The sequence below is a fragment of the Vidua macroura genome, chromosome 12 (assembly GCF_024509145.1).
Source record: "Vidua macroura isolate BioBank_ID:100142 chromosome 12, ASM2450914v1, whole genome shotgun sequence".
Taxonomy (NCBI): Eukaryota; Metazoa; Chordata; class Aves; order Passeriformes; family Viduidae; genus Vidua; species Vidua macroura.
In genome coordinates, this window is record NC_071582.1 from 5,832,358 (window position 1) to 6,120,715 (window position 288,358).

The 288,358-nt window shown below is 39.2% G+C and overlaps 2 protein-coding genes and 2 long non-coding RNA genes across 10 annotated transcripts; 2 read left to right on the forward strand and 2 right to left on the reverse strand.

The window, feature by feature from the left end:
* Positions 1-17,061: 17,061 nt before the first annotated feature.
* LOC128813501 (uncharacterized) lies at positions 17,062-26,979 on the reverse strand. The gene is made up of 6 exons (XM_053988691.1): positions 26,975-26,979; positions 26,467-26,765; positions 25,261-25,347; positions 21,292-21,373; positions 20,666-20,711; positions 17,062-19,234 (listed from the first exon to the last, which is right to left on the reverse strand). Exons 1-6 carry the CDS (start codon positions 26,977-26,979, stop codon positions 19,025-19,027), a joined length of 729 nt encoding a protein of 242 aa, XP_053844666.1. The 3' UTR covers positions 17,062-19,024.
* Positions 26,931-101,895, forward strand: VPS13C (vacuolar protein sorting 13 homolog C). Its single transcript, XM_053988589.1, has 85 exons — positions 26,931-27,077; positions 28,408-28,451; positions 29,442-29,484; positions 30,260-30,355; positions 31,075-31,176; positions 33,605-33,667; positions 35,290-35,355; positions 37,078-37,187; positions 38,058-38,117; positions 38,841-38,900; positions 39,651-39,731; positions 40,362-40,419; positions 40,715-40,842; positions 41,715-41,821; positions 42,458-42,629; positions 43,094-43,156; positions 43,762-43,897; positions 44,440-44,534; positions 45,146-45,288; positions 46,466-46,658; positions 46,816-46,930; positions 47,264-47,400; positions 48,123-48,249; positions 48,859-48,976; positions 49,320-49,449; positions 49,745-49,823; positions 50,533-50,672; positions 51,221-51,395; positions 51,786-51,853; positions 52,019-52,078; positions 53,377-53,530; positions 53,687-53,803; positions 54,764-54,867; positions 55,167-55,334; positions 56,099-56,400; positions 56,643-56,790; positions 57,459-57,567; positions 58,017-58,150; positions 58,448-58,604; positions 59,239-59,318; positions 60,143-60,202; positions 61,277-61,442; positions 62,422-62,538; positions 63,067-63,170; positions 63,587-63,754; positions 64,190-64,494; positions 64,873-65,017; positions 66,137-66,310; positions 67,190-67,276; positions 68,247-68,416; positions 68,970-69,211; positions 69,427-69,656; positions 70,422-70,514; positions 71,030-71,395; positions 72,548-72,637; positions 73,052-73,207; positions 74,247-74,511; positions 75,421-75,578; positions 76,008-76,129; positions 76,377-76,671; positions 78,052-78,441; positions 79,156-79,260; positions 79,792-79,956; positions 80,308-80,436; positions 81,003-81,136; positions 81,386-81,512; positions 82,428-82,663; positions 82,984-83,134; positions 84,184-84,324; positions 85,351-85,432; positions 85,523-85,592; positions 86,002-86,113; positions 86,420-86,533; positions 86,978-87,114; positions 87,381-87,462; positions 87,675-87,788; positions 88,040-88,115; positions 88,675-88,838; positions 89,664-89,709; positions 90,738-90,861; positions 91,501-91,615; positions 97,327-97,418; positions 98,398-98,521; positions 98,782-98,868; positions 100,256-101,895. The coding sequence occupies exons 1-85, from the start codon at positions 26,978-26,980 to the stop codon at positions 100,343-100,345; spliced, it is 11,262 nt and encodes a 3,753-aa protein (XP_053844564.1). The 5' UTR covers positions 26,931-26,977; the 3' UTR covers positions 100,346-101,895.
* Positions 101,896-123,151: 21,256 nt separating this feature from the next.
* On the reverse strand, positions 123,152-132,238 carry LOC128813530 (uncharacterized). 3 transcript variants are annotated; one of them, XR_008439076.1, is made up of 5 exons: positions 132,154-132,238; positions 129,220-129,285; positions 126,543-126,598; positions 124,943-125,042; positions 123,152-123,290 (listed from the first exon to the last, which is right to left on the reverse strand). It is a non-coding gene; the product is annotated as an uncharacterized LOC128813530 (long non-coding RNA). The 3 variants fall into 3 exon arrangements; XR_008439077.1 differs by lacking the exon at positions 123,152-123,290 and adding an exon at positions 123,535-123,621; XR_008439078.1 differs by lacking the exon at positions 124,943-125,042.
* A 49-nt stretch (positions 132,239-132,287) lies between these two features.
* On the forward strand, positions 132,288-198,793 carry LOC128813403 (uncharacterized). 5 transcript variants are annotated; one of them, XR_008439031.1, is made up of 8 exons: positions 134,559-135,849; positions 137,202-137,238; positions 137,351-137,399; positions 137,536-137,787; positions 138,345-138,478; positions 148,109-148,202; positions 185,991-186,046; positions 198,541-198,793. It is a non-coding gene; the product is annotated as an uncharacterized LOC128813403 (long non-coding RNA). The 5 variants fall into 5 exon arrangements; XR_008439028.1 differs by lacking the exon at positions 198,541-198,793 and adding an exon at positions 189,257-189,474; XR_008439029.1 differs by lacking the exons at positions 137,536-137,787; positions 198,541-198,793 and adding an exon at positions 189,257-189,474.
* The last annotated feature ends 89,565 nt before the right edge of the window (positions 198,794-288,358 follow it).

Sequence of the window (288,358 nt, forward strand, 5' to 3'; positions counted from 1 at the left end):
TTTTACAACAGGTGCATTTGGATTCCCAAAGCCGGTGTAAGTTTGTGTTGAGGAAAACAACATCAGCTGCTGAGCAGCAGCTAAAAGCCACTGGAGGAAGGGCTCTCTTTACACAGACCTACCGTATCAACACTTGAACAACCTGGGTGAGGTTGCAGCATGGTCAGCAGCACCTTTTACCTTCCCGTTCCATGGTCGGTTTCACAGCCTACAGAATCAAGTTGCCAGGTAATTGTGTTTTGATCAGGAATGCTCCTGAGAGCTACAGCCCTCAGCAATACAGCTATTGAATCCTTTCTGAAGCTGAAGCAGATAAGGTATCAGTGCAGCAAGGGCAAAGGACAGTTTGGGATCTCAGCATTGAATTCCTGCTTCTACTAATGACTTGATGCCTACCTTGCTCAAGTCATTGTCATACAATTAGTGTAATCAATCTGTCCTGTCACCAAGTGGTGAGTGGCTGAGGCACTTGCTTCAGTGCCAGGGGAAACAGGAAACACAAAGGTGCAGAACTCCTGCATGCTTGAGATCATCTTCCCTTCTTTTTTTTTTTTTTTTTAATTGAGGTTTACTTGGAGCTGGGTAAAATGGATAAATTAGTGGGAGGAGGCAAAAAGTGTCTTGAAAGTCCAGGCCTGTTGCTGCCTCTCTTGATTAAGCTGCAGGCTTCATTACATGAAGATAGATAAGCCTTAATGGAGGATCAATCCATGCAGGCAAGGGGCAGAGAAAACAAAGGTTTACTTTTGTGTTCCCTTTGAGGCTGTAGAAATAGGACCTTCCTAGTGCCCAAATACACATCTTAAATGCTATTTCACACAGATTTTAGCAGGATCTCCCTTTGGCCTATTCTCACAAGAATCTAGCTGTCTGCAAATCATGGGACTGCTCACAGGGAGACTGTGGTATTCCTTGGCCAATGAATAATTTGATTCTGTTTCAGACAGAAATGCCCCAGGAAGGATAGCAGAAAATTCCTTCTGATAGCAGAAAAAGCCCAAAGAATAACTGTGACCACAAGTGCTCAGAAATGCCTTCTGCTAATCCTTGCTCCAGCTCACGTGAGATGCTTCTAAAACTAGAATCCTTGTACAAAGAACAACTCACACAGGTGAATGGCTGGGTGTATTCCCAGAAGCCAACTGAAATAAAATGGAATAATAATCCCTTTGTGCTAAGGGAAGGAATTAAATGTACTGACATACTGCTCAGATGGAGATGATGCACTGTTATTTTTATCCTTCAATCTGGGCAAATTGACCATAAGGGAAAACTTAAAGGAAGTGGAGAGAAGTGCAATTAAAAAATGTGACTTCAAGAAAGAATCAATAATGTTGCAAAAAAAAAGCCAATTTAATTAGTTATTGCATGGGGTCTCCTGAAGGAGGGCAGAGGCTCCCTCTCAGGCTTGTCACTCATCCACCATCACATTTTTAGTTCTTGGGGTTTAGAGTCTCTTCACAGGTATATTCACATGGAGAGATTGTCTGAGATAATACAGAACAGTTAAAGGCCTCAGAGGATCATGTACAGTCACACTGTGGTGGATATCTATCTGCCCTATGACCTGTGCCATGCCAGTGCTGACTGCAGGGACACAGAATGATGGGAAGGTTTGAGGTGGGGAAGGGGCCTTTGGGGATTGTATCACCTGATTCCTGCTGGAAGCACAGGCAGCCCCAGCAGGTTGCCCAGGACCATGTCCTGTATTGGGCTTAAAGTGTCTCCAAGAATGGAGACTCCAAAATCTGCTTGGGAAAAATACTCCAGTGTTTTACCACCTTACCAGAAGAAAAGGGTTTTGTTTTTTTTTTTTTTTCCTTAAGTGAAATTTCCTGTATTTCAATTTGTCCTCATGGCCTCTTGTCCTGTCACTGGATACTGCTGAGTAAAGCCTGGCTCCATCCTCTCCACTCCTTCCCAGCAGATACTCATACATATCAATGAGATCCTCCCTGAGCCTTTTCTTCTGCAGCCCAGTGGGCACACTGCAGTTACTGCCACAAAAGAAATGTGCTTCTGAAGTCTTATCTTTTATCAGGCAGAGAAGGAGTTAAGTCCTTAAAAAAGTTCTCCCTTCCCGTCACAGGAAGATAGGTTTCCAGCTAGGCTCATCAAGTATTCTAACAGGTGAAGGTCACCTCTTTGGTTGGTTGAGAGGAAACTCAGCTGTTTTTTAAGACTCTTTAAAAAATTATATATTTCTGAGAAAGCCTCCTCATGAAAGCTTGATGATAGGCCTGCAAGTTAGAGGGGGACAAAACAAAGCAGTAGAAGACTTGCAGACCCAATTCAAAGGCAGAGCTTAAGCCTGGGAAGGATAGAGGGACTTTGCCTACATTTCTCTGGTAAATAATTTAGATTCAGGTTTTTCTTGATAATTTTCTTCTTTAATATAAGAACTTTGAATTAAGTACCTATTCAGATACATTAGACTAGACTAGACATGACTGTAACACTAGATGGAAAACAGTTTTGGTGGGCTCCTCCCCCCATTTTATTGTGTCTCTTTATATTTTAGAGTATTTGATTCATTTTGAATTTTGGGGTGTTGCTTATCAGGTGTTATTAACAATGCAAAGCCGTAATATAATTTGAACACTTCAATTAGCCTGACTAGAAAACATAGGACTTGTTTTCCTGTGCTCTTAGAGGCCAGTTAAGCTGTAAGTGGTGAACACCTACAATGCTGCCTATGCTGCAGCTGCTTTCCCATAAGCGTCAGCCTTATTGGGGCAATTACGTAAAACACCTGCATGAGCAAACAAAAAGGCAACTGGATACTTCAGCCTGGAAAAACTCATGATGCCTCAATGCTTGTGTTAGAGTCAGCAGCAAGAAGAAAATCAACCTCCTGGCATTAGCAAACTCAGAGTTAATAAATATTATCTTCAGGAGTTTTTGGAACTTCTAAAACACCATGAAAATATGGGAGCATAAGTGACTCTTCCAAGCAAAACTCCTGTTTTGGGTAGTCTGGTCAGCTGTGTTCAGTGGTACTCATTGGTTGGAAGATCACATTTCAATTTAAATTTAAAAAAAAAAAAAAAAAAACAGACAATTGTTTGAGGAAAAGAAGGTCCTTGTGCTAAGATCCTGGACTCATGTTCTACTAAGCAAATATTATTTGTTTCACCAGCACTGGAAGTAATAGTTTTGCTGGCCTTTTCAAATGCAGTTATTTTGAGCATGCCTCTTCAGTTCTGGAGAAATGTTACTGCTAAGCAAGGTTTATGTTTTTCTTTCCAGAAATCCACTTAGGTTATCTCAAATACAATTTCAGTTGAAATATACTGAGGTATGGTACAGTAAAATGCAATTCCTGTAACTGAGCTCCTTTTCAGGTAAAATTCAGAAATAACACCAAAGGAAGCAAATACACGTGACCTAAAAAGCCTAACAGGACAGATCTGTAGGCTGGGGATTAGGCAACACAGTGTTTTGCAGTATCAAATTCTGCTTATTGCATCACTTTTTCTAAACTGCTCCCATTTCTCAGACTGCCTTTGGAGAGGCACTGCTGAATACAGCACCTATGCTGCTTCTAAGTGCTTCATCTTCTGCTCCGGCGCCTTGGCTTTTCAGTCAGCCACAGTGACTGTGGTGAAAGACTGAGCATATGATGGGGCCTAATGGGCAAAAATTCTTCTGTTGTTTTAGTCTAGGTAGTAATTGCTGTGGGTAAACTCTTAGTTTCCTTAGAGAACCAATGAAAGAACAATATATCTGTGAAAAGCCTGTCTGTGGGTTGCCAAGCTGGGGAAGTTGTCCTGGAGAAATCTGTGTCAATGGGATTGCTCAGTGTGAGGACCTCTCTTGCAGGACCACTACAGAGGTCATGCCACAAGCTGTGTGCACGGGGCCATCCCATGCTCACCATGCCTTTCCCAGCTGTTGGCTGCTGGGTAGCTGTCCTGCATCTAGGCTGGAGCTTCAGCTTACATGGGTGCCTGAACTGTGGGCCAGGATATTTGGCCAGGGTAGGAAAGGGAACAAGTCATATCTATTGATAGCTTTTTGCAGCAGGATTAAAACAAACAGCCTTACACTCACAGAATTAATAGCATAGTTAGAGGCTATTTGTTTTTGAGTTCTGTGTGCCCTGAACAAAAAAATGTGTGCAAGACTTATCTGCATATTTAAATGAATGGCACTTCAGTACAGACTTAATGCTAGTGACTGTCACTGAGATGTACTCTAATATTGTTAATAGTGCCTTAGAAGCAAAGGCTGATGCTGAACAATCTGCCCTTGTAACAGAGGTAAAATGAAGTTTAATATTGTGGAGGGTCTGTGAACTAACCTACTTTACATTGAGGTGATGGATGTAAAACATAGGAGTGATGCCCCAAAGCCCATCTTAGTCTGGGCTGTGCACAGTGCTGCCTGCAGAGTGGGGAAAGGCTCTACATTTTTTGACTATTTTGTGCCTCCATTAGGATTGACAAGCAAGTCATGTTTTGTGCTGCTGCATCTTTGCATTTAGGGTAGCCTTTTGAGAGGAAAAGAGCTCCCAGTAGTTATTTGTTCCTGTCAGAACAGAAATAGCTACAGCCCAGGTTCCTGGTAATAGATAGCAATTGAGGAAAGCTATTGGGAACTGAGCACAGTCAATTGGATGAGAGGAAGGGTCCAACAAATAGGAATGAATAGAGTTCACAGCCCTTTTTGCTTAGATAACCACCATAGGTGGCCAGACATGTCTGGTCTTCTGGTTTTGTTACGCCTACTCCAGCTACTTTTCTCTTTCTGGCTATAAATATTCTAATGCTGCAAAATTAGCTATCCTGTGTGGTACAGTGAGAACCTGACCTTGTCAAGCATTGCATGTTCTGGACAAGAAAGAACTGAATGAGATTTTCCACTTTGCCTCTGTTCTGTTAAATCTAAATTATTTTTCTACTTACCTTTCTTAGCCTCTTCAGTGCAGTCAGGAAACATCTGAAGGAGCACAAGGTGAAAGAAGGTAATCTGATGAAGAAGCACTTACCGGGAAACAAGTCACAGCCTGTCTGTTTAAATTGTTGCTGTGAATTACAGGAGGTCACACAAGTTGTTTCCTGATGCTTGCATCCCTGTGTGCTGTGGACTTCATATGTCTGTGTCACCATGTTCCTCAGCTGCCTGTAAGGAAGAGCTCTTCCCTCTCTTAAGAGGTGAGAAAGACACTGAGAAATGTCACTCAGGTAAGAGGCTTATACTAGAGGTGCTCATTTGTTTATGCACAGAGGCAAAGGATGAGATGAAGTAGCTTAGAATGGCATTGTATGAATATTCAAGATCATTTCTATAAGCTCCTTATGAATGTGCACAGTTCTAGAAGGTGAAACCCTTTAGCTCAAATATTTGTTCTGGTTTTGATGGGGTGGGGTTTTTTTTGGTCAAATTTTCCTGTGCTAACTACTGGTGGTTTCCCGTGAGCAATAAACCTGAATTTATCATACCAGTAAATATAAAAGCAGGAACAGATATTGTCTTGAAATCCCTGAGCCAACTTCAGCTTGCCTCTGAGGTTTCTGTGATTTCACTAGATTATTTTATTTATGTAATTTTGATTCTAGAAGATACCCTAGTTGTAAGCATGTGTTGCTTGATCCTTTCTGACAGCCCAGTGCCCATAGCAGAGAATTGCTTCCTGTTGAAATCCCAACTCTTACATTTTGCAGAAGGCATTGGGCACAGCTGGCTTTTGCAGTGCTGCATGCCAGAACCTCAGCTGAGCTGGGAGCCCCAGCACTGCTCCTGTACACACTTGACCAACATGACAAAGCTTTGGTGTTAGATGGCTCAGCATGACCTGCTGCCCAGCCTGCAGGGACTACTGTGCTGAAGCTGACAATAAAGATGGAGTTGAAGTGGAGGAGAAGAAGGATCACCCAGTAGAGCTTGTTAAAGGCAAATAGCTCATGCTGAGTGTTGGCAAAAGCAATGTCACAAATGGTGAAAAAGTGACTGTAGTGGTAAATGCTGACTTTCACACCCCTAATTAGCTGCTGTCAAAGCTGATTCAAGACAGTAATTCAGCTGTGCAGTGTTGAATGGGCTGGTCTGTGGGGGAAGGAGAATCAAACCTCCACAGATGATTTCTAATGGATAAGACAATTTGTGTAGTGCCCTAAGTGTTGTTTGTCTGCTACATGTACTGCATCAGTGATGGAGGATGGCTGGGTTGGGAGCAAAGGCATTGTCAAGTGGGATTCTGTAAAGGAAAATATCCACCCTTCTCAGATGGGTGATTAACCCTGTGCCCCGACAGAGGTTGCAGTGCAACTGAAAAATAATTTTGCATTTTTAAGGTAAAACTTCTGATCTCTAGAAAGTTTGGAAAAGTTACAAAACCTATCCCACAGCTCTGTTGCTTATTAACCCAGCTGGTTTTTTTTCAGCAGAATATTTTGCAGGGCTATTTACTCGGGTATAATCCAGAGGAATCTGAAACAAGACCATTAGTATGAAAACGCTGATGAAATTGAGAACTATTCTTAACCCACTGGGAACATTGAAGATTTTCCAAGCCTGCCTAAATCCTAAGCACAAATCTAATTCAATAGTGTGTTTCCTAAGACTTGTCTTAACTAGATCTATTGGAAAGGAACAGACACATCTAGTAAATGTGGACAAAGAGGTATGGGAACCAGATGGAATATTTCTGTATTGTTTTAAAAAAGCATGTGACTTTTTTCACCATCTGTTTTGAGGATATCTTGCTAGGAATTAATGAGTTAAGGTTGCTTCAGGAATGGGACTGGGTGGAAGTTATGGGACAACAGACATGTCCAGCTGATAACCCTTGGAAGTTACTACATGGGCACAGGAGATGAGCAGAACATTTGAGAATTGCACAAATATGAACAAAAACAAAGGGAGATTTAATCTGCAGGACTTTTTAAAAGGTCAAAATGCAGCATGATCTCGGGGAAGTTACTGGAAAAAAACCTGATAAAGTCAAAGCCAAAATGCAGGGCAAGTCTGCCAGTCTGGAACTAATCTGCCCCATTTATTTATATTTCCACTCAGTGCTTGTGTTGTAAAGAAATATTATTTGAGGACTGAATACCACTCACATGTTACTTTTGCTTGATAAGAACTTTTTTCCCCTAAAGAAAAATAGTCCTTGTTGTTGGCCCATGACTTTTTGTCAGCTTCAGAATCCTGGCATAGCTGATGCTGGCAGGGAGCCAGAGATCCCTGAGTCCAGCCCCCTGCTGACAGTAAGATCAGCTAGAGCAGTCTGCCCAGGACCATGTTCAGTTGGATTTTGAATATCTTCAAATGATGGAGATATCCTACATCCTCTCTGGGCAACTTGTCCTAGTGTTTCCCCACCCCAGAGTAAAAAAGTGGTATTTTTCTCCTCTTCCTTCTGTGTCATCTTTTGTGTAAATGGAATTTCCCATGTTTCATCTGCACCCATTTCCTTTTGTTCATTCTGGTTGCACTGAGAAGAATTTGGCTCCATCTTTTCTTCCTCAAATCACACTACCATTGTTCCTTTTACTCAGGTTCACCTTCCAAACACAGGAGATGATTTTTCTATGCATTGCTTATATGTTTTGCTAATGCCTGAAATGTAATAGTATAAGATGACTCATCTATCTTGTTTTTTTTTTAAAGTATTACAAATATCTGTGGTCTGACCCTGCTTACATTACATGCAAAGGGAATCTCAGTGCCAAGTTAAAAACTTTTACATTACATGCAAAGGGAATCTTAGAATGTCACAAGTGCCAAGTTAAAAATTTTAATACCTATGTGAGATGCCCTGTCATCAGTATAAAATGCAAGTGTTTCAAAACTAAGCAAGATTTAAAACCTGAAAAGTATATTGACAAAAACAATTTAGCAGGGCTGAAGTCTTGCTTCTTCAATAGATTACCAGTGCACAACACTGGGATTCAGTGATGATCCATTTCTCTGCTCATTGCACCTAAATTAACAAGATTTTTGACTGCACAGGCTGCAGAACCAAAGCATGTCAAGTGAAAGGGTGAAATGATTTGCAGTATGTAATTCCACATGCATCAACCAGACTGACAACAGCTTAAACGTGAAGACAGGAGTTGTTCAATGTTTTTCTGAAGAGTGACCCTGAACCCTCATTGCAAAATAATATGCTGGATAAACATGTATTATCATACATGAGATACAGCAATGTCTGAAGAGAAGCTTTTGCCCAGAATACATCAGAAGAGTAAATTCTTTTTACCATGGTCTTGAATATACCAGGCCTATAGCTACCACCTATGCAACATAAAATAAAAGAAGGCAGGACTGAGTCAGTGGTAGCAGCCATGGAAGTAAGAACTATATTTCTGTGTATGATGGGAGGGGAACTTTACTCCTTTCTGCTTTCCATTGGTCCCTCTGACACTGTGCAGTCTTCTCCATCTGCCTCACTGTGCCCTCCTGTTTATCCTTATTTTGTTGTGTGACAATTATGTGAGTGGGTGGACACCTCAGATGTGTCTATCTGGAGAAAACCAGAGTAGTCTCAAACTGACATCTGTGCATCTAGACTTTGGAGGATAAATCCAGCTAAGTAACCTGAAAATTATGCTATTGTCACCTGTTATGTTGTACAGATTATAAGGAATAAGAAAAAGTGAAAGTAGCACTTATGTGCCATAGATCTCCCTAACAACAGCAACAACAGAAATGTGGGTGTATTGAAGGGAGGCCTGAACCCTGGAACAAAATATGAAATATCCCCATGCAAAACAGTGCTGACAATTTTATAAATCAGCAAATCAGAAAAAGATAATTTTCTAGTGGATACATCATAAGAAAAGCTGGGGATCACTGCCACTTTAATTCATATTTAATGACATGAGTATTTTGGATTCTGCAAAGCTACTGAATTGTCACCTACATGTCCCACACAGCCCTGGTGACTGATTTTGAAAATGTGGGTAACAGTTCTCTGATTTGGAATGAGCTGGCAGCACAGCCCAGCTTGGCTTGCTCATGGTGCTCTCACACATTGAGTAGTGGTAGGTGAGAGGAGACTTGTTTGCCATACACACGTGGTTAAACTAACACAGGTTGTGCTGCCAGATTTTCTGGAAACTACAAAAGGAGACATAATTGGATGTAAGGGGAAAGGAGCAAGCCAGTACACCACACAGAACTCTAGTTCTACAGGTTTCTTCTACACCATGTCCACTTAAATGTCACTGAAATATAAACATTAACAAAATCCATTGACAGAGCAGGACTTGTTTAGTTATATGAAGCAGAAAACATTTAATGAGGAAACTGGTGATATTAAAGTACATCATAAAACACAATTATTAACCTTCTAATTTAGTGAAGCATTGCACCTCATTGTAACAAGCAATTTGTGCAATAGAATAATTCAGGAAATAAGAGACCTATTTATAGCTCCCAGTAGTTTAAAATTATTCTAGAAGTGAAAACAAAACAAAAAAGCAAGGCCATGGTGATGTCAAGCTAACTGTCCAGGTGAGGAAAGATTCCGGATTTGCTAATTTATAATGTGCCTTGACCATATGGGGTTTTTCCTCCCTCCTATTTCCCCACCCCTTCCAGTTTCTGAGTTTCTGTATACAGGCACCCATAAGTGTGCCAATAATGTAACAGGATTCTACTCTGTACACGTGAGAGGGAAGCATACAGCCAGACTCTATGTCCCTGTTCAGTGTGTATGAAAGCAGATTCATAATTTATGCTGCTGCTGAATAAGTCCAGGTACCAGTGCATTGCAATGATTAATTTAACAAAGCTTACTTAGAAATGACACCACAAGTAATAGTTAATGGCAGGTTGTTTCACTCTTGTAAGTGCACATTAGCTGTTACTTTTAAGAAAGAACAAAGGTCTGAAAGTCTGTTCTTCCTAGTCAGTCTGACAGATAAAATGGGAGGTTGCATATTTCTGATTGCTCAGGTGATCCCACATAATTGCTCAGGTGTTTCAGCTGCTTGAAGCAGCTTTGGCGTGCAAAGGAGAGGGTAAGTTTCCCTCCATGCATGATCAGGGCTCAGTATAATGTATAATCAAGGTGAATGCTTATCCCTTTCATGAGCCCATGGTAGCTACAGAGAGTACTCAGCCAGTCTGCCAGTGCCACCAGGCTTACTTGGTTTGTTTTGGAATTAACAGTTGCTTCACACCTGGGACACAGTACCCAGCCTCCCAGTGCACCTGGACAAATGTTTTGAAGAACACTTTGCAACTGTAACTATGTGCCTGTCAGCCACTTAGTGCCATGAGCTGCTGATGTTCCTTGGTGCAACTTTGACTTACCAAACAGGTTCGTGAGAGAAGGTTGGCCAAACAGTTTGGTTCATCAGCTCAGCAGTGAACATACCTCCCAGACTGCCTCAAAACAGTCAGATCACTGGACCTGCCATGAAAACAAATTAACTTGATATAAAAATACTTTTAACCTGTAATTGAATGTTTTTGTTAGGGAAATTGCCAAATCCTCATTTCATGTGAACAGATATGTGAGTCATTACAACTGAGCATGTTTATTGTACATGGCAGTTCTTTTCAAAACACACGTTTAAACAGATGGCTTATGTTGACTATTAATGCAGTTCCTGCAATTAAGTTCAATCCGAACGAAGTCGGCACAGACTGACATTCTATTGACATCAAAACTGCTGTATTGCATCTTCTCCCCGCGGATGTTCAAATTTGGATCTGCTACTACAGCCTCACTGAAATGTCAACTGTGATAAGTCACGATGCAACTGAAGAGCAGAGATAAAGTACCTGGCATCTTCCTAAATTACTTTTTGACGGGGATTTATTATTTACATATTCATGCTGTTATATTTCAATGGTGAAAGTCCATGTTTGAGCAAATTGCTAGAAATAAACACAGCAGTAGGAGAAACTTGTCTCTCTCTCTACAGATGTGGTGAGCTCAAACCACAGGCAAGTGAACTCCCCAAACAAGGAGCTCAAGTCCACAGTGGTGCCATGCTCTGCCCACTGTACTGCCCACAAATGCTGCTGTCAGGTTTATGGTCCTGCAGGCAAATGACAGAAAATAGGAACAGCCACATACCTGGTGAAACCCAGAGCTCTTGAAGTGCAGCATTGTGTTGAGGCAGGATATTGCAATAGTGACTGGCAGAGGAGTGTGAGAGCAGCTCTGGTGACACAGCCCAGACTATAAAGCTGAGGTTGCTTTGGGGCTTTCTGATACGCAGTCCATTTTGATGTGATTAAAAATGCCAGACAGGTTTCTCCTCTAAGAATTTTTTGCAGAGTCTTTGGAATTTATGTAAACATTCATTCCTGCAGCAAAATGCTTCATACTTTAGCTGTGCACTATGTGAAAAAATGTCTCCCCTTCTTTTGAGTTAGCTATTATCTTCATTTGACAATCTGCAGATCTTTCATTGGAAGAAACACCGAACAATTGTTCCCTACTCGCTGTCTTTTGTCACCGATGATTTTACAAGTCTATTCTATCATCTGGTGTGTTTTGCAGCCTGAGGGACGCTATGCTATTTTTATCACTTTTTCCTCTATTAACTCATCAGTAATTTACTTACCTATCTCAGTCATTTCCAAACACCTGTCTGCAGCAGGTAATGTGTTGGCCCTGGAACTGGGTTTGTATGGCTACAACTCAGCAAAGAGGGTATCCAGCCCCTAGTGATCCATTTAGGAACTGTTGACTGTGAGTTCTAAAGTGACACAAAAGAATGGGTGTAGCTAGGTTTAGTGAATTAGAGTAACAGGAATAGTTTAACAAGCATGTCATGTTTATTAGATACTGCTTACCTTTTCCTCCTTCCTTGGTACTCTCCTAAAGCAAATTCCATCTTTACTACTTCCTCTACTATATTGTTCACTTTCATTTAGTACTGGGAAAACATACATTTCATACATGTCTTTAGAAAGAGATGTTTTCAAATGTCCTTTCATTATTACAAAGTAGCAACTTGGTAAACGTGCATGGGAGCAGCTTTCATACAGCACAGAGCTGTACAGTAGTTATGCTATTTTTCCTATCTGCTCTAGCAGAGCCTGTGACACACATTCTTGAAAGACCTCCAAGTGTCACTGCATGATGCTGGACAAGGGAGGTTGAAGCAGAACAAGGTCCCTTCTATTTCCAAGTCTGGCACATGTTCAGTGTAGCAGGGCTGGCACTGCCCGGCAGTGAAACAGCCTCCATGCTGGAACTCCATCACCTGTTGGAGCAGAGAGCTCATTTGCAATCACACACATGCAAATACCCAGGCAGCCATAGTCAACAATCTAATTGAGTCTGAACATTGATACATGCAACCTAAACCACAAATAATTACCATTCTTTGAGTGGAATTCACTGCTGGAATTAAAAAAAAAAAAAAAAAGAAAACCAAACCACTGTATTTCTGGGAAAGACTTTCTGAGGAACATCATGAAAGCTCTCTGAGGAACAACATGCAATGCTTAAATCTCTTCTGATTTGTTTTTTACTAGCTTTAACAAAATTTACACCTCATGAAGAAGAGGAACAGCTATGTATCTCATTACATAAGTTCTGACCTTTCATTTCAGTAAATATAATAGTAATGAAATGTACAGAGTTATTATTTCAGCACTCTCAGTTAATAAAAAAATCTAACTTTACCAAACAACACTTCACTTTAAACTCCTGAAAACCCATATAAACTCTCTCACAAAGCCAGTGAAATCCTGGCAATAGTAGATTTTCTCTCTAGAAAGCTATAGTTAGCATTTTAGCTGACCACAGATCTAGGAAGGAAGTCTCAAACCCAAAGGGAGAACAGCCTGGATGCTTCTCCAGTAAGATGTAACTACAGCAACCATGAGGCACAGCTATTTGCCTTTATAGAAAGGAGGAAAGTTGTGCTGGAGCTTGAGTAAATATTTGTGAAGCTGACTTAACATCCTTTCACCAAGTGAATATATCATGCTCTAAACAGCTGTGTAAAAATAACCTACGAAACCAGATTATTTTTATAATTTTTTTTGAAAAATGGCTCCAGAGAAGTACAGGTAATGAAGAGGTATCAGAAACATTAGGAAGCTGATTACAATTATAGCTCATAAAGCTGGTTATTTAGGTTGCTTGATATTTCTTGTCATTGGAACTGGATTTCAGTCTTTGCTAACTTTGTCAAATCATAAGCTTCTGGTTTCATGTTTTCTAGCCTGGATGTTAACTTCAGGCTGTATTTTAGTGAGAAAATTATTAGTTTTTCTTGTTTCTGATCAAGCTGTGTGTACATGAACTCTGAAGAGTAATTAAGGCTGTTTGGCCCATGCATGCAAACAGAGTCAGACTTTGCCCATCAAAGCTGCTCTGGGCCCAGCACAGAGCTTGTATTTTTTGTGCTTACATCGATTCTGTGCTAGAGCCTAATGGATGTATGATAAGAAGGAGGAGTGAAGACCAAGAGGAGGGAGGGGTCACCTCAGGGAGCTTCCAGGACATGGCAGCCCTCTGCAGGAGTGGGTAATGACTCTGGGAAGAGAGTGGTGGCTGGGGGGACCAGCCCAGCTGGCGAAGGACTCAGCAGGAAAACAGCTCAAAGAACTGGGGCTCTGAGAAGACAAAAGAGGGAAGAGAGTCAAACTAGCAGAAGAGGTAAAGCAATGGAGATTTGGGAAGGAGTGTAGCTGCACTGGTCAAGGTAAGAAAATCAACAATAGCAGCAGTTTCTCAAGCAGCAGAACCAGTTTTTTGGGTTTGTGGACAAAATATCCCAGGTTAGTAGAATTTATTCTTTAATGTGTGTTTTCTGAAAGCTGTTTTAAAACAATTTATTTCAAAAATATAAGATTAACACGATTGCTACCATCACAGGAAAAAGCCAGATCTTTGCTGGAGCAGAAGCTTCCCAAGTTATTTCTGAAGGATATTGGGAGTGAGAAATTGTTGGTCAAAGGGTGGGGGATGATGGGGGAAGGCAGCCCGGGTAGTCACTTTGAGGGAGAGGAAATCTCATGAATGCTGTTGGTTAGCAATGAATGCCTGCAAGTTACATGCATTCATTGAAGAATTTCTCAAATCCAAATTATAGAACAAATGGAAGGAAAAATTGCCACCTTATGGCCACCACATTTCTTGAATTTTCCTCCCTACTGTGTTAAACAAATGATATCTTTTTGCTGGTGCCTTATTTTCAGCTTCCTATTTTTAAGTTTATTGGTATTTCCTTCAGTCCCAGAAAAACTAATTTACTGAGAGATTATAGAGTAGTTAGTTTGTGTTTGTTTAGGCAGACATTCAGATTCTGTCTGACATTGAAGACTAATATCTACTTCCCTTTGGCTTGTGGATAAATGCAACAAACTTTCCACAGTCACATAGGTAAATAAGGATCTTTACAGATAAAGCACGAAAATTAGTGTGGTCCTCTTTGAAAAGTTGTATCATACTTGAAAACAGCAGCTCTCATTGTAACCTTGTGTCTGCTGAGCATCAGTAGGATTCCTGGTCTGTGCTTCCATGTTCTGTGCTGCCACCTATGAGGAATGAAGGTCTTTTTGGCAGTGGTCCTGATAAATTGGTAGGCCATAAAGCTTGATACTCAGATTAAAGTAGGTGTGACTGATGATCAGATGTTTATTTTGTGGTTTGTATTAATCTTGTGGTTTGGTCCCTGTCCCCCGTCCCCCCCCCCCCCCCCCCCCCCCCAGCATTTGCTGCAAGTGAACAGATTTTGCTTTTTCCATCTAGTGGCAGTCTGTCTGCATGTAACAAAGCACCAACAGATTTTTTCCTTGCTTGTATGCAGAGTATGAGCCATCATTCAGGTGACATCTTGTGAGGCATCCTGGCCATGTTGGCAGCTGTGGCATAGTGGACATGTCCTTGTTCTTCTCTGTCATTTGCCTTTGGCAACTGAGTGTGTAGAAAGAGGTGGTGCAAGCAGGATACACACACCTTTAAGCTACAAAGCAATTATTTGTTGCCTTATGCACATAGTTGAGCCTGACAAGTTCCCAGGCTAAACAGTGTTCTCTTGTTCCCTGGTACCAGCTCAGCTCACCCTCAGAGTGGTTGAGTTGCCATCCTTCAATCCCTGTTTTTGATTTAGGTCTTTATGCCTTTCCAGGAAGTGACATTCTTCATCTCAAAAATCTTGCCTGTGTCTGTAAAGTTCTCTTTCTCATTTTGTCCAGCCCCAGCTGTCACACAGCTCTTGCTCACAATTTGGTGGTTTTCTCGGAAGTCTGAGTGGGGATTATGCTGCTGTACTTCAAAACAGAGCCTCAGGTTATAGAGGGCTGAGACAAAAGGAGGAGGGTAACAGGGGAGGTGCTGCCATGAACTCTACTATCTGTGGCTGTGTGCTGAGCAGGGTGGTTGATCTGGGAAATCTGGCACACACCCCTCCCCTCCACTCTGTGCTGGCATGGAGCTAAGAGCCCATTGCTTGGATTAGGTAAAACTGCATGGAAACCATTTTGGAGCATCATAAGTGAAGAAAAGAATTAATTCTCTCAATTGTCTAATACTGACACAACCCTATTTATCAGGATCTAAAAGAATCACCTGGCACCAGACAGTTCCTGCTTGCCTTAGAAAAAGAGTTATTCATAAGTATCTTCCAGGAAAGTGCTCATCCAGCATTCCTGATGGAGGAGAGAACAGAAAATTTTATGGCTAAGCACTGCAGTTTAGGGACAAATTTGAGCTCACAGTGAATAAAAGGGAACCAGAGGATGTTACAAGCCTGTTAAGGATTGATGAGCATGCGAGAAGTCTATGCCATATATTTCAAACTCTACTCTTATGTTATAAAAATTGATAACTCTTGTGGATTTTTTTCTTTTTTTCCCCCTTTTTTTCTGTTTGTAATTTACTTTTTAAATTTTATTTTCTTTGCTAAGTGTATGACAGCACTGCAATTTTATGAACTGAAATGCTGTGCTTGAAGTGAGAGCAGTTGAAGTAAAATTATCTGTCATAAAACCCAAATAGTGACCATGAAATTATAACACATGTGAGACTGAGAAACTCAAGCTGCCTGGACATATTGAGTAAATGCTGTGCTGGGACACAAGGCAGGGTAATTGCTTGGTTCATCAAGTAGCCAGATACCCACAGCATGAGAAATCAATCCTGATATACTCCTAAATCAGTATACACAATAGTGGATGAATAGTTGTGATTTGCATTAGAGACCATAATGTACTCAAATACCAACCTTGGAGGAGAAAAAACATGATTTACTACAGAAATACATAAAAAAAAGACAAATGAAGAGGCTTCTGGAAGGAGATTTAATACAAGCTGTGCAGAGAGGATTTAAAGGACTCTTATCAAAGACTTAGATGTATGCACCCCTATCCAATGTGTTTTCAAAAAGACTAAACCACAAAGAAAGTGGTATGGCTAAACAGGAATGGGAGCCTTGTTAAAGTAAAGAAACATTAAAAAAAAAAATCAGATCCAAATAATAAAAATTGAGAAAAGCATAAGCTCTGGTTTTAGAATTAACTTCCCCCCAAAAAGGAAGCCATAAGAACTGAGCTGTATCCCTATAATTCTTCAGTTTGCTAGTGAAGCTCTTGTATTATTCTCCTGTACAATATGTTCACCTGTCCTCTGACCATGTTAGTTGATACATTTGAATTCATCTTTCTTCTCAAGGGGTGACCAACTCTAATGAAGGCCTTTGTTTTTAGAAGTCCTAATTTGTGTTTCATGAGAAACCTGCAAAGGACTGTTAAATATGAAGACATAATCTAGTTCTGTGTGCTTTTTTGCATTTTATTATTTTAAATTATAAGGGTAAATATTAGCATCACAGAAGCACATCACATAGGCTCAACTACTATAAACTAAAATGAGCAATATTATAATCCAACAAAATGACAGTTCAGATTAGATTGTGTGTTCACAACTTTATGAAGTCATAAATCTAGTACAGTATGTAATCAAAGCACGTGCCTACCAAAGAGCAGAATGGCTATTTGTTGATTTTGCATCAGGTGATTGACAGAGGAGTTGTTTCCCTTTAGCAAAGGCCTGTCTGTAACAGAGGACTTGAGCACCCTGGGATTGCCAGGGCCAGGGTTTGCTGAATGAAGGGTTTTGACTGCAAGAGAGGATAAAGCCTCTTTAGCAAGGGTTAAGGAACTACAGAGATCTAAGCAGGCCCTTTGCCATTTTCTGTTTCAACACTTTCTCCTGAAAATCCCATTGCAGCTGCAGAGCTATTTTTTACCCTTTCATTATTTGATGCCTTTACCTACATGAGCACAAAGCTTGCCAATGGTTTTGCATAAAGGTTAATCTCTGGACCAGCCTCAGGACTAACAATGGTAGATCAATATGGCCAACTTTCAGATCACTCTGTTTTGATCTCAATTTAATCAATAGCATTATGAGCTGAGGTTTGCTTTTCAGCTAATTATGTCTCTACAAACTGTCTCTACAAACCAGTACTGTCTGATTTTCTGCACTGGCTGACAGTCAAATTAATTGTGCACTTTGGACAAAATCTGTGGAACCCAGTCCTCTCCAAGTGGGAAATCTTTAAACTTATGTCCTCTTCAGAGCTGGAGTTCATCCCTCTATGCTACAAATGAAAATCTCAGAAAGAATCCATCTATTTTAGGTTAGGTAACTGGAAAAATTCTTTTTTATTTTTAGTTCATCTGAGAACATATAATAATTTATGTGCCAATTATATTTGTCAAGATTATTCTTCTGTGTCCAGTGAAATTTTGGAGTTTTTGTGTAATCTGAACACATTTTCTTTCATAAAAAAAAATACAAATCTAAACTGCTGTAAATGTACCTAAGTTTCCATGTCTTGTCTTTACAGTACGTAAGTGGGCTGTATTTTGGAATTTGAACTATTCAAATCCCAGTCTAAATTCTATGGTTACATATTCTTAGTGCTTCTCACATATTTAGTAAAACCTAGTGTTATAGAAAATATTTTTAAGTGAAAAAATGTATTTCTATATTGCTTATTAGCAATAACTACGGAAAAATTGGAAAAACCCTTTTTTTCCAATCACAGCCTGAAAAACTCCTATATGATTGAACTTACTGATGCCTTAATTAATTAAGAGATGCTTTTATCCTTTCCTGTCTACACTGATTCCCAGAAACAGTGGTGCTTCTGCACACAGTGTAACTCCCTTGTAAACACCCTCATCTGCTCTGTGTTTTCCTTCCTGCATAACTTTTACCTCAGTGGTAAAAGCAGCTGACTGAGGGCATTAGGCAAGAAATACATCTGTTCCTGCAGATCGCCTTGTTAAAATGAAATGGGAAATCAGGCAATGGTGATTCTCTCAGATGATCCCTATGTTGACAAATGCCAGCTGAGTTCAAGGGTATGGGTGACAGGACACTTCAGTGACTATATCCTAAATGCTTATGTGTCAAAGAACATTTTTATTTACTTCTTGGGAGCTCTTATAATTTAAAGATGCTTTTCTCAAAATTGTGCATCCTCAAAGTCAATAAAATTCGATGTGATTATTGGCCAAACTGTTGTATCATGGAAATCAATAATATTCCACTGACGTAAAATATTTTTCTTGGTCTCAAGAGAAGTAGTGTCATCTTCACATTTGACTGTTTTAATGGCAGAAGTACACACAGAGTGTTCCTATGGAGTTTAGAGCAGTGGAAGGGTCGTTCCAAACTCTGACAGAGACTGGGGGTAGGCCCCTTTCATGATAGTGACAAGTTTCAGAAGTAGGATGCCAGCAAAATTCAGCTCACCAAAGGCACTTATACTGACCGGCTCTGTACTTCGTACACAAAAATCTCATGCTCCCAGTTTTATTCCCTGGAATTTTCCAAGAGTAGCTATCAGTTTCACAGGTCCCCGAGCCTCTACAGGGAAGAAATGTCACAGCAGACCAGACAATTTCAAAAACACAGTCATAGTTCACATGTTATTCTTGTGCTGCTATACTAAAATGCTGAATACAGAATCTGGTCTGCTGGTTGCTGTAATGGCAAGTGTTTGTTGTACACGCTGTTCTCATGAAATGAACACAGACGAACTACATGGATTGTGTGTTTTGTGGGCAATTGTATCTTTAGGTGTGCTCAACTGCATTGATCCTCATAGGAGAACACTGTATCACCAGAGAGTTTGCCAGCTTTCAAGCTGAATTTTGCTTGGAGGCTGTGCATCTCCATGCTGACTTCAACTTCTTCCAGAGGATCAGGAGATATCTTCCATGTTTGGCAGTCCTTGGTCTTTAAAGTGAGGACTGACTTATTCTTACTAATTTTAACTCTTGTGTAGATCTTATCCTGTGCATTTTAGAGGAGAGAAAAGAAAAATTGAAATGACACAGACTGTCTGCAGGAGAAATGCTTCATGTTGGGACAAAATACCTGGGTACCTACCCAGGACAGAATCTGGTATTATATAGGTGAATAAGTTGAATAAGTGCAGCATGGACAGGCAGGCTATAAGGTATGCTGGAGACTACTATTTAGAGGTGTCAGCTGGATCAAAAATATTTAGTTTGGTATTTAAAGGATTTTTAAACTGAGATTAAAATAAAGAAAGGTATGAACATGAGTGGTTTCTGATCTAGCAGTGGAATTCAGATAGATCCCTGTGTCCATTCAGTTAACCCCTTATATGACTAGGCTCTGGTATAATGTGTAAGGTAACAGGCAACTTTATGTGTCTGTAGTTCAGGATTACTACTTTGCATTCTTTAATGCATAAACCAAGAGATTTGTCATTCCAATAATCTGACTTGCACAGACTACTGCAGCACAGCATATGAGTGCCTAATTCAGGTACACGTTTATTTAACAGAGTACTTCTTTGTTATAGTAACACCAGGAAAAACATACATGTGTTTCCTGCTGTCAAAAATAGAGATGTAGAAACATAGTAAGCAGAGGCTCCTAATTTCTTTCTCATCTGCCAAGCACAACCTTCCACCTAAAAACCCAATTGCCTCTAAAAGGTAGTTGTAAAGCTATTATTTTATTAGATATTATTACATAGCTTCTTCCTGATAAGTAACAGCTTACAATATGTACAATAACTTAAAACACCATTCGTATCCATAGGCTTCAGCCTTTCCAAGTCACGTATGCTGAATGTGCAGAGGGTTAATGTTTCATGAGAAAGGCAAGCTTCAGAAATCAGGTTAATTATAAATAGCTTCATTATTGAATGTTGGCATTTAGGGCTGTATAATATTTTGAAAATTAAGGGTTTGTGTTTTCCAGTGTTTTCTACAAATAGTTAACATATAGTCTGGGCTTGGTTGCCTTTATTGCTTCCTAAGCTGCATACAAGAGGCTGTGGGAACAATTCACTTTGTACCTACGAGGCCACAAAGACTGGGATACAGCTAGAACTGCCAAAAATCAACGTGAGTAGTATGTTGCCAAAGAACTCGATTCTTTGGCATTTCTTCCTCTCTGTTTTTATGGAAAGCCTTTTGTTCATAAATTATCAAGTGAAGGGCAAGCAAAAGGAAGTGGCACTAATTTGTAGGAGAGCTGTACCAAACAAAGAGCTTTTCTGCTGAGGTGACCATGACACTCCACTGTCACTTTCTGATTTGGCACAGTTGTATTACAGCCCTGAAAAACATGGGTTCAGCACAATCTGATTGTCAAACTTGACATCTATAACCATCTTATGAACTATCACTATTAAAGTTTCCAATGGAAGTGAAGTCAGGATTTCACTAGAGCAGTATCAATACTTACATGAATCTCCTGTTTGGGTGGTGGCAGTGTTGCACTGTCACATTGCCTGTGGGGAAAAAATTTGCAACTCTTGGCTACAGCTTTAAGTATCTAAAAGTTAGAAAAAACCAAAGTATACTAAAGTTCCAGAGAAGATTGGAAGGCCAAATATGAGGCAGACTTTTGGACTTAAAATCAGGCTTGAGCTGCTTAGTATCTCTTACCTGTTGAGAAGAACTAAAGGGCAGATACTATGTGTTTGAGTTCAAGTACAGTATTCAAATATGTTGTATGTTGTGACCTTCAAGTGCCTCACTTCTGGAATAACTGGTAACTTGCTACTGACATTTGTCTACGTACCTACTTCTTATGTGAGAATCCTGATCTAATAAATACCCAGATTATGCATATAAAACAATAAAGTTGGAATGGTAAGTGTACTTCAATTGAAATACAAGAAACTCTGAATTTAGATAAGCTTTCAAAATGCCATTTAAAAGTTAGTTCCTCATATGAAAGTTAGTTTCAACAATTAAGTGGCAATATAAAGACCACGTTTTTCTGTAATGAGAGATTACAGTAACCCTCAGTCTTTGCAATCTTGCAGATTTGTGTGGAAAGATGTATCCCCAAACCCAGCAACTTACTCTCTCTTGAGTGTGGCCTTGCAGGGTCTGGAGAGGGTAGTGGCCTCCACAAGTTCAGCTTTGAATAGCAGATTTTGCATGCCTTGAAGCACCCAGCCAGTGTACAAGAGGGTAAAGAAGAAAAAGAACATATTTGCATTAAAAAGCTGCTAAGAAGACTATAATTCTCTCATTATGATTTAGTGGGTTTTGCTGGAGGACTCTTCCAATGTCCAAGTGCATGTGCAAAAAATGGAAATTTCTAGGAAGGGCAGTAGCTTGGATTAATAGATACTTATGTGTGCTTTCACAATGAATAAATTCAAGTTCTTATCCATGAATGAATTTACACTTATCATTTAAAATAAATATGTTTTGTCCAGAGTAAAGTACTATTGCTTTGTTCCTCACTTAAAGGCACCATATTCATTAAAATAAGCACATTTTTATTTCAACCAATTTTCTACCTAACTAGTGGCATTTTCATCTTCACAGCATATCACTGAAACAAAAAGCTATGACTCTCAAAAATTCTGTCAAGACAAACCCTCATGAAAAATTAAGTTAATTCTTCTTATGATAGAACTTAGCTGTTTTTTGAGGATTCCCTGGCTCAGGATAAAATACAGCAATGCAATTTAGATTCCAAACTTCAGCTGATATGACATGCATGTGGTCAATACTGATAAGATAAACTAAGACTCTTGGCCTAGAAATTTCATGCAGAAATGCAGATTCTATGATAAACCTTTCAGATGCTGATAAGGTGCAGTAGATAAAGGAAATGATTCTTCAAACTCTATTGAAAATCACCTGTCACAGTCAGATTGGCCATGGAGCTGTCATCATCTGTGGATACAGCATTATTTCATACCATGTGGTATTTACACTTTGCTGTCCTTGTTTTTTCTAGTCACATGAAAGCTGTAAAGATCTTTGGGTCTAGTCTTTTAAGGTCTAAGGTCAGTGGGAATTCCAAATTTTTAAATCTAGATTTCTCTGGAAACATATTTATAGAAGCCAGTGAGGATAATTTTATGCAGGGTTTGTCTTGGAGGATAATGAGTGCATATTTATTTATTTATTTATTTAGAAACAGACGTGGCATTTTTATAGGAGGAAAAATATAATCATTGTGTTAGGATTGCGACAACATGTCTGATTTAAAAATATTCTGAGAAACAGAACTGGGGTTTCTGCAGATGATTGAAGTTATTTTTATGAATAAGACAGGCTTCTATTTGCATATAATTTAGTTCTTACATATTTGTGCATGGCAAGTCTTTTATATTTTATTGCTGGATCACAGAGAGAAAGGACACACAGTGAAATAGTATCACAGCTTTTTACAGATGTCAGTTCTCCTCTGAGAACTGAGACTCTCCAGCTGTTACAAAGGAAAATGGAAAGCAGATTGCTATGTGTTGGCATCTTCTTAGTGCATCAGACATCTTAAGATATCTTAATCTGTTTGGTTTACTTACAGCTAATAAGTGTTGCAAAAATTTCTAAGAAATGTCTTAATTATTAGCAGTGTTCTAAGTAGTATCAGTTGTTTTAACTATTTTGCTACTCCAGTCCATGCAATTTGGGTGCTTATTCTAGTATTTGACATAACTGTTTAAGCACCTTTTGTTTTCACTTACTGTCTACAAGTGCATTCAGCACTAGTGAAATCTCTTGTGTATTACTTAGAAAAAAAATTAAAATCAGTGCAAAATGAAGTTATTATAAAAATTTTATATCATAATATAAATAAGACTAACCCCAGTATCAAATACTACTACTTGTACAGCATACTAAACTTTAGAAAAGACAAATTGACAAGAAGATGAATATTGATCTTTTCTATTTGTTAAGTCCAAAAATATGTGCTTTAAGTATATAGTTACTTCTGAGACTATAACAATCCAAAATTGTGACAAGGGAAATCCTCAGTAGCTGGAAGGAATGAAACATCCCTCATAATCAGAGTCCGCAAGGAACTGGCTGCTCAGAGAAGCTGTGGCATAATTGGGTTTTGGAGATTTTCTAAAGTTGTCTGAGCACTTCTGGCTTTTGGCAACCTGATCTAACTCACCACAAAGTCCTCTTATCTCTGTAGACTTTGTGATGAGAGTTGATGCAACGTTACTTGGCTGATTTCCCAACTGCTAATAGGCATACATTCTGTTTAGTGAGGTACAGTGGATAAAATTTGCCATCTGTTCACTTGCCAACAGTCAGAGGGTAGGAGCTGTGACTTTATAATATTAATGTAGTAAAACAGGAGAAGAAAGCTTGGCTATTGAGCTTTCAATCCATGTACCCACCTCAGATTAGAACTGCTGTGGCTATTACTTGTTTATGTATGCAAGATTGCATAATAGGCAACTCTAAGCAAATACTTGTTGCAGTTATTCATAAAACTGAAGCTCTAACTGGTACTTTCAATGCAGATTTCTTGTCTTTTTTTAGGCTTCATATTTTTGGTAAAGGTTTCCCTAATAAGTTTGATCAAATCTTGCCACATAAAATAGCATACCTACAAAGTGAAGTGTCACAATCTTGTATTTATATTTTTTTTTGGTGAATTAGTGCAGTGATGGAATCATCAGATATTTAACAGAGTGATACAATAATATAAAAGAAGCCTTTATACAGCAACTAAAACATGTTTTTGATGACTTTCACCTGAGTAAAACTAATTATTGAATTCATATTTATCAAACCAATCATTAGGAAAAGGTGAGTAGAGTGCCTGAGGGTTTCCCCAGGGAGAATTAACATTATTTGTGTATTCAGTGAATGGTGGGCAAATACTTCTGTTTGTCCTGGATTTGTTCTTCTACATACAGAATTCTTACGTCATATAATTTGTGGATGAGGGGGTTTTGGGGTTGTTTCCCCTCCCCTGCATACTGTTTTGGACTGTTTACTTTTCTCATTGAGAACACACAAGGAATGGCACCTACCTACAGACAGAACAGCATTAATGTCATTTTTGAGTGGTGTCCTATCTGCAAGGGAGGCTCAGGCAGATCAACAAAGGATTGTTTGTAATAGAGGTGCAATAATATGTGTCCTTATTTTCAAGTAATATTGCAGTATTTAAACCACACACATGGTTGATAAAATATCTAATAAAACTGCTCACAGGTTTCCCATTCTTAATTCCATTTCATTTTCCTTTTATTTTTAAAAATCTATGTAGGATTTACTGAAATGGGATATCTGACACAAATGTCCTGGCTGGTGATCTTTTCCAGGTTAAATCACACTTCTTCAGGAGCAATTTTTGATCCACTACATCTTATGCCTACTTTTTCTGGGAAAGCATAGAATTATTTAGGTTGGAAAGGACCTTTAAGATCCTTAAAGGTGCAGAACTTTTGCTCAGGCCACCACTAAAGCACGTCCTTAAGAGCCACATCCACAGGTCTTCTGAATACCCCCTGGGATGGATACTCCATCCCTTCCCTGAGCAGCCTATCCCAATGCTTGGTAACCTTTAATTGAAGAAATTCTTTTCTAATGTCCAACCTAAGCCTCTCCTGGGGCTACTTGAGGCCATTTCCTCAAAACAGATGATTTTATAAATTTATGGAGCTCTTTAAGTTCTTTAGAACAATGCTTTGATCAGTCAGGATATTATTTAACCACATAAAACCTACTTTTTGTGGTTTTCAACACCCTTTATAGTTGTGATGTTGTGATTAAATTTTCTTTGTTTTTTTTTTTTTTTTTTTTTTTTTTTTTCTGTGCAGAAATGATGACCATGATGAAAAATGAAGTAGAAGATGGACATATAATCCTGGCTATATTGTATAATTGTTACAGAGAAAACTTACTACCATTGATTTGCACAACTGCTCTTAAATTTACATACAACTGCCCTCGATTAGCCAGTACTTTTGCTTAAGCTATAGTCATTCAGCTGTGGTTTGTATACACAGAAACTAAAATATTTCAAAACTTCATTTTTAAAAATCAGAAATGAAAATTCATTACCTAATAGAATGGCAGCAGGAGGTTTATTCACAATTTCCTGACACGTTTTCTTCCATTGTCTCTTCTCTATGGTGGTAAAAGCCAAGACTGTACAAAACAATTAAACAAATAAATTGAACATAAAGGTAGGCATATATATATACACACACATAGGTATGTGTATGCCCTTTGCCTCTTAACACTGTGTGAAAAGGTGATAAAATCTTTTGTGCTGCTTGCATGCTCTGGTCTGCACTCTGTGGTTTACTGCGCTTTGATAAACTGAAAATGCATTTGATACATGTATTTTGATGATGGTGAGTGCCCACAATTCAAATAAAGTCAAAAGTGTTCCTAGCAAAGCTCTGTGGATTTACCTTTACTGCAGCAAGAGGGAGCTTGCAAGCCTGAAACACAGGCTGTAACACAACCAGAGTGGTAACAATTGCTGATGGACCTTTCCTTTGTCAAACTTAAATATTTTCCTTCAGCTTTGTGGTTTTGTAAAATCTGCTTGGACTAAGCTCCACAATATATTTGAATGCTGTTTAAAGCAATATTTGTCTCACCGTGATCATATTTATGTGGTGTTGATGTATTTTCACATACTTTTGAGGGTGAATCCTACTGCTAATATTGTTTCCTGCGCTCTGGAATACATTTTTAGACTGAATGTTCCATTTTGAGCTATCAAGTGCTGTACTTCAATGAATAATTGAGCTCCTATGAGTTCAGAATGACTTTACAGAACCAGTTTGAGGATTAGCACTACAGAGATTTAAAAATTTGTTCCAGGGTTGACATTGCTACCTGTAGGTTCACCGCATGGAACAGCATATTCTTAACTACTTTCTCTGCAGTGCTATTACCTCTAAAACATATGGGCTTTGAGATTTTTTTCCTCATTTTTACTTCCTCTGTGATCTTCCTGAACTGCTAGATTAACCTGTTTAGCTGTTTGAACAGTTTAATTAACAGTTTTAAAATCAGAAATAGTTTTCTAAGGCACTGTAAGCACACGCAGGTTTCGTCAATCCCAGGTGAAGTGACGTGAACAATTCGCCCTGGGACGACATCAGCCCCGGTAGGGCCCCAAACGCGGCGCCGCGGCTCCACACAGGCGAGCGGGCGATACCCGAGCGGCTTTCGGCGGGACCCGCCTGAGGAGGAACCGAAGGCCGATGGGCCGGCCGCCTTCCCCGCGCCCCCGCCAGCCTCCAGTCTAACCCGCACGGCTCCCCGGGGCTGCTGAGGAGCCGAGGCGCGCTGCCGGCGACGGGACGATGCCTGCGGGGGAGAAGCCGGGGCGCGCTGCCAGTGTCAGGGCGGTGCCCGCAGCCGCTCCTCCCTCACGCGGTCTCTTCGCCCCGCGAGTGCCGGGGGAGCCGCGGCTGCAGCCACGGATCCCCGCCGCACGGGGGCGCCATGTGCCGCCGCGTCGACCCCGCCCCGCTCCGCGCGCTCGTTCGGCCCCGCGTTTCCGAGCAGCGGCGGCGGGCTCGGGATCTCGTACTGTCGCCCGGGGTCTGTCCGTGCCGGCACTGCCACCGTTCCGCCGCTCCAAGTCCCCCCCCCACGCCCCGCACCTCCGCACCCCGGCAGGCGCTGGGCTGCGCCCCGCCCCGTCAGCTGACTGCCGGGGGCGCGCCCGCGCTGGGTCACGCCGCGCTCGCCGCCCCCTACCCTGCGCTTCGCTCCCCTCCCAGCCGGCGGCCGCGGCTGAGGGGCCGCCTACGCCATGGTGCTGGAATCAGTGGTGGCGGATCTGCTGAACCGCTTCCTGGGCGACTATGTGGAGAACCTGAACAAGTCTCAGCTCAAGCTGGGCATATGGGGGGGTAAGGAGCCCCTTCCCTCTGCTGCTCCGTGTCCGCCGGGCCGCCGGAGTTACCAGGGACAGGGGGAGCTGGTCTCGCTGGCTGCGGTTACCCTGTGAGGGGTTCGCGGGCCCTGGGACCGCCAGCCCCTCTGAGGGGCGAGCGGTGGGTTTGCGGGCCCCTGTGAGCAGAAGGCGAGTTCCGGGGCCGCGGCCCTCCGAGACGGACGGTCGGTGTGTGGCCGCACACGTCCCCGCTCGCTTGGAGGCCCGTCGTCCCTTGTGTGCCCGTCGTCCCTGGCGCCCCCTCCCTCGCGTCGGTCTGTGGGGCGGGGGCACGGGCGCATGGCGATTGCCTCGGAGCGCTTCGAGGGGGGAAACCGCCGGCACCGATAAACCCACTGTTATTTCTCCTATTTCTTCTCTCCGGTGCTGGGTGGAAGCACGATGGTGCTGTTGGACCTGTGGGCGGGCTCATGGCGCAGTGCCCCGGGTGCCGGGAGCGCTGGGTGCCGGTGCAGCTGACGGGGTGCTTGGGGAGCCGTGTATTTCAGTTATCGGTTTAAATAATACGTATAAAACAGCCGGGAGAGTGCAGGTGCGTGGAGTAGCTGTTCTCGGTGAATGTATCAAAACATTTCCGTTCGCTATGCTGTAGTCATGCAGAAAATCAGCTGAAGTACTGTCTAGGGAAGTTAGCTGGTTTAGGCGCCTTCCGTAGGTAAGTCATCACCTTATTTTTACTCGTCATGGTTGTACGTATTTTAGCATTTAGCAATATTAATATCTATACTTGAAATAGAATATAGCTCTAAGGAATCTGACATTAAAGCACTAAGAAGTATATGGGCTTTCCTCAGGTATAATTCTGTGACAGTGTTTCATTTAGAAATCCTATTATGTTGTCTGTGTCAGGAAAAGTTAATGTTTTTGTGAACACAGGCATGTGTTTTTGTGGCTCTGTGATTCATGATTTTTCTTTTATGTGGAATCATGAAAAACAAGATGCCATTTTCCAAGTCTACCCAACGTTGATAGAAACTGCAGTTGTCATTCACACTAAGTGAGTAATAAGAAAGACTTCCTATTCTTGTGGGTGTATCTAATAGAGTAGAAACATGTTGACATCTAAGTTGGTGATGTTTTTATCATCTCTTCCAACTGAAATTTTTTCTGTAACCCATGTTTAGTGGTTCTTACAAATTACAAGTTTATTGTGTTATTCTGTACCTGGAACAAGGTTTTCAGGTTTTATTCATAAGTACTTGGTAGGATTGTGGTTGTGTTCCTTTTTCTAACATGAGTAATAATTGAAGTAATTTTTTCTGTACTTCTCCCTTTCTTCTAAACAGGTAATGTGGCACTTGACAATTTACAGATAAAGGAGAATGCATTAGTAAGTATCCTAATAACTTCAAATTGGTTTTGTGAGTTTAAAGACTGAGACTTAGGATAAAATGTTGCTCACTGTAGTCTCACAAAAGGATACACTGAGTTCTTTATTACTGGTTATAGGAAGTAAGTTCTTGGTTAACTGCTTCTAATTTTGCTCATTTTACTGGAACAGAGAAAGAAAAGCCGTGGTTGAAAAACAGAAGTAACTTGCATTAAGTTCCCATACTCTTGTCTGGAAAAACAAGTTACTTGGCTAATTTTCATGTTCCTTAATTTGGATAATGAACATCTGTACTACTGAGAGAATCTTGCTCCAAAATTTAGTGGGTTTCAACTTCACTAAAAAGAACTGTTACTCTTCTGTGCACTGTAAACACATTGGATCTTTATAGACCTAATCACTGGCTTCTCTTTGTTATTCTAAAGTTTCATATTTTGCTTGTCTATTTCATCCATTCCTGATGGCTTTGTTGTACTTCAAATCAATTGCTGCAAATATCTTCATGTCTAGTAGATAAGAAAGGAAAGAAGTGTTACTTTGTACATGCCTTTCCTTCTTATGGGGGTTGATTCAGATTCCAGCAGTTCTGATGTAGAAAAATGCAAAGTCATGTATGTGACTGACCAGAGCCAAGACCAAATCAAGAATATAAAGTAAGGGATGGTTCTGACAGCCTTACAATTGTAATATGTTAGATATCCATGCAAAAGTAGTTAAAGGGAGGTCAATATTGAACACCACTTTCAGAGAAGTAGCCTACACTTTCTTGAAAAAGAAGGGATCAAAAGAATATTATGTGCTCCAGTTCTTCTTTTTTCCTCTAGTTTGCCTGTCTGCTGCTGTCTTGTTTTCCTTCTAAGATTTTCCAGTAGAAAATAACTAGCTTTTAATTTCTGTATGTAAATACAGTACTTTGCAAATGTAATTTAAATTTATTTATTTGATTTTTACTACTACTTCTGTTCAATACTTTATTTTTGTCGTTTACAGAGTGAACTGGATGTACCTTTTAGAATAAAAGTTGGTCAGATAGGTAAGTTTTAGTTCCAACACAACTATTGCAATGGAAATTTTAATACAAGCTGTAAGATCAGTCTTGCCCCTGAATTTCTTTTATTAAGCTTTCTGAAGTGTAATTATACTCACTGTTGAAACTGGCATAGAAATTCAATGTGACTGCCATTGATGTTATTGATGTTAGCAAACCCTGTTTGTGTAATTTTACAGATATGAAAAACACATCTGAGAGGTTCTTCCCAGAGACATGAATGATCAAGGGAGCTGTTTAGTGTAGACAGAGTATGTGTTGTTCTTTAAAGGACTGATTTAGACTATGAAGAACTTAAGTTAAATTCCTGAAACTGACGAACATGCCAAAGGTTTAGGAACTCTTAGATTTTTTTTTTTTTTTTGTAAATTCCTTTCTCTGGTAGTCAGCATTGCTTTTTCACATGAAACATTTGTAGGAGATTTATGTGTAGTATTTTTTCTTCTACTTCCTGGGAAAATCATATTCACCTCAGTGAATTGAACTTCAGTCATGATCTCAGGTCTTGATTTGAAGTATTCTGACTCAGACTGTGACTTTTTGCTTAAAATTATGGCTTATGTTTCCTCTGCATATATTATATCACTTCAAGGGTTTTATAAAATGTTTATGCCCGTGTGGTTTCTCCTAACCTTCTAAGGTGTTTAGGACATCAAGATACAGGATTAATGCTTTAATGCTGAAGGTGTTCTTTGGACCAGTGCAGTGCGAAGAACAGTGGAGATGTTTGTTTTGATGTAACTGTATCTGCTTTGTTTAGATAAACTTACTCTGAAGATTCCTTGGAAGAATCTCTATGGGGAGGCAGTTGTTGCAACTCTAGAAGGCTTGTATCTTCTGATAGTTCCTGGAGCAAGTATGTAAACTTCTCAGCAACACTTAAATAAGGGAAGAGAAAAATATCTAAGGGTACCATGTAAATGAGTCTATAATAGTAAGTAGTTCATGTGAGCCACCCTTTTTACATTCTGCTCCCTCAGAGAAGTTTCTACACATATGCTGGCAAGTTAGTAGAAGGGTGGGAGAAAACAGCACCTGTTGCTTTTATGGAGATCCTTGGTTGTATTCATTCCAAGTTCAATTCAACAGCCAAATTTCTTCTAAAACTTGCTTATCCTGAATCCAGCTTTTTGGCATGGTTTAGATCTTTATCTGTTTATCTGCTTCTAAATGATAACAGTCAAAGGTAATAATTCCATTTGTACTGTTTGTAGGGAGAAGGAAGGGGGTCAAACAATTTTTAGTTTTCTCTGAAATCAGAACCTCTGGTATGATGAGAAAACTTGCAAGTTCCTGGAGCATGAAATATATGTATAGAAGAACTTAAAAATCTGTCTTATATTGCACAGACCACTCTTAGGGGTCTGAATTTCCTCAGAAGAATTCTCCTGTGAGATAATGTGTAATGGTGTAAAAACAGCAGTTTTGGAGGCTAGCTGCAGTGTTCAGCAATGAAAAAAGAATAACTTTTCCCTCAGACAAGGTGTTTTGCAACATGATATATGGTGCATTGCTTGATAATGCATTTATATATCTTGAGATTTAGGATTAATGCTTTCCCAACTTGGCTTACAGGTGTTAAATATGATGCAGAGAAGGAAGAAAAATACCTGCAGGATAATAAACAAAAGGAACTGGCAAGAATCGAGGAAGCCTTGCAGAAAGCAGCAGAAAAAGGTACTGGCTTAATAATGCAAATCTCCATTGGAATTTGAGGACTTAGGCTGTGCTGAGAAAGAAAAGTCCTGGTTTCCAATAGACTTAATAAATTTTGTTTTTTCAAGTGTCTAGCTAATTTTACTACAGTGTTTTGAAAGGGCTTTTTACTCTAAAGCTTGAAAGAAATGTTATTTGTTTGTTTACCATTCATTTATCCGGTCAGCTTCCATGGGAAATGGGAATTTATTCATCTGGTATGTCTTTTCTTTTTCTTTTTCCTTGGTGCTTTAGGGGAACAGGACCATATAGAACAATAGAAAGTACATAGCGTGAGGGTAATGCTATCTTGTTTTAGCACCAGAATAATAGATGTTTAACTGTGTGTTTTAGAGGTGTGTGTGGTAGGTTGTTCTTTGCTGAAAGGAACCTTTAAGGGGAGAGGTAAAGCTTGTAAACTTTTACTGCAATGATAATGCTTTTGTTTCAGTTTCTGCTGTGCTTTTATGATCTACTGAGTTTGGACTGGTTTGGGAAATGAAACTCTTGTCAGCAGGAAATAATTCATGACACAACAAAACAACTGAGCACGAACATAGGAACCTTAAACTTTTGCTCTAGGTCATAAAACGTGTTAAGCTCTCAATTAAGTCCTGTTAACTTGTTTCGTGGTGGTGATTTTTTTTTTTTTTTTTTCCTATTTGCTTATATTGTCATAACCCATACCTTTAATAGAATTATGGTATCAGTTTGGCTTGTTTGGACAGAAACCAAGCTCAGAACCAGTGACAGGTAACTACATGTGTTGGAGGAAAAAGTTATCACTGAAGTTTTTGTCTGAATTGAGACCTATTTGTTGGCTTGTGTAATGCTTCTTAAGATGCATTTCTATGATACTTGTAATGCTGCAACTCATGGAAAAGTTACTGGGAAAGAGATGGTGCTTTCAACACTTGGAGAAAAGAGTTTGGTTGTAATCCCTTTGCTCATTTAATTCTCCAGTCTGTGGAGGAGTCAAAAGACTCCAAAAGGGCCAGAGTCAAAAAGGCCAGAATCTGTGGCCTTTTTCCTGCTCTGCTAGTTTGAGAGGTACATGTGCAGTTTCCTTCAAATGGCAATCTGATAATCTGGCTGCAATGAAGAAAGGAGCTTTGCTTTATTTCTTGTCTTTAATATGCCAGAAAATATATGAGGGCTAAGACAACTTCAGTGAATGAATTTTGCAGCCATTACCTGATACTGGGGTGAAGGAATGTTGGTAGAAGTTTAACCTCAGTTGAGTAGCACGTGGGTCCTGTACAGCAGCAGTGTTTCAGCCAATGCTGAAACACTGCACCAGTAGCAATAGGATGAAAGGATAGTGTAATAAGATGAACTTAACCTAATGGGTACTGCTTGAGGAATTCCCATTCTGGAGCTTCATGTATTTAAGAATTAATCTGTGCACCACCAGCAGTTTTCTTTTTCAATAAAAATGTACTAGATCCAGTGTTTGTAATTACTTGTACTGTTTGTAATGCTTTTGAAAAAAAATCGTCATAGAAAAATGGTAGCTTAGTAGCTCAACTGGTTATATAAAGAAAGAGAATTAGATTTAGTTTTAGTCATGTTCTCCAGTTTTAAACTTTAAGCCTTGAGAAGGAAAAGCAAGAGGAACATTTAAATTGGATTGTTTTCTACTTTAACTCGAGAAGTTCTGTTATCCTATGATCATATTTCAGTGGTAGCCATTTGTGTTTGTGGTGCTGTACTAGAATATTGTACTCAAGAGGACTTGTGTAAGTCCTGCATGAGCAGATCCTTTGCTTTTGCTTGGTATAGAAATCTTGGAACCAATGTTGCCCTACTGAACCATAAAATTCTAAGAAATTCAGCTCTCTCTCTAGGCTTTTAAGAGCATACAATAGCTGCTGAAAAGCTAGGAAATATCTTGAATAGAAATTTGTCAGGGTTCATGATTTCTCAGTTGTATTTTATTTTCTGATTAATACTTGATTTATATTAACATGTTTAGAATCTTGATTCAATCCTTGGATTTAAGAGTATAAATAGGCCTAGAGATAATTTCTTTTGATGTGCTCTTCAAATACTCAGCAAAATGGTCATGGCACTGTTGGTAAGGTAGTGTGAGAGGGAAACTGCTGACACAAGCTGATGAAACGATTTTCTTTTTTCTAAGCTGTTACAGTCTGTCTCTATCAGACCTCATATATGGAGACCAGAGGTTGCAGGTCTTTTGCTGGTTACAAGAAAAATGTAAATGACACGATTTTCCTATGTAGGTAATCACTGAAACTACATATTCTGAAATTAATTGGGCTGTCAGATACTGTAATGGAAATACTACATTGTCATACAGGTTTGGTGAACTTAATATTAAATCACAAGTTGATTTCCTTTTTTTAAACCAAATGCATTTTTTTGGTTATTTGCTGCCATGTGGACCAAGGCACGCATTCACAAGATTCCTTGTATGGGTTGGAGAGTCTGGTTTACAAGGACACCAAGCCTGGTGGGTATGCATGGTTAGTTGCATTTTATACATGCATGATGAGCAGGCAGTTTAGATGTTTAAAAGTCCCCCTCTGCAAAGCAGCCAAATGTAGAAGTGAGAAAACAATACTTGTTTGGTAAACATCCACATATTGGTGGTTCTCGAAAGAAGATTTTAATGAATGTGGATTCAAGTGGAATCTTGCAATTACTTAGTCCCTTTTTAATTGAGTGGCTGTTTGAGAAGATTAGGAGACTATTTAGATTTCCATCAGTCATGTTGAGCTCAAGAATGTTATAAAATGCTGACAATATTCTACTATAATTTTACAACACCATCTTTAGCTGTTTGGAGAGTGATTACCCTTCCTTAATGTGTCTGGGCTTAAGATAATGGAAGTCCAGGCTGTCTTGAAGCCAGGGACAGACAAAATGAACTATTGAAGGCATTCGCATGCTTTCCTCTCTTTCTCTTTATTTGCATTGCTCTCAAGTTAGGCAAGGAAACAGCTTCCCTTGAAGTTCAGGGGAACTATTGTTTTTTGGTCATGCTTTATTTTTAACTTCTGAAACCTGATTTTCAGAAATTTACACTTGGCCAAAGTTTCTTCCTTGAGTTGTTATCTGAGCACAGGTGTAAAATGAACTTAAAAACATACATTTAGTTTCTCCGTAGTAGTGGATGTGGGTGAAGAGGAATATCCTGTTTCCTTAGTTTTGTCATACATGGGAGTGAAAGCCAGAGACCTGCTAATTCAATAGTAAGTGAAGGAAGCTGTCCTTTTAAAGTAACCTTGATAAAGGATTACTTGTACTGTTAAAAGGAACTATCCAAAATAAAATGTTTCTATTTGTTTAGGTTTTCCTTTTTATTATTTATATAGTGACCACCCTATCACCTTACCTGCAAGACAGTTGAAATCTTGGCAGACAATTTCCCTCCTTTGTTTGAACAAGCCTCCAAATGACATCAAGGTGTTCCCCATGGTTAGGTTAGGTACACTGTTATATTTGCTTCCTTGTTGCTTTGTGGGATACACCCTTCTCATGCTCCAACCCCATAAAGATAGACACAGGCAGCACTATTGCTGAGTTACTTTTGCTGGGATGGCCAGAGGGGGGGAAGAAACAATGCAACTCACCAAACTAGTTTTCTGCAGAATTGTGGAAAATTCTTCAGCATCATTTAAATAATGAAATGTGATTTTGTGGGTTGTAAAATGTGTGTAAATTATGGAATTTAATTTCATGTACAGCTTTTAGAATCATCATTTTTGTATGTCTCTTTTGTGGTTACTGGATTTGTTCTTTCAGAGTGCTTTCATACCATACTGTTGATTATCATGAGAATCCTATTGGAAAGCGTTCTTTGGGTTTCCACATACATCTGTATCTTAGCTTGAAAATTATGTCCTTGTATGGTAGAAACCTCTTCTAGATTTTTATATTATGCTATGAGAAGTAGCTGATTGTTTGCTTAACACAGCTGGAATTCTTGAAAAGCTTTTAATGAGACCTTCTAAGCCATTATGCTTTAAGACAGGCTAAACCTTCTTCCACATTTTCTTATGCTTTCTTACATTTCTGCTTTACTAACTTGAATTTTATCCTTTTTCCAAAAAATTGCTTGCATTACAAAAGGACGTAAGCGTAAAAAGTACAAAAAGCATTTTAAGAGACCCTTTAGAGGTCGTGATCACTCAAAAGGTGGGTAACAGTTATGGCTTTTAACTTTAAGGCTTGTTTTGGCTTTATGCTTGGATTAGTTTTTAATAGCCTTGGCTGTCCATCCAATGAGACCCTTTTCCTCCTGTTTGAAAGAGAGGATATAAATTGGAGAGAGCTCTTTTTGCTGTGTATCTGTTCTCTGGATCCAGTGAGTCTAAAGAGAGTCCTTGTTTCTCTTTACTTGGATAGTTGTGTTTGTTCCTTCATCTTGAACTATCTGTAGTATTTGCAGCAGAACTGTAAACTAGTGGCACTTCACAGTGACTATTGGAATACTGCACGTGTGAGTTACGTCAGTTTGTCTGATTTTTGTAAGATTCCAGTTAATAGGTAAAGAAAACCTGAAACTGGTGCTATAGCAGTAAACAGTCTTTTTCATCACCTTTTAGCTCTCTGTTCTAAATAACTGATTTAGTGCTATGACGTATTTAAACAGGAATGAAACTGATGTTGTTCCCCAAGAGGATAATCACTGTCTATAAACACTAAACTGTGCAGAATTGACATGTCCCGTGTCGTTGTATCATTATGTATTTGGTCTTGGAGGAAGCTGCAGCTGTACACAGACTTGCAGTTTTGTGGGGACCCAAGATAAGCTTTGCAAGGTGTTACACAAATTGCTGCTGGTAGCTGCATATGGCTGCAAAAATGTTAATGGGTTCCTTGTGCTTAGAGATCATGAAACTTTGATAAGGACTTCTCCTTTTTTTTTTTTTTTTTATTCAGTTAATAGGAAATGTGTGTTGCATGTAAAAGTGATACAATGATTCTGGTTTTTTTTCTGAGTTCGGGCAAGTTTTTTCAATTGAAGTCAAATGCTTTCTTGACTAAAACTGCATTATATCATGTTCAATAGTGAAGTTTCCATTTTTATGCAGATTTCCTGACCCTCTGAAAACTTTTAAAAAAAAATCTCATTCTTTTAGCAGGATGTACAAAGTTAGATATGTGCTTTGTTCACCGTGCATTGCATATGTAAAAAGTTAGAAACAGTTCAAGTAAGCCGAGTCAAAACCTGTAGTCCTTATTTTTCTCTATAGCCATGACTATTTCTTCAACTTGAGCCATCTGTAGCATTTCCAACAAAAATGTATAAGCTTGGTAGGCTGATCAATGGCATTTGCTGGAATAGCCATATTGTAGGGAGGGTACTGAACACAACAGTGTAGCCTGTAAAGGTAGCTAGAAGACAAGCAGCTCAGTCATCCAGCCATTCTTCAGGTAAAATGCTGCAACACAGCCTGAGATGGTAGAGCCATATCACTATAATGAAAAAATGAAGGATTGTAAATATTACTCCTTGCCTTTGCATGCATTATTCAAGGGTATTTTGTGCTAAATTGCTCTTACTCATTTGCTTCTTGAAACCCCTCATTGAGGGACTTTTAGGAGAGAACCTTTTACCTTGGAAAGAATAGAAGGAGTATATTAATCCAGAACTTACTGTGTGCCAAACTGTTTTGACTGAAATTTAGACAAGTGTTTTCTTGTGGTTAAGTTGTGCATGGGCAGCTACTATCATATCCTCAGAATATGGATGTGCAGAAAAGGAAAAAAACATAAATATGTAATATAAATAAGTGAAAGCTAATGTTAATTTAGAGGAAATATTAAATTTACATTGCTGTAGTTTTTGATGTAATGTAATTAAAGATGCAATTATTACACTAAATACTGACTTTTAAAAAATTCTTGTTCTAGACAAACCAAAGGAGGAGAAGAAGGATACTTTCTTAGAAAAACTTGCAACTCAAGTTATAAAAAATGTGCAAGTCAAAATCACAGGCATTCATGTTAAATACGAAGATGATGTAAGTAACTGGGGCATATTGTCTTAATTTTAAATTGGCCTTCAATGCAGTTCTGATTCTGTAGTCCATTGAGAAACTGTGTTTGTGCCCTTGAAAAAATTGCTGTGGTTTCTTCTGCATCTCTTCAAATAACTTGCCCCAGATATGACTGAATGCCAGAAATATGGATATGTGAAGCAGATGTTCTCTTTCTCCTTGTCCAGTGCTGCCTTGCTCACTAAATGTGGGCAGTGTCTGTTGTCACATATTGCTGCCTGCAGTGAATGCACAGAGGTTTTCAGTGTCCTGGGGAGAGTCCAGAATGGCAGAAGCTGAAGGGTTTACAGATGGGTCTGAAGGCAAACTGTTGAAAACACTTAATTGATGAACAAGAATGTTTGTTTATATGAACCAAACTGGTATTTCTAGTTTTACCTTCCTTTAGTAAAATGATTAAGCAGTTTGTTAGAGACTGAGACAATTGAGTTTAAAAGACAAGCACTGGATAATAGTGTATTTCTCAAACCTTTCTTTGGGACTGTTTTCAGAGACACTAAAGTTAAAGAGGTTATAGAAGTACATATCATGAGGTGATATAGCTGACTGAGATGTGGTACTCTAATTATAATTTTTTTCCCTTTATAATGATATTAGAATCCAAAAGAAATTTTCAGTTTGAATTGAAGTTCACAATAGTACACAATACTTCACAATTGAAGTTTACAATACAGCCATATTAGTTTTGGCCTATCTTAGGGGGTTTCAGTAATGTTTCAGTTAGATTTACTAAGCAAAGAAAGTTGCTCAGAACAGTTCAGGATTTCAGTCAACTTTAAGGCTACGTTTATCTGCATCAAGAGAAATAAATAACTGGTTTTTCTGTTTTTGTAGATCACAAACCCACAGTGTCCGATTTCCTTGGGAATGACGTTGGGCGAGCTTAGTTTACTGGTAATGTGTGTGTGAATGCATGTTCTTGTGTGTTCAGTTTGCTTGTCTTTGGAGTAGCAGAAAGGAAGAGGAACATAGTAAGAAGATACAGTGACAGTATGCATACAGCTGGAAGTGAAGACAATCTTTTATTCATGCAAATAGTACTGGCAGTTTGAGCAAGCAGAAGGGAAGAGGATCAAGGAACATAACACTTTCTGAGACTTGGTGATTTGTTCTAATGATCTGAGTTACCTTTGAAGCTGGGCAGGTTATGTCCAGGCATAGTAAATGAGGGCAAACATTGCATCGTGGTGATCAAGAATTTGGTGTTTTGCCAGGCCTTTTGAGAAATGGGGAGTGAAAATTTCAGCTAACCTCTCTTTGCCTTAGCTGTTAAGCATTTTATGGGTAGGATGAGGAGTTGAATATCAAAGTATGAAAGTAAACTGACAGATTTTTCTTTTTTTTTTTTTTTTTTTTTTATTCAGTTAATAGGAGGAAGTGTGTGTTGCATGTAAAAGTGATACAATGATTCTGGTTTTTTTTTCTGAGTTCTGGGCAAGTTTTTTCAATTGAAGTCAAATGCTTTCTTGACTAAAACTGTGTTAAGATAACAGTATGTTATCTTGATGTGTGTGTATGCAGAAAAGCTGGGTGCGTTTGTTGCTTGGAAGCATAGGATAAACCACAAATATGTTAGCTAAGATGCACAAAATTGCTTTTGTCACTTTTAACTTTTAGACAACAAATGAGAACTGGACACCTTCCATTCTGAATGAAGCTGCAAAAATAATATACAAGGTAATTTGTTGTGGGTTTTTTTCCTAAACAAGTGAAAAAAGCAACTGATCCTGGAGACTAGTAAACCTGGGGCTCTAAATAAAGTTGAAAAAATAGTTTGCTTTTTGAATTTGTTTTCCTTTATTTTGGATGTATGTTTAAGCACAAGTAGAGCACAACTAAATGTTTTTATGTAAGGCATAAACTTAAACAAACTCCATAGTTTAAATAATTTATCTTAAATGTGAATGCTGATCCCCTTGTTCAATACACTGTGCAGCAAGCCTGCGTGGAAACTATGATTTCAAACAGGTTGTCAAATTGCCATTTTCTAATCTAATTTGCATTCCTAATGTAACTGGGATTCTGGGAGCTAAGCAGTCTCTCTGTTCTCCCTGCCCACCTCCTGAACCACCCCCAAACCTGTGTGGAAAGGAGTACACAGAAATGTAAGGAATTATAGGAACAATCTAAGAAGGTTTTAATAGTCTTGGCTTCTTCGTTAGGCCAAGTACCAGTTTTGTGCACTGTCGCCCCTGTAATCCAGGGTCATGTTTAACAGATGTGCATGTACATGTGCTTTAAAAGCTTGCAATTCAATTATCATTCCAAAATAGTGTTGTCAGATTAAATACATCTCAATATTAATGGTTCATTTGCTGTCTTATCTGCTTTCATATGTTTTTTTATTTTCACAAATGGAAAGCTAAATTCGTAGAATGGGTTGAATACAGAGTATGCAGTTTCTTGCATGTTTTCTTTCCTGTGCAGCTTTTGTGCCTGGACAGCCTCAGTGCTTATTGGAACATACACAGCAAAATGTATTATCATGGCTCCCGTGAACAAATACTGGTAATGTAGAAGAAAGTGCATTAATTACTATATTCTCTGGCTCTTGTAGTATTCCAAGCTAGACCACACTGATTTATCCTCACACTTACAGTCACTGTGTTTAGGATCATATGTTAATCCATTGCACTATTGCTAATAATATTTTCTGAACCTCATTTGTTATCAACCCCTATAGGGTTTAGACATGATATATTTTTCACCTATTATGTTTATAAAGGTGTTCTGTGTGTCCTTGAAGAATACTACTACTTTCCCTTTTTCTTTTGTGCTCATCTTTTATGGATACCTTTATTTTTGTTTTATTTTGCTCTTAACAAGTAATGTACTTAACCTAGTGAGCTTGGTTCTAACATCAAAGATCAAATCAAAACTCTGAAGTGCTTAAAACCATCCAGCTGTCTAAGAACAGCCAAGTTCATGTGGCATTGCCTGCCTGTGGATGTTTTCCTTTTTTTTTTCTCTGAATCTCAGTCTGAAGTGAAAAGACAAATTGATACACAGCTTGAATGGAGAGCTGCAGAAGTCTGCAAAATACACATTTTGAACTTGAGTTGTCTACTCAAAGTTTTGAGAACTCTAAACAAGTAATGCTCTTCAGCAATTGTTAGGCAGTATTGTATCCCTTTACAGGATCAGCTGAAAAGAGGAATTCCCTGTCATGGTCACCAGCCTGAAGACTACCAGTACAGTAAGTGAGCTAGGAATGAATGAATGTAAACTGTTCTGAGCATGCTAGTGTACAACAGCCTGATCTGATCCTGCAGGCATGGCCATACTATCTTCATTTTAGAAAAACCATAACGTAATAGAACATATTAGGGCTTGTATGCTTTCTGACTATTGCAGGGCTATCTTAATTGTTGTTGGTAAGAATTGCATCCTCATTCTGTGGGGCTTGAGCATGCATGTTATCTATTGATGTGTTTGATCTATTCCTTGTTATATTTAAGTAAAAATCCATCTCAATTTTTTTTATCTTCAAGTTTTTAGACCAGTGTCAGCCTCTGCAAGACTCTATATCAACCCATATGCAGAAGTAGAACTGAAAACTCCTAAGATTGATTGTAATGTAGAAGTACACAGAATTGTCATTGAATTCACTAAGCCACAGGCAAGTTGGTTTGGTATTTATCACCCATTTCAGTTTGTGATGAACTATAGTGTTTTTTCACTGGAAAATATTCTTAGGGATTTGTGTGCTTATATGCCTGTAGAATTTCTAAACTGTTTAGCAGTACCTGTGGGAAAAGTGTAGGATCTGCTCCCCTCTGTGTAACAGTCACTTCCTGGTGATTCTTGTACTCTGACACTCTTATCTGTGAACCCTCTGGGACCCACCTGATCTGTATTCAGCCCTTCCAGTAGCATTCTTTTCATCTAGAGAATGCAATCATGAGTAGCCTTTATCTTACTAAACTATAATCCAGTGTTATAACTGAAGAGATGCCAAAGTACAAGCAAGGGTGAGAATGAATGGAGTGTGCTGTCTTTGGTAACAAAGCCTGCTGAAATATCAAAAAACGAATTTAGATGGTTCCTCAGCAATTTTGTGTTCTTATTTATTCAGAGATAACTTGCAGTTAGTTGGCTAAAGAGCTTTTTAGATCTTACCAGTGTCTAAGTGTATATATATATTGAGTTCAGAACTGTACCAGTAAGGTTCACTAATGTAAAGGCAGCTCTAAAATGAGGGAAACTGCATTGACAAATGAATAAGGTTGGTTTGAGAAAGCCTGAGAGTTTGTGCTGAGCAGGATGGTAAAACTACAAATTGTTGTTCTTGGAGGGAAGCAGGCGTTCAAAGTGGTGTCCTTTGAGAAGAATGGGTGCAGTTGGTCCACTTTCAGGTACTAATGAAAATGCATGGACTTAAATTTCTGTGTAGTGTGAGGAATACTGAAGGCCATGGTATACATGCAGTTCAAGCACTGCCTGCAAGCAAAACCTGAACCTCTGCTAAGAAACCTGTTTTCCTGTGTTTAGTACCTCAGCATGATAGACCTGCTGGAGTCCATAGATTACATGGTTCGCAATGCACCGTACAGAAGATTTAGACCAAATGTATCTCTTCATAAAAATGCCAGGGAATGGTAAGCTGTGTACATTCATGCATTCTTTGGGAGATGCTGGAGTCTTCTCCAGTCTCTTCATTCTCCTTCACGGTTAAAAGTAGTTTTAAAACTAGGTCACATGCTGATATAACTTCCATAGAGCTTTGCTTAGCCCTTAGATTCATGTGATAAAAGATCCAGTTGATGAAAATCTCACTTGTTAAGCTGAAGTCCCCTGAACAAATGCCAATGCTCTCACTAGAGGTTAAAATGTAATTTTAGAAAGGCTAAAGAAAAAACTTTGCAAATGTTATACAAGGGAAACATGTATGTCAGCTGTAGATTTGAATTGATACGATTTTTGTTGGCTTTTTTCAAAGTACTAACTGATAATGATTATCAAAGTGCTTAAGTGCACTTAGTGCTGTAACAGCCCAAATTTGCAAACGGGCAGAAGTCAATAAGGATGGTTTGTAGCTCTTCACGCATTAAATGTAAGCCCTCTGTCCATTTTTCAAAAGTGATGATGAAAACATAAAAATTTTTATAAGCCAAGTTACTCAAATTGCAAGTGGTGGACAAAGTGTTTGCATTCTAATAAACTACCTCTGCAACCTGTAAGTTGTCATGCACAAATGAAATGGGAAGTTGTTCACAAATATGGAATTATTGTAGGTGGAAATATGCAGGTAACAGTGTTCTTGAAGTTCACATCAGAAGACGTACTCGAATGTGGTCATGGAGTAATATAAAACATCACAGGCAGCTTCTGAAGAGCTACAAAAATGTGTACAAGAACAAGCTAACACAGAGTAAACTGTCAGAAGAAACACAGAGGCAAATCCAGGTATGAGTCTTTTCTCTTTGGAGGAATTATCTTTTGGTCCCTCTATGAAATAATTCTTTAGCTATAATTGAGAGTAATCCAGGTTGATGGTTTTACAAGAACACAAGAGGTCTGTGAAAATACCTTCTTAATCCAAAGTTCTGTATAACCTATTGTGGAAAACAAAATAAAATACTAGCAAAGTGCCATTAAAAACAATCTATCTTTGGTTGAGGATTAATGAGCATGGATACTTTTAATGAAGTGCAAGAGTTATATAGTTAAGAAAAAAACTAGACTGCCTAACATGAATTTTATGTTCTAGTGAGCTTTGCAGCTGGGGCTGGGATATACCTGTGATAGAAATGAGCAGAGCTAGAAATCAATTGGAGTGTAAATATGAAGGAGCTTGTTGAAAATTTATAGTGGAGAGCCTTTCCTAAATATGTTTTAGCAGCAAATAATTTGAGCATACATTTTTGTAGGACCTGGAAAGAAAACTTGACGTCTTCAATACAATCTTAGCAAGACAACAAGCACAAGTTGAGGTAAGGACTCATTTCTGTTCAGTAACTTTGTAGCACTTCAAATAGGATGGTTTTGTCATGATAGTATTTTTTAAAAAATTGTGCTGATGTGTATGATAGGATAGATAGGTTGGAAGACAAGTTTCCTATCCTTCCAGGACAAGAGTAGAATAATTTCCAAACTGAAAACCAGTTCAAAAACAAGTTCAAATTTTTTAAATGGTACAGGATTTGTCCTCAGATTTGTTACTACCAGGTTAAGAAATCTACTAGATTTAAGGAATGTAAATGCTTTTTGTACTCTCTTAAATACTGTCATTTTGTATGGTTCCTACATTTTTGAAGTCTAAAAGCTGGTGAAATGTGTAGAAAAAACTGTCCAAAGTAAAAATAAGGCGTGTTTGTGTCTGTTCATGCACAGATACACAGAGAGATGTCCCTTACCCTGGTCCTCTTTTTGCTTCCGCCTAGTGAGTCAAAGAGCTCTGAATTCCTTATGGTGTGGTGTTGCTGTCCCTCAGTTAAATGCATGTTCAACATGCACACATATATGAATTATTTACAAAAAACTAATAATAGTATACTTTACGTGTTTTGTCCAATTTGTTTTAATTTTTGGTTTGTAGACAATAAGATCAGGACAAAAATTACTGAAGAAGAAAAGCACTGAAGCAGAAAAGAAAAGTGGAGGATGGTTTAGTGGTTTCTGGGGTAAAAGAGAATCTAGGATTAAAGAAGATGAAGAATCACCTGTACCTGAAAGTAAGTGTAGATTGTAATGCACTAGCGAGATTGTACATACTTTTATACATTAAAAAGAATACATTATTTTTGCTTCCTACTATGCAGGAGAGGGTATGGCATAAGCAGTGCATTTTATGGCACCTCTTACTCAATATTGAGCTGGCAAATAAGGCATTCTTCTAAATTGGCCATAAGCTTTTCAGAGCCTTGGTGAGGAGAAAAATATGGCACTTACAGCTATAGTGATAATTGCAATACTCTGTTTCTGGTGATTTGCTGTCTGGATCAGAGGTTTGATCTACTAAAATTCCTGAAATCTATTGTCATCATGAGGGGCTATGGATACTTCTGTAATAAAAATTAAATTGATTTCTGTGCTACATCTGTACCACCATATATGTGAAGACCCTTTTGTGAATTATTTCACAATCTGGAATTTAGTGCAATATGAAGAATCAATGGAATGTATCACCACAGCTGAAGTAGTAGGAGGCAAATATGAGGACAGGTGGTAATTGTTATTTACTAAGGTGCAAGTTGTGTGGATTTTTGTTTCTTAGCTATTGATGAACTAATGACACCAGAGGAGAAAGCTAAACTTTATACTGCTATTGGATATAGTGACAGCTCCCATCACCTTTCATTACCAAAGCAGGTAAGCAACCTATGGGATGGTTTAAAAAACCAAACCACTCAACAAATTAAAGATGCCTTCAGCTCTCTCATTACCCTGAAGAAAGATGAAGGCTTCAAATTCAGGTAGGAAATATTATTTGAGCCTTCTGAAGTTGCTGATTTATGCAGTCATAAAATGGTACATATATTGGGAAGTCAGAACCCTCTCTTGGCAAGGCCAAGATTTGACATTTAGCAGTAAGAACAATAAAGGCATACAAGCTGTATCTTCTGAAATGTAGTTATTTAATGAGATTATAATGATCTTGGTTGATTTAGTGAGTCCTCTACTGAATGTAGTTTAACTATGCTTGCTTCAGGGTTTTAAAAAAAATTCCTTAATGCTGGAAAGAGTGAGACTGTATTTGCTCTGCATTTGTTGAACTACACTATTGTACGTTAAAGAAATGATTGGTAAACATTGAATAAAGTAAAGAATCTGTACTTTGCTTTCTGCATAGAGATGAGTTTCTAATCTTAGTTGACTGGAAAAACTTAGAAAGACACATTTTAGTTTGTTAAAATGAGGAGTTCTGAAACATTTTTCATATTGAGATGACTAATTTCACTTTTCTCTGTTCTTCTCACTAGTATGTTGCTCATGTTGTGACACTGAAGCTGTTAAGCACTTCTCTTACAATTAAAGAAGACAAGAATGTGGCAGAAACTCTAAAAGTACAGATAATTGATCTGAGTACAAAAATATCACAGCGCCCAGGAGCACAAGCCATTAAGTAATTGGATTGGTATTTTCTTTTTGTAGAAACATCTCTGCCCCTTCCCACCCCACTCCCTAGCTTCTTAACTTTTCTTGGGTAGCACTTGTTGTATATTGCCTTGTAAATTTGTTGGCATTCTTTAATTGTACTCTGTTGTAAATAATATAATTTGGTGAATAACATAGAATGGAAGGAAGAAGGGAATGCTGTCTGCTACTTTTCATGAACAATGGAAACCTTTTTCCTGAATATAAGTGTTGAAGTGCTGAATATGACTTTTGGGAAGTGATAGCTAAGCCATGTTAAGTGGTGTGGCCAGCACACTCCAGCCAAGCTAGTGAATGTGTTACTCACTGCCTACAGAAATGAGAAATTATGTGTTTGTGCTGTAGGTGGAAAATCAGCTGGAGCATAAGATACTGAGACCTTTCTGTGTTTTAAGAGAGGGCACACCAGAAATATTGAACAAAAATTACTGGATTACACAGTCAGTGCCTAAGATTGCCATAAAATTGTCTGGGAAATTAATCCGTGCACTTTTTGCTTTCATTTGCAGTTCCTTCAGCTCAGGCTTCATACATAAAACCACAAGCTCAGCCACTGAGTCTTGAAATATTTTTGCTGAAAACCGTTCTGGGGAATTTTCAAGGTGCAGCTTGAATGCTGCACAGAAACAAAGAGCTTTGACATTATTTTACATAAATGCATGCCATAAAATTTAATTTGCAAGACTGAAGCAGTAGAACAGATAGTCTTATAAGTGTTATGTTTCTAAAAAAATGTAGTTCAGTTATCTCAACAGAGCCAGGCATATGACACCGATTATGGCCAAGTATGTTGCCTCCCAAAGTCAGGGATTTTAATGGTGGAGGCACAGGACCTGAAAAGCAGTTTATTATGTAATAGGTACTTCTAAGGATGAGTGAAGTTGGTGTGGTTTGGTGGTGTTCAATGGCTTCCTTCAATAGTGTTTTCCTACAGACTCCACTTAACACTGTGGTCAGAGCAGTTCTCAGTACAAAATTCCCATTTGCACCAAAAGAAGTCTGTAACTGCTTTTTACATCCATACACAGTAGTAAACATTCCTATGCTTTTTATTTATGTAACATAAATATTCTGCCTTTCTTTTCTCTTGCAACTGATTCTAATGCTTGCCCAATTAAGTATTTTTAACTATTTGTCTTCTTTAGGGTTGAAGCAAAGCTTGAAAACTGGTATGTTACAGGCCTGAGACAGGAAAACATTGTACCATCTCTTGTGGCTTCCATAGGGGATAGCAAATCTTCTCTGCTTAAGATTGAGTTTGATGTTAACCCAGAGGACAGTACAGCTGACCAGAGCCTTACTATTGAATCGCAGCCTGTGGAAGTAAAATATGATGCTGTGAGTAGTAAGAAAAACTCTCAGGTGTTTCTGAGACCTCTTTCCCTGCTCTTAGTCTCTTGGCTCTGTCCAGATCTGATTTTGAGTTTTTGTTGAGTGACTTATATGTATAATGCTATATAATGCTAGTTATTGTCTTTTTTTTTTTTTTTTTAAGAGAACAATAAATGCGATGGTAGAATTCTTTCAGACAAGTAAAGGAATGGATCTTGAAAGATTAACAACAGCCACATTAATGAAACTGGAAGAAATCAAGGAAAGAACTGCTACAGGTAAGATAGTAACGCATCTCAGTGATGGTGAGCCCTTAAAATGTTTCCTTTTGATTACCCAAATACTTGGCTTATGTTGATGGGGCTTTTTTCTTGAGTTGGTGCTCTCATTTCAGCTGGGATAGAGGTAATTTCTTCCCACTTGGTTGCTTGGAGATTTAGTGAATATTTTGTGGGAAGGAGCATTGAGTTTAGTAAGAAATCAGTAGAATGCTATGAAAGTCTTGATTCAAGAGGCTTTATCTTTCAGATAACATCTTTTTATATTCTGTCACAATTGTTTTGACTTGTGAATAGAATTTACATTTCCATGGCCTTTCCTTTTTGTTTAAGGATTAGCTCATATTATCGAAATGCGGAAAGTCCTTGACTTGAAGATTAATCTGAAACCTTCCTACCTTGTGGTTCCACAGACTGGTTTCTACCATGAAAATTCAGATTTGCTGATTTTGGACTTTGGTACATTTCAGGTATATAAATGACATCTCTTATAAGCTCAAGGAAAGCAAATACTGTCTTTTAACGTAGCTGTCATCTGGAAGCATCTTGCTTTCAGAAGGCAGGGTGAACATCTGTGTCAACGTATTTTTAACTTATCATATTTCTAGCCCAACAAATTTGGGTCAGTAGTTTGATCAGAGTTGTTGAGATATCTTTGACTAGTTAATCCTCCCCAGGAAACATGTTCATGTTATAATGTAACATTTAATTATAACATGTTCATGTTATAATGTAATACCTTATCATTGAGTGTCTTTCATTTCTTCAGCAGAACACATGAACTTTTGTTTCCTTTCTTGTAAAATTGTAGCCTTTTATTAATAAAAGAGAATATAATTTTTTCTCTTGAAGTTTGAAAATTAATTCCCTTGTTTCTATAAAATGGAAAGATTGCAATAATTTAGCTTGATTTAATGACTGATTAAATATTTATTTTAGTTGTATTCCATAAGTTAAATTATAGATTAGTGAAAAAAAATTAATAGCTTGAATTAAGTGGATTGATAGAAGTAACAGCAAAAAAAATCTACTTAGCAAGAATAAGTGAAATGTGAAGGGATTTAATATATTTCTCTATAAGAGTCCAAATGTCAATTATTAACCCCTATGAATCATCTTTTCATCTTAACTAGAATGAATAGCACATATCTGTTTTAAAGATTTAACTTAATTTTGTTTGTTATGTGTTTAGCTGAACAGCATAAATCAAGGCAGTAGTGAAGCTTCTAACTTTTCATCTTTAGAAGAAATTATGGACAAAGCTTATGACAAATTTGATGTGAAAATTAAAAATGTGCAACTTCTTTTTGGAAGAACAGGTAACAAAACAACACAGCTGCTCTTTATGCAAAAGATTGTCAAAGGCTACCTACCTGTAATAAATAAATATGTTTTTTAAAGAAAAAAAGACACACTAAAATCAGTAGGTAATGAAAAGATAGTTTATAGTACACATTGGGTGCCAAACTTCGAAAAAATAGGTTAGTTTCTGCTCATTTTTTGTTTGGATCTGTGCATTGTTTCAATGGTAGCAATGAATGTAAATAAAAAGAACTGTTATGTTTTCCATCACATACAGGAAAAGCTAAAATTTGCCTTAGTTCTTCACTTAATTTCATGTAATCGGTAGAATGCTGGGTTGCCGTTCTATCTTTTCTCTGTCTATCCATTTGTTTTTCTAGGGGTCAATGTAGATACATCTTTTAGTGTAGAAATTAGTTTAATGCTGCTAAGGCATTAAATTTAATGCTGCTAAGTAGTGTTCACAAATGGGATTAAAAGCTCTTAAAATACTTGACCTAAGTTGTTTTAGGTTGCTTTAGTTGGTGAGTGGGTTTTTACCGTCCTAGCAATTCCATTTGATGCCTTAACGAAAGCAATTAGCAAATGATGGTTTTTTTTCATCTAAATTTACTGGACATTTTCAGGTGAAGACTGGAAGAAGGCTCGTTTTCAACATCCATCAAGTTTGCACATTTTGCAGCCTATGGATATTCATGTACAGCTGGCAAAATCAATGGTGGAAAGAGATTCCAGGATGGCAAAGTAATATATTAATGTTGAAAATACTCATTTAGAAATTACTTGGCATTTAGAGAAAAGAAAACTGTGTTGTCCCTAAAGGTTCATTTGCACTTTGTAATTTGAAGGTATTAACTAAGAAACTGAAATAGGTTACTACTCTTGGCAAAATGTTTTTTTGGGTGCTGGTTCCCTGAAGCCTTTGCTGGTTACTAACTACTGCTTAAGTCCAAGCACTTTAATGCAGAATCCCTGGCTTTACTGTGATGTGATCTTTATATAGGAGTATCCATATTGTTAAGATTTAAATGAGGAATTGGTACCTTTTTGTATAGGAGTTTAATCAGTTGTTTTTTTTTTAATAAAGGTTTAAAGTATCAGGAGGACTTCCTTTGGTGCATGTCAGGCTCTCTGACCAGAAAATCAAGGCAATCTCTGATCTGATTGATAGCATTCCACTGCCTCAGAGGTCATCTATGTCAGTTCCAAGCACAAAGGTAAGCTGACTACAACTAAGAAAACTTTAAAAAAAACCCCAAACAAACAAAAAAAACCCCATCACTAGTGTCTTAATTGACTTACCATCAGAACATTCTGGGCTTCCTCAAGCAATGGTGGAGCCTTGGTCGTTGTCCTGCAGGTTTCAATATAAGTGTTGGCAGAGCTGACCTTGCCAAACAGTGTGGGGAAGGCATTGTGGAACACTGATCATCAGTAAAAAATATGAACATACCAAGTTATATAAACTTTAAAATACTGTGTTGGTTATTTTTCGCTTTTCTTTCCCTCCAGGTGCCAGCCATTCCCACAATTCCAGTTGTTGGTAAAGGGTTGCTTAGTACACCCCAGTTGTTAGCAGAAATAGTGTCAGGTAAGAAGCTACAGTTGTGTCCTTGTAAAGGTAGCAGGCCATAACTTAGGGAATAGCTAATATTTTCATGCTGTTATTGATGTTGAAACATGTAAGGAAAACAGGGATGAGCATGGTGGGTCATATCTACCCTCAAGTGCATAAGGAGATTTGATTAAGATGCTGATGTTACCTCAGATGAATAAACTTGCTTTTTCTAAAAAGCAAACCTGCTTTTTAAAAAAAATTAATATTATGCATAAGCAACCTCTTAAAATGAGTGAACTGTAAATACTGTATTAGGTTGTCCTGACTGTTTTGCATTAGCAAAGTTCTCAATTTTCTGAAAAGGAAGAATTAGAATAACACATTACTGAGAAATTACTGTTTTGACTCTGGATTTGAGCATTTATTTTCATGGCTGTTGTAGAGAAAAATTTCCTATAGTGGAACCTGGACACTTGTTCCTGGAGCTTCTCTTGTTGTTACTTTGTGTTCTTGAAAGTCTAATGATGCCTTTAGACTCTAGTACTGTCTTTAATAGGGCTTTAATTTTGTTCACTTCTCATCCAGTGGGTAAGAGAGCAGTATAGATCTAAAATATATTTTGTCAAGTTAGATTTAAAGTGATCATGCTGTTAAAATTGCAATTGGAATGAGAAAGAGAGGGTGGGATATTTAGCCCTGTTTCTGGAAAAAGTTTACTGACAAAGTCATTTCGCTTCTGTAGACTCTGAAGAAGAATATTTTGATTTTGAGGAAGGCTCTGAACCAACTGACAGTTCAGTAATTAAAGGAGAAGAAATAAGAAAAGAGGAGCCTGCTCAGGAGGAACTGACAGATCTTCACCTCAAGTTTGAAATTAAAGAAGTATGTCCCTAATTCTGGTTTCTCCTGCCTAAAGAATACTTTAAAAAATATCCAATATTCTTTTACCAGTATTCTCCAGATTAGTGGATGCAGAAACATAATCACCAAACAAAAAAACCCTCATGTATACGCATACCTCATATGTATAGAAATATGTATTTCTTGTCTGTATGGGATGCATATAAATAAAACATGATGCATACACACAGATGTATTAAAAAGAAAAAAGTCCATTATTGGAGTATTTTTACTAGAAAAAATTAGTACCAACTCATAATTAGAGGGTAGGGAGTGGGAATTTTGCACTGGAGAAACAAAGTCAGTCTCAGGCAGGTCTCTTGCAAAGAGAAAATCCCCAAATATTTTTTGTATTTATATCTTTCACCATCAACCACTTCTCCATTCTATTATATACGCTAAAATCTGTAATAAAAACAGTGCTTTCAACAAAGCTGGGAGGGCATTAGTCTTGCACTTCTGTTGTTGGTTCAAACAGTGAGAATACTGCATTTGAAAAGGTGGCATAACTGCATTTCTTGTTTATCCAGGTTTTAGTAGAACTCACCAGACAAAAGAAAATTGAGGAAACAGTACTTGTATTTGATGTAATGCATCTTGGGACAGAAGCTACTGTCAAAACCTATAATTTAGCAGCTGTATCTTATTTGAAGAAAATAAGCTTGGATTACTATGGAATTGGAGGTAATAAGCAGTGGCAGAGAAGTGGACTTCTGAGTGTGTAGCAGTTAGCTGGAGCTCTCCTGTGCCTTGTGCTCTCTGAAATACAAATGTCATTCCAGTTTCTCAGTTAATGTGCAGCTGTCCATTGCAGTGCTTGTGCCACTGATACAGTTGATAAGCTCTAAACTCTTACCATAATGCTTATGGGATAAATAAATGGCTTAAAGCTCAGTCTTTGGATGGAGAAGGGATTTGCCATTTTGGACTTAGCAAAGAGAAACTAGTGATTCATATTTGGTGGTCCAATGTATTTTAGCAAATGGTACTAAAAGTTAATCCCTACCTTCAAGGCACAAATTGTTTGGTTCTCTGAAAGAACAGAAATTATCCTAATTCTTGTTTATCTCATGTGGTGTTTTACAGGTAAAAAAGCACCCATTCATCTAATTAGTTCTTCAGACAAGCCTGGCTTAGACCTTCTGAAGGTGGAATATATCAAGGTATACATAAAGCTTTTTTAAATTATTTTTAAAGCATTTCTATGCATTCTTAATATATAGTCCTAAACCTACTATTCAGAGCCAATTGGATTATTTTGTATCTTTTGAAGAGGACAGTGTCTGGTTGGAATTAATATTAACCTTCATGCAAATCATTATTTTCAGGCTGACAGAAATGGGCCACAGTTTCAGACAGTTTTTAAAAACACTGAACAGATGATTCAAGTGAGTGTTTACAGATTTTTTTTGCTTATTTTCTATTGGTTTGTTTGCTCAGAACAGAGGAATTATTAAGAAGTGTTTTGCTTTCCTGCAAAAGCAGGAGATGTCAGGAGTTAAAACATCCTTGAAAATTTTTATACCACTTAAGAGCAGAATTTTTGTCTGTTGAACTGCTGAAAAAGTGTCTGTCTAGCTCATGCAGATGAAATTCAAACTACTGTAAGAATGCACCTTCTCATGCATCAGGGATCCTGACATTCAGGGCCCCAGTATGAGAAACTATTGTGGAGTCACAAAGTCTTTCTCTTTTCTGTCAAATAATCTGTGAGTGCCACGTATGTTCAGCACTCTGTTGGCTGTCTTTTATAAGGTGTCTAAATCCATGTCTGAGTGTGTGTTTTTTTTTTTTTAAACTAATGGTGTCTTTGAGTCATATTTTAGTCTAAGGAAAAAGAGTGACTGGAGGCATTCTTGAAATAAAGTACAAAGGATGGTGTTTTTTGTGATAGGTCATTTCTTTTCTTTATACCTTTATGACATTCTTTTCCCTGCCTTACTTTAGTATGAAGACTGAAATATTTCACTTGTTATGTAATAGTTTTAGAGTGTCTATAGATTTCATCTGAGAGCTTTAGTTACTAAAATCCTTTTGCCAAAAAGCAAAAGCTTTTTTTCCTGAAGCTGCAGCAGTAGATGAAAGTTCTGATACTCTAGTGCTGCTGAGTTACCTGTCTTCATACTATGGGCTAGTGCTAGTGTCAAGAGAACTGAATTTTCTGTACATCATCTGGAGCTGCTGTTGCCTTGCAGCTGTTCAGTGGGACTTCTGTGCCTGGTGCATTTGGGCTCTATTTCCAGTTCCAAGCCCATTTAAGTGGACAACTTTTATTAAACTACATAGGAGGCACTTACTTACCTTTTAGACTCCTTAGTGGAATTATTAAGGAATATTCAAAATATCTACATGTCAGCCACCTGCCATAGTACTGTTACTGCAGGAGCATTCAAGCCCAAGGCTATGTTTGACAAAATCAATTTTGCATCACTTGTTTTTGTACTGAGGAGGTTATAGGTTAGCAGTTACAGCTGTAAGAGCTGGGTTGTTGCTTGGTTTCCTTACTTTCTAAGCTTATCCCCTTTCTGCTTTACAGAAAGCTTTTTCCTTTATGATCTGTTGCTGGCCACACATGCAGCTTTTCTGTTTTGAAGGAATGGTTCTGTTGCACTGGGTGCTTTTGCACCTCAGTCTGACTCTGACATTTCTAAGTAACTGATCATGTCTACTCTCATGTTTTCAACAGGTAACTTTTTCATCACTTAACCTCCTGTTGCATACAGAGGCCCTTATGTCTGCTGTCAGTTTTCTAACAGCTGTTAGTCCATCAGGCAGTGAAAGAAGTGGAGAGACACCATCCAAAGAAAAAAAGCAAGAAGATGACTCTAGATTGAAGAAAGGTAGAGTTGTGATTATCCAAATGATGGTTCTAGAAGGATGTTTTGCATACTGGCAAAGCAAATCCAGAGAAACACAATTAGCTTTGTAGAAACAAAGATGAAAGTCAAAATATGAGTTATAGGTGCCTTGAAAATCCCACCTTCTCTTATTTCTAGTGTCTAAACCTTCCAAGGATAAGGATGTGTTTGACTTCAAGCTTTTTGCCAAGCTGGATGCCTTTTGTTTAAATATTTGTGATGAAAAAAAGAACATTGCAGAGATCAAGATACAAGGTATTGAATTCTTTATTAGAAGTAACTGCTCTGGTAATCTAGTTTCAAAGCAATTGCTAATCATTGGACTAAAAAAAAGGTGTAAATATGCAGCATCTGTTTTTATTTATTTGTTTATTTATTGTTATCTGTGCAAGAATGGCTTGTCTCATTTTCAAAGTCAACCTTCAAGTCTGTCATAATGTTTTGGCCTCCAGCTAGAAAGATGTGCTGTGTTATTACTTAAATAATTAGGTTCAGCCTTGGAGGGAGCTTGATTGTGGGTGACTTTTCATGTTGTACTAAGTGTTGGATATTTTTATGGTATACTGTAAAGGTATTTAGGATAAATAATTATGTAGGATAAGAAAACCCCTTCAAAATGTTTTCTTTAGTTTTTAACCCTAGGGGTTTGTTTGGGTTCCTTGTTTTGGTTTTGTTTTCTTGATTGTTTTTGCCCCTTGGAAGGGCTACCAATAATTCTGTGGGGGAGTTTCACTTCTGTCTGGCTTTAACTGCCATCCTCATAGTTGGTAACACTCTCTTACAATTACTTAAGAATGTGTGATATCCAAAATTAGTAGTGTAGTCCATAAAGTCTTTTACTTGTGCCCATCTCTAAATCATATAATGTAGCCACACAAGATTATGTATGCAAAAATATTGGATTAAAATAGTTCAGTATAGTAACATCTTTCCTGATAGAAAATCTCAATGCATTCACTCAATAGCTTGCATATTAATAAGTGGATGATTGAGTATTTTTCTATGAATAGTAGCTCAGTTATTTCCAGACATGATAGATATTGAAAGAGTATTTGTATTAGGAGTATTTCTGTTTTGTTTTGGTTGAAGCTGTAGTACAGTCATTCTTAAAGTAACTTAGTGACTTTTCCTCATTTCCTCTGCTGGCGTCCTCACCCTGAAAATAACTGTTACTTCTGCTGTGCAAGACTCTGTTTCTATTTTTGTACTTTGCAGGTCTTGACTCATCTCTTTGCCTTCAGCCAAGCCACACTGTGTTCTTTGCCCGACTTAAGGACATAGTTGTCACAGATGTTGATCCAAGGACCCTTCATAAAAAAGTACTCAACTATGAGATTTTAACTTTTACTTGATTTTTGGTTAGTTTGATGTGTATAAAAGTGAAATGTATTACACATTCCACTCTTCTAAAAGTATTTGATTTGTCATGAATAAGTATTTTCAAATAAGATACATCATAAAGAATAATTTTCATATGACAAGAATGGATGTTTGAAAGGATTAGAAAAACTAGTAATCTAGCTTGTAATCTGATAGGCTGATGGTATCTTTAGTTCTTTGTGTTATTACCTTTGTAGAAGCTGCTGATGGCTGGTGGGTGCTGTTTCTCTCTTTCTAGGCTGTGTCTATAGTGGGAGATGAAGTTTTCAGTTTCAATCTGACATTAAATCCTCATGCTACTGAGGGAGAAGCCTACACTGACATGTCAAAAGTGGATGGTACTGTATGTTTGAAAGTGGGCTGCATCCAGCTGGTGTACCTTCACAAATTTCTCATGTCTCTCCTAGTAAGTCTTATTTCCCTTTGTATGTTTCTGCAGCATTCTCAGATTAGTCTTCTGGGCTGTGCTCTCAGTACAAGTGTTAAGCTTCAGTTTCTAGAAGAGAAGAGATGGGTTTAATTTTTCCTGTGTACTATTAAAAATTTTGGTAAGTAACTGATTTAAATTTCAATTGGGTCACTTCCCACTCCCAGTTTTGGAAATAGAGAAGAACTTGGTGCTGTTGAGGCAGTTTGGGGGTTTTATGTTTGCTACCCTTTCCACCCTAGCAAAATTCAGAGTTCATTGCAAACATATCAGAGCTAACACTAGAGGCAAATCTTTCTGCAAGGTAGGTGTCATGATGCCTGCAAATTAACCACTGTAAATATCAGTGTGTTTGAGTACCCTAATGGTAGCTTTTTCAATAAAGCACCAGTGGGCTTTCTCTCATTCAATAGGTTCTTTAATAGGAATTCAGTAGTATTCAGGGAGGGCAAGAGGGGCTTTCAAAATTGTGTCCCTAAAAGCTAATGAGCTAAGGAGTCTTGCAGCTAAGGAAGGAAATAAAAATAGAGATGAATTTAGAATAATTGGATTGTACTGGTTAGTACTTCTTTGACCCTCCATTAGAGGTCATGACAGAAGGTGCTCAGTTGTCTTTTCCTCTGGAAAATTCAACAGAGTAGGCAGCATCAGCCATCAGGTGGCTGATGATGTAAAATGAGAAAATAACCTAGAGTAAAAACTGTTAACAGACATTTCTCCTTTCTCTTAAACTGCTTTTCTAGACCTTCTTGAACAACTTCCAGACAGCCAAGGAGACACTGAGTGCTGCAGTCCAGGCTGCAGAAAAGGCTGCTACCAGTGTGAAAGACCTGGCCCAAAGGAGTTTTCGGCTTGCAATGGACATTCACTTGAAAGCACCAGTTATAGTTATCCCCCAGTCCTCCATTTCCCCCAATGCAATAGTAATAGATCTTGGTTTGATAAAGGTTCAGAATCAGTTTGTCTTGGTGTCCTCAGAAGACAGTTCACTCCCTCCAGTCATTGACAAAATGGATGTGCAGCTGACAAAGCTGAAACTATCGAGGTAGGGTGACTAATACTCTGTAGAACATTAATGTTCTTGCCTAGAAACCATGGTTGGTGCTAGTGTTAAATATTTGGTAGTAAAATACCTTTTATCTTAGAGCAGTTAGATCAATAATAAAATCAGAAACTGTTCTGCTTAGGAAAGTGGTGCTACATTTGAGATTTTAAGATTTTCAAAAATCTAACCTGTGACTTCCAACTTCCCAACTGTTTTCTTTTCTTTCCTTTCTGTGTTTCAAGGATCACTTTGGAGACAGATTTATCACATCCAGATATTCAGATACTTCACCCTATTAATTTAAGCCTTTCTGTGAAACGAAATCTCTCTGCAGCTTGGTTTCACAAGTTACCAGTGGTGGAGGTGACAGGGTATCTGGATACAATGAATGTAAGTCTTGTGAGAAGGTGGTGGTAATACTTAGTTTGAGAGCAACCCTTAATGTTATTTCTGGGCACAAAGGGGCAACAAGCTGCAAATTTTCAGTAGGTGTGGAGTGGATTTCAGCAATGTAATAGGATTTAACCCTGCCTAGATTAATGTAGTGGTTTGAAAGGATCACATAAATGGTTTTGTGACCAGTTCTCTGAGCAAGAATTCTTTGATGTGTTTTGGTTTGTCTTCTTTAGAAACTGATTCTTCTTGAGAGGAGTTTAAATTAATGCAAACATTTGCTTCCTACTTTCCCATCACCCTTGAGTGGGATACTTGTTTTTTGTGGCATTTTATGTACTGTGAAAGAAAGTATCAGGGACATCTTGGGTGAAACTGAAACGAAAATATCATGAAAGGGCATGTCATTTTCAGGAATGTGTTAAAAGCATAGGTACATTAAATGCTGCAATGTATATTGATACAGCACTGGAGGTCAAAACCATTATTTTACAATAAGTGGTGGGGAGAATTTAATTTTTTTATTGAAGGGATGATTCTGCTGGCAAATTAGCTGTAAATAAGCATTCTTCTTGCCAGGAAACATTGTTCTGCTCTGTTAGCAGGTGATAAGTTCAAGGAACAATGTGTTTTTCCTGAGAATTGTGATCTGCAAAACTTTTTAGGTTGTGTTAAGTCAAGAGGATTTGAATGTCTGTCTCAAAGTGTTGACGGAAAACCTGGGTGAAGCAGAAGAAACTCAAAAGGATGCAAAATCAGTACTGCAAAAGGAAGGTCAGAGATGGAATTCGTCATTAATACTAAGTGTGTTTGCTTTCAGGAGTAAGGAAAAGCATTTATTATCTGGAAAGAAAGTTTAGATCTGAGAGTATGGTAATAAGCTGAGTCTAATTGATAAACTCTTCTTTTTAATTTTGCAAGGACAGTGTTCATACTTTGATGCTTCAAAAAATAGGAATTATTACAAGATAAAATTTGATAATTGTGTTAGTTAAGTTGTCAAGGAACTAGCAAGATATTGAGATGTCAGAGTCATCTTGTTGCCAGGACATGTTTCTATTTCCTTTTCATGCTCTGAAGTTAAAGGCTCTGCTTATGGAAATGTTACTGACTTATCTTAGGTGAATATAATTCATCTATATGAATAAAATAATGGGATGTGTTTCTTGAGCTAAACAAATGGTGGCAGTTTCAAAAGTTAAGCAATATATTGAATGTTCCAGGTAAAATGAAAGAACTGGAGAGATCAGTTTTGATACAGGATAAGAGTGTTTCAGAAGGAATGCTGTCTGAAAAGAGAAAAATAACGTTAAATGAAGATGTAATCAATATGCTACTTAATTTTGAAATCAAAGAGGTATGTATCCATCTGTACAACTTATTCAATCTGAACCCAGTACTCATCTGTTTCTTAGAAGTAGTGGGCTATAAAGTCCATTTCAGCAGTTTGACTTGGCAGCTAAAAGAAAACAAACAGGAGGAACAGAGCAGGGGCCAGGGGAAATCTTAGCAAATTGGTCCTGTAGGGTCTGTTTATAAAAATGCAAAATGTCTAGATTAATATTATGTTTCACATTTAGCCTGTTTATAACTGCCAGGCATGTCTGAACAACTTCACTGAAATATTGAACTTATTTCCCTTTCCATATTCAAGGTTGTAATAACCTTGATGAAGCAGGTTCAGAAGGAGAGATATCCATTACATATTCTAACTGTGCTACAGCTTGGGACTAAAACCAAAATTAGAAATCATGAATTGGCTGCAGCTGCATATCTGAAAAAAATTACAATGAGATGCACTGAAATAAATGGTAAGTCTTCTAAGGAACTGACACAGTCAGCAGAGTGTGTGCAACTGGATTTATAGCCAGAGGATAAAATATAGTAACCAATAATGGTGGGGGGGAAAGGGTAATTTAGATAGAATGAATCTGTTTTACCTGATACCAAGTTTTGCTGCCATTGCTGGAGTTAATGTATTTGAGCAAGAATGGTGTTCCTGAGAAGTATTCCACCTGTTCAGTGAGTTATGATGAGCTTCTGATTCTGTGCTTTATGACCTGTTCTGGCAGCACTGGAAATGCAAGTGCTTCTTTGGTTAGTCAAGTAACAATTCAAACTGACAGTGAAGTGATAACTGAAATAGCCGTTTATCCAAAGTAGAGTGTGAAAACATGAAGGTAGGAATGCAAAGAACTTTCAATTTTAAATATTGTTTCAAGAAAAAGACAAGTTTTACTAGTTTAATATAAAATGAAGTGACTATAGCATTTCACAAAATAATGCTTCATGTGTAACTTCTCAGTTAAAATAGCTGTTGACTTTCACTATTTCAGCAAGAATAGTATCTAAATAGTATGTAACAGAGAATTAGCATGGAGACATTGCATAGGTGGAGTAAAGCTTGAGTGGAAACACTTCACATTTTTATTTCTTTGTTTGCAGACTCAAAAGGAGATCCTCTATGCATTCTTAATTCCTCAAGTGAGACAGATGAACATCTTTTGAAAATGGAATATATTAAGGTTTCAATACATTTTCAGTAAAATTACATGGGGAGTAAAGTAAGGCTTCCATACTTAGCCTGTAGATTTGTATCTAAAACTTACACAGGCCTTCTCCCAGATACCTTTTTTTCAGTTTAACATTTCATTTAATTCTCCACTGCTTCCATATAGCTCTTGCTTCATAAGTCAACGTTATTACCCAATGTTATTACTGAAATCACTGGCAAGACAAATATTTGTTTGTGATCTGCGTGTACAGCACAAATGAGTACCTGTGTGAAACTTAAGAGGTGTGATGGCCTTTCCCTGTGCAAGTGGAGAGTGATAATCTACAGATGATAAAACTGGCATTTGAAGAGTGATATGTTGGTAGCTTAAAAAAGCCTTTAAAAATGGCATGAATATTTGGGAATCTGATAGGATGTAGAACCAGTGGGTTCCTCAATACTCTTATCTGGAATGGCATCATTTACATAGTGAAAAATAGATGAATTTGTACTGGCAAAATATTAAGGATAAATTGATCCAGTTTAAATAGATTCTAGATGAGACAAAGTTTTGTCACTAGCCAGTTGAATTTTCACAAAATATGTGCTATGAAATGTCTGTGAGCAGAGCATTGTGAGTAAACCATTCTGGTTATCTTGCTTGTGCATTATTTGAAGATCTTGTTTGTTCAGACTTCATCACTTTCCTATATTTTCTTTTGCAATTGGAATAATCCTTGTGTGTGGGCTAAATTCAAATAATTCAGTTAATAAAATTATTCATAATTATTATTAATTATTGGCTAATTCAGTAGAGACTCACCGTGTCCCTTTTCTTTTTTTTTTCCCCTTTAGGCTGATCCTGATGGACCAGACTTCGTTACTACTTACCAAAGCACCAAGCAAAGCATCAATGTAAGTACTGGATGTACTTAATTTTGTTTTTCAAAGTTTTTCAAATCATAGCAGCAGTGTTAGTTTCTCTCTTTCTTCTTCTCATTGAAGAGGAAAAAAAGGGAACAAAACCAACCCCAAAACCAAAGCCTGACTCTCATTATTAAAACCTACTGCTTTATATTTAACTACTTCAAAGACAAATCCAGATAGAAAAAAAGGAATTTTTTTTACTGAAGTATTTATTGTAATAATTCTTTAAAATTAAAAACTATGCATTTTTTGCTAGTTAGAAAAATGTCCTTATGAATTTTAACTGAGACCTTTGGCATGTGATTTGTTTCTGGAGTGATACACTTGGCAGAGAGGTAAACCACAGCCTTGTGTTTCTGAGCTTGTAACAGTGAAATTGAGATGTGAGCTGGAATGTCCAAGTAGCATTCTCAGGGGTCTTGAGTGCAATTAGTCCTTTTACTTCTCCTGAAAGCAGCTATTAATGAGTGATTTTCCATGGCTTCAGTGACTTCTGAAATAAGCATGTCATTCTGCTTTTAAAATGTTTCCTTGAAAACAGTAGTGGTGGGTCAAGCTGCTTCTTGAGGGCCTTATGTGAAACAAGTGGCTGGTGCTGGGTTTCACTAAGTAAGACTGGCAGGAGTAGTTGCTGCTCACATACTCCCTGTTCTGATTGCAAATTTTGAATCTTAGGGGTTTTTTTTTGCTGTTGTTGTACCATATCTCCTAAAACAACTTCACACGTGGTTCTGAAGTTGTCAATCAAAGTGCTGAATGAAATGCAATGAAATGAAATGCAGCAGAACTAAAGAGAGTGTCCTGAAGAGGCATGACCACATGAGGCATCAATTTTTAGATTGGCCAACAGTTCCTCTGTAGCTGTTGTAAGTTTCCCTTCCCTAGGTCCTTCATCTTTTCTGGAGCTTGTAAAGTTGAAGGGGATGGAGATAGAAGAGTCAAATACTTGTGAAATTGAGCAAGAGGCTTTTTTCCTTGATTCTATGACAGCAACTCTGAGTTGTTAGGGTATAAACTGCTACTCAGTCACAATATGACTTTGTCTCCTTGCCTTGGTTTTAGGTCATCTTTTCGTGTTTGGATACAGTACTTCACACAGAGGCTTTGCTTTCCATCATGAGTTTCCTCACCTTCAGTGTTCCATCAGGTGGTCTTCCCAGTACTGATAAATCATCAGACCACAAGCCTCAAATGAAAGAACAGGAAAAAGGAAGTACTCTTAGACCAGGTAGTGTCATATTAGACAGGCTGTACTTCTGTTGTTTAATGGTATCTCACCTGCAGTTTCAAAGGCTATTATTTCCAATGACAGCACTGCAGTCTATTTGGTGGAAAACAAAGCATACACAACTGTAAATGGGGAGAAAATAATCTTATTAAAAAAACCCAGCAGACATTTTTCCTGTTGCTTAATCTTACAACTTCTCCTTACTCAATATCACTTTGCCCTGGGTGGTGGTCTGATTTTTATAATGAAAACTGAATAAATGATGTTGCAGTGTGCAGCCTTTCCAAAAGTTTAGTGTCGCAACCATGTAGCTTTGCAATCTGAAGGCTTTAAAGAGTGCTTACATTACTGAAAAGAAATATTGCTCTGGGGAAGAAAAGAGAAATTCTGAACTGAAGGGGTGGTGTGTTTATTTTAAGTATGGGTCTTAGTAACCTTGAAATAGTAAGACTTTTTGCATGGAAGCTCCTGAATATTTTGTGAGGTCCTGTGTTGTTGATTCTTGTGCTTGTAATGTTGTTTGTGAAATTCAAGGTTTTCCAATTAAAACTATTGGGATTGAGTCCAGTGGCTGTTACATTTTGTGTTTGTACAGTGTTGCTGCAGCTAATATGCCTAAATTGGCTTTGCTGTTTGACACAGAGAGGAGCATTTCTCATGTGATGAGACAGTGTTTCAAATAATGTAGTGTATACTGCATTCAGCAACTAATGCATGAAAACTAGGTATTAATGAGGAGAAATGACATCATTTTGATGGCTTTTTGCCTGTGTTGGTTGGTGACTGTGTGCCTGAAGGAAACTGTTAATAAATGACTTTTTTCACATTTTGACTAAATATTATCATATCTTTTAGGCAATGACTGCAGGTTGCTTTTGAATAGTTCATATATTTACAAAACTACTAGTCTAATATTTGTTTTAAACAGTGGGCTTGTAATATTTGAACTCCTTGTGTGTCTCTTGTGTTTCCTATCCAGTGTCTGGTGATGCAGCCCATTATGATGTCTCTGAATTAAAACTCACTGCAAAGCTAAATGCATTCAGTATTACAGTGTGTGATCAGACTTGTAGAATTGCAGACATTAGAATACAAGGTGAGGTGTTTTTTATTTTAATATTAGATGAAGCTGGCTGTAGGCAGAAGTAGGCTGTTTCCCTCCATTCACTTCTAAAAGGCCAGTGTGTTCACTGCAGATGTCTCTAACATATGTTTAAATATATTTTGATTGTATGAAATGGTCTGCAAGGAAAAAAATGTTTGACTTAGAAAACAAAGACAATTTCGAAGTGTAGTAAAATTAAAAGAAGTGAAGGCACTATGTTTTAGATAACACTGACTGCTGCTTTTTAATAGCTAGATCCTAGATAGTGTTGGGGAATTGTATTCTACTCTTAGAATCAAGTTATGTTGGCAACTTTGTCATGTGCAGTAAGGCCCTGACTTCTCTCTCAGGCTTAGCATTCATTGTTACATAGCAGGAGGCTGGATTCTAAGCTGTTATTAGTCTTTATATTCAGTAGTAAATAATTCTGGGGGTTGGTTTGTTTGCTTTTTAGCAGAAGTGTTTACTTAGAAATTTGTTGAAGTCCATTTATTTCCGTCTTTCTTTTATTTCATTCAGGAATGGATGCATCTGTGGCTATGAAGCCTAAAAAGATTAAAGTGTTCTCCAGACTTGAGGACATTGTAATTACAAATATTGATCCAAAAACAATCCATAAAAAGGTAATGTGTTGAGCAGATTGTAAACAGCTGAAGAGACACAGTTTTCAAGTGATTTAGTGACAGCACTGTAGTTTGATTTGCTGTGTAATAGAATGCAATGTACAATGTAATACTAAGCAAAATTTATTGGTTAATTTCCTTCCCCTCAGAGAAGCAAAAAATTCTTCCATTTAATGTTTAGTTCTTTTTAATTACATTTGCACTGGTATATTTAATTTTGAATAGCTGGGGTTAAATATAAAATGGGCTATAGATAAGCAAGTGAGAAGAGGCATGTACTAAAAAATAGGTGATTTCTGTTTTGTGCCTACCATGTGTCCAAGTACTGCTCATAGGTTGCCATTGATCTTCTTGGGGAAATATTTTTTGTTTCGGAAATACCTGGTGGTACTAACCATGTGGACTTGATCTTCTAGGCTGTCTCCATAATGGGAGATGAAGTGTTTAGATTTCACATGTCACTTTATCCAGATGCCACTGCAGGGGAAGCCTATGCTGATATGTCAAGGGTGGATGGTAAAATGTCTCTGAAAGTGGGCTGCATCCAAATAATTTACCTACATAAGTTCTTTATGTCTCTCTTGGTAAGACATTAGTTTAAGTTCTTTTCTTGACATTAAAAGTTCTTTTTAATGAGATAAAATGCAATCAGCTCTTTTTGACCTGTACCTGGTGGTGAGCTGATGTGCAAGCACATAGAAATATTTTGCTGAAGAGTTACCACTTAAGTTGCACTGCTTTAGAGAAGATTGCCAAGGAGAATGATGACAGAAGTAGTTATGAATACAGCTGATATCTTTAACAATATCTTAAAAATTACACAGTTAAATAATATGTAAGCTTATTCATGATCTCAACATCTTTCTCTTTTGAAATGAGTGTGGTTGAATTAGGAATTTCATATTTATACCAAAGGTGTTAATTTTTCTTAAATTTACATTTTGCCTGGAGCTTGCCTTTTTTTGAAAAGCTTATTTGCTTTCATGGAACTTTTTCCTTTTTTCCCTACCTATGAATAGAACTTCCTAAACAATTTCCAAGCAGCACAGGAAGCCCTGACTGCAGTCACTGTGCAGGCAGCAGAAATGGCTGCTTCCAGCATGAAGGACTTGGCTAAAAAGAGCTTCCGCCTCCTAATGGATGTCAACTTGAAAGCTCCAGTCATAGTTGTCCCTGAATCTTCAGTTTCCCCTAACGCTTTGGTAGCTGATCTTGGCTTAATCAGAGTCCAGAATGAATTCAAGCTGGTGTCTTCAGATGAATCTCCTCTTCCTCCAGTCATTGACAACATGGATGTGCAGCTGACTCACTTGAAATTATCAAGGTAAACATGAAGCTTTTTCCTGAGTTGAAGTGTCTTTGTAAAGGAAAAGTGTCCATGTTCTGTATGCAGCATTTTTCTCTTATTTGAACGTGGTAGGCAATGAGAACATAGTAAAACCAAGTATAAAACCTTGCCAAGCTAAGTTTAGGAGTGCTTTTAGATAGAATCACAAGTCTACAATCTCTAAACCTTCTTGGAAAGAAAGGAATTATAGCACAGTAAGTTGAATTCATGTGGAGTGCATATGTCAGTGTATGTGCATATGAGCTTATTCTTAAATTAATTATGCCTGTAATTTTGCTAGATTAATATGATATTATTTGGTCTTCTGCAGTTAGTCAACATTTTTCCTCTGTTACTTCCATTGTCTTTTTTTAGGTGCATTATATCCACAGATTCACAACCAGATTCTGAAATTCTGCGTCCTGTGAGTTTGACTTTACTGGTCCAGAGAAATTTAGCAGCAACATGGTATCATAAAAGCCCAACAATAGGTATCAAAGGAGACCTAAAACCAATGCAGGTAATATCATGAGTAATTAAAACTATATCAAAAGTTACACAGATTCTTAGAATAGTCCTCAGCTTAGTTAAGGAGCTTGTAAACTCATTTCATTTTTTGTCCTTTACAGTATGTTGAAAGACTTCCAGTTGGATAATCCAGTTTATGGATTTGTTAGAATTTTGATACTGTATAAAGAATAGTTTTGGTGTAGCTGCATGCAAATGGAATAAAATGTGGCTGGAGGTCTGTTGGAGCTATACATGGACTCAACAGGCAGTAAAATCTTTGAGGTTATTTGTTGAGTTACCATTTAAAAATAAAATTTGACAATTCCAATTGTTTAATCTGTAGCATTCAGGTTATTTGAATACTTAGTAGACATACTAAGAATGAAAAGGTTATCTCTAATACACAACAATTTAAAATTCTCTTTCAGAGGGAGGGCTCTGTTTTTATTTTCCTGCATTAACTATATGGATTTTAATGGGTAAAACCAAACTAGGACACCTTTTCCTTGTTCCTGGCCCCTTTTACTTTTTCATTCCTGTATCTGTGCTGAGGCCAAATGTCATATTGGTGAAGCACAGAGAAATAAGAGATTTAAAGGAGTACCAGCAAAATTAATCAAATGTAGGAAAAATATTTATACACTGTGTACTATGGGCTAAGTAACTGCATCTTGTCACTTAGTACTGCTTGCTTTTTTGTGATTCTGTAATGTTATGATTGGATACTTACTCATTAAATCTTTGAAGGCCTACTGAATGGCAGTTGCTTTAGTGTATACAATGCAAATCATGACTTTAATGTTTTCTGGTCATGTTTTTGGATTACTGAATTGTTGAGAAGTGCTTATGTTTATCAATTACCCATATTTTTAATAGGTAAAGATCCTTTACAAATCTGGAAACTGTTTATCATATGGACTGTCATTTCTTCTTGTAACTCCTGTTTATAACAAGTAAAAAATTATATAGGAGAAATGGCCAAATAATTTAGATTATTTTGGAGAGGATAATTGTGACTATCGACTTTGTTTCTGCTGGAAGCAGCCCATTGTTTCTCGTCGATGCTTGCATACTGTGTTGAAAGAAATGTTGTTGCCAAAAATGAACTTGTGGCTTTATCACTTTACAGATTGCACTCAGTGAAGATGACCTAACTGTTATCATGAAAATTTTACTTGAAAACATTGGAGGGGCTTCTTCCCAGCCAAATACTGTGCAAGTGAATATTGAGGATATGCAGATAGCTAAAAAAGGGAAAGCTCCACATGAATCTGGTGGCTCTGAGGGTATGTTCAGTTCAAAGGCTGAATATGTGTAGGCAGAGGCCTGTTTTCAAGTTCAAATACCATATTTTTCTGAAGCACTACAAATTGTTTTAACTGTTACAAATATATTGTATACATGAGAAGTTATAAATAAGAATGTATGGACTTACATGAAGTGTGAGCTCCTGATGGTCAGAAGTTTTTGTGATGTGTTTTTTGTATTTAATTTCTCATACGATGGTATTCTTCAGTTTATGTCAATCACTCTTCTAACTGCATGTGGTTAAAAAAGAAAAAAGCCAAATCACCAACCCAAGAATGTTAATGCACAATTGTAACAATCAAGGAAGATATTTGTATTCAAATAGTGTGTCAGTGTAATCAGTACATGTCTCTGGGTGAAATATTGTTAACATTTTGTCAAAATCTCTTTTTTCCCCAAACTTGACATTCTCAATGTCAAAAAGTTGCTGTTTAACAAATAGTTGAATTGCTTTACTGTGAATGGAAACTGGAAGGAAGAGTAGTGCAGACTCCTTGAGCAGACTTGGTACTTTGTGTTGTTCTTCATTGAAATGAGCAAAGAACTTCAGTAAACTAATGACAGCTTCTTTTAAAGTTCTAAACCACTCTGTGCTAGATAATTTTAGTATGCAATAGATAGAACAAAATTTAAAGTGTGAATTATTTTGAGTAGTCTTCTGGATTTAGAGCTTTCCCTCTTTTTGTGATTTTCTTATCCTAATTTATAAAACCTCAAACACTAAACCAACCAACCAAAAAAACAAGGCAACCAACAACAAAAAACCCCAAGATCAAAAGCAAGCTCAGTGTTCAAAATAAATGTGAAAAATATCTTCTTTTCACTGACAGGTGTCCTTGTTGATTCTGGACAAAAAAGTGTTTCTGCAGTTCAGTCTTCTGTGGAATGTTATACATTACTTAAATTTGACTTCAATTTTGAGTCCCTTTCTGTAACTCTCTACAACAGTGACCCAACTCAGGTTTGTGACAAAGCTTTTATCACACAGGTGGGGTGGGTAGCTAAGGTTTCTCACATGAGCAGAACTCGGGTTAGAAAAATGAAGTTATATGAGCTGCATTGGTTTTGTAATGCTTTCCTAATGGAGCTTTGAGCTTTCTTGGGCAGACAGTGTCCTCAAGAAGAAGAAGGTGTGTTCATTTCTGAAAGTCACACTAAAAATATTACTAAACCACCAAAACCACCCAGCATTTGATTTTGTCATTCAAACTTTGATTCCAGTTACCCAAAATAGAAATGAATATTTGAAAAGCAGGAATTGTTAGTTCAGACAGTGCTAGTTCTAATGCTAGTGCCTCTAGCATTATTAAGCAGATCCAAGTTGTATATGGCCCATAATTTCCTCTTGCATATCCCTGAGTGTGAGCAATCATAGGCATCCTGTCTGTGCTGAAAACAGAAGAGAAAGATGTGAAATGTCCTGTTTTTATGACTTAATGAAGTCTGCTTTGTATAGATATGAAGGTGCTTGCTTTATATGTCTTTGTGTATAGTGAATGTTATTTGTCTATAATTTTTAAGATGTGCAATGAGCATCACAGGGAAGAAGGACACTGTAATGGGATTTTAATTTAATTTCAACTGTCATATAATTCCCACTTGTTGCTGAGGTGCTCTTGTAGATGAGTTAGTGTGATGAGAGTGGGGGGATCCTTTGGTAAGGGATCTAAAATTCAAATGGATTATCCTTCAGTGATGCATTCGGAGCAACTGCTGGCAGTGTAGTGCAGAAACAACTTCACTGCAACCAGCAGGTTTTTTGTTTTATCAGTGAATTTCTTGAACTCATTTGTATGAGTGGAGGACTGATGACAGCAACAGGCTAATCAGATCCTTCAGTAGCTGGATGATGATGTACATGGCTAGTAGCAAGGGAAATGTCTCACTGTTTTGTTCAGTGATCACTAACCCTGCCCTCTGTCCTTGTGTAGGAATCTCTGCTTTCCGTGCATAGTGACAAACTGCGCCTTGGTGAGCTCCGGCTGCATCTCATGGCATCGGCAGGGGAGATGTTCTCAGATGGCTCCATGGATATCACTGTTAAACTCAAAGCATGTACCTTGGATGATCTCAGAGAAGGAATTCAGAATGTGACTGCAAGGTAGGTTTGAATGCATCAGAAATGAAAAAACTCCACCTAAGAGGAAGGCTTTTTCCTTGTTCTATACTTTGCTTCTCATAGAATTGATAAAACTCAGTAGTGCTGTCAGCTGTGGCCTGTAATACTCTGCTTAAGTGATGAACAATATTATTTTAATAATGTTCAAAAATTTCTACTCTTTTATGTTGATTTCTCAGGTTATCCAAAACAAAAAGAAATCTTGGAGGCTGGAATGTTACAGTAAACCGTAGAACAGCTGAATAGAGGGCACCCAGCCTCAACTAGAGAGTTGTATGCAATGAAATTTGAGTGTGATTGTTACGTGCTGCATGCATACTTTCAGAAGTGTAGCGCACTAGTCTTAAAATGAAATTACTCTTCTGCTAGAAAAGCCTCTACTCTCTTATTTCTGGAAGAAAGACTGCTTGCTTATGTAGTAATTCTTCTTTATAAATGGCATGGGAAGAAAAAATGGCAGTATTTATGCATCTTTGTTTTCCTAGATCTATGTGTTACGATGTTTGAGATGTTTCTTATTGAACTTATTTTCCAGAATGATAGACAAGAAAGATGACACAAATGACATTTCTATGATTGATATAAGATATAATAAGCAGGATAAAAATGGAGCTGAAGTTGTTGCTGTCCTCGACAAGCTGTACATATGTGCTAGTATGGAATTTTTGTTGACAGTAGCACATTTTTTCATTAAGTCAATGCCAGTATCTTCAGCTGAAGGATCTGCACAATTCCAATTAAAGCAAGTTGCTTCTGGGAAATCCAAGGCAGATACAGGTCTGTAAAACCAGTTTCCACACACCTCCATTTCCCTCCTCTGGAGATTTCATTCTGAAAATTACTCATCCAAAAGTTTTCAAGATGCTGTCTTGGCATCAGACTTAATAAATTAGCTTATTCTTCGGGATGTGTAGATTGGCTACTGACAGAGTAATAGTTTTCCTCTTTCTGTTTTTTATATTCAAGGTGTTCTTTTAAACTTGTTTTCACAGAGATATCTGTACGGCCAAACATGACTGTAAAAGCTGTGATTATGGATCCAGAAATTGTATTTGTTGCTAATTTGACCAATGCTGATGCCCCTGCCTTAAAAGTTTCCTTCCAATGTGACTTTTCTCTGACATCAGACAAACTTGCACAAAGGATGACTGCTCAAGTGAAGGCCTTCAAAGTGTTGGCCTGTGCTTTTCTCAAAGAAAAACAAGGCAAGAATGTTACTACGGTAAGGAAACCAATGTTTCGTGATGAAAAAAACAATTAGAATGGGTGGCAGGCACATCCCTTAGCTGGCATATCTACAGCACTCACAACTCTGTTTTCATATCATTGATTATTCAGAAGAGAGGAGGGGCCTGTGTCATTTAAAGGTGAATCATTTATTCGTAGGTGCAGGACTTGAGTACTTAAATCTCTGTCTGAAACCCGTGCTGTACATTTGTAAATTACATTAAAAGTTTCTTAGTGAAGAAACTGTATAAGGGGTTTGGAAGCCCAAGACCTTTTGCAGGTTTTTCACTGCCTGTTGGTTTCCTTGTTGCAGTAGAGTCCTGAGCAGCCTTTTGTCTGAAACTTCATTGGCACAATCCTGCCAAGGGAGCACTGAGCCACAAAGGTGGCCTGTGTGCTTCATCTCACATGTGCTTATCTTTCCTTATGCATTTAGGTTTTTTAAGGATTCAGGTTTCTTTTACAATGTTATCACTGTCTGTGTGTTGGGCTTTCGTTTTGTCTTTGGGTTTTTGTTTGAGTTTTTAAGCATTATGTCAGAAGCTTTTATCTCACTGGCTTTTAAACTTCCAGTACAAAATGGTGCTTGTGCAAATTGGGATGTGGAATAGTTGCACTATATGGAATGTTTTTACTCTGAAACATGTTGTTGCTTCATGGGATCGCTGCCTCTTTGGCATATGGAGTGAAAAAATACAAGACCTTATGCAAAGGTTAGATTTAAGGAGTCACTTTAATAATCAAATTGTTTTTCACTCAGGTGTTACGACCATGCTCCTTAGTCATGGAAAATATGGTGCACACTTCAGGGTTACACACTGTGGCAGTAACAATAGAGGAACTAACTATTAAGGTAAGATTATTAAAATTCTTTTTGGAAGGACAGCTACATTTCTCAATCTGTAGCTTGGTTTTCATGGTGTGGGGTTTTAAAGACATTATGTCTAAATTATTATTATTTTTAAAAATTTTAAAAACATTTATTTCATTTGCATATTATTTACATTTTTTATTCCCCTGTTAGTTTAATTCCAGAAATATGCATTTTAGAACTGCTCTGTGTTGGAAAAAAATCATTGTGTGTTTGTCATTTTGACAGTCCCTTGATTAAAAAGGAATAAGTTAAATACTTCAGATTCTAGGATTCCTCCTACCACTTCCCTCCAAAGTTACAAAATAACTCTTCCCCCTGCTGCTGCCACCACTGTTTTTGGGATATTTTGCAGGAAAGGACAACAAGAGGAGGTCCATTAATGGATTCTTTTCTTTGGAAATTTAAGTTGCATCCCTTAAAAGACTTTTCATGTTTGCTATTTCCATTTATCATAGATTTTGTATTTTAATTGAAGACTTTTTTCTTTTCTTGAGATATCGCCAATAATTTTGAATACTGTTGTGACCATTATGGCTGCCCTAAAACCCAAAACAACAGAAGAGGATTCTAGAGGAGGAACTGAAGTTTCTGAGAATTTGTGGCAAGTGAAGCCTGTAGACGAGTGCAATGCTTGGTTTCTTGGTGTTGACATAGCCACAGAAGCAACAGAAGCTTTTAAGGACCGTGAACAAATTCTGAAGCAAGAGAAATTTGATATTTTAGTGAAATCGGTTCAGATGACCTTGGAATGTGGTCTGGGCCATCGAACTGTCCCTTTATTGTTAGTGGAATCTACATTTTCAGGTGTTCTTAAAAACTGGTCCTCACTGATGGAGGTCACTGCTGATATGTCACTGGAGGTATGTGGGGTCAAACTGTTAGCAGTTTAAAACACTTCTGCAGAGGTCCTGAGTTCAAGTAACTTTTTAATATACTTTATGTGTACTGAATTAATAATAGGTTTAAATTGAAATGCTCTCAGGAGTTCTTTAGTCAGGCGAGTAAGCATAACATGCTTTGTACAGAATGTTGAAAGTCAATAGATTTTAATGGCAAATGTAATGTGAAATAATCCAGTCCTGTGTTTCTGTATTTTTGCATATTCGAGTTCTGCTGTGTGAACAATGAGCTTGGCTTACTTGATTAGTCATATTTAACTCTTATTGCCCCTTCCTTTTGTTTGTTTCTCCAGCAATAAATTGTGTTTATTGGTAAGTGTAGAAGTTACATTCTTGGTAAAATGAGATACAGTTCTGAGATGGTGAAAGTCTCTTACGGAGACAGCGTGTTTAAATTTCATACAACCAGATGTGCAGCTGCTCTATGCAATGCATTTACTACCCCTTGTCATTTTACCAAATTACCTCATTTTTCATTCTGTTCTTGGATATATAAGTAGCCTCCTACCATTGCCACATGTGCATATCATGGTGGAGTTTGGATGCTTAATTGTGTACCTCTGGGGGAAGTCACTGTGGTTCCACGAGGGACGAGCAAAACAGCTGACAGGGAGCATCCAGAACTCTTTGAGTCCACAGCTTCTCTTCAGATTTGCAGTGATTGAAGCAAATTAAAAACTCAGTGTTGGCTATGAGTTAGAGGAATCATTCCAGTGGACTGGATTCAGACTATAGTTGGCTCAAACGAATTGTTATTTCATAGTACTATAAAGTACTTGTGGCATTGAAGTTCCTGGTCTCAAAGTCATTCTCTCAAACCATGTGGGGGAAGATAAGAGACTTGATTGTTATTTGAAAGTGTTAAAAAGATATGGTGTTACCAGGATGCTTGATTGCTTTCAAAGTAAGCCAGGGAATGAACTCTTGAAAAATGGTGTAATTTGTGAAAAATATATGATATATTGCACTTCTGTGTATTAGTTTTTAAAAACATTAGAAGTTAATACTAGACTTCCAGAACATGAAATTAAGATTTGTTGTTTTCTTATTAATGTTTTTCATAATAATTGCTTTGTATTTAGATACCTTATTTAATTTTGTTTATTTCTTTAGGTTCATTATTACAATGAAACCTATGCAGTGTGGGAGCCACTTATTGAACGAGTCAAAGGAGGAAAGAAGCAATGGAATTTAAAGCTGGAGGTATGTAAAGATACTTGACATTATGTGAAATGGTTTGTACAGGCAGCTATTTTTTAATTACTTTAAAGTTGTATGGGGCATTGACTGTTTGAATGCTGTTGCTTGAAGGAGCTATGCAGTTTTACATGAGGAAAAAAAAAATCTTCAGAGAGCTTAAGGTTTTTCTGAATAATGTGAATTACCAGTGCATGGACACAATGAAGTGTGTAACCATGCAGAGAAGAGAAAGTAACTTGCCTTCTGGGTTGGTATAAAATTTCCATGTTTGTTTAAAGCATCTGAGATTTACAAAGCAAAGTAGATATTACTTTGCTTGCCAAATTGTCAAGTGTAAGTCAAGTAGTTTTTTCCTGTTTCAATGTAGGAGAAAGTAACCTAGAGGTTTGTAATTGTCTAATGAGAATTTTCTTTTAGATGAAGACTAACCCTGTCCAGGAGAGAAGCCTGCTGCCTGGGGATGATTTCATTGTTATTCCTGAGCCACAAACAGCAATTAACATCTCTTCAATGGACACAATGAATATAACAATATCCAAATGTTGTCTTGCTGTGTTCAGTAACCTAGCCAAGGTAACCCCAAGAGGCAGAAAGTGCTCAGTTATGTGCTTCCATGAGAAATTCTGGATTATTTTTGTTTTATGAATTATATTGGCTGCCAGTCAATGCCTCTTCTGTAGCTCTGAGAAATGTTACCTGAAAGGGCTGAGGAATTTTACTCAGATGACTCCTTTAGGCTCAGCAAAAAGATGGGGTTATCTTTTGAAAGAAGTAACTTCTGTGTTAGACCAGCAAATGTGCCTATGCAGGACTTAAGGAAGTGTCATATGTGCAGGTTAAATAAACACAAAACGCTCTAATAAACACAGCTGTTTCCTACAGTACTCCTTCTGAAATATTAAAACAGAAATTTACTTCCTTTCCATATTTTTTGCTTAATTGAATACTAAGAAAAGTATGCAATTTAGGATTTGCCTTTAAACTGCAGGAGTAGAATGTCCTGTGTGTTAAAAATACTTTTAACCTCTATTTTTCTTGTGATAGTAGGTATGCTTATGAATGGTCGAGGCTGCTTTTCCCAGCTTTTTTGTCTGGGTTGAGGAAAATTTGGTCACTAAATCAAGCTGTTTTTACAGAATGTGACTTATGTCTATTTATTTTTTTAATTCTGAATGAACAGCAGTTCTCTAACTACTTGCCTACACTGTAAGTCTGTATTGGCAGTCTGTTACTGTGGTTTCTGTGTAACCAAACAAAAGTTTGTAAGTACAAGTTGTGATTGAATTTGGAGCTTGTACATGTTCCATTTCCTTGTGACTTCTATGTCCCAGATCTTATGTTTCTCTTACAACCCAAGATTTGGAAAAATTCCCCGTGAGGTGCATGAATGCTTTATTGTAGCATCAACATTTACTGCAAAACACAGAATGAAATTTGAATCTCTGGAAGTAACCTGTACTTGTCTGAAATACTACTATACAAAACATAGGTCTTGCTGTAGATAATTCCTCTCCTCTTTAAGAAGGTAGTTGCTGGGAGCTGTCTTTTAAAGCCCTTATAGGTATGTTGTGGCTGTTTATGTATGATACACTGTATATGTTGTTCTTTACAGGCATTTTCAGAAGCAACTATATCCACCTTTGGCTATTCCTTTAAAGAGACAGCACCTATCATAGTGAAAAATGCTCTGGGTGTTTCTCTCAAAGTGCTTCCTAGCTCAAATTTTCGGATAGTGGGTTCAGTTGGAAAAGAAAACGTGAATGAAATAGAAACTGGTCAGAGCATGGAACTGGAATACTCTGTTCTTGAAGCACCCCAGCGAGGAAGATTGTCTGCATTGCACCGACAGGAAAGCTCTGTCTTCTCTTTAAATTTAGGTATTATGCTAAGGAATGCTGTTTGTTATGACAGGCCTGTGTGTGGGAAGATGGGAGTTCAATTCAATGTGGTAGAAATTCAGGTCAAGTGTGTTGTGTTGGAATTACCTTTGAATATTGATCCCAATTTAAAAAACACCACAAAACAGGCACTGGGCTTTTTAAAAAGATGGAAAATTCCTCCGCTCCAGTTCTTCAGAAAGTGAAAAGAGCGATACTTTTTTTCTACCCCTTGGGAGAATTGGAAGACATCCTAGTGGAGTCATTGATAGACCATCTTAGAGGGCCTTGTGACATAGGCCTTGTGAAAAGAGCGATATTTTTTTTCTACCCCTTGGGAGAATTGGAAGGCATCCTAGTGGAGTCATTGGTAGACCATCTTAGAGGCCCTTGTGACATAGGCCTGTGTGTTCCCACTCCTGTTCCCCATTTCTCCTATCACTACTTTTATTTGGCTTTCTGTAGTTACTCAGCTACTTGAGACCAGTTATGATTCTGTGTTTTAACTTTGCCAGGAAATATTCCTAAGAAAACAAATGACAGTAGCCACTAATATGTAATCATCTGAGTGAGTTTTTCCCTTTCTAGCACATCCCATATGAAGTTAATTGGTTGTGATACAAGGCTTGTTCTGTGTTCATTAACTCAGCCAACAAATACCTTTGATACCTGCTTGCAGTATTTCCCATGCTGTGTATAAATTATAATCTAAAGTTGTGGAGTTGAGGAGCATTTGGCCCCCAAAGCTTTCCTTCAGTGGTACTCGAGTACCATTTAAGGGCCTTCTGCCAGGGAATACTTTGGTTCTGGTTGTTGCTGAGTTTTGAGTAGCTTAAATACTGTTCAAATAAGAAATGGTAATGTGATTTGTGTTGCTGATCAAGACTTTTGTCTGTTTTTATGGATCAGAACTTCAGGGATACAAAGAGGTACTCATCATTCCCGTGGCCAAGCCAGGCCGCCGCCTGTACAGCATTAGAGATGGTGCCGATTGCCCGGACTCCGTCATGGTGCAGATCGATGCTGCAGAAGGAAATAAGGTCATTACTGTGCGCTCCCCTCTGCAGGTAAAAACCAGCCACAGAAACCAACCCTTGAAAGCACTGCTCTTCCATGAGTCACCTTCCTTTTCCTCCTTAATGCATTTCTTCGAGATCATACTTTTCCAAAATGTTACTTAAAGGCCAGTTACAAAGTATTTTGTTCTGTTTGTTACATGAGTTTTCCTTTGGTTTTCCCTTTTCTGTTTGGCTTTCTAATATCCTCAGCATTGGGGATGCTTTTTATGCTACGTGACATTTTAAACATGTTTTTCAATTCTTGGGACTTGAATAGAGTTTTCTCATATACTTGTGTATTAAGACACCTCAAGTCTGTCTTCTAGAGGAATTTGGTTAAATCTACTAATGTTGGCTTTCCTTGTTGTTACTGATACCTTTCCCTTTAGAAATATGTACCATGGAAATGTAATGAAAAATTATTCATTCTGATTCTAGATCAAGAACCATTTCTCAATTCCGTTTGTGATCTACCAGCTGGCTAAAGGCTCCAAGTTGCTGAAGCCAATTGGCATATCCAAGCCAGAAGAAGAGTTTCATGTTCCTTTGCATTCATACAGGTACATTTTCTCTTCTGTGTAGAGCCAGTGTCTGTGACCCTGATACAGCACAAATACAGTATTAGTTTTGAAACCTTCATTTGCATGTGAAAGTCTTCCTGACTGGACTAAAACTCTAAAGTGCTGTCTTTGTTAGGTAATTAGTGTGTTGCAAAAGCACTTCAGAATATTAGCCATGACTTTAAAATGGATGAAGTTAGGTAGCAGTGAAATGCCATTGTGTACAATTCCTGCTGTTTTCTTACAGGTGCCGTCTGTATGTCCAACCAACAGGAATATTTGAGGGTCAGTACAAGGAGTCTACAACTTACATTGCCTGGAGGGAAGAACTACACAGGAGCAATGAAGTCAAGTGCTTGTTACAGTGCCCAGCTACTGAGACCAATTTCTTGCCTCTAATAATCAGCTCAACAGCTGTACCTGATGAACTAAATTTTATTTCAAGTTCTGTAGAGGAGTTGGATCCTGCCTACATTATCCACCTTCGCCCTACACTGACTGTGAGGAATCTTCTACCGTACTCCTTGAGATTTTTACTTGAGGTAAGTTACTTTATGGTTTTATTTGTAAATCCTTTACTTGGTTTTGAGTAAGAATGCATTTACTTAGAAGTGAAAGTGAACGTAGTGTAGAAGATGCTGAATGTTGGGTTTTGTATTTTTTATTGTAAATTACTGAGGCTGATAATTCATTATGGATGTTTTGGAGTTGTTTTAAATTTGTGTGTACCTGACCAGTTCTGGCTTGCTCCTTTAACAGGAATCTGGTACTGATACTTTTTCTTTTATATTCTTCTCAGATTCTGTTTGTGTTTTGCAAGCTGTCTTTAGCTTCGCAAGAAGAGGTATAAGAGAAAGCACCTGTAATTTCTAGAGTTTTTTTTTTCTAAAATGCAAATTCTTTCTATTTTTTCTAAAATGCAAATTCTCTCAATTCTGACACTGATTCTTTACTGGTGACTATTGTGAGGTCTCACAGAAATTAGAAGAGTCCTTGAAGAATGCTACACAGACCGTTTTCCTCCTGTCTGTTCAGTATTTTCAGTATCTAGTATTTCTTCATTAAGGCAGAGTGATTTCAGTAAATGCAACAGGTGTGAGCATTTAGAACCACCATCCTTGTTTGTTCTGTTTTGTCCTACTTACATAACTGACTGTGACATTCATTTATATCTTTCTTTCACTTCTGTCCAACATCCCAATGGCACTATTCCCAGTTTTCCTCACCTCCATTGTACTTCAGTACTTGGAATAACAGAATGTAGAACAGAGTGCTGTTGCCTTGATTGAGGAGCTAGAAACCAGTAATTCATATCTATTTCTGAAGTCACTGTACCTGTACAGGGGTTTGTGCTTATTGTCTTCACATCCCTGGGCTAATCAAGCCTGGCTACTATTCCATACAGTTAAATATAGTGTTTATCAGTAAAAATGTTTTATCAGTAAAAATTAGGAAAGCTATTGTTGTTGGATGCTACTGCCTGAGCCAAGTTGTGCTACCAAATAGTATGGCAGAACTGGGAAGTTTCTGCCTTGGGGGTTTTTCAGTGTGAAAAATCCTGACTGTGTATCTGCAGCATAATCCAGTGCAGTGTTACACTCAGTATTGTAAGAATATGAATAATAAATCATTGCCAAAATCCTTTGGAAATTATGGAGGAGAGAGGGAGGGAGTGGAAACGGGATATGTTAGAACTAGTTTGCCCTCCTGAGATCCAGAATTAAGGGGTCTGTACTGCTCTGCAAGTAAAGTGCTGTTGATCTCAAATTATTCACAGGATCAATCTCAAGTGATTGGAGATTAGGACATGGGTTACTGAGGTATCTGAAATGTACATCCTACAAGAGAATAAAATACTGGTTCTTGAACACCTAAATTTTATGAGTTGAAAACTTGATTTGCCTTGTCTAATTTTGCTACAGGGAACCGCAGAAGACCATGAATTAACTGAAGGGAGTGCTGCAGATGTTTTTCATTCAAGAATCAGTGGAGAAATAATGGAGCTTGCATTGTTAAAATATCAAGGCAAAGACTGGCATGGCCATCTTAAAATTTGTGATGGGATGTCTGAATTTTTTCCTGTGCGTTTCACATGTCATTGTGCCTCAGAGATGACGGTGGATGTTTACATCCATTCGAGGTGGATTGGGAGCCATATGGTCCTGTCTGTGTTCAGTCCCTACTGGATTATCAACAAGACTTCCCGAGTTCTGCAGTACCGAGCTGAAGACACTCACGTCAAGCATCCAGCAGACTACAGAGATATTGTTTTGTTTTCATTTAAAAAGAAAAATATTTTTAGTAAAAACAAGGTATGCTTAATTTAGATGGCAGTCTTTAGGCCATGTTCTGAGGGAGAAAACACACATTTTTTATATAAGGAATATTTTTATGTAGTTTTTAAGTCTGAAGGTTTTAATTTGACTGCTGCTTTCTTTGGTACTTGGACATTTAAAATGCACACTGTAAATATTCTGTTTTGTGTTACACACATTCCTTTTGTTTTGATTTTGGTGTGATGTGATGTTTACAAGGTCAAGTGAAGAGTACTGCAGTAGAAGTTTTTTTGGAATACTTTTGGATTTTGAAAAAAGAAATTTTGGAATTTTTTTTGAATTTAGAATTTTTTAAATAACTTTTTTTTACCTAACAATAGTTGAAGAAATGGTTGAAAATGGTTCATTTGATTATTTCCTTCCATCTGTTCAAGTTTGTGAAGCACCCAAAGTGGTGGCCTTTTTTCCCCATCTATGTGTGCTGTCATGAGCATGAGTCAATGAGGACTTCTCTGCTTTGATACCTTTTACTGTAACATCTTTCCCAGAACTCGATCACAGATTAATAAATCAGAATATGACTAGTGATACTACATTATTAGGCTGTCCTAATTTATAGAAGGTGTTAAAAGCACTGAAGTGTTGTCTTTACATTGTTATATGTGATATAATGGCACTCTATAATGCATGAACCACAGAATGAAAATGAGTTTACTGAATTACTTTGCATGTTATTGTTTTTGTGTGTAGATCCAGCTCTGTGTTTCGACTAGTACTTGGTCCAGCAGCTTTTCCCTTGATACTGTGGGAAGCTATGGATGTGTCAGGTGTCCAGCTAATAACATGGACTACCTGGTAAGATTTATTGCAGTGATTTGTGAAGTTCTTTGTGTTCTTTTGGCTTGACTTTTCACAAACATATAGTACTTGGCTGTTCGAAAATACAATGATGAACATGCATAGTGGAGAGAATTGTTCACAATTATTTGCAAGTGTTTAGATCTGCACTCGTTATTCAAGACTGCATTTCCACAACTGAGCAAAGAGATATGGGGAGTTGTGTTTTCATGTACTCTTTAACTGTTTTCTGGTGATAATGGTAATTTTAAATTGTCATGATTTACTCTAGAGAGATTTCTGGTGCATTTTCCCCACAAAAGCTACAGCTGCAAAATGCTACTGCTGTCAGTTAACTCTTGTGTTAGTTGTGTTGCATAATCTGCTGATTTTACTGCATGGTTGGTGCTTTTACTTCAGGTGGAAGGAACAGGAGTGTTGTGTGTTAGGCTTTGTAATTACCCTGATCTTGGCTTTTCTATTTTTTCATCCTGACTTTTCTTCTTAGCTTGTCATTGATTATTTGCTCAAATTCTCCATGTTCAACAGGTTGGAGTTAGTATCAGAATGAGCCATTTCAATCTTACCAGGATAGTTACCTTCACTCCATTCTACACAATAGCAAACAAATCTTCTCTGGAACTTGAAGTTGGAGAAATTGGTCCTGATGGTTCTCTTCCAACTAATAAATGGAATTATATCTCAGCTTCAGAGGTAATGCTTCATGTTTTTTCCTTTTGATATCACTGTAGACAAACAACTGGTGTTTAGGTGTCACTTAAGGGAAGAGGAGTTCTCTTATGGAAGCTGTCTCTTCTGGTGGCATGACATGGATATTTCACATCCCAAGGGATCTTGAACAGTACAGGTTGCATGTGCTGGTACACTAATCAAATCCTTCAGTTTAGGTAAGTTAGTAGATGTGGATGTGTTCATCAGGAAATACTTGGCTAAGAACTAAGGCATGTGAAATAGTCTCAGTCACACAAACCTGATTGTTTTACTGCTGGGTTACCATATTGAACATATATGAATTGTTAAAGTCGTGTATTTCTTGTCTTACAGTGTCTTCCATTTTGGCCTGAAAACTCATCTGGTGAACTTTGTGTAAGAGTAGTTGGCTGTGAAAGCTCATCCAAACCATTCCTGATTAAAGCTCAGGATAATGGTACTCTGCTGAAACTTGAAGAATTGGTGAGACTGACTTTGTGTAGTCTGTTGTTAATTCTCTATTTTAGCCCTGTGGTAGCTTGACTCAATGAAATCATCAAGATCAAAACCTTGTGCCTTAAGTTATGGGTACACTACACTTTCTTCAGTTCTGTTGCATTAAAAAAGTTACGAATCAAGTTTGTGGTGTTGTTAATGTTTTCATAGCTGTGTAGTCAAGTTGATTTACTTGTGACAAGCTTACAGGAAACTGAACAGCTCTATTGCTATTAAGTTACAATGGTACACTGCACTTTTGACATCTGGGCTTTTTGCAGAGGGTATGTCTTGGGTGCCTTCAGTTTGTTTAAATAGGTATTTTAGGGTTTCTTGATAAGCTGTTACATGTTAGAGACACACAGTTCATGGTTAAATTAATTTGATTCAAATGAAGAATATTATCATTTCAGAACTAACCTTAGCCTAGCATTAGGGAATGTGTTTATAAAGGTACCATGTTCAGTAAAGTCTTTGGCTATAATGCTTATCATAGTTCTAACTTGAATTAATGCATAGAACAAATGTTGGGCTTTGTCTAACTTCCTCTCCAGAATGGAGGCTTGCTGGTAGATGTGAATGTCTCAGAGCATTCTACTGTGATAAGCTTCACGGATTACCACGAGGGAGCTGCCCCAGCTCTGATTGTGAACCACACTCCCTGGGACTCCCTCACATACAAACAGAGGTATGTGAAAGAAACAATTCACCATTGCTTGTTTAACCGAGGATATCCTGGTTAAGGTAAGATGTCACATGGGTATTACCAAGAGCTGATGTACCTGCAGCTGGACTTGTCTGGGATGAATAGCTTAGGCCCTTCATGCCTCACTGCTGGAGGGGTGGAGTAGTTACCACTGGGGTTTGCTTGCACCACTTCCATCACTACTTTTAACCAGTGAATGCTGTTATTTTCTCCTTTTCTTTTAACCTGCAGTGGATTACAAGAGGAAATGGAGTTGAAACCAAGGCAAGTATGCCTCTTTGCCTGGACGGATCCAACCAAACCAAGAAAATTGACTTGGGGCTACTCTCAATGTTTTGGTGAACATGACCTACTTAAGGTAAATTTCGTAAGGGGAGAAGCAAATGCTGAACCAATTTAGGGCTCTTCCAAAATTAAAACTATCTGGGAGAAAGCTTCCTCAGTAACTTTCTCTCATCCTGTAGGAGACTTACAGCTACTGTCAAGAAGCAAGATTTTAGATGTTTTGATAGTCCAGTGTGTCTGTCTTTAATTAGCTGCCCACTTGCACCTTACACTAAAATGAATTCTTCAGAGGTGGTTTGGTTTTTCTGTTGAGTAGCACAGAGTTGACAAAGCTGAAAAATATTGCTAGCCAAAAGAAAGGACAGGAAAGCAAACTTAAGTTTAAGTTGTACTGGAAATGGGTTTAATTTTATACATCTAAACTCAGACAGAACCAATTACAGTGTGCTTTACTGTATAAGCACTTCCTTGGGTCAAATTTTTCACATTTAAAAATTATTTTAGTTTAAAACTAATTTCCTTACCATATAATTATGGTTACATTCATGATTCTTTGGGGCTTTTGAGAAAAGGGCTTTAATTATCTCAGTTTTGCCTTACAAATTAAAAATAAGGAGTATCTGCTTTTGAAGAGCAGAGATGTTACATCGGTTTTACTATTTCATGGTATATGATTTATTGCCTTCTTCTGCCATTACTAAGATTCCAAGATTTTGCTTTGCTCTGAAGGCTTTTGTTTCCTAATGATTTCCAATATTATTCTAAACCATAAATATTGCTGGAATATTTCGTTTACAAAAGGGGGAGAAAAATATCCCAACCTCAGCTTCTTTCCAGTGTTAGGGTATAAGGTGCAACCAAGTCAGGACAATGCAGTAAACTGAAGAAACAGGAAAAATACAGAGTTCTGGTTTGTGTTGCTTATAAACATAGAGCAACATCAGGGATTTACTCATGTAATATGCTTTTTTTTTTCCTCCTGACACAGGATGACTGTGGCCAGTTCCCTTACAATGCAAATATTCAAATTCACTGGGTGTCTTTCCTGGATGGACGGCAGCGAGTGCTCCTTTTCACAGATGATGTGGCCCTGGTTTCTAAAGCACGACAAGCAGAGGAGCTGGAGCAACCTGATCAAGAAATAAACTTATCGATCCATAGTCTTGGACTTTCTCTAGTTAACAATGAAAATAAAAAAGAAATCTCTTACATAGGACTTACTAGGTACTGCCCATGGAATTGTAAATATTCCTTTGAATAATCGAAATTTGGCAGTGTATTATAATTTTAGCAATAGAGTTGAAGGGGATATGTTTCAAGTTAAATTAAGTGAAGCATTTTTAATTAAAATTAAGTTTTGCGTTTAGTCCTATTGTAGAATTAGAACCAATAGGATTTAGCTGCCTCTTTTTTTTATCTTACATTAAAAAAAGACATAAGAGGGTTTTTTGAGCCTGATAAATTAGAAAAATATATTTTACACGGTTTGCATGCATAAGAAAAGTATAAGTACTCTAAAATTGTTAACTTTATTTGTCTTGCAGTTCTGATGTTGTTTGGGAACGGAAACCAAGGCAAAAGTGGAAACCATTTAATCAAAAGCAAATAAACCTATTGGAACAAGCATATCAAAAGTATCTCTCCAAGAGTGCTTTCCAAGGTCCTGGTTGGCATAAACTGGACAGCAATACTGAGGTATGTATTGAGTTTTAGTGTTTAAATACTTGCAGAACAAGTACAACAGTTAAAACAGATTTCTGTTTGCTAAGTTGGGATAGATGCTGTGTGAAGAGAAACAGAAACAGGAGGCAAGATTTTTATTTAAATAGTTACACATTTTATATAGCAGAATGTTTTTGTCTTGTGATACTGAGGCAGTACTGAGGTATTATCCAGGGTTATATTATGAAGTAAGAATTTCAAAGGATTTTTCTTTTGTGTGGTAGAAAAGATTGCTTGGTGTCTGCATGTTAGTTGTGAACCTATATTTGCAGTATATACCCTAAATTCTTTGCAGAAAATTTGGTTTTAGCTTCTTAATAAGGTGCAATTCCCATTACTTGATATGGTAAAGGAGTCTGCAGTGTTCAAGGACTCTGAAAATAAATCCACTTACCTGAGCTTGTTCAGACATGAATTATACATACCTGTATTCCATAATAAAGAGTGTATTCAAATGGCTAAGTCCAATACAACCATTTTATAGTACCATAGGTCAGGCTTGTTTCCTATATCATCCTTTCATTTGAAAAACATGTATATACCCTCAGCTCTTTGAATACTTGACACTTGACCATTGCGGTAGTGCATTGTTAAAACATAGTATCAAATCTTTTATCTGTAGGTCATTGCATTTCACTCTCAATAAAGGAGAGCTTTATGCTTCTGCTTTTCATAGCTTAAAAATTTCAGGATCGGGGGAAAACGTCAGTTGGGAAAGTAGTCAGCTGCATATAAATATCTTTAATTATGCCAGTGTAATATATAGCTCATGAAGAAATAGCTACTTAGATGACACAGAGGTTCCTGCTTTGGACAAGTAAACAGTGTGATGTTCTTGTCAGACTAACTGGTGATTTTCACTACTTTCCATGCAGTTAATTATATGCAGAAATTCAGTAGCCTTGTGATCTGATAATAAGGAAAACCACAGGGTTGATTTGCTAGTGTGTTAACTAGTAATGTACCATTTTATTGCTTCCCAAATTAAACTGTATCTTAGCTCTGCTTTCTTATATTTGCAGGTGAATTTTAGCAAGTCTCCGATGGAAATGCGTCTCCCAGTCAGATGCAGCATCCGCCGTAACTTCCTGTCAGGAATTCAGGTTGAATTCAAGCAGTCACCTCACCAAAGGAGCTTACGGGCTCAGTTGTACTGGCTGCAGGTACCAGCCTTCCTCTGGTTTTGAAACTAAGCAGACACATGAAGGCTTTGATTTAATTCATTTATGTGAAGAAGTATCTCCAAATCTTATGCGTGTGGTGCTTTGTCGCTACATCAGAGTAGCGAGGGTGCTGTGATGGAAAAGTATTGCAGGATTGTCATCCCAGCATTTTGAAGTAGTATGGAAGGAATTCCACAAAACTGTGTGCTAATGTAAAGCAGGGTGCTATGATGGAGAGTTTATTTCTAAATAACTGTGTTTTGGTGTCTTAAAACAGACCTCAACCTTTTTCAAATTTTGTTTACTGTAGTTTTTACACAGAAGTGTAACATCATTCTAGAGAGTATATCTAGGGGTTTAGAGACCTTTAGTACAAAAACTGCCTGCCTAACGGGAAGTAGAGAACAGGCATTTAAATATGCTAAAATAGTATGCAGTAATGTATCTACATGTAATATTAACACTGAATTAATGTGCAGCACTTGCAGCAGATCAGCATAGTCTTGTCAGTACTAATAGTGTTGCTAAATTTACCAGTAGAGCACTTTGGCAAGAAGTGTCCAGTGCTAGAGGGAAATAATGTTGAGTCATCATCATAGCCATCTTCATCTCCATTTGCTGCCCTTCATTGAGGACCCTGGTGCTTTTTCTCACCAGCTGGTGGGGAAGTTTGCTCTTTTCTTTTATCTTTCATTATGTTTTTACTTTTGCCTGAAGGTGGTTTTCACTATACAGTTGATGTATGCCATCAGCTGCAGACCTTGTAAATGAGTCTTTGAGGGTGTGAACCTCTCTAAGCATCCCTTGTGCAACACTTGCAACCATCTCACCTTTTATAACTGAATGAGTTACATTCCACAATGATATCTGAGTAATCCCTTTGTTCTTTCCTCCTTCCCCTCTACTAAGTAGGGTGTTCCTCTTGAACACAATTTATAAACAAGTTACTCAAGCCTTCTGAAATAGGAACTGTGTTTGATTATCATGTCACTAAAATATTCCTGTAATTATGCAATCATTTTTTAGGTTGATAATCAATTACCAGGATCAATGTTTCCTGTTGTATTTCACCCTGTAGCCCCTCCCAAGTCCATTGCTTTGGATTCAGGTAAGAGAAAGCCTATAGTAATATCAGATTTATTCAGCCTTGAAAGGAGGAGCTTGGCAATTTATTTTTTAAGTGTTTTTTTCTCTTTAGAACCAAAACCCTTCATTGACATCAGCATCATCACTAGATTCAATGAATACAGCCAAGTCCTGCAATTCAAGTGAGTGTAACAGTGCATTGTAATATGATTTTAGAGATGTGATATGTTTTAGAAGGGAGCTTTGTTCTAAAGTTTGTTCTCCTATCCAAACAACTCTTGACTTGAGACTGAGTTTTTAAATATCTCCAATTAAAAAAGGAACTTACTTTTAGAAAATAAGGACTGCTTACATGAAGGGACTGTTATGCAAATTCTCTAGTAATCAGAATTATTTCCTTCTTGTACTACAGTATCAGAGTTGTGTGTTTGTTTGCTGTGCAATGCTGGCCAGAAAGCACTTCTAACTCTCTATAAACTGGGAGTCGATATTGTGGATTGTAAATCTTAATATGTGACATTGCACAGCAAGACTTCACTTTTGCAGATTAAGCATCTAATATTTAGGTATACACTTTCTTTCCTATTTCAGGTACTTCATGGTTCTTATCCAGGAAATGGCACTGAAAATTGATCAAGGATTTTTAGGAGCACTTAGTGAACTTTTCACTCCGTCTACAGACCCAGAAGCTGAAAGACAAAGGGTAATGTATGAAAGAAACAGACTTTTGATGGAATGGGACCATAATTGATTGAGGAATTTAAGTGAATATCAATATAATATAAAATGGGAAAACCACCCAGAAATGTTGTGTCTGTTATGAGTTTTTTGGGGTTTTTTTGCTATTCCTGGATTCATTAGTACACTCATATTTAAGTTAGTTAACTGTATTTAACAATGATTGTTCTTTCTACTGTTTATATATATAAACACATTTAGATACAATATGATTAATTGTATTACATATATGGATTAGATTAACTTCCTTTTTTTTTAATATTGAAACCAGTCTAAATTAATTCAGCAAGATGTGGATGCACTTAACACCGAGCTAATGGAGTCTTCCCTAACAGACTTGTCAATGCTCAGCTTCTTTGAACATTTCCATATTTCTCCAATTAAGGTATGCAATAGAGAGATTATTGGTTAATAAATCATGCAATTAATTCATTACCATAAATATGTCCCTAGTGGGGGTTTTACATTCTCTAGAATTTAATACTTTGTTGGAAAACTTCCTCTGTATGTGTACAAACAGACCATTAACCATAACTAAGTGGGGACAATCAATGGGTATAATAATGCTGAAAGGCAGATAAAATATTGGATAAAGTAATGTATCATAAATTGTATTAAAATACACTCTAATGGGATTATCTTCATGTCTCTCTTGAAGCAGTTAGATTTTTTTTGGCACAAGGGAAGAAAAATCATCAGTAGATAAAATTATAGCTTTCCTCAGCTTTCATCACTGATTTGTTCACATGTGCACCACACATCCTGTCTGCTCTGGTTTGGCTTTTCTTTGGTCTTGACTTGTCTTGTTTTACTCATTCTGCCTTGACAGTTGCATTTGAGTTTGTCTCTGGCTTCTGGTGGAGAAGCATCAGATAAAGGGGAAGAAATGATAGCCATCCATTCTCTGAATTTGCTGTTGAAAAGTATTGGAGCTACTCTAACAGATGTGGATGATGTTATTTTCAAGTAAGCCAACACAAGTGGTTGGGGTTGTTTGGGTTTTTTGGTAGAATACTTTGAGTGCTGTACACTTAATAATTGGATCCATGGTAAACTTTGCCTACTGACTAGTCTAAATTTATACAGTCTTAGGGGAAAGGGAGGAATGGAGAGAAGATGAGGTTTGGGATCCTTTTTAAGGCAATAGTCTTCAGGATTCTCTGAAGGAAAGCAGAGAAGTATTTGAATGAGGAAGGGTAGCCTTAACTAATGTATGATTACTTGTCTTTCAGACTTGCTTTCTTTGAAATTAAATACCAGTTCTACAAGAGAGATCAACTGAGGATGAGAGTTATTAGACATTATAGTGAACAAGTAAGCTTATTTAGTCAAGTCTTTGTGGAAAATTTTGAGTATATGTCTTAAAGACGATTTTATTTTTCTTCACCAAATACTTGGTTGGGCACTCTAATACCTTACTTGGGTAGTAATTAAAAGATGAACCAGGCTGAGGTTCTGATGTGTGTGACAACAGCTCATAACATTGCTTTTGTTGTTTGCCTTTTTTCTTCTTTCTCATCATTTAGTTCCTGAAACAGATGTATGTTCTTGTACTTGGATTAGATGTTCTTGGAAATCCATTTGGTTTGATCAGAGGTCTGTCTGAGGGAGTCGAAGCTTTCTTCTATGAGCCATTCCAGGTATGAGTTCCTGATTCTTTAACTGTGTCTTTATAAAAGGCTGATTGATTGTACTGCTAGGGTTATAGTTTGTTGTCACTGTACTCCACACCCTGAACAGGCAGGCAGCAGTAATTTTTTAATGTGAATTTCAAAGAAATAACTTATTCAGATGGCCCTACTTGCATTAATATAAAGGAATTGCTAGTTTTTCTTGAAACAGATGCATCCTGGTGTATTTTTCTGCTATTCCTAATAAATTTCATTTTTAGGGTGCTGTTCAAGGACCTGAAGAATTTGCTGAAGGCTTCGTAATTGGTGTTAAAAGTCTTCTTGGGCACACAGTGGGTATGTGTCATAGTGTTCTTTTTTGGTGAATTTCCACAATATTTTTCTAGTGAATATTTAAGGTTGTCATACTGTTGCCAGTGTTTGTGATACAGATGATTCACACATCATTTACCTGAGCCCATTTAAATATCTGTAGACTGAGCAACCAATGTGAGAAACATTGCATATATAACTAAATTAGTAACATGCTCTGAATAAATAAGAAGCATAATTTTAATGGTCTTAAAATGTCTGGGGAAGCATGAGAAGTGTTTTGTTACAATTACTTTAGATTTTTATTTAGCTGTGTCTTGACAGTAATTAGAGAAAACACTATTTAGTCCATTTTGCTATGTAACATGGAGTAAAGTGCTCTAAGTGTTCCCTATTGCTCTATGTATGGATATCAGACCAGATTCTGGAGTCTTCTCATGGATGACATGTGGCTCTGTGTGAATTCATCCCATCTAAACTGAATATGAAGGGAAATTGCTGTGAACTTGTTGGCTTCCTGTGTGTTGTCTACTCCTAAGCTGTGAAAGCACAGTAACTTCTGATATCTGCCCTGTTCCCTCAGGTGGGGCAGCAGGGATGGTGTCCAGGATCACTGGTACTGTTGGCAAAGGCTTGGCTGCCATTACTCTGGATGAAGAGTTTCAGCAGAAAAGGAGAGAGGAAATGGGTCGGCAGCCAAAAGACTTTGGGGAGAGCCTGGCCAAAGGAGGAAAAGGCCTGTTACGGGTATGGATTTGGAGATGAGTGTTTCATGTGCCAACTTGCTTGAAAATCACCTGCAGGAAGTTTGATATCTTTTTTTGTCAGTTAATTAACTAAGCAGAAGAGGCAAACAGGCACTGGGTTTTTAGGAGACTCTGTGTAGTGCATCAGCTGTGGTGTTTGAGGTCATGTTTCTGGTAACCTGAGAAATTGAAGTGGGGATCTGGAACAGTAAATAACACCAATTTCTCCTGTGAATTGTATTAGTTACTCATATTCAACAAATGTGTTAGGTAATTAAGGTAACTGGGCCCTTGTAGGCACACAAGTTTGTGGTCATTGGGAATGGGCTACAGCTGTGAGAAGCAGGTGAGCAGCATTGACAGCAATGAGCCATGGAGTGCCCAGGGGCACTGACTAACCACCAAAGGGAACAGAGGGCACACAGGTGCAATGCATCAACATGATGGGTGTGAAAGGTTGGGCTGAAGAACAAGAGGAGCAGATGCTTGCAGGCTTCTGATGTGGTATGGTGTTACTCTGTTTGGGTTGAAACTTTCTGAAATTGTAGGATGGTACTCTGTGTATTGTGGCCATCTCAACTTGTGCTGTGACAGACCCTAACTTGACCTTGTAGTCAATTCTGTCATTCAAGTCTGCCTCAGTTACAGTTCTCTTAAAAATATAAAATAAGAGAAAAGACAAAGCCAAAACCCCCAGCCAAACAGTGTTTCTGAAACTGAACTTTACATTATAAAGTATTAAAATAAAGATGTGAGACAACAGATTGCCCAGTTGGACTGAGAGCATTTCAGTTTCTCATTGGAAACTTAATTATCTTTGTTTTAGGGTGTTGTTGGGGGTGTGACAGGCATCATCACTAAGCCAGTAGAAGGTAAGCATAAGGGCTGCACTGCACTGCTTAAGTGGTTTCTCAATACTTGACAGTTTATTTTGTACTATTAAGAAATAGCAAACAAAGTATGGTGATGCTAAGGCATACCAAGATTTTTATATTTCTTATTCAAATATGAATTTACATGATGATTTCCTCAAATATCTTTATATCTGTTGTTGGCTTTTAAACCTTTGTATGAGTTAGGAATAGGTTGTCTCTGTGATGTATTTTGTTAGGCCTGCTGTAGTACCCAATTTATTGAATTTATTTTTATGGTCTGAAGCCAGAATAAAGACAGTAAGAATAATAAAGTAAAAATTACCAGCTGAAAAAGTTTTTTGGGACTCCAAAGGTAAGAGAAATCTTAGAAAGCAAATTTGGTTTCATGCCTGAAGTCAGTATTTGTTCCTCTTACTTCATGAAAATGATAGAGGATGAAAAATATCCAGGATAAAATGCCTCTTAGTAATCTTCAAGTGGCAGTGATTTAAATGTTGGGAGTCAGCTGTAACTATGTGGTATTTCACAGCTTTTGCATGGTACTTTGATATGTAATCCTTGTCTCTTGGGTGGGTGACCCCACCTGCTTTCTGAGCACTCCTTTGGTTCTCCCATAGTTACATATCACCAGAACCATGCAATTTTGAGTTAGAAATAGTTAACTTCTACCATACTTATTCATCTTACTGTCTTCAGAATATTTTGTTATTGCTGTCAGCCTATAAAAAACTCATCTATCGGCATATAGTCCAGATGGAAAGTGTGAGAAAGAAAATCTTGGTGATATCTCAGTTCTGGGCCCTTCAGAGGCTGGTAAGGTATTAAGGGAACAGTGATGTGTCTGAGCAGATCAGGAAGCAGCGGGTGACTTTACACAGACAGCTCTTTGTACAATAGGACTCTATGCAATCAGTGGCTGTTGGCTGTTTCCAATACAAAACAGCTCCCCTGTAGCAATAATGGTTTCATTCTGTGGTTAAGCAGGTCGTGAAAACATTTATTTTTCTGTTTCTCTTCTTTTAAAGGGGCTAAAAAAGAAGGTGCAGCTGGATTCTTTAAAGGGATTGGAAAGGGGCTTGTAGGAGTGGTAGCCCGCCCGACGGGAGGCATTGTAGATATGGCAAGCAGTACCTTCCAGGGAATTCAAAGGTACAGTGCAAGAGGAAGTTTGGAAATACTCACCCTATGTTGGATACCAGGTGGTAGAGTGCTCCAGTAGTGCCACACAACTATTTGTTAAATACACAAAGCAGAATGATATGTGAAGGTTGAGAAATGTCCAGTAGCCTGTAATGAATGTATTTTATGATGCTAAGGAAATTGCTGCTTCAGAGAACATGCTGCAGTGTGGTAGTTCAGGTACACAGTACCTAATCCATTTTTTCATTTTGCTTCTTCCCCTGAGGAGAAATGTCAGTTAAATTTACTGTGAAAAATAGACCACTGAAATTTTCAGAGTAAACCTTCCCAGTCTGAAATTTAGTTAGCAGTGCACATCAGGGGCTCCTTGTGTTTAAATGGGACCTTTGGATAGTGTGTTAATAAACCTGAGAACCTTTAGTAAGTTATCTGCATTTGGGAATAAACTTCTCCAGCTGTAGCTATTTAATTGACTAGTGCTACCTTTGATTCATCATTAGCAGTGTGTCTTTACTATTTACATCTGCAGGGTACCCAGGATGTGTAAGTGGGATGTGTGGCAAGTGAAAGGCTGACTTCTAAAGATGTATTGGTGAAACTCAGGCCTGTATTAAGCTTACCAGAATCATGTTGCACTGTCTATGGCAGGGTGGCAGAATCAACTGAAGAAGTGTCAAATCTCCGTCCCCCCCGCCTCATCCGTGAGGACGGCATCATCCGGCCCTACAACAGGGTGGAAGCTGAGGGGTATGATTTATTTGAGGTATGTTTTGCATTGTAAACACTGTTAAAATTCTCTAAGCTGCAGGGTTCCATAAAGGATTAAGTTGCAATCAATCTCTAGCAGTCATTATCTGCAGTAAAAATTTGCCCCAGCATATTTCATAAAGCAAGCCTGGATAGCAGGAAGGGCCCAGTGCCTGCAGTAAGCTGAATGCAAAATGGAAATTGCAGCATTGCTGTTCTATGGTCTTCTCCAGTTCATGTTCTGTAGTTACTTCTCATACTCTGGAAGCAGGTAGTAGGATTAAAAATTGTAAGGATTAAGATTTAAATATTTGGAACCCCCCCCCCATTTTGATAGTTACAGATTTTTGTCTTTATAACAAAGCTAAGGTTGGTTTACAGACTAAGCAATTAAGCAATAGACCTTGAATTGTTTGGTTGTGTCAGCAGTTAAAAAAACTGCATGAATTTTCATAATACTGCTGTTTGGTTTTTTCCTTATGCTGTTCATAATAGCAATCTGTCATAGCTACAGGCACTGTGTGGACATTTAGCCTGCTTTCTCATGTGGATGTGCCTAATATATGGAAGATGAACAACATGAGTTTTCAAGTTCTTGATAGTCAGAATATGGTTAATTTGTGTCTTAGATTTTGTGTTCTTAATACTTACCTTTAAATGCTTATTCTATTGCTAAAAAGTTGGAGTAAAATAAATGACTCCATTAACATTTTAAGACCAAAACTTGGATATTTGCTTCTTGCTCATACATGGCCTTTTGATCCTTATTCCCTGTTCTATTTCTAACATTTATTTTCTTTCTCCTTCTCTCCTGGCATGCAGCAAGAACTGGAATAATGGAGTAAACATTTTCCATATTTCTTGTCTGTTTCTCTCATGGTTTTTCATCTGCCTTAAGTATTTAGATAAAGGGCATGATTGCATTTACCATGTCCTCTCCCCTTCTTCTCCATCTTTTCTGTGTAGCAGTTGAATAAAACCATTTTTCATGTTGTCCAGGCTCAGAAAACAAACTTGAATAACTATCTTCAGTAAGATTAGATGGGAGAGGCAGGGAGGGTTTGTATCCTGTATAGTTATTTTTCTGAGGATGCTTAGCTCGTTATGAATGGCAACAACAGAAGGTACTTGGAAAAAAGAATCACAGTAGGTTAGATCCTGAGTTCATTTATTTATTGGCGCTCTCCTAGAGGTAAGGCTCTGGACAGAGGGGCAGAGGAACATCTTGAGCAAAATTTAAAATAGTGATAGAGAATGAAAGTTACTTTTGGGAAAATGCTTGTAATTTCAAGTTTTCATAGAAATGCTGAGAGAACCTGTACATGTAGTTTCTGTACTATGCTATAGCCCTGACAGCTACACATCTACTGACCCGCTATGCCTTCAAGTTACTACTGCTGGTTCTTTATGAATTTGCTCAGTTAAAACATACAGCTAACTTAGTTGACTCTAGCTTTTATTCACAGAATCTTCAGGGGCTTTGCTGTTCAAAACATATCAACTTTCAGCTGTTAACAGGAATTTACACACACACACACACATATATAAATAAGTATATATGTATTTCTATACTAAGCAATGCCATAAATTTCATTACTAGTACAGCATCTTAGAAATTAGCAAGCTAACCTTAACAAGCTGTTGTCAGAGCAAATTTTTTGCCTAGTATATGGGAAAAAATTTTGAACAGAAGCATCTTTGCTGGTAATGCCTTTTAGAATGTAATGGTCAATTTAAAATTATTCAAAAGAACATTTAGTGAATCTTTTTAGAGGATTAAATGAAGTTGTGATATATATATATACTAAGCAGACCAAATTTTTTCTTCTAGAGTTTTTTGTTTTGTTTGTTTTTTTTTTTTTCTATATTTTTACATCTGGCAAAAAGGAAAAGGTGGCACAATCAACACAGAAAATTTGATATTATGCAGTTCCTCCACATCTGGTATTTTTATTTTTCTTAAGATGTGTAGATTGGAACTGGATACAAACCAGGAATAGATCCTCTGTACAGTTCACTAAATACAGTTGGTTTCTTTCAACAAGTCACTTAGTGGAATACAGGAGAGGTTTAATTAACTGTTGTTGATTTTCATGCTAGAGGTCAATGTTGGGAAGGCTTTGTTTTCTACTGTAAGTTAGCAAGCAATGTAAAGCAAGACAGGACAGTGTCTTTATATGAAATTGGATATTTAATGAAAAAAATGAGTCAGAAAGTCAGTCCAATGTGCATTTACAAATTTAATCACAATAGGTACAGGTGCTGCTTATTTTTGTATCCAGTTTTGATCCTATATTAGAAGTAGTTCAACCAGAACCCACATCTTCTCATCTACTTTAACTACATTTTAATGCATATGTCCCTTTAAAATAAAGAGTGGAAACCTCATAAGGTTACCTTAAGGATCAGGTGCCTCAGTACCATCCAATGATTGGATGGAAAAATGTTTTCCTTACTTACATTTGTGTGAAATGTAGGCATTAGAGCTTGTCTTAGAGGAACAAACATGTAGGTTTTAAAAGAAAAGGTGCTTATTCCACAGGAAAGTGAGATGTTTGGGGCAAACTGAGAGCTACAGCCAGGTGGAGTAGATCAGTTGAATTGTGTGAACTAGTTTCTGTAGTTCCTTGTGCCAGAGGTGCTGGATCTGATGTTTGTGGGCTGTATAGGGATGTGCTGAGTCAATCCCAGAGCTGGGAGTGAGATGTGCTGTGGTGCAGGCTGTACCTCAGCTCATGGGCGAGGCTGGGTAGCACAGACTGGTTTTGTTACACACAAGCGCACAGCATGCCTGCAGAACTCAAAGGGCAAATAGGGAAGCTCTAGGAGAACTGTTTTCCAAGGAATCGGTTCTCAGGAGTTCTAATTGTGGTCTGAGGAGTGTTTGAGCTAAGCTTTGCTGGAGCAGGTGCTGGGAGCCTTTGGCAGGGTGGGGCTGTGCCCGGCGGGGGCTGCTGCTCGCCCAGCTCCTCAGGGCTGCCATGATGTCACTCATACATTATTCAGTGCCTGTGGCATTACTTTGTTTCATTTCCCAGTTAAAGCTTGGAGCTTTATAAAGAATGCAGAACACCTCATGAATAATTGAGGCAGGGTGGTGAGACAGTGTTGTGTGGCAGAACATAGACTATGCTGGAAGGTGCAGATTCTATTTCTGCTTGACTCATTGTTCCGCTGTGTAAATTTGCATTGGTTCTTTCATTTCCATGTAAAATAAGAATGAGTTAACTTCTTCAAAGTGCTGTAGTATGCTCATAAAAACAACAGCTTTTGATTAAGATGTCTAAATTTTAAGACTGCAGATCATGGAGTAATTTACATCAAGTGCAACCCCCTTTTTACATAATGCCACCACCATTGTGCTGGCATCTATCAGGTGTATTGAGAATAGCTCAGAAATACTGCATCTTTTAGGCACAGACCTCAGTGGGAACTCTTACTTTGGTAACATATTGCATGTAAAATCTAAAAATACTATTGGGATTGTTTCTGAATTTATGAGAAACAGGCTTTCTCTCCAAAGCTTTGAGTCTGAATAGAGGAACATGCTTATGAATAAATCTGTTTAAATATGTGGCATGTCTAATTTCTTCATATTCAACAAAAGGATTCAGAATATGGATTGCAGCCTTTGAATTACAGTCTTCACATGGTGGTGGGTTTTCTATTTCTTCAATTTTTTACTTGTTTTTGAAACAACTAAGGTTGAGGTATAAAATGTGAGTTCATATTTTCATTTAAGTCTTATAATGCCATTTTTGTTCTAATGTTTTGAAGAGGCTTTGAGATAAGCAGTCTCTGGCATCTATTTTTCCTTTCATGTATATTGTACAGTTTCAGAAATTAAGATGGCCAGAAAGGGATATTTTTTGTAGAAGATGTTGGTTGACCCTGTGGTTTTGCTTACTGAAAAACGCTGGATTAAAATGTATGTCAAAACATAACATCACTAGAGAGCAAGTCCAGGAAAACACTATGGTGTTGATTTCAGCTCTTGAATATTCATCCACTTTTGAGATTAAAGGGTTTTTTTGAGTCAGTTGTGATGTATGATGATGCTTTAAGATATTTGTTGAACTTTTGAATATATGAAAATAAAATGCAAATATAAAAAAAGTCTAACGTTCTTCCAATTGATTCTTATGTAAGCTGATCTTTCAATTTTGGTTACTTAAACTGCATAGAATTAAACTTGTGAATCACACACCGACAACTGTGGAGTCAAGTGGAGCCTCTGTTGTCATCTCATTGGTTTTTTGGGTCCATTTAAGGAAATAAAAAAGAGATGGCTATTTACAAGAAGTAACTAAAAACATACTGAATTCTTAGTCCTTCCTCTTTAGGTTATTGTTACTAGCTTGTCAGAACTTGAGGAATTTACTGTTAGAGAGGCTGAATTCCACAGTAGCAGCTGTAAAATGAACTGAAAGTCATCCTACTTTGCTCTGAAGAATATCAAACCAGTTTTGGGCTACCCATTTGCTAAAGTTTGATCTGAAGTCCAGATTCTGGACTTCAGATAAATTCTGCATCCAGGCATTCTTCCTTATGTTTCCCCATGTTTCTACACAGGAGCTGCCCATTTTCCCTTAAAACAGATTGTGTCATAAATAGGGTGCTTGTATTGACTTGGAGGGTACAAAGCTAATATGCATATATAATTGTCTTGCTAATTTTTGCTAAATAAACACTATTTAAAAGTGTCTTTTTTTAAAGACTTACTGCATATTAGTAAAACCAGTAGTTGACATAGATTTATTCTCTTACTCACTTAGAGGCTGGGTTCCCACTGGTAACATGTTATTAATTTCATACTTTTACTTTTTTTCTGCATGATGTTTTGATGTGTATTCCTTTCCCACAAATACATTCAGGTATCACTTTGTGAGTCTTGCTGTCTTTAATCCAGGGTTATTGGGAGCTTGATGTGGGGATGACTGTGAGCCTGTCGTCTGTGTTGTTGGTGGAATATTGTAATCATGGTGACATGCTCTAGGAAACATTCTTCTTTAGTCAAAGAGTATGTACTGAATGGGAAATGTGAAAAAAAATCAATGAATATTTGCCAAAAAATCCTTGGAGTATCATAGGATCCTATCCTTCAATACTTTATTTCAAAACTTTTTCTGTGTTTGTAGGTTGTCACTTGAGTTGTGACTGTCTGATCAAAACATGATGAGTAATTTAATCTGCACTTTCATATACCTTTGTATTTTGGATATTGAATAGTCATATCTGCTCAGTGCTTCAGAAGCCTCATTTTTGAGGTGCAGTGAGAATTTGTATCTCGATAGTATCTTTCTGAGGGTCTGAGTCATGTGCCTTATAAAAATTCATGACCTTTGCAGGGTTTTCACTCTTGAATGAAGCCTGCAGCATGAGCTGTAGCAGAATGAACATTATTAAACAATTACTAGCACAGAAAAGAAATCAAAGCTGAAGAAATACTCTAATACAGCAGTGTCAGTGCTCTACTTTTGAGTGGAATGGATCAGACTTCTCAGTGACTCAGCTTCAGGACTGAGAGCACTGTGAGAACCTCTCTTTAAAGAACTAGCAATGAGGTAACTTCAGAAGGCTTTTGAATTCAAGAGACCAATTTGATTTGTGTTTTTTGGTGTTTTCTATTTTGGTTTTCTTTTTTTTTTTATTTGATTTTTTTGTTTTGGTTGGGGTTTTTAGTTTGTTTTCATACAGCCCCACAATTATTTTCTGTTTCTATTTCAGAAGTTGCACATCAGAAAGTTGGAAAAAGAGGTGTATCGATACCACTGTGCAATTCCAAGAGGCAGAAGAGCAAACCTTATTGTTACCAACAGGTATTGAATTTTGAATGCTTTCTAAGGGCTTGACATGATTTTAACTTTGGGATTAGACATCTGGCTAAGTCTAAACTGATTACTATTCTCTGCCTATCGATTTTCCTTCTCTGTTTTTGTCTTGATCTTTTTAATATTTTATTTTGTTTCCTTAATGGAAAATGTAATTTAGTTGTGATGTCAGTGCTGGATGTGAATTTGGGAAGGTGGTTTACTCTGAGATCAGTGACCCTTTCATCGTAGTGGAGGGAAATACTTTTTTTTTTTTTCTCTTATTTTTTGATTTTTCACATTAGCTTGTTGTAAGTGTTTGCAGTCAAGCTAGCAGTTTGATAATACGTGTTTATAATCTTGATAATTAAAGAATATTCTAAATTAAGTCATAAGTTTACCAGCATGAAAATTATTACTTAACTCATCTGACAAGTTTTAGAATTCAAGATGTTGTCAGTCATGATTTTGAGGACTCACAACTTTCTAAATATGTTTAGATCATGAAAAGGATTATGATCTCCACATTCCACAGGTCACCAGTTTGCACCTTGCTTGAATGTATGACAGGGGCTCATCCATAATAAGACCATGGAGGCTTCACAGTGTGGTTTTTTTAATAATGACCAGCACACTTCAGAATTTAGGCTGCAGATGGACAAGATTTCAAGGCACTGACCAAGGCCATGGATGATAATTGGGCAATTTAGTTTGTAGCCTTAGCTAAATGTACGCTTCTCTCCTTATCCCAGTTCTTGGCCTGCTCATAATGTGTTAATGTCTTAGATCATCTATGGCTTTTAAAGACCAAGTGATTGTCTCAGAATGTAGTAAGGAAATATGGGTTCACTGTGGCTGAGTGGATACTTTTAATCCACAGAGCAAATTCCTTCTTAAACAAATGCTTTCATTTTGTTTAGTTTTTCTAGCAAAGTTCTAGTCCCAGGGAGAAATTGAGTATGAACTTTTTTTTTTTTTTCTTGAACAGGAGAGTGATATATGTCAAAGAAGTGGAAATCTTAGGCCATTTAACAACAGAGTGGGATTACTTATTTGAAGAATTCACACGTTATCCCTCCTATGAAGCAAATATCTTAAAAATTACTGTTTTGGTAAGAATAGCATGTAAATTTTCTTCTATTTAATACTCACTAGAGGTCCATATGTGCTTTTAACTTATTTATGGTTCTTACTGCTAACTAAGGGACTATGTGACAGGATTTACTGAAAGTTTCTTGTGAGTATGACAGTTGGGTTGGGCAGAGACCATGTTGAAATCTCACCTGAAGTTGACATTCAGACCATTTATGGATGAGATTCTGCATTCTTGTTTTGTGAATCATCTGAAGCACATTTTTGTTCCCCTCTGCAGCAGGATCAAAAGATGTTCCAAAGAAAGGACAGTACAGGTCATGAATGTGTAAAGACTGTTCCGCTTTGGGATGAAGCTACAGCAAGGGTATATTCTTTTTTAAATTTAATCTTCTTTTCTTATGATATTGTTAACAGTTGTTGAAACTCAGCGTGTAAAAGAGATGGTAATGTTCAGAGACTTGTTAGAGAATAGTCTGTTGTGCCTGAGGACCATTTACCATTGTTTCGTGTTGGAAAATGTGTTTTACCAAGAATATGATGGGACCAGATAGTCCAAAGCATTGAAGAGAGTTTATGCAATAATTAATGTTGAAGCTACATAGTCTTAGGGTTTGTATGTTAAAGCTCATTAAAGGAAAATAATTCCAATATCTAAAGTATTAGGTTGCATTAAATTCCCTGTAGTCTGTAGGATTCCACATACCTCCTCATTATTTCAAGATCACCTAAGCCAGTACAAGTGGACCTTATATGCCAAGGCTTACTTAGATTCCTCTCTCCTCCCTCCCCACACATGTTTTTTCTACCATTTATCTCTAAATGTTTGTTCCTATTGGTGCCAGGGAGGCTGGAGTCTTTTGTGAGCCTTCATTCTGTGGATGGTTGGATCTTGTAGGTAACTTACCTAAGGTGATCCACCAATTTGGATAAATTCCAGGGATAAATTCTATTCAAGATAAAATTCTTTGATAAATTCTATTCAAGAATTGAAAAATTTACTTATGAAACCATGTGTGTTACTAAAGTGAGAGAAGAGGTGTTCTCCCTGATACCAAATGTGAAATCAATTGGGTCCACAGTGTCTTGGAAGAATGCTTGAAACTGTAGCTGCAGTAAATGGCAAGTCAGCAGATGGAATCAGAATCAGGGCCAAATTGCTGCTATTAAATTGATTGAGCCTCCTAAAATAATGGGTTAGACTGGGAAGGAAAAAAATTGCTATAATTTTGAGGCACTTTATACTTGAGACACTGGAAGAGTCTATCTTAGTTCTTCACTATGTCTTGCCTGAAAATGTTCCTTTAGCTTTCTCTTACAGCTTGTTGTCCAAATCACACTTGGCATTAAGTAATTTAAATCCTTTTACCTTCTCTGTATCTTAGTGGCATGGCCAAAGCTGGAGCATTGCACAGAACACACAAGTCACACTAGAAGGAGACTTCCTTGTGTTTAATTACCCTTTTTGGTATTATTTCCTAACTGCACTTTGTTTTGCTAATGTTTATGCTAGTATCTATACATTAAAAATCGATTTTTCTGCTCTCAACTGCAACACTACCCATTTATTTGTTGTGGATTTCTGTTCATCAGTTGAATATTGTGCATATGAATCAGGAGCTAAGTATCCAGCTTAGACCAGCCTCTGTGTGTGTGGGTTTACATGTTTGTTGAATTATGTTTTAGTAGCATCTTATGGAAGAAAAGTGCTACCTGCTTTAATTGTTTTTTGCTTTCACTGTGTTGTTTTGCAGAGGGTTTGTTGTGCCATTCAGGAAGCCCAGGCAACACGAAAACAAGAGAAGCTGGTGAAGAGAGCATCCTTGCAGTTGAGGAAACCTTAAATGCTGTCTTGGTAAAGACAGGATTTGTTGGGTATGATGTTTGGAATGCAATTTTCTCCCTAAAATTGATTAGAAGCAACATGGAAACATTGGGCAAAAAGTAAAAATAACATATCTGAGGTCTTCTTTCAAAGTTAGCAGCCATTAACACTTAAATTTCAGAAGTTATGCATCTTTTGGAAACAATGGGTTTCTAAAATGTGCGTTTCAGTTTAAAAATTACATTTTTTGATAAAATGTTTTCCCACTCTGAAGTTTTATTTTCTACCCTTTTAGTGTCAGAGATTTTAAAATGAAGTGGTTATCTTATTTGCACTCTAAGGATATGGTTTACAGAGCAGTGGTAGTGGTTGTGGTTCTGGTGGTTTTTCAGATGAAGCACTTCTGTTAGTGATTGAAACAAATTAAGAAGTCTGTTAGACAACATTCTCTTTAAATTACACAATTTAGCTAATATAATCTCATCTCTGAATGTTTAGTATTAAAAAATACTGCGTTGAAGCAATGTAATAATTACTATATATGAAAGAAAAAGGCTATTGCTGTCTGCAAATGTTTACTTTGAAATGTTGTCACATTGTAAATGAAGATCTGCACTTTAAAAATGGAAAATATTATTCCCCTGTCATGTGCCTGTTAATGGTTTTGGTTGTGTCACTGTAGCCTAAAGAATTCTGCAGGAGGAACAGCACACTAGGTTTAGCATTGTATGGCAAAAACTTAAATCTAAGAAATTAGCTCTTCATATTTCAGTGTATAGTTGCTCCACTGGAAGAATGCCATCCTACTGAGTTAAAGCTCACTTCTGATGCAACGCTTTTGTTGCAGCTTCTCTTCCTGAAGGCTGTTAGCATTCAGTTTAACACAACATTTAAACACAAAGTGTATGCCTGGTATGAACTTCCTTGAGACAAGTTCCATTCTTAACAGGAGGCACATCCATAGGTAACTGAGTCAGGACTAGATGAGCAAACAGATTTGCGTTCAGTGATCAGTGAACTGGGAGCTTTTGCTGTCAGTCTTTGCCTGTCAGATCAGAAAATCAGTGTCCTTGCAAAAATGCATGAAAATTTGACCTTCCCAATTTCCTGTGCTTGGAAAGAATATTTTGTATTTCTTACTTCTATTTTGTGCTAGATTGACAGCTGTAGATACAAACTTGATGAAGTAAAATGACAGTATTTTTCTACAGATCCATACAGTGCACCAGGCCTGGATTTTTAAACTCTGCATTTAAGGGCTGGTGCATTGTATAAATGCACTCTTAATCTGTACCTATGAGCTCACCAAAGTTAGCAAGTTTAAGACATTTGAAAGTAAGCTGCCAAACTTGTAGAGAACACTGCACACATGATTTTATTGTTGTTGTATGCACATGGCTATTAATCCACTTTACTACAAGGGAAAAAATGTGGTACAGCCTTTAATTCTGTGCTATCACCTGTTTTCTAGAAAGCTCTGCTCAAACAATTAATAAATTTGCTGTCCAGCTTGTATGTATATCAAGTTCATGTTTAAAAAAAAAGAGAATAAATTTTTATATGCAAGTATTTGTGCTATGGTTTAAAGTTTTGTTGCTTCTCAAGTGAATTATGTGCTGTTGGTTGCCTCATGTCACTGACACTGTAAGAAAACCATCAGAGTACAAAGGTACTGCAAAAGATTTCTGCAGCTCAGCAGTTTCTGCATCTTGTGTTCTGACATTTAGGGACAGTTGTATGAGTACTGCCTCTTAGTTCATACTTGAAAATAGAAGTCACATCAGTCTACTTGGTGCACGTTTAGACAGTATCATGTGCCTGCTTTTAGGTGAATTGGAGCTTAAAACAGTTCTGAAGACACCTTTCTGACTCCAGTTCTTCTGCTTGATTCCCTTATGTACTTCATGTTTTTGGGAAACTTTCTGGCTTGAATTGTGAGCAGCAGATAATTCATTTTCTCACTTTATATGCAATTAGGCTCAATGAAGAAACTTCCTATTTAAAATAGCCTGAAGAAGCAGTCATTTTTATTTTGAAATGCACATCTTTGTAGTTTGGGATGCTAGCTGAATTTGAACTGGCAGATGACCTCCAGCTGGAGTGATGAATGACCTTCTTTACCACATGGGTCAAGAGGACATGAGAGAGGAATTCCATTTCTTGCTTAAATGAAGATGGATGTTTGTGATGAATAGGTTTCCAGTGCTTGTTCTGGGCTTGCCTCTAGTGTTCCATTCCACTTTACCATGTCTCCTTCTGTCTATGCTTTGTTTTTCAAGTGGCCTTTGGCATAGTTACATCCTCTGCAGATGCTGTTGACTTTACCTGAACTTTGCCCTCTGACTTTGAGAACTTTCTTTCCTGTTCCCTGCCAGTTCTTTTCCTTAAGCTGGTACATTTTCTTGAAGTGCTGGCTGAGGAAGTTAAGGGATAAGGAGTCTCTTGTCTAGTCCCTAACTGTGTGCCCAGCATAAGAACAGGTACAGAATTAAATCCTTTTTGTATGATCTGCTGGGGTAGGAGGTTTTTTGTATGATTTCAGACAGTCTTGAGTGATGAATTTCAAACATGTGCTGCGATGCAAGTGAAAAGCTTTTTCAGAGATTTTGGTGTTTGCTTTGTTGTTGTTATTGTTTTTGGTTTTGTTTTTTGAACTATCTGGCAACAAAATGTTTTTCCATACCTTAAAGACTTTATGCCTCTGTGAAGCTGTTGAGTTTTCAGTATTACTGAGCACACCAGGTTGCCAAGCTGTTGACATGTTCCTACCTTTTCCTTTCAGTGAGTGCCCAGAAGCTTTTTGCTGTCTCAAAGGCCATTTTGTTCTGAATATTAAGACAATAAAATTAGTGTTAATTAGAACTCCAAGCATTTAGGTGAGGCCTGGCTCCTCGCTTTGCTTCTGTTACTCCTTTGCTTTCTGGCTCATCATAGGTTTCTCCAGCTCTTCAAAAGCGTTTTTTCCAAAGGTGTGGATGAATGTTTAGTCCTTGTGACTGTTTCTCAGTCTCTTGCTCCAGCTGTAGCTGCCTGAAACCCTTCTGAAACTTGCTCAGTCCTTTATGCCATGCCCTCTGTGCCCTGGCATGCTCAGTTGTTCCCTAGGTAAAGAACAGCACAGCCTTCCTCAATGTAGATCTATGACCTAGTAACCATTTTAAAAAGGCAGTAGCAGGAAAATGATAATACAGTCAAGCTGTTTAATTGAAAAACACATTAATATGCTTGTGCTTACATTTTTAGAGCCACTTAATTCTTGAAAGAAAGAATGATGTGAGAACTTTAGGAGTAGGTAATAGCTGTTATGTGCTTCTTCCCAGGATAGCGCTATCGAGTCCACTTAACTATGAGCTTTAAGGAGCATTTTACTTTGATAATTTTCCTTGAGTTTCTGCCCAATCTGGAGACAAATATTCACATGCTGAAATGTATTTTAAAAATGCATTCAGCTTCTTTACTAATTTCTTGAATAAGCCTAGTCCATTTTGCTGTTTAAGGGGATTTTAGGCTCTCTTTCAATGAGAATTTTTAGTGGATTTTATTTAGGCTTTTTCCTTTCAAAGTGACCCTATAGTCATTGACTACTGCCAGTTATTCTCTACAGAATTACAATAAACCAACAGCTTACAAGTACTTATGTGGAATTTTTAAGAAACAGATAGCATCCCACCATTCTCAAAACCCCTCAGATTGTGGGATATCATTGCAGATGTTTGCAGCCTGAGTCCACGTGGTCCTGTACAGCACTCTCTGCCTGACTGTGCCTGGACTGTGCAGTCCCAAGAGATGCCTTTGGAGCCCTGCTGATCTGGGATTCTGTCACAATAGGAAATCTAAAATATCCCCTTTCCCCCCAGCACCAAAGAAAATTACCCAGGAGAATTTGGAAAATTACCTAAAATTACCCATCTGTGTTTCCAATGATAAAGTATATGCATCAAAAGAACTCATACCTCTCACCATCACATTTAACCATTTTCTCAAAATTTGCAGAGCGTGGAAGATTGTTTGTTTTTTTTTATAGGCACAGAATAGGGAGTAGTTTAGTAGTAAGAGAACAAATCATTTTGAAGGGGATAAACTGTGAAGTTGAAAGAAGAGATAAATAATTCAGCTTAACAATCAAGTACCAATGTTCTTATTTCATTTCTGGCAGTAAATAAGCTTCTGTTGTAGTGTAGTAACACAGAGATTATAGTAGGTGTATCCTAATCTTGGGCTATGCTTGGCAACAAGGATTATTTACATAAGGTTACCTTGGGTCACTTAGAAGATTTAAAAATAAAATTAAAAAGATTTAATTTTAAAAGTGTAAACTGACTTTTGAAACCTTTTGAAACTAGCTAACATCTCTTTGAAAAAAATAATTCTTTCGACAGTTTATAAAGTTGCATTTCATCAAACCTGAGTGTGAAGACTTAATTTGGAATAGACGCCAGTGGACTGACCAGAGAAGTTTTATCGTAAGAAACAAGTGGAGGGATTTCAGTACCAACACATACAACTTCAAGTTTCATTGGAAAAATCAAAGCTTTTTTTATTAAGCTTTGTTTAAAAGCTGTTAAGCTTGTTTATTAAGATTTCCTGGACAAAGGTATGCTTTGGAGGGAGAGGGCAGTTCCCAGTTAAACCTGTGATGCCACCTGGCAGGAGAAGGACAGATTGAGGTGGTGGGGAAAAGTTGTTTTACAATTAGATGTCTAATTAAAATTTGTTCCAGGTAAATGAATGTTTGTTTAGTTTACTGATGATCCTAATGCAATTCCACCCCTTGGATTATGGATCTTATTTGCACAATCACTAAGTAACAGTGAGGCAAATACACAGATCTCCAGACTTTAGCATTTATTATCTCTGTGCCGCAATTTGCTTCTGTTTTGGATTTTTCTAGATATTTGTCATCATCTTAGGTGGTAGCTTAATCTAGTTACTTCAGCTGTCTGAGAGAGAAAAACTGAAACATAAAAGCAGAAATAACTCTTAATAGGAAAAAACTGACCTGTTGTAAGGAACATGTGAATTTAAAACTTGATTCAGTTCACTGTATCCTCACCCTTCCTCTAAGTCACAAGTAAACCTCTAGTTTGACAATATTTTATGTTATTTATTATGAAATGAGATGATGAATTGTTTATCCTGATCTGGTCTTTAGATTGCATAGAGGCCAGGGGAGCAAGGGAGATAAGAGGAACCTCATAATATTGGCATGGTAGGTTGGGAGTGGAGGAAGGTGAAAGCAGGGTACTGATAAATCCATGAGATGGTTAGGCCTTCTGAGATAAAATTATTAAAAAGCTAATTTGGTATCCTGCCACAAATTCCTTTCACATCAGTAATTGGGAAAATATCTAGTTGTGAAGACCATCAGCAGTATTGAAAAGAGTAACTTTGTAAGATTTTAACAAGGAAAAGAAATTTTTCCTTGGATTGCATTCAGAGAAGTAGAGCCATTCCCAGGTACTTCACTGGAGTCAGCAGATAGAGCACTGAAAATGCACTTTATTGCTAAAATGATAACTCTCAAATTCCTTGAGTCTTGTGTGTGTGTCCACATTGTTTTTAGAATCTGCTGTTTATCAGAGGCAAGTACAGTAAAGATGTACAAGTCTGCAAAAACACTTGTCCAAAACAAAAGGCTTGAAAAGTAGGGAAGCAGTTTGTGCACTAAATAATGGAGCGAGTTTCCAGGGACTTGAAACATCTCCCCACCAGGTGTGACATACATTCTTCTCACATGTAATAAAAGCTTTATAGCTAAATCACTGAGCTGTACAGGTCTAGTCTCTGCACTGATAAATGTGGCCCTGAATCTGCCCTTGCTTTAGTTGATGTATGAGGACTGGATTGTGCTTATAAAGCTTCCTCTTGTGTTTGTCATCTTCACCTCTGGCTGTGCTTTCCCTTTCCCTGCTGGAAAGAAACTTGCTGTTGACTTTTCAGGATCTATGGCATTACACTAAGGTGCTCATAAGGAATCCAAAAAGACTTCTGCAACTGATCCCACAGAATTGTTGCAGGCTAATTGTCATTAAAAGCAGCACAAAGGGATATAATCAAATAACAAGAAAATGCAGGTTTAGGATAATGAGGAACTTCAAACAGTTGAACAGCAAACTCTTTAGGACCTTCTCCACACTTTAACAGAGTGCACCAACCTTGAGTAATTGATGCTGATAAACATCGAGAGTAGACATGCTCTAAGTTCCTGTGGAATTTAAAAAATAAAACAGCATATTACTTAAAACAACTTGGAGTTAATCACAAAGATGTTTTCAAGTTGGACACTTGCTGTTGCACAGCAGAAATCTGTGTGGAGTGACACAGATGAGTGCGGCAGGGTTGCAAATGAAGGGATGCTGCTGTAAGTTGTTGTTCCTGTAGTTACCCACAAGGTGGGGGAATGGACCTTTGTATTTTACTGCTGTTGTCTTGCATCTTACCTGCCCGCCCTCCTCCTGCCTGGATTTTAAAATCACCTGCTTGATGTGAAGAGCATGAAGCAGTGAAGAGCATGGAGCAGTGAATCAGAGCATGTCAGAAGCTTTTCAAGCTATAGATCCATATCTGGAGTTTTACAAATGTTGAAAAGACATACTACAATGATCATTCACATGTTATTTCTTGTACACAGTGTAATAAATAGTCCGAGTTGGTGCAGACTTCCATGGGTACAGATTTCTTTGGTGGGGAATGTTTTAGTGTAAAAGCTTTTCTGTGTGGTTTTTACTTATGTGTTCATTCTTTTAATGGTATTATTGATCTGTAGGTGGCTGTTTAACAGGCAATGTCCTATTTTCCCTGTGCATCTGATAAATTCAGAGAGATCTAAGGCAACCCAAGAAGCCATCAGAGGCCTCTTTAACAGGGTTGTGTACTTTGTGCTAAAGTTAATAAAAACCTAATTTTTCTTAGTACTTTATGGTGGATACTACACTTGTTTCAAATAGTATTTAAAAATCTAAGTGTAACACAAACAAAAAAAATTAAAAATCAGAAATATTATTCTGTATTTTGGTCATGACTTCTGTTTCTTGCTTTAGAGACTGCCACAATGAGCTGCTGATAAAGAGAATGAGTCCTCACTCAGCTTGTGTGGTTTAGTTGTAGGAGCCATTCTCACACCCCTGAGCTTCCAGGCTCAGAGTGTCATGGATGTTCCTTTGCAGCATGCAAGAACTTAAGATGCATAAGCTCATTTGCCCTTTTTGTGTCTGTATTGTTTGTTGCAAGTCTTTGTCTGGTTTTAGGATCCTTTCCAGTTCCTTCTTTCTAAAGATCTCTTGTGAATTCTTTGCAAAGTAAGGCTACCTAAATGTTTAATAATTTGGCTGGATCTTTTACAGGTGAAAAAATATTTAGTGAGAGAAAATATTCCTGGAAGGGCATATGGGAGAAAAGACAGTCTTAGTTTCTAAACCAGGTTATTTCTGGTATTATCAGGCAAAGGGTACTCTCTCTGCTGGATTCTGAGGGCTGCTCAGATCCTCCTGCCATCACTCACAATTTCCTAACCTTGTAGCATTTAGGGCTTGCAGGCCAAGGCTGAGGAGAAGGCAGGAAAGAGGGAGATGAGGCAGTTGCAATGAGATTGCTGCCTTACTCCTTTTCTAGACTCTACCCAGCTGCTCTCATCCTAGCCAGGAGAAAAAACTACCTTGTGACTTTGTGGTCCATCTAATGTATCCAGGGTAGCCAGCAAGTAACAAAGATTGTATTTTAGTTCCCAGTTTGGCCTTTTTATTCATGGAATTCTGCTGGACATCGTGTCTGGTTTAATATGTGCCCGTTTTCAGGGAAAGATTAAGGCTTCCTTTGGCACAAACTGAGTCAATTGTGGTAGCACTGACACACTTGAGATAACCTGAGTAACGGATTCTGGATGGCCTCTCATTTCCTTCTCATAATTTCTATGGCCCATTCCTGGCTAATCTAGTGACACATGAAGGATTTGGGAGATTAGAACAAAGGAATAGTGGAGAATGAAAAGTGAAGAAACCTGGATAGGCCAAGAAAATTGAGAATCATGTTCTGACTCCAGTACTTGCTTTCTGTGATCTCACAAAGTTTAAAATCTTAATATAACCTAGATGGCATAAACATTTATATTTGACTTGTAAGATTTTAAAACTTTACTTTAGATAGTGGTAACACTTTTTCTTTGTTATAGATAAAAGTCAATGGAGGAATTCTTCAAGTTTGCTCTGTAGATGTATTAAATGTTCTATCTCTGGGTCTTATTTTGGCTGTTTCATTGCAAAAGTTAGAAATGCTAAAGAATTAGTACATGTTTTTTAATTCAAGTTGCATGCTGAAATGGGGACTTTCATTAAAATGAAGTTTTAATTGAAAGTGACTACTTTCTACAGTGTTTCCATTTTTGTTGACACTGAAGAATTGAGTAGCAGAAAAGAAATAAATAATAAAAAAAAAATTCAACTGGAAGCTGAAATAGTCTGGTTTTGAAATGTTCCAGTGTTGTCCGATTCGAGGTTCAGAGGCTTTATTGGTTCTGTTCTTTTCTGTGTGCTGAGGTCTGTGACCAGCTTCTGGGGCAGAACGATAATGCTCCCATTGGTAGAGTGGAGTCAACAAAATGCCCCAAAACCAGAGGCAGGAAGCAAAGAAAGGAGTGTGAAATTCTAGCAGGGAGGCTGTTGGCAGGCAGACTATTGATTCATCCACCAGCAGATACACAAGTGTGTGGCATTTTCAAAGGCCCCTGCCAGATGAGCAACAAGTAGGCAATTAAACCTCCAAGTGCCTGCAATGCCTTTAGTCAAACAGATGCCAGTGGGCAGTAAATAGGCCATGATTTAGGCTCCAGTCACCAGTGTACCCCGTGAAGATAAATTGATACAAAAGCTTTGCAGGATGAAGCCTGTCCGAGGTGTGAGCATACCTATGCACTTGGGAGCAGGGCAGCTATCCACTGGCTTTCTGAGGAGATTTGGGAACAAAGACCTGTTCACATTTCATGTTTATAAATATGCAAAGAAAATGGTGTGAGAGCACAGCGTGTATCTGAACTGGGGGCACCTGAATTTCTAGCTGTTCAGTTAAGAGACTTATTGTGCATTTTCAGTAGAACCTGAAATAGATTCAGTTCGTGAGATACAAAGCAATACAGGACAGAAGAATGGCATTGTCCTTGCAACACAGGTGAATGTTTTTATTACCAGCTTTTCCAGAGAAAATATGCTTCTCTTTAAGCGTCCAGGTGGAGATCATAGCATAAGTGATTGCCTGCATAATATATTATTCAGCTGTTCCACCAGACCTACTCTGTTGGAGGTGATAAGGGCTTGGAAAAAAACTCTTATAATTAAGACAGTTATAAACGCCATTCACTCTGGACTAAAATGGGGAGGGGAAAGCACAATATAGTTTTACATTTCTTTCATAAAGTTACGATAAATGTTGGAAGAGTGGATCATAGAGAAAATGACTTCTGTATTGAAACTTGTAAATACTAAGAGATTCATGTGAATGATGAAGGTGCCTTGTGCTAGTGAGAACTAATTCATATGGTCTGTATTAGAATATAGTGGTGATGTTAGAATATGAAATTAAGAGAGCTTTATGTCTTTTGCAATCCTGTCAGCTGATAGAAGCAAAGTGACATACAAGATGAGGTAGCTGAGACCTCCAAAGAAGTTGTGACAAGAGTAGTGTCTTATGGAGCATAAAAACTGTTTTGAGCTTGGAACATTGGAATGCTGTGAAAGTAGCAGACTTCTGCAACAAGACATATGGAAGGTATCTTAGCCATTTGATAAGCAATGCTGTAGCCACTGATCACAATAATTTAAGGTTTTCTTTCCCAGGTGGTTGACTTAGGCACTTGGTTTTCACTGAGAAAGGCAGAGCTGGGGATGACAGTGCTACTTTGGGGTTGGTGTGCAGTTGCTAACATTGACTTTGAGGGTGTCTTACAGCAGAGTTTTGATGTGCTTTTTAAAGCCTCACCCTCAAACACTCTGGCTTCCCATCTGGCAAGCAGGATTGCAATGCTTTTGTAACTGACTGGTGTTTGATGTTTAAAATTGTCAAGTAATCAAATGTAATTAATGTAGATACTGTTAACTCCAGATAAATCTCTGTTCAAGTGATTCTGTGCATTGACAGAGCATGTATATGAGTAACAAGGGATGATAGATGTTTGTCAGTCCTTTGATGTTTTATAAACATCAGAAATATTAATCCCTTTACACATGCTTATTTTGGCTGATGCTTGTAAACTAAACATGCCAAATGTATCTATCTCTTCATACACCTTGCCCCTCACTTTTGTTACAATTAGTTCAATTAGAGTTCCTGTGGGGCACTTCAAAATACAACAATAATTGCTGCTCAATATTTTAATAAAAACATTCCCAGAAATCTTAACAGCTGGATTATGTCAAACTGGAATTATTCTTTTAAGAAACAGGTTTAAAGACAAAGTGATTCTTTGCTATCTGGACCTCCTACTCACTGTTTGATCAGATCTAGTTCACTATTACAGCAGCACACAAAAATTGGAGTAGTAGCTTTTTGAAATGTGTTTTTTTCAATCCTAGTAAAAGCAAATTTTCAAACTTAAGAATTTTTTGCAAAGCTGATTGGATCTTGAGCCAAACCTCTCAGGGATGGCACAAAAATTAAACACAGCAGCTTGTTATCCTTCCAAATAATGTATGCAAAAATTTAGGAAAGAGTGTTCTTGTTCTATTTTCATAAATGAAATATTGTGTTACTATTTTGTTGATGGAGGGAAAGCAGATTAGTTAAAAGGGTAAATATGCTGACACACTGATTAGAAGAAGAGTTGCTTGGGTTCAGTTAAGAAGTGAAATCAAAAGAAGAGACCTCTGTCCCTCTTCCCTCAACGAAGAATAGTGACACATGGATCAAAGCACCAGCCTCCCACATTCCAGGTAACCATATGCTGATAAAACTTTTCTTTCTTTGATTGTATCATGAGACCTTCAAAACTTAGTGGTTTTGTCCTAATGGATGCTGAAGGAAAAAGTGAAAAAGATATTACTGGAACAGGAAATTAGATTTTTTTCATAGCTGTGAATCTAAGCTGGTGTTTAGATTCAACCTCCTCCTCTTACATTTTCCTATTAAGCCTTAGGAAAAAAATTGTCTGCTGAGTATATCATTCTTTGCCTAATACTGTGGAATGGAGAACCATGAGGCAATGCTGAATTCTCCTCAGGACACCAGTATTCTAGAGAGGCTGGAGCTATATTTCTCCTGTGTGGGTGTTTGAGCATTTGAATTGGCCATCTGTAGGGACAGCAAACTGCTTAAACTTTGTTTTCTTCTTTGTGAGATATTTCTGTAACAGTCTGAGAATTAAAACAGGGTTCTGATCTGTAGAGGAAACGGAGATGGCTAGCTCTTTCTTTTTAGAAAATATATAATGCTTATCTGGAGAATTTTCCTAAGAACTTTAGAAGCATAGTAAATAAAAGCATGGAATATTTTTAGGTTATATTTAACATCAGAACTCTTTATTTTGTGCATTTGGAAGTCTACACTGTGTTAGTTAAAATCATAGTTCTGTGATAATAAGTAAATTCCTCCAAAGATTTTTCCCAAGGTTTAAAAAAAAGCCTTAAACTTTTAAAAGGCAAAATTTAGCTACATGTGTTTTACTTGTTTCTGTCTTCACTATTGTCAGTGAGCACCATTTATTATACCTTCAATCCCACTCAACATGCTGAAATTCACTTTCTAAGCCATTTATTTCATATATGCTATAAGAAAACTGGCTTCTGCTCTGATTATGCATAGTTTTCCCCAGACTTATTGCTAGTTCACAATGAAGCTCCCAGCATTTCTCCTGTGTAGAGTTTCTACAGATACATGTCCTTTAGTGAGCCATCATGATGTGGAAAAGCTCCACGGCCTGCCCAGCCACTGCTTAAGTTGAAAAGTTTTCATGAAAAGCCCTCAATTACAGAGCTTTCTGCTTGTTACAGTTCCTTATCTATCTCAATTGTCTTTCTTTCCAAAGAGACAATGATTTAAGATTTGCTCTAAACATAATGTAAATGATGGATGGTACCTGACAGTTGTTGTTGTTTATCCAAACAGAATATTATGTGCAGGAAGGTCTGAACAGTCAGTGTGGGGTTCAGTTCTGTTTTGGGCTGAAGCTAGTTTTGTACACAGTGTGCATCTTGACCACCAAGGTGTTTTTCAGTGGTGTTCTTTTGAGTAGGAAGCCTTAGCACTGGCAGTTCTAAGAAAGAAGTTCTGATACCAAATTTTAACCACCTTGCAAGAACTTTGTTGCTCAAAACAAGCCTAAGGAGGGGCTGATGCTGTTGATGAAACCTGATGATAAAATTACTTTAAAAACAATTTTTCCATGGTTTGGTATTAAGTTCCTCCACACAAGAACTTTGTATTCTATCTGTGTTCTGTGTTAGACCACAATTCTTGGCAGTGACTTGTAAGGAGATCCAGAAACATTGAGAAAGAACCAAGTTGTCTTTTCCTCTGGTCATATTTATTTGAAATTTAAGTACTGTAGAGAGACAACTGCTGAGTAGTTATTTATTTGTGCGAGGGTCCACATTTCAGTTGCAGCAAGAGTGGAGGCTGTGTTAGGGAGACATTGTTCCACATGGAACAATCTGTTTGTAGAAAATATCTTCCAGGCTGGATCCTGCACTAGCCTGAGGAGAGAAGCTGGCAATCAGGTACCATTTAGAGGGATTAAGGAATTAAATTCTGGTTTGTTTGCTTTGTTTTTGTTGAATGTTCATGTTTATTTCATGAAGTTCAATCAGCAGACTGTAGCAATTCGATCTTGGTAAATTTTCTATCGAATCTGTGAAAACAGGAGCACATAGTGACTGTGTTTATAGGAATGTGAGCTTTTGAAACCTATAAAGAATTTCCTTATTTCAAGAGAACGTTTGTTGCAGTGATGGCAGCTGAATTTTGTATAATGGGGACAGTGCACTGGTTTGGAGATTTCATTACTCAAAATGGAGGTGAACTTTAAAACTACTTTTGTTTGTGAATAATTGCTCTGTTTCTGGTTATCAAGATACACTGACAGGTTAAAAAAAAAAGAAAAGGGCAATATCTTTCTATGAAGACAGCAAGTCGTACATGCACACCAAGCATATCAGAGCAGTGACATTGCCACAATAAAGCAAATATACCACTTAAATTTCACAAAAGGTTTCAGCATTAGCTGATCTGCTACAGAAAGAACCTTTGAATTTTCTGCTATATTGCATCTGAGAAAAGCTTGGTCAGAATTTTTATTCATTTTGAGTAACTCCAAACTGCTGCAGGGGAGACACTAAAATGCCAGGTTCCACATTTGTGACATGTTGGGCTCCCACCCAGTGTGCTTACAGCTAGATGTGAAGAATGTTCTTTGGTTTTGATAGGAGTAAAAAAGAATGTTACAGCTTCGATGCAGCTTTCAGAATGATCTCATTAATTATGAAGGGATGTGTAGCCATATGCTCAAATGGCTGACTAGGCTTGAACATCTCCCAGTCCTGCTGGAGCCCTTGAAGGTTGTTGAACTAAATGTAAACTTCTTTATTTCCACCATACTGTCCCCCCAGCATTTGAGCTACCACAAGCTGATCCAAATCTGAGATCTGACACTGCACTTCCAGTGTTGTTTTCACAGTAAAGAGCAAGAACCCAAGTGAGCCATGGTGTCTGAGTTGGAATCCGACTGCATCATTACAGTTGAGGCCTTCCTGAACTTGAATCTCAGAATTCACAACAGCTTTACTGTTATTAACAGTTCAGTATGAGCTGGGTCAGCAGGTACTTTGTACCTTATTTGATTATCAAGAGTTACCTTTCATTGGTCCTTACAGGCTGCTTTTGCTGCACAATTCTGCTTTCTGCTCATAGATTTTGCCTCTTCTCTCCCTCCAGCTGTCCACTTTGGACATGGCTTCCTTCTCAGTGTTACAGGTATCCAGTAGCTATTTTGCCAGTTGTCAGGACCAGTGATATACTCAAACACCACCAAGAACATTGCATTGCAGTTGGAATTGATAGCAGATACCTGGCAATTCCCCATGTCCCAGTCACTGCCATGTGAGTAAATACTGTGACTGCCTCAGTAAGTAATCATCCTGCTGCTGCTGCTGGAGCTGGGTGTTTGTTCTGTTGTGGCATCACCACTGTTCATGCGGCTATGCTTGTGAACAAAACAAGGAAGTGTTAAAAACGTACTTCTTCACCTGCTTCAGTTTTCTTGTCCAAGGCAGTCTGGCTCTGCAGACGGTGGGACTGGCACAACCACATGGGCAGCCTGGGGGCAGCAGGAGGCAGCCAGGTGGAATCCCTCCTGGGGATATTCATACTCAACATGAATATGAAGGTGCTATCTGGAAGCATGTCCTAAGCAAGACAGGTTAAAATGGTTTGATCTGGAAGCAGATCCTAACTAAGAAAAGTTAAAATGGTCTTTGTGAACAAAGGTTCTCTCTGGTATGTGATGGGGTGTTTTCCTAATCAGCCATGATTGGGAACACAGGAATTGTATGTTCTCTTTATAAGTGATGTCATATATCAGGGAAGTACCAGATTACCTCTTGTTTTCTCCTAATGGAGACAGACTACAAGAACCTCAAAATTAATTAAAGTAAGAACCTGGAAACAGAACAAAAAATATGTCTGGAAATTGGGGATCTAGCCAGTGAACTAAAAGTCTTTTAGTAGATACAGACACACCAGGGTAGCCAAAACATAATGATTCTACCCAGAAAAAAAAAAAATACTGCATTTTGCAGTGTGAAAATTTGCAATATGTTATACCTTTTGTGGTGAAGAAATACAAATTTTGCCCCTGTAAATTGATGCATTCCTGTACAAATTGAGATGAATATGCATTAATGTAAATAATAAAATAGGCAGAGCTTGCCATGAATTGTTTGGGTTTTTGGGTTTTTTTTTGTTTTTTTTTTTTGCATAAGCTTGAAGTGTGCCATAAATATCATATTCAATAGTGTTGACAATTCCAATAAGTTCAGAGCCATTGTAAGGCAAAGCTGAAGAGCACCAAAGCTGAGTGTTTCCTAACTGTTCTGTAAGGTAAGCTGAAAGAGAACGTCACTGCTTCAGGGTGGGGGAGCATGAAGTGACAGTAGGATGAAGATTAATCAGCTGTGGCCATAGCACACCCAACTGCCTGTCCAGCACACCTTTTGTTGTAGGAAACTTGCCAAAGATGATTTATAGGAGTGGTTTGCATGCTCTGATGTGGTAACTGGCAAGGGACGGGTTTGATTTCTGATTAAAACAAAAGACATATTTGAAATAAAAATTAGGCTTGTAAGACAATCTGGTGAATAACTTGGAAATAGTATAATTTGTACCTGTGGTAACCTATTCCATAGCTCATATTCCAGAGGCTTGAGCAGAGTATGTGCAGAGTATTGTGAGTATGCAGAGCTGATGCAGGTAGTGAAGGTGTATGATCCCAGTGACTTCCAGCCTTGCTGACTTGTAGCGTGGTCATATCTGAGCCATAATTCATGTTTGGCTTTCTACTGAAAAAGCAACTCTGAAGCTTTTGTTCATGTTCAGCAGCAAATCCAACTCAGTTGGCTCCACAGTTGCTGTCATCAGTCCTCTGCTCTGCTGTCCTCTCCTCTTTTTCTGCTTGCCAACATGCACACCAAAAAGGGCTGCTGAAGATACAGTGCAGCCTTCTACTCTCTCTGTTTAAAAGCTATTTTATTGATAGCTATTTTATAGTAATATGTCAGATGCTAAGTATCTGTTCAGCTGACTGGGGCTGTTTTCAGCTGTCCTGATGGTGCCTGTGGTGTGGATGCTGGTGGCAAGGCAGGCAAAGTGACACAAGCTGTTCTCCATGACCAGCAGGAAGATTTTGTTAAGTGCTATTTTACTGAATGAATCTTGATTCTGTTACTGCAGCTGACACAGGAACCTGTGGCAGAACTGCTGTTTCAGTCACCCCATCTTATTCCACCCACAGTGTCAGTCATTACCCCATGGGAGAGGGAATGAATTTGTTCTGGTGACTAGAGACAATTAGAAACAAGAACAAGGAACAACCATCCCTTCACAGAAGTTATTGAAGGGACTGACTAGTTTCACAGCCAATACCCTGTAAATTAGGTGATGCAAAGCTTGCTGGAGATGACAGTTATGAGGATAACCTTGTAAAGATTACAAGGTGTTGGTGGTGTTAAAAATGTGAAATGAAGTAGATTCCTGAGCACAGAGCTGGTAATCTGTTTATCCTCTAACCGTGAATAAATCAAGCAACACCAAGATGAAACCTTAACTAGCCACACAGTGGTTCAGCAGCTTGTGCACGCACTCTGGTACTGCTGATAGCAATTCAGTGAAAACATCAAGGAAGCCTGAAAAAAAATTTTCCTGGTGTCTTAGTGCTCATTCCACAAGCTCATCTTTGGAACCTGGTTTGAAGCCTAAAGTCAAATCTATTTCTCTGTGTGTGCATGAAGGGAGCTGACTTGGCTCTAGAGAGGTCAGGGGAAGGAGCAGACATGTCCTTGCATTTATGCTCCTCATAGCTTTAGAAAATGTTCCTTTTTCCAAAAAGAAACAGGGATGTGGAACACAAGGGCAAGCTGCTTTGTGCAGCTTTGAGGTATCATGAGGCTTCTCCTTCTTTCTGTCCCCTGTCCCCAAACAGGAAAGAAAAATGCAAAACACAGAGTCTCTCTTGGTGTTACTGATGTGCAAGACAAATTTGCAATGTTGTCTGGCATTTCTTTGATGATGTGTGTGAACTACTTCCTTGAGCAAAGGAATCCAGTTCAGTAAGGACTGCATGCTCTATCAACAGGTATAAAAAGAAGTGAGAATTAACCAAGAAAGTAATATTTAGAAGTCCTGAAATATCACTGCTTTCAGGGAAGGTCCCTAGTAGGATTTTTTTTCCCAATTTTATATATTAAAATATGTATTAAAATGCAGTTACTTATTTTATGATATTTTGTATAAAAAAATCTTGCTTGATAATTTAAATAAAAATTCTGTAGGGTAGCAGTGGCACAAAGAGTTTCTACTGTAAAACTTCAACAGTTACTTGAAATGCATCTTTGCATTTTAGGTCAAACATTTATGTGATGTGGTCATGTGTATGTTGGTCACACTCATGAACTTGTAAGGTCTCTCAAATACTATGAATCTTAAAGGAATCTCTTCACAGGTAAACTACCTGTAGGATGTTTTATTGTGAAAACATCTCAGACTGAACATAGATCTAAAAATCACTGTAATACATTAATATTGTTACCATCTAGCAGTGTATTCCTTGGAGTTCTGGGATCTTTGTTAAACTGACAATTCTCTGTAAAAATCTGTATTTATATTTTAAAAGTTAATGAAAATATGATCAGAGATCAAAATTGAGGAAGCTTAAATCCTTACTTGACCAATTTTTAAAATAATCCTAGCAATACAGTTCTTAAAAGCATTGATATTTCCTGGATTCAAACTGGATTAAATGTCATTCTTTAATGTGTAGGAGCAGTGGTGTAAAAATGGAGGAAAATGGGAAAAAAATTAATATGTTATGTGGCTTCAGTTTTTTAACTTGTAAGTATCCTAATTTTCTAAGGAAGAGTTATCACTGGTTTGTCTCCAGAAAAAATTAACAAGTGGAAATATACAGGATATATGAGGAGTTTAAAAACCTTGATTTTCTTATCTCACCAGTTGTTTTTTCATGTAGATTGTCCAGAGGCCTTTTCTCTGTGTGATGCAGTATATTAAATTGCATGGAAAAGAGAAAAAGCTTACCTAAACTTAATGCTTCATGATTCAGAATCTTCGGTAAAAATACTCTTGGTGACTTCAGTCACTCTTTTCTGATTTTTGCTTTGCAGTTTTCTCCCATATACATTCCAGATTTTCAGCTGCAATAAATTAAACATCTGCTGGACTCTGCTTTTAAGAAAAGCTGAAAATCTGTATTAAATAATGCCCACAGCAAATGTGTTTGCCTTTGGCTTAGCCTCTAGCTTGAAGATTGTCCAAAATTTGATGTTACTCAAGGAACGCGATTTCCATGGTTTTGCCTTGTTAATGCTAAAACATTTATATACACTGTGGCTTGGGCTTATTAATACACTTTAGTTGGGAGTGTCCCAAATGGGGAATTTTCCTGGCAATGCTGAAATGGATTTCCCAGTCAATGAGGCTACACACTTACTCTAAGAGATGCAAGGCCTGACTGCTGTGTCACTTGCATAGATATTTCTGACTTGGGATATTTTATCTCTGTCTGTGCAGGTGAGTGGCAATAGCTGATCTGAGGGGGGGTTTCCTGTCTGGAAAGGTCACTTAGGAGCTATTGTCCTGTGGTGTTGGCCAAAACAAAATCCAACTCCACAAAAACCCCAGAACCAGCACTGATTGCCTGGCCTGGGCTGTTGTGTTGGATTTGACTATTTTGAGTCACCTGACATCTGCCTTTTAATCAGTGTCTGAGCTGTGTCTCACACTATTTTAGCAGTGGTTACTAAGTGAGATACCGGGATGACATTTCATCTTAGCTTTGCTGTATTATGATTACATCATGAATCTCTCTGTCCCAACTACTTTCATTTAGCTAAGATTTGGCTCATTTTCACAAATGGGCGTAATGGTAGCCATTAGTATTGGCAAGACTTGGTAGCTGCAGGTTTCCTTAGAGCAAAGTCCCTGGCTATTTTTCCAATAGATTGTGATCTTCAGTAATGCAAGGTCATTCCCACTTCTTTCGTTTCTCCCCATCCCAGCAGGTCAACTTGAGTAAATAAACTAAATTAAATAAGTGATCTTTCCTTTTCAGTTGCACTTGATATGCTATGATGCTACATAATTTTGAAAGTGCTTTTTCTAAGAGATGCTTGCAAACAGCAGGGAACCCAAATGCAAGGTAATATCTGTCCACATTTCTTTTAAAAACTCCTATCCTAGAGTCTGTTCTCTTCCAGCCTAACACCCTAAGGCTCCTTTGCAGGGGAGCTGGAGAAGAGGTGTGCCTGTTGCAGTGTGTTCTTCAGGCTGACAAACATGATTTCCATTGAGCCAATGCAAAGATATTTGGTGCCCAAACTTCTTTGAGCACTTGTGGACCATGGTAAAATACCCTTCCAGCTCTTTTTGAGGAATACAGAACCAGGCTCATTCCAGTAACGACAGAAATGGCATGCAAACATAAGCCCAGGTGTGCCCAGGTGGCTGAGAAGGCCAATGGCACCTGGCCTGGACCAGCCATGGTGTGTCCAGCAGCACAAGGGCGGTGACCATCCCCCTGTGTTGGGCACTGGTGAGGCCACACCTGAAGTGCTGTGTCCAGTTCTGGAAGCTGAGGTGCTGGAGTGAGTCCAAAGGAGGGCAGCAGAGCTGGGAAGGGTCTGGAGCACAAATCTAATGAGGAACAGGTGAGGGAGCTGGAGGTGCTTAGCCTGGAGAAAAGGAGGCTGGGGGATCTTCTCCCTCTCTACAGCTACTGAAAGGAGGGTGTGGTGATGTGGGGGTTGGTCTCTTCTCCCAGGTAACAAGTGACAGAATGAGAGGAAATGGCCTCAAGTTGTGCCAGAGGAGGTTTAGATTGGGTATTATGAACACTTTCTTCAGGAAAGGGATTGTTGAGCATTGGAACAGGCTGCCCAGGATAGTGCTGGAGTCACCATCCCTGGAGTTATTTTAAAGCCATGTAGATGTGGTGCTTTGGGACATGGTTCAGTGGTAGGTTTAGCAGTGCTGACTTACAGATTGAACTCTGTGACCTAGGGGGCTTTTCCAATCTAAACAATACTGTCCTGCTATGATTCTAACTGATCTTGTGATGCTGTATGCTCTTCACCTCTCCTGCTGGAGTATGAGAAAAAGTACTGCTGGGAGTTGTGGGTACCAGGGATGTCAGTTGGTTTGCAGCCTCCCAATGCTTCCATACATGGCTTAAGGAAGAGAGGGGACTCAAACAGACTTGGGTCACCTCCAGCCTGGGACAAGCTTTATTTGGCCAGTTTGCAATCCATCCAAGGTCTCACTGCAGCTTTGAAGTCTCCCCTGTGTTTTTCCTGCAGTGCAGTACAGGTTTGCCAGTCAAGTGACCATGAACAGTGATCTCAGAAACAGCTTACAGAGCTTCTGGAGATGGAACGATACATTCTTTTTCTTCTTAGATAGTAGCAAACGGTATGATTTGGATGAAAGCCATAATTAATTTAGAAAATGTTTTTATCTCAAAACATAGCTTTTCTACTGCTTTCTAAAGTCTGAATCCAAGTGATAAGAGGTCAAGGAAATACCTGCACCAGGGATTCCAGCTATTTAAAGTTCTTTGTTGAAATCATTAAAAACAAAGTCCTGGTAAAAATGAAAAGTTAGCATCAGTATGAGAACATATCTTTCTTAGGAAGTGACAAAATAATGGCTGTTAATTCTTCTATCTAAGCAGGAAATGGTAGTGTCACTTCATGTAGTGTATTTCTTCTGTGTTCACAGAGCATTTGGTTAAAACAGGAAACCTGATTAAAAGGACACGATGTAGTTTTGACTTGAAGTTAAACTAGCTTAGCAACTTTTGCAGGAAACTCAGATAACTTTAATGCCCTGTTCAGGCATTGTTTATTTGACAGGCTTGTAACAGCTACACTGCTTGAGCTCCTAGAAGACAAAATTTGTTTCATACCTTGAGGGTGCAAAGTCCCAGGGCAGCAGATGGCCCTATGATTATTATTTCCAACCTGTCTTACGTGACCATTCCTTCCCTGTATGAACAGCTGTTTCACTCACTTCAGTGCAGCCCAGCCTGAGTGGCTATTTTTCTTCTGCCCTTTTCTTTGCACACAACATAAATCTCTTCTTTCCTTTGACCTGGCCTGCAGTTTCATCCACCTGTGCATGCCTTCAGCAATGTCAAACTCTTGCCAGATCCACTTCCCTTTTTCTAGATAAATTCTTTTGAAACTAAACTTTTTCTTTTTTTCCCAGCAGTACTGAATAGATGGAGTCTTCACTTCTTAGATACTCACCCTGGGAGTGCTCAGTGGGTGTGAATTTAGTCCACTTAATCTGTTTTAGTGGACTCAGCCCAGTTATTGAGTAGCATCAGGCCGTGAGTGTTAACCACTGAAATGGGTCCACATTCTGAAACTTGCAAGTTTTTAGCTGTGCAAAGCACTTCATGTAAACCAGTGAAGTTAATTTTGTCTCTAATATCGTGAAAGTAAATGTTCAAATTAGAACATGTCAAAATTAAGATGTTCCCAGACAACCTCAGGTTGGCCTCCTTATGAGAAAAGGCACTTATAAGGTGATTTTTAATTCTGTAATTACATACCTTTTCTGCAGGACCTCATTTCATTTACTATGCAGGATACTCAGAACTCAATAAATTAGTAGTTTTCAATGTTTCATTTTATCCTTATTGCATAGGCTCATGTCCTATTTACTGTGCAGTACTCACACTGTACTGAATATAGAAATAATGTTTTCCATAAGGAAATTAATCAATCAGAGTTAAGAATTCATTTTTGCAATACCACTTTTAGACAAGGTGGAGACATTCCTTTCAGTTATGGAATGGACAGCTGGGGCAGACAAAAGCCTGGTACATACCTTACTGGATGATGACATTTTCAGAACCTCAGTTACCCATCTTTTGTTGTTTTTAACTGCAGGGACAACTCTTGTAGTGATTAACAGTACTCAGATTCTGTGGATCACATTACTCAAGATGGATCCCCATAAAAGGAAAAAGAAACAGAAACCACAGAGTTTGTGCCTTGTGTAATTTGCACAGTATCACAGATTCCTGGGGACAGAGCCAGCAGCAAAAGCCAGAGTAGGAAACATGACAGGAAGTTTGTTCTTTTGTGTATGATTTTTTTCTCCTGAAGCTTTCCAGATTCTCTCAGAAAGGAAGACAGGGCAAGGGGATGCTACAGGCGCCAGCCGTCTTCCTTTTTCTCTCCAGTATATTTCCTGGACACTACAATTTTATTCCCTGAGTTATCATTTTGTTATCTGCTCCCATCACAAATTTAAAGACTTGCAGATAATGCACACAGGCAAAGAAAACTTATTGAAGTTGCACAGTGGATCTGAGCCTCTTTCCACTTAGTTTTTTTAGGAAAAAACTAAATTTCCCATGCAAATTTCCCTGTTATCACCACCTTCAGTAGGTAAGAAGAGTCATGTCATGGTGTAATGGAGTAACTTGTAGCATAGCAAATCTCTGTTATTGTTGTGACTGTGTCTTTTATTATATGGATATTTCTTCCTCTCAATCAAATGTCTTGATTCACAACCAAGTGTCTGGCTTTATCCACTTTGAAACATTGATAGCAGTTTCTTTTAGGTATCTTGAAATGCAAATAAGGATATATTTGAAACAAACTAATCCCTAAAAAGACTTGATGAAGTACTTGTAAGCTTATTTTTCTGAAAGCTGAGTCAAGTCTCACTTAAACATCAAACTGTCTTCCTGCACACATTCTACACAAAATAATGAGTAAGTGATGCTCTGAAAAAGCATCACCAGACACACTGCTGATTATGTTCTGTGGGTTTTATTTTTAAAGTTGAAACAGTGTTTTACTAGATCTAATTCTCTATCGCAAGTAAAAATATGTATTCCCATAATAGGAATTTGAAGATCTAGAAGATAGTAGCTTTAAAAAAGGAGAAGTTGCTCCTGAAGAAGTGTGTAGATCAGCCACCTTAAGCTAAAATCTAGCTGGTTGTAGGTATGTTCTACCTGTAAATCTGCTTCTATTTGAATGCAGAAATATTTACCAGGAGTATTAAACAGCTGTAGAACTGAGGGGGTTTATGAAAATTTGTAATATAAATGCAGTTTTATTCTTTTCTCTGGAGGAAAAACCACGCTTTTTGCAGAGAAAATTGGGGAAGAATAGATGAATTTGCCTTTAGGTTCTAAACAGAAGATCTGGAAATCATTCAGTTTCTGTTCTTCAGAATCTCTGGGAGACATATAGTGAAGAAGGTGATTAATTGCACATATATGTATGAAAGTAAGCAGGAGCAAATTTGCTTTTTTTTTAATAAACATGGAAAATCGAAAAGTCAAAGATGCTGCACAAAGGTGATAGACCTATTTTGGTAATACAGTTGGGTGGCATGTTGTATTTCTTTATCTTTCCAAAGATACACATTTATATTGATAGAAATAAAAGGTTGTTTCCTGTAACGACCTGGATTTAATTTCCTGTATAGTAATATACTTGTCTTCCATCTGCAAGCCCCTGTAAACCCTTGCAGTTGACATAAATGTGAAAGGCATCTGGTTCAGACCTGTGAACATGAGGGAACAACTTTCATGTTATTTGAGCTCTGCTACTGTTTCTAGGAAGACAAAGTTAATTTTCTCTGTACTATCATACTGTGAAATCATAAGTGAAAGAGCCATAAATGGTGAAGAGATATTAAAATTAAATAATTAAACAACCCCATAACTTGTAAAAATAACTAAGTTAGGAAAACAGATCTAAACTTTAAATGTTCCACTGCATGTCCAAATTTGCTTTTTCAGGCTTAGCTATTGAAATTCACGTGCCTGTTGAAATTAAATTCAACAAAGATCTTTAATAAGCACACGTGGAAAAATTTACAATTAGAAATATTTTTTTTAACATAAACACAGATTAATTTTTTTTCTCAGGAAGGACAAAGAAGGCTGAAAAAGCCATGTTAGGTTTTAATACCCTGCCTGAACTTATTGCCTTGAGGTGATGACAGATAATATAGTTCTTGTAGAAATAGATATGGAAATGTTACAGAAACCATTAAAAGTGGGAATAAGAACTACATTTAGAATATTTCTCTTACTCAACAAGCATTATCAATTAATTTTCACATTAAGCTTCATCCAGACCATAATTAATTTTCTTTTTAGGACCACAGATCAAAAATTGCTTTCGCCTTTCTTAGGAAGTTACAATATCAGAACAGCAAATCCTGAGGGCCTGATATCCTTCCTAACATACTAATTCAGTCTCCTTATCTTAGGTATTGAGGTAACTGTCCTTAAGTCACTACAGGCACCAAACATGAGAATTGCTTAGCATGAAGGATATTCCTGAACACTATTCCTTAATATTTCTGAAGTCAGACATTTCAGGAGATAATAGGGCTATTTATTTGGCAAAATTTTATATAACTTCTTAGGTATTTCTAAGAGTCAAATGTATATTATCAGTGTGTTTCTTCTGAAAGCAGGTGGCAAAGTGTATGGCCAGGGAACTCCTAGTGTATGGACAATAACTAAAGTTGGTGTATTAGATTCTGACTCTGTGTGTTGCCAGAAATAGAGTTCTTCCTCAGAATACCATGTGCTGTGGAGCAACCCTTCCTGACTGGGATTCCCTGTTCCATAGGAAAATTTATTTGTGAAATCTCACTTGTAACCCTTTACAAAGAGGGTGGATAGATCCATCTGCTTTGTGAAGAGCATGTGATGAGTTTTTCATGCATTCTTCATGCAGCAAAAGAACTAGAGTAGTTTCACAGTGTGAAAAAATTGATTATCCTAAATAAAATGAGTTCAGAATTAATTCACATTCTTCCTAAGGTCAGGTTTATGGGCAGAACTGACAAAGAGGGATTTTCTGCTCACCTGCTGAGCTAAACTGCCTATCAGGTATAGGTGGCTCCCAGAGGAAGAAAGTCTGTCCTTCTCGTTGGCAGAACCCTGTACCACAGCTTTACTTCATAACCTGCATTGTTATGGGACAGCAGGTAGGAAAAAGAGCAATTCCTGATTAAGGCTTACACATGGAATGCCCTCTTGAGATGCTGTTGAACTGACTGAGGTGTGCTGAAACTCAGCTCATCAGGTGACTCTTACATTGACTTGCATGAAATGTTCTCCTAGGATTTTGCTAATTTGTGTTAAAAGAATCATAAGCCATGTAGCCTTAACACATTATCATACCAATGTGTTTTACATGTCTGCCCTGACAAATACTGAGCCAACTTTGTCTTCAAGGTGCAGAAAACAGAGGGCTGAGTTAATAGGAATACTCCAAGTTGAAATTGAGTTCAACAGAGATCTTTAATAAGCACACATGAAAAAAATTACAATTAGAATTTTTTTTTAACTTTTAACTTAAAACTTTTAAAACTTTTTTAACTTATAGAAATTTTTTTCAATTTTTTTTTGTTTAAATCCAAATGGATTTGTCTTAGTGGTTTAAAAGTGTCAATTTAAACCTCTCTTGTATTGCATCTGTATTGTATCAATACATTAGTATAAGGCTGAGGTAAGAATTAAGAAGGAAAACTTGAACATGAGAAGTAATATGAAATGGAAAATGCAAATGAATATAAATAGGAATTAGTGAAAGAGTAATAAAACCAGGACACAAAACCTTTAAAATTAGAGTTGTGAACTATTAAAAATAATTGATGTTAGTAGAATAATGTGTGTTCTCAGTTTTTTGAGGGAGAAATTCTTCTGAATGGAAGGTCAGAGTGCTTGCCCTTTAAAATGCCAGCTCTGCTACTGTTGTGCCATCTCAATCTTTCATTAAGTGGTGAAAATGTATTTAGGAAGACTTCCAGTTACATAATTTAGAACTTTTAAATTTCACAGGAGTGAAATTTAAAAGTTAAGGGGGAAAAATACTAGCAAAGCTACTTTTGAAACTTAGACCTGGAGCCTGTGTTGCCTTGAGAAAATTTGTTTTTAGGGGTAATTAGTTATCCTGGAGGTACCTGTTACAATCATAGCATGGAGGTTTTAGGGTAGAGCAGGGGATGAAATACAAAAGCTATTTAAAAACTGTCATCTTAGCAATGCCAGATTAGTATTTGGTCTTGTGTATGCTGTTAAACTCAGGGATAAACTTGTCTTCTGGAGAAACCTCTCTATGAGAGACCATATATAAACTGCCTACAATTGTTTTCCAAAGAATACCTCAAATAACAAGACATAGCTAATCCTCCCCTCATCTTCCTTCTTAAACTAGTTTTTCACTTTAAAATATTATACCAAAATTTGCTGGACCTGAATTTAAACAAGATGCAGCCTTGCCTTCTCCTACCTGCAGTAAAAGATGTTTGTAGCTCTGTGTTGGCTGCATCTGTGGAAGGAGTTACTGCTGTTCTGAGAAGCTGTGCTGCTTGGGTGGGTAGCCCTATCACCCTGTTATCCTGATGTACTTGAACTGCTACTGTTGACAACGGAGAAATGTGTGTTACAAAACATTTCCTACCATATATTATTCTTCTAGATGCAGCTCTCTCCAATCAGCCTGCCTTCTTTCCTTGTCTGAAAATACAAAGGCACACAGAACATTAGAGGCTGATAAACTGTGATAACAGTTGCATAATGACTTTCATAAAATGACTTTTGCCATAAAAATAGCTGTTCATAATTGCTTTTGGGATATTTGAGTTTCTGATTCTTCTTGGATCATTCTAATTACTTGAGGTACTTTTTGGAGAGTTTTTTTTTTCATTTCCTTTGGGCACAATGATAAACAGTTTGATACTCAAATGTGCAGATAAAACACAATTGATTACACAGTATTTTGTTGTTCAGCTGGATGCATATCACTCATGGCTGCAGGACAAGACAGCTTTGAATCTCTTGGGAGTTACTGAACAAGATTAGTGTTTTTATTCTAATATTAAAGAAAATTACAGTCCCAAAGAAATCTACGTAGCTGTAATAGCCATGAGCTGGGAGAGTTTAAATGTCATCATGTTCCAGTCCTATATGAGAGGTGTGCTGTGAGACATCCTGAATGCAGGGTAATTGGGATCAGGCAGGTTTAGCTGTGTCTGCCTTGACTGTGGGAAGGGTTTGCAGAACCTTATCTCTTCCAGTAAACCCAGTGCCATCAAACAAAAAATATAGAATTATATCATGATTTTCTGTTATCAGTTGTTGACATGCTGATATAGATTAGAACTTGTGTAACCCAAACTGTTGAGGGTTTCAGATGTCTCTGTGTCTGTTCATAACAAGTCAGTTCTGGCAGTACATTCCTTTTGCTCTATTTCTTCCCATGGGAAATGTACCATTTCCCTTTCTGAAGTTTTGGTTTATAATCTTGGCTAGGCTTTTTGTGATTACTGCTTGAATATTGCACCTCCATGCAGAAGGGAGTTGCTGAGTGCATTTGATTTATATGAGGTATATGAGGATATGAGGTTTGGCTGGAGTCTACACTTTCTTTTTTTTCTTTTTCTTTTTTTTTTTTCTTTTTTTAGCTCAGTTATTTCTTTATATATACAGGAAGTCAGCTTATCTACTGGTGCCCATATAGCATCTTGTATTTGGGAGATTTTAACAGTTTCTGTGGGATGTACACAAAAGTATTGCCAGCTTCTGCAAGTCTTCAGCACTGAACAATGCTGTTCTTTTACAGATTTTCTTTTTGTTCTTTTCCTGCTTCCTTTAACAGACTAGTTTCTGTGTATCAGCTTGATGCTACAGAAACTTTCATGTTGCCAGACATCATGAAAATTATTGCACTGCCAAAATCACAGAAACACAGAATTGATAGGGTTGGAAAGGACTTCTGGAGATCATCCAGTCCAACCCCAATATAAAATATCTAATTCCAGACATAAAGTATGAATGCCTTTCTTTTGTTGGCCTTCTAAAGTACTCTGTCATATCTACAGCAAAAAGTGCTTTTTGTTTAATGAATTATTAAGCTTTCTAATTTTTAATGAGCAGCTACTGGGATTGTGCTAGTGGAGTAAGCAAATAAAGTGTGTTCACTTGTAGTTTGCACTGACAGCTGTTTTGGGAGCAATAGAACAATGCATTTTGTACTGAAAATAGGAAATAGGAACAGCAAAGACTGGCTGATACTACCAGGCTTCTTGAAAGTTCAAATAAAACTAGTCAATGTACTTGCAAAGGTAATTTCCCTTCCTTGACAGGAAGAAAGTATCCAGCATATTTACAAAACCCCTTTTTCTAACAAAATGTACCTACTTCGGAAATCTTACAATAAGTGCCCGTGCAATTGCCATGTGCTCTTATTCTGCCTGCCTTTTCCATCTGGATACAAACATACTGCTCTGGATAAATGTAACTCCTTGTTCCTCCAGCCCTGCTCATCCATGGTAGCCCATGCAGGATGCTGTGACCTGTCAGGAGTTTGATCAGGAGGGGCTGTGGCCCTGCTCCATTATTGACTGCAGTAGAAGGAAGTGTTGAGCAGGCACTGAGTGTGAGTCCAGTGGAGTTGTGTCCATTTAGGAAGGATGCAGTGGATGGTTTGGTGAAATGAGTTTCCATACCCAAAGCTGTTTGCAATGGCTGCATTTGGCTATTGTCATAATCCTGAGCATCTGCTGTGGGGAGAATAAATGTACAGAGGAACTTGTCTTTATGCCTTTATGTTTCTAATGCTGACTAGTTATTAGATTGCTGAGAAAGGATTAAATATGAACTGTACTTTGAGGTTTGCAAGTGTATGTTGGCTTTTCCTCTTTCTTATTTAAGAGAAGTTAGTCTGAGTTCTTCACTTTCATATATTGTTTTTAAGTATTAAATTGATCTACTTTATATTCTCTGCCACAGTAACTGGAAATAAGGGTTCATTTTGGAATGCAAATTGCACCAGGATTATGAGTTCCTCACTCATGGCAGAGGGTTCACAAACTGGTGCAAATATGTGGCTTGACAGTGAGCCAATAATTTATGTGACCTAGGAGCCTGGCTGCTCAATCCTTCCAGCATTCATGTTTCTCCTCTGGATGGTCTTGCCACACTGTGGCACAATGGAACATCATTTGTAGGAGAGGTGTTACTAGTTTTCTAAGGAGAAGGTTGGGGAGGGGTACAGCAGATGTACAATGTACTCAGATCTGCTCTTACATTTGCCCCACTGGTGTTTTCAGTAACAAATATCCTAATACTGTTTGTACCTCTGAAATAGATTCTTCTCCTTTCTCCAGCTCACTGGGACTCCATCTCTCTGAAGGCCTGAGGCTCTGTTGGTATCAAACACATGAATAAAAACTATTGCAGGAGCCATGGAAAGGGCCATTGAATCATCTCTGTGTTACTCGATGAATACCTGCTTGAGTAAATCATTCTCTGACCAAACAAATTTCACCTGTATCTTTTCCTCCTGGTGTAATTTGTAGTGCAGTTTCCAAAAGCCTGGCACTATCCAGTTTAATGTGAGAGTAAGAGAAGGGAGTCTGCTGGTTCAAATTAATCACACCAGGTTCCTTTTATACATAAAATTCTATATAAATGATTTGTATAATGATATACACCTCTACTCTTCCATTGATTCCCTTAGTTTCCTTCTCTTTTTCTTTAAAGTAATGGTCCCAGTCTCTTCCTCCAGTTCAATCTGGTCAGTTTTGTCCTGTGATTGAATAAGAGACAGGCTAGCCGAAAGACTGGGCTAGTGCATCCAGAATCATTAATTCAGTCAGTCAAACAAATGGGAGGCAAGAGAACAAGAAGCAGTGACCAATTGGTCACAGGGCAGGGGATCTGCCCTGGAGCATGGAACACACTGAGTTCAGCCCCTGAGCTGCATGGTCACAAATGCCATAATGATTTCTTAGCATGGCCCTGGCTGTGGTAGCTCATGCCAGCCTGCTGAGCAAGCTTGGCCAGGCTTCTTGAGATTCACAGATAAGATTTATTCCTGAAGCCTGACCTACATGAGTGTGTATCTAAATGTGTGAAAGCTGTGATTTGATGGCAAGCAATGAAAGGTCATAGAAAAAGCAGGCAATGCATTTAAATCAAAATGATGAAGCTGGGTAATTTCATTAGCAACAGTTGTATTTACTGGAAGTCACAGATGGTGCAGTTTAGCTTATGGCCAATTTGTTAAGACAAAATAAGTATAAAGAAAGAAATATTCCAAGTGAGAGGTGGTTAAAAATTAAATAGGAACCAGATGGCTCGAGATTGTCCTTCATAGAAATTTGGTGAAAGAAGACATAAACAATCCAAAAGCATTTCTGAATGGGACACTTAGAGGCTGGCTGGTCCTTTATCAGAACTAGGTTGAAAAGCAGAGCAATTAAACTTCCCTCATGTGTTTATGTCTGACATCCCAGCAAAATGTTCTACGTGAACTTTCAAATTATTTTCTATCTGATATGTTCTTTAAACTGAGAAACAAGATAAGTGGAATAACCAGTAAATGTTTTAGCCACCTTTAAAATAACCTCAGCTTTTATTTAAGATGAAGAGAAATTTCACTGTGCAGTGAACGTTTATACATCTAGATGTAAGATGCCTTTATGCTCAGAGAAATGGCAATATTTTAGTTCTTGCTTGCTCTGGAGAAATGCTAGCAATTGTTACAGTTCCCTGATGATAGGTTACAGCCCTAGTGTGTATTCCAGGGGATACAAGTTTCTCTTCTGGGTTGCAGTGCAATTACTTTCCTGGCCCTGGAAAAATTCACTTTCCAAATTTATACACTTTATTTATTCACTAGTATGTACAGTGAGTTTTGGGAGTCAAAAGCTATTAATATTTTTTGCTTAGTGTCCAGAGCTGCTAAAGCTGATCATTAGCATTGATGCCTTTGAACTCTCTTGTAAAACAAATAACAATACTGATTCCCCATGTTTCTGAGTGGGTAACATGATTTTATTTTAGAGAGTGCCTTGATTCTGTTTTCCACTCATGGGCACGTTTTGTCGATAATAAGATGCAATACCAGTAAATTCAGCAGTCAAAAAAAGAAAAAAAGAGAGTAAAAACATTACAAATGATTCCAAGGAAAAGGAGTCAGCATGGGCTCTCTGGTTTTGTATGGAGCACTAGATATAGGTGATATCAGAGACACAGCAGAAATCTCTTTTAAGCAAGCTGCATATATGGAACTGGTTTTCCCAGGAGTGGGAGTGGGGGTGGAAAAAAAAGGAAAAGCAAAGAAAAACAGCCTTGAATGAGAGAGGCAGCTGGAGACTGTGTTGACTAATTAATGAGCAACATACACTTAAGAGCTTTTACTCATCCTGCACTAGCTTTGCACATTTTCTACTGCATGTTACAGTCCCTGGGTTTGAAAGCTCAGCAAGTGGTGCCTGCTTGCAGGGAAAAGGCTACACTTGAAAAAGATGGCTGTACTCACTGAGGGGAAATGAAAGCATTTACAAATGTCCTGGAAAAGCCTGGAACAGTCCAGATGGGGAACATGATTTGAAGAATTTCACAATTAAATGAACTTAAAAGAAAAATCAGAAATGATCCAGGAATAATTTTCCCATGTACCAAGATAACAGTAAAGGACATGCACCAACCGTGGCCTTGTCAGGGAAATACATTCTTCCACAGGAAAAATGTTTGTTTGGTTGTTTGGTTTTGGGTTTTTTTGGTTTTTGTTTCAGCTGCCAGAGTTGCACCTATAAACAGGATGGTGATTTACAAGCATAGCTTTTTGTTGAGAAAGACCATCCATGTAAGGGTAATAATGATTTTTAAAAGTTATTCTTTAAAGACAAAAATACAAAAAAGGGTTTTGCTAACCTTGACTAGAAATAGCACAGACTCTTTATTTTATGTATCTGCAGGGCTTTCTGTGTGGAAGGAGAAAGGGGGAAGGGTGGAAAGGCAAGCTAGGAGGAAATCAGGATCTTTCAAGTGTGCACTCTGAAAACTTTGTATTCAGCTACTGCCTTTAAGTTATTGCTGCTCTTTCCAGAATGGTTCAATCTCAGAGCCCAGGCAGTGAGTCTTCTGCTGTTTCTGAAAATCTGTCCCTTTCTGCCTGAGTTAAGGCTGCTCTGATTGTACTCAGCAGTGGTGAACCCCAGCAGTCCCTGCTCTGCTAAATTCTTTCCCTGCCATTTCTGCACCTGCCACCCCATCCAGCATACCTTCCATCACCCTCACTGTTCCAGCACGTGATCCTGGTTCATAAACATGGTTCTCTTTCATGCTTACAGGCAAACCCATATGTTCCTGACCTCACAATTGCCTTGGTTTTGGGGCTGGAGACTAACCCTAGTTGCAGAAACTGTGCTGTGTGGGATTTGTTGTTACCTATGTTTGAAGCTGATCGTGTTCCATAGTCAGGTTAGTCAGGTTAGTTCCATAGTCAGCCCCTTGTTGCCAATATCCTTTGTCAGCAAAGCGTAGGGACAGTAGCACAGGGGGTGAAAAAATAAAAAAAAAAGACTTATGGGTGAACAACAAGAAGAGATGGGGCTTTGTAGGTAGTTGAACAAATGCAGATGCTCTGAAATTTCTGTCAACTCCTTCTTAAATGTGGTGGAAACACTACAGTAGAGAAAGTATAAAGCTATATAAAACATAGCAAGAAGTTTCTAAGTAGAATGAATTTTCAACTCCACATCCAATTTCCTACCATAGCTGTTTCATGATTAAGCAGATCACATGCTTGGAGGTGAATTCAAACTAATTGAAAACTCTGATCCATTCTGCAGATCAGTAGAGAACAATTGAGGCTGAGTTGTAAGCAGCTGCTAAATGCTGTTACCCACTGTGTGTGTAAGGGGTACTAGAGGTAGTGTTCCTGTCCTGGTGCTCATTTGTGGTTACTTTCTGGTTTTGAAATCCTCTATTATTTAGACCATGTGTAGGTTGTTAATCCTTGATATCCAGAATAGTGCAGGGCAATTCTTGATTTTTCTGTTTTTCTTACTGCATGTTTGAGTATTCAACAAACTTCTTTAGCTGACTAGTTTTATTGTGCTGCCTTGTTAGATGAATATGGATTTTTGTAAGAAGCCTAGGCCTTTAAATGCTTTTATTATGGAGGTTTTATTTTCAAATGTCTGTCATCTGTCCCAGAATGGTAACATAAGGTAGAACTCTACTTATGAAGACCAAAGGAAAAGATAATTTCAGAACTTTGTGTATTGCATTGACCAACTTCTTCACAGTTAATGCATTTGCCTGCTAATGGTAGTGTTTGGCTTATGCAGTCAAAACTGAAGGGAAAAAAAAGCATCCTTGTGGTAGTTATTCAGACTGTCTTGTGGACTTATCATAACAAGTCCCATTCTGTGCCAGCAGAATAAAACTCTATTTGTCTGTTAAATTGAAAGCACCTGATAGGAATTATTGGTCCAATTCATCATTCCCAGAGGTGCTTACAAGCAGCATGCTGTGGCAGGAACTCTCTGTTTATAGCCAGAAGAAGGTTCAGGAGCCTGACTGAGCAGCTCAGTTTAGTTGAGTTATATGAAAGGTTTTTTTCTGATTACTTTGCTAGTGTGTGGGATATGTGCATGTAGCTGAAAACAACAGGGGATTTCATATACATCTCATTTAGCTGGTGCTATGTGGATTCTTGTGCAAGGAAAGCCTTTCCTGGCTGATGTTTAGTCCTGCAATAATTGTTCTGCTCAAGACTCACTTTGGAGAGTTCTTTACTTTACTGACTCTATTAATATCTATTAGAGTCAAGATTGTAAAGCTTTTCTTCTCAGGGCACAGATTTACCCAATTTTTTTTTTTTTCCCTTTTTCTCAACAGGTTAGTTGTGATTCTGTCCTTTGTGGTCTACAAGTATCAACTTTGATCAATAGGAAATTGTATTTCTATGCAATAGCTCTGCCTGTGTGCACATCAGCAAAGTGATCTGTAAATTGGAACAGTTGTCCTGAATGTCCATTGTGTTTGGAGTGTTGCATTAACTAGCTAATTAACTGGCTTTGTGTTCAGCCTGTTCTGGTACATGTAAAACCAGTACCAGGTTGAGAGCTAGACAAGCTTACAGGACCTGGAAACCATGGCACAAAAAGCTTGCAGTTCAAACTTTGCTCTCTCAGGGGCTGACTCAAGCTCAGTTACATCCCCCCACATTCCTCAAAATTCATCCTAGGAACCAGTTCAGAACTGGGAACATTATTTAGGAACATGAATGCTTGAGACAGAAAACCTTGATAAAAGAAGATTCACAATACATTTAATAAAGAGAAGTATATAACAACATAGGTTTTCCAAAGTCCATATCCATTCCATTCCATATTCCATTCTATTCCAGTGTTTGAGAAATTACAGCAGCTCTTGGATGGAGTTAGATTGATCCAGGAAAAGAAAATCTGTAGCAGTTGAAACCAGGTGGGAAACGATAGGCAGGCAGAATAGGAAGGCAGTTCATGTTCTTAGATTGTACTGGCACATTCTCGCTCCTGCCCATACCTCAGGAAGGTTGATGGGTTAAAGGAGAAGAGTTCATGAGGAAGCATCTGGATCTGAACTCTGGAGAGACCTGGTTTGTTCCAGGGGTTTGTAAAGCCACACAACTTAGAGCTCAGCACGAGCTGCCAGGTTTCCTTTGCCCCTTCTGCACAACAGAGAGGGACATTTCTTTTTCTTCTTTGGAGGTGTGTGCATTTCAATAGTACACCATCATTTGTTTGGGTTCTTTTTCTTTTCTTCAGTTAATTCTTTTTTAGGGTGAGAAGGTCAAATTCTTAATGACAAACTATACAGAAGGAGTTGTGTGAGCTGGTGGATACAACAGCAGCTAAGAGCTGTCAGCCAGCCATAAAAACTGACATGTGATACTTCGTACTTTAAGAGCAATTTACATCTTCTAAGGACCATACTATATAAACACGAATTAATCTCTAATTAACTTATCTATATGTATTAGCCAATTAATCTCTAATTAGTTTATTTGCAGATTCTTTCACATTGGGAACTAATTTAGGTAAGGCGTAAACCTCCTGGGACCAGTTCTGATCTCTCAAAGAGGTGTAAGTCAGGAGGATGTATAAATCCATTCTAATGCAGTCATAGGGATACAGCAGTGAAGAACTGCTCCAAGGAATGTATAAATACGGCTCTTTGTGAGTTCAGAGAGAGATGCTATGCAGTGGTGAGAAACGACATCAAAATGCTCAGCATTAATTAGACAATGTTGATGGGGTTTGATTACAGAATTTGGTTATTTTTAAAATTTATTGCTTCATAGGGTGGCATATTACTAGAGGATTAAAAGTATTAAAAGGAGTGTACAATAGTGACTACCAAGCCTGAGCTGGCAAACTTAGTGCTACTGCACCTGTTATGTGTAGAGCTCAGTGATGGGAGGAGAGTGGGGAAGGAAAAAACATCATGGCTGAAAATACCCTTCAGAGTGATACTTCAATGCACCTTTGGCCTAATGGTCCCAGGTCTTAAGCTCAGCTGTGTTTTAAAATGATAGAAATAAAATCATGTCTGGTTTTCAGGGCTGGCAAAGGCGCTGTGTGTTTTGCAGTTACCTGGTCTCTAGACTGCTGTGTGGGTAGATAGGAGGGGAGCAGCTAATTTCTCCAGCATTTGAAGAGTTGTAACTCATTTGGCTGGGTCCATGGTGCCCACTTCCAATTTTCTTTGCTGTGTACAGGGTAGTGTCACTATTCACAGCTCACCACAGTGGTGGCACTGCAAGGACAGCCTGGCTGTGCCCTGGATATGTCCCCTTTGGAGCAGGCAGGAGCCAGTGTGCAAGCAGAAGGGAGCAAAGGTGCTGCAGCTCTAGCTCCTGAGGATTCCTTGCTTTGTGTCTTTGGGTCACAAAATACAAATGCAAAGTCTGAGCTTGGGCAGAATTGGTATGTGCCATTTTATTTGCTACACCATTAGGAGAGAAAAATCTGTTAGTTCTTAGAGAGTTCAAAAGGTCCTTAGTTTAAAATCTCCTCCTATCACTCCTATTGAATTAGTTAAATCAGCTGAAGCAGCTGCACTACCCCTTACTAAGGCTGCAGGAAGTAGACTGCCAAATGCTGACACTGGTCATGAAACTGCTATTTTATTTAGATGTCCTTGCAGCACAGACATCTGACATCATGTTTATAGCCTGCATGCTAGAGAAATAGAAGAAATCCTGTACATTTTTGGTGGTAGTGTTCAGATTCAGTTGTAATAATTCACTGTGTTGCTTCAGGGCTTCCATATTGCTTTGGGCATAAAGCTGTATTATAAATTACAGCACACAAAGCTGAGTTTGACCTACCAGTTGATGCATAATAAACTGACTTAATTCTGAATATTAACTACATATTGTGGCCTAGAGGTTTTTTCGTCTCTAAGTGTAGTACTGAATTATACAAGAATCTTTTTCTCGTGGGTGAAACCTAAATATAAATACATTCCTAGTATTAATACCACACAGAAAGGTGCCAATGGCAGAATATTTTCATCCTAAATATTTCTTATGGCAGCAGAAAATAATTTCTGAATATTGCCAAGTACAGGACGTAATTATTGAGACTTTTCAATAAGCAAGCATCAGGAAAATCTCAAGGATGTTTTTAGTTGTCACTGGGCAAAGACAAATACTCTGGTTGCAGTGGCATATTGTTCCTTGGGGTGTCTAGACCTGCCTTTCCAACATTTTAATTTTAATGGATCCTAGCTCAGGTCTAGAATTTTGCCTTAGGCTGAAGTTTATGATAAACAATTTTGGTCCTGGTGAAGATGTCTAAAATAAAAAAGATATAAAAAACCATCTGAAAATTTAAATGCCACTCACAGAAATTTTACAATGGATCAATAACACATGATACTGTAATCTGTAATATACTTGCCCACCAATACAGCTAGAGATATGTCTTAAGAGACTGAACCAAAATGTGCTCATTTTATGTGAAAACATTGCTGCAGAAAGCTACAGAGTAGTTCTTCCGATTACTTCATAAGCATTTAACAAAACACAAGTGATTGTGGAAAATCCTGGGCTCCTATATTTTTTATTAAAAAAAATCCTCACATTATACTAGAGATAAATGTGTGCAGATAATATATAGGATTTTCTGTAAAGTTCTTAGGCATTGGGAGGATTTTTCCCAAAGAAGTACAATAACAATATGAGGTGCAGGTATTTTATATTTTGTATGAATTTTATCTCAGATAGCCAGTTAATGCTATTTTTTTACTTTCAAATATTCATCAATGCAATCAGACTCCTAAGAACTGTGGCTACAACAGTATAAATTCAGGTTTGGGTTTTGTTTTTATCATTTCTTGTTAGTTGCTGTGCCTCTCTGCCAGCAGGAGGCACGAGCTGAGCTCTGAACTGCATTGAGTGTCAAGGCTTATTTCGTTTTACAGAACGCTCCCTGGGGAAGCTGTGACCTCTACACATGCCCACATCTACCAGGTGCTGGATCCTCCCTGGGGATCTCTTTAAATCTGCCAACTATTCTAAAAATACCCCACATTGGGGCAGTATAAAATTCTCCAAAATGCTGGATGGAAGATAAAAGAATTTGAGTGGATGTTCTTCATCATGGCAGCTCAAAGGGAGACATGAGGAGACTTTTTTTACCTCTGCTACCCTCCTTGGGGGAAAAAGAAATAGAGAAGAAGAATGTGGAGCTGGTCTGTGTGGCATCTTCCTCTCCCCTATCCTTCTTGCTGAGGAAGGAGGACCCAGATTGCCAAGCTCTGCCCTCTAGCAAGGCCCAAAGCTGTGGGCTCAGTGTGGGGAGGCAAAAAACAGCTTCAGCAACTGGATCTGAGGCAACGTGGCCATCCTTTCTCTTCAGGTACCATTGTGGTCACTAATACCACCCAGCTTTTTGGTTTTCCTTGCTTTAAACAGTTCAGGTGGAACACAGATGATGCAAATTCCTGCTGAATGCTAAAAAAGCATTTGAAAAGTTGTGATTAATGAGGACATCAAATAGCAAGTCATCAGAAAATTGTTTTTAAGGAAAAAAAAAAGCTAATTTCAAAATAGTCTGAAAATAGTCTTGAATTAGCTTTTAGCTACTTAGATTTCACACACATACAGTGTATCTGTCTGTAAAATTTCTTGCAATATTTTATCCTGGAATTAAACCCAATGATATTATCTCATTTTCAGTCGAGTCCTGATGAGAAGCATACAACAAACAGCAGTGCCCCCAAACACTTCCAGATACACACTTCATCCATCATAAATATTTAAAATTCAGTCATCAATCAAAACAACTGCACACTTCCTTTGAGTGATCAGCCACTTAGCTTAAGAACTGTTTATTAAAAAAAAAAACCAAAATCAACAACTCAACAAGTGGTTTTTACAGACTTCCCTGTGATCAAGCCCTTCTCTGTTTTGCAGAAGGTAGAATCAAAGGATAGCTCCACCTTCTAACAATCCTCCAGGCAGCAGCCAAGTTAGCTTGACATCTGGAACTTGTTTCTAGGGGTTATTTCCAGTTGCAGCTGTTTTGGAGGCAGGATCTGGGTTTTCAGGTAGGTACTTGACTGTAAGAAATGATGATATGAATGATTGTATGGTTATTTTTGTCAAGGAACACAAATATTCTCACACACAGGAAAAATATTTTGTTCTGTATATGTAACCATGAGAACAGAAAAGCTGAAAAACTGATGTAGACAAAGTTAAAAAAAACCCCAACTTCTTTCATTTTTAGATTGAAAATGGAAAATCTGTTTAAAAAAAACCCAAACTGCCCATTTGAGTACTTCAAACTCAGTGAAGTTACTTTGCAGGAATGAAAGGTTCTTGGCTTTGCTTTTAATTCTAGCTCACAGACACTGTTACTTTAAACCTGAAGCTTATGCCTGGCAAATTTGGAGTGAAGCTCAGCAGTAGCAGCAGGATAAAATTTAGTGATGAGCTCTTGTCTTGGCTCCCTCCTGCCTGGCAGGGTAGAGTGTTGGTTTGTTCTGTTATTTATTACATGTTGGCAATTGTATTTATAAGAAAATAACAGCTGATATTTACATGGTATCTGACTATATGTAGCTTGTTACAGTCAGATTTCATCTGTTTGTGCATTTATTTAAAATTGTGCGTGTGAAGCATCTGATGGTGTGGCTGTATCTCCTCTTGAGTGCATTCCAGGAGGGTTGGGATTTCTTCATAGCCTGGATGGTGAAGAGACAGAGAGACTCTCCTGGAGTATATGAGGCCTTATCTTTTAGCCATAAGTCCTTATTTTTGCACTGTTCCAATCCAAAGCTTGCACTGAGTCCCAAGATTCTGTGGTTTCCAGGCATATGATGGAGTCAGTGAGGCACAAAGTGAGCTCATGTTCCCATCTTCTGCCTCCTCTCTTGCCAGAGAAAAATTCTGCAAGTTACTGACACTGAGCAAGCCTGCACAAATAAAGAGAACTTGATGTTTGCAGAGCAATAAAGACTCTTTCCTTGCACTTGTCTTTTCCTCATGTCTTGGGCACTGTGGTGCTCCTGGCAGCTCTGTGTCTGCCCCTGTCTGTGTCCCTCACAGGCACAGTGCTGTACAAGAGTTAGTGGATGCCAGGCCCTGTGCAAGATACACACAGTGAGGGTACTCTTTGGACATAGTCCTGTTTGGAGCCATTCATGAGTACTGGCATTTACAGATGTTTACAAATCATGCCCTAAAAAACAGCAGACATGTGTGTGTGTGTGTATTTTTTTTTTTTTTTTTTTTTTTTTTTTTTTTTTTTTTTTATGAAAGACAGAATCAGAAGTTAGTCCAAGTGGAATTGGATTAATGACTTTTAATGACTTCCCAAAAAGTAGTAGTAGGCATTAGCTCTTCATTCTTTCATGAGCTTCTGAAGTTTTAGGAACTTCTCATTTGTGAATTATCAAGAACTAGATCTGCATTTGTTAAATTAAGCTAATCTCTGTTTCCAGAGCATCCAGAACAATTTGCTGTGAGAGATTCTGTGTACAGGTGACCTTGAAGGCAGCCCTATTCTATCTGAACCCTTTATGTAATAGAATAATAGAGGCTGTGGAGAGGGGAGGCACAGATTGAACTCTCTCAGTACACAGTGGGACTTTGGGAAGTTTGCTCTAAACCTCAGGCAGGTTCTCTGCCCACTGGATGGTACAGACCTACTCCTAAGAACTGGGCAGTTGTAAAAAGAAGTGAGTTGGGTCTTCATGTAAAGGCTTTTCTGTCTGTATTGGTGCAACTGTGAAGTGAAATTTGGATTAAATTTTATCTAACTGACAGGTTGTGAGCCCCTAGGAGAGCTGTTGGAATGCTTTGGGACCAGAGTGGAGCCCACCAGTACTGCTGTAAAGTAGCCTTAACTTCTCCATTCCATATGAACAGTAACTGCCTAACTGGGGAAATGACTTCCACTGGTGCTCTTTAAATGGAGCTGATGATGTAGAAAGTGTGAAAAAAATCATAAATAGAATAAAGGAGAGCTTGGCACTGGAAGAAAGGCAACTGAAGTTGACTCAGGTATTTCTGGGGCTAAAACATTCCTGAGAGGAGTAACTAAGGTCAAAGAAAGGTGGTCTGAAAGAGGAAAGAGTCCTCCAGTTCCTTCCCGATCAACAAAATCCTTATCCCTCTTTACTTGCACAAGGATCTGTATGACTCCTGTATGTGCTTGACCTAAGAAGATTTGCAAAAAGCTGTGCAGTGCCCTCCACTTTGGCAGAAGAGGCTGCTGGAATAGAAGCCAGGATAACTGTTACAGCAGGATAACACCAGTGACATTCCTTTAAAAAGTCAACATTTTTTTTTCCTCATGAATTGAAGCAAAATCCTGTAGCAGTCAGTTGGTAAAATATTTGCTGCCTTGTGTTGCCTATAAAGTAAAATATTTATAACATTTATAATGTATTAGATGAAAACTGTGTGTCAAGTGGCACTGCAGTTTTCACAACTGCTGACTCCAGTACTTGTCCAGTAGGTCTAATTTGCACTCTGGTGGGCTGGTGCAGAAGACAAATTCCTTGTGCAGTGTAGGATTTAATTTTAGACTCCATGCTGCTCTGTTCTGTACCTTCATACTTTATTTTCTTCATCATGTAAATGAAGAAGTAAAATGGTAGCCACTGGATGTAGGTGCACAGGTTGTGGTCATTGGGAATGGGCTACAGCTGTGAGAAGCAGGTGAGCAGCATTGACAGCAATGAGCCATGGAGTGCCCCCAAAGGGAACAGAGGGCACACAGGTGCAGTGTATCAACATGAGGGGTGTGAAAGGTTGGGCTGAAGAACAAGAGGAGCAGATGCTTGCAGCCTTTGAAGGAACATGTTGTTACTCTGAATGGGCAGATGCCTGGAGTCTTCTGATGGGGTATGGTGTTACTGTGTTTGGGTTGAAGTTTTCTGGAATTGTGTGGTGATGCTCTGTATTGTGGCCCTCTGGGCTGTGGTGTATGCTGTGACAACTGGATGTGTGGGGAGGCCTCAGGTACGTGTTCAAATATAATCTACTACAATTCTAAGTAGTAATGTTTGCACTTTTTTCTGAAAGACAACAGGGAATGGTCTAAGAGCTTTAGATGTGCCAGAATGTAAATAACTGAGATTTCATATAATTATGAGTTTAACATGTTTTCATTTAAAATTTCCTTAGCAGAGATTCAAAGGTAGCTAGTAAATTCTCCAGATATGACCCTCTCAGTAGTGATAATTTCCACCTATCCTCATCCTTCAAGTTACATAGTGCTCAAAATCAGCATTTGGTTTTGAAGTATAATCTCCTACCAGGATCTGGAATTAACATGTCCCTGAACCTCTTCTTGTTTGGCTTGTGGTGCTGTGGCAGAAACACTCAGTGGTGAATATTGTCTATTCTGCCAGCTGGAGGCTGACACTGAACTTCATCAGGATAGAAAATATGGGGAAGTAGAGATGGTGAGAGTGCTCATAATGTGCAGCCCCCTATTTAGTGTTGGTGGCAGCTTGATGTGAGACAGAGCTTGCACTTCCAGAATTGTTGACTATTTCTCAGCATGCCATCAGCAGAGAGATTCCCATGTATTTTTAATGATGTCTCTCAGCTGTTTTGCATGCAGCTGCTGACACAATGCTTTGGAAAAGGCCATGGGCACTAACAAGGAGAGATGCTCCATGGAAGAGACTTGGCTGGGAACAGAATCAGGATCTAGGGCTGGGTTATGGATATGTGGTCAGAAGTCCTCAGGCATTCTCCTGTGAGGCACTCTGCTCTCTGTCAGGGGTGTCTTCTGCTGTCCCTAAGACAGGCAAAAAGCTTCACTTTGGTTCACCTCTCTAGGTGAGCCTTGGGAGAGTTATATCATAATCAAAAATGCATATTAATTTGAATTTTCTTTTCAAATACTGTGTGTAAGCAGCTCAGTGAATGGGTTTGCAATGTGATTAAACAGTGTTTGAAGAGGAAAAGATGCTGAAAACAGCAAATATCCTGTTGAATCTGATCTACTAATGGTGAAATAGTGCTGTCTTATCAATTCCTCAAGACATTAAATGCAGGTTAAAGATCTTTCACTCTAAAGACTGTGAAATCGGAACTTGCTGTATTTATTTTGCAATATTATCTGTTTATTCAGAAAAAGATTGTTATATGGAATATTTGTGAATGTAAATGTTGCCTTTAAAAGGCACTTTATGATTTGGGTAGTCTGCCTACACAGAGAAAAAATTATCTCATGAATGATCTACACAGATATTTAAATGGTAAACTGGTATTTCTGAACTTTGAGAAAACAGATTAAGTAAGGAATTCAAGGCTATGAAATATGTTAGATGCATTACACCTCTAATTAAAAAATACTAGGGACAAAAATTGTTCCATAACAATGGAACATTCCTTGTAGGAGGGAAAGAAATACCTTTTCCTTTTGGTTGCACATCATGGTGCCGGACCTGTAAGCCAGACTGCTGAAATACAAATTTAGATACACATTGACAGAGATGACAGATTCTCACATCTGGAAAACTTGATAGCAACAATTCAGTTCATGTAGAAGGATAAAAATTATGCTTTCACTTCTGATGCATGGCATGAACTCTAGATGAGCAGATACAAATTTTAGCTTGTATGAGTCAACTATTAAAAAAAAAAAATACTAGCTCAGAGAAAGTACCTTTTGGTGAATTCTAAAAGAATTCTTATGACATGTTTAGTTTTTTTTCCATGCTGCTTGCAGTGTTGATCATCTGTGGTGGAGTAAGTGATAAAGTACCATCTGACTGAATGCTAATGTTTTTGATCTGTCAAGCAGTAGATTATCCAGTTTGTTGTACACTGTGCACCTGCTAATTTGAAATGCTGATCCACCAGAGAGAATCTAGGCTGCCCGAGGAGTCAACTCTGACCCATTTCTTTGATATATGACTTGGTCTGTCTTTGATATTAGCAAAGAGGTTTTCTATCTACTTGTAGTTTGAGCAATAATACCTTAAGGCCTGAACACTGTGACTTCCACTCTATTGTGAGAATCTGTATACCACACAAACCCGAAATACAGGGAATGTATAAACTTCAAAGGAAAAAGAAGTAAGAAGATAGGAGAAGCATCTTTTCTCCAATCCTCCGAGGTTAGAACAAAAAGCGATATACTAAAGATGAGCTCACAAAAAATGTCAGACTTCGTAGATTAAAATAGAAAAATGTGACATTTTTCCCAGATTAAAACATGTTAATGGGGAAGAATTGCAGTCATAATAAATATTGAATGAAAAGCTGCCAAGTAACAAAGCCTTGACAAACTCAGGAGAACAGGGAACTTCAGTTGATGCTGCTGCTTTATTTTTGCATTATATTCTGTCTACTCTTTTTGTGTATGCAGAACTCTTCAATGTCAGTAGGAGTTTGGCATAAAGGGCAGATTAATTTAGACATCACATTGATACCTGTCTTCTAGAACAGTGTGTGGCCCCATGTTGCTGTTACCATAAGGTACTACAGTCTTTGTGGTCTCGTGTAGAACCTATATCCTGTGTGATCCCTACACACATCTTAATAATTTTCAATTTTTTTTTGTGACTGACCAGAAAGACTGGGAAAAATGCCCTGGCATTTACTGTCAATAATGATTAATCTTTTGAGAAGTAGTTTAAAAGAATGTATCAATTTTGAAATAAAAAGGTGTTAACAGGAAATGAAGGAATATTATTGAGAAATATTATAAGGAAATGAAGTGATATTATTGAGAGTCATAAAAAGAGGTCAGCCTTGTATAAAGATTTAAAAAAACAAATCCTTTGAATTGTATCAGTTAAACTTCAACTGTGTCTCATAAAAGCAGTAGATCAGGACTAATGCTTTGGACATTTAAGAGTGGATATGTGTAATTGACATCCTCTTTGTGGAATGTCTTATGGAGCTTCAAGCTGTTTCCCCTTCCATGGACATGAGGATGGCATCACTGGTGGAGTTCAGCTGGCTGAGCATCTGGCCTGAAGAGGGAATTTCTAGTCAGTTTAGGATTTGGGCATGTGCAGGTTAGTTAAATAACCTGGGGTGTGTGCAGAAAGCAGCCTTGTTCAAGGTTCAAACACAGATGTTTTGCAAACATCCAGAATGCCCCAGCTGCAGGACCTGGATGGTCACTTACTGGTTTGTCCACTCTTGTTTGAATGCCTTTTTTCCCAGGTGATGACCCTCTGCCAGGGTGTGACTCTGTATGTCAGAATGCTTTGTTCAGGTCTGAAAACTTAAAACTTACCTGGGATTTGTTTTCCCTGGCAACAGGAGATGGCAGCTTTCCCTCTTCCCTTGTACCTCTTCCATACAGTGGTGATCCCTCACACCTTACCTGCTCAAGTGTCACTGTGGATCACCTAGATATTTCAGCAGCATAAAATTGTGCTTTCACTTCTGATGCATGGCATGAACTCGAAATGAGCAGATACAGATTTTATCTGGAAGAGGCTACAGCTTCCTCATGTACTCTTTAGGCCCTGCCTCCCCTCTTTCCATAGATTCTTGGCTGGAAAATTGCTTTGTATTTATTTGTGAACCACTTCTCTGTAAGTCCAGTGGAGCTGTTGTAGAGGAGCCTGCACAAGTCTGTGGAAGAGAAATCCTTGAAGGATGTTAAACACAGAGAAACTGCTCTAGCTCAGGAAACTGCTGAGCTGCAAATCCCTGGGGACTCAGCTGCAGTCAGTGCTCCAAAGAGCAGCATTTCTGCCTGTTCTGCATTTCTACTCTGCCCTGGGGACCTGCTTTTGGTCTCTATTGAAAGCAGGACTCTGACATGGGCCTTTGCACTGGGTGCAGTTGCCTTGGATCAGTTATCTCTGCTGAAGGAATCCCTCTGGCATCTTTCCATCAGGGTACGTCTGGTTTCAAGGCCAAATGAGAGGAAAGCAAACCAACTATTCAAAAGGGGATGTTCAGGACGACACAAATGTAGCTGTCCAATTGTTAAAAATTACTTGTAAGTGGGACAGAGGCAGTGTTGTGATGATGGCAAGAAGCAGTGCTTTGAATCCAAATAAATACAAGACTATCCTTTCTATTCTGTGCCTTATTCTTTTAAAATATATTGTGCTATTTTCACCTGAATACTGATTACATTTGCAGTATTTGGTTAAAAGTTCTCAGATATCAGTGTGTCTTAGGAATTTTTCTTTCTCTTCAGTCATCTTCCTTTTGCTTTTCTGGTATTGTGCTCTAACCATAAAAGCAAATGAAAATTTTGTATTTCTGAAGCAGTGAAGTACAAAATGCAGTAATCCACTGATTAGAAAATAATAAAGATATGGAGGGTAAGTTTGAAGGGATAAAGAAATGGTGAACAAACAATGAGTATATTAGGGTAGTGCAGTAAAATACAGAAATTAAATTTCATATATATAAAAGGTCAGATAATTTTTCTTTTTTTTTCTAATGTAGAAAAGGGAAGTTGAAGGGAACAAAAGTCATATAAAGACTATTTATTCTTCCCAAAAGTATGTTGGTATCGTTCCTCCCAAAGTGTGTGGAAATGCTGTATATATTTTACTAGAAATAGTCCTGATACTTAGTAGGAGTTTTGTCTTGATACTTGGTAGGAGATGATATCCACAGAGGTCTGAACTGTCCACTGTTTTCTTCTGTACAGTGAACTTGGAATCCACATTTAAGTATTCACTGTCTTTCTGAATTATACATGTGATAGTCTACTCAGTGAAATGTAAAGCCATCATAATAGTCTTAAACCCCAAATGATCCAGATTCACCCCAGAATGGCTGACTGAGCAATTGTAATAGCACTGCTTCTGTGTGTGAGGATTAGCTAAATTCTGTTCCTTTTATCCACAAAGCTGGATGAATGTGCAGTGTTGCTGTCCACCGCCTTACTAGAAAGAGATCTGTCTTGCTCTCTGATTCTTATTTCTCTGGTGTACTGACTCATACCCTTCTTAAAATACCTCATCAAGAACCCAGTGCAGTCCCCAGAGCTGAGTTTCAAAGTCTGTCTGTAAACACAGCCCTGTTTACAACATGGAGAGCCAAATTTCTTTCTGTGTGTGACAGCTCATTTGCATTGTCTAAATAGTAATTCCTGTAAGCAGGGATTCAATTTTCATAAAGAAACAGTGTGCAAGTTTCACAGTCCTGTGCTTAGTGATCTTTGTTTTCCTTCTGTTGGTGAGTAATGTAAAGTGGTGAAAACCATAAGAAGAAGAATTTACCAAAGAGTTGAAATTGAAAGTACAGACAGCTCTCTTTTTTGTATCTCATTGTGCACAGTTCAGGTTGTTGCCCAACACAAAACATTAAGAAGCTATCTATTATGGCTACAAAGGTAAAATGGAGGAGGAGGAGAGCAGAGAGAGAGAAATTATGCAGCACAGGCAGGGGAGCAAAGCCTTTTGATACTGCACTTTCAGACCCAAAACTTAGATTAATGAGGACAGAGCTTCTTAGGTTGCTTTGGAGTACTGCACACAAACTTCATCTGAAAAGAAAAGGACGCTTTCAATGTAACCTTCACTCCATAATTCTGAACAAGCTGCTTGCTAGTAGTGTAGAAAATTTCAAATGTCTCTAAATATTAGAGCATCAAGCCAAACAAAGAAAGAATAACTTATTAAGGTGTTAGCACAATGTGAGTGACCTTCTTGATGTGACTTTTTTTGGCATAAGAAACACCTCCAGCAGATGTTTAGTAGTTAAAGCTGTTTGAGAAGACTTTTCTGCAGAAGTGTGAGCCAGATCATTTAAACACAGGTAGCAACAAATTTTTATGATGAGGATGTATAAGAAAAAGGAGGTGCTTCTTTCTGTCAGAAGTGGAGATGCAGAGCCTTTCTCTCCCTTGCTGCCTGTGTGCTCTAGGGCAAACATACCTCATTTCTCCTACCTTTAAAGTTGTAGGGTTCTTGGGTTGTTTTGTTGTTTTTATTTCACATCATGTTAGTTCAAAAATTTATCCATTGTGTCTGAAATGTTTTGAGCATCCCACTGAAAAATAGGCCCAGTCTTATGTTTGAGGGCAAAAGCAGCCAAGGGCATTTTTACCCAAAGTGTTATTTTGTGTGCAGGAGGATGGCACAGCATAACCTTTGTGTTGGCAGAAGGAAACTTGTGATGGGAGGTTGTTTAGAGCTGTGTAGGAAATGCATTTAGTCACGATGATTTTGGATTTGAAAGCATCCCGTGGTGTGACTGCAGAGGGGAATAATCCTCCCAGTACTGTGCTTGGAGGGTGAGGAAAGACCTGAGCCTCAATGCCTGTGTTGGATCAGTCACTCCCATCCCACTGGCATTCTTCAGATGCCAGGGTGCTAGAGACTAGGGAGATGGAAGAATGCCTTTCTCTTTGACCTGAAAATGCCCTGTGGACCTAGGAAACTCATTCTGAACAGCATGTCTTTGAACTCAATATATTCCTAGGAAAGCTCTCTGGCTTTTGAGCAATCCATTGCATTTGTATTTCCTGATGAGGAAACTAGAACTGATCAGGAATTTTCTGAAAGTCTAGATGTCCTGTATTTTGTGGGAAGGAAGGGAGTGGGTACAACCTGAATCCCTTTAGATTGCTGTCCTGATCAGAACATACCTTTAATGAGCAGCTCCTGGAGTCTGCTGCCTCTCAGGTTTTGCCAGTGCCCTGGAGGCTATGCTGTTCCTGACATATTTGCATATGAAAGAATTTCAGTACTGGAGTAACACAGTAGAGTTTTCCTCTATGGCAGGAGAAAGAGCAGAACACAGTTCACAGAATTCCATGCACCAGAGCTATGGTACTTCGTTGAACTGGATTTCAAGGTCAAAGGCTTTGCTACCAGGGTAAGTACTGGTATAGTCTCATCCATGGGACCATTTAACTGTTTGCAATGTGTTTATAGGGAGATCTGCTTTGACATGCCTGATTTTCCTAGATTAATTTTATATTGTAGGCTCTAAAGGAGGGGGAGAAGCACTGCTTTCTTCAATGAATAAATATTTTCAGGAGAAAATTTCAAGTGACATATCCCATTCTTCTTTTTTTAAATGATGAGTGGTGAAATGGCTTCAGAATAGGTGGGGAAAGCAGAGTCTTTTTCTCCATGTAAAAAAGTGAAAAGAAAGCAAGGTGCAGCACCTGAATAACTCTGCTAAAGAACAAATATTAATTTCAGCTAAAAAGCTTTAAGTAGTGTGGGGAGTATAGTATTATGTATATATAATATAGGGTTTGTTTGTCAATTTGGATGTTATCTGTTCCCAGAGAGGCAGATCTCTATTTAAATAAGGTCATTGGGCAGAACAGAGCCAATATCAAGATGTCCCAATCCCTGTTAACAGAGAGCTCTTGTCCTGTGAAACAGAAGACTGGGATGTGTCTCTCTTGCACACTCTCTCCTCCCCAGTATAGCCCCTGTGGGTCTGGTTTGCTGCTTTACCCCTTGATTTCCTTGGGTGATCTTGCCCCCTTTTGCCCACACACCTCTGCCTGTAGCTGAACAGTTGACTCTTGGAATTGCTGGTGTCTTTGATTCTGAACCCAAACATGGCCCATGTCCAAATGTCTGATTGATGAGCACCATCAGAAATCTAAAAGGCTCTATCCAAATCAGTAATGTTTTCTATTTGAAGGTGAGGTGTTTTCTGCTTCAATCCCTCAGCCTGGTAACTGGAAGAGAATTCCTTGAGCCTTAGAAACTGAGCCCACTGGCCCCACAGCAGCTTTAGGCTGGAGCTGCAATTATAGTTAAAGAAGTGACTGGGGAAGGAAGGAGGCAGGTGGATTTTTACATATGAAGTGTTGAAACAGAAGAACAGAGACTCAGTCCACGACAAGCATTTTAAAGAATGTTACTCTCAGTATTCAGCTCACCTCATGAGTATCTTGATTGATCTGTTCTTGGCATGAAGAACTGCAACTGAATGAATTCTCAGACTCTGAGATGCCTCCCAGTCACATTGATATCATTAAATGTTCTTGGGTTTCTGCATGGTGCACTTGTTCTAGTATGCTCTTCATTGAAAACTTTCCTAAAGCATGGTGTGAGGCAAAGTGGCAGGCATTGTTCTTACAGCTTTCCTCTTTAAAGCGTTATTTTTATTTTGCTAGAAGAAAAGCTTGACGTGCAGGAGTAGGAGAGTAATGAAAGAAACTTGTGGCAGAGACAGAAATGGAGAATTGTAGTCTGTGAAATCGCTGATGTTGAATGAGTAAAAACTGTTTGTAGCAGGGATGCTCTGGCTGCTTTAGGACTGTGTGTGACTGTCCATTAGGGAAGCTGCTCTCTGCTCACCCCTGGCTGAAGGCTGTCTTAGGCCAGGTAAATATACTTCTGAATATACTTTACTTCAGAATTCTTTCCCTAGCATTGTATCTCAAGTTGTTGGAATTTTGTGAAGTTCTTGGCCATCACCCTCTAGAAATAAGCTGTACAACCTAACTGTAAATCAAAAAGAAAATTATTTTCCTCTGACTGTTTTGGAGAAATAGATTTCTATCTAGAAGTCTTCTCACCAGATTTCTGTTTACTATGGTCAAAATAGTCACATCTCCCTGCATTTAGGTTGTCTGAGGATTAAACCCCTGACTCTTTCAGCTTCATATATGGTGAGGATTTTTTCAATGCTTCTGATCATTCTTAGTATTTGCCACCCATAAAGCACTCCATGTTTTCCTGCTTCTTTTCAAAGTAAAAAACCCCCAATCCAATAAAGGAGATTAGATTTCTGAATTGCATATATGGATTCAAAATTACTTTACTGATTTATTTTCTGTATAATGTATTTTGCATCTTCGGGTTTTTATTATCTTTTGTTTGGGATTGTTTCTTCATTCAGTTATCTGCAAAGATATACATGTCTGTCACAATGCAATGCAGAGCCTGTAAGATGTTGCTGTGATTCAGATTATTCCTTCCAGTGTAGAGTATTTGGCATTTAATTGCATTTTGGATCTCATGTTTGACAATGTTGCTTGCTCACCAAGCTCCTTCTTAAGAGCTCCATACTCTTCCTGTCATGATTAACCTGAATAATTTAATGTAATCTGTGTATTTTGTAACTCCATTCACCTTCAACAGCAGCAGAGGGAATCTGGGTTGGAGCAGAACATTTGAACATGTTGGAAACTACCTTAGGAGCTGAGTTCTCAAGTTAGTGCTGCTTAGCTGTATATGGAGAATATGTTTTTTTCCTGTAATTTGAAGTTAAACCCAGGATATAAGATTTCACTGTTCAAATGTTGTTGCTAACATGCAGCTCAAAGAAGATTTGGGGTCTATAATGGCAGCTTTTCTATTCTTTATATGATTTTTAAATAGAATAAATTTTTAAAGAAGTGATTCAAAGTGTCATGAACACTGACACTGTTGTGTAAGACTCCCATGTTGATTTTCTCAGGTCACTAAGAGGGAGGCTGTGTTATTGTTCTGTTTGTAAATGATGCTGCTGCATTGCTCATTTCCTGCTTTCCTCTTGTTCTTCTGAGACTGTTTTTCAGTTTGTGAACAGTCTCTGGTGTACTTAAACTGTTGCAAGTAAAGGAATTGGATAGGTGAGAATAATTTAAAACTCTTTAGCTTTCCAGTTGAAGTTCAGTACAAGAAGTGTTTAAGATCATATTATCAAAATGTCAAAGAATCAAAGGTAATGAAAAGCCCTGATCTGGGTCCCAGGGAAATCAAGAGAAGCCTCATTGGCTGGAACTCAATGGTTATTTATAAGCTAGAGAAATCACAAGTTTTAAAGGATTTGCAAGCCAAATAAATTAAATAATTTGACATCTTAATTCAAAGTTTTCTACCTAAAAGCATTGACCTGTCTGTGTTTGATTCTCTGTATTGTTCCATGTTTTAGTTTTGTATATGAAGTAAACATTAGTATCAGGGCATGTAGTCCTGAAGATCCTGTTACATAGAGGTACACTCAATTCTGCAGAAAACACAGAGCAGCGCTTTATTTTAATGCTCTTTGTATTATAAACTCCAAGGATGATGGGGAAAGAAATGGGGAAAAGTACAAGTGTGTTCAGATTTTACTGAACTTGAAAGTGTAACTTCATTCTGTGGATCATTCCATATTTTGTGCATTTTATTTATTATTATGTATCTAATAATACCTGAATAGTGTCTTTAATAGCTGAAAAAGATAATTGGGAAGCATGAGAGGAAAGTGTTCTTATAGAAACATGAACCCTGTGTAATAATCACATACTTGAAATAGGGCTAATGCCTGGTTTTATCTTTTTCCCTGAAATAGGTTGCCTTATAATTCCTTTCACAGTGGTTGCAAGGACTCCTTTATGGCCACAGAACAAAATATTTGCTTTCAAAGCTTGAATGTACAACCAAAACATGCTCGTGAACATGTGCTTTACCAGACATAAGGGAAAGAAGAAAGGAAAGATAGTGTGTCTGCATCAATTGAGATATTCCTCACATTCAGATTCTATGATTATTGCATACTTTACAAACACAGGGTTTACAGAAGGCCTATCTTTTGTTAGACCAGCAAGCATAGCAGGAAGAGGAAAAGGGCTTTTGTGACACAACCTTTTAGGTTTCAAACTTTTCTAGTTGGTCTAGTAGAAGATCCTACCTCTCCCTATGCTATTACTGTGTTTTGCTAAGGAAAAAATACCAATATGTTGCTGGAGTTCAGGACTGTAGAATAGCTGGTTTTGCTTAATGTCAGTGACCACAGAGATCTGTTAGAAGCAAATGCAGCTAACGTTGCCTCCATTCTGTAAATACAATTAATAAAATAATTCAGTCAGTTATTCACTGAAATACTCAAAATGGAAATATATGGAAGGATCCCGTATGAACAACTGTGGTATATGTGGTGAGTTTATCACCTTGCAAACTGTTAAGAAATACATAAAATCCTGGAGAAAGTCAACACCAAGTGGTGAAAGTATTGGTATCAACAGAGTTGTGGGGAGCCAAAGCAGTGTGCATCTTTGAGAGTGGCACAGATAGTGTGTCTGTTGGTTAAAAGTACTGGAAGAGCAGCTAGTCCCTGTATTCATAATCCATAGCACCCAATGTCTTCCACCTGTCCTACAACTTCCACAGGCTTTGCCAAGCAGCATTGTTCCGGTTTGCCTTTGCTGCTTTGGAGGTGTGGAGTGCCTGTCAGGGCCGTTCTTGCCTTACATCTGTGTGACACCTGGATCTAAAACCTAAACTTGTCATTCTGTATGCAGCCAGCAGGTCACCCAGCCATGGTAGTGTGAGTGAGGCCCTCCCTCTCCTCCCTCTCCTCCCTCTCCTCCCTCTCCTCCCTCTCCTCCCTCTCCTCCCTCTCCTCCCTCTCCTCCCTCTCCTCCCTCTCCTCCCTCTCCTCCCTCTCCTCCCTCTCCTCCCTCTCCTCCCTCTCCTCCCTCTCCTCCCTCTCCTCCCTCTCCTCCCTCTCCTCCCTCTCCTCCCTCTCCTCCCTCTCCTCCCTCTCCTCCCTCTCCTCCCTCTCCTCCCTCTCCTCCCTCTCCTCCCTCTCGTCCCTCTCGTCCCTCTCGTCCCTCTCGTCCGTGCTTCCTCCATCCCAGTTGCTTTCCTCAGGATGTTGAATGAAAACCTTTGGTCTAAAAAGCTTGAGTGAGTTGTGAAAAGCTTTTTATTACCTGCCAGAAGTTACTTGTCTTTGCAACTCTTGCAAGCTCTTCTGGTTATTTTTACTTGCAGAGTGTTTTTCACCCATTCTTCAGCTGCTGGGCAAGATGGCGTTCATTTGGCTTCAGTTCTGACAAAAGATAAATGAGCTTTGGGCCCTCAGTGATTCACTTTGGCTGCCAGAGGGTTCCAAAATAGCAAACTATTTTTCATAACTGCAATGTGATATGAAGTGAGTTGCAGCAGGTGCTCTAACGTATACTACAGCCGTCTGCAGAGTGGGGAATTCATTAAAGTTTCCTCATTTGTCCAAAAAAGTCACCTTTTGGAGTGGCTAGCGTTCTGTCTCTGCCAGCTGAAGGTACACTCTCCTGAAGGCAGAAGGAGAGAGGGGTTTTAGTTGTGCAGGAAGTATTTATTGAAATGGAACTGTGAAGTTAATTTGTTCATCTTATGAAGAATCATTCTCACTTAGTAGATTCATCATTTACTTTTCCATTCAGTGTAATTTGATTTGCTGTTTCTCTCAAGGGTGGAGGTAGCATGGACCCATGATTTTTTGGCCTTTATCTTATTTTTAATTACATTTCAATGTCTTTCGCTTTATAGATTTGCTGCAAGTAGAAATTTGAATTGTAGTTCCAGAAAACAATCAAGTATTTTGCAACTGACAAGGTGATCTTGATAGAAAGCTTCCTTCCTTAGACTCAGTGAAGAAATCAAGGATGCCAGCTAACCTGATAATTCAATGTGCTCATTCAATTTTTGTTTAAAGATCTATATTTTCTTGTAGAAAATGAGAATAAATTCTCAGAGGTATCAAAGCATGTCAGAGCCCACACAAACAAAGACCATAGAAGAATTTAGAGGAATGGGCTGTCTTAAAGGCAAGCACAGATCTTGCACAGGTCCCTACCTGCAATCCCACTGACATAAATAGAATACCATGTAACCACTCAGGTCCTGCAGAATCAGCTCTTAAAGAATTTATGCCCATATAATTGCTCAGACATGGAAAATGTAATAAATATTAATGTTATTCTCAAGGAAGAGTTTCCAAAGAAGAAATGCACAGATTAAATTTAAACTTATGCATATTTTAATCCATAAAATATAGATTTTTCTTAAAGTGCTGGAGTATTTAAGGATTATATATAGCCAGTATTCAATACAAATGTTTTCATACTGAGCAAGATTTATGTGGCCATGTATTGTACCCAGAGGTCCAGCGCACAGCATCATGTTTAAGCAATGCACATCTCTCTTCCCTGAAATATGTAGCACCCAAATAAGTAAATGTTGTCAGTGATGCAGAGGCCCCCCCCCTTGCACTGCAAGTACCAGAGTCACAGCTTCTCTTATGGTTTGTGCTACTGTTTCTGCTGCCTGGCAGGAAGGCAGTGATCCCAAGGACATTGCCAAAACTCAGCTCATAAAACCTTAATAAAAAGTATCCCCTCTGACACAGTAGGGGAGGTAATGGATGGCTACACCTCCCCCCATGGGCTGGGTTCCCAGAGTGTGGTTCATTCTTCCTGGAGGATTTGTAGTACAATTTTTCACTGCAAAATTTCATCTCAGTGTTTTTTTACTGCTGAAGAGCAATGGAGAAAAGAGGCTACAGACTAACTGGCAGGGAAACTGAACGTTGTACGAAATATTTGTTGCCATCCTCAGCCTCCAATGGAGCTAGAAAAGAAATCTCTGTTACAGATTCATCACTCCTGCCCTTCCAAGGAAAAACTATAAAATCAACCTTCATAAATCCCCAAAAGCTAGAAGCAAAGCTAGGAGAAAAGCCTTGATTTCCCAATTATGATTAATATAAAACACATTTTAAAAGCGTGGAGAGTAGTGGTGGTCAAGACTAATATCTTCAAGGCTTCTATCACATAATATAAATCAAAAGGAAAAAAAAGGTTAGAAAAGCAATAAGGCAAAGTATTAATGAAGTGATCTGTGGTACATTCAGCCTTTTAGGGTTTCTTACAGCAGCACCGTTTACAGTGAGTAAAGTTTGTTACTCACTGGTTGTATTTGATTAATGTTGACTTTGTACCCTCCTTTTCCTGCATTGATAATGCTGTGCTTCCCCTGAGACTCACAAGGCAGAATTTGTCCTTTGGTAGATAAGAGAGGAAAAGAGAGAACAATAAAAATAATCTTTGGTTCAATCTTTTCCAATTTCCCCCTGTATCTGGATATATGGTGTGGGATCCAAGCAGTACAAGGATTTAGGCTTCTTGAGTAAGGAAGAAATCTTGGCTTTTGTGGAAATGCTGTTCTTAACCAATTTCATAAAGAACAGAATGGTGAGCTCATCTTTTGTGTCAGAATTCTCAAGCTAACTGCTTTGCAGGTCTCCTCCAGCACACTTTTGCATCTAATATGAAGTGTAGAAACACACATTTCACACGATATCCATAAGTGTTTTGACAGATGAGATCTGGCAAATTCTTTTTACACTGATTTGCAATGTTAATTAGAACAGGGGGAACAAACCTGAAAACTTTGGCTTCTGTGCTGAAGCAACAAGTGGGAATTGCAGTGTAGTGGTTGATGTTTGCAGCCTCACTGGAAGGAGAGGGCATTGCCTGGGTCCAGCTGAACTCCTCACAGCAGTGATGCCCTTTGAGCTCTGGGTCAGCTCTGTCATTGGGGCAGGAGAATGTGGCACTGTGGGATTATATTTTTAAATTAATTGCTGCCTGGCAGTTTCTTGTGCTTTACAAGTGGATAAATCAGAAATGCCTCGTAGCATTTTGTACCCTACTGCATGTGGAAAGCAGGAATAAGAGAATATTAGAATATTAAGCTCTTAAACCATTTATTCATTTAAATGTTAATGAATAGTAGAGTTAGAGATACCCAGGTGCTTGTTCTTCAACCTTATATATATATATCTTCAAAGATATATTTATTATGTGTGTTATTAGTTTACTTCCATAGTAATTTTTTATATTATGTGCATATGTAAATTTGATGCAAGCTAAAAAAAAATCCAAACAAAATTGTGTGAATGTTTTCCTTTATGTCTGGTATTGAGAGCTGAACTCAAAGTTGAAATGTCTCAATTAAATAGATTACATTCCTATTTGCATGATCAGATGTAGGATATTGTGTCTGTAATTCTAGAAAAGAACTATTTGCAGACAACACATAGAACAAAAATTATTATAAAAAACAGTGATTTCAGATTTTTGTTTTCTCCTCATGCAGGAGTTGAAAATTTTAAGAAAACCAGCATAACCTTTCAAGTAATAATTTTTTTCAGTATTATGCCATTTCACTTTTTTATCATTTCAATATTGTTTGATATTTTAAGATTGATGTGGTGGTCAAACTGCTCTTGAACAGACATTGTTGTTTTAGTGATTGCTGTGGCTGAATTCCCACCAGTGAGCGTAAAGAGTGTAGATTTCTCTTCTTACCATGCAATGTCTAAAATCTGCTCGGCTCCAAGCTTTTAGGTTTTCAGAATAAAAAGGACGAGAGCCATTACCATTGCCACAGTGGTGATTGCCTCAAAAAATTAATGGAAAATATGTGTGGTAAGGTTTGCTTCTGTGTTTGTTTTAGATTGATTTATTTGAGTGGCAATATTGATAAAAGATGAGCTTGGTAAGGCCCCAAAGCAGTCTCACTAAACTGGCACTGTAAGGTGGTGGTAAAAATGTGAAGCAAAGATTTGAACAGAAGGAATAAGGGTTTTTTTTTTCAGGAAATAAGGGGTTTCTTAGCTAACAAATTCATCCTAGGTCTAACCAAACAGTAGCTTTCCAGCTGGTCATCTCATGTCATCCATGTATGCTTATCTAGACCTTGACAAACTTCTGCAATCCCAAACTGCCTGACACACACACTGAGATTTTTTTCCTGCTTCTGGTATCCCTCATTCTTGTTAGAGAAGGAGCCCTACTCTGATCCTCCTCCAAGCAAGGAAATGTCTCTATGTATAAATCATTTGTCCCTTTTCTTTTTTTACATTAGGTTGGTACTTTCCATTCAAGAAATTAATCCTTCCTTTGTGTGTAAAAGAAAAAGCTTTGGAAAGTTTGTGTGTCCCCATTTTGCTGGCTTGGTATCCCTGGCCCTGTTGTACTTTGAGGTGCCCATTTCTACAGAGAAATGTGGAAGGAACTGTGGAGACCACCTTCTTCTGGTCTGGGGGGTGCAGACATATGGATCCCTGGGAAAACTTCAGGGATCAAACATTTGAGTGGCACATTTTCTAATATTTAGCAAATACCAGGGCAGATCTGCTGCAATGCTATGTGGCCTGTCTTCGAAGGTCGTGGTACAGAGTGTGGGTTTGGGGTTTGAAAGTCAGCTGTTCACCACTGCTTCCCTGTTAGCAACACTTCCCTTTCCACCTGCTTCTCTGTCTATAGCCTTCCAAAGCGACACATATCAAAGTCTCACTTATTATTTGAAAATAAGAGCTGCATCATTTTTTGCACCCAGTTGTGTTCTTAGATTGGAAACAATGCCACCTGCAGCTCTAAATACCCTCCTTTCTCATTATAACAACACCCTTAAACCCAGTCATTTTAGGTGTTATCAAATTCATCGTCTAGAGATGCCTGCTGTAGTTAATGTTGCATCAGCATTTTGATTTTAAACACCTTTTTCTCAGGCCTATAAACGGGCCATAAAAACTTAGCTGAGGTAGCCACTTTATATAGGAAAATTTTGGACTGATGGTGAAATCAGATGTTAAAGGAACTCTGTCAAGCATTGCTAAACTGCTTATCAATAAAAGCATCTCTTATCTATTGTTTTAAGTATAAGTGAATGTTGAGATTTGGAGGATGTTAATGTTAAGCAATCTCCTGCACTGCTGGAAATCTAACAACAACAGAACGGTGTTCAGGCTGTTTGAGCTGGCTTTTGCCACCACAAAGAGAGATGCACTAAGCCACAGGGTAAGAGAAACAAATCTTTGAGAGGGATAAAGCAGATTTGTGAGATATAGTCTAGTACTCTAGGCTTAATTTCTGTGAATAAACTGGAAAAGGATGCAATTCAAACCTAAACTGATTAGTTTGATTCCCTTCTGTTTTAAATTGGACACTAAACAAATGAGTTTTTAATTTAAAAAAAAATTTAACTCAGATAAGAAAAATGTTTTATAAGCAAGCAGAAAGACCATTAATATAATATAAGTCCTTTTCAGAAGCTTTGTAGGCTTTTGTCCTTCAGATGTGGCATTGGCAGACAAGCCTGACATCTGCAAGAGTGTGTTTGCTGCATATACAGATCCCTAGGAGCTGCGGATGTGCTTCAGTTCACCTGTTTTTCAAAACTGAGGCTCAACATCCCCTCTGTTCAGGATATTCTGGCACTTCTGGTTGTTAGATTTTGCTTACCAATATGTGTTATCTGACAAACTTAGGCTGAACCACTTTCAGGTCATCTTAAAATGTTCTGAGAAATTGCATAGTAACTCACTGCTCACTGGATTATTGCATTTGGGAAGAGAGGACTGCTGCCAAACATGCTCTCCTAAATCCTCAGTTTTGCCATGAACTCCATGACTATGTCCACATTTCTGTACGTGAAAGGGTAGTGCTCCATGGCACTGGTAGTGCTGTGTTTCTGTTGGACAGTTGGGAATATTCAACAAAGCAGGAAAACTTGTCTGTTATCCAGGACCCTCTTTAGCTATTGATATCTGTGTGTGCCTGGCACTGCAATGAATTCTTTTGGAGGGGATCTCCTGAACCTGGAACCAAAGTGTGGTGGAGCAGCAGGTCTAACCTTAGGTATTACTCTGGGAGCTCTTTTCTGTTGGCTGTCCTGCGATTTTGAATTGCACCTTCAGTTGAATCTGCTCTCACACTGCTGCAATTGAAATACTTTTGTTCCACCAGAGCTATTTCTGTCGAGCAGCAAGGAGCTGTGCATTCCCTGAGAAAGCCTTTTACCATGAAAGACATCCTACACAGAGGCCTCTGATGTCCTGTCTCAGGAAGCAGGTTGTCTTTTCAGGCTTTTCTGCCTCATCAATCTGCATTGTCTAACCTGGTACACCCAGACCTGAGCTCCTAATGTTTTCCAAAAAATGAATGAAAGGATGAGGCCCCCGTTGGTCCTGTCAGCTCTACTTTGTAAAAGGCAATTAGATGACAAACGAATTAGTTTGGGAAATCCATGGAATACATTTATAATGTAGTTATATGTTGATAGGCACATCTCCATTGTATCTAGTGCATCAGTGCAGTGTCAGAGTTGCCTTCATTTTATGTTTTGAATATAATTTGGGTGTTACAAAAAGCTTTTATGCAATTCATATTGTTCACAGTAGAAATGTGTTTTCAACAGAAGTAAAAACCCATCTTTGGCTAGCAGAATTATTCTATTCAAATGAAAGTGTTGTTCCTCAAGAATCAATTGTGTGATTAATATTACTAATAGCTAATATTACTTTTTGGCTTTATATTAAAGCCATCTTCAGAGCATGAGCACATCCTAGTATGAATATGCATTCTGAACTTCCTTTCTCTGTACATTCTAGTAAAAAATGAGATATATACACTGCAGAGAGAAACATAAACAGCAGAGTAATATAATGTCATCCTTTAGTCCTCAGCCACAGCAGCTATACTTAACCTCCAATACAAAGCAAATTGCAGAGTCCAGTGAATTAGAGATCAGTATAGGTCAAAGAGAAATTGCTTTAATATCATGATGATTCTCTTTGGTCTCAACAGATGACAAATTAAAATAAGAAATGGAAAGGCTGCTGTGAGCTGATTTCCAGCCACAAAATATTCTTCAATGGAATCCCATCATTATGCCTGTTAGAAATACTGGTTTTTTTCTCAGCTACAGTGACATAAGGAAAAGGCCTTGAAGAAGATTCCCAAGGATCTGGGTCCTGTTCCATTGTTTCACCAGTGACCTAATGTGTGAAAATCCAGACCCCAGAGACATTTCTGCTCTCTGTGTCTCTTTTTATCTTCTCATTCTGCCTGGGTAGTACCCGTGTCAAAAACCACCATGGTGTTTGTGCATTGTACTGGAAAAATCATACGTGCTCCTGTAAAATTACTATTCCATATTAAAAAGCTTTTTTTCTACCCAGATATTATCCAGCTGTGAATATTCAGTTGTTCTGTTGCCAGCTGCTGGAATAATGTTGTCCCCAAATAATGAAAAATGAACTCAGGTGTGCAGCCTTTGAGGGCTCTTTGGGTTTCTTCAGCAGTTTTCTCTAGCTGGGCCTACATCAGTTCTCCTGTCAGTCCTGTGGCTTGCACAGATTAACAGACACACACATGGACATGCCAGATTTTGATTGCTGATCCTGGAAACTGTATCAGGAATGAATCACATTAATAATCCTCTGAATCAAGGCAGAAACTAACCACTCAAGGAGTCTGCTGCTATGGGTACTGATTCGTGTCTTGTGTTTGAAGCATTCTAGGAAGCCTCATCTTCCAAACTTGCTGAACCTGAAAAGATTGCTCCTTATGTACAGATATGCATGCTCAAGCTGCATGGATACTGATGCTTGGCTGCTCTCTAGGGACTTCTAAAAGTTGAGATGTAAAGGGCTTGTAAGTTATGTAAAAGGATGCCATTCTCTTCCTGCTCACTTCTCAGTAAACAACAAAACAAGGGAAACTGAGATTTGCTATATCTATTCTCAATCCCATGTTCTTTTTATATTGCACTCACTTCTGAAGTCCAATCCAGCACTGTGTAGTAACTTGGTGGCTTTTGAAATATTGGCCCTAAAATACTCTCCCTTAAGATTGAACCTAAAAAAACCTCCAAATGATTTTAAGTGGCACATGTCAAACAAATATACAGTATAGCTTATTTTTGTATTCCTTTCTGGGTTGTTTTTTTTTTTGTTTTTTTTTTTTTTTTTTTTTTTTTTTTTTTTTTGTTTTGTTTTGTTTGTTTTGTTTTGTTTTTGTCATATCCTATCTTCTGTTGAGGCTTTATATTCCTGAGAAAATAATTTTTACTGTCCCTCTACACTGTAGGAAGTACAGAGACATTTTTCTGATTAGCTGTGTATGGTGGTGATCAGTTAAGATCAGTAGGAAATATGCTAGAAAATACAGACTGATACATGTGTGTGCACGTACACTGCTCTGGCTTCAGATGGACTCACACTCTGTCCTTGTCTTGTGCCTTCCTCTACCTTTCAGTGAGTGTTAGATTATGTAAGCAGACTTTAAATTCAAGTGAAAGTGCTATTACAATGTATGCTGAGCAAGAGGACAAAAAGCAGAACACTTGGTTCTGTTGATGTTTTGATATCTTACTTTATGCTATCTTTTTACAGAAAAAAGTGCAAATATCTGATTCGAAACATGTTCTCTCCTTCGATAAATAGTAGTTCAAGAGTGCCTCTCCTGAGTTTATTTTCTGAGTCTGGTTTCAGATCAAATTATGGTGAGTTGGAGTGCAAAACATGAGGCTGTGGGGTTTTGTCAGATCACCTGAGGGGTCAGAGAGCAGCTCTTCTCCAGGGGTCAGGTCTGGCACAAATGGCTCCATGCAGCACAAGGCAGTGCTTTGTTTTCTGGCTTTGCTGAAACCATGCCATGTAAGCTGCTTCCAGAAATAGGGAATGAAACTGCATGATTTGTATGCTCCAGTATAGCAAACCCTGCAACTCCATACAGAAATGTTAGATCTGGTTGTTTTTTTCCTTCCTCTCTGAAAATACACGCTGTGGTGATTGCTGACTTATTTTGAACTGTTCCACTGCACAGTAGTTTTGCAAAAGTAGCATCAGTGAGGCCTACATTCTTGCCTGTATAAGTTTTTGCATGTATTTTGCCACTTGAGTCCTTAAATCTGGTTAAAAAAGCTTTCTGTAAGACCCTGGGTTTTGCAGAAGAATTGACTTTCTGAAAGAGCTGCTTGGTTCACGCATGAAATGTTTTTACAGTGCAAATGCTTCTCATTTCTACCTGTGCCATCCTCTGACTTTCTCAGAGGCTGCACAGGTGGAAGTGGTGTCAGTTTGAAGCCCATGAGGCTGCTCAGCTGGTCCAAGGACCTGAGCTTGGCAGTGCTGGCAGTGCCACTTTGCTGTTGTGCTCTGTGGCCATTGCGAGCATCTGACTGAAGAGGGACCTGGTCCCTGAGCAGCTCCTGAGATGCTCCAGCCCAGGATTGTTCTCCAGTGACATGTGAACCTAAGGCTATAGAAAATTCCCTCAGAGAATCTGCAGCACAATGATGATGAAAGGCAGATGAAATCCTAACATAAGCAGAGGTGAGACTGCAAATCCATGCAGAGATGATCTGTTGAGTGAGAAGGTACCATCTTCACAGTGTCACATCTCAAGGGTAGAACTGCATGTCAGATATCTTAAAAGCTACAGGAAAACACCACCTGGATATGTAACAAACTGACAGGTTTATTCTGGGATGACAGTATTTTGGATACAGAATCTTCCTGGATCTTTGTGATGTTTTCTTTAATCATTCTTCCACAGCTTTCCTGGTAATCTGGGCAAATCTATACGAAAGTCCTTGTTTGGTTGTATTGGAGTTTTTCCTCCCAAATGGAGAAAGTTCTAGTATTTTTCAGTTGGCTTTTAAAGGTGTTTTTAATTTGCTTTTTTGGCAGTAAAAATCCATTTTTACAGCCATGGGCAAAGCAAAAATTTCTGATATATTTCTGGCCAGTATTCTTCTCTGGTATTTTACTTTGAGGTGACCTCATCATGCCCTTGTATGGACCTCATTAGCTGGGAGCTTTTCTGCTGTAAGATGGCAGAAGAGAGGGAATGTATTAACTACTGCTAATGACTGGGCTGCTAGGGAAGGCTGCTGTCCACAGTGATTGACAGGTAGAATCAAGTCTAGATAATTCATTCTCCCAAAGTAGAAATAAAATGAAAAGGGTTGAAGGCTTTTTTGGGGGGAAAAAATATTCTAACCTAAAGATCTCTTGTTATTTTCTTTTTTTCTTGTATCTCTGAGCTTGTAGTCTCAGAATAGTGAGCAGCAGCAAAAGAGTAGTTTCTGGATATTTCCTTGGCCTGGGGAGTTTTTCTCTTTTTATTTGCTTCATTTTTTCATGTAATTTGTACTTTTTCCAAACACTTGCTTCTTGAGTTTATGTAGTTAAGCATAACGATTTTCTGTAAATGAAAGCATGCTGCTCTCCATCTTGTATTGGTGGAAAAAATGAGAGAAGAAACTCACAGCTAGTTATCATCCTCAGAGATTAAGAGAAGCAGAAGCAGCTCTGTGTGTTTGCAGGTCTTGCTGCAGCTCCAAGGCTGGTGGAGATGGAAGAAGCAGGAGGGTGGCCATCCACAGCTCATCTGGGGCTCACAGGCACATGTTTGGTGTTGTGGCTCTGAGTATTTCTATCATTGCTCTGTTTCTAGAGAGATTGGAAAAATTTATGTAAGGTATTGCCCACTAATTTTCAGGATTTTTGCAGGTTTACAGAAGCAGGAACCTCAAACTTCTAAGTGATGAGTAAGGGTCTTTCAGTGTATGCAGCAGTTCACATGGAGTCAGCTGAAATCAGTGGGAACAGCCAGGCCCTCAGCAGTTTGGTAAATGAGGGCCATTACTTAAGGTAGGCTAGCAGTGTATTTAGAAGTGAGCCTGAGGGAAATCTGTTTCCCTTCCTTTTAATGATTCCTGTTCATCTACAGAGAAATGCAACACTAGTTCTATAGAGAAGGGGAGGCATAAATGGAAAAACTTTCCTAAAGTAATTTATTTTACTCCTACTTTTTCAGTTAAGGCTTTAAAGGGAGGTCTTCCTGCATTTGAAGAAGATGGAGGGTAGCATGACTATAATGATTTGCTAACAAGCAGTGTTAAAATAATAGGACCTCTTCTCTCTATCTCCTGTTTTGTGGTAAGGGCTTGTTTCTTCCTGTAGATTCTACCAGAAACCTGTGCTGTAAAGGGTCTTCACAGTGTGTAGGGTCTTCTCCAAGAGGTACAGAATTGTTGTATGAGTGTTCACACTGACAGCTGAGAATCTCAGATGAATGAGCAGGAGCCTGAGGCTATGCAGAGCATTAAGGGCAGGCACTTCTGGCTCCTGCCTCTCCCTTTGGTAACTGCTGCTTCCAGACAACTGGAAAACAGGCTCCATGGCCTTGGGGTGAGGAGGCAAAAGGCAAGGCTCGGAACTGATCCTATGCAGGCTGTTCACCTGTACAGACACTGCCAATTTTCTGTGGTCTGAGGTGAAGCACATTCTATAGCCTCTGTGTCCTCATATCATGAGGCCAAGCTTCTGATTGGATCTCTGGATATTGTGGTGCTGTATGCCTGGGAAGAATGTGGAAATTGGATATGATAAACACCTTCTGCTGCTCAAGGGACACCCCTTGACCACAGAAGGAGCCTTTGCATTTATGGAAAAGGATTCAAGTGTATGAGTGGTCCCATCTCTATTAGCACAGTAATACCCACCAGCTTCATTTAAAATATTTACTTTAATACTTTTCTGGCTGAGGACTGCATACCATTGAAGTTACAAGGTTTTTGAAGGGGCTAACAGTTCTGTGTTCTGTGAAGTCTTTGGAAAACTATTTTGTTAATAGACATTATAAGTATCTTTAAAAAATGTCACAGTAGGAGAACAGCTGTCTACAAACTTGGTGCTGGGAAGGAAACAAGATAGGATTGGATCAATACAGGCTAGGTTTCTTTCTTCCCACACCTGCTTTATCTAAGATTATCAAAGCCAGCAGCAATGATACCTCTTCAGTTACTGTCCCTAGGAAAGACTAGCGGATACGTTCCAGCTGTTTGGCCTCAGATTTCACTGTATCTCCTGGAACACAGCAGTGATCTAAAACCCTGAGACAAGACAGAAGGACTTCTCAGCTGTCTGAGACAAGTTGGCACAAAATAAAGTATTGTGGACCTCCCCACTGAGAACACAGTAGCCAAAACTCCAGAGTGGCTGCTCCAAGATGGAGTGGGAAGGTAATGAAATGCAGCTGCAGGTAGCTGTGGCATAGCATATAAATTGATTTAAAACAGGAGGAAGGACTGAAGGACTTTCCCAGAGTGAATGATTTTGTAGGTTATTGATTTAGGCAGCAGTTTATTTAAACATTAAAACTCTGAATGAAGCAAGTTACCCTGAAGAAAAATGTGTCAGGTGTAGAACTTGTTACAGCTAACTGGTTAGCCTCTGAGGACTTTGTAAACTGTCCAGATATATTTATTATAGAAAATATTTTCTTGAGGAAAAAATAGACTGTTACCCCCTCCAGAGTATGCTGTAGTATTTTCTGATGTGAATGCTGGAATTCTGTGGTCTCTTACCATTACAGTTACTGTGTGACTGTGCTCAAGATTTTTAAACAACCTCTCTTTGTTTCCCAGGGAAGGAGAATAAAAAATAACAACTTAAGGAAAAGAAAAATTACTGCAACAGTTACATCATTACCCATCCAGGTGTGTGATTACACTTAGTGCTCTCTCTGTGAAGTGCCCCACAGCATTGTAGAGGCACTTAGAAGGAACCTGTCATTCAGCAGTGGAAAGGGGCTTCAGGACAAGGAATGACAGTGCACATTCCTGATTTCCTCATGGTTCTTGGAAACCTGCAGATAACAAATCCCCCAGACTTACAGGTTTACTACCAAACAAGATTGATAAAATAAAAGTAAGCCACTTAGGAGTGGGAGAGGTTATGGAGAAAACTTATTTTATACTTCCTAAGGGCTGAATCTTCAGTCCCTTACAAAGCAAAAGGAAGGGATGTGGGAGAAACAAGAGAAACGGGCTCCCTCCACGCTAGTGTCTTGGCAAGGGTAAGGCTGGCTCGTCCACAGGCTGCAGATGGTTCCAGAGTTTCTGTGGGTGCACTGCTCATGGTTGGAGTGTTGATTTTAGCTCCAGCCTATGTAGTCCCTGTTCTGACACCAACAGACCAAGCTGAGTCCCCTCAAATGTGACACACCTTGAAGTTGTCTCCATGTGTGCATGTAAGAGAGAGGAGATTTAGCTAGGCTAGTATAAAAATCAAACTTGTGATACCTGCAATATTTCTGTTATTTTCTTGGCTATATGAGCTTTGTGGAGGCTAATGAGCTCGTGCAGTCTGCTATAACTGGCATTAAATGCTCTCCCAGGTTTTGCACCTTAAGCTCAAATGACTCCTCATGTCCATTTTCCCAATTACCCTACAATTCCTACTCATTCATGGCAAAAGTCAGATATTTTGAGAGGTGCTGCTGCTGCTCAGACCTCCTGAGCACTGCTTGCAGATAGAACTGTGTCACACTCAACTGGAACCCAAGACCAATTCAGCCAGTCCTGCCAAGTGTTTGTAAGTAGCAGCCTTTCATAGCCGTTGAATTCTTGTTTGCATTGTTTTTGAGCATTTCACATGTGTGTCTTTTCTCTTGCTTTTAACAGACTTACAGAATGAGTAATGGTCAGCAATTTACTGCACAGAGGGAATAGGAACAGCAAATGGGTTATTAGCACCACAACACCTGCAGTGTGTATGAGTTGAATGGACAAAATAAGTGTGATTAGCATATAGTGTAGCCTGATATTAAAGCTGACCATTTTGGAGCTATAGTTTGTCTGGGTTAGTTTGCTTCCAGTAGTGGAGTGGCTGCTGTCCAGCTTGTGTGGTTCCTTTGCCCTAGTTAGCAGAAACACCCATGCACCCTGCCCCTTTCCCCCTGCCCCCCAAAAAAATTAAAACATTTGCACTGTGTTGGATTTCAGAGGATTGCATTTCTTTGCTGTGTTAGTGGGTACTAGGTCCAGGTGTTTAATGCTGTTGGCATTGCAGCTGCATGAGTACAAGTCTTGTTACCTTAAACCAGATTTTAATATGTCCTTCATTACTAAATAAATATAATGAACACTAAATCAATAAATTCTGACTATCCCCAAAGCAATTATTGAAAGCCAACAAACCAGACATTCAGGTTAATTTCAAAAAGAGAAACTTAAACAGGAGAGCGCATCACCATCCTCTCTGTGACCTTACTTGAGAGCTTGTTGGCACAATAAAGTATTGCAGGGTTCATGGTCCTTGCTCCGTTTGAACAGTTTTGCTTGGCTGGGTTTGTAAGATTGCCTTCACTGGTTTTTTGCTCTGGTGGTGCTAGGAAGCATAAACTTTTGTGCTGTGATCCCTCTGTTTTAGCATAATAGCATGTTTAAATTTATTGGGATTTATCTCAGTAAATAATGCTGTTCTAGGAAGACAGGGAGCAGGGAACACCAAAGAACAATTAAAACACATCTGTCATGTATTCCACCTTAAATTTCTGGTAGGTATTCTACTGCCATTCTGCATCCCTGGAGGTTTTTTTGTTTAAATATTTAAACAATAAAAATTACTAAAGCTCTAAGAATGATGTCTCATGATATTCAGTGACCTGAAGATAAGCTGCATCAGCCCTCAAGAAGGTAAAGAAAAGACTTGCATGTAGAAGGTGAAATATAGTCTCACTAAAGCTCTGTAAGTGAAATCGTCCTTAAGGTTCTCTTATGCTAGGATATGTTATCCGACAGGCCAGGTCTGGAAAGTGCCTGTTGTCTTAACTAATTAAGATATATTTTTGACAGGGCAGATATCATATCATACCATCTGAGCAAGTTGTACACAAGCTAATAATTTAATTTTTCTAAGCAAAGCTAACTGTGCAGTGCAAAAAAGACCTGTCACAGGAAAATGTCAACATAGCAAAGGAGCTGGAAATCAGTTGGAATACATTTTGAGGCCCAAAAGTAGCTTCTTTGTCTAGCTGACTGTATGAACAAAGCCTCAGCCCAGGAGAATATAGTCTGTCTGTGCATTTTTGCACATTGCAAAAGTAATTGATGCTGTCCTCTTCATGTGAGAAGAATGTAGAACATGGTAAATTTTTAACCTAAAAGCATTTGCCGTTGTACTGTCTTGCAGCTGGGCCTCCTTGCATTTTCAGTTTTGACAAAGAAAAGGAAAGTTATAATATAAAACATTGTCTGCATTTTAAACATTCTGTGTATTGCAGAAGTGGTTCATCAGGACTTTATGGGACACATTAATTCCAGTGAATTATTATGAAAGAATATGTTTGCTGTAGTGTAGACAAAACTGTGGCTGTTGTGGATCCTGGCACTCCTGGGTGATCTCTCCTGCACAGGCCCAGCCCAGTGGCTGAACACACCCCCATGAACCTTTCAGGCCTGTCTCCTTTACAGTCTGAGACCAAGGACTTGCTGTCCTATAGCAAAGTAGCCTACATTTATTCCTAGGATGTTTTAGAACCTGGAGATGGTCATCATGCTCAGAAAACATTATGTGAATGGGAGGAAACTGCAAGGAGAGGTGGCTGGGGACTCTCATTTGTATATGATGAAAATTGTATGCCTCTTCTTATAGAGAAATAACTGAGAAGTGCCACAGTGCACCCTGCCATCCCTGGGGAGGAGGAGCAGTGTGTAAAGTGGCTGAAAAGTTGGTTTTCTCCACTTGCCACACTTTTTTTTGCTGGATTAGCTCAGTGCAGCTGTGGTCTAAGGGTTGCTTCCTGTGTGGTGGGGCATGGGAGGGGGTGTCTGTTTATTCCTTTAATTTAAAACAACAAGAACAACAACAAAAGCCATGATAAAACACAACAAAACACTTCTGTCTTGGGTTCAATAGTGTAACAGCAATTAGGTTCTAAAGCAATTAGGACCAGCAGCACATACAATAAGGCTCACTGTGCATGGAGAACAGCCCACCCTGGTAGTGCTCTAGCAGTCCATGCATTAAACCCTGCAGATAAGCTGCCAGAGGATATTTTTTTCTTCTGCTGTGCTTGGGAAATTGCTATTTCAACTGTCCTGTTTTGAAGATTAAGGAAATGGTTTCGCTCAATCAAAGTATTTTGCTGTTGAAAAATAATGGCAGATTGAATCATGTCATGTCTTAATGTAAGTTTGCCATAAGAATAATTCCAAAATTGTATGTTTTCAGTCAACAGCCTGCTGTAAATTTGATAAGTAATTACCTGTTAAGCAGGAAAGTAAGGTCTGACAGCCTTGGTAAGGGGGAGGAGAAACAAACTGTTTAGTTAAGAGGTTCTAGCATTCCTCTGCTTTAATGCTCAGTGAATTTGAATCCTTGTGGCAACCTAGATCAGAGCCTGTTCTTGGCTCTGTTGGTAGTGGGAGTCCTCTTGAGCAGGCAGCCCAGTTTCCCTGTGCCCAAGTTAAGAGTTGCCCCAGCTCTGTTTAGTGAGGTGCAATCCCACTTCAGGCCTATATGCAATGAGAGTCCAGGTTTGTGCTTTTTTTTTTTTTTTTCTGTGTCTTCAGTGAAGCTGAAATTTTCTTTCCGCATTCCTCCTCTGACCATGCTGTGCACATTTCTGGGAACCTCCTAAACCAGCTGTGCACAGGCATTTCTTTATGTTTTGTGGTTTACTAACCCAAGTTTCAACCACTAGACTTTCTAAAGTACAACTGGTGGTGTCACTGCTCACAGCTTAATCCCACATGAACCCATGCTACTTTGCACAATAAAACCCATCATATGTTTAATTCTAAAAAAATGGTTTGCCTAAAAGGGTGGTGTGAATCTCTTTGAAATAGATAGGTATTAAATTTTTATGTGTGAAACTGGAAAAAACCTTGCCTTTTTGTATTACTGATTTGTTACATTAAATATCCTTTGTGTGGTCCATGCCACATCTACAGCAAAATGCAGCTGTGCAGATGGACACGTTACTTGCCTTTTGTCAGGTTGCATCAGTCAAAACAAATGCTGCCTTCTGTTCCTCTGCTGCCTGTGCCCTCCTGGTTTGTTTGCTCAGTGGAATCCCTTTTTTGATCTCATTCTGTCTGCTACAAATGGTTAGGAGTGGGAGTTAGCAGAAACAGTTTGATTTTCATTCCAAGTGAGGACAGCAGCAGGCAGGGCATAGCAGCCAGGCTCTCCAGCCCTTCACTGGGGCACCCTTTACTGATGGGTTTCACTGAACTGGGAAAGCTGATTGGTCTTAGGAAGCACTTGGGTTTAGATTGTTTCTCTCCTGGAAACCTCTACAGATCTGACTGGTGAGCAAACAGCAGGAGGAGTTAAAGGCAGATGAGGCAGTAAGAGACCAGGATACTTCTGGCTTTGGGACAAGAGGGCTTGTGCCTTGGCTAGCAGCTACAGGACTGTACTGTGAGAATGATGGAAAAGCACCTCTTTTTGGGAACCTCCCTGCCCTGCTCTTTGGCTGGTTTGGATGGGTTCTCACTCAGCTCATCAAGTGACTTAAACCTTTTGTCTCTTATTTCCATGATGTGTTTCAAGAAGCCACATCAGACTGCAGTGTTTTGGTGTTTTCTCTCAAGTTGTCACTAAAGGACACTTGGAAGCAATGTGAGGAGTAACCCATTAAATGTACATTTCTTTTGGACAGTATGTTTCCAGCTGCTTTCTATTATTTCTGCTTGTACATCCAGGCACTGCAATTTTTCTGCCTGCTAATGGGGAAAATGTGAGAGTGAGGCTGTTAACAGGATTTGGTTGTGGCTGGATAAGCTCATAAAGACCTGCAGAGCAGTGTCCAGAACGCCTGGACCTTGTCTGTGTTAGAACAGCTTTCAGCAGCTATGGTGAAAATCCTGGAGAGGTGAAAGGAAATTTTGAACTATCAGCAGTCTCTCTACTTTGAGCTACTGCACTTCTGTTTACTTGACATTACCCCATTCTTGCACCTTTGCAAGTGTAACAAAACCAACAGATTTTAGCAGACAAGTGCCAGTGGGGCAGTGACAAGTCTTGTGGTCTGATCAGGGAGTGAGTGGGTTCAGGCCTCCAATTTTGGCTTAACTATTTACTGGAGAGTAATACCTGCAGAGAAATGTGTTGCTTCTGCTGGGTTTAGTCCAGTTATGCTGGGTTGCACTGTAATGGACAGTGTGATCTTAAGGGAAATACTATGGGAATTATCTTAAGGGCCCCTTTACTCTTTTATTATCTTAGCTTAAATTTCTTAGAACACTTTTCAATTCAAAGTAAGAAATTTATACTGGTATTTTTTTTCAATTTTGTTTTTTCAGTCTCTAATTTTTGCATGGACTCCTTTGTTTTTCCTACTTCTGTTCAAGATGCCCCAATGTTATGAGTGGCTACCTAAGCAAAATCTCCTTTGGGATCGCCTATCCTCTTGATTCTAAATTTCATTCTTTTGAAAACCATTTTAAAAATGGTTGTTAAAATATCAGAGATAATCAAGTGAAGTGATGGAACTTTCCCCTAAGAGAAAACACAATCAATTCATAAAATATTCCCTGCAGATGTCTTAGAAAATGTTCCCTCTCCTCCTGCAATTCCCACTAGCAGTATGACATGCTTTGCATTGTAGATATTTTTCCTAAGTGTCAGGCATAAGGACTCCTTACAAACACCATCCTCTCTCATTTGCATTCCATGGAATTTAATCTAGGGGGTGTTTCTGGGGGCATTCAGGGGCAAGGATGGATACAAACTGCCTTCTGTGCTGTACTGTTAAACAACTATATGGACTCCTTCATTCTGAGCAACTACTTTGGATAAATTGGGTGAATCTCTGGCACTTGGGTAGAAAGGTACTCACTTTGGCCTTTTTAACATGGATATGGGATTTTGCCTCACCTGTGCAAGTAAGGCTGTGTTCAGGGTGTCCTTGCAGGGACTTGGGTTAGGTTTGGATGCCCCAGAGTGTCCGACACTCTGCATAGATTTGCTACAAGTGGTTTGAGAGCAGCACACAGGATACAGTGACCTGAAATCCAATGCTTCCTCCTATCAATTATCTATTTAAGCTTGATAAATTTCCAAACCTGAAATATTTAGCAAAACAAAAGAAAAATGTGCTCTGGCCACTCCTGAACCAGGAGCTTTGGACTTGAGTAATTCTCTGAAGATGCCTGTTTCATTAACGAGATGCTCCTTAGCCAGTCCGTGAATTTTGCTCAAGGCCTTGTTTTAATGTGGGAGAATCACCCTAGATTTGGGTCTGGATTGCCTTTATCACATAGAAGACCTGTTCTGACAAACAAACTGCACCACAAACTGTTTCAAAGCTACCAAAGTTTCTATATATGCAAATGCTTGAAGAAGGAATTTTAGGACTGACTTGGTCCCTAAAACCTGCCAAAATAATATTTTTGCTCCAGACCTTCTCATATCAAAATGACAGAGAAGTCAATGTTGATTGGATTAAGTTAATTCTTCATTTTAATATTTATTTAAAGTATTTCTTTGAAATTTTTCATACCAGCTGTGCTGTAATTACCTATTAGGGTGTAAATCAGATTTTATAAACCAGATGCATATCACCTTATCACTCTGTACAGCTTCCTGAAAGGTGGTTGCAGTCAGGTGGGGTTGGTCTCTTTCTCCAGGCAGCACTGACAGAACCAGAGGACACAGCCTCAAGCTGTGCCAAGGGAAATAAAGGTTGGATATTAGGAAAAAGTTTTTTATGGAAAGGGTGATAAAGTACTGGAATGGTCTGCCTGGGGAGGTGGTGGAGTCACCATCCCTGGGTGTGTTTAACAAAGCCTGGATGTGGCACTCAGTGCCATGGTTTAGTTGAGTTTTTGGGGCTGCATTGGACTCAATGATTTTGAAGATCTCTTCCATCCTAGTGATTCTGTGATTCTGTGATGCTGCTTTTTCTGTCTCCTCCAGTATGACCTGATCCCGGTAGATGTTGAGGATTTGGTTGTTTTGTTTTGTTTTTTTCCAAATGACTCGAGGGCCAATAGTCATGACTGCTGTCATGTAAAACACCATCTGTGATTCTGGCTTGGCTGTGCTATGTTCCAGATTGCATAATGCATGAGCAATAGTTCAGATTGTGGTAATGTATTGCTCTTTCATGGTGCTGTATGTACAAGTCACATTTCCTTAAGGACTTTTCTAGAAGTGTCTTGAATAAACAGAGCCAAAGCTATCAGTTTAACAAGATTTGAGGCAGATACTTTGAATAGGTTCATAATTACAGATCAGCTGGTGAAAATCCCTATAATGCATGGAGATTCCAGTTGCATGGGTTATTAGCAAGCAACAATTGAGTATGTAATCTCAACCAAATTAATATAGTTTACTAAGGGTAGTAGTTAAGACAGAGCGAATGAACTTTAAAAGCCACTAACTCTGGCCAATATAATGGAAAACATTTACAAGTCTACCTAAAGCTGCTCAAAGCAATTCCTTTAAATCTAAGGGTTGGATTTCTGCAAATGTCAGCTTCCTGCAACTTCCACAGGCCTGTCTGCCATAACTCTCAGTTAAGGGTTTGGAGGCTCCTGCTGGCCACAGCACAAGCTAACATTTATTTCATCTCCTATGAAATAAAATAGATTAAAGATAGACTTAAGTATCATTCAAACCTGATGAGAACAAGAAGCATCTTTCAGAAGGAGGTCCTGTAGGAATAAATGAAAAATGTTTAAAACAAAAGTTATCGAAAAGCTCTTCTGAAACTGTGTAATCCTGACATTGTGAGCAGGGTCTACTCTGTCCTCTTGGTGTTAGGGACAGACAGAAAATAACCGGCCTCAAAGCCAACATTTGTCTCCCAGGAGCAGTACCCATTAATGAAAGACATTTTTCTTTATATATAAGACTAATGGGAAGGAATGAAGGAGGTACTAGAGGGTCAGCTCAGAGGAAAGATACACTTGACTTTTCCCTACCCACCATTCCCATTAAAGCTGTTGCCTGTTCGTGTCCATGGTCTGTGATGCCCATCTGTTATCTGAACTGTATCTGTGTGTCTTCATGCCTGCCTAGTCTCTGATTTATCTGTTAGCTATCACTATCTCTTATGTGGGGGTGCACGTGGTGTGCCTAGGTGTACATTAGCCTGTGGTAATCTCAGTTCCAGAGCTGTCTGCAGTAGCTGAGGCTGACTCTTGGCTGAAGGTCTGTGTGGAGAATTTTTGCCTGTCTGGGGACTACAATGGGAATTTGAGCTGTATTGATCAAGCAACTTGAAATGACACAAACAATCTGAGTAATGCTATTCATCAAGTGCATGTCACACTGGAGTGCTGTATGTTACCTGCTGGAGATGAAGTAGGGAGAGCAGCTCATGCTATGCCTTGCCATGTCATGTCATGCCTTTCCTCTGCCTTTTTCACCATCCCCTGATGTGGTGTCAGTCATGTGAAGCTGGACCGCAGCAGTCTCCTTTTTGCGGGCCTTCAGCCACATATCCCCCTGCACTTCCCTGTGTGCACACCTTGGCCTTGCATGTTTTCTCAGTTTGGCTTAGTCAGTGCTCAGCAGAATCTTGTGCTATAGTAATGTCTTGCCCACCAGGACTGGCCAGAGTTATTCCTCCCTCTCATTCTAGGTGGAAGTCTGTTATAGCAAAAATTCTTAGGAGAATTTTGTCTTTCACATCTGTGTTTGGTGAGAGCCTTCTCTACTCTGGTGTCCTCCCTCCACCCTTTCTTATTTCCCCTTAGAAAGGAGCTGTAAGGAGATGAGATCCTTGCAGGTGACCATAACCTGAGAGCCTGTGTTAGAAATCTGGTGTCCTAGATACAGGATGTATATACTGACAATATGTACATACTTGTGAAAACAGAGAGAGAGACAATTAGCATATCTGAGTCCAACTCAACTCCGTGAACAAGATACTAATTTTTATTTATAGCCTTGTATGCATGGAGGTGCATATATAATTCTAGCTCACCACAAATGAAATAGAAGCTTTTATTTATAGATATGTGTACAGCATGTTCATCTCTATGGAATCTCTGTATTGTTCCTCAACAAGACTGACAGCTGACAGTTCTGACCAACTTGACAAGGTGCTTTTGGATAGATTTCCCAATATTTAAGATTAACAGCCAAATTTTCCACTTTTAAAGAAAGACGAAAAGGGCAGATAATCAGGATGTAAATAATTTACAAAAAAGAAAACCAGTACTGTGTTAATTTGAACTTTCTTCTTTAGGCTAATAAACTCTGGATTACAAACTCCACATCTTGAAACTTGCCTTTTAAAAAAACTAATTGGAACTGAATACAAAAAGCAGACAGTCATCACTGAGGGCAAGAGTAGAAGATTATTATGTATCTGAAGAGAAGCTGTGGCTGAGGGCTGGCTGCTCTGAAGAACAAGAGCGAGACCTCTTAGCCTGGAGTGGGAACCCACCCTCCATGGGCAGTCAGGATCTTTAAGTGTCAGGTGGCAACAAAAGTTTTGAGGGTTGTGTTTATACTGACCAGTAGAGAGGACTAGTAACATTCTAATTTGCACAGCAATTGCCCTTGGGTTGCTGTGTGCATCTAAGGTTTTTTGGTTCTATACAGCTTCAGGGGAGAAAATAATGTCCCTGTTCTGTAGAAGTTGCAAGCAAATGGAGCTGGGAGTAGACACTGATTAAATTTTTCTGCTTCCTGAACTAGTGGATTTGTAAACAGCTGGAGATCCCAATTTTATTTCAAGCTACACACATATTAAGATCAAAGCCATATTTCTGAAGTTTGGTTTATGAATTAACAATATTCTGAAAATAACAATAAGCTTTGTTTTTAGGCTTAGCTATACTCAGAGTTTGTACCATTTCCTGCCCATGCCTGTCCTTAAATGTAAGTTTGGGTTTTGCTGCTCAGAGGCTGCTCCAAGTTGATTTGCATCTGTGTGGGGTAGCAAGTCAGCCCTGCCACTGAGTCAGCAAAACCTACTTCACACTTCTCTGCAGGATCAGAAGCAGCTCCTGGCAGAGGGTATTTCAGGCAAATGCCATTAGTCTGTCACAAGTGACACTGGTCTAAAGCAGTTCACATAAGCAGCAGTACTGAAAAACTGTGTTGTATGTGATATCTGGGATTTGTTGTTTCAGTGACTATAGGGAGATCCTAACTCAAACCTCCATTTCCTCACCAAGCACAGCTGGAAGAGTAAATGGGCACAGGAATGCACAGGCAAATCTGTTGTGTAAGCACAGGAACAGGGTTCCTTGGATGTGACAGCATGAAAAATGAACGTGCTGGGTCTGAGCTCCTCAGATATGGTATCACGTTTAGTAAGCTGCTCTCTCCTCCATGTCTGCTGCTTGCAGACAAGGATTCTCCTCCTGGCTTCCAGCATGGGTTAGCTTGCCATCAGCATGGCATCAGCAGAGAGAAACAAGCACAACTCGGGGAAAAGATCGCTGCCAGACAATGCTAACAAAACTCACTTCAGACTTTTTTTCAGTGCATTATTAAGGTCAGTGAGCCAGACTGTAAATAAGAGGCCTAATTTCCAGCAGACCTTGCCTGTGCCATTTCCTTGGAAGCTGGCAGAGTGTCAGGCGAGACCTGGCAGATGTGACTGTGGCAGTGGAGGCTGTCCCTGCCAAACCACCAGTGCAGGCTCTGCCCAAAGGTGTTTCTCCTGTTATGCCAGAGAAATGTTTGCCTGTGCCCCAGTCATCCCTGCTCACGCCTGACTTCTTAGCAGGTCCCACCCTTTGGTTTAAATGAAAATCAAAGGCCCCTGCCATAACCCAGACAGGTTTCTGTTACTCAGCTCCCACACACAGCTGTACTGACAGAAATGAGAGTGAAGATCTCTGGGGGTGGGAACAAACAGAGGGATGCACAATGCACCCCTCATTGCTGTAAAGGAAACATTTGTGTAACTGGAACACTTAGATTGACTGGAGTAAGCATATGAGCCTTCAGCTGCTTTTGCAATAGGGCAGAGATCTAGGGTGGAGAAAGGGGAGACTGACACAGCAGGGGACATTAATGCCAGCTAAACTCACCATGCCTTGTGTCTTGGAGCCCTTCATTTAAGCCGTGCATGCACAGCATCTTTCGGTTTATCAGCCTTGTTTCTCTGCCAGTGAGCACTTAATGAGCAAATTATATCCCACAGCCGTTTGCCAGGACAGTGATCAGCTCTTTGAAAACAAAGGGTCAGATCTGGGAGCAGCACCTAAGAAAGGGTTTGTTCAGTGCAGTTGTAAAGTATCCTTGTGTTCTAATTGAACAAAAAAGCAGGGCGAGGTGGGAAAGAATAAAGAGCAGAAAGCAGAGAGCAGCAGGCAGTTGTTCAGGGGAGTGGGTGGGCAGCCTTGAGACAATTGTTTCTTTCATTTTTTCACCTGTAGCTGTTGTGTGGAGTGAATCTTTGTAGAGGAAGGGGCTGCTACAGCCAATTGTTCTAGTACTGCTGTGCCATGGCCACATTGGTTTGTATTCACAGTCCTGTTACCTACTGAAAACCAGAAACAAAAGGAAAAATGCATTCTCTATGGCAGTGCTAGTGTATGTATTCCTTGGCAAACAACTACAATAAGCCTAGCTGGGATTTTAAAGTACAACTATTAATTATATGCCTTGTGCTAAACATTGATGAATTTCTTTGTGGTAGAAAATACGTGCACATTTCTTCTAGGCATTAAAGCCTTTTCTCTTTGGTGGTGGTAATTAAAAAACAAGAACAATATGACTGGCAGAATGCAGTGGAATTTTTTCTTTTTCTAAGAAGACATAATTTATAAATTAAAAGCACAATGTCTCAGCCAAGAACAAGCTGGTCTTCTGAACTATGGCATGAATGCCATCAATGAAAATGAAAGATAAAAGATGAAAAGCATCTTCTTTTCCAGTTAGAATGAGTATTTTGCTATTATATTCAAAATGCAGAGAGAGGAGTTTGTAACCCTTCCTCACTCAGTGTGACAAGTCGCCAGGGAAATCTTGACTCCTTGAGAGCAGCCTCCCCAGGAACATACCCAGACCATTGACCCTCCAAAGATGAACAGAGGGAACATCCCAGGAGTGCCTGTGTTCATCTGGGCAGATCTTCTCTCTGTAAACAGAGATAGGAGAGGGGGTGAAGGACCTGCTAACAAGTACAAACAAGTAAGTTCTTAGAAATACACTTTGGCTACACTTTACAAATTAGTAACCATCCAAAGGAGCAAACACGGGGTGCTTTCCACCCTTGCTGTGGTTATGGCCAGTATCTGCACCCCACATAACATTTCCTACAATAAACACCTATCCAAAAGTGAGATGCCTTTTCAGCATTGGTTTAAGGATCTCTGCATTTCTTTTGCTGCTAAAACGAAGATTTTAGCCCCTCTGTGTTCCTCTTTCACCTTTCTTCCTTATCCTAATATTGGTGAGAAGCTGATCTGAGTGCAATTTAAGCCATGAAGTAAAAGGAAAGATTTCAAACAGTTCAGGTCTCACTGAGCAGCCTTTTCAAGGGAGCAACTGAGAAAACACAGGGAGTGGAAGGAGTGCAGATCCACAGTTTTCAGTGGTAATCTGATCGTAGTTTGATTTAAATAAATCATTAATTAATCCACTCTTAAATAGAGCCCAGCGTCTGAGAGTTGGAATCTGTTAATTACTTTCCATGTTAGCAAGGTGCATACTCTAAACTGATCAAGTTTAATGGTACTGGAAGGGTTGAGCTGGTTGGGTTTTTTTAATGAATGTAGTTTTTTAAAAAAAAAAATTTTGTTAGTTCGTGAATTGACTTGTCAGTGTTGCACTCCCAGTTGCTCCAAAACTAATTTCAGTGTTGGAAGCTTGAAATTCTGACTCTGAGTGTACAGCTTTGCCTTTTGTTCTCAGTCCCTACTAGGAGGTTGCAGTTCTCATCTCTTGAGTTGATGGTTTAGGTGTTTCTGCTCTGTTGTGGGCATGGAGGAGGGATCTGTAGTTAATTCTCTCCTATAGTGATTTTATTTGTTTTGATGACACTATGTTATTCTGCCTTCTACTTGTCAGTAATTTAACGATCTCTTTATCTGGAAGCTAATTAAGAGTTGGGCTGGCTGAGTTCCTTTCAATTAAAAGCAAAGCAAGCATGATATTCTGTTTTCAAAACTATATCCCTAAACGTTCAAAATCTCAGTGAAAAACTGGGTTTTGTAAGACCTCTCCCCGCTCCCATTTTTGTTCTCTTTCCCTGTTCTCTGTCCCTTGTTTCAAGATTTAATTTATTTTTGCCAAGGACAACACTGGGGTGGGGGGGGAAGTACAGAGAGCTGGGAAATAAAACATCTTTTTCAACTCTCCCCACACAAGTACCTGTCTTTCTATCAGTGCAGGTTAGAACTAGCTGTAAAAGCATTTCTGTGGCCCCAGTATGCCTGCACAGTGTGAGCACCTCTGCCCTCTTCTTGATATTTTTAGCCCTGCTTTTCTTTGGTGTATCTCTGCTCTTCCTCTGCACTAGAGGACAGTGTACCTTCCTCTGTGGTTCTCCCGTTTTCAGTGCCCTTTCCTGACCCCTGGCATTTTTTCCTAGAGGCAGTGGGATGAATTTGACTGGTATTCAAGCTCCAGGCATGACAGGGCCATAAGTCTCTGATGACACTGGGTATCACAGGAACTGCTGAGGACACTGCTCGTGCTTTTGAGAGGTCTGATTATGCAGTAGGGTCCTGCTTTGTGTCCCTACGCTGCTACTGAGGGGGAGCTGAGCCAGAGAGGAGTTAATCTCAGCTCTTGGGCCATCAGAACAGCCAGGGCCTGGATGGCAGCATGTATGGCCTGGGGCCATCCTCCCACTTGGCATCTCCAGCCTGATGAGGCCTCTGCTAATCCCCTTTGGGTCGAGGGCTGTTGGCCCAGTACAGAGGGAAGGCAGCAGCATCTGCCTTTGTCTGCACTGCTGTGAGGAGCTGTTTGCTGATGGCAGCAGGGCTGTGTCCTACTCACCCGGAACAGCAAACAGCACAGGAGCCACGGAGTGCTGGGGTGGCTGACAGACAAAGCAGCAGTGGTTGTGACAGGGCTTCTTCCAGAGGGATGCTGATGGCAGAATGGGCCTGACTCCCCTGCAGGAGGAAGAAGATGGGGTGGTGGGGAGCAACTGTAACCCTGTAACCTCACTGCTTTTTTTTTTTTTTTTACACCTTCCTGAAGTATTGCTGATTTCTGAAACCTCTAGAGATCTCTTGATTAAATAAGAAATAGGTGTCAGAGGTTCTACAGCAGCCAGAAGGAAAATGAGATTATAAGAAAAGTCTTGGCTTTGTTAGGAAAATACTTCCCCAAAGTGATGAGTTCTGTATAGTTATTTAGGTGGTTGGAGTGTGCATAGATTTGGAGTACAGAGAGCACAAAGCCATCAGACCTGCCAGGAATTTCCCACAGAGCTGCTGCTCTGCCTTTTTCTAGGACAAGAGGCTACAAATGCTTCTGGAATTGCTGTTCTGTTTGGGTATTTCATTTGTTTGTTTTTAAATCTGACAATGAATTCAAAATATGTACTTAGAGCAGGAAGTGTTCTCTCCAGGACTAAGAACACAGTTGCAAAGAAAATAAATAGGAAACATAATATGTAAGTTTTCATTCACTGTTCCTACAGAGAGGTCCTAGCATCTTTTGGGTGGCTTTTTTCTTTCCCCAGAAAATAAAGGTTGAATTTTACTGTGAAGAAAAAGAAGGCAGCTCTTCCACAGCAGCTGGATTATGTAGACTGCTTCTTTTAATTTCTGCTGTTGCATGAGCTGACTGGTTTTCTTACGGTGCTTTAATGCAAAGCTTGTGCTGGATAAAGTGACCTTGTTATGAGAATACCTAGTAGACATTCAATATGCCAGCAGGACTAGCCTAGTAAAGTTAATGGCTTGAAAATTCAATTTGAAATGGTACTTTGATTTAAAAGAATTTATCTTTGCCGTAAATTGACATTTGAATAATGTGGTTAATTCTACCAGCAGAAGTATTAGAAAGCAGTGGTGTTTATATATAATTTCCTTGTGACTTCTAAGGTAGTTGTCTGGCACAATGCAAAAAAAAAAAGAAAACAGAAGATAAAAAGAGAAATTGGACATTTGAAACTCAGCTGCAGGATTTCAGACTTCTCTTTCTTTTTTCTTTATCTAGTTAAACCCCAGGAAAAAAAATAACTCCCATTGCAGACCTTTTATATTTGTCTGATAAGCCATCAGTTGACTTCACTTTGACTATTATTGACCAATACTGATCTGTGGTTTGAATCTTTCAGGGATACGTAAGGAAATGTATAAGGATAATCAAGCAAGGATTCAGCTGGATTTGACCTATTTAAAGAACACATAGACAGTAGAAAACTGGGAAAATGCAATGTAGCATCTGAATGCATTTGGAGTTTTGAGATGCTGGTATGAGACCTCTCTGCTGTTCGAGCCATGTTCCTTAGCACCAGTTTGTTACCTACAGACAAGGTCTTTTTCTGTCTGTTTTTCCCTACTTAATGACTTATTTGAGAAAAAATAAGAATCTGTATTTGAAAGGCACAGCAGGCTCCACCTGCTACACTGGCACAACCTGCTGGAACAGCAGCCTTTCAGACTAAGTAATGCTTTTTCAGCCAGTGCTCAGCAAACCGCTGCTCCGAGCTAGCCCGCGACTGCGTGGGGCGGCAGACAAGGGGTTATGTGAACTTGCCTGTGTTGAGCACAAACATGTCATAGCCAGTTTTAATCCTTAAGCCTGCTTTTGTTTTGAAGGTTCTTGTTTGCTTCAGGTATCTAAATTTAGCCATATTTTTGTCAGCTAGAACTTATGTTACAGAAAAGAATGCTAGCAAATCTCAGCAATGTCACACTTCATTAGTCATGCAAGCACTTAAAAGCAAGGTTAGAAACACAAAATTCTGGAGATTTGTGAAGGCAGTTGTTTAAAAATGCCACACTGAGCTTTTTAGGATTTGCCTTCTGAAAATGGACCAAGTCAGAACATTAAATTTCATTAACAATGCAGCTTTCTTAAGATTAGAAAAGGAGTATTTAAATCCTGAAGAAAAGCTTCATTGGATGCATATGCTTCTCTTTCTTTGCAACATTCACAAGTCCCTTGCATTCTCTTCCAGTTTCAAAGGCAGAAAATAGTATTTGCTGACAACCTGCTTTTCTCTCTGGTAGTGGCTGCAGGCTGCTTGGGTCCTGCACATAAGCTTAGAGCTCTCCCAGCATCCCATTCTGAACATCCTTTCCCCTTTCTGCTGCTGCAGGGGGGAGGGCACAGGTCACACCATGCTGAGAGGCAGCAGGTCCCACACAGGACACCTCTCTAACTGAGCCAGGGCCGTTATTTCTGTTGGTGAGATCTGCTGTTCAAGCAGCTGTATATAAAAATTTAACTTGCATCTATTGATGTGCACTTCCTGCAGTGTGCTCTTGAAAAGATAGAAGCTCCTCTCACAATTACTTTTTTTTTTTTTTTAATATATATATAGCTGTGTGGAGTTAACAGGAGTTATTAAAACCAGTCTTTATTCCCTGGACTTTTCCCAGTTTATTACCTTTTTTCTACTTTTGACCTTTGGCTACTTGAAAATTTGGTAAGAGAATACCTTAAAAAATTACTTACTAAAAATATGCACGGAAAGTTCCAGTTACATGCCAAAAAAGCTGAACTATTTTAACATAATATGGAAATCTCATCCTTCTTGTGATAGTGCTACTCTGCAACAATACTTTTGAGCATCCTGCAGTTTAGTCCAGTTTCCAGGCAACCTTTGTGTCCTGTGCTGCTTAGCTTGGGAAAAGAGCCATCAAAAGCACCAAAGGGCAGCCTGTTGGCGTGAGGTTTGTGCCATGGATGCTCAGAGCATTCCAGCCTTCCTTCTTCCACATGCACAGGACCTGGCAGCTGCTGTCCTGGGGAGCACAGCTCTGCAAAGAGAGTGCTGAGCACTTAGCTCAAGAACCAGCTGGGCAGAGGGAGCTCTGGGGAGCTGGGCTGGGCAGCAGGGGGAAAGCACTCACTGACAGTGGTGCAGAAGGGATGGCCAGACAGCAGCAAGCCTGGCTGGTGGAGGGCCGAGCCAGCACAGGAGCCAGAGGTGGCAGGGCAGCCCCACAAAGCTGACTGAGCACGGAGCAAACATGTGGCCAAGGGAACAATTGTGTCTGGGAGGGTTATGTTAGGAACTTGTTAGCTGTTGTCCTCATGAAGCTGCATTTAACCAAAGGTCTGAATGGAAAACTTTTGGGTAAATCCTTGTTTATGCACATTACAATTGTTACAGAAATAATTCAGAGGAAATTAAGTACATAACCAAGGGTCCTGATTTTGTTTCTCAGTTGTGAATTACACCCAAGCAGTCTGTCCTTACAGCATGTGGCTATCAAGTGGTTTTACCTCTACTGGGAACTTCAACAGCTCTCAGAGAAAAAATCAAGGCATCGTTACTAGTGTTGTCTTCATTAGACTGACAGTTGCAAAGTTATGTGGAAACAGATTCACAGATTATTCTAAACCAGAAGATATTAGAAACATTTTAGGCCTGAAGACTTGATGTCTCCTGTCAAGAAGAATATTTGGTTTGGCATCTCATTGTAGGGGTTTGGGGATTGTTTTTTCCTTAAAACTTTAATAGCATCTCTATATCTGTAGGCTCAAGAATGTGGATTCTTTCATAAAAGAGCTTTTTTCATAACACCTAGACAAGTTTTTACAAATTGTCCTTTCTCCAAATAGTATTATACATTACTATTATTACTGAGGACTTCTCTGCTTTCCTCTGGGCAGTGAAGATACTTTGTAGCTCTAACTTGTACAAATACCTATGTGTGTCAGTGCAGTGCTTTGTCCACAGAATCACATTTCTAATTGGAATAATCCACTTTGGATAATTGTTGAATAATAGGTGGGAAATTATCCAAGTTTTTCACCAGAATTGTGTATTCTTTGTGGTGATATGTTTGTTTATTATTTGATTTCACAAAATATCCAATTCTGAACTCATAAAATGTCTACCAATACAGAGAGCACTCAGGATTTAAAAAGAGAAAAGGTTTCAGAAGCAGGGGTCTCTAGAGTTCTGTCTACAGACTGTACACAGAGTATACAATAAACCCTATAAAGGGTGTAAATACAGAATGATCACCTGGAAATAAAGGGCATTTTCAAAGTAGTGTTCTTAAATTTGATTTGTGCCAATCAGAAGTATCAAAAAATAAAATCAAAATTCCACTATTTCAAATGGTTTTTTTCTCTTTTCTCAGCTTTCCCCCTTTTCTGTAGCTGCTAATTTTACAAGCTATTCTGCTTGCAGGAACAGCAAATGTGAACCATAAGCATCAATGAATTGCACTTAACATGGCTCCCAGAACAGATTTTTGAAGGCACCACAATGTGAAGTTGTGGGTAATTAAGGCCTCGGGGCATTCTTGTCCCTTGATCTTTACCTGGTTATAGAACCTCATCTTCTGATGCCAAATCCCATTAGGATACCCCAAAATGACAGATGGCTCTGCCTAACTGCCAGTTGGCACAGATGTGATCCTTGGTTTTGGATAAACAATAGGATGCTTTCTCACATGTAGTAACCTAAATTTTCCCAGCCAGAGCATAGCTGCTCTGTGACAACAATGCAGGTTGCTCTGTATAAATTCAGAGCAATGTGTATGAGTGCATGTAGAAACATGTCTGTAAAATTTCTGTGAAGCAGAATTACAGATCTGGGCCCTGGAAAGCTGTACTAACATAAGACAAGGTGTGAATTTTAAACCACTCACTTTTCTAATGTAACTCCTCCAGCAGAGCATCCTGACCACTGAGTTCTGCTGTTTAAGCTGGAGAGAGTGTCTGAGTGAGAGAGAATGGCAGGACAGCAGTGACTGAAACACACCTGCATAACATAGGATACATAGCTCTACAGACTGGCCCATGGGCTAATCTAAAAATGTGTACATATTATTCAGATAGCTATTGGCAAATGTTTTATTAAACATTGTAAGTGTAAATGCATCCTCACAAAACGACTCAAGTAGACCATTTAACCTTTCTATTATACAGTTGGTAAACAATTAATATTAATACAAAGCAATAATTTCCATATCCAAGGGTATGGTACCTTGCTGTTAAATGTATTCTGCATTACTTTTATTATTGCTATCAGTGACTTTTCTAGTTGAGAAGTTGCAAAACTGTAAAGTCTAGAGGAAGCACATTACAGAGGAAAGGGCATCTTTAGAAGGCAAGAGAGTTCCTACATGTGTGGGTACAGGAGTGGTTCGTGGCGTTTATGTACTTTATTCCTGCTATTCATGTAGGATTTTATGGTTGCTCTGGATCAGTGTTTATATCCAAGGCTCTTTGCTCATTGGAAGCACAATTCTCCACATCTGTGTACCCACATCTATATGCATTCCCAAAATCTCCAGTGAACCTGGCATTCTCAGATTCTGAGGCTGAGGCAGGCCTGTTCAATTTTCAGAAATGTGAAGCCACCTTAACCACTCACTCCATCTTCTCTGTTTGTCTCCCCCTAAACAATGAGAAATCAAAGAACTCAGACTTTGCTGCTTGCTTTGAAAATTTAGACACTGTGGTGCAAATTCCCAGGAGCATTTCTCAGTCTGCAGTCACTGCACCTCTAGTGTTTCTGGAAATCTACTTGAATATTACTTAAACAATAACCATAAATCCTTTCAATCTGCTTCCCCCAGGCTGCAAACAGCAGAATGGCTCCTCAGAAACTGCCATGTGACATCCTGCTTGTGCTGCTTGGGGACGTTTGCTCTGAGCAGCAGAACTTGTTCCAGATTGGTGTGGAAAGCTAAGCTGTAAGGGCAGTGACAAAAAGGCCATAGACCTAGTGAGGATGCTGTGGAAGCTGAGGAAAAATTTCAGTCTGGGAGAATTCTGTGAAGTGTTTGGTAACTCCTGGAGCCATTACTCACTGTAATTTTAAGGTTTCTACCAATGCAGTGCACCATGATTAATTCATAAAAGGTTTCTAATCCCACTTTAGAGTAATTTGCAACACTTGTGTTGGCATTCAGGTGAGATAGATGACCTTTTCATTTACTAAGAAAATCAAGTGTGGATTTCCCTCAAATTTGAAAGGGAGGAAAGAAGGACAGCATTAGTAGCTGATGGACAGCCAAAATGGTATTGGTCAGCTCTGCTGAGGAATTGTTTGGACTGAATCCTGCTCCTATGGGAAGAAGAGAGAAAATTGAACATAGCAAATCTTGGTCTCTGAAAAAAAAAATATCATATTATAGAAAAACCTAGAAAGTCTGTTTCAAAACCTGTTTAAAATTTAGTTGCTGATAGTGTTTCCATCATTGATGTAGTGAGTTCTAGATGTCCCCTTTCTGTCTTTCCTAGACATCACAAATATGCTAATTTCATGTACAAGATGGATGAAATATCCTCTGGAGAGGGTAAGTGAGTACATGTAAGTGTTGGACTTGAGGTTATCCAGTGCCTGGGCCAGGAGATATCTGCACAGGATGGTCCTTGCATTAGAGTCTTGGCATCCTCATTGTGTGTCTCTGACCATAAATTCTATTGTGTTTTCTTCTTCAAACACTTCCTGGGTCATCTTGACAAGTTGTTCTGTTTGTTAGAGCAGCTAAAAATATTTGTAGCTGAGAATGGAAACTGTGTCTCTTCTCAGCATGATGTGAGTCACTCTTTGTGGAGCACTTGGGTGCCAGGCTCAGCGTGCAGAGCTGTGCACATGTTGAGCGCTCGCCCCATGGGGCCACAGGGATGAGGTTGTGTCCACTCTGCAGAGCAAGGACCAGAAGAGTTGGCCATCCAAAGCTCTTACATGGATGTACAGAGGAATTGAGAAAATGAGTCCTAATACCCATTGCAGTTACCACTGGATTCCGAGACAAGGAATTCCTTAATGATTTTGTGCCGGGTTTCACTAGGCTCAGCTGCCTTGGCTTGCTGTAGGGTTGGCCTCAATGAAGGTAACAGAGGGAAAGTGGTCACAATTTGACCCTGGACCTGGCTGCTGTCTAGGGGCTGGGAAAGGTAGGGCTGAGTGGGGAAGCCTTTGGAAAACACAGGTTCTGCAGGGCAAGTGTGTCCCACCAGTCCCTGAAGGGCACCCACTGCAGCAGTCAGGCAACCAGAGATGCCCTGTGGGAAGGGGACATTAACTCCAGCACAAATCCCCGCTTTCACTGCAGTAGAAACAACACACAGAATGCCCTTCCTCCTTTCGGTTTATATCTCTATCATGAGAAATACCCACTTATTTGGAATGGTTGTTATTTACATATTTCCTAATTTTTTAGCAACTTCTTGCTTTGACATATTCAGCTAAATGAACAGGGAGAAACTTGCATTTGTTTACTTCTCTTTTAGAGATAAAACACCTCTGAGCCTCAGCCTTTGAAATACTGTGAGTGATGGGTTTTGAAAGTGAATTTAGAAAATATTCTGAATTAAATATTTATGTTTAAGCTTTTACAAGGCAATCTGAATAAGCCTTTGGGTTTTTTTTCCACAGCAGACTTAATTGTGCCTAGCCATATACACGAGTTTGATTCCCTAGCTACAAGAGTATTCTGTTGTTTTTTGTGGAAGTTTAAGCCCTCTGTAATCTCTGTGCTAAGGTGTTGAGCTAGGATAAAATTAAGAGGGTTTTGCCCATGAATTACACTCCTAAAGTGTTACAGTGTAGGTGAGTCCAGAAAAGTGCAAGTCTACCTGGCTGTAATCCCTGGTAGTTCAGAATAGGTTAAGTGCACAATCTTCTCACTAAGAATCTTGTGCAGGTTGTGGTATTGACTGTTCCAGGCTTCTTGGTGCTGGGAGAGTGAGTGGAGAGGAGGTAACACAGGTCAGGAGACTGACAAAGGGCTGTGCTCTGCAGAGGGAGTGCAGCAGGCCAGACAGGAACTGCACGTCCCTGCTGACAGCAGCAAGAGAGAAATCTGTGCTGTTTTGCACTTCCCTGCTGTCCTCAGAGAACAGAAGCATGTGCTGGTTTTCAGGAGCAAGGATAAGAAGTCGGGGAGCAGAGGCTAAAAGTGTGCGTTCTGCTGGGAGCAAGCAAGACTCCACTAGATGTCCTTCATGTTCACGTAAATGACATGGGCAGATTTCACTGAAAGGGCTGAAAGGTGTTTGCAGGAGGTGAGGGGAGACACAGCAATGCATGGACCTATGAGCACCTGGGGTTCCTTTCTGCATGAAGTGGATTCATCTGTGGTTGTGTATAATATATAATAATATATATAATACATATATATGTAATAATAATATAACACCACAGTAGTGAGTGGCTTGCTCAAAAATGTGACCTATGTCCCTGGAAAATTTACTTGGTTAAAACTACTCTTTAGATTGCTGAAAGCAAAAAATAACCCTTTTGAGAGGCTGGTTATGTATTACAGTCATGTTTACATGTTCTAAATGGCAGCTGGGGTTTTTTTACATACTTCAGTTTATAATATATTATTGCTTATGTTGACTAAGGTCACTAGGAAATTAGTGTGGGTGCCAGGAGTTTCCCAGACACAATCTGATGGAAAGCTAATGTTCACTAAGGTTGTGGTAAAAGAAGAAATTCAGGTTCATAGTTCAGATGAGGAAGATGGCATCAATGTCACTGAAGTAGATGATCTTTAGAATTATTAACATTCATATTATTAGTAGTTATTAATAACCCCTCCTTTGGGACATAATGAGACAGGCATATTGTTCAGTCAGCTTGAGATCTCCAGCTGTGTTCACAGGCCAGGGAAAATGTGACCAAATGCAACATTGTAGGTGAAGAGGAGTCAGAGGGAATTGGTGACATTTATGAAAAGCATAATATTAGACCTTTTTTGTTGGTTCTCTAGACAGGCTGTGGAGAAGTTGATGGTAAATGTGGCATCCACTGATGCCCTGGATGGTGCTAGTGAGGGGGTTGTTGATGATGATTAGTTTATGGGTGTTGGGCCTGTGTGTTGATGCTTGGAGCACTGGTCATGGGAGTGGGCAGCTGGAACCAGCAGTGCTCAGTGGACAGCAGATATCTCTAGGAAGACAGAAAACACTGCTCCTGATCTGCTGCTCTGTGCTGGACCGGTGCTTACACCTTCTTCTTTTCACCCAGTTGCATTCTAGGCCTAACAGGAGGACTGAGCTTGGAAAGGGAAGAGAAGGGCAGGAATGGGAAGGATGGATAAGTCAGAGGAGAGAAAGTAGGAATTGCTGAGGAGTTGATTCTTGGGCAATACCTGCTCAGTGTACTAGTAATTCTGTCAGATGTCTAGTTTCAGAAGTTTACCAGGCCTTGTAGTGCCATTTCTAACTACTATTAGCAGAAATATAGACAGTTTCTCACTTGTCTATTTTTTGTCTTTTTTGAATGGTGAGGGATGTAGAATTTTAGCAGCCTACACATCTTAGCAATGTGCACAGACCAAGGCATGTGAAGTGATCCACTTTTGAAGTGCAAGGGTAAAATTAGTACCAGTTATACCATGGCAAAGGTGATAAATTATACCTTCTAAGAAAGCACTTTGTATACACTGGATTTCAAGTACTTTTGTAGTTTATGCCTGTTGGTATTTTAAAATGATTGATTAATCTGACATCATGTGAAAGAACTGTGTCTGTACTGTTCCTCTGTTATGTTACAGGAACCATATCTCCACTTATTAGAATGTATGGCAAGTGGCAGAGCTGTCGTTGCCATATTCAACAGAAGGAAGTTGAAAAATAGACATGAGCTTCTGGTTGGTATAAAAAAGGCTTGGGGAAGAGAAGGACCTCAGAGTAAAGACAAGTTGAAGAAGATTGAAGGATGGGTATGGTAAAACAAGAATTCAAACAGATGTGGCAATTTGTTTTACAACATAACCATAAAATGCCACTTAAAATGCCTCATTTGTATTCTGTGTCAATGTAATAGATGTAAATCTTTCAGGGAGTTACTAAATATACATTTCTGTTGGCAAGTATAGAAAGCATGTGATCAATGGGAGAAACTAGGAGGGATTTTGTGTTATCAGGACAGCATGACTGAACTTTGGGGGACTGGATCACTCAAATGAGCCCTCCATTTTAGCCCATTCCTTCTGCCTCCCTTTTTGACATTTTATCAATTATAGCTTTAAACATCTCTTTTCATCTTGTAACTCACACTAACTGGTTAGTGACACGTCTGCTTTTGATACTCATTTGCTCACTACAGAGAGGTCCCATCCATCTCACACAGAGATGCTGAGGCTCTCAACGAGGCCTTCTGCTCACTGATCTGCATTAGGAAGTGACTCCCTCCCTATGAACATGGGTATTGCTGCAAATGAAACCACTATTTGTCAGGATTAAGGGAAGCAAAGGGTAAGACAAATTTCAGCTTTAAAATGATTTGTCTGAAAAGACACAAGAGATACCAACAGTTACTAAGATTTCAGATTTTCTGAGCAGTAACCCTGTAAAAATGTGTGACACCATCAGTGAGTCTCACAGTAGCTTGCCAAATCCACCTGTGGTTCTGGTTGAAATTAAACTTCCAAATAAATTCCAGACATTTCATGAAAAGTGCTGTTGGTGAGGATTGCAGTATTTCCAAATAATTATTTTCAACCTCCAGTTCTGTATGGGAGTTTCCTCAATCTTCTTGTAATAGGTTTCTCATTTAGGGATTAACCACTTCTCTCCCCTAGGAAGATTATGTTCTCTTAATTTTTGGCCCTTTTTCTCTGGAGAATTATATAAGAAGTGGCACGCTCTCACAGGGAAGTATTTTACCTGTGTCACCTGTACATTAGGAACAAGAGCCTTACCATACCTGCTACTGGGGCCTGCCCTCTGCAGTCAAGGCAGGAAACTGGTCCAGGACTTGATTCAAAATAAAAATCCTAACTAATTTCTGAGTTGTAAGATTCCCAAATCCTGCTTTTTCTAGGAAGTGAAAAGTTATCATTCTAGGAATAGTTTAGTGCTGCTAAAAAGAAGTTAGCATCTGGAGAAGTATTGGCACAGATTACCTTTTTCTAGGTTCTCCTTGAGTTTTAATCATTACAGCGCTTAGCCATACCCCCTTATCCAGAAATAAGCATGGTCTTCCTTGTATTTGGACATACATTTCTCTGTGTTGTGCTATCTGCAACATTCTTAATTAATGGAACAGTCTTTACAACAAATTTGATACTTTATTTGCTGTTGTAGGGAAAGGTTAACTTTCTCCTTTGAAGTTGTCTGCCTAGTGGGGAGGAAAAGGCTCCCTTCATTTGCCATCTGTATGAAGATTTAGTTCAGTGGTCATTTGCTTAGAAGACCAGGGTAAAGAGAGTTTGTTCATCCCTTAGGACCTGTAGTTTTCCTGTTTGCTCATACTACACTCCAATCATTGACTTTTGAAGTCTCACTTAAGATTGTCCCTCAGATCAAAACTGAGACCTGTTGTGAGAAAGTTTGTGTTTCTATTTCCTATCTTCTCCCTGCTTCCTGTTTTACCATGAGGTATTGTGCAAGCCTGATGTTCATCTCCCAGAGTACTCAGTTTAAAGTGCTGCTGTCAAGTCCTCCATCTCTGAGCAGTGCCATGTGTATCTGTTTTCTTTCTGTTTCTGGAGGAGTGTGGATGTGTAAACTGCTCTGCTTTGCAGTGGTTGCCCACAAGTACTGCTCAGGCACATGCCCTCCAGCTGCTCTGCCTGGCTGGCAGTGAAATACAGCAATGAAATAATGAACTGCTCATTTGCCTAGAAATCCAGGGGTGCAGGTATCTACTTCAGCAGAGTTTAAAACCCTATGTGCTACATCTGTCTGTAATCTCCTCTGATCTGTCTCTTATTTTCTTGCTCCCTAGTCATTCCTTCCACCGATTCAGTACTCTCAAAAAGATAACTCCCTCTCTTCCACATCTTCTCCTTTCTACACTGACTGTTTTCCAAGAGTCTGCTAACAACTTCCACCATTGCTCACATGACATTTGGTCCTTTGGCCAGTTTGTGTAATGTCTCCCAGTGAACTTTTCATCTTGTTGAACTCCACCATCATGATTTTTCTGATGCCAACTGATTCTCTAAATACTTAAGCTAGGTTATCTGCCAAGAGTGGTGTTAGCTGAGGAAGAGTACTGCAAAACCTAGAAAATAAGTCAAAATAGAGTTATCTTCTGGAAAGCAGCACTAAATAAAACCTCATAGAGCTCCTTGTTTATTGCCTCTCATTACTTAGGAGTTTATTGATGTTAAAGGTCAAGTAGTCATTCTCCAGATATTTGTTGTGGTTGGGTTTCATTTTTTTGCCTCTAAATAACACAGCTAAAGGAGTTAATTCTTCAGTGATAATGGAAAGTGGAGTTGTTGTGACTGCAGGCTTAGGATTTGTTTGCACTGAGGTGTCCATAGGTGGCTGTATCTAAAGCATTTGAGAATTGCTCTGAAGAATGACGAAGTTGTATCTTTTAAGAACAACTTTTTTAGAATTCAGTCTGAGTGTAACATATCCTGTTTTACTTGTACACCTTTTCCAGACGCCTTGCTAAGAATCTCCAGACAGAGTTCCACTGTCTGAAGTGGGTATAAGTCTGTTTTGCAATTTCAATAACAAATAGGAAGAGAGAAAGAACATAGAAATAACAGATGAATATTTGTGGCAACACAGCTAGACTCTGGAGCTACAAACACCCTTCCTGGGGTTTTCTGGATGGTGTCAGGCAGGCTGATGTTCTCTGTGTGAACCTGCTCAAGCAGCTCAGGAAATTTTTGGCAGATAGCCATTATTTTTGCTGCACATATATACAACTTCAAGCACCATGGGCTGCTTGATATGCAAAAATTATGCATAGAGCTTGGATTCTACATGTTAAGTAGGAACTAGGGGTTTATCCAGCATTGCAGACACTGATCAAATTGTACAAGTTTTATGAACTGTACTTTCAACTACAAACAATCTGTGTTTCCTCTGGTTTCCAATTTTGCCTCCTGTCTGAAAATCCCCTCATCAAGATTTAGGTCACTGTTAGGTAAAGGACTTGACTACAGAAATTTCAGGGAATGAATCTGTGAAACTTCCAACCCTTACATACCACCCCACATACTTCCCAGGCTCTCTTTGTATTTCCATCTCTCATCCAGCATGCAATGCACAGTGTAGGTGACTTCATCCTGGCCACTTTGAGATGCCTTAGAATGATCATACACATAATGGCACTTGGCCCCTCCTTCCTTGCCTGCCTTGCTCCCCAGGTCCTTGGCCCTGGTATGACAAGAGAACATCTGTGGGCAAGGGTGTCAGAACTCACTGAGAATTCAGTGGACAAGATTGCAGCCCAGCACCATCGGTCAGGTGCAGCATATCTGTGCTCTGACAAGAAGTGGGTCAGATTCAGGGAGGACAGCAGAAATAATAAATACTGGTGGCCTTACATGGTATCTTTGTGGCCTCAGTGCTGCTAAAGGATTTGAGACCAACAGAGGAAAGTGCTGTGCTAGAAGCCTTTCCAGACTTTAGCAGAAGAGGAATGCAGGGTACAGGGCACTTCCACTGCCAATGCATGAGGAAGCTCTCTAGCTTTTAGCTAAAGCTGCCTCAGTTCTTTATGGGATCAGCTTCCCTTAGCAGCCCATTGTTACCCACAGTAATATATTTGAGTTGGTATTTGTATGTAATGTTTGAGTCAGTATCTGTGTGTTATATTTGAGTTGGTATTTATGTGTTAGTGCAGGGCCCATTGGGGGCTGGAAAGATGAGAGAGCACAATAAGAAAGAAAAATCAAGCAAATTGGAGGGAATAAGTAAAAAGTAAACAGCATATTTTACTTTTATATAGTATGTAAATCTCTGGGAAATAAATGCAGTAGCCTGCTCTGTCCTTGTGTCTTACAGTGACGAGAATTAGCCCAAAGCAAACTTAGCAGAGAAATCACATGTTGTTAGTATTTTCATATTTTTACTATTCCTGGAAAGACTGAAGGATTGGGCAATATGAAGGAAGGAACAATGATGTGTTCTGCTTTTCCCCTGGCTAGATATTCCTCAGCAAACTTCAATATATTGACCAGGCAATTATAGAGCAGAGACTACTCCAAACAGATGCCTTATTTTAACATTCCAACATTTATTCTAATTGTGATTCAAGTGACATTTAAATATGCTTAATCCTGAAATTTTATGCATTATTTTGCATACCACAAAAAGATGCAAGCAAATGTACTGCAGATTTTATGTCTTTAACTTTTGGGCCATGTAATAATTTGTTTTGCTTTCACCACAAAGCATCATTGGTTTGGTATCTCTTTTTCACTAGTTGGTTTTAAAGCATATTTTTAATCTCAAGCTGCATTTGCTATAAAAACAAAATTGCTCCTGAGAAGGAGTATTAAACTGTGATTCTTGGCGTTATGTGCTTTTCATCGTCAAGAAACACGCTGTTAATCTCAGGGAAATGTTAATCTTTGGGTGTACACAAACAGCAAATCTTTTTTCTAATTTCATACTTAAAGATAATAGGCTGATTCATATTGGAAGCGGTGAAGCCTGAAAGTGAAATAGGTTTAAATTTACAGTTAAGCAGACTATTTTATGTTTTGTCTTGCTTTAAAGAAAGATTCATGGCTATTTACAAGTAACTGTAATACTCACTGAGTAAGTCATTTACGTAGTTATGTAATTTTTTTCCCTGATTAGAGCTGTAGTTCTTTTCCAAATCTTAAACCAAAAACAAGGTTTAAAAAATTAGAATCAGAAGGCTAAATGCAGAAACTGTATCAAAATGAAGTGAACTGTCAGGAATCTATGAATATAAATAGTTTTTTGCAAAAATACATTATCAAGGAGTTCTCTCAACTATATTTGGCATTTTTGGAGCAAGAGTGTTGGTGTTTTATCAAAGAACAGCTGAAAAGTGAGAGTTTGTGGACCCTCAGCCTGGAGCATTCTTGAAATGTATATAGGAAATCTCAAAGGTGTACTAATGCTACTGTGGCCATATCCAAAAAACCATTATTTTTTTAAATGTTTTTGGAGCACGCATCAACCAAAAAGCTGTAAATAATGTACAGGAATGCTGAACTGTCACAAAATTATTTATGATGAAAGCAAAGGTTATAAAATATTTATCTTTTTTTTTCATGTAAGAGGGTAAAATTAAACAAGGGGAGCAGCACACCTACTTTCTGTATCTCCTGCTTGCCCTCTTACTGCCTTAATAATCCTGGGAAGAGGCGGACTAGGAGCATTTCAGTTACAGTTCTGAGCAGAATTTTTTATCATCATGTCTCAGACTCTCAAATTTGTACTTAACCTGATAACTTGGCCTACAAAGCAGGTGCTCCCCTCAGCCACAGACTATTAAAGACAAAATGACAGGCTCATCTTTAAGAAAAAGGAGGAGCTGTGTTTTTGGGGCAGGAGCTGATGTCTGGATGTGCAGTCCTGTGCTGTCCTCACCTTACAGAACTTTGGGTCCAGTTAACAGGGATGGAATGAAAAACGTGGAATGTGGGGTCAGACTCCCAGGTGATACATAAGGCAGATCTCTTCAGGCACTGAGATACACTGCAGCTGTGGGGTATTTTTGATCACAGACTGAATTCTTAAAAGTTTATTCAACAGCTAAGCAGCAGCTGCTGTTGCCACTTCAAGTGTGATGCCTTGTGCTTTAACTATTGTTCTGGTCAGCAAAGTGCTCCCTGCTCTAAGAGCTCACCACAACTCTGTGTGAGCTGAGAAGCACCACAGGACAGCCACAGGGTTTAGGGGCAGCAGTTCTTTCAGGAAGATGGGCTTGCAGGCATACAAAATTGACACTAGTACTTTTTATCTGTGCCCCTTGAGAAGGTGTCATTGAAGAGCGTGTGGATGTGCTGTGAATTACTTCCAGACTGGCCTAACTGTGGGATCAGGGCAGAAAACAAGGGTGAAAAGACACCCAAAGGTGGAGGTTTGGATAAAGCCCACAGCTGAATGCTGAATGGTTTCTCTCTTTAACTAGCTCCAACATGAGGGAAAAAACACCACACAAACAAAAAGAAGGCTCACTTGGGTGGGTTCCTGTTTGTCTTTCACTCCTTTTCTGCACCATTTTGCCCAGAACCTTGAATATGTTAAAGGAGGCCAAATGGGAAGAGAGGAAAGAGCATGGAGAAGGGGTAGAAAGGGGAAGAGAAGAGCACTGTCCAGTCCCTGTGATCTCATATTCTTGCCAAAAAAATGGAATACCACCCACTTTCAGGATGAGGATCAGGCTGCTGCAATCATTTATTCAACTGCCAGTGCTGTATTCAATTCTCTGGATGCCATTCCTGAAATCATCTCCCAGACCCCAGCTGTAAATATAGTTACTAAATGCATACCTCATAAAAGCACTTCTAAATGCAAATGGCCCCCTTTTCTTTTGTGTGCATAAAGCCATTTGGGCGTGCATGTGGGTGTGCATCATATTCAATTTGCCCATGATTGACAGACTGTCTTCCAGACCAGAGGGATAAAAAGAAAAGTGGAAGTCAAAGCCTCTGATTTTTATTTCAGCAGTAGCCAGGCACATACATCTGTGTGCAGAAATTTGGCACTCAGCAAATCTAACTTTTGCCAAACCAACAAGAGTAATTGGTGTAACAAGGCTCTTGTGAATTGAAAACACACATGAACGACGTATTTCACATCTCTGTATGGGAAGTTATTTTTAGGGTTAATTTGGGTTATGCAGTTACATTGTGGGTGATTAATACAGGGTCTTTACCATGCAAATGGTGCTTGTAAGGAGCAGAAGCCAGCTGATGGCCTTGGGAAGCCTTAGTGGTCTGGCCATAATAGGTGCACCACAAACATATGATGACATTTTCCTGCAGCAGACCCCTTGGAATACAATCCCAAGCACAACTCACTCTTGTGATAGGTTGCAGACATGAAGAGAGGAGTTTCAGTGATACACAGATGCTGACTAGATACTGTGGATTGTTTCCTGGCTGTGGTGTCCATATTGAGTGTTGTTCTGTCACCAAGGGATGCATTTAACAGATATTACATGGAGGAAGACATATTGATTGGAGCTGGTTATGTAGCATAGGGATGAAATTGCTTTTTCTAAAATGCTTCTTAGAATGGAAACTAAAATGGGTGTTTAAGTCCTAGCTGTGCATTCCTAGCGGTAGACCTTGCAATTACAAAATTACTATTTCTGGAGCAGCATTAACTAAGTTGTTATTATTATTTGAAACATCATGATTTTTATATGCTGCAGATTATTTTAATTTGCTTCCCGGTATTTGTGTCTGTAGCGTGTCCTGGGATTGTACTCCCATTCTTTTCTCTTTGGACAAAATGGCTAGAATTTACACAGGAAAGATAACGAAGTGCCCTATGAATCAAAGATTTCAAATACTGTGTGCCTTATAATAAAATCAGAATTGGATACCCTGTTTTTTGTGTTTGATTGAAGTAGTGCTGCACCATGTAGGGTACTTATGAGAATTTTATGGGGAAGGCATAATAATGGCAACTCTTCATTCCCTTCAAGACAGTGCTTGGTGAAAAGGGGGAACAGAATTTAATCATCTCACAAATACTGAAAAATGATTTTTGTACTGTAGGTCATTAGTGCATCAGGTTTATGACTTCCTGAAAGTATTGGTGAAAAAGAAAAATTGGGTGGTTTTCACACAAAGCTCTTAAGGAAGGAGAGGAATCCTCTGTTTTCCCTTCCTAAGATGAATAAGGACATTCAATACCCACACTGCCAACAACTCCACATGACATGGCAAAGACATGGCAAAAATCTCTGAAATTGGGATTCTAGTAATGATTTTTCTATGATTCATGTGAAAACTGACAGCTGTACAGATGAAGCTGGTCCTTTAAAGCATCATTTTCTGGCAAAGAGAGAGAATGCCTTAGATGAAAATTAAATTGGTTCCTAATGACTGTTTTAACAGACTTGCCAAAAATCTCTCAAAGTTGACTTCAGACCAAGAAGTACTACAAGCCACATACACTGCTCTTTCATGAGCTTGCTTCCTCCTTGGCACTGGTTTGGCTTGGAGCTTCTTTCTAAAACTGAACCAGTGGCAAAATATTTAAAAAGAAAGAATGAAAGAGAAGGAAAAATAGAAAACAGAAGAAAAAAAGATAATGTCATCCTTGATTTGAAGACATCTACTTTTGTGAGCTTTTCAGCTCATGTTTTTAATTTCAAATGGTCTCATTACAAAGAGCATCTGAGCTCTGGGAAGCTGGTGTAACCTTGGCCCCATCCCACCAAGCTTTGTGTGTCCGTGGGGAAGGTGCGTCACTGCGCAGGCCACACATGCTTTGATGTCTTTGCAGACACCTTTATAGAAGTCTAACAAGCACTTTCCTGAAACTACTTAAAAATAATTTCTGAACAAAAATTAAAGACCATCTCTTGAGGTGATAAGAAGAACGCCCAGCTGCTTTGTCTAGCATAAAGCAGCAAAGGGTGCATTACACTGAGGGTAGAGGCGCTTTTAAATAATGATATCGGCTCTGAGAGCCGAACTACAGTCTTGGTCTGGTCACCCCCTGAAAGAGAAAATTATTTCTTGCTCAACAGAATCAGATGTGGTCCTTGTCTTATTATTTTTTAATAGTGCATGACCCATGTTATCTCTCTGCATCAATATCCCCTAGATAATGGCCATCTGTGCTTTAAAGGCTTTGTAGGTAAACTACAGCTATTTAATATTTTCTTTTATAGTCACTCAATCTTTTCCTTTTCGTGAAGGAGACCACAGTGATCGGGTGATACAGCCTAGCACTGCTTTGTTACATGATTGTAATGTTTCCATTTATATCACAGTGTCCTCTGTACTATTCAGATTCAGAAAAAGAAAAAAAAACCCTACTGCAGAGTTAGATTTTCTGTTTGTAGAAATGCATTTGATAGCAGGGGGAGGGTGTGTTTTCATAAAGTTCAATTTTGTAATAAAACCCAATTTCCTTTTCACATCAGAGCCACACTATGACAAAGGAATTGCAGCAGGTGTCTTTCACAGAGGGAACATAATTGTGAAGCTTGCTGGCATCCTGCTCGCTCAGTCTCTCCAACACTGGCAGCTGGGTGAGGGGCTGCTGTTAGAAGAGGAAAGGCTTTAGCCCAGCTGTGGCTGGGTGTGTCCACAGCAAAGGAAGCAGCAATAAAGCATACAGGACTCTGGTCTGGGGTCCCTGTCCCATGTCTGTCACCTTGTGCTGTCCCCTATTCTACTGAGGTAGGTGCTGCTGATGAATTGACACTGCCCCAGAGGGCAGCAGCTTCCTCAGGTGGTGTTTTTGGTTTGGCTATCACTCAATCATTGCCACAGGTTGCCTGAGCAGGTGGTGGGCTCCCCATCCTGGAGGTATTTAAAAGATGTGTAAATGTGACACTTAGGGAGATGGTTTAGTGGTGGGCTTGGCAGTGCTGGGTTAATGGCTGGATTCGATGATCTCAAAGGACTTTTCCAACTTAAATGACTCTTTGATTCTATCCCCATATGAAAGGCTCTAGGGTCACACTCGCTATGCTCCAGTGTAATTGTGCTACAGAACAAACCTCCCTGAGGACAGGGAGGGGACTGTCCCTGCCTCTGTGCTGAAGCAGGAGAGGGAAGAAAGGGCACTGCAGTACAACAGGGCTGACCACAGCCAAGCCTCTGCATTTTCTGTGTGGGAGGGATGCTTCAGAAAGCCTCTGGTTTGTAACAGGACCCTGCACTTCCTCCTGCCACCCAGAGTCCTCAGTTCTGGGCTTGTAAGAGGGACAGAAGAGTGAAACAAAAGGTTGATTCTCTCTCTTCCTCTAACTTTTGCCTCCCAAAGCACTCCTTATCACATTCCTCTTAAGAGGGCACTGCCTGACACCACAGTGAGATGGGCTGCTGTGATACTGCAGACTTAGAGCATGTGAAGATCTGGATGACTTTCATCTTTGTAGCCAATGTGTAATTTCAAGAAAAGGGCACCCTGCCATGGATATTGTACCTTTGTCACAAGCACTTAAAACCTGTGTTGAAGCAGAGAAAGCACAAAAGTTGAAATAAAAAAAAATCTCAGTGCAATAGCCTGCTGGATAGCTGCTTGATTTTTACCTGTGTTCTGGATCTGAATAAGCAGCAATTTCAATATTTCTCTTTCCAAAATGCCCTTCTGATTCTAGTGAAAAGCTTTCGGATACTCGCTCCAGGGAGCTGATTTGTTACAGTGACCTCAGACAGGGCTGTCCCGGCTAGACAGGGAATGCTCATTTCTCCAGCCATATTAGTACAAGTCCCAAATCTGAATGACTTCATTTCATGTTTTTATTTCTGGCTCATAATTTGATATGTTAAGGCTGCCATGCCCAGTGCTATGTCTGTAGGTGCCCTTTCGCTGATAAAGTCTACTAGCCTAGAAAGAAGGAATTACCACCAGTGTTTTGAAATCACCTGAAGACAAGATGTCCTGCTGAGCACTGCGTAATAGCAGAGAGCAGCTCCTGGATGCTCCCTGATATTGTTTTCCCCTGTTTAGTAACCTCTGATTGTTGCTGTCAGTTTTACAAGGCTTATAAAACCTGGTTTCTGTCTTCAACTGTGTGTATGTCTCTCTTTTTATTGTCTGTATGCTTAGGTAATTGCTCATGTCGACAGAGAATTTCCCTTGTTCTTCCAGGTCAGAGACACTCTAGTCATCACATTAATATGAACAGTTTAAGAATGGCCAACAGCAAAACCATTTGCTTTCTTTAAATAAACAGCTCACCTTCCTGCAACTTCAATAATCTCTGCTTGCCTCTCTCATATGTTATGCCATAAATTTGTGCTGTCTGTGAGCTTTAAACTCCTGCATGTTTCATAATTCTTTGGATTGCATCCTTGGCAAAAATTCTGACTTGCAGCCTACCATTGGTTGTGTTGTCCAAGTATCTGAGATCAGATGCAGTGTGTTGAGAAGCTGATGGAGCTGACAGTTCTAAAACCACTACTATCATAAATACATTTTAGCAAGTCAGTAGGAAAACCCCTCCTTTTTAAAGAAATGGTATTTAATTAGTCTTCAATAATATGAAGACTGACAGGTTTTAGCAATCGTCCCAATTTATGCAGGCTGTTTATAACCCACCATTACACTGGAAGTGTTACTGAATCATATGGGAAGTTTTCTTCAGTTGTGTTCTTCTCATTCAGGGCTTTTTTTTTTTTTTTTTTTAAATTAGATCTTAGTATAAATGACACTTCACAAAAACAATTTGTTCTAAACCCTTACTTCAGGTTAACACGTTCACTTTTCCATGTCAAGTGTCCCAGTTTCAAAAAGCTGTGAACTCCTAAAAGCAATTTAGCACCATCGGACCAGTGACAGATTTAACTCTGGACAAATCCATGCTGAATTTATTAATCTGTCAGATGGACTTTTCAATATACAGCCTGCTCATTTCTTGCAAATAAACACAGCTGGTGCAGTGTTATTTGCTCCCAGTTTATGCATCAGGCTTTACATCCATATTTGTGCATCCATACCCTTAATCTTCTGAAAATATTTTCTGAATGAATTTTTCTGTGTTTAATTTTTGGCTATTTTTCACATGCAACCAGAAATTTCCTGCAATGCTCTAGCTCCTAGGAGACTCCTGGCTCTAGATCAGGGATCCAGAGCTAAAAGGGGCTATAAACCCCAGATTTACGTTCAGAGGTGCATCAGGGAGGTTCGTTGACCGTAAGGCATCAGTGTGTCCATTACACCTTTGAAGTTGATCTAGTGACATAAGAATTTACAGAAAATGTAATTCTTGCAGCCAGAACAGGAACTTGCTGGGACATTTGAGATCTGGTTAATTGTTTTCTTTCCCATCATTGCCATTCAGAAAAGATGGCTTTTTTAAGTAGAGAGAGGCTTATTGGGCTGTTGCAGTAGTGGGCCAGTTTGGACTCCAAACATTGATTTAAATGCATGCTACCTGCCAACAGCTTCAAGGGGGGCTAGTGGTTGTTTGTAGTGTAAGACACAAACTCTGCCAATTAAATCCAGTATTAACAGTTTGTCTCCTCCCACCAATTACTTCAAAGCAATTGGATATTTTGAGACAAGTATTGAGTTGTTATCAAAATGTCTCAGTCTCTCAGTTCAGACTTTGACATATTCTATAGGGACTTTATTTCTTTAGCCAAAAATATGGCATTGAGGATTCCACTCAGTAAGTTCCCACTCAAGTTATAGATTTTCTGTCAGAAAAAATAAAATCATGCTTGTATACAGCTACATTTAAAACATATGGCTCTGCTTTGGCATCTGTTCTTTTTTCTATTTAAAGACATGGAAGTGTATAATAAAAGGGACTATATTCTGTGACTATAGTTTTTGTTAGGGATTTTACAGATATCACTATAGCTGTTCTTTGAGAGCTATAAAAATAGTTCTTTGCTCTTTGGTCTCTGGATCAGAGCTTCTTCACGGGAGCTGTATGACCTGAAATAAAATGTGTTTGATTAAACTGATAAAAGACTAGACTTGGAAAAGCTATTAAAGTTTGTTGTAGAAATGCAGCATAATTAAGCTGAAGGTTTGTATAGCCACAGACACAACTGGAGGCTCCTTTTGCAATTCTGAGCTTTCTAATTTGAAGATAAGTACTGTTACAGTTGTAGTAGACTAAAACACAAATAGTGTCTTCAATACTTATCTAGAGTAAATTTGAAGAGCAAAAAATTTGTCTGAAATTTGCATGTAATTTTTCTTTCTGAGCCATACACTTTGCTTCTCTGTAAAGTGTATCTGTTTTAAAATAAATTTGTTTTCAAATTTTATGCCATTTTTACTTTTCACGTTCCAGCTTCTGAGTTCTCAGATTGAGTGTTACAGCGTTATGGACACAAACATGGGAACGATCTCGATTATTTGGCAGTACCTTCACACTCCCTGATCAAACACCAAGTGCCATCTGATTATTTTGACAAATCACAGCAAAGAATACAGTTTACAGTTGGATTATCAGGATCCACAGAGCAAACTATGTGCTAACATATTCATCGCCTTCAAACATGAATACATTTGAGGAAATCATGATGTTCACATTGATAATCTTTGAACCAAAGTAGGCTGAATTTAGTAAGTTACTCATGAATTATTTGTTCAGCTCTGAAAACAATAATGAATCTTTTAAAAGTAGCAGTGAATTTTTTTTATTAATAGAGAACCTTGAGAGCATCTGTTTTGAATGTATCTGTATATTCATATTGATTGGACTCTTTTTGCACTAGCAGGCTAATGAGAGAAATAAAACTTCTAGTGCCAAGAGAAAAATCCTCCCATTGAAGTTGTTGCGAGTCTGACCACTGATAAATAAAATCAACAATCCCCTACAGGTCCCTACATGATCTACAGTCTGAGTAGAGTGCTGGCTAATGGTTGAGACCCAATGACCACAGTCATCTTCTTTTTTGAATTTTTCTTTTACTCAGCCTTTATAATATTCTCTTTTTCTTCTATTTCATATACATTCTCAAATCCCTCATATATTTCTCCAGTTGTTTATTACACCTAATTCAAGGAAAGTTAACTATCTATCTATCTATCTATCTATCTATCTATCTGTCTGTCTGTCTATATGTCTATCTCAATTCCACATTTGAAAATAATAAATAGTAGTAGGGAGTTTTTTATGATAGCACAGTTTTGGCCCTCAGGTTCTTAAATCAGCGATGTCACTTTATGGCTTTTAATTTATATGTTTTGGGTGTGCAACCTGACATATTCTGAGCATGAGACATACATGAGTGCTCAATCTAAAAATGTAGATTCATTTCTGTGACTTAGAGAAAAAAAAACCTATAATATAATAAATTCTTGGTAATCTGCCTTTTACAGGGCACCTACAGTTTTTACTGTCTGCTCATATCGACTTCTCCCTTTTGGCCAACTGGAGTAGTCAGTTCCTTGAAACAGCAAAGATTTTCATTATATTAATGATTAACGATTTTGAGATGGGTGGAGACTTGGGCAATCAAAACTCTTTTATTTTCAAATGCTCTTTGATTTTTAGCTGTTTGTTGTTCCTACAAAACCTTCTTCACTTCCTGCCCTTTGTAGATGCACTGACTTCCAGAAGCTTCCTCACTTACTACTGCTCAGGGAAAGTATTTTTTTTGGTATTTTTGAAAGCTAGTCAAGGTGTTACTTTTTGTCTTTTGCCAAACAACTTCTTTAAGAGAAGTTAGAGAAGCATTTAGAGGGATGCAGATTAAGACCCTCAGCACTCCCACTGTTTCTTTTTGCCTTGTAGGACAAAAGATCACAGTACAGCTGTAGGAAAAGGATGGAAAAGGAGGATCATGGTAGGAATTGCTTCATATTACTTTCCAGGGAAAAGTCACAATTGTATGGAAGCTATCTAATGACAGTGCCAGGGAAAGAGTAAAACAGAAAACTTTCAAAGGTCCAGGAAAGACTCCCAGTTTGAGGCCCAGGGAAGAGGATACTGTTCATAGACTCAAAGTGAGACCTAAGCAGGAAGGTGGAAGGAACACAGAAAGCTCAGGTAAAGAGCTGAGTTTTGTTTAGTCTGCTTTTTAGCCTTGCAAGGGTAGGATTTGGCTTTGGATAGAAGACTGCAATTGCAGGAACTTGTCTGAGAGAGTGGAGGAAAAGTGGAGTAGGGTAGAAAGATACAAGAAATTGGTTTTAACAGGTCAATTTTGGGCATGTAGAGACCTCGATAGCATATTTATTAAATTTTAAGTGTGATAAAATCTCTCCACGCCCAGTACAACTTTGTCATGCTGACTGTGGCCTGAGCAGGTGTTTTATATCAAATATCACCCTTGCTTTTAGTCAGAATGTCATTTAGCCATTTAGTTAAAATGAAAACTTCTGAGCATTTTACCCCATGGAGCAGAGAGCTATTCCTATGATTTTGTTGACATTTGAAGAATAATAGGTTCAGTTATGTTTGAATAAACATAAAGCTGTTAATCCCTCAAATGACTTTATTCACAGTGAATATAATAAATCTGCTTTGCCCTTTTTATGTATTGTAGATCCCAATTCAGATATTGAAATTACAATTCTCTCACAGCTCATCTTTATGTGAGCAAGCTGGGGAGCCAGTTTTACTAGGAAGAATATTTACAGAAAGAGAATTTTAGATTCATATAGATGTACATGTGGGAACCAACTGTTGTATTTCCATGAGGAGTTGCACCAAAAGCACTAAGCAGCTATTGTGTCATGAAAGCAAAACCTATGATTTACTGAGAGCTGTAAATCAATGTAAATTTATTGAGCAGGGAAATTCTCTTATTTATGCTTCCTAATTAATTTTCTAGCTTTTTATTCCATAAAAATAGTATCAAATTTGTTTTTAAAATAAAGACACTGGTTATTTTTTTCACAGGGGGCCAATTTCATGACATTATTTGCTTAGTTCCAACTTCTTTGTTTAGTCAGCTACCACATAGACTTGTTTCTCAGGGAAAAAAAAAAGAGATTTCTCAAGCAAAAAGAGTATGATTACAGAAGGGCATTTCTTTTGTTTCTTTTTTTCTAAAGAGGGAAACTGTTCTCACTTGAATCAAGTCTTCTAATCTGGTCTCAAGTTAGTGTTCTTTTCTCTCAGTGATTTTCCTCTGCGAGTCTCTGTGCGCTTGACAAAGCCAGGCTGCCTGTGCCAACACCTGACTCGAGAGCCTGTGTGTCCCTTGCCAGGGCTGTGCCTGGGCTGGTGGGGTCTGTCCCTAAGTGCCACTTCCCCTGTGTCACTCAGCTTCCTGCTGCTTCTGGTCCTAAGTCGACAGAATCAGAAACAGTTTTGCTATTTCTCATTTTTATAATTTTGATTGCATTTTGACAAAAAGAAAGGCATTCCTCTCACTTGCTCACACCTCTGTATCATGTGGCTTGCATCAAATTTCCTGGGAGCTCTTTACTAGGGTTTAACACTAGATGTTCTAATTGCATCTTTTTTCTCTGAGCTCAAGTGCTCTCTAAACATTTCCTTTGTTGCATGTGAGAGAAATGAATGACATTTGTCACTCTAAAACCTGATATGTCTGTCTTTTTCTTCTAAAGCTTCAGGTAGATGTTAGCTAAGGGAATGTTGGAGGGAGGCTTGTGCTTCTTAAGGGAGAAACACTGACATTGGAGCTAAAGGCTTCTGTTGGAATTCAGTGTGTATGCCCTGGCCAAAGCCAGAGCTTCATTGGGGTTGCAGTTCTTACAAAAGTCCTTTGCAAAAGCAAAATCTCTCACAAAGCATGGGAAGCTGAAGTGACACTGTTTCTCTGACACTAACTGGCAACCCCTTCAGATTACACCAGGTCTGTATCTTATTTTAGTTACCCTTGTGCTCTGAAGTGTTTTAAGGAGTATTTTTGGACCTTTTTGGAAATCATGGGGAGTTTGGCACAAAGGCACTGTATTTTATGATGTTCAAACACCCAGTGAAAGAAGACCTCCAAAGCAATTTTGGAAAATGTGAGTGAAGAGCTGATTCATTGACCCAGAGGTTACGGTGGGGAGAAACGGCTGTTGTAATACACTTTGAAAAAACCTTTCTGCCTGCATGACGAGCATTTTGCAAAACTAATGAAGGCTTTAATAACCCATAGGTTTTTGTGTGTCAAATTGCAAGCTTTAATAGCCTATTAAAAAGCCCTAAAAGTCTTTAATTCATTAAGGTGCAGATTCCCTTCTCTATAGGTACATTGAATCCTGAGCTGTATGTTGAAGGAAGTTATGGTGGGCAAAGGAAAGTTCCCAGGCAGATTCTTGGACTGGAGCCTGCAAAGCACTGACCTGCTGGAGGTTCACTCTTTGGGTTTGTCCACAGAAGGAATAGTTGCCCAGAGGGGAGCTGCTGTGCAGACAGGCAGTGGGCTACAAGGGGTATCAAGGCATCTCTCTACTGAGCAGATGGAAAGAAAGGCTCTGACATGCTTTACAGATGATTTCCCCTAACCTTTTTACAATGAAGTAGTAAAGAAATTGTCCATATTAAAAGAAGATATGGAGAAGATGTGAATATGCTGGTATTTTATAACAGGAGAAAGAGAGCCTTTCAAGTAGTTTTCATGATGAAAACAAATTTCTGGGGCACCCAAACCCGGTTATTAAATGGTATGTCAGAACCAACATGGCACTTGTTTTGGTTCTATCTGTGGAACAATCAAATACGTCAGTATTTTTGTTGTATAACTCCCTTAGGAGCAGATAAATCAGGCTGACACTGACTCATTTAATAAAACATCAGCAGGGAAACAACAGGCAGGAAACTGAGGCCCGTGAGATGTTGTGGGTTGCCCTGCAGCTCCTCATGCATCGATTGCTGCCTGCCTTCGACAAACACAGACACTTAAGCATGGCAACCTCCTCTAATTAAATCTGTTCCTCCTCACCTACACACAGGAAATCTGCAACTGCCAACGGGGCTAGGAAATGGGAGTTGTGAATTACTCGGTGCAGTGGATTTGCATAATTTGGGTTTTTCATTCCTTTTCAATATCCGAGTTCCATTATCTGAGCTGACTTGGGGTCGAATGCCTGAAGCATTTCATGCACCCCAGAGCAACATAAGGGCCAGAGTTGTGATCCTTAGGGAAATACAAGTAACATCCTCTTGGCAGAAAGATCACAAGTTTCTCTGCAGACCTAGGAGATGTTTGTGACTTGCTACAGGACAAAGGGAAGAGGTATAGGATAAAAATCTGATGAACTCAGGGTTGTGATTCATTTGTGCACTTCCCAATGGCTGAAACAGCCCATGAACCAACTGAAACACAGCTCCTGTTGCAGAGCAGGGAAGGGCCAAGGGACTTTCTGTTTCTCTTCAATGTTTCAAGTGAGGTTTCTTCCCCTCTAACTCTGCTTTCTTGGTTCTCCTAGGGAATTCTTGTAGACAGGTATTTCCTTGTATCAATGAGAGGGAGAAAAAAGCAAGCCTTTTCCTTTTTTTCTAAAGGAAAATACGTAAGAAAAAAATTACAAGCATCACAACAGCTTTGCAAACAGAATGGTATAAAGCCTACCAAGCTGTCATGTCAGCACCTCCCCAGAGGAAATAATGGGAAAAAATTCAAAAAGGAACATTTTTACATCTGAAAAGGGAATGTCGGGTAGAAATCAGAAACATTTTTTAAAGCAAGTGTATTCCAGGAAACTTGCAATGTAAGTCCAATAAAGCTCAAATAAAGCCCCAGTGAAACTGATTCCCTGTTTTACTTAATAAAATGTGGGAAGTGAACCTTGAGCTAAGGCAGCAGTTAAGTGATGCAGCATAGCTGTGGATCAGGCAGCCCAGAGGGATCTTGTGCAGCTCTGAGGGGAGGGGAAGGTTGGTGAAGAAATGGTTAGAGATGTTTTTTTGGACATGCTGCATGGAAGTGCCTTTGTAGAGAGAGGAAAGAGATACAGAGAAGATGGCTCCTTGGGCTGGTTACACACAGAGGGATTGCTTCCTGGTGCCCTGAGTGCACTGTGACACGGGAGGCTGGCAAACATGTACGGGGCACTTAAAGTTGTGTATTTCCTCCACAACCTTACATCATGTCCCCTAAATTCATTACTCATTCATATCTATCTGAAATTTCCCAGATAAGGCATCTTTTGCAGGAGAAAGGAGATAATATTCAGGCTCCCCCAGTGCAGGAAAGACCTCATGGTGCCCCTGCAATGTGGGAATGTGTAGGCAGATGTGGAAGGGGCAGATAATCTTCTGTTCCCTGTGAAATCCTCTGACCAGCCCTGCAGCACCTCTGCAACTCTCAGATGCACAATCTAGAAGCCACTTAACTGTGTTGAGAATTTCCAGGACAGGGGAGAAGCTGCAGCACAGCACAGGCTTGGCCACCTGGTTTGATAAGAAACAGTATTCCTCTGTCCCCATCCCATGGTAACAAAGCAACTTCATCTGTGCAATTCTGCCAGGAAGCATGTAACAAACATATCCTCAGAAAGTTACACAAATGAGGTAAATGAACAAAAGAACTGGATCATACATTATACTGGCCCAATTAATTTTACTGAAGATTCAGGGACATGAACCCCTATGAGGTTACATCAGCAGCATGCATTTGTGAGTAGATAATAAATTTGTGCAGGCTAGCAACTGGGGACAAAACTGCTTTTTAATTTTTCTGATGCAAAATAGGCTTTCTTCAGTTGTGTCATGTTGTTCTTATGCTTGTTCCTACTTATAAGAAAATTTACTGTAACATTTTTGTTCAAAACCTTCAAGAGTTGATGTGCTCACAAGTGCTGGAAAGAAACTAAATGCTGCCTAAAATGTTTTCTCAGTAAAGGGTAAGAGCAACACACACACTTAAATCTTAAAACCTTGTTTAAAAAGTAGTTTCAAGAAACCTCTGGCAAGGAAAACTAGTATTAGAAGGGCTGTGTCCAAACTGATCCAGTGAACTGGTTTCTGTGGGAATGGTGATGTTTCCTGCTACAATCTAAGAGATTCCCGAGGAAAGGGGTACTGATACTTTCTTACATTAGGAAAAACAATGATCTGGATTTCCAGATGCTGACTTTCATAGTAGTAGTGTGTTATCTGCAACTGTAGGATAGTCCTTTTTTCATTTGGGCACAACATTCTGTGCTTTTATGGATGTGTGGGAATCAAAGTGGAGGCTGTCAGGGATGTCCTCCTCTTCTGTGCACACTTGAAAGACACAAAAGCTGTTTTCATATTTCTAAGTCCATAATTTCAGTTTTGAACAAAACTTTACATCAGTAAGCATGAATTTCAAACTCCAGTGGTAGCGGCAGCATTGTTCATCTTTATACACAGTATTTTCTTAGTTTGTTATAATAACTCTATCTAATAGCAGTAAACTCAAGTGTCCAACTTAGAACTCAAGGCAGTTATAGTTTCCCTCAGCTAAAGACTGTCAGATATGAGAATAAATATGTGACTAGTGTCATTGCTAATAAAATATAGCTCTCCATTTGCTTGATTTTTATTTTAGGTTTGTAATTAAGAAGAAATAGTCTATTTAAATAAACTGATTTATGCTCCAAAATGAATAGTGAATTATTCTACTACTGTTTTGGTTTTTTTTAATGCAGAACAACTCAAAGGCCCTATATTATTTTACCTAGGAAATAACCAGAAAAAAATAAAAAGGGGACATTTTTCACAGGAAAGACAACCAGTATTCAACTCCTTCCATTCTTGTTGGCTTAGTAATATTTGTCTGGATCAGTTCTTCTGGGAGGATGTGTGAGAGCAGGGTAGGAGGCTAGTGAGAGATGTGGAAATGCAGAAGCTTAGGCAAGCATGGCAGTGAGAGCATGCAAAGCTCTAGGTCAATGGCTGGCAGATGGCTTATGAGCTGAGGAGGCTGCTGGCAGATGGTATTGACAGTGTGGACAAGACAAAGATTTTGGCTACAGAAAGGGAGCTTTGGAAATATGCTAGAAGTTTATCTTTCCTGATAAGAATAATGTCCAATTTGGATGCACATCACATCTTGGGTTTTCTAGGGTTTTGTTTTTTCTTTTTTACCACAGAAAAAGGTAGACAGGCTTTGCTGCTTTAGGAAAGAAAGTGACTGAAACAGAGATTGTGAGGTCTGTTATTTGGTCTAGTTCCCAAATTCTGACCATTCAATAACAACAAAACCCCCTTACTATGTGTAATTGGCACATAATTATTTGTGATTGCTAGTCTGATTCCTCCACTGCTCTCACTGTTACTGAACTAATTACGCCTCTTATGCAACATTAGCAAATTAAATCATTCCAATTATCCACATTTATATCCTTGTGCTTTCTCTACTGCCACAGTTCCTTCTCATCACCCTGTGTGACGGTGCCTGTCACACTTTCATTCGCAACCTACTTTCTTTGTAGGCAATTAGTGGGTGCTGGGGCTGGGCCGGCTGCGAGCCCCCTTCGGAGCCAAGCAAGTGCCTGAAGCTGCTGCCCACTCTCCTGGGGCTGGGGAAGGTGAGGAACTGTGGTGTTGGGGTACACAACTCTGTGCCCACCCCTAAGTTCAGATGTCTCAAAGGCAGAAACCTTGTAACTCTCAGAGGGATTTAGAGAAAAAGAGAATCCCTTCAAATGAAGTACAAACTGGCTTAAAACGTCACTTTAGACGCACACAAAAGACGGCTGCTACTCAGATCGGAGTTTGTTCAATTTAGGATGTGAAAATACAATGGGCAGTGAATGCTTAAACAAGCAGAAAATACGGTAGGAAAGTGCAGGGTCTGTACAGACATGTTTGTCAACCATGAACCTGAGCTGGTCTGGCTGCAGTGAGAACAAGGGATTTTAGAAACAGCTCATACCTTTTTTCTGGGCGTGAGAGGGCAGCAGCACAGCTGATGCTGTGTGAGGTAAGTGGTGGTTCTCCATTAGGTGCCTGACAGCCCTTGAGTGTCCTGATGAGCCTCACCTGGGCCCGTCCCCACCTTGTGCCCTTGGCCATGAGGGAGCCGTTGGAGCTCGGCCTGGGGTCTTCCCTCCCGGCTGGAGCCCTCCCGGCGCTGTGCCTTTCTGCAGCTCAGCCATAGCTGTGTCTCTGCCCAGCCACGGATACTGCTGCTCTGCACCCCTCCGGGAGCAGCTGGCCCTCACCATCCTCTGACATGTGCTAGAGTGTGGCTTGGAGCCTAAAGCTGCGATCTGGAGCTCAGCTTCTGTGAAGCTGAGCTGACTTTGTGAGCGAGACGACGCTGAAGTAGCTCCGAGTTCAAGTGGCCGTGTCCGGCCCTCAGCTCCTCAGTGACCGGTGGGCAGGGCCGGGGTTGCACCCCCTTCCCGGCTCTCCTCTCAGAAATGGCGCTGCTGCTCCTGGTGGTGTGCTAACAGGTACGTCAGGTGTCCAGGAGCCTTGTATTGGCCTGGAATAACTCCTGTGCTTTCCCATTCTTCCTCCTAAGAGAGGTATTGCTGTAGCTGTCATGTAGATGTACTACTTTATCCGTTGTAAAATATCAACATTACTGTTTTCATGAGATTTGGGCTGCATTGCATACTTAGACTATTCACCTTCATAGTATGGCGTGGAAAATGACGCTCTGAAAAGCCAGGGTCCACAAAGGAGACAGAAGTTCTGCAACTTGATCCCAATAAAGGGAGAGAGCCCCCTGGGCCACACCCCCTCAGAGTCCCAAGTTTTTGGAGACCGCAGATTCCGTTGATAGTGAACTCCCGGCCGCTTGTTGCCTCCTCTTTTCCCTATTGGCTGAGGTACCAGGAATGTACAGCCTTCCCGAGCCACCTACCACATATCCCCCCGTGAGCATGTGTGGCCATTTTCCCCTTTCAAAACTTCAAACTGTCTGGGTTCTGTACCAAACTTGCGCGGACCCATTTCTACCATCCCCCTAAGTTCAGAAGTTGAAACTGTCTGGGTTCTGTAACAAACTTTCACGGCTTGATGTTCGTGCAGACCCCCACAGCCGTTCCTCAGCACCCGATTGTTTTTTCCGACCGAGTCGTTAGTGAAGACATTGACACCCATTCCTCATAGCAGCCTAATGGAACCGTTCAAAGCAGAACCTGCCAGGCGGAGGTGCGTTCCCACTCTGCTGCCCAACAAACGCCTGTCGGGACGGGGCAAGGAGCTTCTGTTCCTCTCTGGGGACAGCCATCCGCAGCTGCCAGCCCTGGCTTCTTCACTCACCTGGCTGAGGCTGTGAACTGCAGCTTGGGGGCTGAGGACCACAGCGGAGAGAAAAGGTAATTATGGTACCTCTGGGTGTAACTTCTGTCTTTCAGTTCCATATTTAATATGCTGTATCAAAAATACTGTCTGCTTACAAAAAAACCTTAAGAGCTGCAGAACAGCTCTTCTCTGCTGCAGAGGATTTACTGTTACCTGGTTAGGTCTCTGAATTGTAAGATGAACAGATGCTTTGAATATCTTGTTATATTTTTATTTGCTGCTGTAACAAAATCTCCCTTTGTTACTGTAATACCTATTTCTGTTGATTTTCAGACATATCAACTTTAAATGACAAACCAACAAAATATGTCTTTTTAGCATTTATCCTTAGGAAAGAAGCATGATATACTCTCCTTAGGAAAGCCTAAGTATAAACATGAGGAGACAAAAGCATAGAACTTTTCAACAAGAATCCAGTGAGGCCTGGGAAGGAAGCTGGTTTCCTTTGCCTAGGCCTTTCAGAACTTAGAAGAGGCTACAGAGCAGGTGTCTGTCCAGGCTTGATTATTAAAGAGTGAAGTAGGAAGATGGCAAGCACGGAGCACCTCTGCACCTTTCAGCCTATTCTGAAGGACTTTTTTTTTCCATGTGCAGAGCTGAGGGCAGGTGACAAATGTTGGTAACTAGTCAGAGAGGGGAGTTGTTTCCTTTCTTAATAGGTAAGAATCTTGCTTTATAGGAAAGCTAGAAGCAAATATTTAACTTGTTTTGTTTTGTCTTTATGCTATTTCCTCAACCAACAATGCTAATGCTGTGTGCTAATGACCAAATCTTGACTTCTTGGGACAGTGCTTGACAAAACATCCAGCATTGCTGGGCTGTCATGGCAGGACTGTATTGCAGAAAACCTCTAAATTCAGCAAAACCGTCTTTAGGAAAACCTAGCCATGTCCTGTATTAGCACGTGCTGCAAGTCCATGGTGTTTGTCCCTGCAGTGGAGATTGGTGCCGTGTTCCGGAGCTACAAATGTACATCAGGAGTGGCTCAAACCACACCTGCCTGTGTGGCAGGAACAGTGAAGAGCTCTGTATGTTGGTGATGACAAGTGAAATTTAGGATGGATGGGTGACCAATCTTGCAGGGATCTCTTCCAGATTCTCACAGAAGTTCATGTATGCATCTTTCAGCTAACTCGTCCAAGGGAGGAGTTTTCATCAGGTGAGTTAATTAGCTCTGCCAGCAGCCTGAGGAACTTCCTGGTTCCCTTGGCTTCCTTCTAGAAGAATGTAAATGATACAGAAGGAATTGCTTCTATTTTTTATTTTTAAACTTGCCGCTTTCTGGCCTTTTGAATGTGGGCAGCATCTGCAAGATTTAGAAATTAGAGTGGTGAGGAACGCTTGGAGGATTTCTGTTGAATGGTGTAGACTGTTTTAATGCCCTCTTAGTGGGGACTGCTTTGGATCTCTGGCAACTAGAAAGTCTAAACACAAGCTTTTAATTACTTAAATGCAAGCTCATTGGTTGAGTTTATGTGGAAATAATCTGCATCACCAGATGAATTTGGCAGTGCTGTACAAGGTGGGTGATGTTTTCTTCTAGTATCTAACCTCGTATTGAGCATATCAGTGTTAGTAGCAGCTGTTACTCCAACTCTTCAGTTTTCATCTGTTTAATGAAAGCTTCTGGCAATTATAAAATGTTTTTGCCAGTGGTTCTGTGATGATTTGGTGTTCTGCTTTTGAAAAAGTAAAGTTTTGAAGTTGCATACTTATTCAATTTACTGGCATCTTCTTGACAAGATATTCTTGGTGTTAACTTCACTTCTCAGGTACTGCAGTTCTGGAAGCACGATTACAATGTTTAGTGTGATTCTGCCATCCATTATCACCAACACCACCTACTTCTGCAGAGCTGTAGCAGTAGGCGTGATGCTGTCTGGTGCACATTATTGGCCTGCAGTTCTGTACACAGGAAGAAAATAAACAACCGACTTGCAATAACGTGGTTATACATTATAATTTAATTTTGGGATTAATTTTCAGATTGCTAATTCAGGAATAGTTTTTTAAAATGGGAAATTGCTCTGACCTGGAGAAGTGCAGCATTTTCTACTCATGGCAGGTATGGTTGCAGCAGAGTGGCAGTGTTTGGTCGGCAGGGCATGCTGTTCACAGTGTGCCAAAACCTCCTTACCTGGTCAAGAGAGCATAGAATTTGGTGTAGACATCTGTTTGAGTCTCAGCCAGCTTAATTGCAGTGACCCTAATGAATCCTCTTTTCCAGTTCAAGGCAAGCTGAACCAAATAAAATACATGTGTCTTTCCAAATGACATGAGGGAGGAGAGCAGATGCTATCCAAGTGTAAGAGCTTATTTTATAGTCTGAATGGGATATGATAGAAAAATTCTGGTAGGTTTTCTCAGGCATAAAGCAATATTCATCAGTCCAGTCATATTACCATATAATGTTACTGTACACACCAGAGATGATGGAAAATGCTCTGTAACTGATGCTAAAAGATGCAAATATTTGCTGTATTTTGTACACAGTAATGAAAAGTTGTGACAGGGACCAAAGACTCCTTTTATGGTAGCAGCCATCTGGTAAAGTAGAAAGGCACAATATTTGTGCAGGATGGTTTACAACTTTAAGGTAGCCTAAAATGCTGCCAGACTTGTTCTTGTTCCTCCTTTCTGACCAGAGTCCTACACTGCTTTCTCTACACATCAGGATGACTGATAAGCCTTGGGTCACATTTGAGTTGATATTCATTGGCCAATATTTATTTTTAGTTAAATAATGGGCAGACTTTGTTGAAGTCCTGTAAGGTTCTAGAGTGTCTGCACTGCAGGGTTTCATCTTGCTCAGGGATGACTATATAGGTACTTGGTTGCTTCATTGCCTCATGACCTTTGTTGTTGTAGAAAGGATGAGAGGGGAAGCTCTTGTCTCAGATACTTCTCATTCCTGAATTCCTCAGAGCTCATCCAGCTTTCATTATTCTCCCTCTGGAATCCCTGTGTGAGCCTCTCAGCCCCCCTGTCTCGTTCACTTTGCCTTCCTCTCCCAGAGCCAGTGCAGGTTCCTGTGGCAGCACACATCCCAAGGCAGGAGGCTGTGGCATGTCTGCTGTCCTGTCTGGACTGTTTTCCCTAAAGAGGCCAGTTATTCTGTGACAGGTGCACATGTAATAGTTATTGCAGAGAAGAATTTAAATTACAAAACAACTTTAATTCCCTTACAGCTAACCTTAAAGGAGCACAAGCTTAAATAACCTTGGCTAGATTTTGAGCTGCATAATGTATGAATAACCTGCACTGTAATACATAAACACATGAAGCTTATATTCAAGTCCAGATAGGATGCACTGTGATTGAGGAGCAGTAAAAATAACAGGATTTCTTAATCAGACAATTAGTTCCTCTGGGGGGAAGGGACTGTTTCTCTATGCAGGGATTAATCTGTTTACTGGCTTTATGGTAGGTTCTGTCCATACCACCAAAACACAAAGCAAGTGGTAGCTTCCTTTGACCTACTACAAGATGAGGATAAGATACCCATGATGACTTAATTAGATCTGTCAGCTATTCTTAATTCTGTTAAGCATGGAACTTGGGGTGACTGGGTGGAAACAGCAGTTCTGGGTGAACTTTGTTAGACTCTTAGGTTGATATGGCAGGAATCTTTTAGCCTTTATTCCTATGGAGCACATCTCTGTAGTAACTTCAAGTTGCTCTGAGATCTGTGCTACTGATGGCTGACACTCAGCCATATAGACACTGCATACCAGTGTCTTTTGAATTGTAGAACTGATGAGATTGAACACATTCACCTCTCAGCTAGAGCAGACAAAGTGAAAATGGAGGAAAGTGGAAGACAGTATTTGTAATAGTAGTTGTGGGTTGCCAGTAGTGACCTGCTGCAGGGAAATTATTTCCTTAATTTTTGTCCTGTGATTGTCTTTAAGCCAGGCTGGCTTTAAGACAGTGACAGACCAGCTGTTACTCAAAGTAGAAATCCTACAAAGCTTGGCTGGAGGCATATGACCTTTTCTTCTCAAATGTTGACATTGTTTTGTGTTTTGTTATTTCAGACTTTGATTGCTAAGACAGGTTTGACATGAGCTTCCAGGCTGATACTCTTCTCAGATCTACCTTAGGAATTCAGGGTGCCTCTGATGGCCCGTTAGAGGTCTCCACACAACAGCTATAGCTCCACTATTTCCAATTTGGCTAAACCAAGGAATCATGGCTTAGCTTTGCCTTTGGAACATGGGATGACTCAAGTCAGCCAGCTCTGCCTTCAAAAAATATTTCTTCAAGTGGTTGCAGCCTGAGGTAAATCATTCCCACTGGATCTCTCATGGAGCCCCAGGAAGGGTAGTCAGCAGATTATCCAATTTAATACCATCTCCAGACCCTGTGTCACACCCTGCACTTCCCCAAAACTCACTGCCACTAAGGTTCTGTTGTCTCCCAGTCCTTTATTGAACCTGGGGGTGAGTCAGCTCCCTGGGGCTCGTACATTCCGTTCTGGCTGTGGCAGCCTGTTCAGGCATTGTGTCTGAGAGCTGAGAGATGTGCAGTGCTGTTTGTGGGGCTGGCACAGCACCTGCCCTCCCCTTCGGGCAGGTACAGCCTTTGCATAAAGGATGAGGAGGCTGTCAAGACACTGGCACAGCACCTTGCCCTGGCCTGTAGGTTTTGGCCAATGTTACCTCTTATCTTAAAGCGTGTGGTATGTTCTCTGCAGCAGCCAGGTGTAAGCGATTTCTGCAGAAAGGAGGAAAGAAGGAGGCTGGCAGTGGTTCTGAGAGCTTCTAGTGTGTTGCCTTTCTTTCTCTGCTCCAGGTTTGTCTGAAAGCACTGGAAGACATGCTTTTTCCACAGCTTTAACATCTGACCGGGTTTAGTAGCTTCTGGCTTGTGTTTCGCTTAAATGTGCAAGTGTAATGGCTGAAAATGTTGTGTGTGAACGATGTTAAATATTTAATAATATATTAAAGTTTTGGGGAGGTGCTGCAGTAATTAGCAAGTGCTGAGAAAGAATCAACATACAGAACATCAGAAAAGCTGAAGGATGATTATATAGAAGCTATACAAGACACTGCTAGAAATTAATGGCATAGTGTGGAGTGCATGAAAGGTATTAATATTGTAAATAAACCTTGCTCAGTAGATGTTTATCTGGTCATCTTTTGTTATACTTGTTCACAGTGGGAAGACTGGGACATGTTTCTACTGTAGCAGCCTTGTAGTCAGGCTAGATAACAGGAGTTTCTGCTGCTGTTTGTATGTTTTCAATTATATTGGCAGAATCTGATCCAATACATTCAAAAGTGTTTCTAAAATCTAAGATGTTGGGCAAAGCTGCAAAGATTTTAGATTTCATTCCATAGTCATTTTCTAAACTACAGTGAGAAAGGAGATTTCCAGAACTCTTTATTTTCGCTATTGTGGCTATTTGAACTGCAAAGACCAGTGTTAAGGATTGTTTTGCAAATTCCTTTCTTTACTGAGCTCTTACAAGAGTGGGCAATGTCCATCTGAACTCAGGCCTGTTGGGCTGGTTGTTCCACAAACATTTTTTAAATTTTATAATTTTTTTCAGAAGAGTTTCAGAATAATTCCTTGAATTGCATTTTGAAGCTAACTAATGTTTGCAATCCCCAAAATAACAGTACTGTTATGAACTAGGATACTAGCTAGGTAACTCTTAGAGAAACCAATATGTTTCAGTAGATATTTGTTGTCCTTGAAACTAGTTAAAGGAGACAAAGATAAATGTTTAGTTCTAACCACAAAACTAGCACATTCTATGTCAAGTATTCATAATGAACTTCTACTCAGAATTCAACAAAGCTTTTCTGATTAAGTCACAAATGGACTTGTGACAATGGACACTTCTGCAGTGCTGCTGGTACATGGATTTTCTGGGAAAAGAAGGAAACTAATATCTTGTGCAGTAGGCAGTTCCAGTTTTGAAAATGATTGTACTTTTTAAGTGCAGGTATCTCATACCACAGGAAGTAAAGGTCATATATTTTCTAAATTCAGATTGCAATACGAGGTGTCTCTTTTCAAGTAATGGCAAATAAGCAAAATAGGGCCACTACAAAAGCATGTGGAATGGTGTGTATTGCAGCAGTATCTCAGACAAAACAGAACATTGCAGACCTTTAATTACTAGTTAACTAGATTCAAGATGGATCTGTATATAAGCTAAACAATAGATACAACAGAGCATTATGCAGAACACAACATGCCTCTAACCATTGTTTGTTCCACTTGATTTGAAGTTCCACATAACAAGATGCCATTTGGACTGAGATTTACGGCATGCCTTACCTTTAGCAGTTATGCAGAAATTTTTAAATCATCTATAGTCATTACTCCAATTAGAAGTTAACTATTCCTAAGCATTATTTTTTTAGGAATATATTTTAAAATATGTATTTAATTATAGTAGAGAGGAGTATAAACTCGCTGCTCCTGGTAGCTGGAACTGAGTAACTGTAGTCACTCTGAACACCTACAAGCACTATTTACTTTATTGATTTCAGACATAGCTTGAGCTGTATCTGCTTTATGTATATGCACATACATAGATGTCCTGAAAGTATCTTTGTGTCTACATGATCTTTGAGTTAGGCTGGGCAGTTACTGGGCAGTGAGTGCATCTAACCTCTTTGGGATGAGGAGGCTTCATTTTCAGTGTGACTTCTGCAGGGCTCAGGTAGAGGACTGTGCTTGAACATGTGGAAATGAAAATCCTTTTGAAGTTTTCCTCTGATTTATGGCTTGGTACTGTGTGATGTGTGGAACAGCCTGGATGCTGTCTGCTGCCTGTGGGAAGGAAGGCAAATCCCACTGGTCTGGCTTTGTGTCATCCCTGCAATAAGGAGTTCCCAGCTTTGGCACTGCAAGGACACTTCTCCTTCCAGCTTCCACAGCTTCCAGCTTCTTTTGCCTCTTGCAGCAGTCAGGAGCCCAGCTGGGTTGGCAGTGGAGACGCTTCTTCCCTGTGTGATCTCTGTCTTACAAAGGGGTAACCAAGGCTGATAGAGGGTGAAATACTGCAAAAAAAAGGTCACATCTGGAGAGATCACCCTTGTCACTCCATATAAGTAGCTCTCAGTAGTCACATGACTGTGGCAGGGCCCAAGTCATCTGTAGGGAATACTGTGGAGTTAACGTCAGTGGGCAACAGCAGTTCACCACAGCTGATGGGACCTTGGGTCAGCATCATGCCAGCTATTGCTGATAATTCCCACATGTAGAGTGTTAGTAAACACACTTATTATTAATTAAATCACAGTCCTTTCTTCTGAGTGTCCAGAACAAGGGAGATCTCCCAGTGCAGGTGTTGCACAGATTACAATATAGTTCCACTATTTTTCAGCTAGGAAAGGGTCTGCTGAATTAATTCCATGCTAAGGTCTACAACATGCATTTTTTTTCAATTAAATTACCAGAGAAATTTGATTTGTGTTTGTATTCCTATGCAAGCAATTGTAGCAACATAATAGTAGGTATGAAAGAGCCCTATTGCTTTCTGCGATCAGTGAGTGTTTATTTGTGGAACAAATGGCAGTGACAGTTCATCAAAACTTAAATTTGCAATCCACATTAGAAATTCAGTAATATCTTTCATCTGTACTTGCAAATATAAATTGCCCTCTATAGAATGGCTTACATGAATTTCTGAGGAAACTGTCAAAAAGGGTATTAGAGCATGTTTTTCAAGAAGAAAAAATGGCTTCAAAAGAATCTGCCCCATAACTTTATGGAGGAGCTGGAGCAGTGTCACTTTGATTTGTTGTCCCAGCTTCTTCCAGCTTTTCTCACTCTTTTGGTCACTATCTCAACATGCAGGACAACAACAGAGTGAGGGACTAGAAAAGCTTTGGTTGTGAGGGTTTCAGCCCTAGACAGGAGATGGAAAGCTCTCATGTCTGCACAGCAGGCCAGAAAGAACAGCTGGGCAAAAATAAGGAAATAAGCAAACTGTTGGAGTATGGTACAGCTGTAGCTTGTCACAAACCATTGTAGTTGCTTATTCTCTTCTGTGCTTTCCACATTTGTGCATATCCTGTGATATTTCATCTCAGGTCTGTGATCAGTAGTAGAGCATGGAGTAAGTTTTCTTTTATTGCTGGAATGAGGGGAATAAATGTCTGTTGCTTTTTGTTGTGATACTGCTAGTGGAGAAAAAAGAGCAGAGAAATGGCAAAATGCTTATAGATTTGTGCCGGTCCTCTTTCCCCACTCCTAAAGAGGATGGCTTGGTGGGTTGGGAGCAGTCTTTCAGCAACAGTAAAGCAAATAGGGGATCAGGAACTTAAATTTCCATCTATTCAAGTAGGACTACTGAGCCATGTGTTATGTCACTGTAGACTTGAAAGGGTTTACTTTCATAGCAGAATAGAAAGTAAAATAGGTTGTTTAATTGAAAGTAATCCATAGACACCTACTATGTATAAACCCAGGAATAACTGGGCTGTTAGAAGAAAGATCAAAGAGTGTTTTTCACCTTCACTGTTGGATTCATTATAAAAATGCATGATTCATTACACTAAGTGTCACGTGCATCTACTGAATTTGCAGATTAAGCAGACATGAATTTTAAAAATATAGACTATTTTATCAACAAAAAGTATCAAGCTGTACCAAATTTGGAATATCAACGAAAAAAAAAAAGATCTCATGCCTGGATCTGATGAAAACATAGTTGTGTTATGCTTCATATAAAACTATTTGGACATGCATGTAACAAGGGTCCCTGCTTTGAGCACCTCGCTTTCACAAATTCTAGTACAAGGAGAGGCAGGTCTTGTTCAGCAGGTGGGATTTGCACAGATGGTGAAGTACAATTCTCTTGGTACTGGTTATGTGTTAGCCCCTATATTGCCTGGAAGTTGGTTGTTTCAAGCCAGGCCACAGCCCCTGCACAGTGAGAAACCAAACATGGAAGTTCTCACTATTAACCCCATTAACCTGGAATGGAGAACAGGCATGACCATTTTCACTATCATAACAGTCTGGGAAGAAATGATAAAAACCCAAAACTGCTATTTGTTTCATTGTTTGTTCCCCGGCAAATGCTGTCAAGGGAAGGTCAGAGGATGCCCACTCCTCAATACAAGAAGGTGATAAATGTTGGATCATCTTTTGTACGTATTTCCCTTGTAAATACTTTGCTTTGATGTATGTATGCTTGTTTTAAAATTAGATGCATTAAAACACACAATTTCTGTCCCTCAGCTGCTTTCAGTGTTTCTTGAGACATAAATGTGTAGAGTTTTATGATGGGAATTCTCTTTGGATGCACAACCGGAAGTGCATCAGCATGATGGAAAAAGCAGGAGGGAATATTGTCCTGCTTGTGATCAGTGATATTTTGTCAGGCTTTAAAGGCATAGCTGTGTCCAGTTGTACTAACTTAAAGGAAAAACTGTGATCTTGGGAGCTTCTGAGATTTTCAGAGTAGCAATGGCTGAGTTTGAAGACCTACATTTTGTGCCTCCTGACTCAGGCCCTGTGGGTTGGGTCCAGCTCCTGGCTCCAGCTCAGGGCAGCCCTCTCTGAGCTGCTGCTGGGCACTCGCTCTGCCACTGCTCAGGATTTGATCAGCATACGCATATTCCTGACAGCATCATGTTCCTGACAGTCCTCTTGCCATGTTCTTGGTGCTCTGGAGGTAACCACGGTGTCTTTTGTCAGTGTGGCTGTTGGATCTGACTGTACTCCTTGGGTTTGACCTGAGGAGGGCAAAGGCAGTGCCAGATGGGACTTTCTGACTGGTACACCCAGATTTTTGGCAAGGTGCAAATTAATGTCTTTTCTAGCAGCTGTTGATAAAGTGGTCCTGGAGGAAGTGCTAACTGTGGCCATAGCTCAACCCAGAGAGAAAAAGAAATTTTGGAAGTGCCTTATATGAGTACTCTCCTGCATTTAGAAATAGGTAGGGTAAGGTAACTTATCTTTTAATGGATAAGTTAACACGTTTGTGGAAAACTTCTACACAGCACATTGGGAAAGAGGAGTATCACCATTGACTCAAGAGACAAGACACCACAGGCTGGATTTCACAGATATGCAGTATTTAATTACTGTCCTGATAGCGACATAATCACAGTATCATCCAGTGCTCATGGAAACCAGTTCTGTTTTTAACAGTGTTCAGGGAGGTCTGGACCAGGATACAGTCTACACCTGTGTTCCTGTTTGCTTAACAATAATATTTTTGAGGTGTGACTAAATAACATTAGATATTTGCATAATGTTTCTTACCTGGAAAATTCATGTAACTGCTGAAAATTAATTTAAAGCAGAGAACTGCTTTGACTGATCAAAAGCACAGAAATGTCAAAAGCTGCATGTCTTTCTTTCTACATTGTTGCAAGGCATATGGTTTTGGTGATGAGTTCTTTCTTGGAAAGGAAGCTCAGCTCTATTGTTAGGGTATCTCCTTGCACGGAGTGGCAGGGTGCTGTAATGGACATGGGCACATGAAACATTGAGAGAGAAGGCAGGGTGTGTGTTACAGTGCATTACACTGCAGCACTTGCTGTGTGTATTCCTACCCTGCAAAGCCCCTGAAGGACCAGGTTTCCTGCTGGGGGAGGGCCTGCACCAGTTCCATTCTCCAGCCACACCAGAGAGCCCCAAGTGCGGTAAGTTCACACCCCGGCTGCGTTTGCAATAGTTCATTTGCATGCTGAGTCTTGGTTTCTGGTATTTGTAACAGAAATGCTTTTTGAATTTCAAAGGAAATAAATATTGTAGCTTCCCAGTTACACTGGGACAATGTTTCAAAAAATTCTTTAAAAATAATTAAGCACTATATAACTTTGGGGACTGATAAGACTGATAGATGTGCTGAAAAGTATCCATAATGTCTTGGCATATGCATGCTAATATATTTTAGTGTCTTTATTTTTAATCTATTCTCACTTTTCTTGCCTCTGCTGCACCCTTTCCTCTCTTCCCCTTGAATTGGAGCTTTGCTGTGCTAGCAAACAATAAAATTTTTTATTTGAGAGAGGGAAATATTTTTCTCTTGTACAAGATAACCTCCTTATATGCTGGTCCTTCTGCTTGTGCCTTGGGGGTTTACTGGAGGTGAAAGGTCTCCACTAGCAAACGAGCTTTGAGACCCACTGTTGTGGTCACTTAGTAACTTCAGCTGAGAAACCTGGCTATTGAGGCAATACATCATCATGGTGCTGGTGCAATTGTATGCCAAACTCAGTAAAAATATTTTGCATATTAAAAAACTGTTTTTAAACTTATTTCAATGCCATTCGAGTTTTCTGAAGGAACTATGCTGTCTAGTCAGCAAGAATTTAAAGGAACACGTTTTGCTTTGCTCTTTGCTATCATGAAGCACGTTAGAGCCTGCAGGACTTCTAGGGCATGTGTCTTGTCTATAAAAGGGTTATTTGATGTATAAAAATCCATTGAGTTTGTTTCTGCTTTCTTTTTGTTACAGGTAATCTTTCAATCACATGATGTGAACAAAAGTGGTTAGAGGATTTCTTTCAGTTGAGGAGGCTGCCAGCCACTCAATGAATTCTGTTTCTTTGAGCAATTTTTAAGTTAAGGATAGATGTAACAAAGATGAATTTTATTGTCCAAGTGGGACTTGATGCACAGCACATTCAAACACAAAGAAATTTTCTGATATCATTAGGGAAAAGTTCTGGTCTTGGTCTTACGATGTAGCCATCGGCAGTCAAGTTATAACCAGTATTATGGTCCAGGCCTTGATTTATTTTCTTTTTCTGTTCACTCTAATACTGTCCTCTCTATTTTAGAGTTCTTTTCTGCCCCCTGTCCTCAAAATATTTATGCCTCTAGTAAACAGGCATCATAACCAACAGAACACAATCTAAAGGTATAATTAGCAAGAGAAGCATCCTCAGGAGTACAGGCAGTTCCAGAGCAGCCAAACCAAGCTGTGCTGACCTTTGAGAGGGAAAGGGGCTGTTGGTGCAAACACCCCATGGGATAACTGAGCAGTGACACAGACCACTGATACTCAGAAACTTTCCACGTGAGTTATGTTGGGAAGTGGAATCACTGCTGTGTGTGCTGTGGCTCCTTTGGCTGGCAGGATGACGACTGCAACAGACTGTCAATATCATGTGCTCGGCTTTACTTTTTCCCCTTAGGGAATTGCATGTTTAGCTCAGCTGGTAAAGCCCAGCACATCTCTACTTGATCTCTGTTTGTCCCCAGAACTACATGTGCTCAGTAGGCTACTTTTGGACTAGTGCTCTCCAGCTGTATTCCTCCTTTTACTACAAATAATTGCTGCAGCAAGGAATGAATGTTTCATTCTGGTAGTTAAAAATAGCTTTATAGAACACATATTTTATTTCTTTTTTTCTTCTTGGCTGCTTGCCAATACCCTGCCAACAGACATCATTGAGCTGTGATGCTCTCTGATTTCTTATATTTAATTTTGGGTCCTACCTGAGGGGAAATGATTACTTTGTACTTAGCAGACAGGGCAGCAGTACTTGTTCTTCTCTTGTTATACTTCTCCAGTTTGAATTATATTAATTATATTATACTTTGTTTCTAATTCACAGTAAGTTGCATGCATGGTAAGTTGAATCTTTGTCTTTCAGTGTCTTTTTGCTAGTGCCCTCACTTCTCCTGATGTCTCCTACGCAACATGATTTATTTTTGAGTTTAAATGCTATTTCATATTATCACACTGCATCATTCTGTGTTACTTTCCTCTCCTGGAAACCTTCTCCTTGCAGTACAGAGCGTGGTGAGGTTTTGTATCTGCCGTTACTGTGCATTGACCAGCTGCTTCTAGACTGGGTTTTGTCTTCATTGTTTTCAGTCCAAGTGTGACCCTTTAATCAGGTTTAATAAATTGTCTGCTCTTTTATTGTTAATCTTCCTGTAATCCATAACTGATGGCCACTGCTAAAGCTGGTGATGTTACAGGAGAACATGCACAATATGTAATTGTTGTCTTTTAAAAACTGTAGTTTTCTCTCTGCTTTTTCCTCTAACTATTGTTAGGTCTGCTTTGGATTTTGATTTGTATAACCAAATAGTGTTCCTACTTCTCAACCATGGGATAAAACAGTTTAAAATCACATCAGATTTGTCCCTCTAATGTGGACAAGGCACTTGAAGGGTCAAAGACTCCTAGTGTACTGTGTGGATTGCAAATACTCTGGAAAATGTGTTTTCATTAATATTCATGGAACACTCTCATTCTGCAAACATTTGTGTGAACAGTATTTGTCAGAATCTACTTATTATACCTAAGCCTCCAACAGAAGTTTAACATCCTAGGCCAGCATTTATTTCAAGGCTGTAACAGGTTATTCATTTAGTCAAGCAGGCTGTTTGCAACACTTTGTGTTTAACTGCATGTCAGCCATAGGATATCACAGGTAAGCTACAAGATTGGCTTCTCCATAGGAATTACGTCGGCTTGCACACAACTTCTTTAGCTAACTCTATTACTGTACAGTTATTATCAAGTAGATATATGTGGTGCTGACAGCTCCTGACAGGAGAATGCTTTATTACATAAAGTTTGCAAAGAAAAAAATCTTACAACATGACAATCTTTTATGCCCAGAAAGCTACGTATTGGACAAGAATCCACATAATTAATATTAATTGTAATAAAGTGTGACAATCAAGAAAGAATAACATAAGTCTGCTTGTAAGTCAAGACCTCAATAGAGTGGAAGAAATAGAGCCAGCCAGAGATGGATGATGGAAGAACACTGGTGCTTGAATAATTCATGGAAAAGCACACTATATTGCATGTGAGGTCTGGAGCCTTTTAAAGGCCTGTGAATTAGATGACAAAATTCACTCAGTTCAGGTAAGTAAGAGAGGAGAATGGGGAATTCACATGTGATGTAGCATAAACTATTAATAAGAGTTAAAAGGTCATGTACTTCCCATGTCAAGTGTGAATGATCAGGAACAAAAATTGCCAAAAGGTGTATATAATTTTTAAGGAAACAAAAGCAAATATGACCTTTGTAAAAGCTTTGATAATTTGAAGACTTGTTAGCTGCATGTTTTTGGCATTTAAAAAGCCCCAGACTGTTCCACTTTGTGAATAATATGTACGGTGGGTATTAAACCAAGTGTGAAGTCTGCAGGAGCAGTAGGTGAACAGCACTGTTACCTAGTTCGGGCTATTATGAGCAGCACTGTTACATTGTTTGGGCTATAATTGGAGGTGAGTGTGAGAAGATAAACTCTTCTGTGAATCACATGACTTGTGTGAATGTTTTGACCTCATGTAATATTGCTTCAGTAAATTATAGCCATGCTCTTAAAAAGAGGAGCTGAAAACAAGTAGGTAATGCTATGGGGGATGGAGTGGTAAAGATGTCTTGTGCTGAATGAGGATTCTGATACAGATGTGAACAAGGGTATTTCTGGGGAAAACATGGTTTGGTAGAGAGACTATTTGGCCTGAAAAAAAAAAAAAAAGATGGAATTTTTAGGTTTGCCAGTAGGATTTAATAATGAAATTTGAAATCTGCTGGTTTTCCAAAGTCAGTCAGTTTGACCATTAGCCTTGTTAGTGATCAGCCAGGCCTGTCCTCCCTTCTGTGGCTATGAAAAGGTGCATCTGACATTTACAGTGGTCTGATGGATGTTTCTGGGCAGTCCCTTTTCATTCACTTGAACAGAACAAATAAAATACTGCAATGTGTTAAGTGGGACATGAGAGAGTTTTTGGTTATTTTTTTGTCTATGCAGTTATCAGTCTACCAATTTTCTCCTGGCCAGTGAAGCTGTTGATTTTGTTCTTACCAAGAAAGTAGAAAGAGGACTCTTAGGTTTGACAGGAGAAAAGGTAAGCAAGTAAACTCTGGGCTGCAGAGCCCATCAGTACAGGTCTGAGACTGGCAGCACCTCTTCTAGCTCTGCAGCATAAGGCTCTTATGAGGAACAGCTCTTTGAAGGCCCATTTCTTTGAGATCAGTGCAGGACAGTTATTTTCCAGCACAATCATTCCAGAGCATCTTCCTCAGTGGCAAAAGCCAGAAACAGAACAGTAAGGACATAGAGTGTGTGGCAGTGGGTACACCTTGGTATTGGGGAATGAGGTACTGTAGTTCTGATACAGCCTCTGTCAGATATTTGGATAATAAACAGAGTTTATGTTGTACTATCTTCCCTTTCTTGTTCCTGATATGACAGATTTGTGTTAATGTATATAGTTGCACCATAGAGGTTGTCATAGGGAAGTGAGAAGTTCTGGCAGCTGAGTAAAGGGTGTTTGGGAACTATCAGTGTTGGGAATGGTGTGGGAAATAATTTGGAAGCTGGGTACAAGCATGTTGTTTATGCCTTCAACACTGAAGGAGCAAACAATATAGTTTCATCTTGCAATTCAACTGAAATGTATGAGTAGTTAATACTCTGCATTACTATTGTTTTGACTTTCAACAAGTCCAATAAAGTTGTGTGGAATGGGTTCTCATGCAATTAGTATTTTTTGGTTATCTCTAGCTATAAGAATTAAGGGTAAAAGATTTCTGTTTTCTCATCTGGGGTTGTAGCTGAGTGGGAGCACTGCCTTGTTGGTCTGCCTGTTACAACACCTTGAAACAATACAGCAAAATGTTCCTTTCAGCAGAAGTACTTATTCCTACAGAAATAGAAAATAAACATTGCAAATACGTAGTTCCTTTAGCTGGCTACTGCATTAGCTGGGATATAGGGGCAAAGCATTCAGAAGCTGGTTTATTTTTCATCAAGCATTTCTGTTTGAGAAGCATTTATGGCAAGTAGTAGAACCCTTTACTACATCATATTCAGCATTTTGTTGTGGTCATTTCTCCTAAGGAGTTGAAACTTCATCGTATACAGAAATAGTACATCTGCAAAACAGGGAATCTGTCCCAATCTAGGCGGTTGGGTAGGTGTCTATAATTATGGCAAGGTGATCACTGAAGACACGTGCAGATGTGATTGTAAGAGCAGATGGGACAACGCACTTACCTGAAGAAAATCTATGGCTGTAACTGAAGTGTTGCAGGAACATGCTTTAATCCTAGCTTTAGGTGGAGTTAAGCTTTTGAATAACCAATAGGAGTTGGCTGGCAAGATGGCCTTTTACACGTGTAGATGCTAATGTAAATGTCATAATGCAAATTTAAGCATTCAAGAACATTATGTGGATTTGGGAAAATCCCTAAAATTTTAATTCCATAAGCAAAATATTATTTTGGCAGCACATGACAGAAATAATCCTGCTCCCAGATGTTTCATACTGTTGCAGTTGAGACTAGTTGCATGGTTGTCTTCAAGACAGCTCTAAAATAACACAAAAGCTTCTTGAATATGAAGCAACTCAATTATACAATGAAGCAAAGAACCATGTCTGAATTCTTAACATTGCTCAGTCTTCTGGGGAAATAAATGGGGAACAGAGTCTTCACCAAGAGCGAAGTATGTCAGCTAGAGGACAGAGTCAAAGGAAACTCTTGAAACCAAGGAAGGGCGAAGTCACCTTCTGCGCATTTTATGTGGATGCCATGCTGGACTGTGTGCCTGTGTTCCAGGCTGGGTGTTGGCAGCTGGCATGGAGGAGTATTCAGACTCTTCCTTGAGCATTAAGATTTCCTCACTTGGTTGCATGCCTATTTTTCCAGCAAGTTCAATTGTAGTTAAATTTCTTACTCCAAGAACTGGGTCTTAGTGGAAATTGCCAGATGCTGAACAAAATATACAGAAACACTTGGAAATGCATTGATGTATTGCTGCGAGAGGTGCATATTCTCCATTTCTATTTCTTTAGAAACTGTGAGGACTCTTCAGGTAGAGAAATGCTTTTTAAAAGTAATTAAGTTTAAATGTTTGCTTTTATTGACCTATGTTTCAGTGTCATAAACACAACCTCATAAGGAGTGCGTGTTGCTGTGCAGGTGACTGAGCACAGATTGCCCAGAGAGGGTGTGGAGTCTCCCTGCCTGGAGATATTCCAGAACTGTCTGGAGGAAATCTTGTGCCATGTGCTCTGGGAGGACTGTTGGAACCAGGAGGTTGCACCAGATGACCCACCTGTGGTCCTTTCCAGTCTTACCCATTCTGTGATTCAGTGTTCATCAATGTTCAATATAATTCTTTACTGTTGCTTTGTTGTTGGGAACTCAGGTGTGTAGGTTTTCTTAAGGAAGCTGTATGAAGAGAGCTTTATCCTTCCTCCACCTAGGACACGCAGTGAATGCCTTTGACTTGTGCTGCCTTCTCTCAAGCTGTAGTGAAAGCTATGACTGTTCTCTCTGTTCTTCTGAGGTGGCTTTGCAGACCCTCTGCTGCATTTGGAGAGGGGTTGTAGCAGTTGGACAGACAGCTGTGGCCTTGGCAGGCCATGTGTCCATCCTAGTGCACAAAGCAGAGTGTGCAGGAATCTGTCCCTGCCAGGTCACACCTGCATACAGCCTGCTTAGGTGGACATCTATAAAGTGCTGAATTTTATTTATTTTCCCAAGAACTAATTGGGAATTAATTTCTGAGTACTTAGCAAAGCAAACACAAAAAAGAGGTGTTAGCTCAACAAGATATTTTACAAGCTCTAACAGAAAGTTATCAGGCCACCCCTGAAACCCATCCTAGTTCTGTCACTGACCCATGATGTGGGACTGCCAGGGCAAAGTGACAACTCTGTATCTTCCATAGCCTGGCCCAGCCCAGTCCCCCTGTGAGGAGCAGTGCTGGGTGCTTCCTGTGCATCATGGCCTTGCAAAGTGCTCCTGTATGATTATTTGAATTTATGTAACTGGGCTGTGTGTTTGTGACGTGCAGTACTCACCTGGCTTTTCATAGCCAGTCGTGGCTCTCCTGGGGTTTCAGGAAGGTTCTGTTTCACAGCCTCATGACAACAGTTGTCCCAGGAAAATGGTAAAGTGTGACAAAGAGAGATCTGTGAACACACAGGGGTGACACTAACTATAACCTGGATGTCAACGTCAGTGACAGCCTTCAAATGAGTTGTCTAGCTTACAGCTCTCTTTAGCTACTTGCTTTCCTGTAAACATACTGTTGTTTTTTCCCTGTTGCAGGGTAAATCGGATCTGACATCTTCTGTTCAAGTGCAAGAGGGGATTTTCTCTATGGCAAGAGTCTTGTTAAAGTTGGAAGTTCTTCCTGTGGACCAGCACATCCCCCTTCTGTGAGCAGATTTCTCCTGGAATGCTGAGGATTTGTTTATGGTGAGTGCAGTTGTTATAAGCAAGATGTGAAATAGAAGGATATGAAAATAAAACCACAGGCTGGAAATCAAGAGAGGTAAGACTTTCTATATTGTTTTATATAGTCTATATTTTCTGATTTTGCTTTTCAGCAATATATAATTGTAAGTATTGCAAATTTTAAAATTTACTCCATTACCCAGTGGGCGAGGGAGGACAACTTGTTCTCAATGTGGTTTAATGGTACAAAGCCCAACAAATTCACTGTCACATGCAGCACGTTTTTCTCCTCATTCTCTCTGCCCTGAAGTTACCCTTAATTGCTTAATGTGTTGTCATGCTATAGTGCCTTGTACAATAGCTTTGCTTGGCTGCCTGCTTGAGTGGAGAGGGAAGGGAAGGAGGAGAATGGATTCCCTCTCCTGCATCTCAGTGCAGCAGTGGAGAGTCCTTGTTAGGAATGTTTGGGTTTGGGGGGGAGTGGAGCAGAGTTTAGAGTGTGCTACAGCTTTGTGGGATTAGCAGATGCTTGAGGGGCCCAATTTGATTGAGTGTTCTGGCTGTACTGCTTCTAATGTCCTTTGCAATTATGGATACAGAGAATATCTGTATCTAAGATTGGAGTGAATTTCGTATTTCAGATTTTGTAATATTGTCCTGAAATAAAATAAAAACACAAGTAGAGGGAAAGGACCCTTATACATTGATGTTTGGTCATATAATAGTTACCACAAGGGAGGGCTGAATATAAGAAGCTTAGAGTGAGGCTGGACCTATTCCAAACACTTTTTACACTCTCATGAAAAATTTAAGGAAATAGCATGCTGAGCACTTTCAACTTTAATTATGAAAAAATAAATTGTAAATCAGACTGTCTGGCTGAAATATTTTGGACTCGTAACAGTAGCATACCTTTCTGTATGCCTAATGTAGTATGCAGTTACATGGGTTTTATTTTACACAGAAGCTAGAAAAGTCTAGATTTCTTTTTTGAAAACACTGTTAGATAAGAAGCTTGGTTTGAATTTAATGATGTCCTATGAGGCACTTTATCCCATGTCCTAATGCTAAATGGAGGAAAAGAGGAAATATTTTATTTTCTTTCATCACCTGATGATACCAGTGTATCTGTTAGACAGTCCCCTTACCTCCTTCCTCAGTAAGGTGCCCAGCCTTTTACTCTGTAGTTAACCCCCTTTGAATTATAGAAAGACACAGGGACCCAGAATGGGAAACTAACTCAAGCTGTTAGCCTCATTTTTGACCTCTGACAGTGCTTCACACTCCTGTTGAGCCCTCCATAAGAGGATCTCCACATACTCACAACCATTAACAAATTTAACCTGCGAGCTGCCTTGGTAGGTGAGCACTACGTTCCTCTGCTGCCCCTTCAAATGGGGAAACCCAGAGACACAATTTCTGCTTTATTGCCTGAAAAAGCACTTTGCAGAACATACAGAAGGATGTGCTTGCCTGGAGGAGATAGAGCATAAAAACAACCACAACAGAACAAATGGATGGGGGAGAAGAAAAGAGATTGGGATGAATGAAAAGGGAAGAAAGGCTGCAAGCCCATGTGGTCACTTTGGGAGTGATATGCAAATCTTTTTGCTGTGGCTGTGTATTTTGTTTTGTAAGGCTTGGGATTTCTCTGTGTCACATTTGTAGAGTTAAAAACCAGGGACAGGTCTGAGAAGCATCATGGACACAGGTCAAGAATGCTAAGCAGCATGTAATTCAAACTGGTAGGAAGAAGGCAGTTAAAAAGTGCTTCATCTACCACAAACAACAAAATAAGGGAAAAAAAGGCTGGTACAAGTGAGATTTGGCTGACTTGGGTGCAGCTGTGGAGAAGATAGAGGTCTTTGCCAGCACAGTGCTGCAAAGACAGCAGACAGTGGAGCACCAACAGGTCACTGGGGAGCAGAACCAACCAGCTCCAAGAGCTTTACCTCAAACTACCTCCAGCTACCTTTTATGCATTTCCTGACTAATCAGCCTTGGGTGACACACGTATCTGAGATGATTTTGAGGAAAAGGCAATGTTCTTCCTGTGAGATGATGTTAGGAAGATGCCTTTCCACTGTGGTTTTTGTTCTTACCTATTTTCATGTACAGCATCTTATTAGAAGATAGGAAGCCCTCAACACTGAAGAGGGGGCTGTGGCATCAACATGTATTATTCAGGATTCTAGAAATTGCTATTACTGTGTTTCATTTTACATCCAGAAATATATTGCTGTTGAAAAAGAAACAGATTGGTAGACCTTTATCTGTAGGATGAGTTTTGTAAAAAGTTGCATGCAGAGAAGGGCAAAATAGAGCTTGACTACTGCGTGCTAGAAACTCTTTGGCTATATTTTGATTAATATTTGTCACTAGCACCACTTAATGTCAAATGCTTATTCAGCTTATGATTTAAAGTCATACAATGCACTGCATAATTGTAAGTAGGGGACATTTGTGCATCTGGTATTTAAATGGAGTATGTGTATTTGCATTCCAGAGCATCCCTAAGCACTGCTGTTAGAATTGTCATTTTAAAAATATGTTTTGTCCTGCTTTTAGAGCCCATTTAATCTTTTCCCCATTAATCTGCTTTCCCTAAACCTTTCTCTAATTCTTCTGAAGGATCCCCCACCTGCTGTGCAGGCTACACAACACAGTGAATCTAATCATGTCTGGAATTATCATTTTTATCAGTTTAATCCATATTTTTCTGTTATTTGCTTTCCAAAGCCTTAGACATTTTATACACTGTGGTAAGTAATGGAGCAATTGTGGTGGTTAGTGTCTTTTCAAAAAAACACTGACAATACAGTTAAAATAATCAATTTAGATTATTTTCTAGAATGCAGCATAAGTGTTCCATGGAAATTAAGCTTGATCCTTAGAATTATGGAATATATTTTAAACTTCAAATTGTGGATGAGTCAAGAAATGTCCCTGTGTTTGTTCAAGCCATTGTTCTCAATTGTCCTGATCAACACTTGCAGGTTCTTGATTGTGCAGTCAGCATTCTGCTACCTCCCTGAATTTCTTCACATGCCTTTTTTTTCAAGCAGTCTTATATTCATATTTTTTTGAGTGCTTTTATGAAATAATTACAGCTAAGATAGCAACTATTTTCTTTATGCTGTGATTTCCTATCATCAAGTGCAGTTTCCAACATTTGAAGAGAGCAGTAGCTGAACTCAAGCAGGTAATTTTTATGGAGCTCATCTAAATTTACAGTGGTCTAAAGAAGAGAATTTTGTTTGGTGTTTCATTTTCTTACTCCTGTCACCTGTGTTGATGAGGGTCATAGGCAGATGCTGGTACTGGAAAGGTCCTCATCAAACAGAATCTCCCAGCAACACCCTGCACTAATTTGGAAGAGAATGTTTTGCCATAGATGCTTAGAAGCAAACTAGATGACTTCTTGTAGATTCCACAAATGAATAGCTGTGGACATGCCATCCTGGTTTTCAGGTTTTATCCTCTCCTTCATTTATGTCAGAGCTGCTTTCTCTCCTCCTCCTGCCCTTCACTTCTTGTTTTGCTGTGAGGCTCTGGGATGCTTGGCAACAGCTTAGCTGCTTGTCTGCGTAAAGGTCTGCTGGTGCTACACTGGTAAGGCTGTTCTGTAAAAATGTAATTTAGCAGAATTTTTGCATAAACTCTGAGACTAAAACATTTGCAGAAGAGCTGTGGTTTGTACTGTTTTCATTCAAAGCAGGACATTAAGGCTCCGACCACATTTCATTATCCATTTGAATAACGTTTTTCAATTTAAAGCTCTCTCTCTCTAAGCATGAGCACTAAATTAATACTAGATTCCCTCTTTGCCTAGTGGGAACACTAAATAGATAAATAAAAATCATTGCAGGATAATTGTAGGTGCTGTGGGCTGAAAGCCAAACCAGGCCAATTCAGCCTTTGAGCCCTGTCTGTCTGCTTTTCTTTTTCCTTGCCCATCAAAATAGGGTATTCAATTATAATCTTTTTTCTGCATACAGTGGCCCAGAGGCATTATTAATCTCAGTGCATTTGGAGAGTGAGTGAAAAGACTAAAGGTTTTGGGGGGGAATCTCTCCCCCTTGTAGCTGTATTCATCACTTAGGGTCTTTGTCAAAAATGTACTTTTCTTTCTCCCTCCCCCCATTCCTTGGAGCATAAGCTGGAATTGACTCCAGAAGTTAAAGGACAATGGAAGCATTAGCACAGGGATTATGGATCTTCTTGTGCAAGATGGGGGCTGGGGGGAGAAGGTAGATGCATACTACTGGCAGGATAGAAGTTTAAAATTTGTGGCTAGAACAGTGCACACCACTACATAAGAAAAAGCAATAGTGCAATCTCTATTCACATGAAGCTTTTCAGGTCCCTGAAAAGAGCATGCAAAGCCTGTTTCTAAAGCTGGTACATAAATACTTGGGTTGCAAGTTTATTTTTCGTTAAAATTTTCTTTAGACGCTTATTCTGTATTAGTGTGTTTTCCAATGAAAGATCAGTAGCCTGTGGTAGCAAGATCTGGTAGCTTGTGACTTTCTGTAATTTATTAAATTCAAGTCCTTTAGATAGGTTCTATAAATTATTTGTGATGGGTTTTTGTTTGTTAGTTTTTGGGTTTTTTTATAATGAGCACTTACCCATGATATTCCCATAGGGACTTCAAGGTTTGGAGAAACTGAATGTTATGGCTGCGGTACAAAGGGTTTTGGTGGCATTTAGCTGTGCCTGTAGCCATAAACTTGAATCAGGTGCTCAGAGATGTCAATCAATTCAACATGATTTTCAAGGCAATTTCCTGCATCAGGAGGGGCTTGGATGAGCCATGGGCCATGATGGGGCAATGACCCAAGTCACTGAGTCATAATCTCTATTTGATGTAGGTTAATCATGAATTTTAGCAGTCCAAATTATCAAATCGATGAATGCTGCTCTCTCCTAGTGATGACACTAAATTTTGGTGCTTTAACTTTGGTAGTCAAGCTGATTTGTGCACTGCAAATTAAAGGAGCATTATTGCTTCCTCTGCTTCAATGAAATTGGTTCACCCCATCTGCAGTTACACAGAATTACTTACAGAGCTTTTCCCAGTCTTCCCACATGGGCCTAGCAGAGACTCTTTGATGACTGTACTCTTTAAAACAGAGTAAAGTGTTTATTTTATTTCTATGGTATTAGATCTTTTCCAAAGGTTTAGGTGCCAAAATATTGTTTTGAATGCCTGGGCATGCCTAAGTAGGAATTTTAGAAGAAAATCTAGTATGTTGCCCAACTATATTCTCATTGATGCCTGCCTTTCTTATATCCTACTGGCCTAAAGAAAAAAAGATGAGAACTTATTTTAATGACAAAAAAATACCCCTACCTTCCCTTGCTCACCCTCCCCTTTTGCTAGAACTATTTCAATGACTACTCAAAATTAAAAAAAAAACAACTAAGTTATCTGAGTATTTTTAAAAAAGCAAAAAAAATTCCCCAAATAAACCAAGCCTCCAAACGTGTAGAATTCCTCAGTGGAAGACTTCACGCCTGCCTACTGGTAAACCGGTATTTTTCAGAATCTGATTTAACCTGGATAATGCTTTAACAGTGTCTTCCAGCATAAAAGCTTTAACATTTCACATCAGGACCTTGATTTACTTACCATCTGCTCAGAGGTCTGTCATCAGCAGAGATGATTTCTAGCTCCCTTCAGATAACTGGCGTTTGGCAGAGTTCTGCTAAACAGTCTATAACCTTGAAGACAAGGAGTATATGATAACCCATGCATATCAGTTAACTTTTGAGTGGCTCAATAGTCTCTTTTCTTAAATAAATCTGCCAAATACTTCGGTTTGGTCCTGGTTTTCCCTGAATTTTCCTTTTTTATCCTTTAAGTCAGTAAAAGTCAATGAGACCTTGGAGGCAGTGAAGAAATTATTTTTTCTGTTTTATCTTTATTAACCATTAACATCTTTAAACTTGTTTTTCTTTTTGTCTGTATTTTTTATTATGCATTCAGTGATGTTTCTAACAGAAGACTTGATCTGGAGATTTATGTGTTTGTGGCAAAATAAAAAAAAGCAATTTTTTAGTATGTTATACCAGTTAAGAAAATTATTAGGATCAGTTTGTCAAAACTCAGGCAGTCAAAAAAACAAGTGAATTCAATTTTAGCTTTAATAACAAGTTTGATGTTTCAGGAGGTTAATAATACATTTCTTAGGCTGTTGACTTAATGATAGCATTACTCATTAAATTTATACAGCAAAAAATATTTCTGTAGAGGCATTGGCATGCTTAAGAGCCTGCTTAGATTTAGGTTTAGATGTTAAGACAAGCTTAGCAGTATTTGTTATATATATCAGACCTAAGCATGTAGACAAGAGCTGCTATCAAATCAAGGCCAAAAACTTCTGTGAAATTAGTCTTTCTTTTAATTTAGCAGATAATTATAGAAGTTTGAAATGACATCATCCAAAATTACAGCAGCCCTTGAAGCAGTGGGGGTTCTGCTAACAAATGATGTCATTGCCCAGGGTAGACTGGCCAGCTACCAGGTGATGTCTCTCAATATATTTGACTGATTTCAGGACAGATGGGTGCTTTCCTTCTGTACGTTTTATTTTTATTTTTACTCTTGGTTCAAAATCTGTTTTTTTTCTACATGTGTTTTGAGGTTTTTTTTTTTTTTTTTGTTAGTGTTTTTTTTTTTTTTTTTTTTTTTTGTTTTGTTTTGTTTTGTTTTGTTTTGCTTTGTTTTTGACTGATTGGGTGGGGAGGATTTTCAGGATAAGCTGACCAGAGTTGTCTTCAGACAACTGGAAAGACTGAGTACTGCAGTTGGGTCAAAATCAACTCGAAAGAGTTTGTGTTGTGACCAGGACACTGTATTCTACCTAGTGAAAATCCTCCTCTGCTCTTTTGTTCTGGGAACAATTCTGACCTGCTCCCTGTTCCTAGCTGTAGCAATAACAAGCAGTGTGCTGCTGGGCAAAGAGTTGAACTCAGATGAATTTGATCTCTACTCTCCTTCCTTTTAAACAGGCTTCAACCTGCAGTGCCCAAACCCTTTGGCCACTGGAAGAACAACTGCTGGAACTGCTGTCTTTATGGACAAATTCTTTTCAGCAAAAATTCCTTATAACATTTTTAGTCTCATCTCATCAAAAAACTGTCAAAACTAAGTTAACTTTGCTTCTTTCTGTCAAAAGAGGCACCAAGCAGTTAGAGATGACTGCAGTGTGAGCCATACTTTGGGACAGGGAGGTACATCCCAGTAGGCACCCTGCACCCAGAGCAAGGGCTGTGTATTTGCTCCATGGTTGTGGGTTTGCACTCAATCCAATTTATGGTTGTTTGGGGAGGAGGATGTGAAAGGCCAGTTGGGAATTCTACCACAAACTATTATTCAGTCTTTACTTCTAAAGCATCTGAGTTGCAAAAGGAGACTTTTAATGCTTAATTTGTCAAAACATTCTGCAGTAATTTCTTGGATGGTTTGGGTATCAATTTTAATGGCATTATGCTTGATGTGCTTTGTTTCCTCTATCTAAGATGAAAAACTGAATAGCAGAACTCTGAATGGTGTCCAGGTGCAGCAACACCTTTCTGTATTGCCTTTCGAATTCCTGACTGTGCACTAGGACTGCAATTAATTTATAATAAGGTTTGGCACAAGCCACCATAATTTGGCTCTGAAAGAGCCAAAATTAGTTTAGCCATGATTAGCCTATGAATGTTTCTATACTGCTTGTGATTGACAGGAGTCCTGTGGACTTTGTACTACAAATAGATGTGATTTACTCCTCAATGAAAGTTGCTTTGTTTACTTCTAGGCACGTTAAAATAAGAAAAATCACTCGGCAAATGTGTTGTTCTTGAAACCCTGATGCTTGTTGATTAGTGCCCAGGCAGTATTCACAGCATCTGTTTGTATTGTAAACCTCTGTCAGCTCTGCCTGTGCACATGTTCCTTTTTGTTCATGCCTGTCTATGAGAACAGGCTGTGAACATCTTCTGGGTAACAAGGAGGGCCCTTTTCTATGCACGAGATGATTTTGTGTGCCCCAAAGTGCCTTGTGACACAGGTCTAAACCACTGTGATTTTTCACTTGAAGGTATTTCATCTAAATAGCTATCAAAAAGCTAGAAAGATTATATATTTCCACAGAAATTGTCGTTTACTAGTTTGGCTCTATTGTAGCAGGCATCAAGAATTTGTTGTGACCAAATCTGGCCTGTTCTTGGTGGGATTTTCAGGAGATTTAGCATCTGTGTGGCACTGACCTACAATGGAAGAGCTGGAAGGGTTAATTCTGAAAATCTACATGAGCTTGGAGGAAGTTGGAAAGAAAACAATATACCAAGATCAAACCTACTTTTCTTTGAGATTAGTAGTTCATTGGCACTAGAATGTTGAGTTTGATAATGTATATTTAGCTGAGTTTCTGTCCTTGTTTCCTTCCACTATTTAATTTTCTTCTTCTGCAGCTCTGTTCCTTTTTTTTTTTTTTTTTAATGTGAAACTCACCTCTGTGACAATCTTCAGGCAATCTCTCTATCTTTCTTTGACCTTCTGCAAGGTATCTCCTCTGTTTCCAAACATCACCTGCACTAATACCTTAAATTGCTCTGACAGTCTTTGGAGCAAGTAACACGTTACACTGAAAGATCTGTATATGTAAACCTCTCCAAATGCTGTGTTCTAAATAGAAAAATCTCTCTTATTGTAAACAACTAAGGCTTCTAGAGGGAAGGCTGCATTGGTTACCACATTATCAGCCCTTTTGAACTGGTGAAGCAACACCAACAAAGAGATTTTCATCTGCAAATGTCTGAAAGAAAGAAAGAGAGAGAATTTTAAGTGGACAGAAATTAGTTTCTGCTTGCTGATCCTTGTCTGGCCTGTGATTCTTTAAGTAATTCATAGATAGCATAACTTAGAGTAACCTAAAGGAGCCAGGATAAATTAGGGCAGCCTGTCTCGGAAGTAAGGACCTGAAACCAGGGATGTGATACCACTCCATTTTTCCATTCCCATGTTGAGTGGTGCTCTGGCACAGAGGGTCTTCCCTCTCCTTTTTTTTTTTTTTTTTTTTTTTTTTGTTATATTTTTAGGTGCCAGAGATTTCAACATAATAATTTTTTTTTTAGTATGTTGTATTCTTTTGATACACTTTTTGTATTTAATTCCCTAAATAGCCAGTCTTTTCCTTAAATGTCCTGGCTATATTTCCCTGATTTACTTTCTCATTTAAGACTGTAATGATCTCTGGAGCTGCCAGAAGTATTAGATGATTCTGTTAAACATTTGGAAACTGTCCCAGTTTCTGCTTCACCTTCAGAGGGGGTGATCTTCTGTTTAAAGTCCTCCATTGATCTTCTGACTTTCAAAACTTTTCCAAAATGCATGAGAGCAGACTGCAAACATAAATCAGGCTTAAAGAAAATATATTCTGCTATCCTCACTAAAAGTAGGTAAGTAGAAGGTAATGCAGTCTGGTCATGAACTACCAGCTAAATGAAAGGGCCTGGATCTTCTGTCATCCCCTCTGTTACTCTGGGTCCAAAATCTCACAGCTCCACTCCCAGCATGGCTCCTGCCTGGAGATTTACTCCTGCAGCAAGCAGATACACTCAACTTGTGTTAATTCAATCTGATTGGATTCTTTATTAAATATATATTCTTTCTTTTTTCTTTTTTCCAAGTAATTCTTACAGATCTCAATCTTTTGCACGGTTTTTAACTTCTGAGAAGCTATTTGCATATAACAAATATTTAAGAGTTTTTAATATTTACATAAGCTTTGGGAAAACCATCCTCATTCAGAAAGTGGATGAAATTCTGCAAGATACATTTTGGGCTCGAAAGTGAGCTCATCTTCCTATGAATATTTTGAATGTTTCGATGGGTTTTTGTATTATTTAATATATTTTCAGTGTGGTCAAAATCTATGCAGAAAATATAGTACCATCCTACCAAAAATATAGTCTATAGCATGGCAATTTTGCATTTGCCATGTCTTCCTCTCCAGAGAAAGGCTAGGTAAGGGAGTCTCTCCAGTGCTTCTGGCTAAGGAACTCGAGTGCTAATCTCTGTGTGCTTTAGGGATGACAGGAGAAAAGACTTCAAATAATGTTGATTCTTGATCAAACTTGATTTTAATGAAAGTGTCTTTTAAAAAAGAGTATGTAATTGACCTGTCTTTGTTCAGCCTAATGTGATTGAGAGGAGAATTAAATAATAACTGACAGACACATCACTTTTTTAAGCATACAGAAACAACTACTGTCAAATATGCAAACACAGAAGGGAAGGAAAAGCCTCACACTGCTCTGTAGTTTCAGCTGAGATGAATTACATCAATAGATCTCCTGCAATTCTAAATCTGTTTCAAAGAGTGTTTTCAGTATAATAAAAATATACATCCTTACTACAATTCTGAATGTCAGGAGTGGCTGGGAACAAGTCTGACTAGAATAACAAATTGTCACTAGTCAACTTTCTAGTGGGTGTCAGTGGGCACCAAGCCTATTATGCTGCAGGAAATTTTCACTGCAAATGTGTTAAGAGGGCCTTTGAGTCCTCCTGGCTTGCTCAGTGTTCCTTGATATGCACACCCGTGTGCTGTGCTTTACTAACAGGACCCCATTGTACAGAACCGAAGATGTAAACAAGAAAAAATACAAGCAGGGAGTCATGAACACAAAATTTGAGGTAGATGTCTTGCTGGGGTTATCCCTCTGTTCCTTTATCAAATAATGAACAACAATTAAAGCATGTAATAATTAATCAGGAGGCATGTGGGCATGAGAGTTCTGTTCATCAAACAAGGAACCAGACCCAGAAGAAATAAGGTTTGGAGCACCTTCTGGGAAATGATCTGGCATTCCAGGGACAGGAAGCTGCAACTAGGAACCAGGGCTGGAAAAACCCTGTGGTGAACTTGCAAAGGCTAATTGACAATCAGAGCTTTGGGTTTGGAGCACCTTCTGGGAAATGATCTGGCATTCCAGGGACAGGAAGCTGCAACTAGGAACCAGGGCTGGAAAAACCCTGTGGTGAACTTGCAAAGGCTAATTGACAATCAGAGCTTTGGGTTTGATGAATATTCTCAATACAGCCAATATATAGGTGTGTGTGAATATATGTGTGTGTATGTATCTATATATATATTTGTGTGTGTATTTTTAAATTAACTTTACAGTTCTGGAGAATTGATGCTTTGCTGGGTTTAACAGAATTAATACTGATTTGAGAGCCAGAAGTGGCTAAAAACTTGTCTAGGACAATGAGTATTAACTCTAGATTCTGTAGATGGAAACAGGTTGAGCTTGAGTTGAGCAATACTTAATTTGCAGGAGTAAATGAAGCATTAGTTGAGCTATCAGAGTAAATGTAACAGTTTGATCTGTAAGGGGTGCAATGAGTCTCCTCCTATATGAAGTGCAATTGGCTATCTTGGTAGACAATAGAGAGGGTAGAAAATAATCCAAATCCTGCAGTTGGAAGTGAATACAGCAAACAATCAAAATCATGGCTAATAAAACATAGAAATCAGTACTTTGAGTGAAATAGCCCACCATAAAATCAATTTTAACACCATGAGCTGCCAGAAAGTGTGGGGTTTTTTTCAGCTTCAATTTTAAGAAGATAAACCCCATTCATCCTGGGAGGTGTAGAACAGTAGGTCTTAAGAGCTTCTAGTGGCCATATTTTGCTTCAAGCAGCTTTGGAGCACTGCTGGGAAAAGAGAGGGTGTGATATATCCCATAAAGTACAGGATTTCTGTAAGGATTCAACCAGTTAGTTCCAATTAAACTCGCCAGCGAAAAGGCAGTGACCATAATTTGTGCCCTAAGTAAACAGAACAATTTTATAATTAATTCATTGACTTTGTTGCCACTGATGGAAAGGCTTTACAATCAGCACAATATGTTCAAATCATCCTTTTCTCACAAAAAACAGAGCAGGAGGTTGTGCCTGCTGGAGGTTGTGCAGAGCCCTGTTGTGCATGGCAGTCAATAAAGAATTAGAGTAATCTAATCCTGAAGAAAGACAAAAGTGTAAATGGCTTTTCCAAGGGCTTCCTGAGATGGGAGTGACAAATCCTTGGCAATAGCCTTTGCAAATGGTGCAGAGATGATGTAGTGGAGATGAAATGTTTCTCTGTGGTCTAACATGATTCTCAAATGTTTCCATCTCCCGAAGAAAGCATTTGATTGCAAACCTCAGAAATATGTGCTGGAGGAATAATCTCCTTTGAGCTTCACAGCCAAGAAGCAGCATGATTGCCTTGTTTAAGGAAAGCTTGACACAGAATTGAACATCCACCAAAAATGCTACTGCTGATGTTATTCAGTTTGTGTCTGGACAGAAATACTAGGAAGTAAGCTTAATGTTATCCCTTATAAGAAGAGTTTTGCTTTTGCCTGCAAAGAGCTTGCCTTTTTCATGGAATAAACATGTCCCTAGAATGTAAGACTTGCATTGGAGTCCAGCAGGAAGTGGTTACCTCTCCCATTATCAAATATAGAAGGATTTTCTTTTTGATCCAGATCTTCCTGTGTTACTTTACATACCCCCAGGGCTTGCTATCCAAGCCTCAGTGGAGCCCTGCAAGGGAGAACTTGGAATCTGTGAACATGCCAAAGCTGCTTACATGCCCCTATGGATATCAGAGAACAGATCAAAACAGATCAAAATGCAGTGGTACACACTCATGAATTTTAGATCTATTTCTTAAGGTGCTGCTTCCCCTCAAATTCAAATGAATGAATGAATTGTGGGGAGATTTTGCCAAGGAGACAAGGATGGGCCTGTTTCAAAGGGCACAAGGCAGCTGTGGGCTGCCTGTCACACAAGCAGTGGATGTTAAAGTCTAGTATTTCATTTTATGTAGGATCTATGTGTTCCTGCTTTTTCCTCAGCTTTGCCTTGTATCCAAAAAATTTGAAGTAGATATAAAAAGACACTCTTTTCAAGTTAAATTTTGTAATTTTTAATTGTGCGCTCCCTAGGATTTGATGAATCAGGGATGTGTTTTTTCATCTTCCTTCTTGACTTCTTTTGAGAGGAAGTAAGAGGAGAGCAGCATCTCTGACTTGGAATCAGAATACAGCACTCCTTTTCAAAGCCTTCTGCTCAGAGAAACGGTGAAAGCTGCAGGGATCAAAAGGGTGGGGAAAGGGTGCAGCTGAGATTATGCTTGATCTGTGACAAACTCTGTTGTGAAAATGAGACAACTTGGAACTTCAAGGCTGAACCAGAAATAGGAGACAAGGAATGAAGCTGAGATGGAAAAAATACTCCAGGAGAATGAAACGTATTAAAGATAACTGGGGAAGGAGGAGGGACAGTGATAAATGGTGAGTGACAAAAGAAATTATAAAAAATAAAGGCTAAACCAGAAAGACCAAAAAGGATATAAAGTTTATTTTCTTGCAAATAACTGGAGTAGTTAAACTGTATTGAAATTTGGAAGAAACATAAATTCTTAACATAAAGATTATCTAGAAAATAATTTTTTCAATCTAGAAATTCATTACAATTTTGCTGGCTGTTGTTCTTACTGCACTCTTGTGGTGCCTGTTTGCTGTATAGTTGTATATGTGCATAGGGATGTGCTTATACTACTCCAATCTTAACTGAAGCAGACATTGAAAAAAGCACTGATAATGTAATGACAACTGGTAAAAAATAATTCTGAAAACAAGGCAAAAATGATAATTTCCTTCAAGTTTGAAGATTACATGGCAAGTAAGACAAGAGTTACACAGAATGAAAATGTACACACTTTTTTTTAAGAGGTAGGACTCCCATGAAAAAAATTGTGCACTATTGTATAATCAAAGGCTATGATATTTCCTCATGAAGGAGTAAGAGTAAACAGATGGTTTTTTATTCTTTTATTCTGATGCTGCTTTGATTTATTTTCACAAACTGATGTTCTTAGTTTGACTTGCTTGTTTCTTTCCTTATTTTGTTTTTTCTTTTTTGGTTCTCTCGGAGGATTTTTTTGTTATCTTTTTGGTGCTACAGCCTGATTTTTTTTAAATGAAAATTGAATGTGGCATTTTACTATAGCTGAAAATTCCTGCTTGACCTCAAGGTAAGCATTTGCTAAAATGGAATTTGGAGACTCCTTTAAAAACTCATTCTGAAGGAGCTGCTGTAAATAAGTGCTTCTTTGTAGCACTAACGAACCAAACACTGAACTACAAAGAACTCTGAAAAGAAAGCTGATTATCAACTGCCACTGAAATTTATTATTTTTTCTGAAAACCAGTTTATCTGCCTCAGTTTGCGCAGAGTAGGTTAAGTAACACCAAGCAGTGTGAATTCAATTAAATGGATATGTGTAGAGTCATGTCATTGTGGTGTAATAAGCAAGTAAATCTAAAAAAACCTCCACCCTTTTCTAAGTTTATGTTTATATAAAATGTGTATCAAGATCACATCTAAATATTTTAAATACAGTTAAGGAATTTGTTTAAGAAAATCTGAAGAGAGCTTTAAAACCAAAAGGATGATGAAACATATTAATAAAATTTTTTGTATGGTTCACAATTTTCTGGAACTGCTTTCTGTAGGCCTGAATTTGGAAGTCATTATTCATTGTTATAGTGACTGAGAATATTTTCTTAGACGTCTAATCAGTAAAAAATTCTTTCAGGGATTTTCTTGTCTATAATATACGAAAATCAGATAGAATTTAATTTTGCAACAGGGAATAGAAGATGAAACTATGATAACATGAGAATAGAACAAACAAAATTCTTGCTATACATGCTTCTTAAAATCCAAAAATGAATATATTTGGGCTTGATCTAAAGTCTGCTTTTATGTGAAGAGTCTGCTAAGTTTTCCAGTCTGTGAAAGTTCTGATTTGGAAATGGTTTTACACAAGGAAAAAGAAACATTCATGTCTTTGGGTAAGAATGTGAGAAGTTTTGTCTTTTTCTGAGGCTCTTTGAAGAATGTCTTAGATGAATTGTGATGTTTGCACTCCAGTTCTGAAAATACAGAAAGCCTTAGTTCTTGCCACGTGTCTTTTAACTGGATGCACTCAAATAATTCTCTTTGGGATTACAGCAATACCTCTTTTTAGAGTCAAGAGCATTTCCATCCAAGTTTTTCCACTAAAGAACAGGATGAGCTGTACAAATTATGCAATGTGTAGAAGTTTATCTGTTCAACTTATTTGTCTCTGGTTTTAGAAAGAGAAAGGAATTTAGCTTGCAGTTAAGGATAAATTAGAGAAAAACTCATGACCTCTCTTACTCTATGTTGCATTAGTTTCCTTAAAGCACTCTTGAAGTTTGAGTCTGGTACATGAAAATCTCTTTCTTGCTTTGAAAGAATTCTCCAGTTCTGTAAGCACATAGTGTCTTTGTGTTCATTTATTCAGTAGTAGCAGAGAGTGCTTCCTTCATTGAAGCCTTGGTCCAAGTCTCTTTTTCTGCAACTGGACTGAGTGCATGCAGTATATCAGTTCAGGGTAACACCTACACAATTTCTGCTTTCCTTCCACTCTCAATTGTAGTAAAAGAATTGTGAATGCATGTAGCAAGAGGTCTGGGCAGTATTTCTTCTGCATTCAGCCAGAATTTAAACAAAAATACAAGCCTTTGCCAATCTTTATGAACAGAACTGTGAGCAAAGTTGCATTTTATGTTTTTGGAATAATCAGTCAGAGATATTTATACCATCCGGTGGAGTTAGTTCTGGTTTGTACCACAGCTATTCCTGGAATAACATCACACAAAAATGGCCATAATGAAAAGGTAAAACTCTCAGGGAAAGTTTAATAAAGGTGACTTCCTGGTGAAAATATCTGGTCAAGAACCCTGAGGATTGTGAGTGAAGGGGACAGTGACACGTCAGGGGTGTGTGTGCTGAGAAGTAAAATGCTGCAAGCACAGGTCCTGGCTGACAGCTCTGTAATTCTTCCTGGCTGTATGGGCAGAGCAGGCGAGCTCATTTGCCTCGCTCACAGACCAACCCTTTCTAACAATTCTCAAGGCAGTGGAAGTTTGAAATTAGTAAGATGGGAGCTGAGACAAGGCCTTTGTATTTGTCAGTCTTTCCACCTCAAGCTTTAGGTCGAAACAATTGTGAAACGCTGCCAGGGCCGGTGTGTTTCATATGAATTGTCTCTGTGCCCTGGGAGAAACACCCACAGGTCAGTGGTTCCTTCCAGCACTTCACCTTTGCCTCGGCAGCTGCTTTTACAGATGTGCTGAACTGCACCCGTTTGCATGATTTTCAGGTAGACTGATACATCTGGTTTCTAAAAAGTTAAGCCTTTTAATTCTCTATAGTTCAGAAAAAGGGAAGATATGCAGTCTCTGTCTCCCACTGTTTCTTTGGTACCTTTCCCAGTTTTGTGTTAGTTTGGTTTTTTCCCCCCAAGACTTACAGTAGTTGTAAAAATGTGTGGCAGCTGAGCTTTTTCATCAAGCATCTGTTGGGGACAGAACTCAATGAGATGAGGAACATGAATGGCCAAACCAGATGCACCAAACTCTTAATATTTTCTTCCAGGCCTTAAAACTCTGCTGACATTTGCCTAAATACAGCTAAGACCTAGACAATCTTATTTTGACAAGAAACTTAAATAAAGTTTTAATTTAAAAACTATTTGATTTTTTGAGAGTGTCTGTAGTTAATACTCTTTGTCTGACAATGTCTATACTAATGTCTGACATTTCAAATACTTTACTCACTGTAATTTTCTCATCTGAAAGAGGTTTAAAGCACCAAGAGTATAAATTATCTTGTTTTATACTAGAAATGTTGAGGTGTGAAAGTTCTTCCTATCACATCTTTTAGAAACTTCTTTTGTATGTCCAAAAGTAGCATCGATACATAGTTTGAGTCAGAAAAAAATAATGCTGAACATCATGCTTCTAAGCACAAGAGTTTTCATTATAAATTATAAATGGACTTCTTTTATGAATAATATACCCTTTTGTTGTGCATTATCAAAATAATTGTTTTCCACTGCAACAAAAACCAGTAAAAAATAATTTCTCAGATGCTGGTGTATCTGTAATTCTTGTCTGAGCTTGCAGTGCACTTTTATACCGGTGGCTGCTGGAAAGTTGCAGGAACCTTCTAGGCCATCTGAACAATTTCAGTAGGAGCAGCCAAACCTTTTGGCAGTGAAGATGATTTTTAGGAGCTGCAGTCACAAGGTCAGAGATGGAAGGGTTTACTGGATTGAGATTGTATAGAATTTATGAGGAGCTAAACTGGAAGTTTTGAGTGTGTTTAGCAATCTCTTGACAGTTCCCCAAATATTGGAGAGCAATGAGTTGAAGCTGGCCCATTTAATTTACAAGTAGAGCTAAGCAGTTAAACCAGTCAATGGCATGTTCATTGGATTTGAGCAGAATTTTCCTCTGCTCACTGTGACCCTCCTGGGATGGGCTGAATTATGGTCACACCAACGCTGGTTGTGGTAATGCTGGGAGGTTAATTTGCATCTAAACTGGAAAGTTTCTCTGCCCTGGAGCTTGCCCCTGTAGATTCCCAGCTAGAATCAGGGCACTGTGGGGTTGTCATTGTGCTCCTCAACATCTCTGCTTCCCCTTTGTACACTGCAGCTGGTTTTGTGAAATGCTGTGAGAAGGTGTCTCCTGGATCCCAGCTTCTCTTGGATTTTAACTTCGATAGAAGCTGGGAATGCTGGAGGATGAGGACACCACTGTCTGTCACAGAGAAGCAAGATGTTAATTTGCTTTTGAAAAGGCATTGTCTTCCAACTCAGTTTCTGCTTATTAAGAGTTCAGCAAGAGCTGAGAGGTCCTGTCACAATGACCATTTTACAGTTGTTTTCTAACATGGAAATAAAGACTGAGATTTGTATCTTTGTACACTGGAGATCACATGTGATGGTGCCAATCAGCAAACTCATGTCTGTGGAAGGAAGGTCTGTCCTTGAGCTGTTTTAGGTGTGGGAACCACAGCCTGATGATGCTACACGATGGACATTTTTGGTATTGGGGAGCAGGGATGGAAAATCTGTGCATGTTCTGGATGTCTTCCCCCAGAAGGGCAGGTATCAGTAACAGTGGTATTTGCACCTTAGCTCGTGTCACTTTAGCAAATCCCCTACCTAATCAAGTCTGTTTAGAGCCTCCAGGATAGGACTCCGTGCAGGGAAGTATCTTAAGGAACAGCACGTCCCTATTACCTTATACTCACACCATTCTCTTCACTTGTCCTCTGCTGGTTTCAACAGCAGAAGTTGTAGATGTATCTACCTTATGCTCCCCTGGGTAAAAGATGTGAACCTGAGCTGGAGGAGGAATTAGAACTGTCCTAAAACTTTTGTGAGAGCTCTAACTGCTGAGCTATTAGATAAAGAAAGAGTTTTTCCTTCAGCTTTTTATAAAAGACAGGTGTACCCTCTAGTTTATGGCAGAAAAAGCCTTTGTATTGGAAGTTGAGAGAGTGGGGGCAGCAGCCTCCCTGCAGTGAGGATTTGCTCACTTGGTGTCTGCAGCCTTAAGACATCTCTGCTGCTCTGTGTGAACCTCATCTCTGCCTAACCCTCCTTCTGCATTGAGGAGGAGCCCTGGGCACCAAACTGGGCCCTGGGGATTGTTTTAAGCCTTGTTTGACTGTGAGTTAGACGTGAAGCTCAGTGTCATTGTGCAGAAACCTTTCTGTGAATTCTCTTCCAAAAGCTCATGAGTGCTTTTGAAAAGATTTATTTTTTTTTTCTAAGCCTGATTTTCAAAGGTGATACAGGAGCATCTACTGAAAAGGGACTAGAGCTTCATGATGTGCAGACAATCAGCACTATCCAAAAATAATTCTCAGGTTGTGCTCCAGTGTAACCATTCCCAGTATTACTATGTTATGTTCTGTCTTGATATAACCTCTGTAAGTAGTCTTTATTCTCATTATTCCCATTTCATACATTGTACCAGTGCCTTTGAGAAAAATTCAGATAAATCAGTAGAAAAATCCATGTTCTGACTAAAGAAAACGTAATTTAAATTTGTCAGAAAACTAAATACTCAGAACATTCCCTTGAAAAACAAGTTTCAGGACAACCCTATTTTTAGTAGACTTGCATAAAACTGGGTGATATTTATGAAGATGTGTAACTCTCCCTGATTGAAAACCTAAGTGTCAAATCTCATTTGTGTCTCTAGATGCATAATGTAGCCCAGTCGATATAAGGTCATTGACTGCAGTCTATTTTCTTCTGTCATTTTAGTAAAGCTGAGATGGATGCAAACTAAGCATTTACAGGTACTTTTATCAGTGAGAAAGGATAAAAGTGAAAGCTGAAAAATGTAGTAAAATGAGTGGCTTGTGAAGATTACTAGAATCCAGGAAGTAGCATTTAGTTTTTTATTTATCTGTTGTTCAGCAAATCCCTCTCTCCCTTTATGACGAGTAACCCCTGCCATTTTCCCCTTAGAGACTCCCCTAAGGCTCCAGTACAGAATGAATCTCTGTTTGCTTCTTCTGCTTCTTTAATGGTGCATAGAAACTTGAAAGAGGAGATGATTTTTCCTTTCTGGGAATGCTCACAGATTAATATATGGCTGTTATTCTAGCTTGTGTTTGTTTATTTTATCACATCATATAAAAGACCCCGACCAGAAAATATTAAAAGAATCCAAATCACTTATATAGAGAAATAAGTTGAGAAAACTCCATTTTTAGCTTGTGCAGCATAATTAAACCCACTAAGGAGTTAAAACATTAATATAGGAACAGCACAGAAGATTTTACACTCAGTATTGAAGTGTCCATCATTCTGCACACCCATAGCCCTCTACTTTATTAGACCCCCTTGAGTTCCAAGTGTGATTTGAAATTGCCCTTCAAAGTCTGTAGCTTGAGCATCCTTTTTCCTAATAAAACTATAGAGATGTGCCCAAGTTAGTTCATCCAGAAATTGCCCCTTCTGGAGTTAAAACAGGAAGGGAGGTAATGCAAAGCTTGCCAATTTTTCTTTTAATCATTTTTAAGAGTCTAGAAGTTTGGCTCTTGGTCCATAAATTAAAACAACTATGAGAAACATTCCAGTAAATGACCAAATGTAAATGCTCATCTGTGAATAAAGTCAGTGTGGACCCATTTGGGAATCTACAGGGCTTCCTGGGGGCAACTGCAGCAATGTATTAATTCTGTTTGTCCTTCCAGTGCATGGAGAGCATTCTGCCATTAGTGGCTTCCATAGCACTTTGTGCACTGCACACCCATCTGATCTTTCCTTCTTTTTGGAGAGCCAAATGCTTTAGCTATTTTCTTGAGCATTTAGAGGTTTTGCTTTTCAGAATGTTCATCAATTGCTGCTGCTCTGGTTAGACACAGGCAGGACAGACACAAAACTCCTAGTCTTGCTTGGCTGAGCCAGCATAGCAGTGTATGAGCTGCTTGCATTGGGAACCTGCTGGGATAAAGAAAGTAGCAGTGACCAAACACTGAAATATCTGGGATTCTGCAGAGGCAGTGGCACTAAAATTGAAAGCATTAAGCACAATCTTGCTTAAATATGAAATAGCTGCACACTAACCCCTTCTACTTCCTGGCAAGAATAATAATGCTGCTCTAATTCAGAATGGAATTAAAATCAAACAAAACAAATTCTCTGTAACCAAAAGCAAGTCTGTGGCAGGGATGAGTCAGGACTGAAGTTCTGAAATTATGAAGTGGATTTTATGCAGGAGCCTCTCTCCCTTCCCCTGTTGCCAGGGAGGGTTCATAGGCAACAGACTTAATGGCTTAGGCAGACAACTTGTTGCTGACTAAGTCACAAAGAGCTGACACCTCTTCTGCATCTTGGAAGGCTTGCGTGCTCTTTGGATGTTTTAGACCAGTGGCATGCTGTGAACTCCTTTCCTAAAAGGAATTTTTTCCATAGCTTTTTACAAATCTGGGTAAATTGCTTGCTTATTTGAGTAACTAACTCATTTTGTTCTTTCTGCTTTCTTATAGGTAAAGCACACTATTCTGTTAACTACAATGTTAGTTCCCCCCAGTAGCAGGGAGGCCTTGGGTCAGATTCATCAAGAGGGATAACAGATATTTTCAGGTATTGCATACTAATACAAGCTGGCTCTTATTCATTATTTATCTACACCAGAAATTTAATGGATACCTTGACAGCTATTTATTGAATTCCGTGTTTGTGGACAACAGTGCTTCACAAAGTGCAGATCACTGAATACCATGGTCAAGTTTCTGTACGTATGCAGTTAAATATAAAAATTAGTTTATTTCAAACATGCATGCCCTTGTTCATTCTTCTATGTGCCTTAATGGCTTTCTGCCACCATTTAAGCACTTTAGAAGGTGGGCATAAATGTGAATTCAAGACAGTCACAAACCAAGGAGCACCTGGATAAAAGCCTAAATATATTCTTTGTAGTGTCATACATATGGGGAATAATGAGGATTGTGAAAAAGCTGACAGGTATCATGGTTAAATGAATTCTGATATGACTGGCTTCTATCAGGAGACTGCTACAGCTCCTGGGCTTTGGCAGTGCTCAGGTGGCTCCCAAAATTCTCCAGCTGTAGGACAAGTCCTGCTTTTTGAAACACTTAGCATGGAGATTTGAGGAGCTGGAGCTATTCCCGTTGTGACTGGGCAGCTCTTCTAAAACAGGGTGTTGCTTTTTAAAAGCAGGAATGGAGCAAAGCAAAAGGGAGAGGGCAGAGGGAGAAGTGCAGTGGCAGGGCTGTGCTGACCATCCCTGGTTTGCCAGCTCCCTGGTGTAACCTCTCAGATGCTCCAGCAGGTTGCTGCATCTGTGTCACTCTGCCTGACAATAACAGAGGGATATTGTTTAACTACTTGTGGTTATTTTGATGTCTTGCTTCCAGCTACTGGCAAAACAAGTACTGTAACTTGGCTTAGGCTTCCTTGGAGCCAATTCTGAAAGCATGAAATCATTCCACATATGTTTTCAGCAAGGGGCTTGTTTGGAACCTCTGTGTTGTTTCTTCTCCTTTGCTGATGGTCCAGAAACCAAAGCACCAAGTCCATGCAGTGAGCAGTCTGCTTACACAGTGTATAGAAATTGATTTCAGGGTGCACAGCCGTCATAGAGAGACTTGTTGTTGTCATGGCTTTTTCTAACTCTCCTCTTGATAATTCTATAGATGCTGTCAAGGGAACAGAATTGCTATCAGGTGACCTCTCAAAAAAGACAGCTTCGTTTGCCAGTACTAAAACAGTTTATTGTAATTTTGTGGCCAGTGGTACCACTCAGTTTCTTGAGCTTGAAAACTTCACAAAGAGGAGACATTTTTTTTTAAAAAAACCTGACAGACCTTATATTTTAGGGATTTTGTCCTTTTATTTTTTTTCCTCAGGAGGAAGCTTTTCTTACTAATTTAAATATGTTGTTGTTTAATAGTCCATTTTCAAACCCAGAATATTAAAGACCCTATTCCTGGTATTTGTGAGGTCTGAGTACTTAGGTATGTAGGTTGTGAAGTATTTTATTAGTTTTACTCTTCATTAGTTATATGGTTTCCCAAGTCTTACTTCTCCAAGCCCCCAATCTTTCCATGTATAAATATGTGTAAATCCATTGACACTGAATTTTTTGCTTTCTGGATGTTCTGCTTGCCCACGAAGTCTGAGGTATACATTCTATTAATTGTGTGTAGCCAAAAGGGGCACATAACTCTAATTATCTGATTCAGAAAGTCTTGACTAAATGTGTGGTTGTCCTGTGTCTGTGTGTGCAGTCCAGCGTGTGCACGAATGTGCTTTTAAAGGGGTTGTATGCAAGCATGGTCATTTAAACAACTATTCCATCTTTGAGTATTAAAAACAATTATGGGCTTTTAAAAAATATTGCTGGAAAGTTTTTATGATCTTTTCAGAACTATTCACCTCCCCCCTCCCTGCCTCTCTCAAGGGAAAGCATTTGGAGAGTTGGATTCTTAAAAATCTCACATCCCCAGACTGAAGTTCTGCAGAAAAACCTACTGTGGTAATCAGTACGTTCATCTGGGGAAAAAACAGAGCTGAGCTATTTATTTATCTTTAATTATAAGTGGTTAAACAAGGAGAATAGACTTACAGTTCCTACTGAACTTAAAAAGACTCTGATTTGTGCCAACTAAAAATTAATTAGTAAGGAATTTTTAATTTCAGCATCCTAGGCCAAGAATCTATTCCTTGATAAAGATGTCCCCATGGAATAGAGTTATGAGATGAGATTAGAAGGAATGTAAACTTTATATCACATGAAGCTTCTACTCTTTTGCACCGATGCAAAGGGCATTCCTAAATTTTTTTTTTTTTTTTTTTTTTTTTTTTTTTTTTTTTTTTTTTTTTTTTTGTGTTTGAACATAAGCTGAGAGCTGACCAGACAGGGGCCCAGCATGCCAAATGAAAGGACACAAGATCCCATAAAGTAGCTGGAAGATTTTGAAGTTGAAAAGTATTAAGGGCTTTTTAATCTGAAGTAAGATTGCTCTCGTGCATTTGTGAACCTGAAATGATAGAATAGCTAATACCATTCATTTTGGAAAATCATCACATGCTGCTGCTTGCCTCGTATCTGCTTGATGTAGAGGGGGATAAAGTACTAGTATTAAAATTCCTGTTAATTGTTCCTTATTCATTAAACCTCTTTCTCCCGGTTTTGTTAGATTTTGGCACTTTTTGAGGTGTGGATAGAAAGTAGGGAAAGCTCAAAATTCCCAGTGGAAAACAGGTGATCACTAGATATCAAGTCTCTAGTATGTAAAGTGTAGGTTGGCTTTTGTTTTTTGTGAGAAATATAAATCTTTTGGCTCTCAAAGTCTAAACCAATTGATTTCAAACAATTTCTCAGACAAATTTCAGAGCATTAGGGAAAAAAGCTAGTTTTAAGAGAACATTTGTTAGTAGTACAGTTTTACACTCAGACAATCCGAAATTTTACAGGAGAGCTGCTGTGTTGTTCTTGCCTGCTTGTATTGATTTATGAAAAGCCACAAACATCAGGAATGAACTTTAAAGTGAACCACTTGTTGTTCCTTTGAAAATTGGTTCCTTATGGTAATTGAAAATCACAATAAAGAACTTGTGAAGCTGTGAGTCTCAGTGGAGGGGGAGGCACAGCAGTAGTGTTCACTGGTACATGCATCATGAAAATATCAGTGCATTATAAAGGTTGTAGAAAACTTAAAGAAAATTTGTATTAGTGTAAAGCTAGTGCTGTAAATACTTAATTATTTCCTTCTCTTCTTGAGTTAGAGGCAAATGATTGCCATCATGCTAAGGTGATAACAAGCACACTGTGAAATCTGTGTTGATTACTTTGGGTGAGTAGTGGCAGGCCTGCAGGGATGAAACATGGTGGAAACTGCAAAAAGAATCTGGGAAAAGTCCTGTGGACTTTGTTACTATGTTCATAGGGTAACCTTGCCATGAAGCATGTGGAAAAAAATTAATATTTATAAAATATTAAAATATATAAAATATTAAAAAATATATATATTTTCTGTAAGTAAGCTGATTTTCATGTTAATTATTCACCACCTAGGATTTTAGTTTCGTAATTTTTTTTTTTCTTTTTTAATCTTTGGTAGTTTTGCCTGAGTTTCTGCTTTATGTCATTTTCAAATGGTTGTTAAATCTCTACAATAGCAACAATGATTGCGATGAGGAATCATGAAAGAATCCTACATATTATGGAAGGTAGTAAAGAGAGAAAGAAATGTAACAAAAAATTTAAGCTACAAACTGGAATGGAAGAGTAATCTAAGAATCTATGGAGTACAGCAGGTTTTCCTTTTGCTTTAAACTTCAAAATAACTGTGTGGGTTATCATGAAGTCTCCCAGTCACAAGATTCAAACCTCAACTACTAAAACAAACTTTGTGTAGGAAAGAGCTTTCTATTTTTACATGAAACCTGTAAGGCAGTTTTTTTTCTAAATGAGAGCATATAGTGTGTGCAAATATATTTGTGAGGATATTTTACATAGCACATTTTTGCTTTTAGATAATGGCTTTCTTTTAAAGAAAAATGATGAATCTTTCAAAAAGGAAAAGAGGAGAGATGCATTAGCAGTCTCAGTTTGGGCTGCATTCACAGGCCTGGAGAGATTCAGAAATAAAGAGCTGGGATTTTTCATTGCTAGGCTTACTTAGGCTGAAATTTGATTTGAGGATGGTTGAGGCTCCTCGTTTCAGATACTGAGTCTCTTTCATGGCTATTCCTGAGCAGCCTGTGTGCACTTGTGTACCTGATAATGTGTAAAAATCCCCTGTTCACTGCACAAAGGAACCACAGAGCTCTCCAGAGCTGTACCCAAATGGAGTGACTTTTTCAGCTAGAAAAATCCATGCTTGGATCAATTTAATGAACTCTAATTTCTGATTGATTTATTCAATTGAAGAAGAAGAACTTGAAAAATATGCAAGACCTTGATGTTCCTTTTTAAATGTGTTTCAGGAATTTGCTTTGGGTTTGGTTGGTTTTGTTTGGTTTTTTTACAGAAAATATTGTTTTACTTTGAAACATATCTCAACACCATTTTTATGAGCATGTTAAAAAATCAAGGCACAAAACACATCTTTTAATTTCAAGTCTATTTAAATATTTTGTTTGGTTATAAGGTACTGATTTTTCATCAGATGAAAAAAAGCTGAAAAAATTGCAAGGCTTATTTTGGGTTTCAGTGCTTTATAGAACATGAAGACAACTCTAACAACAATCAAATTTGTTTTTACAGTATTAGAACTGTCAGTTGTGAAAGCAAAATAGTTCTGCCCTCTTCCCTCTCATCTCCAAACACAGAGAAAAACAGATCTCTACTGTACCTTTGTACCATTACCACGCTGGAATATATTCACTATGAAATTCCTCTTCCAAGGATACTTTTTACAGCATAATAGTGGAAGCTTCATATTAATCTTTCTAGTCTGTATAAAATATATAAAATTTTGGACTTACTGTTATAAAAGACACAAGCTGTTCTATTGTGGAGCTTAAAGCTCTCAAAGAGTTAAAGCAGGCAGCAGAATATATGTTTTCTTTAATACAAATTGACCTTTGCATGCAGTAGACAGCTTTCCATTTTCCTTGAAATAAAAATATTTTACTAGATACCATGTTTAAATAAATCAAATGAGGCTTCAAATTATGTAAAACCTGACCATTTAAAATAAAATTACTACTTTATCTTCTGAATTTTTGGCATAATTCAGTTTTAATGCTCATCTAAGCTGTAATGTCTCTGCTGTGTATTTGGCCTGCTTGATTATACTGATGGGCTGTGTAATTTTTTTTGTTACATGTACAATGAAGGTAATTTTTGTGTTTCTAAGCTAGAAGATCAAGTTCTGTGACCTGGAGAAAAAGAAGGCAAATCAGAATGGGTACAGGTGCAGCTCCTTGCTGTTGCAGTGAGAAACCTGGGAGAGCTTTGCATCAGCTGTCCAGAACATTGGTGACATGGCTGGGAAGGGGCAGACAGTTTGTATAATAACCTCCCCACCTTTTGGAAGGTGTGCTGTTGGAAATGGTGAGGTTACTGGTGGAAATTCATTGGGAGAATGACAAAGATGCATGAAGGCATGTACAAAATTATCATCTAGACAATAGGAATTTTTTTTTTTTTAATCAAGGACAAGCTATTTATTTCTCCTTGCTTTAACCTGGTTTTAACCTATTATTACTTTTAGAGAGGCATGTCTTTTTGCACAAGTGTGAGTTATCAGTCTGATATTATGGATTAATTCCATTATAAATGTGGTATTTGAGGAAACAGCTCTTAAGTAAAAACACAGTGAAGAAGGTAGTGCTGAAGTACGAGCTAATTGGAAATCAACCACACCCACTTTGGACTGGAGTGACCCAAGGTTTCAGAAATGGAGTCTCATTTACTGATCTTCACTAAAAAAAAAGTCTTCCATCTTCTTGAGAACAAAAATGTATCTCTGGATCAGATTTTTCTCTTCCCTGTTTCCCTTCAACTATCCAGAGAATATGGGCAGGCTGAGTTGCTCCTCTAATTCAATTAGCTTACCTTTGTGGGAGGAAGTTGTCTGCAAGTGTATGGACAGCACGAAAAGTCTTCATCTGGCTAAAGGAAAATATTCAATATTTTTTTTAAACACTCTGCAAGAAAACAGCAGCAAAAACCAGCTTGCTGAGAATGGTGGCTATCTCTGGGCCTTTTACCCTAATTCACTCACAGAAAGTCTTGCATTTTAAAAAATTGACCTGTGCTACTTTCTATCAGGAGATGCTGATTGTGGACATTGTGCTGTACAGATAAGCACAAAGGACTCTTTATTTTGTGTGCTTCTCCACTTTTTTTCAGAAACAGAAAATCCAAGAAGCAATGAATCCAAATGGCAGAGAGTGGAAATAGAGGCTTAACAAACAATGAAAAGCAGCTCATAGTTTACACGATGAGTTTACAGCAGGAAGAAGGAGATTCCACTGAATATGTGGTGTGTTAGCTGGTTAACAAATGCTCCTCAGTCTTTAAAACAAACAAAATGTCTGTGAGTGCAAATTCCATCAACTGTTTGATGAGCTTTCCACTTTGCATAGAGATAAAGGTTGTGGGAAAGGGTCCACTGAAGCTGCATCCAGTCTAAGTGCCTCCAGCACAGTTGTCTTATTTCTTTCCCATTATTTTTTATTTTGTTTTCATCTAGGATATGAGAGAATGCTATTCAGGTAGTGTTTAATTTAATTACTGCCAAATATTCAGGTTCCATACCTGTAGTTTACCAGTCTGCCTGTTTTTGCTGAAGCAAGCTTAATGGGTTGCATAATTTTGAGGAGGTTGCTGTATGTGTTTCCAGTGGAAGCAGTTTCTTGTCCTACTGTAAAATTTAATTAACTAAAGTTTTGTGAAGCATTAAAAGATATACTGCAAAATGCAGTTGCAAAGAATAGATGTATATATTTTAAACCCTTCTTTGAATATTGGTACATAAGCACAATGGTATCAGAACTGTACTGAAGACCTGCTTGGTGTCCTATGCCTTGCTTGACTCTGACACTTTCTCTTCTGAATGTCTTCCATCTATGAATTTTTAAATTTATTTTTTTCTGCAAAGACATCAAAACCACAGGGATGTGCCCAATGGAAGGGAAAGTGCCTTGCTTTTAGCAACTTGTTGTAGAGGAGGAGCAGCTGTAACTCTGCCATGTTATTCAAGCTTTGTCCTCATGGTTATTGATCTCTGCATCAATGTGTTCTGTACAACTGCTAGACTGGAGCTAACAAAGCTTCCTAGGAAGGCTTGACAGCCCCCTTTGACATGTGTGTGGTGTGGCCAGGGGTAGGCCAGACCCCAGGATGTGGGCTGTTGTTTAAGAGTCTGAAGAGTGCTCTTAGTCACAGGATTTAGTGTTAGTCTTGTCCTGCGAGGAGCAGGGAGTTGGACTCCGTGATCCTTATGGGTCCCTTCCAACTTGAGATATTCTATGGTTTCATGTAACTCCTGGGTCAGGAATGTACTTGGGCATTCTTTTTGGAGGGAGGTATTTGAACAGCTGGATTGGTTATGTGTGTAGAAGACCCTTAGTGAGTCAGGTTCAAAGAAGGTTTGCACACTGATAGGCAGTGAACAGAATGCTGGGGTGCTGTTCTTGTGTGAGCTGTGGTTTTGTTGCACACATTTGTGTGCTCTCTACCTCCTGCCTGTCCTGCCCAAGAATTGCTTTCTGTGTGTCTGGTGGCTGTTTGCATTACAGTTCTTCTGCCACTTCCTCTGCCACTGAAAAAGTGTCCAGATGATCTTTATACCTCCTCTACTCCAGAATCACGTAAGATTTATGTGACTTTTTTAAATTAGAATTTTTAAAATTATCAATCATTGTATGAACATGAAAATAGCTAAGTCAATAGGAGATGTTTGGTGACGCTTGTCTCTTTTTTTTCCATTACTGATACTTCTGGTAGGATCTGTTGCAGATAATATCTGCAGCAATTTCTAAAGCCCTCTTTCATCTAACTAAACATTTATCCTCAAGTTTCTCAGCATACCTGTCTTTGCTGCTAATGCCATCTCACTTGTTGAAACAAGCTCAGTGATCAAAGTTAATGAACCATCTTGGTAGGGATTGGAAGCTAGAAATAGACTGAAGAACGAGGAAGACCTTTTCTATGCCCAGGAAATGCCTTAGCAGAACAGGTTCATGGAGAGGGAGCTTTGGACAAAAGTCATGATGGTTTTCATCCACTATATATATCTCAAATGAACTGTTACCTATTTCCTTTGCTCATGGTGCTTTCACATTGTGGGCAGCCTCTCTTTTTGCTAGGGCAAAGCAACTTTGTTTTTTTCCTTGTGTAGGTGCTCCTAGATTGTGGCCTCTACAAACATGCTATGAATTTGTCCTGCTTTAGCTAGTTCTAATTGCTGGTGATTTATGAGAGAGATGATGTGAAACAACATAAAATTATTTCTTCTTCTCCATTAATTCAAATGTTCTAAGCGTTTGGGCTTACTCCTGTGATTTCCCCTCCCTCACAATTTACTTTGAAAACCTATTGTAGCCTTCAATGTTTCCTTCTCCTTTCTCTTCTAAATAAATTGAAAAATTGTTTAGATTTAGAAAATAGGGGGAAAGATGCACTAAATGACAATTGTGTAAAAAAGGTAGGTGTACAAAATCTCAGCAGCCTTTAACAGATAAAAGGAGAAAAAACCCACTCTAAACTCTCTGATAATTTGAAGTAGCCGCAAAACTACAGCCAGTCCTGCAAAACACTCACGTGAATAACCCTTACTGTGGCAAGTAGTCCAGTTGTTCCCAGCACTGGTGACAGGCAGTGGTCTGGCAGCATTGAGGAATTAAGTTCTTTTTTTTTATTAGCTGGGCAAGTTTCCCAACACACATTGCCTGGTCAGCCTGCTAAAACCCCCATCTGAGGAGGGAGGGATAAGCTTTCTCTTGGGCTAACAGGCAGCTTGGTTTCCACAGATCACATAATTCTTACTTGTGTTTGGAGGCTGCCAATTAGCAAAAAGTAAAGGGAGAGATTTTACAGGAAATTGCAGCTCTAATCCACCAAACTTGCATCAGAGAAGGACCACCTTGCTGCCCTCTGTGGATTCTGGAGAGATCATGCCCAAAGCCTTAGGCCCCTGCCTGTGCCAGTGTGTGCTCCAGGGATGCTCACAGTCTCCACATGAGTCGTGGGGAGCAACCTGTGTTCCTAGTTCCCTTGTCACTTCCACTCGCTCTCCTTCTCAGGCTGCTCTCTAGGAACAGCTTCCATCCAGCCTGAGCCCCTTTGACTTGATGCTGGTGAAAAACCTGGTAGCCTTTTGTGTCCATACCCTGTCTGCTCCCAGGCCTGCCCTAACCCAGTACTTAATCACAACAAGACCTGGTTTTACTCAGTAAGTAAGGTCTGTAAGCCCAGCTCTGACCACCTCAAATTTATTTATGCTCTGAAAGAGAATGCAGAATAATTTTTTAATGTTACTCTGTCTTCTGCAATCGCTGCCCATTCCTCTCAGATGGAAGCAGACAAGAGATAATCAAAACTGTTGTGGTGTTTGTTTTCCAGACACAGGTAATTGGAACTTAAGGACTTCCAAACAACTGACCCAAGATTCTACCTTTCCACCAAAAGAACTATCAGCAGTGCAAGATGTAATCCAATTTGTGGACAGGATCCAGGGGCAAGTAGGACTCATGGTACGTTTCACAGCTGTTTGAGCAGACACCATTTGTGGAAGTGCAGTGCAGTACTGGTGATTATACTGCAAATTGTGGAATTGCCCAGGGTTTACCTAAAAGTTACATCAGGTACCAGCACCAGCAGCGTTGAAAGCTGTAGCAGGAGTCCTGATTGGCAGAAGGTAGCACATTAGCTGCTTGCACATGATCAAGTGGCATTTGGAAAAAGCTTGAACTGCTTTCAGTAAAAATATCATGATTTGGTCTACTCGGGATATACTTCTAGTCAGAGCAGTCAAAGTAGGCAGCTTTAGCACCTTCTGTGCAGGAGGCAGTAGGGCTGCATGAAACATGGCCTCTGTTGTACAGGAGCGATGTGTTCTCCAGGGTGCGTCTGTGGCAGCTGTTACTGGATTTTAACATCAGGCAGCGGACAAGGAATTGACCATTACCGAGACTCTGAACTGCACAAGGGTGCTTGCAGAAGTCAGACCAGATCTGGAGGTTTTCTGGCACCTTGCTAGTCACCTTTTGTTCTATGTCAAAGCGTACTTCATTGAGAGAGAGGTATTGTCTGAAATGTTGCCTTCTCCGGCTGCGTGGCTGCTAAACATGTGGGTCTTGAGACGCTTAATACAGCTGGCATCTTCTGATGCGGCTTCAGCTGAAATAGTCATGGGGGAGGGAAGACAGCCCTGCGTGGAAGCTCTTCCCGCTGGTACCGGGGCTGCAGAGAGGGGAGCTCCTCGCAGGCCCGCTGGCCCTGTTGGCCGGGCCCCACCATCGCGCCGAGCCGTCGGTGCCGGCCCGGGTGGAGGTCGGGCTGGCTCCCCGCCCGTCCTGGGCAATGGCAGCACCTTCTGTGGCCCCGGCCCCGCTCGGGGGCCGCAGGGACCCCGCGGCCGCCGCCCCTCCCGGAGCCGGCGCTGCCTCGGCGGGCGCGGGTCCCGCGGCCGGGCCGGGGCCGCGCCGGAGGGCGGCGGTGCCGGGCGTGGGGCGCGGGGCTGGCGGCGGAGCGCGGGGGGTGCGGGGGCGGGGGGGGGGTGTGCAGCTCTCGCTAGCGCTGCTTGTGGTCACAGCCAGGCAAGCTCACATCCCATCTGGATCACGCTCGCTCTCTCCCTTCTGCTTTCCTACCATAGAGTTGCGCTGGAAACAGAAGATAGAGGGAGTGTAGGAGCTCGCCATCTCCAAGCGATCTACATTGGGAAAAACATGGAGTCGGCTCCGGCAGCCCCCGATCCAGCAGCCAGTGAGCCGGGCAGCAGCGTCTCCGAGGCGGCCGCCGGCGCCAGGGACACCCCGGTGAACCTGGAGCCTGCCCGGAAAAGCGATGCGCCGGCTCCCGTCCGCAGGCAGAGCTACTCCAGCAGCAGCAGCAGCAGAGGTAGGGAGACTTGGGGAAGGGGGAGGGGGCCGGGGGAGTGGGATCGGGGGGTGGGTGGGAATAGGAAGAGGGGGGTAAGAGAGAGGGGGAAATGCAGCAATTTAATCCCCTGGTTTATTGCTCGTGCTTGTTGAAGCCGCGCACGCAAACAGCCGGGCTTCTACCCCTTGCAAAACCTTGCAAACTTTTATAGCTTCTTTTAATTGCTGCAGGAGGAGGGACAAATGCAATGAAAATATTGAGCGGTGTTTGGTGCTTTCCTATCCCTCTCATTTATTGCCTGTGGTATCCGGATGGGTACTGTGCCCCTGAAATTACATAATTTTATAAATATATAAAGCAACAGCAGGAGTATTGGGATTCAAGGGAACAAACTTTTAAAGCTGCAGTGTCCTTCCTCCCCCCTTTTTTTCTCCCCCTCGTCTGTCTCCTTTTGACAGTTTCTCAACTGGTGTGCTGTGGCTTGTTGTGAATGGGGGATCTGTGATTAAACAGGAGATTTGCGGTTTGCGGGTGACTTATTCACTCTGTTGCGCGCTGTTTTCCCTTAATTCATTTAAGTGTATCTTAAAAATTATTTCATCGCGGAGCGGATGATCTCGTAGCTGCTGTTGTTGAGGCTGCACAACTTCGCAGAGGGTCTCCGTGCGCCCGGGGATTCTCTTACCGCTCTCCGCCGGCCCCCGAATAAAACGCTGCAAACAAACAAGCCCTCCTTTTCTGCCGCCAGCTGTCAAAGCCCTCCTGCCTCCGGTTGCGCCTCGGAGTCGTGCGGGTCGGCTCCGGAGGTGCTCAGGGCCGTTGAAGTTTGGCGTCAGCCGCGGCAGCGCCCGAGCCGCGCCGGCGGCGGGAGAACTGCGCGCTGCCGGGCGGAGCGGTGCGGGGCCGTGCGGGGCGGGCTGCTCCCGCCGCCGCCACGGACCGGGGCCCGGCTTCAAACGCCGCCGGAGTTTGCCGAGACGTGCGAGAGGGAGGAGGCTGCGGCTTTAATTACTTGTAAATAATTTATGAAGCGTTGCTCCTACAAGAGGCGGAGCGCGCTAGAGAGGCTTCGCTCGGTAAAATCCCTCGGTGATGGGTAAAAAGGAATTAAATAACGCTATGTAATAATACACACGGCTGTTGAAAGAAATGACGGGCGGAGAAAAGTACGTGCCCGGCGGGAGCGCAGCCCCCTTGGCGGCCGCCGGCGGGGCTGGGGCAGCGATGCCCGGCCGCCGGCGGTGGCGAGACCGTCTCTCCTCGGACGGAGGGGGTTTGGGTTGTAGGTTGGAATATGGCTGATCATGTGTTGGCTTGTGTTTTACAGTATTTTTCCCCTTTTGGCCACACCCCCCCTTCCCAGGCAGCTTCCCACTCAGGGAATCCGCGTACAGTAAAAGCCATCGAGATGTTACACGCCGAAACGTTTAATTAGAGGCGATTTGTGAGCAGGGAGCGCGCCGTTCGGCGGATGCCGAGGCGAGGAGGAGCGGGCTCGGCCGGAGGAGGCCGAGTGGCCACGGGCGTGTGCGCAGGGAGCGTTTGGTTGCGCGGGGTATATTTAGAGCTTGCGAGAGTGGATTTGGAATGCAAGCGCCTTATGTAACGAGGTTAATCAGAAACACTGGAGAAAATTTCCTTAATTTGTCGGGGAGTTTTCTGGATGTTTGCGGAGCCGGCCGTAGTTCGCGGGTGTTACACAACGCCCCCCTCCTCCCGGCTCTCCGGCCCAGCGCTCCGGCGGCGCGGGCAGATGGTGCTGTCGGGGTGCGGGGCCGGCGGGAGGGAGCCGGCAGCCGGCTACGCCGCGTTTGGGGAGGGGGGCAGATTTGGGATCCCATAAATTATGTAACACTCGGCTGTCACTTCTGTATGGATGCGAAAAGGAGAGGGGGGTGCTGGGGAGGCCGGGCGGCTGCGGCGGTGAGAGTGTTTTCTTGGCGGTCCCGAATTGTTTGGGCTCTGGTACTGCTAACCTGCTGACCCACATGTCCCTCCTCCCCCGGGCCTCGCTGGGGAAGGGAAAGGACCAGGGGGCCAGGCACTCCAGGCACACGCCGCCACTCGCCCGGGCTCCCAGTCGCCGCACGCAGGCAAGCACTACGTTATGTAACAGTCTGAGTGGGAAAGCGAAGGTCAGTGATGGAGGCATCCCCGGCAACACAATGGCCAGAGCCCTGCGCACTGGGGCCGTGCGCGCTGTGCAGCGAAATAAAGCTCGCGGCAGTGATTGGCGTGTGGTTTGGAAGGGCTTGGGAAAGGAGAGGGGAGAAGGAAAAGGAGACTGGCAGGGATTTGGGGGGGGGGGGGAGTGTTTGGGTTTTTTCGGATGATGTAATGGAGTTGGCAGAAATTACAAGTCTACTCCTAGAGTGCAAACAGTAAGAGAATTGTAGCTGGCATTCTGTGCTAATATTGCATAAATTAGTATATTGGAAGTAGATGATTGACCGATACAATACACACGAGCTGATTGTGCCTTTCTGATAGTTGAAACCTGGAGGTACAGAACCACACAGGAAAACATGACAATGACAACATTTTGGCCTCCTTGAAGTCAGGGCTTGATGGATGGATTAGGTGCTAGGGGTCCCTGTAGACTTGTAGGTTTGGGGTTTTAAACTTTTTTAAGCAATTGAAATAGCACTTAATTTCTTGCTTTTTGGTTTTTTATAGGGTCCTTTATATCTTATGTCAACAATGTGACCTTAATGTGTGACTAGTAGAGGTGAAATTATTTTTAGAACTGTTACTTCTTAAGCTCATATGTTCAGCTGTGTATTGAGTTCAAAAATTTAGTTGTTTTGGTCCCAATTCTGCCATGTGTTGTAAGCAGGCAGCTCTGGATTCTCATGTGAGCTGTGTGGGGGATAGATACAGATACGTAGATATTTAGTTATATGTACACATTTATACGCCTCTCTAACTGTAAAAATCCTTAATTTTGACTCGGCAAACACTGAAAATATTTATTTCATATCCTTAATTTTTATAGCTGCACACACTGCAAAGGTGCTTTGATACATCAGGGTATAGAATAACCAGTGTACATAAGGAATGAGGAAAACAAAATTAAAGAGAGCACTGTTGATGGAGAAGTGGGGAAAGATTGCTGTGGAATAAATTCTTAAATTAAGCATTACTTATTATAATATTATCATTTCAAAATACTTTATTGCTTGATATGCAAACCTGTCTGTACTGCCAGATCCTTACATAACTTGTTTTTTATTCTGCAGAGGTTATACTGGTTTTGTTGCTGTGTAGGATACTTAACTTGAAAACGTAAATTCTGAGTTATCAAAGCACTTTTCAAATGGGGAATTGTTACGTGACATATTTAGTATATGGGGGCATGCATACTTGCATGCTTCAAAAAATTCCCTGCAGTCTGATATTAAAACTAATTGTTAGGAAATTGTCACCATACGGGAAAAAGCAGGAAATGGATAAAAAGGCCTAGTTTTCCCCCAGAGGGATGTTTTTACTGCTGACAGTGGTTGTTAAAATTTTCTGAAGACCAGTCACTGACCAGCAGGTTGGATTTCATTCTGTGTGTGTGTGTGTGTGTGTGTGTGTGTGTTCTGCAACAAGGGTTTGTGGTTTGCCATGCCTGGTAGAAGGAATGCTTCCCTCGCCAGCTCTGGCCCTGGACTGTGGCTTTTATTGACATTTATTTCACTTTGCAGGCTTGGACGTTCATGGAGTTCTACCCATGCTGCAGTCTAAGGCTTAATATTCTATTAGTCCCCCTAGAAATAGTTGTAATTGAATGAACTCTATTTTAGTAGAGAACTACTGTCTCATTAAAAAGCAAAGTACATAAAAAGCTTTTAAATCTGCTAGAAAATGCTTAGTTTGTATGGAACTGAGCTCTTGGTCCCAGAGGTAAGTCAAGAGAGGATGTCTTGCTGAAAAATATTTAAGACAGCTGTTATATCATTGGATGATGCTATGTGCAAATACGTTTAAGATGCTTCATCTTTAATAATTGAAAACTGCAGCTATATAGGTACTTGTTCTTCTTTTCTTGCTGTTGAGGTTCTGAGTGTATTTGCTGTTTTCCAGAACCCTTTGGGTGTCATCTGTTTATCCTGATCCTGTCTCTACTGGTAGATTGTGGCATTTTGCTTTTGTGCTTTTTTTAAAATTTGGGTGATGCTCCACAAATAGGGATGTAACATCATTAATAGAGACAACAATAGGTTTGTGGTGTTCTTTCCTTTAGAAATACCTTTTTTTCCCCCTAGTTTTTATCAATTTCTGGATTTAGACTATTCTACAGAACTTAGCCACAATACAAAATTTTGCAAGTTGTTTTCAGGAGCACTTCTTGAATGTTGTAAATTTGGATGCTTTCTGTAGATTCTTTGGGTTGCCTTTGTCATCACTGGGGACTATTCTGCATGCACCACTGATTTAGTCCTATTTTGGTAGATGATATGTGCTTTGAATCCTTTAAAGTACAGCATTGTTTTAAACGTTTGTAGCATAGGAGCAATAATAGCAGCAATATGTTGTTCTCCTAGGAACAATGCAGTTCTCTTATTCCAATAAACCGTAACCTATTCTTTTATTTTATTTGCTTGAGAAACATCTCAGGAGCTCATAAACCAGTGTGTAAATAATGTTATCATTCAACCAAATGCTGTAATTTTACTAAATAAAGAGCATAGTTTGCAATGGAGATTAACGGGCTGTGTGACAATTTCAGTTTTGGGTATAGCACTGCATCTGAATGGAAAGAGCAATTTCAGCTTTGGGAGGTTGTCTTGTTTTTTTTTTTTCTAATTTTCCCCTTCTGATACTTGTTTTTAAGCTACAAGAATACGTGTTGGGAAAAATCTGATATGATACAGTCAATTTTGTTGGATTTAATCTGAGAGCTATCCCAGTGAAAAGGGGAAAAACTCAACCTTGGTTTAAATTACTGTGATATCTGTATCTCTCTTGAAAATAATTTGTGAATAGGTGATCCATTCTCTACTGAAATATTTTAAGAGTATGTTTTCAGTGACAGGTAGTTGTAGGAACAGACATGAAAAAGGATTGAAATTCGGAGTATATCTAAGTGCACTGGGAAGTGTGGGTGCTGTGCAGCTTGGGGATTGTTTACAGGCTCTGTGCTTCTTGCTGCTGCTTGGGGAGCAAAGGGGCTGCAGTGGCAGCTGCAGCTGTTGTCACACAGCTGTTTCTACAGCAGGGAAAGGGGAATGCTGGGCCCAGGTAGTTCACAGGAGCTGTCAAAATGCCCCAATGTACTTGACTCAGGGCCTTCCATTCCCGTGCTTCAGCTGTCTGTCCATCCTGGCGTTTTGGCAAGAGGCTGCCTGTCTGCCCAGGGCCTTTGGGTGGGATGCTGGAGTGGGGAGCAGTGTCTGCTTCTCAAGAGAAGCTGAATTATTTTTCTCTGTCACAAGTTTTACCTGGACCTGAGTTTCCTTTGGAGGTTCTGTCGTTTTCTGTGGCTTTGGCAGAAGAGGAAGTTCTGGAGGGTAAAGTGTTGGAGAAACTTTCTGAATGTGTGGAAGCATCCACACTTCATATGCAGATTTTTGCTGTCTTGTTTTCTTTGACTCTTTTTTCTAGTATTTTGTGTTTCACCTACTGCTGAGGCTGCCTTTGTAACCCTGATAATCACTTCTGGAAATGTACTGTACAGGGCTGTTGGTTTTATATGTACTCGCAGCTGGCAGACAGGTCACACATCCTTACCTGCACAGATTCTTACAGGTGTGTAGAGGAGGGGCCTGCAGGGCAGAGTCTGAGTCCCCTGCTGTCACTAGCCCCATGTTGCACATTCGGTGTCAGCAATAGATCACACTTAGTTTTTAGGGTTGTTAGGGATTTTTTTTTTTTTTTGGTTCCAGTGTTCTGATAGGAGGCTCCTCTACAGTTTTGTTGTCTGATGATTAGAAACCACTTTTTCACTTCTAAGTAACTGTATTCATGATCAGTTAGCTCACTTGCTTCTTTAAATGTTTTCTATAAAACCTCTGTGGACTGAAAATGAAGAAGAGCCTGGTATTTTATTTTGTGATAGCTGAACTAACAGCGAGCTCTGTTCAATGACTCATGGTTTAGCACTTCAGCATATCTGTTGTAGATGGTCTGTACTGATAGAAACATGAGAACAGCTTGGGCTGTGTATCAGGAGGAGTTAATTGTTTAATTTTTTGAATGTAAAGGTTGTGAATTATTCCTCATACCATTATCAGAAGTCTCATCTAGGTATGTTTCATTCTTGGCAACAACTGAGCCCTTCAGAGACTAAGTGTATTGGGGTGTGTATTTTCATGAAGAAATTGTGGGGTTTATTTTACAGCAGTTTAATCTTATAGTTTAGCCTCATTGCACTGTTCATTTGGAAGGATCCCCAGGTGTTTTAAACACTATTGGGAACCATTTTGCTTATTACTGAAATCCAGCCACTTCTTGTGTGGAATCTGACAGCTGTTTAATGGTGCTCAGCCATGCTAAGCAGATCAGAACGGAAAGTGAAGAATACCGTACCTGATTGAAACACTCAGAGGGATTTTGGATACAGATAATATAATTATCTGCATTGGAATTGGGTCAAACAGCTCTATTCCTGTAGAAAATTACTAGATGTTTTCAGTGGCAGTGTATGGTCAAGAAATTGGTTTGAAATACCATCCTGAAAACGATACCCCCAGCAGTGAGATAATTGAAGATCCTGCTGCTTACCCTATTGTGATCACCAGTTGCAGAATGATCAATGTTTTCAGGTATTTCTGGATGTATTAATTGTTTGGTTCCATGCTGGCATGTGAGATCTTATAAACCAGGGGGGATGCCTGGGATGTTGCAGGTCTTGCTTTGTAAAGCAAATTTCTTCACTGGTGAATTCCTTAAATAGTGAGTTGCTGTCTGTGAAATGTGCTCGTATTCACAGAGGTTTTAAAAATGGTTCTAGGGGGTCTTTTGACACTAAGCCAGTAGGGAATGGGGGAGGTGGGTGTCAAGCCTTGTCTTGTGAGGATATTAGTGACTGTGGGGAAAATACAGGTCTTTTCCAGTTGTCTTCAGTTTCACTTCCCATGTAATGTAGCAGAACAGAGTACAAACAGAAGATCTGCAAAGGAACAGAAGTCAAAATTCCTGATCAACTGAATGTACATGAATGTCCTGGTAATAATGACCAACTGCAGAGTCTTTCATTTGTAATTTAATCTAATAATTTCCATGCACTTCTAAAGGAACACACTATGAAGCTGGCAGCTTCTGAGAAATTGCTGTGCTGTTACAAACAGCGTTTGAGCTGGCATTATAACAGCATGATAGATTGTGAGATGGAGAACAAAGTTAGTGTGGAAACTGAGCTCAGAGAAATTGCCAGCAGAATGTGAGAAAGCAGAGTAGTTGGATTATGATAACCTCCCTTGCAGAATCAAATTAAACCATTTTAAAGGCTTTGTTGATTTTTAGTTTGTAGTTGTACTATGTATTTACTTCACATGGGTGCAGGAGATTAATGAGGCAGGTGTAGTGATCATGGGGTGAAAAACTGTGTGGTGCTGCTGTTCTTTTTGAATGTTTCATTTCATACAGACTGTGAGGTATTTACAGCATTAATTAACAATGTGTGCTTTAGTTCTGCAACTGTTCAAATGTATTGAAACTATTTAATATGCAGAGGTGATGGAAATTACAACTTGTAGAGGGAAGTTGGACAGAGAACCCCCTCTCCTTTTTTCTTTTTTTTTAAATTTTATTACATTTATAAATATCTTTAAAAATTGCATGCTTGTCCAAAGAGGTGGTTTGTATGAAGAATGAGGAATATATGACCCGGAACTCTGCAGCTAGTTTTGACAATACGGCTGAAAGAAGACGGGAGGAAAAATAAAAATCAACCCCCAGAGGCAGACCATATAGCAAAGTGCTTTTGCTGTGTATCCAATAGCATTGCCAGCTCCTGACCTGTGAGACAGGAATTTTTTCCATAGTTATGTAGAAGTATATGCCATGCACTTCTGAAATAAATATGTATGCAAAACCGTAGACACCATTGGGAAGATTTAAATTATGTATTAGTAGAGCTTGGCTGACTGTTTTGGCGCTGAAGCAAGGTCTGTTAGATACAGTCAAGGATAAAACCAAGGCCAAGACTTGTGAAATACTGATTATGGGGTTTATTTTATTCCTGTAGTGGAATTACTAGAATACTTTAAAGTAGGATTTCCTCTCAGAGTTTCTCTTCAAATGTAGAGGTAGGAAAGAATGCCTTTTTATGAACTAATAGATGACTTTGCCAAAGTCTGTACCAAATGTAAATCAGAGGTCTGTGCTGCATTACATCTTTCAACTAAGGGCAGAAAGGTAAGGTTTAAACAATTTCTTTGTAAGAAGTCTTGAAATTTGATAAGACAGGCTAAAGTACAGCTTTTGCTAATACTTTATTTGAAGTAAAAAACCTGTCAGCATAAAGCATCTCCTAAATCCTTTGTATATTAAAAAATAAAATAAAATGAAACCAATCTCAAAGGAAACTAGGGCATATCAGAAACCTCTCTCTGAGTCCTGCTTCATCTGTGTAATCTTCAAGAGGAGTTTTGTTAGCAGTCATTTGTGTTGTCACTATAGAAGTTAGGAAAGGGTCCTTTACTGCCTGGGTTGTTAGAGAGGCCTTTTAAAAATTCTAATGAAGTATACTCTGAACTGTTGACATCTTGTGTGGAGTCAGAGTGCTTCTGAGATAATACATGGGAGTCAGTTAGAGCACAAAAGCAACTCTTTCCCGGACTGATGCTTGGAGGAATAATGGACAAAGCAATGTATAGTGGTAGTGTACTTTCAGTTCCTCAGCAATCTTGCCAATCCATCAATAGCCAGACAGGCCTTACACTTTGAGAATCTTTAAAAAACCAAACCACTGTGTTGTTTCTAGAGATTTCATTTCCACTCAACACTCTTAATGTTTGTAATTTTTTGCTGGAATCAGATGTATTTTTAAGAAGTGATCTGATTTTCATGAGTGTGAATCTGCCAGAGGTCAGATTAGGTCAGTCCTATGTTGGCAGCATGAAAGCAGCCCTTGACTGTTAGAGGTGTTCTGCTCTACTGGCAGAAGTCTGGATCCTGTGGCAGTTTATGTGTGCTTAATACTGAGCATCCTGGATGGTTGTGTTGATGTCAGTGATGGTACTTCAGTGTAGGGTAAAACTAGGGGTGCGTGTGTACTAAGAGCAAGAGAATGAGCTGCAAGTAATCATGAACTACACTGGGAAATGGTTTAAGAAAAATAAATTTTAGCACCAATGAAAAGGACTCTGGATAAAAGATGAATTAACTGTAGCTTTCACGGTAGGTAGGGCTGGGTGAGTAGTTGTAATTATTTTGGCAGATATATTGTTGCCCTGTTATAATTTTGCTTTCAGGATCATAGTGTGACTTCATTGCTGGAGAAGATTTTCTATCCCTACTCCAGAACAGCAATTAGGAGATGAGCAAGAATTTCCTCAGGTACAGAACCTGAGTTGCACTTGTCTGTTGCTGTATATGGAGTGTATTTGCTAAGTTTACTAAAGGTTTTAATTTGTAGCTACTGACATATTAGCTCTGTTCTTATAACAATCAAAAAGTCTTTTATGTTTGTGATGGAAAAAATGAAGGGAAGGGCAAAGTGATTGTAGGGATTTTGCTTCAAAGAATTTAATAAGCTGACTGTTGAGGTGGCCTGCCGTATTGGCATTTCTCTCTTAATATTGTCTGCCTCTAACATGGTTTGATCATAACTGAATTATTTTCCTGGTGTTTTTTGTTTTGTTTTGGTTTTTTTTCTGAGTAAATCACACTATACCACTTGGCCTCCTTTTAGAGATTCACAGTTCTAGTTCATGAGAAATTGCAGTTGCTAATTTTTTGGATAATAATACCCCACTGAAATTACCAGGCCAGGTGAGCAGTATCCCAGAGATGCTTTAGTGTGACATGTAGTGTAGTATCTAAGGCTATGCAAAAGAAACAAGGGAAAATTTTTTGTTTTGTTTCTGAAACGGAAGCAAAATCCTTCCAAAATTCAAGCTAGTCATTAACTTTCCACAGCAGTGCTCAAGGCAGTCTGTCACTAAAATCTTTGGTTTCAATTCTCTGAAGAATGCTCCCCCATACATCATTCACCTTAGAGAGGATAAGGACAAAAGCTTCTGGATGAAGGCAGGATTAGCAGAGCAGCTAGGTTTACAGATAACCACGGGCTTCCATTTAGCAAGCTCTATTTGGCCTCAGTGTTGGGTTTCCAGCGTTCCCAAGTCCACCTTCCTGTTGTTTTCAGCCCACTTTAGAGACTGTAGAAATGGCTTGTCACAGATCTCTGCAATTGGCAAGTCTCCTCAGAATTTCTTCCACGTATCCTTTGTTTTCTTTGCCACAGCAGAGGTTCAAAGCAGAATGTCTTTAGGGATTTGAGAGCAAATGATCACAAGTGGCGAGGTGGGGACTCATGCCAGTATACTGGAAATATTTTGTTGCATTGCTTTTCTCTGCACACAGCAGAACGCACACTGGAAGCAAACTTGGTTCTGGAAAGGCAGCAATAGAAAATGTAAAAACAAACCCAGAAAGGAAGTAAATGAAGCCAAAGGGGGAGCAGGGTAGTTTTGGGTAATGAACAGCAAAAGAAAGATGTGGAACTTAAGGAAGAAGTGTAATGAAAGGGCACAAAAGAAAAATGGCTGATTTAGAGAATGGCCTGGAAAAAAACCCCAAACATTTGCAAAAGGAGTGGAGTAGTGGGGGAAGCTACAGTGTCTGCTGAGGAGATGGGAATTTACTGCCTTATTTCCTCTGTGCAATTAATATATTCTTATTCTGTGATCTTGTCTTTGCTGTGGAATGTAATGAAATGTGTTTTAGTGCATGGTGTGGTCTCAAACAGTTGCCTCAGATTTACTTCAGCACCCTATTGTTTCCAATGAGCTCTGACTAAATTCTTTTGCCACAGATGTTGTGCTAATGTGTTATATGAATTATTTGTCTTATCTTGGTCCTGTGGAATTAGAAGCCCTTTCCCACAGTGTGTTAAGCAGATTAAAATGAAAGCCTGTTTTTATGGTCCAGCAGCAGTGCAAATATTTGGAAAAAAAAATAAAGGAAAGGAAAAGAGTTGTGAACTAACCGTGGGGTGCTGTGAGGACTCTTTATGAAGCAAACACATCTTGTCACCTAAATGGTGAGATGGTAAGTTACAAGCTTCTCTTGAAAAGGCTTATACTGTTTTTCCCGGTGCCTTTATTTGGGGGAAGAGTTTGGTATTGGTAGTTTCTGCTAAGGTACCTGTTGTTGTCATTTGGCGTTAACTTGTGAAGCATTTCTGAAATTCCTTCTTCAAACCCTTGTCAGTGACTTCAGGCCTGCATTTGCTTTGTGGTAGGCAGTCCTGGGATAGAATTTGGGATCTCTGGAAAAGCACTGAACATAATATTAGAGGCTACTACCAACTGTTTTTTGTTTCTAAGAGGAATTACTTTAAAAAGTAGTCAAGTGATGATACACATCAAATTCAGGATTTGTGTTACTCTGTGTCTTGAATTCCTGTCTTGTGTCCTTTCTCCCTTAGGAGCAGAATATATTTTAGTTACAGCAGTAATTTTATTTATACTGACTTACTTAAATCTTAGTGTCATAACATTCAAAGATGCTTTATAACTGCTCTCCTAGCTGTGTGGTATTTGTCACAAAAAGTCTAAAGCCATAATGAATTTATTGTGGACATGATGTGCCTAAGACTGTGTTTGGGCAGTAACGTAATTAAGGCATCACATGTTATTGTAATATATGTGAGAGGACACTGTAATGTGTGAGAGGGGGCAGAGTAAAGGTGGAATGTCAGAGTGAGCATTTTATGGATTCTGGCCTCTGTTCCCATTTCATTCATTTCTCTTATTTTTGTGCAAGGAAATAAAGAATAGGGTTGCATGTTGCTGCATCAGAAATATTGCTCCTTCAGGTCTATGCAGGTCATGATCAGAGTTGAGAAGTCTTGGAAGTGCTTGTGGGCCACACTCTATGGAGCTCTATGCTGAGATGTGCTGAGTTTCAAGTTGTGGGGACACAAAAAAGGCAGAAGGTGTAAGAGAGGTGCCCCGTTATTTCCCTGTCTGTGGACTGAATTAGCAGCGCCAGACCATTCAAGTGCTATAAAGGTACTTGGAAGTTTGACTTTTTAGGTGTTAATTTCCCCCAGAAGGACAGCTATGAAGAAGTTTGGCATTTTTCCCTCTGTCCATGTTGCACGAGGAGGCAGCAGCTGTGCATTAATGGTTTTTCTTCTTGCCCAGGATCTGGTCTAGGTGTCCTTTTGTCAGACCAGCTTCATGTGTGTGTCCTGGAATACTGGTGGGTTTTTTTGGCACAGGAATTGACAATTCCACACTCTCCCTGACACTGCAGTCTGAACGATGCTGTGGGTGCAGCCACGCCAGCAGAAGGGAGCATTTATCAGTTTGTTGTGTGTCCAAGTGTAGCAAAACCAGCATCATTGTTTTGTGGTTTTTTTTTCCTTAAAAATTGCCCTCTATTGAGTTATGGCTTGCTGTGCTGGAGGTAGTGGGGGCTGGGGAGGACAGCAACTTTATTTGTCATTGGTGGGTTAGCAGAGGCTCTGCTCTACAGGCAGTGCTTAACAATCCTCAGGAGATTGCAGGGATCTGTCTCTGCTTAGCCCTTACCATGGTGCAGTTATACCACTGCTGCTCAGTGGAGTTACAAGGTTTAATTTAAATGAAAGACTTCAGATTGCCCGGCAAACTGGACACTACAGACCTGGGTGTGCAACAAAAATATTTTGCAGTATGTTAGGTATTAAAACTTGATAAAAAATAGATGAATGGCAGTGGTAGGAGGTAAGCAGTATCCCTTCTTTTGGGGAAGTTCTTATGTGTTACTTTTCAACATACTTTGACCAGATGAGCACAGAGAAACTTGGTTTTAGTCTGTCTCTGGTAGTGGCTGATTTTTACAACCACATTTAAATGTAAATGTAAGCAGTTGAAATTTTTTGTGTAATCCTGATATCTCTATGTGACATTTCTTTATAAAAAGAAATATTTCTACATTATGTTTTTCCAATGTAATGTTTTAGATGTAAACACATTGCTTTTGATTTGCCCTTTTTTTTCCATATTTTTCCTATTTTGCCCTTTTTTCCATATTTTAAGCAGAGAGACTTATAACTGCTGGACCTTAATGAGGGAAAAGTTTTATAGTCATAAACCAAGAATGTATAGCAAATAATTAGGCTATTTTAAAATTCAAGCATTAGAGATTTTTAATACCTTGACGGTAATTTAAATTTAAAACATAGTTTAGATTTAAATCATATAAAGCTATTCTGTGTGACTTCCACCAGCCTTTATTAAGGACTAAGCACTCTACTTGCCAACTTCTAGAGATTACACTTTTATTTGTAATTTGTCTTCTAATGTGCAGTTAAGAGCAGTATGGCAATCGTTCAGTTTTGGAAAATCAGGTAGGCTTCTAATCTGTAGAAAAGTTCCTAATACATGTAAAAACACTTTATTCAAGGCATTGCCATAATAATTAGCCTCTTAACATTCTCCTTAAAGACAGTTTGGAGGAAAAATTCCTTCCAATGACACAGATGTGGTTATTAACTTGTTTCCTATTGCTGTTTGAATGTTCTCATCAGTATTCCAAATGGGAGAGTATCCATTCCTTCACGTTTGTTTCAAACCTCCCATGGTAAGACTGGAAGGACACAGTGTGGATGTGATGTGCTTTTCTGGCTATCCCATTTGTTCACCTGGATCCAGGTGTCCAGGCTTGCTGTGCTCAGTATGGTGGGACAGGGGTCTGAAATGTCCATACTTTATATTCTTTTGTGCTGCAAGAGGCTAATTCAGTTTGCTGTCTCTGATAAGAATCCTTACTGTGGCCATTAAGTGGCCAAGAGACAAAGGTCATGGAGGAAAGTGTGAAAGCAAGAACTATAAACGGTTTGAATTCCTTGCCAGCAGTGTCTCCTGTGGTTCTGTCTGCCTGGTCAAGTCCATACCTGGAAACTGAAAGGGATGTTTGGGCTTTAAAACCTCCTTTTCTCTGGAGCCCTCTTCCCCGTTGGGCACAGCTATGTTCTTGTGCAGTGTGTGTGAGGTGGCCACAACAGTGCTCGGGGCCCAAAGCCTGTTGGGAAGGCTCTGCTTTGGTGGCCACATCCGACACTACTGCAGGTTCTGGGCTTCAGATGTGAGTGCTGGCTCCACATAAGTTGGTATCGTTAACCAAAGACTTTTCAATGTGAACTGGAGTTTCAGATCTGAGATGTGAAAAGAATTGAAATACAGTGTGTTATGTAACTTTGAGTTGCTAGTATGCGGTTGTGTTACAGAGAAGGATTAAGGGCAAATTTTATCCAAAGGCACTTTCAGGAACTAGAGATAGCCAAAATATTCTTAGTCATCCTTTCAGCTTTTTATTAGCAGTATCTTGCTGAGACAGGTGATTGTTAAAATGGGAAAGGAAATCTGGTTGTTAGTTCCAGTCTGAAGCTGTATTTAAGTGAACCTTTTCCAGAAAGGGGAGATGGATCACTGCTGTGGGCTTTAGCCAGAGAAACAAACCTGAGATTTGCTTTTTAGTTCATGTGTTCAGCACTGGAATAAGCTGTGTTTGATAGACTTTGGAGTAAAAAGGAGGTTTGCGTACCCTCCAGAAGCTGGAGAAGAGGTGGAATCTTGGCTGTCAGTTGAAATGGACTCTGCTCATGTCAACCTCCAAAGCAGCAGTTACCATAACTGAATATTGCACTGTGCATGGTGCACCTCATGTTTCAAACACGGATCAAATTCAGCAGTAGTTTGAAATGGAACTGAGCTTCCAGAAACCAGCCCAAATATCAACAATAACCTTCCAATCTTAGTATGAGGAGCTTGAATTGAGGCATCATGCAAATCCTGTTAATAATGTAATGACTCTCTGTTAATTCTCATCACTGTTATGTCAGTTGATTTTCAGCTACTTGATCTATCATAATTTTGTCAGTTCTACTGAGGACTCTTCTTATATGCAGCTATTAAAAATGGTTTCAGTTTATGTTGATTCTCTAATTTTTGCATCTTTCTTGAGATCACTGATGTCTGAATTTAAATTGCCATTTTAGGAGTAGAAATATCTGAAATTCTTTCTCTTAACTTCCTCAATACCTACATGTTGTCCTTTTGAAGTAGGTTGTACTGCATCCCAAGAGATAAGGTATGCTTCCGGTCTACTTGCTGTTTGAATCTTGCTAATGCAAGTGTTACTAAGATATTATGTATTAAATATGCAGCAAAACAACATTGATTTCTTTCCTTCTTTTCTGTATGGTGGAAAGAAGCAGAAGAAATTTGACTCTTAGCATTTATCACACCCAAGTGGGAGTAATTTTTCTAACACAAGAATTATTTCTAAAATGTGCTTATGTTTATTCAAACAGTTTGTTTCAGCTTTCGTTTCTGAGCTGAGCAGGTTTCTAAAGAGCTTTTTTTCCAACATGAAGATGGTGGGAGCTGGTGGATATTAAACTTTAAAATATTTATAGTCTTGGAGGAAAGGTGGATCATCAGAAAAAGAAAATGAACGTTGCTTAATTGATAATGACGTGTGTGCTGTGTTTGCTTTCGTGAAACAGTTGTGAAAATTCATCTCGCCTTATGGGTCTGTGTCACTTGGAAACTCTGAACCATTTTTATAAATGGGATCTGTAAGCTTTTCTGTATTTTAGATTGAGTGCCAGTTTGGAAGATTGAAGTGCCAGGATAGGTACTTCCTTCCCCTTAAGGGTGGGTCACAGTAGAATTCAGAAACTGGAGATACCCAAAATGTTGTTAGTCATCCTTTCATCCTTCCTTTTTATTATCTCAGTAGAATTAACTAGCTAAATTAAGGTATGACTGTTCCATTCAAAGCATTTAACAAGTAGTTTTATCAAGTAATTCTAAAAGAGCAAAAGAAGGTTTCAGGTAACAGCAGATGCAGTGATACCCCATTGGTAGAGATCATCTTCAAGGTTGGTTTTTCTTAATTGACAAAATTATAACAAATGATGAACTGTTGGTATCCAAATTTAGTGACCAATTAATGGAGACAAGAAGATGTTTTTGTTTCAGAAAATGGATGTGGTGAACAACTGGAGCAGATGCAGGTTTGCTCATAAATTGCTAAATGGATGCATTGGAGTACTGCTTCTGAAAGACAAACAGCTGGGAAAGAGTTAGAGGAAGTGTTGATTTTTGTCTTAGTAAGATAAGTACTGGCAATCAGACTAATAAAAATAATGTTCCAGTAGGTTGTTATTTACTGACTGGTATGCTTTTTTGTGTTGAAAGCATAATGGAATTGAACTCTCCCTCCACTGAGAATTAATAAGCTGTGTTACACTTGCCTTGTGTTGGAGTAACTTTGTTTAACTATTTTGCTTTTTCTTTGTGCTGCTTATTCTTGCCTGTAGGTATTTCTCACTTATTTATTTCTTATGTGTCTTATTCCTCATTTATAGCCAGTGTTTTTCATGGTGAGTAAACTTTGTGATAGTTTAATGAAATTTAGCTTTGCTCCTCTGTCCTAACAGCCTTCCTTCTGGCTAGACAAAAATAAGTGCCAGTCTCTTTGAAGACATTTTTGTGTACAGATTTTTTTCAAGTAACTTTAACTGATTGCTGAAAACATCTAAGATTATGGGCTGGCAGTAGTCATTACCAATTCTGAATGTTAAAGAGGCGAAGTCCCTGTTAAAACAAGTGCTCTGGTAAAGGGAGCTCCTAGCCCAGCCGTGCTTTGAGGTGCCATCACAAGAGGGTTTTTTTGCCATGAGGCTGGTTACCAATACTTTTGTTTTGTTTATATTCTCTTTGTAAGACAGCCTGAAGGAATGGAATGTTTTTTGTGAAATCCTCTGAAACTTAATTGTTTAGGCTAGATGGGAGCAGACCATAGAGCCCCACAGGTGCAGTCTGTGTGAATGGCCTCTGCTCACTGGAGGTGGCAATAAACATATGCAGGGGTTTCAGTGGCTCTTGGAATGTTTCCTTTTACTTTAAAATCAGTTTGTGTAAAGTTTTCAAAAAGTAAAAGTAGTGCTGGGTTTTTGTTTGCTTTTGCTGTGGTGGTGCTGGATATATGATCAATATTGTGTGGTATGAAATAGCCATGCAATGTAAATAACACAAAATAATAAGTCTTATCAAACAAGCAGAATAAAATCTGTGGGCTCCTACAGGCAGAAAGACTATTCATAAAATGAGTTGCTGAAGGAGGGGCATTGCTGCTGTTGTCATTGATACACTACACAGTCAAACCGATGGCATTGCAATGTACATAAGGACTGGTTCATTACTTTTTCTCTTGTTTTAAATGATAAGGTAATAGCCATAAGTAAAAAACCCATGTAGGCTCTGTTTCTTTCCCAGTCAGGCTGATGAGTGGACAGGTAGGGCTGCCTGAAGTATAAAGAGTTGCTTCCTCCAAGAGTGATTAGTAATCGTCAGTTTAGATTTGACAAGTAAGAGAGGGTGTATTCTGCTGCCTACATCAGATTTCCCTGTGATCTTTTCATGGAGGTTCAGTGTATGCCAATGACCCTGAAGAATTCTGGCAGAAATGAGGAAAAATCCTAGTGTGGTATCCTGAGTGGGGCTTGTCTCTGGAAGCATAAATCCTGAAGAGCATGTGGGAGCTCCTGTTTGGGCTGAAGAAAGAAGTATGAAAATATTGTTTGTGTCATAGCTGATCAATGGGCAAATCAAAAAACCTGCATAATGCAGAATGAGAAAGAGCAGAAGATGAGAGAAACCTCTTCTGAGAGGCTTCTGATATCTGGAAACCAAATGAGTGAGTAATGTTTTGAAATTGCTTCAAGTACTCAGTGTAGATAAGGGTTACTTCAAGCCATGGAGGAGTGCCCTGCGTGCTGACTCCCAGCTGCATTATTGTGTGTCACAAGTCCAGCAACACAAAGCTCCCTGCTGGAAGGGGTTTACCCAGCTTCCTCCCAAAATCAGACTTTACAGCTCTTCTGCTCCTTTAGAGCTCTTCTGCTCCTCAGTTATTCTGCTGTAGTGGCCTTGAAGCTCCAGCCATTTTCCTTGCCAATGGCAAGTACAGTCTGCATTACCTGTTTTGATCATTTCCCTTTCTTACTTGTTTAAGAAGCCTTGGAAGGAGAGGAGCAAGTCTCCATGGCTGATAAGAAGCATTATTGTGTTTCACTTTCCACTGTGAATAGCTGTGGTAGGGTGTTCAAATACTACTTCTCTCCAGGTATGCAATATTGATACCTCCTTACTCACCCAAACTGTAGCACAGGGAAGAGTCATCCCATGTGGGATTCCTCTAACAATCCATGGTGTTTGCATGGTAGATATGTATATCCAAGTTCTTCAAAATGCCCTTTACTGTCTAACATACAGAAGCTGGCACCTTTAGGGGATAATCAAGAGGGTAACTCTTCTGAAGATTGATGTCTGAATTAAGTCAGGGAATCACCCTGAGCATACCTGTTTCTCTCCTGTAAACCATACAAATTTAAGCAAGCCCACTATATTAGAGTACTGCAAATTCACAAATTGACACCATGGCTTCAGTCCAGGTGCAGGAGAAGAATTTGTCTCACCAGCATGAATTACAGGAAAGAATTAGAGATGGGCGAGTTCATTTAGGGTGCACTTCCCGCAGTTGCACTTCTAGAGCAAAAATAAATTGAGACCAAGTGATCTCTTTCTGCTTTTTCCTTCTAGACAAAATTAAAAAAAATACTTGTTGGGAGGTTGAGTACTGGATCTTTGTTTTTAAATGACATAATTTTCAAATTTCTGAGCATCATTGTTAACTCTGTAAAGTTGAACGTGATTTCACTTAGGGATGCAGCCCCATCTTCTTGTTCATGCAGGAAGAGTCCTTCCTTTCTTGGGACTGTTACATTCTTTACAGACTTAGGCAGTAATCAGAGAAACTCATACTTGTCATCCATTGTGAACAAAAAAAGAAATAGTCAAAACTATATGTTGAGAATAGGTGGCCCACTGCAGTTAGTCCATGTCAGATCTAATGCAATTATTGTTATAAACTGAGACCTTTTCAAATTCCTTTTATTCAAGCCCTATGTAATATTTTTCATTTTCAAGTGATTTATGTCTGCTACCGATTGGGAAATATTTCAGACAGAATGACACTTCCAGCTCTACATATGCAATATCATTTAAATTTTTATGGCTGACTCTAGGGCCTCAATGTACTTTCACGTGCACTTAGGAAGCTGCTGTCAGAATCTACACATTGCATAACTGAGTGTAGAATTTGGCCCTTTACATATCACTGTATTGTTAAAAATCCCCACCAAAGCTAACAAACAAAAAGCAAACCAAAAAAACCCAAATCAACCCAAACTCAGTAATCCTCATGAAATTGTCATAATACATACTACATTTTAATGCCTGAAAATCTTTCATTACGGTAATTTGAAATGTCACCATTTACTTATACGGGTCCTCCAGACATTCTCATTTTAGCTGCTTCTTTCTGGCTCTCTAAAGAATCAATGATTTTACTCCAGAAACATTCATGGATCAATAGACTTTGAAGATTAGCAGGTCATGGCCAGGTACAAAATGCATGTTGTAAACCCCAGGCTCTTCTATTTGCTTGAATCCTTCCTCAAAAAAATGGGAGAAGAGGTAGCTTTGAACAACAGACCTCTTTGAATGGATTAATTCCTCGTGTATTTCAAAGGGTTGAGAATATACCAGAGAAACTAGAAATGTGGAATTAATTTTCAGTGACTTGAGAATTCAGTTAGCTGACAAATAGTTCTCTTAGATAAGCCAGGATGCTGTGGATGAAAGTAAGACAGGGAGAAAGGAGTGCTATACGTGGAGTTAAGTTTTTGTTTTTCCTGTTTTCCCACCTTGTATTATAAATGGAGTTGCACAGAAGTAGCTGCCTTTATTACTTTTCCTTTTTAGTCACATCTTGCTGATTTCAGGGTTTCATTTTCTGTGCTAGACTGGACACTAACATCTCTAATCTCAAATAAAGATAAATAGTGTTAATTTGGATCTTCTAAGAGTGCTAAATGAATCTGTAGCTCTCCAGCACTCAGCTACAGCTCCTGAAATGGCCTGTTTAGACTTTGTAGAGAAGCTAAAACAGATCCAAGCAGCTTTTGAGGCTCTCTAATAATTGTATTCCAGTGCTATGTTGTTTCATCTGCTTCTTCATGAAAACAGCAGGGTTTAAAAAAAGGTGGAAGGTTTGAAGTGGCAGATTAGTTACCAGAATGAACACAGATAGATTTCCAAGTTCTGTTTGTTTCTTGTGAATAAACTAATCGTATGATATTTTCATTCATTTTCCTTTCCTACTCTTCTTACCCTCAAGGTTGTCATCTTCATATTTTCTTTCATTCTCATTCTTTCATGGGGATTTCAATTTTAGATATGTTTTCCCTCCCACTGCTATTCTTCAATCCATAAGTTTTGGTCATGTTTGACAGAAGGACAGATGTTTCAAAGATAATGACATATCCACAAGTTTTCTGAGAACAGGCATACAGAAGAGGCTTAATTGCAAGCAATTAAATGAAAGTACTTATTATTAGACACTAGAGAATCCATATAGAGGAGTGAGTTTAAAAATTATTCCTCTGCAGAAAAAAAAAAAATGGCAGTGGAGATTGTAATTGATAATGAGCATCAGACCCCTGTGAAATCTTATTTTAGCAGTGCCAGGCTGTGTGCTGTGTGCGCAGCAGGCTGCATTTACCAGGGAGGCTCAGGAACATGAGTTGCATTAGTGGTAAATCTGGTTCTTCATCCTCTGGCTTGCTAATGTGGAGGAGTTAATTTGTTTACTTCTGCAGCTGGAAAGGCTGTGGCCCTGCAACAACTGAGAGTCCTGTCTATGCACTCCAATTAGCAAATTCCCTGACCAGGCCTGATCCACAGTACTGCTGGGAAATGAAGAAAAATCTTCCCCAGGGCAATATTATCTGCTTTTCTCCTCTCTTCTGGGATATTGCTGCTTTTTTGTTTCAATGCTATGATATAACATGGAAACCTGTACTTGGATCAGCATACTCATAGAAATTGATATTTTGGGGGGCTGGCTGTATGGAACATTTCATCTGTTGTGAAAATGTTTTTATTCTGTTGTAATAGTTATCAAAGAGTCTTTGTGGGCTTTCCCTAATGCTTGTCTTTAGGGAAAAGAAACTTAGCTCAGTAGTTTCAGTAGTTGCAAAGTGCACATTGAATTTTTAGGGCCATTGACAGTTTAATTCAGGAATTATCTAATTAGGGATGCAGAGAACTGGATTCACCATATCCTTAAGTATTGACTGTCCTGAGAGATGCTCTGGCAGATGGTTAGTTCAAAGTGAGTTTACCTTGGGCTCAGTTTCTTTAGACTGACAGCTTTTTTTACTCAGTTAAATGAGACAACTGTCAAAAGCACAGACTCTGAGTTGATGCAAATAACTGCTGCACAGATAAAGCTTAAATGTGTTCCTTGAGTCAGCTGAAACTGTCAGGTGCTTTGAGTAACTAGTTCAGCCAGCCAGAAAGGCACACTGGCAAGTAGAAGAAAAGTTTGGGAGGTGCCTAAAAATAAAACAACTCCCAGGGTTTTGTTACCTTCATTGATTTTACCTTTTGTCACATACTGGTATGGCATATTGGGAACTACTCTTTGCTTTCACAGTTGTATTCGTTTAAGGAAGGAATTCTTGTTATGTTTTAATTATCCTCAGAAGTTTATTTGTTGTTAATGTGCCCAAAGTCCTTAGGCTATGAAAGCATGAAAATAATGAGCTATTATGATGGAGCTGTCAGACAGTCCCTAAACTAACTGTCCTTTGCTCTGAGATTTCAACTGTTTGCAAATAGATTATTATGGTTTTGGTGCTTTTCTGATAATTTAGATATCCATATGTGATGTTTGTAGTTAAAATCTAGAGTGTGCTTTTCACCCTGTATTGCCTACTAAGAAGAACTAAAGTAGCTCTTCCTGGTGCTGATCTCACTGAGCAGGCAAGACCTTGCCTTTCTGTTCCCTCTACTCAATCCTGCAGCTTCCATTTCATCATGAGTTACTGGGTTTCATGAACTCTGTGGAGTAATGAGGAGGTCCTGCTGATGATACATAGCCACTTGAATAGTGTCTTCTATGCACCAGGCTTTGTCCAAGCTAAATTGGAAATGAAACTGGTTTAAATAGGCAACATATGCCCATGGGTGAAACAGAAGCCACTTGTCTGCTGCCAACCTCAAAACGAGTTGTGGGCATTATAAAATCCAGAATGTAACTGTGAAATAAGAATAGCAGAGATTGGAGGAGGAAAAGCCAAAGCATAGAGTACCTGTGGAAAAGGCTGTGATATATGGGTGTGCTTAGAAATACAGAATGCTTGAATGAAAACTTATTAAGACTTTAATACTTTCTTAACTGACACAAAGGGGGAAAAGCTTGCCCTTACACTAAATTTCCTTTTCAAGAGGAGGAGTGGGACAGGGCATGGGCAGTGCTCATCTAGTGCCAAAACATATGAACTGCTCTTATCAAACCACACAGCTCTTTACAATGCTTTTTGTATGCCTTCAAACATGGACTCATGGAAGACTTATCATTTCCATAGTCTAAAATTATTAGAAATATTGACAAACTGTTGTGATTTTAAATTTAATGTGAGCAAAAAGTCCCTTGGGAGGATGAGGTCTGGATGGAATACAAAGACAGGAGCCTCTGTCAGTATGTTACAATAATTGTGTCCCAAGACACATTTTGTTATACATTGCTAGCCTTTGACTTGCAGCTTCTGTTGGATGGCTAATTGATTGCTTCCATTTCCATTCCTCACATGTATTGGAAATGTGAAATTTTCAAGTCTTACCCATGAATCTTCTGTGTTGTTACTTAGGTGTACCTGGGAATCAAAAAGTTAATGTTCTACTTTGGAGACACGCTCCTTGCCAGCTTTGCTAGCTTCCTGAGCAACTGCTTCCAGTTTTCCCTCCTTATAATTATAGATTACCCTGTTCCTTCTGCTGTCATCAAAGTGTAAGTCATGGAGGAGTGTACAATACCAAACTTACATAAAGTAAATGTAACCAGTTCAGCAGTAAGGAGCTATATATTTAAAATTTCTCCCTCCCTCATTAGGATGGGCATTTTTAGAACTTGTGTTATTTTCTTGGCATTTCAGTTTGATCCTGAAAGGAACATTGTCAGCTCAAGTGAAAAAAAAGTCCAGTCCAATGAGTTGCAGAGGGTTTTTGCATTTAAAAAACATACATATGTCACTTGATACATTTAATTGACTTATTTGAAAGTCTTTTTAAACTAGGAGCATTAAGCTCTAATTTCAGTCTCAATGAAAATGCTGACTATAATGGAAGTTAAAGAGAAGTGATGAGAACATCAAAGACCTTGTTACGTCTGTTAGGAAACAAGATACAGAACTGTCTACAAGCCTAGAGGGAAAAGGAATGGTGAAGCCAGGAGTAATTGGAAAGATGGGTGTGGCTTGTGGGTGTAATCAACAGGCATTGAATGTACGAGGAGGGTCTGGGTTGATCTAATCTGCTTGATGGACAGGGCTTCTGGTGCCCGGCTTGTACACAGAGGCTGGGAGCCATCTTCTGTCTTTTTCTGTTCCAGGTTGAGAGATCGTTTTTTTTAGTTCACTTGTTAATGCAAAAATTGTTGGTTAATAGTACAAATTGGAGAGAAGTATTTAAAAGCAGTGCATTTATCTGGCCTAGCTATATTAAAGTGGTGTTGCAAAGGAATGATTCTGATACTAAAAGTATATAATTCTTCTGGCAGATACTGGTGGAAGAAGTTCACATGTCTCTTGATGTGCACATAAATTAGAGATTGAAGAAATTGAAGATTACTTGGTCAAACGTGATTCTGAGCTCTTTTCTCTATTGTCATCACTGAAGATTCACTTTTTCCTTGTAGATAAATTTTTTGAAGGGGGAAGCAGTGAAAGTGAAAATAAAGAGAGCATTATGGCAGTGACTGTCAATTTGAACCTTTGCATTTCCTTAGCACTCTGTGGTACTCCACAGGCAGGTCTGTGTCAGACAGGCTCTGAACCTGTAGGATTGGTTTGGCCCAAGCTGTGCCATCCAGTGTCTGCTGAAAAGCACTCTGGCCAACAGCTCTTACCTCTAGGGAAGAGATCCATGGATCCAGAGTGCCTACACATCTAGGCACACATCAGTCTGGTGGTTATGAGAGTTCATTACAATTTATTTATAGAACCTATGCATTTGGGCAATTGATGGGGCTCTCAAATTTCTTTCTGGATGTTCCTTAAAGGGAAGATGGAGAAACAGAAATAATGTTTGTTGTACGATGGATGAGCAGTGAAACTGCTGCTGTGGCAGTGGTTGGACTTGGCCAGCTGTGCACAGGTGACCTGTGCATGTTCAGCAGGATCCCTGTGGGTGTTGAGCTGCCTAGCAGTGCAGTCAGAGCCGCTTCCTTGGGTGTCTTGCAGAATGTCTAGAAATCCCTGTTAAATTCTGTAAATCCTGCTTTTCCACCCCAACAGGATTTGCGATTGAAAGAAAATGAACATGTTTTTCATAACACAAATGGTAGATGACTGTTTATAAATTTATCAGGTAGGATACTATTTTTTAAATTTTGTGAAGCTACTGGTTTTTCTTCACCATTCCATCCTTCTTTTTCTGTTTTCATCCTGTTGCAGTGTGCTGTACTTTGCTTGTGAAGAGAATTATTTTAATGAGTTTCAAGAGACAGTCAATTGTGCTTGTCTTTTAAATATGTTAAAACATATGTTGCTTCAGTTCATGCTTTTGTCACATCACAGTCAGCTTCTTAGCTTTCAGTATATTTCTCTGGAATGCAATAATCCAAGAAAAGCTTTGTCACTATCTATTCCAAACCTGTGATCCGGAGGATAAATTGTCAACAGCAGGTGATCCAGTGGAAGTCACTACAATCTTCTTTCCTTCTGCAATGTCCTCATTAATTTAAGTCTGAAAACAAGTTTCTGTTCAGAGAAGTGAAAACTATTCTATCAATGAAGAAGTTGGTTTTTACTCTCAAATACATGGAAGCATTTCCCAGCAAAACCTGAAGGCTTGGCCTGATCAGGAGGTGGTGCAGTTATGCTGGTAGAACAGGGGAGGAATCTCTGCTGGTAGAAGGATCTCTTCACCTAAAAAAAGCTCTTCAGCTGTGTAAATTACAAAAAAGAAAAACAAAAGCCCCAAACCAATAACTTTGTGGTATTTCAAATTTATTAGAATGTTGCATGATAAGATGTTAAAATAAGTCTATAGTCAGTTTCAGGGAGGCTTTTCTAGAAATATTTCAGTTCTGAGTTATTTACTGCTACTGCTTCAGGTGTTTATTTTCTGATGTTGGTTGAGCAATGTTATCATTCCCTGACACTGTTCCAATGTCAGTGCTTATTCACCAGTTTCAGCTAAAGGCAATTCAGTGACTACTTTACTCTTGCTAAATTATAAAAGAATGAAAACAGATTAATAAATTAATATTAACTGATAGTCATAGGGAAGCATTAATTGCAAGTGCCAAAACAGTTTCCTAACAGTGCTAATAATACACTTTATTCTCATTACAAGGCTCCCTGTTATGATTTCATCACGGTACAAGCACGTGCACTTTAGCTCCTCACTGCATTAAACCCTGGAATTGTCTGTGTTGTTGGTGCCTGCACATGGAGAAGGGAGCCAGCTGCCTCAGCAAGCAGCTCTGCCTTCCCCAGGATTTGGTGCTCTTGAGCTCACTATTGCAGTGGCTGTCACCACCAGCTTTCTGTGACAGGCAGACTGGGGCCTTGATGCAGGACTGACCCACCCTATTATTTCTGTGCAAGAAGCAAACAAAAAAGGGCCCTGTGTCTTTAAATTTCTCTTAGTTCACATGGCCTGCCTGGCGATAGACCTCTGTCCTAAACCTGCAGAGTTAAATTTACCCAGAATGACAACTGTATA

What these genes read in the sequence shown, in the direction of transcription:
- VPS13C (XM_053988589.1), top strand. Translation starts at nt 26,978, where the DNA reads ATGGTGCTGGAATCAGTGGTGGCGGATCTGCTGAACCGCTTCCTGGGC. An exon ending in CAAGGACCCTTCATAAAAAA is followed by an intron (nt 54,868 to 55,166) that starts GTACTCAACTAT and finishes CTCTCTTTCTAG; the next exon opens with GCTGTGTCTATAGTGGGAGA. An exon ending in TCCCTCACATACAAACAGAG is followed by an intron (nt 81,137 to 81,385) that starts GTATGTGAAAGA and finishes TTTAACCTGCAG; the next exon opens with TGGATTACAAGAGGAAATGG.
- LOC128813501 (XM_053988691.1), bottom strand. An exon ending in AGCCCCGGGGAGCCGTGCGG is followed by an intron (nt 25,348 to 26,466) that starts GTTAGACTGGAG and finishes TGTTTTGTACAG; the next exon opens with TCTTGGCTTTTACCACCATA. An exon ending in CACCCAAACAGGAGATTCAT is followed by an intron (nt 19,235 to 20,665) that starts GTAAGTATTGAT and finishes TAAAATGCACAG; the next exon opens with GATAAGATCTACACAAGAGT.